The sequence below is a fragment of the Sturnira hondurensis genome, unplaced genomic scaffold (assembly GCF_014824575.4).
Source record: "Sturnira hondurensis isolate 20B ecotype Veracruz unplaced genomic scaffold, ASM1482457v3 Scaffold0022910, whole genome shotgun sequence".
In the NCBI taxonomy this organism is placed as follows: Eukaryota; Metazoa; Chordata; class Mammalia; order Chiroptera; family Phyllostomidae; genus Sturnira; species Sturnira hondurensis.
This window is the reverse complement of record NW_028095541.1, coordinates 9,612,052-9,900,409: the sequence shown is the minus strand read 5'-3', so window position 1 is coordinate 9,900,409 and position 288,358 is coordinate 9,612,052. Positions and strand designations below refer to the sequence as shown.

General features: G+C 41.9%; 2 protein-coding genes and 2 pseudogenes across 5 annotated transcripts; 1 reads left to right on the top strand and 3 right to left on the bottom strand.

Annotated features, from left to right (window-relative positions):
• Window positions 1-57,218: 57,218 nt before the first annotated feature.
• Window positions 57,219-58,284, bottom strand: LOC118980452 (hypoxia-inducible factor 1-alpha inhibitor-like; annotated as a pseudogene).
• A 26,104-nt stretch (window positions 58,285-84,388) lies between these two features.
• Window positions 84,389-107,411, bottom strand: HSPH1 (heat shock protein family H (Hsp110) member 1). Of its 2 annotated transcripts, XM_037037090.1 has the most exons (18): window positions 106,956-107,410; window positions 104,413-104,470; window positions 102,407-102,547; window positions 101,572-101,694; window positions 99,783-99,882; window positions 98,437-98,570; window positions 97,755-97,999; window positions 97,021-97,249; window positions 95,949-96,055; window positions 95,342-95,475; window positions 93,103-93,311; window positions 91,493-91,624; window positions 88,905-89,042; window positions 88,051-88,176; window positions 86,613-86,720; window positions 86,397-86,516; window positions 86,019-86,180; window positions 84,389-85,261 (listed from the first exon to the last, which is right to left on the bottom strand). In XM_037037090.1, the coding sequence occupies exons 1-18, from the start codon at window positions 107,060-107,062 to the stop codon at window positions 85,055-85,057; spliced, it is 2,580 nt and encodes an 859-aa protein (XP_036892985.1). In that variant the 5' UTR covers window positions 107,063-107,410; the 3' UTR covers window positions 84,389-85,054. The 2 variants fall into 2 exon arrangements, with proteins under 2 accessions (XP_036892985.1, XP_036892986.1); XM_037037091.1 differs by lacking the exon at window positions 91,493-91,624 and having other exon boundaries at window positions 106,956-107,411.
• A 23,356-nt stretch (window positions 107,412-130,767) lies between these two features.
• B3GLCT (beta 3-glucosyltransferase) lies at window positions 130,768-264,030 on the top strand. Of its 3 annotated transcripts, none has more exons than XM_037037140.1 (15): window positions 130,768-130,955; window positions 149,153-149,202; window positions 156,946-156,985; window positions 163,294-163,403; window positions 187,626-187,702; window positions 188,225-188,315; window positions 197,334-197,470; window positions 206,968-207,031; window positions 208,072-208,191; window positions 209,776-209,845; window positions 217,572-217,685; window positions 219,664-219,763; window positions 223,312-223,431; window positions 238,859-239,003; window positions 263,541-264,030. In XM_037037140.1, exons 1-15 carry the CDS (start codon window positions 130,880-130,882, stop codon window positions 263,706-263,708), a joined length of 1,482 nt encoding a protein of 493 aa, XP_036893035.1. In that variant the 5' UTR covers window positions 130,768-130,879; the 3' UTR covers window positions 263,709-264,030. The 3 variants fall into 3 exon arrangements, with proteins under 3 accessions (XP_036893035.1, XP_036893033.1, XP_036893036.1); XM_037037138.1 differs by having other exon boundaries at window positions 130,769-130,955; window positions 188,204-188,315; XM_037037141.1 differs by lacking the exons at window positions 188,225-188,315; window positions 197,334-197,470 and having other exon boundaries at window positions 130,769-130,955.
• LOC118980617 (uncharacterized) lies at window positions 152,126-152,245 on the bottom strand (annotated as a pseudogene).
• Window positions 264,031-288,358: the final 24,328 nt, after the last annotated feature.

Genomic DNA, 288,358 nt, shown 5'->3' with positions numbered 1-288,358 from the left:
CCAAAAGCACTGGAATTGGATCAGAGCGGAAGTGGCAAAGCAGGTTTGCTTCCTGGCCGTTAATCAGGGCCAGGAGGGAGGAATCTGTGTTTTGTTTCACAATTAGAAATAAGGCCTAAATGTACATTCCCATGGGAGAAGACACAGAACAATGTAAACCCAACTGAAGTTGAATTGGTTGATAGCCTAGAATCTTTTTTTCAAAGAACACATTTGAACAATACAGGCAGAATGTGAGAAAGGCATCAGATTCTTTTTTTATATATTATTTTTTAAAACATTTTATTTACTTATTTCTAGAGAGGGGAAAGGAGAAAGAAAAAGGAGAGAAACATCAATGTGTGGTTGCCTCTCTCACACCCCCTACTGGGGACCTGGCCCGCAACCCATGCACATGCCATAAGCTGGGGATCCAGCCTGCATCCTTTTGGTTCTCAGGCTGGCACTTGACCCACTGAGCCACACCAGCCAGGGAGTAAGGTACCAGATTTTGAATCAAAGATTGAGACAAAGGAAGAAACCAGAAGGGACCACTGCAGACATCGAAATGCCCCTGAGCCAAACTCCTAATTTTCTCAGGGGTTGCCTTTCTCTCTACTTTCCTTAAAGCCTTTTAATGCAGATTTAAAAAAAATAAATAAAGAGGACTTCTGGCAAGATGGAGGCATAGGTAGATGTACTCTGCCTCTTCACACAACCAAAAGAAAGACAACAAATTAAAAAAGAAGAAGAATAACTGGAACTTCCAGAAAATTGAGCTGTATGAGAAGTCCAACAACCAAGGAGTTAAAGAAGGAACATTCATCCAGACTGGTAGGAGTGGCAGAGAGGATTCCCAGCAAGGCAGTGGCTGGTGGACTAAGCAAGGTGGTGGCTGGTGGAGTGGGTGGTCCCCCATTTGTGTGCAGATAAATCAGGCAGAGAAACTGGGGAGTGACACAGCCCACACAACCCAAGATTCCTGTGAGGGGAAATAAAGACTCAAAACCTCTTACTGAAAAAACCTGTCAGGATTGAGGCACCAGGAGAAAATCCTAGCCTCACAGGAGAGTTCACTGAAAAAAAACCCACAGGGTCCTACAATGTACAAAAATCTAGCCATCTCGGAATCAGCACCAGAAGGGCCAAGTTTGCTTATGGGTAGCGAAGGAAGTGACTGAAAGCTGGTGGAGAACTGAGCAAAAGGCACTGTTCCCTGGTGAATACCTAAGGCTCCATCCCTTATATGTAACAGGTGTGCCGAAACAAAACACAGGACTGGAATGAAAGAACAGATCAAAGCTCCAGAAAAAATACAACTGAGCGATGAAGAGATAGCCAACCTATCAGATGCACAGTTCAAAATACTGGTAATCAGGATGCTCACAGAATGGGTTGAGTATGGTCACAAAATAGAGGAAAAAGTGAAGGCTATGAAAAGTGAAATAAAAGAAAATGTACAGGGAACCAACAGTGAAGGGAAGGAAACTGGGACTCAAATCAACAGTTTGGAGCAGAAAAAATAAATAAACATTCAACCAGAACAGAATGAAGAAACAAGAATTCCAAAAAAGGAGGAGAGGCTTAGGAAGCTCTGGGGCAACTTTAAACATTCCAACATTCAAATCATACGGGTGCCAGAAGGAGAGGAAGAGCAAGTAATTGAAAATTTATTTGAAAAAATAATGAAGGAGAATTTCCTCAATCTGACAAAGCAAATAGACTTCCAGGAAGTCTAGGAAGCTCAGCAAGTTCCAAAAAGTTGGGCCCAAGGAAGCACACACCAAAGCACATTATAATTACATTACCCAAGATTAAAGATAAAGAGAGAATCTTAAAAGCAGACAGTTACCTACCAAGGAGTTCCCATAAGACTGTCAGCTGATTTCTCAAAAGAAACCTTGCAGGCAAGAAGGGGCTGGAAAGAAGTATTCCAAGTCATGAAAGGCAAGGACCTACATCTAAGATTACTATATCTAGAAAAGCTTTCATTTAGAATGGAAGAACAGATAAAGTGCTTTTCAGATAATGTCAAGTTGAAGGAGTTTGTCATCACCAAGACCTTATTATATGAAACAGTAAAGGGACTTATCTAAGAAAAAGAAGACGATCAAAAATACAAACAGTAAAAAGACAACAAACTCACAACTATCAACAATGAACTTAAAAAAAAAAAAGCAAACAACTAGACAGGAACAGAATCACAGAAATGGAGATCACATGGAGGGATGTCAGCAGGGAAGGGATGGGGGAGAATAAGGAAAAAGATAACAGGGAATAAGTACCATAAATGGTAGGTGTAAAACAGACAGGGGGAGGTTAAGAATAGTATAGAAAATGGAGAAACCAAAGAACTTCCGTGTATAACCCATGAATGTGAACTAAGGTGGGAGAATGCTGGTCAGAGAGGGGGTGCAGGGCAGAGGGGAATAAAGGGAAGGAAAATGGGGCAATTGTAATAGCATAATCAATAAAATATTTTAAAGTAATAAGTAAATAAATTAAATTAAATTAAATTAAATTAATGAGCAGGGGAGAGAGCCCATGGGCATTGCTACAGAAACCTACAGCCCAGAGCCCCCATGTGGGGACACTGGGCTGTGATCTGTGCACTCTCCAACCTTAGAGGACACTAGTCACACCAGTGAAGATGAAGACAGTATTGGTGTCCCTGGATTTGAGTTATACAGCTTCTAGTCCATTCCTCAAATGGATGCTGGCACAGGGATGGGATGGAAGAGGAAACCCCTCCCCACTTCCCTGCCCATGGTCAGTCATGCCCCCGAGGTCACCAGCCCCAAATAGCTGGAAAATCAGGCCCCTGGCATTTCCTCTCTACCTTGTTGCCATCCTGAGTGCCTTCAGCCTGGTGACTTTGGCGGCAATCCAGCAGGAACCTGGGAGGCGAAGCCAAGGGCCTAGCCAGGTTACACTGTCTTGTTTGTTATCATGCAAGTTGATTGGTAAAAATGCAAACGATTCAATTCACTTCATCCTGTGACAGACTGTGCTGGTAGCAGTAAGTGGCTGCTCCCTGCACCTGTCATCACTGTGGTGACTCTGATCACTTTGTGCAAAAGGCCTACCACCCTTCAAGTATATATATAGCAACAGGCATTGAGCTAACTCAATCTCTCACTGCCCTCTTGTGGATCTGAAGTGAATGAGCCAATACATTGATTTAGTCTCTAAGGAAATCAATCTCATTTTGTTTCAGGAATGGTTTGCACGTCTGGCTGCTTTAATCTTACTAGTGGCTGTGGTTCTTAATGAGCAGCACTTAATAAGATAAGATGTCAATCATGGGTGACTCTTTGTGGAGATGTATGTGAATGTGAAAAAGTCACAACATTTTCAAACAGTATTTGAGCCCTCATTTGATGCTCATTTAAAAAGTCTAATTATCTTTAAGCTACAAAAGGGCATTAAAGAGCTCATGCTACCATCCAGAAAAGCCACGAGTTGCACCTGAGAGGGAAACAGGTTTATAATATGAGGCAGAAGCAGTGGCTCTGCCTGCCTTATCACTGATGTCACCTAAGAATCCTTGGCAGCCTTTGAGGTCTTCACAATTTGCATACTTCCTGAGGGTCACATACTCTTGGAGTCAGACACCCAATCACACTCAACATAAGGGAAGCTACATTTGCCATATGCTGACACAGGTCAGGGGACTTGGTTCATCATTGACACACCATGTCTGTCTGTCTTGATGAATGACTGTCTTTGGGCTCCTTTAGTTGAAACCGACCTGGGATCATGCACTTAAAGATCATTTGATATTTGTCAATTTTAAGTTTCCTATACTAAGAAACCTGTTTCTTGAGAAAGCTAATAATCTTTTATATCTTTCCTGAGATATTTCCTCAATGCAAGGGCTTGAACAGATTTATAACCATCTCAGAGTTCTGTGACTTTATTGCTCTGACGTTGTGGCATATCTACTAGTAGAATATTCTCAATCCCAGAATAATTCCCTTTTCATTGCCTGGCCTCTTGCCATAAAAATCTCATTGATGAAGTGTAAGCTGACTATGCCCTGGGTGAAGTCATCTCCTGGGTTGTGGATTCGCCTCTCACATGTGCATCTGGAACAATGCTGATTATATACTATTCCTGGGGAGAAAGGGAAAGAAATAGTTCTTCATTATTTTCTGTACTCTGTGGTACAGATGAGGAAACAGGGCTCAGATGGTCACAAAAGAAGTAATATCTATCTAGGTGAGGTTGGCAAGGGAGTAACACTATATTTCCCTCTAGGACAGCCTTGTTTATTCAGTTCGTGATTGCAGGCTGCTGGTGTGAAGGCCTTCACACACAGCAGAGCAGGACTCAAAATTTTCCATCCCACGTGGCTCAGAAACGAGTGAAGTGCATCAAAGTTCTTCCTAAGCCAACTGTAGTTTTCCCCAGAACGTCACAGGAAGTGCTGCTGGTGATGGATTCGTCAGGTTAAACTTTTCCTCCCAAGTAAGAAATAAGCAGAAGCTGCCATCCAGGGTGGTTCTGGGGGTTGGGGATTTGGGGGAGCAGGCTTGTTTACCAACTGGTCAGAATGTTCCAGCCATGGGCTGTTAAAGAACACAATACAATCTCCGCCATGGAAATTCTGAATGCAATAATAAAAATTAAGTAGGCGTGGGGTGTGACTTACCAGAGAGAAATAGGTCAGTAGAGCTGCTGTCCTGTGGGTCCCCATTCCAGTCCAGTGAAGTTTTGTGGCCACCTCTTTTATTAAAGCTGGGAACACTGTCCATTGAGTGGCTCCATTTTTACCTGACCTGGTTTAAATCACTCAGTGAACATATGTCACAGCCCCAGAGGCCCCAGAACCGAATGCTTGTCTGGTCTACCCCTGGCCACCTCAGCCAGTATCTTTGAGATATCACCTGTAAAGAGGCACTTGAACCAGTACTGCATTAAGTGCTAGAGGGAAGGAAAAGAGAAGGCAGAATAAGGTTGTGGGTGAAAGCTAGGAATATTCTTTCATCTGCCTTGGGAACTTTACAACTGAAGTAGGAAAATCAAGACAAAACACAGGTGAAATGATTTAGAAGTGCACATAAAGAAAACACAACCAATATTTTTGCTTTCTAACCTTATACTGGTGCCTCTTCCTATTGAGATCGGCTGCTTCCATGTACCTGGTAGGTGAGTACAGTGAGGCCCTGTTCTGAGTGGCCATCATTCAGCTGAGATGCTGGCTTTGCTCAAGGCTTTCTGCACACCACACTGTGTCTTCTCCTGCTGATCTGTGGCCACGCTGCCTCACTGGCAATACAGGGCACAGTTTGTCGGGGTGTCAATACTGCTGCTGTTGCTGCTGCAGTGGTTTTAACCTGGCAGTTCGTGTTTCTGTCTACAGAACATAATCAAATAAAGGACTCATCCAAGCCCTGCATCATACTGTCCATCTGGAAAGTGGCCAACCAGTCCTTTAGCAAATTGCCCTGTTTAAATGCAGCTGCTGTGTTTCAGCATCTGTGCTACTAAGACAGATTGCACAATTCCTCTTTCTTCATTTATCTAGGCCACTCCTCCTAATTTGCCCAGGAACTTAAAAAGGCTGTTAATATATGACAAGCCACTTGACCTGCCTGCTTCCCAAGCCAAGGGGGAGCATCTGTCTTGTGCTGGTTCATCTTTCCCTCAAAAGCAAGGTCACCTTGCTTGTACTCCCTGTCTTAATGAAAGCTGCCTTTTAAGAGAATCTCATTAAGCACCACAGTGCCCAGCTATCTGCCACTGTAAATATTACCCTTTAGAAATGCTTCAAGGGGCCCAGTGCTGCAGCTGGCCTGGGAGTGCGTGCTGGCCATGGCAGTCAGAAGGTGACCTCAGACTTCCGATCTCTTGTATAAAAGGGTGTTGTTTGACAGCTTGGTGCCTCCCTCCATTTGGAAAGATGGATTACAATCATTTTCAGATAATGTCAACAAAGCCCCTGAGATGATTTGAATGACTTGGAAGCAAAATGATTTCAAAAGAGCAGTGAGCTCTCAGGTGTTTACCTTGGTTTTCTTTTTTCCCCAAAGGAAATGGGAAAAAGACCATTGGTGTTAGTTTATTCAGGATGTCTCTTTGACCTGGTGCTGATTACAGTCATCCCCCTTACCTGCTGTTTCTCTTTCTTCGACTTCAGTTAGCTGCAGTCAATGGCAGTCTGAAAATATTAAGTGGAAAATTTCAGAAACAAACAATTTATAAGTTTTAAATTATATGCTGTTCTGAGTAGCATGGTAAAATCTCGAACCATCCCACTCAGTCTTACCCAGAATGTGAATCTTCCTTTGTCCAGCATGTTCATGCTGTAGGCACCCCCTGCCCACTGGTCACTTACTAGCTGTCTCAGTCATCAGATTGCAGTGTCACAGTGTTTGTGTCCAAGTTACTTTTATTTTACTCAATAATGACCACCAAGCACAGGTGCAATGATGCTGGCAATTCAGAAATGCCAACAAGAATCTGGAAAGTGCTTCCTTTAAGTGAAAAGATGAATACAATACAAGATTCTTCGAGAGAGCCCATATTCACAAAATCTGGTAACAGTAGATTGTTGTAGCTGTTTTATTTTATTATTAGTTATTGTAGTTAATCTCTTACTGTGCCTAATTTATAAATTAAACTTTATCACATATACATATAGGAATAACCATAGCACATATAGGGTTCAGGACTATCTTCAGTTTCAGGCACCCACTGGGGATCTTGGAACATGTTGCCCATGGGTAAGGAGAGACTGCTGTATTATCTGTTATTTGTCAGGTAAATAGAACTGGTGTGATCACTGATTCCATAAACTGCTTAACTCAGTTGGGGTCTCTGTACCATTCAATCTGGAAGCCAGGAGCCAAAATAAATGAGTGTTTGTTAACTATCATGTGCTCAGCTCTGAGCTAGGCCCATTGAAAAAGAAAGAAAATAGTATAATAAATTATCTTAATGGTAAATTATTACCATTAAATTATTTGGGTGACAAAAAGAAACAAACACAGGAGTGTTTAGTACAGTGCAGCTATGAAGCAAGTTCCTGGGTTCAAATCCCAGATGTAATTCTGGGAAAATTCACCTCCTGAATGTTGGTTTTTTCATTGGGAAATTAGGTGGACATGTATCTCTTGGAGCTATTTTTAGGAAAGGTTGACTCTATCCTTGTATGTTATAATAACTCAACAAACCCTACTAAGGATAGTTAAAGGATACACGATCTCAACACTAAACACTTGAGGAATTCTGAAACAGAGAACATTTTGGATGGAGGATAGCAATCTGTGTTGATTAGCTAGATCCTGAAGGAAATAAAAACTCTGGGTAGGAGAAGGGAATCTGATGAAGCGAACCATGTGAGCAAGATGTAAGGACAGGACAAAGGAACAGGAGGGGCAGCGGATGCACCAGAGGGAAGACCTCCCCTTTTCAAGTGTGGAGTGGAAATAGTGAATGATTGAAGGTCCCCGCTGATGGAGGACCTTGAAAATCAAGCTAAAGACTTTTACACTAATCTAGTTAATAGCACAGAACCACCGTTAATGCTTTAGCAGTGGAGTTTCAGAGTGAGAGCCATAGGTTATAAAGTTAACTAGAGAAACTTGAGGCTGGGAGGCAACGTCCAGGGCCCAGCAGTATCCCAGGCACCACAGATGGAAGAGATGGGTGGAGGAGGCCCCAGGAAGGATGGGATGGAATAAATCTGGTGTTTCCTTCTCCACAGATAGACCCGATGCCCATTAAGCACTGAGTGGGAGGGAGAGGAAGGCCCGGAAGCTGGTTTTGTGGGGCTCCCTTTCTATTCCAGGCCTGCTCAACTACTCCCACTTATCTCACCCCAAACTTGGGTCTCTAGCAGGTCCTGGGTACTAATGATGTTGCTCAGAAAGGGAGTTTTGTCGTGATCCAAGTGGCCAGTAGGTTGGGTATCATGTATGTTTAAAGGTGACTTTAGGATAGTCTGAGTCCTGTGGGAGGCTGCAAGTCTCCCATTCAGGGTTCAGGCTAGAGATGTAGACACGATGATGTTGGCTTAGGGAAGACAGATCAGCTGTACTCCTCCAGGAGCATTTGAGAGCAAAAGAAGAGATCAGAGGGCTAAAAATCCAAACTTAGAGGCACAAGGAAGAAGCTGAGAGGGGCAGGGAATTAGAAGAAGCCAAGGGCAGAAGGACAACGTCCAGGAGGAAAAAGTGGGCGAGTCACTGAATGTCTAAGCAGCTTGAGGAAGATATCAGACAGAAAATTTCATTTGATTTATTAGAAACAAAACTAGTGGTGAGAAAAATGTCAGTGGGGATCAGAGAGACAAACTGGCTGGTAGGGCTGTGGGAGGGAGTATAGAGTAAGACAATGACATGTTCGTTAGGAGGAGAGATATGGCAAGGGGGGGGAGTGTACTGTGATTTTTTTTTTAAAAAAAAAACAAGTTTCTAAATGGTACTATAAATGTATGAAAAAGTGACAGAACCCAATGACACTGATGAAGTTCTCATTATTAGAGCATGCACTGAAAAAATCTTACATAAGACACATGACATAGAAGTTTGCATGCATCTCATACTAAGGTTTAAAAAAAATGCACACCAAGATTCCTTTTGAGTCTAGACAGAGCAAGAAAATGACATCACCCACTGGAACTCCACATCCTCTGAACTCAGCTAAGACCCCAGGCTTGTTGCAGAGCCCAGCCACCTGAGCTCAGAGACCACACAATATTTAGCATGTGCAGCGCTTAGGCCACTAATGACTTCTGTAACTTTGGGCATGTTATTCAACCTCTTTCTGCCAGTTTCCCCACCTGTAAAATGTAAATAATAAAATTGCCCACACAAAGGGTCAGGGTGCAGATATGGTGAGATAACACACACAAAGCATTTTCCGTGTATCTGGGCTGTTACTGAAGGAGGCAGCCTTCAGTCCTGTGGATGCCAAAATGGACCACCCTGCTGATCTCACAGGAGAGACAGCGGTTTTGCTGTGATATCCACACCTCCTATTATGCCAGGGTTTTCCTCTCTGTCAAATGCTGCTCCATGTGTAGGTTACTGTGAGAAATGTCCCAGAGTGACCCAGATACTCCAACAGCTCTGTCAGGAGTGGTGGGGAGCTTCCCCTCCAACCTCTGTCTGGGCTTGGACAGTCAGGGGAGCTATGTCTCACTCAAGTTTATGGCTGCTCCCCTTGCTGAATATGCAAACTCACCTGTTTGGGTAGAAACAGAGAAGGCTGGAGGCCTATCCAACTCCCTTTTAAATGGGAAAAGGTTGCTTGTTGTTTCAGCTGGGGAAGTACAAGCTTTCAGTGCATGGAAACACCATGTTGGCTTTTTTACTTCTGAGGAGAATCTACTTTTCTTTTCTCTTTCAACCTGTGTTGCAGGGATGCATGAACACTCTCTTTTTGGCTTCTTGGAACTATCAAGGTAAATATCAAAGTTTCAATTTAAATTCAGAAGAAGGGGAATGACACATTTTTAAAGCAAGGGCGTCATCTCTTTATGTAACTGCTGCCATGGGTAAAAGAATAAACCCACAAAGTGCTCTTTAGACAGCTCAGGTTTGCTTTGTCTCCTCCTTTCGTATTTCCTCAGATGGTGTCATCACTTCACACCCCCTGATGTAGGCACTTTCCTGCCCTGCTCTGAGGATACCCCCTATCCTGGCTGCAGTACCACCACACCTTCTAAAACCCCTATGTGTGTTCACTGTATTCATTCATTCCAGAAGTGTCTTCTTAGGATCTCTCAGATCACTCAGTTTGCTGCAGGAGATGCAGCAGGAAACCCAAACCAGTCACAGAAAAATCGGGATGAGCATTTCGTCTAGACGGAAAGGGTTCCGAGGAGCAGGTAAACTGACTCAGCCTGGATTGGGGTGGGCAGCTGTGGTCACAAACAAGCCCAAATCCAGGGCTTTGTCATCCTGGGGGTTAATTCCAGCCCCTCTCACAGTTCACTACGGCATCTGGTGGAGGAGCTGCTTGTGGTGCACTGGGGACTCGGGCTGTCCTGGGGCCTTGGATCCAGGCAGCACGTTAAGGAAGAGACCCAAGTAAAAGATCGTGAAGGAGGATTGTTTGGGGTCACACCTGGCAGTGCTGAGTCACTTGCACCCGCATTCCAGAAGTCAGTCTCACGGTCGCAGAAGCTGGGAAAGGCAAACATGAACAGAAAAGGAAGTGGGTCTTGGGGAAAACAGTCAGTCTGCCGTGGAGCCAGAGAAGCTGCCATGAATCTTCTCTGATATTTCTGCTTGTGGCATGAGACCCCCATTGCCACCAAAGAATTGTCTCCTTCTGTCACTTCACCCTTTTGTCCCTTCTTCCCAATTCTTTTGTGACTGCCTGGACTGCTAGACCCATCTCCTTACAGACTCTAGAAGGTGACGGTTTTCAGAGCTAGCTTTCCTCTGCACCTTGCTTACAAATTTTGCTTGTAAATGGTCCTTCCCTCCATCCTGGCTTTCCAAATTCCCCTCCCACATTCAGCACTTGGATCAAATGTTATCTATTCTATGGGGTATCCCTGGCCACAAGAAGTCCTCCTTCTGTCATGCTCATTAGCTGCCCCCCACGCTAGGGCTTTGCTCCATCACCACCTCATTGTGGGGCGTCATAGGTCTGCTTCATCTTTGGCATTCAGTAAGCACTCAATACATAATCACTGAGGAAAGAGAATGTGATAATGTGACATGCCAACCTGAAGCCTGGGTCCCTGTCCTTGTGTTTCTAGCAGCTTGGCTGTAGCCAGACACTTACCTGTGCCTCAATGTCCCTATTCAGAACCCAAAGACAAAAATACCTGTGCCACCTTTCCTCCCAGAGAGGCTTGGGAGTTCAAAATTCAGATGTATACAGAAAGACATGGGAGATTAGTCAACAGGCTCATCTGACTGAGAGGCAACACAAGAGGGCATCCTGGGATGGGCTCAGGTGGTGTCCCAACACTTGCCAGGGGACCATACAAAACTATCCTTTGTATCTGAGACAAAGAGGTGAATGAGTGGTCAACCTGTGGTGCTTCTTGGAAACTAGAGATGTTTTCTTTAAAATAAACAGGAAAAGGTAGGCCCTGGCAAGGTGGCTCGGTTGGTTGGAGCATCATTCTATAACCAAAACGTTCCAAGTTTGTTACCTGGTTGGGGCACATGCTGGAGGCAACTGATGGAGGTTTTTCTCTCACATTGTTGATCTCGTTCTCTCCTTCCCTTCTTTTCCTCTCCCTCTAAAATCAATAAACATATCCTCAGGTGAGGATTTAAAAAAAGTCAGGAATGAACATCTCTGGCTTTTGGCTTAGATGTTAGAGAAATAATTTTTTCAGACAATTAAATAGCTGGATAAAACCATCCAATGGCTGGCTGCAGCTCAGAGCTCTACTCAGAATAGGGTTTGCTCCCCTAAAGATAACCCCAGGGGCCTGTATGTGAATAAACCCATTCACCTGCCTCCTGGTGAGTTTTTGATTCCGCCCAGGACCTCTGGGTTTGTGCCTAGGGTGTCACTCAACCTCCTGGAGAACGACCACAGAAGGGCCTGCTGAATCCCTATGCTCACCGGACATCTCAGGCAGGTGTGTGACCTGACTGCAGATGCCAGCTTCACCCTGCAGGTGCTGAACATCAGCACTGCCCATTAAGTGTAAAGACTGCCTTGCCCATGGTGGCCTCTTGATGGGGACCAGGGGCCCTTTTGAATGGACATATAATTAGTGGATTTCAAGCTGGAGGAGGTGAAAAGCACCATCTCTGTAGAACATTTCATTTCTGCTTAAGCCTAAGGAGTAATTAATTTCCTTTGGAACAAAGTAGATTGAGACCCAAGTGTCTATTGATCTTTTATATCATTTTTGGAAGCTGGTCTAAAGGAAGGAGCTGGAATGCTCCCTCTTTTCTCCCCAGTTAGTCTTGGTGATGACAAGTTTGGGCTTTTATAAGCTGAGACACCCCTAAATGTGTTGGTAGGTGCCCTGGGGATGGGAGTAAGAACTGCAAGATCCATGTCCACACTCACAGGAGTCAGCAGGACCCATGCTGACATGGGAGTTTAGTAACTCCCATGTCAAGCCAGTCAGCACATCATTGTTGGTGACTGGGAGCCTGAGGAGAGAGCTGCCATGGCCAGGGCCCATGCCTGTCACAGTCATACTCTGGGGACAACAAAGTGCCAAGGCCAGGTGAGTTCCTCATGAATTTTACAAGGTTGTGTCACTGTCCTATACTGTCAGGGCACAGCCACACACAGCCACAGGGGGAAACACACATACACTTGCCCACAGAGGCAACCACAAACACCACACAGACACCCCCAAAGTTTCTGAGGCCATGCACAAACACTCCACAAATACCTCCTGGCGACCCTTATATCCTCCAGAGACACCCTCTCCTTCACCTCACAGGTACCCTAGTTATACTTCACACACCCACACACACCCCACTGACACCCACAAACTTTATAGATACCCCTGGACATCTTCCACAAACAGCTCAAAATACACTGCTAAATCCTTGCAGATACCCCTCCACCATCTTCCACAGGTTTTCTTGCAACGTTCACCCAAATGCGTCCCCTAACTCCTGTCAGAGCCTCCAACACAGACACTCACAATCCCATCCAAAACACTCCATAAACCCTCTGATACTCACAGTCAGGCACACCCAAACACATGTTCCCATGCACACACAGAGTCAGGCACACACATGTCACTGTGCACACACTGTTAGACACACAGAGAGACAGTCACTACTTAGACAAGTATGTCCACCCTATTCCTGCACATGCCCTATACCATTCACACAGACACTCTTACATAGAAACCCATCACTGTCCAAGGTGTCCACCACAGCCTCACAGAAACTTCCTCCAAACACAAGTGAGCACAGCAGACACTCATGGTCCTCCAGATGCAGATGGAGACACACACAGCCACCTTAGCTTCTATTTGTCACTTCAGGCAATATTCTAGCTGCAATCTTGAAAATCAATCAGTCCTTTATACATTGTTTGAAAGCAGCTGGAACGATGGTACAACACTCTCTGGTCATGAGTGAATGGGACAAAAAAGATCAATGGTGATTTTTCCATCTCCCTGGCTGGCTCATCAGGAAGCCAGGAAGGGGGTAAACATCTCCTCACCTGCCCTCAGAAAGGATGGGTGCAGCTCAAAGGCAGACATGGCTCTGGACGTGCTGGGCTCATTTGTCCCCCAGTGGCCTCGTCAGGGAACTCGCTCTGTCCTTACCCATTTCACACAAGAGGGGGTCATCCTTTCAGAGAGATTTTTCTCTCACAATCCTGCTGCTGCTTTCTCTTGCAATATGTACATATATAGAGAGAGGTAATGATCCAAAAATTCTCAATTCTCTTAAAAAAAATAAGTGTTTCCATAGGGGGATATAGTATGGTGGCTGTTAGAAGGGTGGTGGAGGGATGGACGAGGAGATCAAAAAGAAAACCAAGAAGATGGATAAAGGGATGAAAATGCAAGAAATAGCCCAGACCAGCTGGTGGCCATCTGGGAACTCTGAACAAGGGAAGAAGAAAGCTGTCAAATTTCTAGCAGTGGGTACAGTTTATGAGAGGAGGTGACTGCTTGAAGGAATAGGAGAGGAGCCAGGGCCTTGCTAGGCATTGAAAAGAAAATGAGCATGCTCCTGTCTGAGGTAAACAGACATTATCACTTGGGGAAAGTTAGGAGGCATTTGAGAAAGATAGTTGGTGTTACCTTATACAGAGGTTTTCTTAAAGCCTCAAATAAAACTGTAAGGAAGGCCAATGACTATAGGATAAGCAATAAATTATTGTAATATTTTATTTTGGTAAAATGTGAGATACATTTTATGTGTTTGCATAGGGGCTATACACAGAGGGGAGAGAAGGAAATTGTAAAATCAATAAGTTCTCCGTGATATATAAAGTATGCATCCACTTATTTATTCCAGATTGTCTTTGCCACCCATCAAAACCCTATGCATTCTGGATCCATGAGGGACATCACTATTCCCTAGTTGCCCAGACCAGGTCAGTTGTCCAAGCCACATAACTTCCACATCCAAATAGTTGGTCACCAAGCCCTGACCATTCTATCTCCTTAATAACTCTATAACAGGTGTCCCCATACTCTTACTTCCTGAAGTCAACATGTCACCGTCATCATGACGCAAACTCCTAACTGCCCTTCTGCCCCAACACCATCTCTGTGCGCCTCAGTCTCCAAATTTTCATTCAGTGGTTTTTGTTAAAAAGCAAATCTAATTTCCCACTTAGTCATCCAACATTTATTGATCATATACTATGTGCTGGTCTCTGTCCATCAGTGAGCAAAACAAAGGCATGTACCCTTATAAAGTTAGAGTAATGGAAGGAGAAAGAAAAAAATAATAAAATATAATATCTTGGAAGGTGGTAAATGCTGTGGAAAAGAGGGAAAAACAGAGCAGGGAAAGGAGAATTAAGAGCACCAAGTGTGTGTTTGTGTATGTACATGTGTGTGGCTTTGCTAATCCCTATGTTATACACCTGAAAATAATAGAATAATGTATGTCAACTGTAATTTAAAATAAAAATAAAGAATAAAGTGGAAAAAAGATTGGATATCAAGATAAAAAATAAAATAAATAAATAAGGAGGCCATGAAATGCCTCAGAGAATTTGGCATTTGCTCAAAGGATGTGAGGGAGTAAGCCCCAACAGGATAAGAACATTCCTTGCAGACAGAAATGCCCTAGGGTGGATGTACCTGGTATATTCCTGGAATAGTGAGCAAGATAATATGGCCATAGTAGAAGGGGTGTAGGGTGAGGGTGGAAGGCGTGAGGTCAGAGAGCTATAGAAGGACAGGTCACAGGGCCTTGTGGTGGGTGGGGCTATTGCAGGCTTCTAACCTCTGGGTGACACACTCTGACTTCCATATTAAATGGGTGCTCTGGTGGTGACAGTGATTGTGACCAGAAGTGTCGATGTCTCTGTCCTGCTCAAAACCCTTCAGTGATTCCCTTAGCTTTATGATAAAATCAAAATTCTTAGATGTGACTCACAAGATACTTCAAGACTGGAGCCCTGCTTCTTTTTCCAGATTCATCTCTTCCTGGCATTTTCACACCTTCAGTAACCTCCATGTTCTGAAGCAGGTGGACTTCTAACAAGCATCCTCTTTGCTCAGGGCCACATGGTCTGTGTAGGTGGCTTCCCTTCCCTTACACAAGCACCTCCTGGGCCTTCACTAGGCATCTTCTGAGGAAAAGTCTTTCTTTCCCCTTTGAAAGAAAGTCCGTGCAGACTTCAGTGATTAGAATTACAGACCTAAGACAGAATGCTTTGTTCACAATCTGTCTCTGTCCCTAGCCCAGAAACTCTTGTGGGATACAATAGAGCTTTTATTTCTGAATCCTTAGTAGGCATTGGATGGATGGATGTTGGGTGGATGGATGGATGTTGAATGGATGAATGGGTACTGGCTCTTTCATTAAATCATGAAGTTAATGGATTTTACTTTTTAATATCAGTTAAATGCTATAAAAAGCTCAGAAATAACTATAAGACATTAAGTTCTCTATTGTTGAGGAAATGACCAAAGAATGTGCTCAGATGTATTGCACCTGTGAGTGAAAATACACGTCCACTACATGTGGCTGCTGTGTTGTTGGAAAGTTGAAGATGAGAAGAATTTTAATGGGTGGCATCTTATTTTCCCACTGACCAAATATTATTTCACACATGCTTTATTTTCTTGACATGCTATTCAATTAGCAACAGCTCAAAATATAATGTTAAGTTCTTTAATAGTCATCTGTCCCTCACAGCATCTGTCACATACACCATTCAGAAAAAAAAAAGATTATTGTTTGACAAAATGCTGAAAGTCCTCAGCATTTTGTTCTGAACATGCTTTCATTTGATAAGCCCTTTCAGAACACAACTCTACAAGATGAGGACTCTGGGTAATTACTAGGCATCTCCCAGTGCAGTTGTCTTTCTAGTGTTGTCATCATCCTGTTTGTGTTTTAGTATCTTCTTTCCTTATCTTAAGGAATGCTGGAACACGTTGACTGTGTATATTAGACTGGAAGTGCTTTTTTCCCGCTTTCTGTTTTGAGGAGGCATAGAAGGCAAATCTCTGACAAGCACTAGACACTGACCTTTCATTACCTGTGACCTTTTAGTGACAGAACTGGAAAAAGCAAACTCTCCCCCAAAATGTCACTTTTTCACCAAAGCCACTCCTCCACAAAAGTATGTAATAGACGGTATGAAAAATGAGACAAAAACTAAAGCACTTAGAACTTGAACATACTCAAACCCTGAAATCAGTGTAACATAATCAGGGGTTTGAGTGATTGTATAACATCTTTTTTTCTAGTTTCATAATATATTTTAATATATTTTATTGATTATGCTATTACAGTTGTCCCATCTCCCCCCTCTTGACTCCCCTCCACCATACACACCCCCTCCCACCCACATTCCCTCCCTTTAGTTCATGTCCAAGTGTCATAAGTTCTTTAGCTTCTACATTTCCCATACCATTCTTATCCTCCCCCTGTCTATTTTCTACCTACAACCTATGCTACTTACTCTCTGTACCTTTTCCCCCTCTCTCCTACTCCCACTCCCCTGTTGCTAACCTTCCATGTGATCTCTATTTCTATGGTTCTGCTCTTGTTCTAATTATTTTCTTAGTTTGCTTTTGTTTTAAGCATGACCAGACCAAAAAAAATGGCTCAAATGGAAGAACAGATCAAAGCCCCAGAGCCAATACTTTTAAGCGACCAAGACATAGCCAACCTATCAGATGTACAGTTCAAAGCACTGGTGATCAGGATGCTCACAGAATTGGTTGATTTTGGTTGCAAATTAGGTGAAAAAAATGAAGGCTACACTAAATGAAATGAAGGAAAATGCACAGGGAACCAACAATGATGGGAAGAAAACTGGAACTCAAATCAATGGAGTGGACCAGAAGGAAGAAAGAAACAACCAGATTGCATTACGCTATACCTAATGTTTTCTCAACCCAGTCTAAGGCAAAGCCTTTCTACCACATCTTGAGACATAGACACTCCAGATGGGCTTGACCTCTCCAGGAAAAGGGAGTCCCTGTCTCACAAGGCAGCCTCTAAAACTGTAGATTATCTCAAAACATGAGACAGCAACCCCTTAAATGCCTCCAAATAGGCCTCCCACACTTCCAGAAAACAGAGTAATTTGAACACATGCATCTACTTTTACTCCCTCTTAAATCAAATGCATCTAAACAACAGGAAACAAATTTTTCTGGGAAGACACAACTCCACAAGATGGGACAAATGAGAGGAAAGAGCAGTAGTGATTTAGACATTGGAAAGAAGATACACATATGGTAACTTAGCAAACTAAAAAAAAGAAGAAGATAAGAAAATCTTTAAGTCAGGTGGGTAAAGCCAAGAGCCCCGTTCCTCAGGACCAGGAATTGGCAGCCCATCCTCCTAGATTGCTGGCAGTCTACTTTCCCCTTCTTGCAGTAAATATCAATAAAATTCTATTGTTATCTTTGGACAGAAAAAATATAATTCATTAAACAAGAAGATGCCAGTACAGAGGGAAATTTAGAGAATAGAGAGTTCTTGGAAATTAAAACAGTGACAAAATTTTTTAACTCAGTAGAATAGCCTTGTGGGGCCCTGGGGAAAGCACCCTTGCCTTCGGGCTGTATGCTTCTCAATGAGAAATAAGGACACACATACCAAGGGTATCAATCATGCTGGACTTTCCTGGAGTCCAAAGAGAGGGCAAATGGTCTGTTCCAAACAGATAGGCTGCCCTGGAGGTTTGGAGAGGCCTCGGAGAATGGGAAACATTTACATGAGAAGAGGAGAGGAGGAAGGGAATTCCTGACCTGAGGATAATCTGAGGAAAAGCTCCTGGTTGCTATGAGCAGGGTGTGGGAAGGCCACTTACTCTGAGCCTTTTGAGATTTTTGTGTTTTTCTCCTTAGAAACTGGAAGAAGCTGCCCAAAGGTGAGAAGATGCCAAACATCAGCTTTAATCATGCAGTGACCTTTCCAAATATAAACTATGTCTTCTGGAAAGTGCATGGAGACTGGGTTACTCAGGTAACAGCAACAAAAATGTTTAAGTAAAACCAAATTAGAATTTGCCAGTTTTCTCCATGAAACCCCAGTGGCTATGCAGGTGGCAGTCTGGTTTTCTCAGAGATAACTAAAATAGGTAGTAGAAACTTCAGCATGGTCTAGATAGGATACTCAGGAATTGAGAGTGCTGGTGTTAGCTTTGATCAAGCATAAAGGGAAGATACCCACCTGACAGCCCCCTGCACACACTCCACACCCCACCAGACAAATGCACACATCTTCCCACATGCAAATGTGTTTTTAAAACATGTTTGTGCCCTGAGCAAATGGTTTCTTTCTCTCTCTTGAAATGTATATCAAAGAGACTTCTGGCCAAGATGGAGGTTTAGGTAGACACACTGTACCTCCTCACACAACCAAAAGGACAACAACAAATTTAAAAACAAAAAACAACAAGAACTGACAGAAAATCAAACTATATGGAAGTCTGACAACCAAGGAGTTAAATAAGAAACCTTCATCTGACCAGTAGGAGGAGTGGAGATGGACCCCCAGGCAGGGGAGGACTAGAGGCAAGACAGTGGCTAGAAAACCAGGGAGGGCAAGGAGGTGGCTGGTGGCTAGCAGACTTGGTGGTCCCACATTTGCTTGCAGATAAACTAGGAGGAACAACTGGGGAGCAATACCAACCACACAACCCAGGGTTCTAGCTCAGGAAAATAAAGCTTCAGACCTCTGTTTGAAAACACCTGTGGAGTTGGTGGCAGCAGCAGGAGAAACTCCCAACCTCACAGAAGAGTTCATTGGAGAGACCAACAGGGTCCTAGAACATATTCAAAACCACCCACCCAAGAAATCAGCACCAGAAGGGCCCAATTAGCTTGTGGGTAGCCAGGGAAGTGAGTGAAAACCAGCAGAGAGTGGAGCAAGCAGCATTGTTCCCTCTGGAACCCCTCCCCACATACATCATCACAACGTAGCCACATGGGTTGCCCCACCCTGGTGAGCACCTAAGGCTCTACCACTTACTACATAACAGGTGTGCCAAGACAAAAAAAATGGCCTAAATAAAAGAACAGATCAAAGCTCCAGAAAAAATACAACTAAGAGACGAAGAGATAGCCAACCTATCAAATGCACAGTTCAAAACACTGGTAATCAGGGTGCTCACAGAATTGGTTGAATATGGTCACAAATTACAGGAAAAGTGAAGGTTATGCTAAGTGAAATAAAGGAAAATGTACAGGGAATGAACAGTGATGGGAAGGAAACTGGGTCTCAAAGCAACGGAATGGACCAGAAGGAAGAAATAAACACTCAACCAGAACAGAATGAAGAAACAAGAATTCAAAAAAAAATGAGGAAAGGCTTAGGAACCTTCAGGACATCTTTAAACGTTTCAACACCTGAATCACAGGGGTGCCAGAAGGAGAAGAGGAAGAGCAAGAAATTGAAAACTTATTTGAACACATAATGAAGGAAATTTTTCTCGATCTGGCAAAAGAAATAGACTTTCAAGAAGTCCAGGGAGCTCAGAGTCCCAATGAAGTTGTACCCAAGGGGGAACACAACAAGCTGCATCATAATTACATTAGCCAAGATTAACAATAAGGAGAGAATCTTGGAAGCAGCAAGAGAAAAGGAGACAGTTACCTACAAGGAGTTCCCATAAGACTATCAGCTGATTTCTGAAAAGAAACCTTGCAGGCAAGGAGGGGTTGGAAAGAAGTATTCCAAGTCGTGAAAGGCAAGGACCTACATCCAAGATTACTCTATCCAGCAAACTTTCATTTAGAATGGAAGGGCAGAAAAAGTCCTTCTCAGATAAAATAAAGTTGAAGGAGTTCATCATCACCAAGCCCTTGCTATATGAAATGTTAAGTGGACTTATCTAAAAAGAAGAAAAAGGTAAAAAATATGAGCAGTAAAATGACCACAAACTCACAGTTATTAACAACTGAACCTAAAACAAAAAAAGAAAAGAAAAGAAAAAGAGAAACAAACTAAGTAAACAACTAGCACAGGAACAGAATCACAGAAATGGAGATCACATGGAGAGTTATGGGGGGGGGAGGGAGAGGAGGGAAATGCACAGAGTATGGGTAGCATGAATGGCAGGTAGAAGATAGACAGGGGGAGGTTAAGAAGAGTATAGAAAATGTAGAAGCCAAAGAACTTATATATATGACCCATGGACATGAGCTAAAGGGGTGGAATGAAGGTGAGAGGGGGTGTGCAGGGTGGAGGGGAATAAAGGGGGGGAAATGGGACAACTGTAATAGCATAACCAATAAATGTGTTAAGAAAACTAAGAAAAAATGTGTATCAAAGAATGCTTTATATATTGTTAGAGTGTCTTACTTAACCTGATGTCTTATCTTAATATTAATTAGTACTTTCTCTCTCTTTTTATTTCTAGCTGAACTACTATGATTCCATCAAAGACATCATTTCAAACTCCAACCATGCACCCACAGCTCTAGGAATAGGAACCGCTCTCACTCTTCTCAGTCTTGCTATGTTCTTTTTTGTGTGTCAGATTCTCGGATGTCTCCCACCTTTATAATTTTTGCATTGCAAAAGGCATCCCACACTCTGCTGACAACTCCTGCCACAGCTCCATGTGTAACACCCTCCACCATGCCATTTGCTGCTGGTTTTTATAAGCCTCATACTCAGCTGCTGGGGAGGCAGAATGAGAGACAACATTCCTATCACAGGTAATGCTTTGCACATACTGGGAGCTCTATCAATATTTGTTGAGTTGAAAAATAAGAGCAAAATCTACTTAAAGAAATCCCAGGTGATATTGTTTGAGCACCCCTAATATGCTACATGATATTAAATAGACAGTAACAGGCACCTAGGATAGTGGTCTTGGTGCCTTTGTGTGAATTGGGATTTGGGAATATTTAAGAATTCAAAAACCATGCTGGATTTAGTGACAACTTCTGTGGTGGCAGCAGGAAGACCCAAAACCAGATGAAATTTAGATTTTCTGGAAGCTGAACTTTGACCAAGTAAATTCAAGAGAGTCCAAGGTAGAACCCAAGTCCCAATCCTTCCCTTGTCGTATATCTTCAAATGCACAGCCAGTCTGGGCATGGACCTGACCAGCTGGTCTTGGGTCTTCAGAGCAGGGAGTGTGGCAGGACAAGTCTGTGCTAGTCACGTGGGAGTCATTTTGTGTGGACTAGACTGAGGATATATATCCTGGCACTGGCTGAATTTCAAGAGGTTGCTTTGGTCAAGATTTGAACCAGGTATCCAATCCCTTTACAATGGGCCACTCCCTGGATGCAACCTCTGCCTGGCCCTGGTGCATTCTCACTATAACACTACATACACTGTGCTAAGCTCCTATCATGCAGTATTTTATTTAATCTTCAAAACACCTCCCGATTTGATCCCATTATTAGCTGTATCTTACAGATAAATAAACTAAACTAGAGCAGAATAATTAATTTCTCCTTAATTATTGTTCGGAGATTTTTTCTTTTTTCTGTAATGAAAGAAAGCCAACTCAAACTGACTTAAGCAAAAAAGGGGAATTTTTGGACAGCTCATTTAACATGAGAAGGGCAGGAAAGCCACTTAGTGCTGGGAGCTCCCGGGAATAGGGACTCTGATGCTCCAACTCTGTTTCTCTCTCCCTTCTGATTCCCTCCATGTGTCAGTTACCTCAAATGGCAATGCACCCCCGCCTCCCAGGGCTTTGCCAACAACAGAGACTGACTGATGCTCTTGATCCCCAGTATGACCAACCAGGATGGTCCTCCTCATTGATCAGTTTGGCTCATACTTGAGACAATCATGATCCAACTGATGCAGGGAGGTCAGGGACAATAAGAACCTGTCAGTGCCCATTTGAACCATGTGATTGGAGTTTGGGAAGGTGTGATTTCCAGAGGTGGGAGCAAGGATAGGAGGTCTGTTACTTACAAAACACAGAAGGACTACTGCACTGAGTCAAGCAACTCAGAGATGGTAGGCTGAGGACTTGAACCCAGGTCTGTGTGTCTCCAAAGCCTGAGGTTTCAAACCTTGGACCCACAACAATGGCATTACCTAGGAGTGTTAGAAATGTGGAGTCTCAGACTGCCCTCAGAACTGATTGAACAGAGTATGCATTTGAAGAAAAGCTGCTGGTTCCTTGTGTGTATGTCAAGTCTGAGAGGTATCATCTAATCTGTGATTAGAATATAATTTTTCTATATTTTCTACACTATTCTCATATGTTTTATAATTTTTATAATAATTTGCCCCTTGAAGGTCTTTTTAAATTATTCTTCCCTATGAATTTATTAAGCTTCATACTTATTTTGTGAAGCTCTTGAAGGTGTGTTGAAAAGTTCCATCCAATTACTCAACATCACTGTCCTCATATTTAATTTTTTCTTTTTTAAGTATATTTTATTGATTATGCTATTACAGTTGTCCCAATTTTCCCCCTTCATCCCCCCTCTGCCCTGCAATGCCCCACCTTCCAGCATTCCCCCCGCTTTCCAGCATTCCCTCCACCTTCCAGCATTCCCCACCTTAGTTCATGTCCATGGGTTGTAGATATAAGTTCTTTGAGTTCTCTGTTTCCTATACCATTTTAACCTCTCCCTATTTTGTGCCTACCAATTATGCTTCTTTTTCCTTGTACATTTTCCTCCATTCTTCCCTTCCCCCTCCCCATTGAAATCCCTCCATGTGATGTCCATTTCTCTGATTCTGTTCCTGTTCTAATTGTTTGCTTAGTTTTTGTTGTTGTTGTTGTTTTTTTAGGTTCATTTGTTGATAGTTGTGAGTTTGTTGTCATTTTACTATTCATAGTTTTGATATTCTTTTTCTTAGATAAGTCCCTTTAACATTTCATATAATAATGGCTTGGTGACAATGAACTCCTTGAACTTGACCTTCTCTGGGAAGCACTTCATCTGCCCTTCCATTCTAAATGAAAGCTTTGTTGGATAGAGCAATCTTGGATGTAGGTCCTTGCCTTTCATGACTTGGAATACTTCTTTCCAGCCTCTTCTTGCCTGCAATGTTTCTCTTTTTTTTAAAGATTTTATTTATTTGTTTTTAGAGAGAGGAGAAGGGAGGGAGAAAGAAGGGGAGGGAAGCATCAATGTGTGGTTGCCTCTAGTGCACCCCCTACTGGGGACAATGCCTGCAACCCAAGCATGTGCCCTGACTGGGAATCAAACCAAGGACGCTTTGGTTCCCAGGCCTGTTTGCAATCCACTGAGCTACACCAGCCAGGCTGCAAGGTTTCTTTTGATAAATCAACTGACAGTCTTATGGGAACACCTTTGTAGGTAACTATCTCCTTTTCTCTTGCTGCTTTTAAGATCCTCTCTTTATCTTTGATCTTGGGTAACTTAATGATGATGTGTCTTGGTATGTTCCTCTTTGAGTCTAACTTGTTTGGAACTCTCTGGGCTTCCTGGGCCTCCTGGAAGTCTATTTCCTTTGCCAGATTGGGGGAGTTTTCCTTCATTATTTGTTCAACTAAGTTTTTAATTTCTTGCTGTTTTTCTTCTCCTTCTGGTACCCTTATAATTCAGATATTGGAACATTTAAAGTTGTCCCAAAGGTTCCCAAGTCTCTCTTCATTTTTAAAAATTCTTGTTTCTTCATTCTGCTCTAGTTAGATGTTTATTTCTTTCTTTCATTCCAAATCGTTGCTTTGAGTCCTGGTTTCCTTCCTGTCACTGTTGGTTCCCTGAATATTTTGCTTTATTTTATTTTGGGTAGCTTTCATTTTTTTCTTTCATTTTTCTGCCAGACTCAATCAGTTTTTTGAGTGTTTTGATTACCAGGGCTTTAAATTCTCCATTAGATAAATTGGCTATCTCCTCATCACTTAGCTCTCTTTCTGACATTTGGATCTGTTCTTTCCTTTAGGCCTTATTTCTTTGTCTTGTAGCATCGGTTAAGTTGTGAGGGGACCGGGCCTTAGGTGTTCACCAGGGCAGGGCAACCCTCCTTGCTGTGCTGTGGTGCTTCCTGTGGAGGAGGGGCCAGAGAGGGAACAATGCAGACCACCTGCTCAGCTCTAGCACACTTTCCAACAAACTCCTGTGTGAGACTGGAAGCTTCTCCCATCGTGGCAACCCCTGCAGTAGTCCACAGTCAGCTCTGAGTCTCTGTTTCCTGTTCAGCTAGCCCTGCCTGCACGGTCCACCGCCTCACCAAGGGTTCTCCACATCTGCTGTCTTACTGGTCTTGTTGATCTGGTTGACTGTTTCTTTTAATTCTTTCACTGTTAGAGTTCCATGCAGTTTGATTTTCTGGCACTTCTGTTTATTGATTTTAGATTGGTTGTTATCCTCCTTTTGGTTGTGTGAGGAAGTCAAGGGTTTCTACCTATAACTCCGTCTTGACCAGAACTCCTATCTCATATTAAATTCTCAAGTTGTTAATAAAGATGGTATCTTATGTGTTTGGCACTCACTATTTCATAAAGAACTTTCACATTTGTCAGTGATTCTTGGTCTTGGCTGCCATAGAGTCTTTAGAAAATTTTCTAAAGTCTGGGGACTTTAGAAAATCTAGTTACCTAGGCTTCTGGCCAGTGTGGCTCAGTTGATTGGAGCATTGTCCTATAAATGAAGGGTTGCAGATTCAATTCCCAGTCAGGGCACATACCTAGGTTGCAGTTTCATTTCCAGGTCCAGGCACATGCAGGAGACAACCAGTCAATGTCTCTCTCTCTCTGTTTTACTCTCTCCCTTACCTCTCTCAAAAAAGCAATGAAAAAATGTCTTCAAGTGAGGATAATAAATCTCCCTAGATCTTTCCTTTAGGATCTTGACCTAACTGGTGTGAGGAAAAGCCTGATCATGGGCACTTTTAAAAGACCCCAGTGACTCTAATATGTCACCAAGGTCACCATTTGAAATCCACCATTCAAAGGTATGTGGCCCAGTCATCTGTCTGTTTTAGATACTCCACAGTGACTAATTTGCATCCAAGGTCAGAACCGCTGACCTGTGTTATATTTATTTGGTAGCCAGCTGAGGGATGAATCATCTGCACTCCGATTTGACAGGTTAGGACACATAAGTCCAGAGGAGTTGCCCATTAGGTCATCAGCTGGAAAAGGTGGAATTGGGACTCAACTCCAATTTTCCTGATCCTAGTGCTAGTTTCCACCTGCCAACCCTTTGACCTGGGTCAGTAAATCCCTAAACTTCAGGTCCTGTGGGTTGCTTTGGGACAGCCTTTATGCAAAGAAAGATTCACACTCTGGAGTAGAATGAGTCTCTGACCATGGTAAAAAGAAATGCTGTGGGGCAGTGGGAAAGTTGTAGCCAGTACAATCTGCATCCCATCACCCTTGTGATCTTCAGATGGGCTCCCTGCCTACCTGGGCTGAGAAAGAAGTCAGTGCACAGCCCAGACAGATACTCTTGTCCATGGCCCCACCTGGCCCCTCAGCAGGGAGACAGGGAAGCTGGGAAGACAGGAGTGGTGTGTTTATCACTGAGAGGAGATGATATTCGTGACCCAGCTATCTCCCTACATGAGAGCTTCTCCAGGTGTTCATTCACTCTTGGCTTTCCTAAATGCTTCACCTTCTCTCTCTGGCCCCCCAGATCCCCCCAGCTCCATTCCTGGCCCCATCCCTGAATTTTAAGAGTCTGGTTTTAGCTCACCAAGCAGTACACTTATAATGAATAAAATATTTAATACCATTTTATGTGACTCAGCCACATAATGACAATTTCCTTTTATTTCATTTATGATGCCTTTCTGCCTAGCCCTGCTTGAATATTTCTGAGCTTTGGGAAGGGCTGAAATTCTAGTTTTTGTCCTCTTTTTTTTTTTAGCATCTTGTTCCCATTGCCACGGAACATCAAGGGAAATTAGTGAGAAGCTGTGCCTCCTCAGAGATGCCACTTGGCTTCTTTGTTGACAGGAGTCTTCCTCAGGCCCTTCCCCTCTGATTCAAAGCCTTCCAGCCCCAATTAACCTTCAAGGAGAGCTTCCTTTATACATTTCAGATTCGCTGACATTTAAATCACCCAAGTGTTAGAAAAAGATGTGCAATGTGCATGGCTGAGAAGTTTCTTAGAAATTTTCATTAGGTTTTCTTGTAACTAGGAAACTATGGTTTTCTAAACAATAATGGGTATGAATCCTAAGAAATTGAAACTCAGCCATCAGAAACTGAACCAGCTCAAAATTCGGTGTCTTTTGAGGCAAAACAAAAGCAATGAACCCCAAGAAAGGATGTCTCCACTCTAGCCTGGGCTCTTCCACTCATGGAGCTGTGACCTCAGGCCCCCATTTCCTCTCAGCTAAAAAAGAGAATTGATTAGGAGCTCTAAGGGTCCATCCAGCCCAAATTCACAGACCCCTCATTCTTCTGTAAGTCTACTTTCATCCCTCTTTCTTCCTCAAAGAAAACAGGGCCACCGGAATTGCTCACAGCTGAAAACCACTGTTAAGTGTTTCTGGAGGTTGAAGCAAATCTCGTATAGAAAGAAACACCTGCCCACACACAGACTCATCAGCATCACTGTGGTCTGTCTGTGTGGGGTACTTATGACCCGCCAGATGTGATGATAAGTTGACAATGTTGAGACTCATAGAGCCTAAGTATCAAAAGTCCTGGAGAGAGTTGCAGCATGTCCTTGGTGATCACCACCACCACCCTTGCCCCCTGAACTTGCCTCAGTAACACTGCTGTCGGTTCCTAAATTTATATCTCCAGCCTGGACTTCTACCTGAACTTCAGTCAATATTTCCAACTGCCTTAGATCTCTAAAATGGTCTATCTCTGCCTTATCTCCACTGGTCTATCTTATGAACATCAAAATTAAATCCAAACCTGAATCTAGCTCTTTTCCTTCATACCATCTTCCCATCTCAGTTGGTCCTAAGTCCATCACACAGCTGCTTAGGCCAAAATCTTGTAGTCACCCTGACTCCTGCCTCTCATAGTGCACAGCCAACCTGTTGGCCCTGCCTCCATAATACATCTGGAATTTGGCTGCTTCTCCCAACCTCACTGCTACCAGCAAGTGACTATCACTGTCCTCTTTTCCCAGGTTTACAGCAAGAACCCAATGCTCTCCCCACCTACCTCTATCATGCCCCAGTAATTCACAGAGCAGCCAGGGAGAGCCTGTAAAAACTTGAAGTCAGACCTGTCTAGGTCTGCCTGCCACTGGGTCCCCCTCTCACTCAAAGTAAAAGCCAAAGTCCTCCAGGGCCTGTGTGACAACGCAGCCCTATGTCTCTGGCCTGATCTCCTACTGCTCTCCCTGTCTTATGCTGTTTCATCCTCACCAATCTCTTTAAGTTAGAACCTCTTCGTTGGTTCTTCCCTCTGCCTGGAAAGTTCTCCCTGCACAGGTCTATATTGATCACTTTTTTACTTCCTTTAAGTCTTGGCTCAAACATCACTTCTCAGTGAGGCCCTCCTTGCCCACTTTATCACATTTTGAGACAGCCTAGTCACTGCTCCTGGCATTCCCAATTCTTTCTACCTCATTTAAATCCCTAAATCTAACTGTGCTTTTAATGTGCTTTAAAATTTAGTGACTTATGTTTGTTGTTTATGGTGGCCTATTTTCCCTCATTGGAAGGCAAGCCCCACCAAGGCAGGATTTTTTTTTCTGTTTAGTTCACTCTTAATATCCTGAGTTCTTAGAGTAGCACATGACACATAATAGGTACTCAATAAATACTTATTGGAGGAATTTATTTGTGAAGTCATAATTCATAACAAATCCATTTATCTCCCAAAGCAGTGCTCTGGGAGCACAAAACAGTACACACCCATAAAACTAGAGTTCTGTAGTGACAAGCCCTTCAAGGGTCTTTCTTCTCTTGGGACCATCTCCCATCCACTCCCAATGTGTCTCCAGTGTCTTATGCTCACATCACCACTTAAGTCAAGTGCATATGTTTGTGTCCACATACATGTCCACACACATGCACACACATACTTCTCCACTGTGCACTATAGCACGAGTACCAGCACCCTTAAATGATCGCTAGAAAGTCATAACCCTGTAAGGAAACAAGGGAGATGGTTCTGCCCATTCAACGACTCCCTTTGAATTAGTTCTGGTTTCCATTTCTGATGAGATCCCTTCCACAGCCTTTAAGGGATCCTCCTGGATTTCAAAGCTTAGCTTAAGGTCAGCCATATATTCCTAAATAAGTTCCCTGTGAGCAAGAGAAAAAAAACATCACAGAAAAAAATTAGCAACTGCAAAGAGGGCTCTGAAGTGCAGGGAGTATTTTCAAGTACATTTGTAACTTCAGGCAATGGAAGACTGGACTCTCGGACTTTGTGTTGGTTGTTAAAGAACATGAAATGGGCATTTATCTTGACCAGTCATAGAGACACTAAGGCTGGGCCTTGAATGTCTCTCTTCCTACAAACCTGAGCAGGGTTCTGTTTGGTGACAGCAGATCTGTGAGCTCCCTCCATCCTCTGGAAATCGATGGAAGAGGGGAATAAGCTCTAAGGAAGGATTGGCAGGGGAGGCCCCTGAAGAGGGAGAGTAAAAGTCTGAGCTTTGAGGGAACATACCCACTGTGTTGCTCACCCTATGGATGCTCCAAGCCCATGACTGTGGTTGTGGCCTCTGAGTCAGCCCTGATCCTAGAAGCCATAGTGGACAGTCAGAATTCACCTGCCACTAGCACCCAGCCCCTAAATACTTATTTGCTAGTTAGTAGCTGAGGATCTGAACCCACGTTGCATCTGCTCTAGGTTTCCATGGTGATTGCTTAAACTTTTGATCATCTCTCCTGCAGACCTTGGGGGAGAGCAATGCTGACTGGTTTCCATGACAACCATTTAAACATGGATTTCTATCTGACTGTTGGAAAAGCACTGCTAGAGAGCATGCAAATGAACTGGCTGCTCTGTCTTTACTTAAAAAAAAAAAATAAAGTGGCACACCTGGTTAGAACTCTCAGCTATCTGCTGGAAATGAGAAGGGTCTGAGTCTGCTATGTTGCTGTGACACTTCAAGTGCTCACCTAGATTCATAGGCTGGCTCTGCTGTCTTAATTATCCACACTCAGCACTCACCCTCCCACTCCCAGACCTGGCAGATGAAAAAGCCTGCCTGCTACCCAGGAAAGGAAGGAGGGAAAGACAGGGTCACAGTGACTAGCAGGCCACCCTGCCCAACCCAGCCCTTCACCACTGTGGGGGGAACAGAGTTGTCACCTCCATTCACTGCCAGTATGTTGGCAAGGAGTGGCCCAGGACTCAACTACGGTCCCAAATAATGTGGAAATCACATGCCCTAGGCATTTAGAAATGACTCTGCTTCTCTACTGCAATTCACAGCCTAGAGACTCCAAAAAGAGCTTAGGAGAAGCCAAGAGATGTAGTAGCCCCTCCCCCCTTCCCTGTCCTCTAGCACAGTGACAATCCCTAAAGCAGAGCTCCCAAGAGGCAGCAGTAGACCAAGCAGCCACAGAGAGACTTAAAACACGTTTTAAAACCGAATAACAGCACTTAAAATTCTAGAAGTTTCCAATGAAAATAAAGATGTCCCACTTCTCTTGAAAAATCAGCAAGTCTGTGTCCGTCCTGCTTTACCAGGGTTGGTAGGATGGCAGCAGCACCGCCCTCCCTCTGGGAGGTGAAGTGTGCCCTGGCCCTAACTGAACTTTTCTGAATAGCAAATTCTTCTCCCTGTTTCCCAGAAAACCATTGAACTTGCGACTTGTGGTGGTAGATACAACACTCAGGCAAAACTAATGATCCTTTAACTAGTTGTTGAAGTCACAAAAGATGAAAGAAAATTCTTATTTGGTGGGGGGGGAGGGGAGGCTAAAGATGGAATAGTCTTCCACCTTTTCCTCCAAGGTCAGCCACCTCGCACAAGGCTGAGGTCAGAGGTCAGGGTGAGCTGGATGGGGTGGGTGGGACATGCACTGGTGAGTAGAGTGGGGATTTCCCTCATGATCTTCTAGAGAGACTAATGTCTGAAAACTACAGGAAGGCCCTTGACTGCTCCTGTCAGATGCTCCTATTTTAATTCTAGTGTTCAGTAGATTCAACAGCCAAAATGTCGTTTAACTAAAAATATTGGTACAAATTATTTTAGAACAAAATTGGCTACTTAATGGTTGAAACTGATTGATTAAGTCAATGAGCCTGATTTGGGAGTAGGACAGCCCTGGGTTTAAGGCTTGGCCCCACCAGTTTCTTGATGATAAGTTGCTTAACCTCTCCAGGTATATAATTTTCCTTACCTGTAGGATGGAGGTCAGTGTGCTTTCCTCACCGAGTTTCTGCAGGAAATCAAAGCAGATCCTGTATGGAAGGGCTCTGGCATACGATGTCTGGCACTTGATAGAGATTTAATAAGTTCATTTCCTGAGAATGAGACAGCTCCTTTATGGTTTCTCTTCCCTACCGCCCCAAGTGTGACCTTTCTAAGCTCTTTGGAGAGAAGGAGGGAACAATGTCATGTTTTCCTTACATACATTGTTTTCACTCCAGACCATCAATGGTTGAAGAACTGGGCAGGAAAGAAGAAGAAAATGCTAGTCATTGCTAAAAATGAAACCAGGACCTTTAAAAGTCAGTCACTTTTCAGAAATTGACTGATCATATGAAGAAACTGCATTTTGTTTTTCTGTAAATATTTTAGGGTGCACTATGCGAACAACAAATATCAAGCAAAAGATCAAAGAGATAAAGAATGTGAGACAAGATGCCAAGGAACGAACAGGCCAAGCATTCCCTATTTGGGTCCAGAGGCAAGCAAAACAGGATTGAATGTTTTTTCACACATACAAAGGAGTCAAGGCAGTTTTCATTCTGTAAGTGAAAGAACTGGCTGCTGTCAGGTGGAGTGGATCAAATCATTCGGGTCTGGAATCATTCCCTACCTGGGTCAGTGTCTTGCTTTGTCTAACCAACAAGACCACTGATTGGTGAGGTACACAGGGCAGTGCTGAGGGTCACTAACTACCTTTGGGAATAATTTAAGAGCCCCTGCCCAAAGGTGTCCTAGCTGCACAGCCTTGGAAAACTTTTGTTTATGGCCATTAAAGCTTTATTCTTTGGAATTAATAAAGCAACTCGTTTAAAATATAAGTGCCTTACAAGGACAAAGAAACTGTGTGGAGGCATCATTCACTCACATTTTCTTTAGTTGAACTGCTGTCTCCCTGACAATGAACTATGACCAGTGACACAGTGTGGGAGCAACTTTGCCAGCAAGTCCCCCCATCCACCACAGATGAAAATGAAACTACCAAGACATGATCTGCTTGGGGAGGAGAGGTGGTCAATCTCTCAGAGAAGAAAGACCAAGAACCTCTTCTTCAATGGCTTTTATTAGGTTGTAATACACAGGAATACAGGTAAAGCTCATTCAATCAGTGTCAGGTGGCAAGGATCAAACAGTAGATGACATTTCAAAGAAATCTGAGGGCTTAGTCTGAGTCAGTGACTGTCAGGTAAGGGGGTTGCAAACACTTTGGGAGACATACTTATTTCCTGCTTGGACCCTTATCATATGAATGAAAGCACTCTTAGCAAAGCAGGCTTCACAGGAATTTAGGAATTCTTTCTTATGCCCAATCACCCCAGAACCCACACTAGCTGGCAAGGGGATGCACCGCCTTCCCCATCACAGGTTTTAGGCTTAAGGGGATTAGAACCAGGAAGTGCTTCTCTGAGGCAGAAATGGAGACTCAGGCTATGTCAGAATAGCCAGGGGGCGAGGGTCCATCACTCCCATTTTGTTGCAGCCCCCCGAGTCCTTCCTTGAAGGCCTCTCAAGTGATCATGTCTGGCTTAGATTGTCCCCTTCTCTGAGGGGTCTTACCTGTCTCTGACTAACCGACCAAGCACTGGGGGCAGGGGATGAAGCAGAAGCAGCGCTGCTGCCAGAGACAAGCTTTGTCTCCTTAGTGGCTCACAGACCGGAGGTCGCTCACTCAGCCTTATCCATGGGGGACAGTTACAACTCCTGAAACCAGGCAGAGTGGTTCCCAACAATACAGAGCCATCAGGGATTTTGATGTATCAATGCACTTTCTGTGTGCCTGGCTCAATCAGCCCCAGGTTAACACTCACTTTGTACTAATTCAGCTAGTTTAGCCCCATATAAATGAATGACTCTTCCACCTAGAAGGCATAGCAGAGCTGACATAATAAATTGTTCTGAAAATCCTGGAAGTGAGGTAGCAGAGGCGCAAACTGTCCGATCAGGGTGGCAAGCTGATGCCATCACACCCTCCATGTGTCATCATTGTATCCCTCAGAGCCAAGCCCAACCATACTTTGGGAGCCTCTCCAGAGCAAGAGCTCAGGAACATTTTCTTGATAATAACAATAACTATCACTTTATTTAGCACATACTTTGTACCAGGCACTGCACAGTACATACATTATCTCTAATCCTCACATCAACCCCACTTAAAAATGAAGAAACTGGGCCCTGGCTGGTGTAGCTCAGTGTATTGAGCGCGGGCCTGCGAACCAGACTATCACGGTTCAATTCCCAGTCAGGGCACATGCTTGGGTTGCAGGCCAGTTTCCGGCAGGGGCCAGTTCTCTGCAGGGGATGCACGAGAAGCAACCATACATTGATGTTTCCTTCCCTTCCCCTCTAAAGGTAAATAAATAAAACATTAAAAAAAAAGAATCACTGTCAGAGCCCAAAGCCCTGGTTAAAAAAAAAAATGAAGAAACTGGAGCTTCACCGAGTTAAATCACTTTTTGAAAGTAAGGCAGAATCAGGGTTCAAATGCAGGTCTGACTTCTTCTCAAAACCAATGTCACTTTCATTGATAAGAATTGAAGATAGAAGAGTGTGGAAGATGGGGAGTTGCCTTCTTATGCATTGTTGGTGAGGATTTCAGGGTAAGAACAAGCCATCCAGAGTGTGCCAACTCTCTTTGTAGGGGATCTACAGCAGCCATCCATGGAGGACCCCCAGGTAACCTAGGCCCCTCTCCCCAGAAGCTGTGCTACCTGCCAGGGAAGGATGTGGGACCTGCTCCCGCCCTGGTCACTTGCTAGCAGGGTGGTCCTGAGTGAGAGCAACAACCTCTGTTTTCTCATGCACATGGTGATAAGCAGAGTACCCACTCCTAGAATAGTAATCAAGATTATAAATGAAATCACTACTTAAAATGGCAGGTACCTACTAAGGAAGAAAGAAAATAAGTTTCTACTCATTTCTATTACCTTAGGTTCCCATTTGGTGATTGTGAACAATTTACCTTTTTTCAGTGATGTGGTTATAAAAAGACAATGTGCTCGCTCTCAGCCCTGCCTCCCTTCCCCTGTTCTTGGCCCCATACCACTACAAACTCAGCCTGAGCCTCTGGGTAAACTGTGATACCTGAGAGCCCCTTAAAATAAACATAGTAAAAAGAAACCTCCCTCACAAATGCTCCACAAATGACTTGCATGGGATCCCCTCCAGCCCCACAATGGGGTAACCCTCGTTTATTCCTTTTAAAGTGACATTGTCAGCATTGGGGAAGCAAGGCAGGCTTCGTCTCGTGCCCAGTTGAGTGCTGTAACTGGGTGTTGTTTCCTTCAGTCCCTTTCATCACACAGGGTACTTACTAGTCTCATTGCAGAGGGAGACACAGCCCTCCTCCAGGCTGGGTAGAGCTGCCAGACCCGACCGAGTTTAGTACTGATTTTTATTTAGAAATAGCAGATAAAACTACTCAGTGTTCATCTGTTCTTTTTCTTTTCCAGAAAACCAACAAGTCTGCTGAAAAGCTACACAACTTCAGTGGTCTACATCCAGTATCTGCCGAGGATAACAATGTATTACATGTCCACTGACAACATCGTGGAGGTCTTTGCCCTTTCACATTTTCATGCTTTACCTCATGTGGTTTTTCAGACAGAGGTGTTTCTTTGCCCTCTCTGCAGCTTCCCAAGCTTCTGTTCAGAAGAGGCTGAAACAGTGCTAACATCTGCGAGTTTGCTTTGAAAAAAGAGGACATGTGGGCAATTGAAGGGTCCCTCCTAGAGAACCTGGGGCTCTGGGTTGTGGTGAGCAAACCTTACAAAATTCAGCCCACTGCTTGCATACTGTCCTGAGGTACCCTATGAGAATGTGTGTTGGAGGATGGAGAAAAGAAGCAGGGCACGGCTGGCGACATAAGGGAAGCAGCAGCTCCTTGCAACTAGCAGTTATCATCTCATTTTGCAATCCACATAAGGTGAAAGCGCCCTTTCTGAAATGTTGTCAGCAAGTCTTAGGATATAAACACCTCTGGTTCTGGCAGAATAGCAATACCATCTTCATTTTTGCCTTATACCTCTCTTTGTAACTAAGGTCCTGTCCACTTTTAAATTTGGTTGGTCTGTGATCATAATGCATTATTTTTTGTAGACAAAAAGAGATATCTTACTGATTTGCTTTCTTCATTATCTCATACTTTTTCCAACAAATATGACAAGTTTCCATGATTCATCCTCCTTTTTTGGACTGTTTTGCAGCCAGAGGGTGGGAGTGCAAAGCATTTTGAATCAAAGACATGCTGGGACCTCAGAGGGAGGTAAAGCATCACATCTTTGTATCAGCTTACTGATCCCTTACATAATAAATACTTGATAGATGTGATGGTCTAAATTACATACCCTCAAGATTCATGTTTTGAAATTATACTCCCAGTACCTTAGAATGCAACTGTATTGAAGACAGGGCCTTTACAGAAGTAATTAGGGTTAAATAAGGTCATATTGATGAGCCCCCATCCAGTATGATTGGTATCTTTATAGGAGAAGGAGATTGGGACACGTTGACCAAGGTGTAACCATGTGAGGACACAGCAAGAAGGCAGTCATCTGTACTCCTAGGAAACAGGCCTCCAAAAAAACCCCCACAAAAACTACCCACACCTTGATCTTGGATGTCAATCCTCTACCTCATGCTATAGGTATACAAACGTTAACTCAGAATGGATCATAGAACTAAATGTTAGAAAAGATACAACTACAAAACACTTAGGAGAAAACACAAGAGTAAATCTTCATGACCTTGGGCAATGTGTTCTTGGGTATGACATCAAAAGCACAAGAAACAAAAGGAAAAAAATAAATAAGTTAGACTCCATCAAAAGTAAAAACTTATGCTTGAAAGGACACCATAAAGAAAGCGAACTTAACAATTTGCAGAATGGAAGAAAACACAGGGTAGGCAAAAGTAGGTTTACAGTTGTTTGTACACAAAATGTAGTTTACTCTTGTATTATTATTTATTAATTATTGTGTTATTTTCCATATGAACAACTGTAAACCTACTTTTTGCCATACCCTGTATTTGCAGATTGTTTATCTGTAAAGGGACTTGCATCTAGAATGTAAAGAACTCTTAATGCTCAGCAGTAAAAGCACAAATAGCCCAATATTTAAAATAGGCCAAGCACTTGAATATACATTTCTTCAAAGAGAATATTTAAGTGGTCAGTAAACACAGGACAAGATACTCAATATCGTTAGTCATTTGGGAAACACAAACCAAAACTGCAATGAGATACCACTTCATATTTATTAGGATGGCTAAAATCAAAAGATAGATAATAAGTGGAGCATTGGCAAGGATGTGGAAAAGTTGGAACCCTTACACATTTCTGGTGGGAATGTAAAATGATGCAGCCATTTTGGAAAACCTCTTGGCAGCTCATCATAGAATTACCATGTGACCCAGAAATTCCACCTCTAGGTTATACCTCCAAAAAACAGAACCATGTTTGCACAAACTCTTGCATATGGATATTCATAACAGCATTATTCATAATAGCCAAAAAAGTGGAAAGAATTGAAATATCTATGAATTGATAAATGGATAAACAAAATGTGGTATATCCAATCAATGGAATATTACTCAGCAATATAAAAGAACTGAAGTACTAATATATGTTACAACATGGATGGACTTTGAAAGCCTTGTGGTGAGTAAAAGACAGTCACGAAAGACCATGTAGTATGTGATTGCACTGCTATAGATGCACTGGTATCCAGAACCAGCAAATCCACAGAGAGAAAGTTGTAGAACAGTAGCCGGGGGCGGGGGGCGGGGGGGGGGGTTGGGGGTTGGTGTGAGGTGGGACTAGGTAGTGGCTGCTCATGGGTTTCTTTTTGGAGTAACAAAAATGTTTCGAAATGAGTGATGATGGTTGCACAATACTGTGAACATACTGAAAACCACTGAATTGTACACTTTAAAAGAGCAAATTTTGTGGTATGTCAATTACATCTCAATAAAGCTGTTATTTTTTTTAAGGTGGGGGAGGGAGAGAGGAGTCAAGAATGACATCGAGGTTTTGCACCTGAGCCAAAAACAGACAAGAAAGGGAGTGGGTGAGTGGAGCTCGGTGTGGATGTGCTGGATAGAGTTGTCCTGAGTCCTGAGTTGGAGAGGACATCAGGGCTGGAAACATAAATCTGACAATCATTAGCATTTAAATGGGATTATAAGCCCTGGAGAGATTTCTAAGAGAGTGAGAGTGGGTAAAGCAGAGAAAAGCCCAGAGATTGAGCACAGGGGCTGCAATGTGCCGGCATTTTTCTGTGTGGGAGCCAGCACAGTCCTCTATGGTGAGCTTGGCTGTTCATTCCACAGCAGTAATGAGGATATTTTACATTAGAGTGGATGTTGAATTCTTCTTTCTTCTTTTCATTCTGATTGAATGTTTATTTTTTCTTTCTGGTCCAAACTATTGGTTTGAGTCCCAGTTTCCTTCCTGTCATTGTTAGTTCCCTATACAGTTTCCTTTATTCACTTTTCATAGCCTTCACTCTTCACTGGGAGTCTCCCCCCATACTAGGTTTGCCTTGCCCACTTCCAGGGAAGGATGTCTCTCAATGCTAGAGATTGGTGAAAAGGAAAGGAATTATTTATTCAAAAAGTTATACAGACTTATAGAGTAAGGACTTAATGTCTTCATTAAAACAATAAAGTCCTTTAGAATACCCACACATGCACACAGTCCTTCCTTCTCTCTCTGCCCAGTCTGGGGGACTGCATTTTAGGAAAAGAAGTAGATGTCTGTGGCTCAAGTAGCCCCTTGGTTCCTGGCACCATCAGCTGTGTTGCTGCTGTGATCTCCAATTAATCCAAAACTATGTGGCACTCCTCATAGCTCATCTGCAAGAGTCCTTTCACCCCTCTTCCTCCCAGCAAGGTCTCTCCTGCTACCTAAGCCATGCAGCAAAAGGGAGCACCCCAAAGCCGTGTGGCCCCACCATCCAGCCTGGCTACTGTGCCTGGGTTAAAATCCCAGTGCCAATCTTCCTCTGCAACCCCATTTCCAACTCCTCCCACAATCAGCCAGCACTCCCATATTTTTCCAGCCTTTCTGGGCTGCTATAGTAAGTCTGGGCAGTTGTGGCCCCATGGCATGGAGCCAATCATCTCCAAGCTCTCATGCAGGCACTGAAACCAGGGGGAGTTGCCTTCCAGTTACATCCTGGGTGGAAGTCACTCCCATCCTCCTGGCTCAAAGCATGGCCATAGCTATTTAACATAACCATGAAACCAGTTAAAACTTATAGATATGTTAAATGACCATGACAGAGGTTAGCTGCAAAACTGTTGCTATGCAAAACAGCTCTTAATGGCTGTGCTCCATGTGTCCTATCCCCCAGTTTAGACCTGTTGGGGTGAGGATATCCCATATTTTTAATATTTCCTGGATACCCTGAGTTCTGGACCCCATTACAAATCTCTATTTGGGGTCTCCCTGGATACCCTGTTACATTTCTTTTGGTTGTGCAGGGAGGTACAATGTATCTACCTACGCCTCAGTTTTGGCCAAAAAGAAGAATTCAAAAGAATAAGGAGAAGCTTAGGAACCTCTGGGACAACTTTAAACATTCCATAGGGGTGCCAGAAGGAGAAGAACAACAGCAAGAAATTGAAAACTTATTTGAAACCATAGTGAAGGAAAACTTCCCCAGTTTGTCAAAGGAAATAGCTTTTCAGAAAGCCCACGAAGCTCACAGAGTCCCAAAGAAGTTGGACCCAAGGAGGAACACACCCAGGCACATCATAATTACATTAGCCAAGATTAAAGAGAAGGAGAGAATCTTAAAAACATCAAGAGAAAAGGAGACAGTTACCTACAAAGGAGTTCCCATTAGACTGTCAGCTGATTTCTCAAAAGAGACCTTACAGGCAAGAAGGGGCTGGAAAAAAGTATTTGAAGTCATGAAAGGCAAGGACCTCCATCCAAGATTACTCTATCCAGCAAAGATATCATTTAGAATGGAAAGGAAGATAAAGTGCATCCCAGATAAGGTCAAGTTAAAGGAGTTCATCATCACCAAGCCCTTATTATATGAAATGTTAAAGGAACTTATCCAAGAAAAGTAAGGAGATAAAGACTATGACCAGTAAAATGATAACAAACTCAGTTATTAACAACCAAACCTAAAACAAAAAAACAAATTAAGCAACTAAAACAAGAACTAAACCTGTTCTAGAGAAACGGAGAACACAAGGAGGGTTATCAGCAGGGAGGGGGAGGGGAGAGAATGGGAGTAAAAGGTACAGGGAATAAGAAGCATAAATGGTAGGTATGAAATAGACAGAGGGAGGTTAAGAATAGTATGGGAAATGGAGAAGCCAAAAACTTATATATATGACCCATCAACAGGAACTAAGAGGAAGGAATGTGGGTGGGAGGGGTGGTGCAGGGCAGAGGGGAATAAAGGGGGCAAAATGGAACAACTGTAATAGCATAGTTAGTAAAGTATATATTTAAAGAGTACATGTTGAGATCAGTCACTGATACAACCAGGACCCAAGCTCAATTCAGCTCTCTGAGCAAATTTGTTAAAATGGTAATATGTGTGGACTATATAGTTTTCTTTTCTTTTTTCATGTTTTTTAAATTGTTGTTCAAGTACAGTTGTCTCCATTTCACCCCCACAACTCTCCCCTACCTCAGCCATCTCCACCTTCCACTCTTGATCCTACCCCCGTTTGGCTTTGTCCATGGGTCCTTTTTACATGTTCCTTGAGGACTCTTCCCTTTTTTTGCACACTATTCCCTCCCATCTCCTCTCTGGTTACTATCAGTTTGTTCTTAATTTTAATGTCTCTTGTTTGATTTTTCTTGCTTGTTTTTTTTTGTTGATTAGGTTCCACTTATAGGTGAGATCATATGGTATTTGTCTTTCACTGCCTGGCTTATTTCATTTAACGTAATGCTCTCCAGGTCCATCCATGCTATTGTGAAGGGTAAAAATGCCTTCTTTCTTTCTGCTGCATAGAATTCCATTGTGTAAATGTACCATAGCTTTTTAATCCACTCATTTACTGATGGGCACTTAGGTTGCTTCCAAGCACTTGGCTATTGTAAATTGTGCTGCTATGAACATTGGGATGTGCAGATTCTTTTGAATTGGTGTTTCAGGATTCTTAGGGTATAATCCAAGCAGCATAATCCAAACATAATCAAATTCTATTGCTGGGTCAAAAGGCAGTTCCATTTGTAGTTTTCTGAGGAAATTCCATACTGTTTTCCACAGTGGCTGCACTAGTCTTCATTCCCAACAACAGTGCACAAGGGTTCCCTTTTCTCTACATCCTCTCCAACACTTGTTGTTTGTTGATTTGTTTATGATGGTCATTCTGACCAGCATGAAATGGTATCTCATTGAGATTTTAATTTGCATCTCTCTGATGGCTAGTGATGCTGAGCATTCTTTCATATATCTCTGGGCCTTCTGTATGTTCTCCTTGGAGAAGTATCTGTTCAACCCCTTTGCCCATGTTTTCATTGGATTGTTTGTCTTCCTGGAGTGGAGTTGTGTGAGTTCTTTATATATTTTGGAGATCAAACCTTTGTCTGAGATATCATCTGCAAATATATTTTCCCATATGGTTGGAAAATAAAAAGCTTCTGCACGGCTAAAGAAAACATCAGCAAAATGAAAAGGGACTTTATAGTTTGTTACTTACTTTGAAATTTGAGGATTTCCTCCAAAAACACAAAGTTGGAGGCTTCATAATTTTAATGAGCATTTTTCCAAAACTTGCTGCCATCAAATAATCATAATTCTATATGAGAACATCATCTATTTTCTTTTCAAAGTGCCTCTTCATTTTTTTTTTTCAATCTAAACTCATGATTACAAGATTAACATCTTGCCTATGATGATTTGGGCATATTGAATCACTTCCCAAATTGTGTTTAAAATATATTGAAATCCTGTCTTAGAAATATGGTATGCAATTTATTTTAGAATATCTTATTCCTATCAAATAAAATAAAGCAACTAGGAACCAAAGAGCTAAATTTCTAGCATGCTTGATAAGATTTTCTCCATTCTCTGAATTGATTTTTCAGCCCAAATATTTCCCAAATACTTCTACAAACCATAGGGACACACCAAGTGTTTCAGGAGTCTGCTGGTGTCTGGCATTCTCTGACGGAGAGGAAAGCTATGGACACATTTTCATTTTTAATTGTGATATGCTGTGAATTTAGTGGGTTTCAGCAAAGGCACTGCTGTTACCACACTTTCTGCCTCCTGCTCTGTCTCTGCTCCTTGGTGCCCCCTGGACTTTCATCAAGCCAAACCAGATGCCCAGAGCAGGTGACAACTTCAGAAAAACAGCAAAGCAGGCTGTTCAAGACCTCCAATTACTCTTCCTTGTTTTCTCCTCAGATCTGGGGTCTGGAGATGGACTGCTGCTTATTCTCCACTTCCTCCAAAGCCAGTAGCATTCAGGGTGAGCTAGTGGTCTGTCTCTATCTGCCTTGCCCCAGAGCCCTGTGTCTGGCCTCAGGCACTCTTGCACTCCTGTACCTGAGACTGAGGTGCAGGTCCCCTATTGGCTCTACAAAGTCCACTCTCTAGAAGCACTGCTGAGCCCCCAGTGGCAGCCTCCCATTTTCTATCCAGTGTGCCGCAGATCTCTGTGCAAGTTTTGGGCTGAATGCCAAGTCCCTAGCTTGCAGTATGTATTTGATGAGCCCTTTTAACATGTCCCCTGAATTATTCCAGCACCACCTCCCTATATTGTCTCAAACTCTAGAATCTGCCCCTTGAGCCTTATTCCACCCCTAGAGTGGTCCATCTGAGAAGTCTTGGGCTGCTGATTCAGATTCTGTTTGCAGTCCCATAGGTACAGCGATGTGCCACATCGCTGAGGCCATGAGGAAGACTTGTGGCTCAGAAGACCAAGGCAGAACAACTTCTAAGTTACTGTTGCACCCTGTCCCCAGAGTACGTTAGCTTTTCAGAGGCAGAATGCATCCAAGACAATGAGACATGTCCTTATGGAGGGTCCCTTCATGGGCTTCTCCTGTTTAGGGCCTCAGTGTCAGGGTACTGGAATGCCTCGAGACCTAAGCCTGCCACCTCAAGTTCTTTGGCACACCTTTGCCATATTATTGTTATGGCCTCTGCAGGGAAAATGGGTGATTACCTGCCTTAGCTTTTCCCACTCAGAGAGGTCACTCCCTCCATGTATTGAACATCTACTCCAGGTGCCTGTCTTTTCTCCCTAACTGAGACTGTCTGGTCTTATTGAGCCTTCCAGGCACCAGAAGTCATCTAGTTCAACCCTGAAGTTTTACAGAGGAGCAAATGAGCTTAGAGCAGAAGATCAGTTGCCCAAGGTCCCACAAGCAGTTAGGAGCAGAGCTGAGAACAGTTCTCCTGCCTCAGGGTACCTGGTCCCCTGCCTTCTCCCTTCACCATGCTGCTATAAAACTGTCCAAAACTTCAAAGGAGCAGAGGGAGCTTGATGCTTAAAAAAAAAATCAGACACTAAGACTCACCTTGGCCAACCTGCCTTTTCCAGGGCCTTCATAGAGGGCATCTCTCAGATGGTCCTGAGGCAACTACAGGTGGTGGATTGAACTGGCTTTTCTTCCCTGGGCCCAGTAGCCTTGGGGGCAGTAACACCCCTCCTCTGGGCTTGTTCACCTTGCAACCCTGGCAGGGTGACCACGTTCGCTTTGAGAACTGACAGGCCTTCTGATTTTGAAAGTAGAAACATGACGATGGCCCACATAGTTCACATAAGGCCCACTCCCATCTCCCCATCACGACTCCTGCCGCACTGACATAGTCCTCATGCCCTGTCTGCAGCCTGCCTCAGTGTCCAGCAGGAAAGCTTTCTGACTGCATATTGCAGCTTGCAGGTTTCAAATCGTATCTACATAATAATGGCGGCTGGATTTCCTGAGCCAAAAATAGGGAATATTGTCTTGAAAACTGTTTTTTTATTTGTAAACATAGAAAGAATCCTCAATACATTTATTGTACTCAATGATTGAATCACATATCAAGAACTAACCTTTTGAAAAACTGATCAGATTTCACAGTATCAGAACTGTACCGAGACCTCCAGATGTGTGGCTCCTGTGTGTGTCCCTTTCTCACTTGTTTCCTGAGGCCATGAGGAAGACTTGTGGCTCAGAAGACCAAGGCAGAACAACTTCTAAGTCACTGTTGCACCCAGGCCTGGAAACTCTCAGATGGGAAAGCCACCAGCTGCATGAAATGGGACTTCAGTCACTCCGACTGTTTTACATGATGTCACTATGCAGAACAGCCTGTTTAGTTGGTTTTGTTTGGAACAATGTGACTGAAATTCCATATTGTGGCAAAAACAGCCTCTGTGTCTAGCACCAATAACTAGGTGTCAGATGATGGCTGCTTGTCCCTGCTCAGCCACTCTTATTCAAGTTCCCAACCCTTCTCAGCCTTCAGGTGGTTTCTTCACCTGTGAAGTGGGGAAACTCAGCTCCTCCTTCCCAGCATTGGGGAGGGAAACCAGGAGAAGTATGTAGGGTCTGGCTGCAACGCCTGGAACTTTCTCTTTAGATGCTTCCAGACTTCACATCCTAAAGCCAGGGACTATCATGGGAAAATTCTAATCATTCTTGTGCCAAATCTTGTTCATTTTTTAAAAATTAAGTGTATTGGTGTAGTATTAGTTCATAACATGGTATGAATTTCAAGTGTACAACTTTATAATATTACATATGTATACAGGGTGGGGCAAAAGTAGGTTTACAGTTGTTTCTATGGAAAATAATGCAATAATTAATAAATGAAAGTGTCTGGCACCAGGGCGCGAGCTGGAGGGGCAGCTTTCTCCCAGAGAGAAGTGTTAGCATACGCTATTGTCCCTTTTCTGAGTCCTCCCCAACAGAGCCAGCAAGCAGGTGCCATATCTGAATCACCGTCAGTCTGGTTCACACTGTTCACCAAACCCTGGTGACTCCCTGAGACCCCACTTCACCAACTTGCAGGCCCACTCAACCTGCTTTCAGTGGCTTTTCCATGCAGATGGCCTGTCTTGGCTCATGCTTCAGATTTTTCTAAAATCTCTCAAACAAATAGCCTCTGGCCTCTGCATGCCCCATACCTCTTGCTAAGTGGCCCCAGGCCTGGCACTAGTGGCAGCCAGCTATGGTTCACAGTGTGCCCTCTCCTGGGCACCTTCAAACCTAGCACAAGCAATAAACATTTGCAGATCATTTTGTAGCTTATGCCAAGTGGCACCAGGCAAAACCCAAGAATGGCTGACTTTGGCCTACTCTTCTGGGGAATCTCCAGAGCCAGCATACTGGCAAACAGCTTCAGATCATGTTGAAGCACCACCTGCTCACATCTACAAGTGATACACACTCATGGGGTAGATTCAGTGGGTACCAGAGCCCTTCTGAAGTAAGTTATGCTATGTGGGGTAGGTTTCTGCACAGCTGACCCTCCACTGTGGTTGAACCCAGTCATTGCAGCCAATCAGCCTGGAGATAAATCCCTCCCATTGATGTGCCAACATCAATCAAGGCTAAACTACAATAGAAAGGTGTACACACCCTACACAAGGTGGGTGGCGAGGCATAACCTGGAATGCCCAACTCTGGTGATCAGGGAAGCTCTGCCACTGGGCCCTACACGATGACTGCCATATAAGCCCACTCTGCCAATCCTGGGAGATGTAGCAGCTCTACCTAATACATAGGAACAAACACAGTGATGTTGCCAAAGTGAGGAGACAAAGAAACATGTCCCAAGTGAAAGAACCAAACAAAACTCAAAAAAAAAGAACTAAACAAAATGGAGACAAGCAATCTCCTGGATGCAGAGTTCAAAACATTCTTTATAAGGATGCTCAATGATTTAGTGGAAGAGTAGATCAGCTTAGAGAGAAATTCAACAGCATAAAAAAGGACATGGAAACCATAGAAAAACCCAATGAGAAATGAAGGATACAGTAATTGAAATGGATAATTTATAGGGAAGCAACAGTAGAGTAGATGAAACCAAAAATCAAAGCAGTAATTTGGAATATAAAGAAGCCAAAAGCAACAAATCAGAACAGCAAAAAGGGAAAAAATTTAAATTGAGCACAGTGTAAGGAGCCCTGGGGACAACCTCAAGTTTATCAACATTTGCACTATAGGAGTGTCAGAGGAGAAGAGATAGAGTAAGAAATTGAAAACCTATTTGAAAAAATAATGACAAAGACATTTCTAGCCTAGTGAAGGAAATAAACATACAAGTCCAGAAAGTGCAGAGAATCCCAAATGAGATGAACCCAAAGAGGCCTATACAAAGACACATCATAATTAAAATGCAAAAGTTTAGAGAGAAAGAGAGGATCTTAAAAGCAGCAAGAGAAAAGCAGTTAGTTAGCTATAAGGGAGCTCCTGTAAGATTGACAGCTGATTTCTCAACACAAACTTTGCAGGCCAGAAGGAACTGGCAAGAGATATTCAAATTGATGAAAAGAAAGGAACTAAAACCAAGATTACTTTGCCCAGCAAGCTACCATTTAGAATTTAAGGACCTATAAAGAACTTCTCAGACCAAAAAAGAAATAAAGTAAACAAATCAGTATTACATGAAATGTTCAATGGTGTTCTTTAAGAAAAAAAGACCAAAAATATAAAAATAAGATGTCAATAAATACATATCTATCAACAATTGAATCTAAAAAACAAAATAGACAACAAATAGAACAGAAACAGACTCAGAGATACAGAGAACGTTTTGATGGTTGCTAGGTGAAAGGGAGTTTGGAGTTTGGGGTGAAAAAGATAAAGGGATTAAAAAGGACAAAATGGTAGTTACAGAGTAGTTATGAGATGTACATGGGTATGAGATTTATCAGGATGATCACTTAGCAAGTTATATAATGTCTAATCACTAGGGTTAATATCTTATTAGTTCAGGAAACTAATATAATATCATATCAACTGCAATTGAAAGATAAAAATTAAAAAAAATAATAATACAAAAACAAACTGTTTTGACTAACAACTGTAAAACTACTTTTGCCCAATCCTGTATTATTTGTGCATTCAGCCCACAAAGTCTAGCTTACTTTTCTTACCATGGATTTGAGCGCCCCTACCCTCTGGTAACCACAATTCTGTTGTCTGTATTTATGAGTTACTTTGTGTTTTGTTTGTTTGTTTGTTGCTTTCTGTTTTATAACTCAGATAAGTGAAATTATACAATTTTTGTCCTTTTCTGTCAGACTTATTTCCCTTAATAATCATCTCAAGATTCATCCGTGTTGTTGCAATTGACGATATATTTTATATTTTTACAGCTGAGTAATATTTTATTATATATGTGTATCATATCTTCTTTATGCAATCCAAGACACTTAGGTTGCTTCCATATCTTGGCTATTGTGAATAATGCTGCAATATATCTTTACAAATGAGTGTTTTCAAATTTTTAGGGTGGATACTTAGAAGTGGAACTACTGGGTAATATGATAGTTCTATTCTTAATTTTCTTAGGACTCTGCATACTGTTTTCTTGAATGGCTGCACCAGGATCCCACCCACACCAACAAATGACTGGGCATTAAGTCTAAGGCTTTGCATCCCCTTAATTTCTATTAGCCACAAGCCCTGGGGCCCAGCGTTGGAGGAACAGTAGAGAGAGAGAAGGCAGAGCACCTAGGAGCCCACACTTGTTTCTTAAGTGTCCACTGAAGCCAGGCTCCTCCAGATATTTTACATCCTTTTTCTCATTTACTCACAACATTTCTATCATGGATCCATTTTGCAGATGAGGAAATCAGTGCTAAGGAGCTGGGGCACTAAACATCAAAGTCTGTTATTCTGTGTGCTGGCCTCTCAGGGGTGGCTCAGGGCAGGGCCTGTGTGCAAGGGGAGCTCTTCACACCTGGGTGCCGCGTGGGGCAAGTTGCAGCCTGCCCCAGCCCCAGGATCTGGCCTGGCCTTGTCTTGTTGCAGCTGTGATTAATAAGCACCATTTTTCAGTCTTGAGAATTCAGAATGAGATAATACATTTGTGTTTGTTTAGGGAAGATGCAAATTAGTGTGGAAGATGGTCCACTCTTGTAGTCTCAGGAAATCATCCTCCTCTCACCCTAAAGAGATGTGTGGGATCAGTTTTCATGGTTATTGACTGCTACTCCTTGCATGTGAGGTTCTGTGCCAAAGACATTATATATGTTTCTCATCTAACCCTCAAAACAACCCTTTGAGGTAGATATAATTTTCCCATCATTTGAACTCAAGCCTATCCTCTTAACCATTCTGTAATAAAGAAATAGATGCCCCTCTGAGTGTCCATGTCACACACTCAGTTCACATTTTCATCCTCTCTGTTTTTCATGAGTAAGTTTTCACCTGAGCCTGGCCTGGAGGTGTCCCATGCAAAGCTCATAGTGTGTGGCCTCTGCAACCCAGCCTTCGGGCATGTGGTCATCTGCTTGGATGCATCTGTGAGTACAAAATTGTTCTCTTTAGCAGTGATGTGTTTGTGAGTGTGGCTTGGCTCCACTGTCCTCTCCTTGCAGCTGAGCAGACTGTTTTGAAGACATTCTATCTCTGCAAGTATAGAATGAAGGTTCAGTTTTACTCTACAAATCACCAGGTGTTCTTTGGACACGCTTCTGTGAAAGTGAAAGAAAGAGCTCCTAGTTTGTTCTGTGGCTTATAGTGTGAGAATTTGGAAGGCCTGTCTAGTACTATGGGATGGTGTGTCATGGTGATTCCTTTATCTGATGTAGACAATTAATACAACTCTAATCTGCTGTAACTATAATTTGAGTTTGGGACACAGAGCATTCCATATCTATTTCCCCTCCATAGGGGCTCACAAGGACTGCATTGACTCCATTCTGTATGAGTGACACAGTGTCTGGTCCACAAGAAGGGACATAACTGATGCTCATTGAACAGAAAGGAGAGCAGAGAAACATGTACATCCTGTGATTCATGTTCCCTTGTCCTGAGCAAATGGGGCAGGGGGGCAGCATCCCCCAGTTGTGCTCATAACATTTAAGTGTTCTGAAATCTCCTAATATTAGTTCGTTTATTCTCAGAATCACTGGCCTAGGCTCTGGCATCAAAGAGAATGTCTGGGCCACCTTTTCATCTTCCTGTCAGAGCCTGATGAACTGTCTTTATGATTTATAGCCCTGGGAGCATCACAGCCTGTCACCTCCCCTCGTGCTCACACTCAAATTTGCTCCCAGTGCCACTCAGTGCTCTTCACATAGGTTCTTTCCTAGTTGCCACTCCAGAGATTAGCAAAAACTAGGGTGTTATTAAGTACTGAAAGAAATGAGTCAAATATTTTTTCTGATAACTCAGTTTCAGTTCATATCAAAGAAGGTAGATTTCTGCATAGTTTGGGCCCATCCTTGTAAAGAAGCATTTGCCTTTCAGATTACCAGAATCACCCCAACTCTAAGCAAGCCAGCCTTCTCACCTTCTCAGCCTGTTGTCTATTCGTGCCCTTGGGCTCTGTCCAGCATTTCACTGTCCCCACCCTGGAAATACCTGCCCTTTCCTCTTTTCCTACACTCACATTAGCAATCCTCCCAGGTCTAACTCAAGTTCTACCTCTGCCAAGAAACATCTTCCTGTCCTGACTCGCACCAGCATCTGTCTTTCTGACCACCAGTCAGTGCCTGGTATGTGGGGCTGGGCTGTGTACTCAGGTTCTGTTCTGTTTTGTGTTCACAAGCCTCGCCTCTAACAATCCAACAGGCACTTGAGAGCAAGAATCAGAGCACCTATTTCTTCCTTCTTTCCTTCCTAATTTATCAAAACTCTTCTTACTTTTCAAGGCTCAACCAGAAATTAGCTAGTCAGAGAACAATTTCTAACTTCCCTTCTACCTCCAGGCCGAATGAATGACTCCCTCAGTACTTCCACTTCTAGCTCTGTGGTAACACAGTCCCCTCTCTCAAGAACAGTGCTTTTGATATGCATATCTTCCAATACTTACTGAATTAAATTATTGATTTGAGTATTTGCTCAGCCTGCAGATCTGTTGCTGTGTGAAATCCTTATAGTATTATGCCCACTGTCACAATCCATAGCATCTAAACCACATGGCATTCTTAACATTGGTGGAGGAGAAAAATGTAGCCCAAGTTCTTCAGGAAACCTGAATTCATGAATACCCTATCCCACATGTTATCCATTGGGTTGTATAAGCAAAAGCTAGGAACCACCAACTTCCAATGCCTCTGAAAGTGCTTGAACACGGCACAATGAGAATTAACATTGATATGTAAATGTTCACACCATTACATATCAACTGTCATATTGTAAAAGTTTATAAAAATAACAAGGCCCCCCTCTGCCTAGGGGCCCATCAGGAAGGGCTAGCCCCTTCCTCTAGCTGGGCAAGGGCAGCTGCAGCCCCTTCAAGCAACGGGGGTGGCAGAAAATCAGCAGGGCTTTGAAGGCTTCAAAATCACCTGCCTGTGGTCTGAAAACTAAGAAGTCCTAAGTTTTTCCTAATCATCAGTTGGATTAAGTCAATATGCCTAAACTGACTCAACACCAACTAAGAGACATTTAAAAATAATGTTGATAATGTTGTCTTTCTAGACAAAAAGCCAAGTGAAGTCTGAGATTATACCTACTTGGAGGTGAACCAAAATGAGTGAGTTATATTCAGCTTAAATATAAGAGCAGTATTTAGTGGGGCACATTTTTTGATACAAAGTTTGTCCCAAAGAAGGACACCAAGACAGTAAAGGGCATTGTCCAGAAGGAAATGTGCTGAGGAACTCCTGAAGACCCAGGATGTCCCCAGATGGCGATTTAGGAAGCAAGCCTCTTCCTGAATATTGGAAGCCATCGTCTGCATATTTTGATGACTGTTTGGAAATAGGGAGCACTGTTTTTCTTAAAGTATTTCTCCCCCAAATACTTTAAGAAAGTATAAATCACAGTCTAGAATAATTAAATGCAGCAACCATAAGTCAAAGAATAAAAATCCAGCAAGTTCCCTTCCAAGCACTAACAGGGTAAAAACAATTCTTGATCATTTTGTTTGTTCCTGCCTCCATGGTTCAAGAGTGCCCCTAGAAGCAACCCTGAGGAAGTCTGCTACTCATGGGGTGGCACCTGAGGACCTTGGGGATCCCGAGGTGTCCTGTGTCTGTTTCCTGATACTTTAAGCACCAGTTAAGACACCAGCCTAATTTATCAAATCACATTTTATCTTGTTCTTTACAAACAGAACAGTGTTTTTTGGCTCTCTTTTTTGATCACCTGGGCATGGCAACATGAGGCCCAAGTACTGACTCCATGCAAAAGTTAAACAGATGGTAAGCTCAAGTATGGAAATGTAACCATTTGTATTGTTCTAGGTATGACATAGCTGTTGGATGGGACAGAAAAGCAGACATGTATTTTGTAAGTGAAATATACAAAATTATGATAGTTTAAAATCCTGCTTCAGATTTGTATTGTCTTCTTCTTCTTCTTCTTCTTCCTCTCTCTCTCTCTCTCTCATGCACATCATTCTTTTTCCTTTAAGAAACCTATTTTGGAGAAATTCTTTATGCCTCTGCTATCTGGTACAAGCCAAGCTACGATATAAACAAAGAGGTCCTCCCTCCGTACCTTTTTTCATACCATCTTTTCTCCCTCCTTCCCTTTAAAACACCTTTATACCTTATTTGTTTCAGTTTCTTCCTTCTATTTCTCTTCTATGGGAAGAAGTCTAACAACTCCATACCCAACTCTGGGATGGGGGATCCCCACACCAACAAGCAGTTCTCAAACACCAGCTGAGTGTTGGTTGAGAACTACAACCAACTCAATTCCAACATCATCTAAACTGCCCCATCCCCCACTTCATATGCCACTCAAAAGCCCAGGTTGTCACCTGTGCTCCTGAACATCTGACTACACAGAGATAGGAGGTTCCTACAATCCCTCCTTGGGTTTGATGAATTTGCTAGAGCAGCTCACAGAACTCAGAGAAGCATTTTGTCTCCTAGATCACCAATTTAATTAAAAGGATATAATTCAGGAATAGCCAGATGTAAAGGATGCACAGGGTGAGCTATGTGGGAAGGGGTGTGGGGCTTCCATGCTCTTATCATGTAGGAAATTTCAAGGGTTTTAGGAGCTCTGAGCCAGAAATTGGGACAAAGACCAAATATATATTTCCTATTATAAACTCACAATATAGCAAAGTGCTAGCTGGAAGAGATATGAGGGCAGAAAAGTCGATCCCCAGGAATCCAAAGCGGACTGTGCTTGACTCGTATAGCTCTCCAGACCTTGTCTGATTTTTCCCCCTTTCCACAGGCTGACCGTTTTCCCTCCTACTGGACAGTAGGGGTTCGCACCCTATTTCACATACCCTCCCCTACTGAAGGGCACTCAGTCCATCATTGTTCAGCCCCTTAGTTTCTTTCTTCTTCTCTTGCCTTGTCTTTATTCCCTATTCCCTCTTGACATAGAAAAAGAAGATAAAATGACATCCATCAGCATCTCTATGGAAAGAAACTCCTTTTTAATAGCGGCTTGGAGCTGGGGGAGGAGATAAAGAGACAGAGAAATGAAAATGCTGACTACAACCATGTTTAAATCTACTGGTGGCCTTCTATGCCCCCTGCTTTCTATGCAGGATTGTTCATGAATTTCTGAAAGTCTTTAAGCATCGAAAGTTCTTTATTTAATGTACAATCTGAGCCTTGCATCCTAGATGATTAGAGATGACTACCTGAGATGTGTTGGCATTGAATTTGTCCTTTAGTATCAGAGGTTTTGGAAGTGATGGCTTTTGTTTTGCACATGGAATAGTTATGAATCTTATCATGAGTGCAAAGCTGTTAGACCATCCACACATCCACGGGAAGCTTGTCAGTTGACATATGATTTGCTGCAATGCAATCACACAGGTGTCAGGAGTGGATTGCTTCCTATTCCCCACTGGCACCAGGGGAATTTGCTTTGACATTTTGAAAATCTGCATCACTGGTGGAGTGAATGGCAAGTCCTATAACATGCCAGTGTCTTCTCTCTGAAGTTTCAAGTGCACTGGCAATTTATTCCACTGCTTGTTTATCTCCTGTTTGACTTTGGAACAGGATGCACCATGTGACTTTCATCACTGCTGAAAGCCATGGCCACACTGGCAGGATGACTTGGTGAGCCCCGGTTCATGATCTGGATCCCAACCCAAACAGTGGCATATGACAAGGGTCTTCTTTACTTAGGGGCATACCCTGACTCTCCTAGTCCTGCCTGGGGTGGCCACAACTATCTCAACAGCTTCTGCTGTGGCAGATTCACAATTGGAGCCCAGGTAGAGCCAGGTGCACTGAGATATAGGCAGCCACTTTCTCTCCAAGGAGAATGATGGCCCCAGGTTCAGGTTGGGTGTGAGATTACAGGAGCCAATCCATGCAGCTGTCCGTGAATCCTGCCAGAAGTCCTGTAACACAGGCAGGGCAACCCAGGATGTTGTGGGTGTGACTTTCTTCAAAGAGAAATCTACTTCCTCTTTCTGCTTGTCATGCAACACTATGTCGGTTCGCTGTGCCATCTTTGGGTGGCCAGGGAGCCTAGGACATGATATTCTGCTGCCCCACAGTCAGGGCACTTCTTGTGATTCTCATCAGCACTTAAAATGGCCCCAGCTTCCTACAGCTTCCCAAGACTGAATGACCTCCTTCAAAACTATCTGGATACCAAGACAATGAGATAAGTGTTAAGAAATGTTACTGTGCCATCTACCTCTGTAACACCCTATGTAATGCTCCCCATAAATATTCCAAAAACACAAGTCACCAGAACAAAAACTCCATGGTATTCTCAGGACACAACCCAGTGCCTGGATTATAGTAACTGCCCAATAAATATATGTTCATTCAATGAGTATTTGTCCAACGTCTATCATGGGTCAAGTGTGTGTTGTTCCCTGAAGATGCAGTGATGAGCAAAATGGTCTCTGCCTTGGTGGCACTTGCAGATTAGTGAATGTTGAATGAAATGAAGAAAATACCTCAGGGAAGCATGGCCATCGCAAGGGCAGAAGTCATGCAAGAATCAGTGAATTGTTAGTTCATCCAAATATTTATTCATTCAGTTACCAATTTGTTCAACACATATTTCTCAAGCACTTTCACAATGCCATGCTTAGTGGGTGGATGCACAGGATACAAACAAAAATCAAATGTGGTTTCCAGCCTAGATTCTCACAGAATATAAGAATATAAACTAAGGAAATAATAACAACACAATGTGAGAGATGACATAATAATGTATAAATTGCAGAGAAGCACAGGGGTGGTAATTACTAACTTTGCTGTAGCATGTTAAAGGATATTAATATGATTAGAATTTTCTAGGAAGCCAAGGCAAGGACAGGCATCTAGATAAGGAGAAGGGCATGAGCCACATCTGGAAGCAGGAGAAGCAAGTTGGTTGGAGGGTCTGTGTAAGTTTGAGGGGCTAGAGCATCAGGTACAAGAGAAAATTAGGACAGAAAGTTCAGTCAGAGCTCCAAAGTCATGCTAAGGCATGCCCACCTCACTGTGTAGGCAGTGGGAGCCACAGGAGGAGGAATGCAGACATCAGTGCTCACAGACTGTGAAGGAGGCAGGATTGGTGGCAGAGGCTGTGGGAAAAAGAGAACCACTGACCTTCCCTTTTCTAACAATAGTCCAATGCCACCTTCACAGCTGCTTTCAAGCAGAAGGACATGTGAGGTCTTCAAGGGTGCTCTGTGAGGAGTATATGAGGGCAAGGGAGAAAAAACACATTTCCAGTGCATCAGAAGCCAATTCTCTTCACATAGAAATTATATCCAGTGAGAAAGTTGAAAGAACAATAGCCAGGGACACTTCAAACTCTACAGCACCAGCCCCAAAATAATCATTTTGGTTTCTTATCTTTCTTAAGGATCCTTATCTGAAAATCTTCCTTTGCAAGAAAGTAGGTGTTTCAGTTCCTAGCACCAGATGTAAGCCACAGTGGGGCAGATGGGTAGCCTAGGAGGAGATTTAGGGGATACCACCCTCTAGAGTGTAGCCCAGGGCTGCTGGTGAACCAAGACAATGTGGCTAGAGCTTGGGTTCCATTGTCCAATTTCCACTGGCATTTTACCCCCAAAGAGGGCTCCTTGTAAATAATCTGTTTGCCCGCAGTATGGGAGGTAAGGAAGCCACTAGGTGTAGCACTCTCCTGGGGAGGGTGATAAAACTGAAACAAGGAGACACAGCACCTCTATGGGTGACTGCACATGGACTCCTACATGGAGAGATGCTCCTGGACCTCTGGGCCACCAGTTCAAGGTGAGTTCTTGGCCTGAGCAATCACAGAAGATGGAACCCCTCTGCCTCTTCTGTCATAGAAGTAACATGAAAGGAAGTTTGCTGTGAATGTTTGATTTTTCATGCTATTTCTCTCTGTCTCTTCTTTCTCAGAACCACAGGCAGAAGGAGGATATTTTCTATGTGGCTCAATGGCCACCTTTTTTTTCTTGCAGCCTCTAGCCACAATGGGGAGATTATCATTTGAAATGTCATCTCAGGCCACATGTACTGCAAGCTGAATACATTGAGCCCCCTTGATGGAGCTGAAGACAGTGAAGGTAGGTAAGGGGTGGGCTCTGCAGCTACTCTGCACAGGCCCCAGCAGGTTTGGACTCACTAGTTGTCTAAAGGATCCTCAGTTCTGAAATGGTTGACTACAGGTTTAGCTTGAAGGATGAAGATTCCCAAAGCTGGGAGGGAGTTTAAGAGTTTCAGAGTTTGCTCATCCACATCTGTGGGTACCTGTCTATCAAAGCCCATCTCATGAGCCAGCTTGCCACCTCCAACAGCCCTATTCTCACCCAATGCCCACCTGAAAACCTGTCTCCCCTGTGGAGGCTCTTGGGCTTTGTCAGTACACAGCTCTCATAGCACTGATTTTCCTCCTTTGTTTTCAATTCCACCACCCAAGTGCTCTTTCCACCCAGCTAGCAAACCTCCCCACAAGCCCAGATCAGACATCATCTCCTGATGTGTCATTCATCTGTGTGACTCACAGATCTTTATGCCACCTCATTATCAGCCTCTTTTGGTGACTCCCAGCTTCCAGGATCCTCTCACATTGCTCAAATCCCCTATACCCCTGACCTGCATCTGTCTTACTCTTCAATATTTGTATATGCATTGCAAAAATTTCCCCACCCTCCCACTCCAAATTTCCCAAGTTTTCTGTCCTGATCCCATTTCTTCAAGGCCCTCTCTCTTTGCTAATATGAACATGGATCCATGCATTCACTATTCATTCCAAAAACAGCCATGAGCCCCTGCTATTGTCCAGGCCCAGTGCTGTGTGTTGGCTGATAATCACATCTTTCTCCAAGACCTGAACCTTCAATCACATCTTTCTCCAAGACCTGAACCTTCAAAGTGTGCATGGGAGACACAGGGAGGATCATTTATCTACGAGTCTCATTGCTGACTGTGCTGGACTGGAAAACCAGCTGGAACCGCAGCAGCCCAATGGGCTTCCTACCACTTCTCTCCCCACCTCCAAACTCCAAGGCCATTCATTCTTCTCAAGTGGCAGTCTGCCAACACTCACCTGCCATCAGCAGTTGGACAAGGACCCACTGCCTTACCCCTATAGAGCTTGACAGGGAAACATAAGGCCTTGGTAACTTTTGCATAAAATTGGAGAATTCTTACATATCCTGAAGCCCAACCAGCAAACCCGTAGGGAGTCAGCGCCCCAGAGTACAATCTCCTGCTTTAGGCATGTGATAATTTACCACCCCAGGAAAAGCTCTAATGGTTCATTCCATCAGAAACTATCTTCAAGCCTCTCCTGTGGGTTCATCCCTATGGGAGATGGGTGGAAGAGACTGGAGAAAAGTGGAGCCTGGTGCTGCCCTCAAGAGGCTCACAGTCTAGGTTCAGAGATGAGATGTACATGCCCAACACAGGTAAGATAATGATACAGCAATGCCATTAGCCTTGCTGTGCTTAAGAGATACTGGTTAGAACCTGAAACCAGGGGACACAGGATTAAAAAGAAATTTTTCCCTAGAGACTTATTATCTTGTCTATTCCTATTTTCCTTCACTATATATATAAATATATATAGTGAAGGAGAATATATAGTGAAGGAGAAAGAGCTGTGCTTTCTCTCACTACTTTTCTCTCCTGTGAAGGAGAATATATATGTGATTTTGCTTTGAAGCTCTTTCTGAGATCTTTGGGGGAAAAGAGTGGCATTTCCTTCTAAAGTTTATTTTCTTTTTTCCCCCAGCAATGACTATACTTGAAAGAACTATTCTTGAGAAGGCATCATGTTTGTGCACACACTGCCTCAGAGAACCCCAGAATGGAATACTAAAAATAAACACCCCTTCCCAAAATACACACACCCTCTCAGTCCATCAGGGCACTATAACTCTAAACAGCTTTGAGAGTAAGAGCCATAGCTCAGACACTGGAAGTAAACTTGTGTCAGAAAAAGAAAAAAAAAGAAAGAAAAAAAGTATCAACCCAAAGACTCCAAATCCTCTTTCCTTCCAAAAAAAGGGGGGAGGGCATGAAGGTGGAAGGGGAGGTGAGAAGACAGGATAACCATATTGCTCAATTCCACATGCCCCACGTCTACTGAACAGATGTGAATGATGACTCTTCAAGTTGTGCAGTGAACAGCTGCCCAGCTGTTAGGCCGCTGCCCTGAGAGGGATTCCCATGAGTAGCTACGAGCAGAAAAGAAAAATATCCTTCTGTGATCCACCACTTGCCCTGACTTTGGAGGGTGTCATGGAACATTACAGAGGGGTCTGGCACAAGCACTGGCTTTCAGAGACAAGGCTACATTTTTATACTTGCCATGAGGTGGGTGACAGGTGGTGAGTTAGCTGCCTAAGCTGGACCCCATTTATTTTCTATTCATGCAGGAAGCTCCTTAGACATAAAGATCCTAGCCTGAACAGAAGAGGCTAGCCAGTCAGCCTCAGGCAGGTTGCAGTGAGACCTAGCCAACCTTCAATAGCTAAAACTGAGTTGAAAATCTTTAGGTTAGTTCAGGCAGTACTGCTCTGGGGTTTTCACTGTATGTCCTACTGGAGAGGGTTAAGCAGCAGAGAAACTTGGTAAGAAGAAAGGCAGGCCAGTGTGAAAATTTATCCAAGCATGCACACATACACACAAAGTCTGCACGGAGGAGTGCACTCTAGAACTGAGAGATGACACTGCTAGGACTATCTGGGTACCCAGCACAGAGAGCAAGAGCTGTTGCTGAAAGAGCAGAGCTGTATGTGTCTGTAATTTGAAACTTATGTATAATCGTTGGCTCTCGTGTCTCAAGGCTCTTTCCTGCGTATGACGAGTGTGAACATCCAAGTTGGAGCCTGTCTACTTTTCTCTCATAGGAAGCTCTCTACACTCTCAAAGCAAGCCTTCTCACTTTCCTCATTAGAGTCCCAGCAGCCATTCCTACCCAACCTAGAGCCTGACTTTGTGAAACCTGAAAGAAGCCCACTGACCTAGAGGTCAGGATAGCTCTGGCCCTGCAGCCCTGATGTAGTGGGCATCTAAGAGCATTTCCTCTCTCTCAGGCTGAGGCACAGAGGTTGCAGGAGATAAGGCTGAGAGCCACATGTACACAAATATCCTGAGGTTGACTGGCTGACACACACAGACATGATGACAACTAGAAGCTGGAACTCCACACATTGAATGCAGGACTTCAGGGGAGTAGAAAAGGAAGGTGCTGGGGCACAGAGGCAAGGGTACAAAGTCCCCCCAACTGGGAATGGAGTGCCAACCACCCTGCCTTGCTCCAAACACTTGCCTCCAGGACCATGGCAAGAGTCCAGTCCATTAAGTGCTATGTGCAGTACTAGTGCTTTGAATCTGCTGTCCTTATCAATGAAGCAGTATGGATGGGCTAGCAGTCACCTGGCAGGAGGCCTCAACTCCTGGCAGGCTAGTTGTATTGGCCCTTGCTCATTGTGTTCAACAAAGGCTCCACCTCTTATGAGTTCCCCAAGGCCTCTCAAAGCACTTTCTCCATGTTTCTCATTATGGCCACTTTCTGATGGACTTTGAGAGGATATTCAATTCTCTTAGGGTTGGGAGCCCCCTTTATCAGAAGTTCACAGTGATGGTAATCCCCCCCACTTAGTAATGACTCTATACGATGCCACCAGTGCATTGAGATGTAAAGAACATCACCAGGAACAACCACTGTTTCATAACCAACCACGTACTGGAAATTGGGGAACCTCTCATAGTCAGGATTGTCAAAGTCCACGTGGCTTTGTCTGTCACGCGAGTGATGAACAGGATTTGGGTAGAGGTGCTCAAGATGATCTGGAGGGAATAAAATGCATTGCTTGTAGACCTTTATATGAGCAAAGAAGTTCTGTCCCTCATCACAGTGAGCAGATGTTACGTTTTCTTCCACACTAACGAGAAGCAGATAGAAGGTCAGCTGTCCCCAGCCACAATTTCCTTGCTGCTTATTAATCACGTTCCTGTTAAAACCCTTGTCCAGAAGCCCATGACAATCTTCCTGCCCACAATGTCACTGAGCATTTGCTGTACACACAACCTCTCGTCCTTTTCTTGCTGCTGTACATCCTGCAGTTTCTCAACAAAGTCATGGAATTTCATTTCCTCCCTGTTAGACCTTGGCTTAAAATTCTGGATATTAGCCATCTTCTTTCTCATCATAGTATAGGAGCTTGTGGGTATTGGTGCTGCATACTGAGAAGTCCCCATTGCTAATATTTTCTTGCAGGTATTCAAGGTCCCATTTCAAGGCAGGATATACAGGATTTGTGTAGGTCAGCACCATGGACTGCCCATTCTTCATAAGCTCCTCTGCCCAGGGTCACTCTGACTCAGACTCAGACCAGGCTGGGTGAGAAAGCTGTAACTGCACAGTTGGCACTCATTCCATGCAAGGCAGGGGCTTCAGCCTCTTCCCAGTGTTCTCCAGAGCCTGAGGCCATGGCCTCCACTGCTGTAGTTAGCTGCCATCTCTGCATCTAGGGAAGGCCCAACCAAAAGGTTTATTTTCATTGCCATTAAAATAAAAATAAAGTCACCAGCCAAGAATGCAATGTCTACCTTTAAGCCAGCAGCTCTCATTTAAAACCCTGTTTGCAGCAGCATTTTTCTACTTAAAGTTATGCGATGGCCAGTTTTGAGAAACTGCTTTTCTGCTCCAAAAATGCTCAGCCAGCCATAGCTACCAAGAATTCACGTCTACATTGCAAAAATTGCAAAAATGAAATAGGAATTTGTGAAAGTTCCTCATTCTTCCAGGAACAACAGTACTGGCTCTTCTTGAAGATCAGAGCAGGACACAGTGGTCTTTCCATGGGGCTGGTGAAGAAGTCACCTTCATATTTCCAAACCATCTGGACAATTCTGAAGTCATTCTCCATAGAGAGGGGAGCTGAGAAAGGCAATTGTGCAAGCAAAGCCAGATGAGCTAGAAACAGGTTCTTCCTGCCAACTTTTCAGCATTTTAGCTTCACTGTTCATTATTATACTGGGAATTGTTAACTTCTTCCTCCACGTTAAGGAGAAAGAATTCAAGAGTGAGAGAGACCAAGAGACTTGAACCCGGCTAAAATCCAGGAAATCATTGAGCTCCCTGAGAAACTACGCCACTTTCTAAGAAAACTAAGAAACTATGTAAAAATACACATAACATAAAAACTTATCTTAATTATTTTAAGTGCACAAGTCAATGGTATTAAACTCATTCACATTGTTGTGCAGCCTTCATCATCTATGTCCATAACTTTTTTCATCTTGTACAATGGAAACTATATACCTACTAAACTATAACTCCCCATTTTCCCTTTTCCTCAGCTCCTGGCAACCACTATTACACTTTCTTTCTATCTCTATGAGTTTGACTCCAAGTACCTCACATAAGTGGAATCACACAGTATATATTTTTTGTGACTAGCTTATTTCACTTTGCATGACATCCTCAACTTTCATCCATGTTGTAACATATATCAGAATTTTCTTCCATTTAAGGCTAAATAATATTCCACTGTATGTATAAATCCCCGTTTGGCTATCCATTCAGCTGGTGGACACTGGGTTACTTCCGAATTTTAGCCATTGTGAGTAAGGCTGCTGTGACATGGGTGTACATACAAACATCTCTGATAACCTACTTTAATTCCTTGTTTGGGTATACATTCAGAAGTGAAACTGCTGAATCATATGTTAATTCTATTTTTAAGTTTTCAAGGAACTTCCATACTGTTTTCCACAGGGGCTGCATCATTTTACATCCCCCCAGGTAGTGAACAGGGTTCTGATTTCCATATATCTGTACCAATATTTGTTATGTTCTCTTTATTAGTTTGTTTTATAATAACAATTCTAATGGTCTGAACTGGTATTTCATTGTGGTTTGATTTGCATTTTCTTAATGATTAGTGTTGTTGAACATTTTTTCTTGTACTTAATGGCCATTTGTATATCTTCTTGGAGAAATGCCTATTCAAATCCTTTTTAAAAATATTTTAAATGTTTATTGATGGGTCAGGGGGAGAGAGAGAAAAAAACATTGATATAAGAGAGGAACTTTGATTGGTTGCCTCCCATTTGTGCCCTGGCTGGGGGGTCAAATCTGCAACCTAGGTATGTGCCCTGACCAGGAATCAAACCCCCAACATTTTGGTGTATGGGGCAATGTTCCAACCACCTGAGCCACACTGGCCAGGAAATATTTAAGTCCTTTGCCCATTTTTGAATAGGGTTGTTTGTTTTTTGTATTGAGTTTTAGAAGTTTTCTATATATTTTGGATATTAATCCCTTATCAGATGTATGATTTGTAAATATTTGCTCTTATTCTGTAGGTTGCCTTTTTACTCTGTGGAGAGTGTCTTTTGATGAACGAATTTTAAAATTTTTTATAAAGTCCAATTTGCTTATCTTTTTGTTGCCTGTGTCATAGACAAGAAACCATTGCCAAATCCAATGTTGTGAAGTTTTGTACTATGTTTTCTTCTAAGAATAGTTTGTTCTAGGTCTTATATTTAGGTCCTTGATCTGCTTTGAGTTAATTTTTGTATACAGTGTCAGTTAAGGGTCAGTTAAAGAAAGAAGAAACTTTATTCTTTTCCATGTGAATGTCCAGTTTCACCAGCACTATTCATTGAAGAGATGGTCCTTTCCCTATTGAATGGTTTGGGCACCCTTGTCAAAAACAGCTTGACCATGTATGTGAGGGTTTATTCTGGGACGCTATATTCTATTCCATTGGTCTACATGTCTGTCTTCATGCCAACACCACACTGTTTTGATTACTGTATCAGTGTAGCAAGTTTTGAAATCAGGAAGTGTGAGTTCTCTAGTGTTGTTCTTTATTTTCAAATTGTCTTGTCTATCCAGGGACTCTTAAGATTCCATATAAATTTTAGAACGGATTTCTTTATTTCTGAAAAAAATGTTATTAAATCTAGACAGAGATTGCACTGAATCTGAATATTGCACTGAATATTTTACATTTTTAAAATATTTTAAATATTAACATTTTAAAAATATTAAGTGTTTCAATCTGTGAATGTGAGATGTGTTTCCATTTATTTTTATTTTTATTTCAGGAGTGCTTTGTAGTTTTCATTTTATAAGTCTTTCGCCTCTTTAGTTAAGGTTTTTTATTCTTTTTTTAAAGCATATTTGATTGATTATGTTATTACAGTTGTCCCATTTCACCCTTTTATTCCCCTCTCCTATCAGCATCACCCTGAACCCCTCTCCTATCAGCATCCCCTCCCTTAGATCATGCCTATGGGTCACACATTTAAGCTCTTTGGCTTCTCCATTTTCTATACTATTCTTAATCTCCCCCTATCTATTTTATGCCTAAAAATTATGCTTCTTATTCCCTGTACTTTTTTACCCCTTCATTATTACCCATTCTGCCCTCTCCTCCTTCCCACTGATAATCCTCCATGTGATCTTCATTTCTGTGATTCTGTTCCTGTTCTAGCTGTTTATTTAGTTTGTTTTTGTTTGGGCTTCAGTTTTTGATAGTTGTGAGTTTGCTGTCATTTCACTGTTCATAGTTTTGATCATCTTCTTTTTCTTAGATAAGTGCCTTTAACATTTCACATAGTAAGGGCTTGGTGATAATGAACTCCTTCAACTTGACCTTATCTGGGCAGCACTTCATCTGCCCTCCCATTCTAAATGACAGCTTTTCTGGATAGAGTAATCTTGGATGGAGGTCCTTGCCTTTCATGACTTGGAATACTTCTTTCCAGCCCCTTCTTGCCTGTAAGGTCTCTTTTGAGAAATCAGCTGACAATGCTATGGGAGTTCCTTTATAGGTAACTCTCTTCTATTGCTGCTTTTAAGATTCTTTCCTTATCTTTAATCTTGGCTAATGTAACTATGATGTGTTACACATTGTGTAACTATGATGCATTTCTCCTTGGGTCCAACTTCTTTGGGACTCACTGAGCTTTCTGGACTGGCATGTCCAGTTCCTTCACCGAATTGAGGAAGTTTTCCTTCATTATGTGTTCAAATAAGTTTTCAATTTCTTGTTCTTCCTCTTCTCCTTCTGACACCCTTATGATTCTGATGTTGGAACACTTAAAGTTGTCTCAGAGGTTCCTAAGCCTCTCCTTATTTTTTTGAATTCTTGTTCCTTCATTTTGGTCTGGTTGAATGTTTATTTCTTTCTCTTGTTCCAAATAATTGATTTGAGTCCCAGTTTCCTTCCCTTCACTTTTGGTTGCCTGTATGTTTTTCTTTATTTCACTTTGTATTGCCTTCATTTCTTTATGTTTCAGCTGTACTCAACCATTTCTGAGCATCCTGATTACCAGTGTTTTGAACTCTGTGTCTGATAAGTTGGCTATCTCCTCATCACTTAGTTCATTTTCTGGAGTTTTGATCTGTTCTTTCATTTGGTCCATATTTCTTTGTCCCTGTGCACCTGTTACATTGTAAGGGTCGAAACCTTAGGTTTTCTCCAGGGCAGGGCAACTCAGCATTGCTGTTTTGTGGCTCCACTATATGTGAGGGTGGGGTCAGAGAGGGAACATTGAGACATGCTCAGCTCTCGGCTGGCTTTCAGTCACTTTCCCTGCTACCTACAGCAAATTGGGCCTTTCTGGTGCTGATTCCCAGGAGTGTGGGTTTGTGTACATTCTAGGACCTTGTGGGTCTCTTCAAGGAACTCTCCTATAAGGCTAGGAGTTTCTCCTGCCACCACAACCCCTCAGTCAGAGGTCTTGGGGCTTTATTTGCCCACACTGGAAGCCTGGGTTGCACAGTCTGTCTCACTTCCCAGTTGTTCCACCTGGTTTATCCACACACAAATGTGGGACCTCCCAGTATGCCAGCCAATGCTTGCCTGCAAGTCCTCTCTGTCCAAGTTCTCCATCTCTGCCCCTCCTACCAGTCTAGATGAATGTTTCTTCTTTATCTCCTTGGTTGTTGGACTTCCATACAGTTCTATTTTCTGGCAGTTCTGGTTGTTTTTTGTTTTTAAATCGGTTGTTATTCTTCCTCTGGTTGTGTGAGGAAAAAAAGTGTATCTACCTACACCTCTATCTTTAAGGTATTTTATTCTTAGTGAAGGGAATTTATCTTTGCTCTGAGTGCCTCCCCCTATTTTAGTTCCCCTCACTTTTTCCCATATGTCAGTGACACCAGAGCTTAATAACCCAGAAGTAAGAAAACAGCCCAAATAACTAGTGGTGCATCCCATGCATCAGGGAGGACACTGGGACTGAGAACCAGGGGAGGAGCCACACTGTCATGGGGGTGGCCCTTTCTTCTGCCTCTGAGAATCCTCAGTCCCCCAAAGACAACTACAAAGCCTAATGTCAAGAGGGTTTTGGATGTAAACACATCTAGATTTATTCTCAGCTCCTCCACCTACTAGCTGTGGGACTTTGCAATACAGTTATTTCTAAACCACAGTCTCAGGGTTACAGTCTCTATAAAATCAGAAGCATAATATCTACCTGGGATTGTTGTGAAGATTACATATGGGAATATTAAGCAACTGCTTAGCACAGAAAATGTCCTTCAGCCAATCATCCTGGCTGTGATCACAGTCCACTTGAGCACAGGGCCCGAGCCAACCATGCCCACTGTGATTTCACCAGTGCACAACACTATGCCAGGCACAGAGTCAGGCCAAAATAAATACTGTTGAATAATTAATAGCCTGAGTCATGAGTGCCCCGATGGTGGTAAGACCTGGTAGCACACCTCTTATGTCTAACTCCAGCACCAACCCCATTATTTGTATCACTCCTTATTGACATGGGGCCATTGGCTTCACCTCCAGTCTGGTCATGTGCCTCCTGGGCATGAGCCTGCAGACTCAAGAAGAAGGGCAAAAGAAGGAGAGACTTCCAATATCCAAGTAGCAACATTCCCTTGGCTTTTGGAGGTTTGCATCTAGGTAGGTTTTTAGGATTTTTATTAAACAACAAATATTGGAACTCTACATACCAAGTAAGCACTGTGAGAGGATTAGAGATAAATGCTAAAAAGCACAAATCTGACCCCTGTGTGGATGGTGATAAAGGTCTGACAGGAAGAGTAGAGACTGGGGAGGTAGGGACATAGATTCAGAAGTTCTTTTAACACTTGGCCATGTTATGAAGATCAAGGTTTACCATCAATTCTCCCTAGCATGGCCTTCACTGTCCAGTGCCCAGGCCACCTTTTGAGATTCTATACCCATTGCTGGTCCTTCCCCTTGGAAAGACCTCTTTGACCCTTGCCTTCTCCACACACAATAAAGCCCCTCCTCCATGTACCAGCAGCATCTTGCCCATTCCTTGAGGGTAGGGTTTTCTTTTTTCGTTTTCTTTGGCTCTCTGTTTTTCCTTCTTTCCACAGCATTCAGCCTAATGCCTAGATCCTACTAGGGATTTAACCAATGCCAGTAAAAAGGCAAGGGAATGAAAGAATAAACATCTTCATGACCTTGAGCCAAGCTTTGAAATTTTCTAAGTCTCCATTTCCTCATCTGATGTGGGACTAATAATCCAATATCATGTGATGTCACATGACTTTACATCTTAATAAAATGTTAAAGGTGACCTAAAGGTCAAGTAGCTTTATTTCAGTCCAGAAATTCCTAGGGAGTGGAACCTCTTGGGAAAGGCCCAGAGGGTCCCAGGCTAAGCCCATGTCCTTCCTGCTTGGGTTTCTCAGGTCTCTCAGCCCCTCCTTCAAGTTCACACCAACTTCCCAATCCTTGTCTATCTCCAAAAATCCTGGGGTGCTGAGGCAATGCCAAGGCCAATAGCCTTCACATCTTACTTTATGACCCCAGCCAGACTGGGCTGGCTCTTAACCAGAGGCCACGTGCCCTGAAGTGTACACCATGTCCAGCCCCAGGGCAATGCTGTGACACATGGGCAGCTACACCAGAAGCCAGAGAAAGCTGTGAATTTCATGGGGAGCACAACAAAATCTCTCTTCTGTCACCAAGCCCAGACCAAAGTGTTATCTGTCTCACCTTTCTGAAGAGAAAGGAGGCCAAGTTGGAGTCAACTGCTGCTCCCCTGATGGCCAACAGGCCTCAAGATGAGAGAGTGGGCCCATGGGTTGTGCTGCTCCTTCTCAGATAGGCCATTCCAGGCTCTGGTTTGGGAGGAGGGCCCCTCAGCATTCACAGCTTCCTTCCACTCACTCTGCCATTTCCCCCTGGCTGTTCATTCTCTCTACTCTGAGCTCAGGCTGATTCAGCTCCAGGGGCTCAGCCACTGCCTCCAAAAGCCAACATTCCGGGGCCCTCCTCTGCTGCCACCCCAGGTTACATCACCATCCGGAGGCTATTTGGAGGGACCAGTCTTGTTGCAAACTTCATTTCTATAAGTTGGGCAGTTGATGGAAATAACTTTCATGCTTAAGGTTCTTTTGATTTTCTTTGATACCAGCCTGGCTGTGTGACCCAGGTATTCTGCCAGGCTCCAAGCTCTTATCTTTATTTATCTGCAGAGCATTTCTATTTACTGGAGATTAATACGTGCAGAGTCTGGTTCTTACTATAAATAAGTTACAGCATTTCACTTCCTATTGTCTGACAGGTGAGCTTCATCTATGAATGGTCCCTTGGGTGTGTGAGAGAGATGGGCCATGTGTGTGTGAGATGGGTCTTGTGTGTGTGAGAGAGAGAGAAACACAGATGGGCCTTGGTGTGTGTGCATGTGTATGTGTGTCAGATGGGCATGCCTTTCAGTCTAGGAACAAAGAGCAAGTCAGCGGCATGGTAGTGACAGCAGGAGGCACCCTAGCCTACAGGGCTCACCAGGAAGACTTTGTGTGTATCTATGACATCAGGGACTACAGTCTGTGGGGACCACAGGCTCCCAAGAGTAGGCAATAGCTCTTCATCATGTTAAATGATGGGCTGGCATGGACTCAGTTTTAGTTTAATGTTCTGATTGGTAAAAATAATTGTGCCAGTGAGAAGGGGGTCCCTTAAATGCTTTAAGAATGGATTTAGAGACAAATACTTTCATGAAGGTATTCACTGTTGGCAGGGACACAGGGGAATGAATAGGCACACTCTTGGACAGCAGGTGGCTTGGTTTGTACCATATGAAGGGCAAGCTGACAGCAGGTATTTAGAGCTTTGAACCACCAAGTCTACGTCTAAGGATTTGGCTGAAAGAAATAATAAAAACTATAAAATATGCAGTTATACGGCTGTGAATTGACACATTGTTTATAAGAGAGATAGTAGATAATTAGAGACAACCTAGATGTTCATCATAAAAGGAGTTGATTAGATATATGATGATACTATATTGGAATATCACTAAGCCATTAAATAATGATGCTGCATATAAAAATGATTTCATAGGAAAACTTTTAATGAAAAAGTTGTTAAATGAAAAGAGAGATCACAAAACAGCACTACGGTATGAGCATATTTTTGTTAAAACAAAGAAGTACAGGGAAGGTTGAAAGTCTGGAAAGATGTTCACTAAGATTTTAACAAACTTTCTCTCTGTAGATGACATTATAAGTATGTTTTATTCATTTTTTGAAATTGTTCATTAGCTCTTCTGGATATATAATTCTTTGCTAATAACAAAAATACATTAATAACTTTAAAACCCTTCTATACCATTGTGAAAGTGCTCATTTTGGGGAGAAAAATCAAAGAGCATGTAAGAATGGAAAATAAAAAATAGCAGTTGTTCCTGTGATCCCACTCTACAACCTAATTTGCCACTTCTGCCTCCTAGTAACAGTGTTCACGAATTTCAATTTCCACCCAGAAACTTTCCATGTACATGTATGTATGTGTATATGTATAGATAGGGACTCATATGCACACATAGTACATAATTTTGAGGACTTGTATTTTTCTTTGTATCTCCTAGATAACTTCCCAAATAAGTGTATTTAGGTCTATTTAGCATATTTAATATTTAGCATACTTAAATGTCTAGATAATATACCATTAAATACATTTCTATAAAGCCAACATAGAGGTAAATATTCACATACTTGCCTTCAGTCACCATTTCCTACTCCACCACAGTGGAAGTATAAATTGCTGAAGTAAGAGAAATTATAATTGAAAAATAAGAATGAGCTGCCTTGCATTGGTCTTTAGGTCAAGTACTGAGAAAGTAGCTTTTACCAGGCTATTTTAAATCATTTTGGTACTCGCACACTCCTAAGTGTGATTGCCAAACCCTAAGCACTGAAGGAAACCTTAGCAAAAGCACCTTGCACAGATCCCCCTTTACGTGTCTTTGGACCTGCCCATAGCCCCTGCACATAGTAAGTACTCAATGCTTGTTTACCGAATTAATGTCTTGAGGCCAACGGTTTGCCACACCAGTACCTCTCTCCTTGCTGGACACTGACCAGACCTGACCCCATCCTGCAGGGACTATGACATGGCATCCAGTGTCATGAGGTTAAGTCTCCCTCATGCTCAGGTATGTTCCTTCCTTTGATTTAGATGTGACGTTCCAGTGGGCTCATGTTGTAGACCGCTCTGCCTGGTTCTAGGAATTGTACCTCAACCCCTTGTGGCTAAGGGCGAGGGACGACCTTTGGAATTTGAGGCGCAGGAGACAAACCTTGTCTCTAGTAGCAAACGCTGCCTCAGTTTTCTCTCCCTGCCCCCAAAGCTTGGTGGGAAGTCAATGACAGGTAAGACCCCTCACAGTGTGGGGCAACCTAAGCCAGACTCAATCACTTGGGAGGCCTTAATCGAAGGACTGGGGCAGGAGCTGCAACAAAGGACTCTGGCCCTCAGCTTTGACGTAGCCCGAGTCCCCGTGTTCTCCGGGAGAAGTGCTTCTTGGCTGTAATCCCCTTAAGTCTGAATACCCATTGGGGACCTTGCTAGAGCATGTCCTGGGGAAAAAATCTGGCATCACAAAGACTTCCTGATAAACTTGTGAAATCTGCTCTGCATATGAGTGTTTTCATTCATATGTTAAGGGTTCAAGCAGGAAACCCTAAAACTCTGTTCCTGACAGACTCTGAAGCCCTCAGATTTCTTTGAAATGTTATCTACTGTTTGATCCTTGCCACCCTGTATTCCTGTGTATTACAACCCAATAAAAGGCTATGGAACAGGGGACTCAAGGCCTCTTTCTCCTCGGAGAAACTGGCTGCTGCTGGCCTTTTTCCTCGGAGAAACTGGCCAATGCTCACTTCTCCTCCCCAAGCAGATCACATCATGTCTCAGTCATTTTTTCTCTCATCCGTGGCACACGGGGGGACTTGCGGGGAAAGTCGCCCCCACAGGCCCACATCAACACGGTGACATGGTGAATTAAAATCCATTTTAGAATTAAAATACTTTCCACAGCTTTGATCAGATGGATCCTCTCTGAGGCCCTCTGACTTAGCCAGAAGAAGAAAACAGTGTTATAATTCTGCTGTGGCTTAAACAAGATATGCATGTGGCCTGCACAGGGCAAAGGAAAAGATGGGAGATCTTCATTTTTCTTGTACATACATGATTTTGTCCTTGAATGGATCAGGTATTTTAGTGTAAATTTGGAAGCTGAATAAGTTTAAGATATTTTCACCAGAGTTGAAAGGAGGCAGTGCTGAGGCGAGGATGTGAGCTGTGGCCAGAAGTTTCCTTTCAATCTCTTGGTCTTTCCCTTAGACCCAGTATCCAGTAGACAGTCTCCAGTACATCTTATTTGACTTGCAGAGGCTGGACACTGGGGTGTGGAGGGTGCATGGTGTTGTCGGGGGTAGGCAGAAAATGGTACCAAGAATAATTCAGAAGATTAATTTCAATTAATGGAATATTAAGATGTAGATCCAATGAAGTTTTCATGCTGGAGTAGCCTCAAAGCATCTCTCCTCCCTTCTGTCTCATGAGTTTGGAGCTGACAGAAGACAAGTTTGTGCTGTCGGGCCCCACTGACCACTATGTGCACCTTGAAGCACAAACAGGGAGTACAGAGTAGGAACACCCATCCGGCCAGCTTCTCAGCCTCAGGTCAGCGCCTCAGATAAGCCTCAAGTGAATTGTGAATTCTGAGGTCAAGTGTGTTAGTCCATGCTGGCTCTATAACAAAATACCATCGACTCAGCAGCTTAAACAACAGGACTTTGTTTGTCACATGTGAGTAATTCTGGTGATGGGGAATCTGAGATCAGGACACCAGCGTGGTCGGGTTCTGGCCAGGGCTCTTCTTGGACTTCAGACAGCAGCTTTCCTGCTGTGTCCTCCCATGACTGGAGAGGGCTCTCTGGTGTCTCTTCTTATCAGGACACAAGTTCTTTTAGATCAGGCCCTACCCTTCAACCTTAATTACCTCCTTAAAGGCCCCATCTGCAGATATAGTCACATTGGGGGCTAAGGATTCAACATATGAATTTGGGGGGGAGGAGTAGAGGAGAGATAATTCAGTCCATACAATAAAGTCATTTTACTTTCACAAACATTAGCAAAATCAAAGGCATTTAAACTTAGAGAACTCGGCTAGATAGAAAACAATGAGTTTGGTGAGGAAACGCGTTATCCCCAAGTCCTATCTTGATGAGAACAATTCAGGACTGGGGCTGCTGTGTGGTGGGAAAGGTCTAGCCTGACTGGACTGCCTGGCTTAATGCTCAGAGAGACCCTGTACCTGTGTCAGCAGGGTATCTGGTCTTCCTAGCTCATGTGCCTTGAAGCAGGTGCTAGAAATGTTTTAAATCTATACTGCTAGTATAGTTGTTGAGTAGTTTATTCACCAAGTGATTCATTTTGTAGGAGGCATTCTAGGCTTGCTTCTCCAGGACGAGTTGTGCTGGAATTGTTTCTCAAAGATCTACAGAATCCTTGACCTAACTAGGATTAAGACCTAGCAAAGCTCTGCTTTGATTAGAAGACAGGTTACCTTCCATCCAATGCTTACTACTTATTAATTTATCTCTAGTTTTCCACAGACCTTTGGGTAGAGTAAGCTTCTGGGCTATTTTCACTCCCGCCTCCTGGAGCCATGCTAGAGTGCCGTATGACATCTGACACATCCCCAGAGCGTGCCTGCTCACCTAGTGCTAAATGGAGGTGTTCCCACTATGCACACAGGTGAGGAGGAGCATGACAATGCAGGGGAGGGAAAGACCACGGCCAAGGTTAGTTCGGGTACATTCAAGGCACCTGTGTAGACTTTGTGGCTTGCAGGCAGGTCAGCATGGAATAAAGACCCATGGCATAAAAGTGTCAACACATGACCCAGAATGACAGTGTGTCCCAGAAGCACACTGCTGACCAGGGACAGGATGGCTTGCTGTGGGCTGTGGGGGTTCATCTCCCAGCGTCACTAAAATTTGTCCTCCTTTTGGCCAACAAAAAGGTTGGTTTTTGTGCATCACTTTGGGACACCAGGGAGACTCAGTCCCATGCTCAACCCAACTGCCATATCCAAGAGAGACAGTCACTGAAACGTCAACTTCCAGCACAGACACCATCAGGGACTATTGGAGGAGGTGAGGATGGCACCAGGTGTTAGACCTGCTTCAGCAACCTCGGTGCCTGAGTTCTGGCTAGGAAACAATTCAGAGCCAAGATTCCAAGTATAAAGGAAAGTTTATTTAGAAAGTCACAGAGGTAGAAGAAGTGAGCTGTGGAAGAAATGGGTTTAGTAAATAAGTTACAGAGGCAAAAGAAGGGCCCTTGGAGCTCAGGAGAGGGGAAGGTAAAAGGAACGTGCCTGAGGAAAGAAGAGGAGGTGGGAAAAGGCTACGGCCTGCTCTCTGGAGGGAGGGAGTTCTGGGTCCTCTGTCGTAAGGGCTTTTAAGGGCAGGGGTTTTAGGGGAGGGTCTCAACAGAATATTTATCAGCTTTCCGGGTGTGCCACTTCAGGGTCTTGATCTCCACTGAGTGGAAGGCACCAGGGCAGGTGGTCACTAGTCAGTGCTGCTGATCCTCAGGTCAGTTAAGATTGCTAGTCTGGTTTTGCTGCTTTCCGGGGACTGGAGATGAAACATAACTGAGGCCTAAATGTCTGTGATGTGGGTCAGAACCTCACTGTCCAGGGGGCTTAATGCTTAAGTGCTATTCCCATGACCCTTGTTTCTCCTCTAAGGGGGTCTACCACACATGGCTAGCACCATGCCAGGGGAGAAAAGGTCATGGGAGGGTCCGAACCCCATGACCAGTGATATGAAACGTCAGGAGATCTAATCCCCAAGTGATGTGCTAGCAGAAGAAAGGTTAGTCTGGGGTTGAGGGCCTCGTTTTCCCAGTTTTGCCCATTGCTAGGCACCTGGGGTTTTCTGCCCTGCTGACCTTCTGCACACAGCCCATCATCCTTGGTCTGTTCATTTCTGTACAATTTCCTACCCCAGAAGTACATTTAAAAGCTAAGCTTTCTAATGAGTTAAGGGAAGAAATGATGGGTTTAGAGTCGAAGTCAATGAAAGTCAATATTAGAGAAAGAGGCTTTGAGAGGGCCCTGGTAGATGGAGACTTGATTTAGAGCTCAGTGAAAAATACGATTTCCAAGAAATGCTTGCACTTTAATAAATGGAAAAGAAGGTCATTTCATGAGCTATTGTGCTCACTGGTTATGTTACAACTCATAGCAGGACAGCTTCCAGCAAAATAATGTCTCTAAGGTTTTTCCTTGGCAGACTCCTAAAATACTGATCACATGGCAGAACCTTGCCACTGGCTTCTGTGTACAGCCCCAGACATGCTCCAAGTAGAAAAATAAAGGGACTGGGCAAGTATAGATCAAGGACACTTCTGTCTTGTTGGGAGGCCTCTCATGTTTCCATGGTCAAGCTCTCCAAAGCATCCCCAAGGTTACAAAGAGGGGCTCCAGCAGCTCTCGGGAGACTTGGACGTGACCGCACAGCACTGTTGGCCCATTTAGAAATGTAATAATTTCCATGTGCACTTGATGTAGAGAAAGTATATGAGTTCATTAATTTTGATAGGCCCACCATTTGGAAAACAAAAACACAGGGGAGGGAAGCAGAAAGAGAAGACGAGGGAATGTGCTGACCTGCATGAAAGCCTGGGCTGGAAGCTGCTCCCCAAGGACTGGTCTGAAGAGCAGCAGGCTGCCGGTGCAGGCGTAGAAGCAGGGGCTGAGGGAGGGCCAGGCCGTGGGGAGGAGAAAAAGAAGGAGCAAGGAGGGGGCGGGACAGGGGAGGGGAGGGAGAATGCCCAGTTCAACAAAATCAAAACATAACTTGCATGATGTTTGCTCTCCAAAGGTGAATGAGGGTGAGACATTAGATTTCATGAGTGAGGCAGGGGTGTAAGGCAGGGGTGTCAAACTCATTTTCACCAGGGGCCGCATCAGCGTTGTGTTTGCCTTCAAAGGGCCGAATGTAATTTCAACTCTTTAACAGTTAAGGAGTAGTTACATTTATACAGTCCTAAAATTATTTTGGCCCTTTGAAGGCTACTGTGAGGCCGATGTGGCCCTTGGTGAAAATGAGTTTGACACCCCTGGTAAGGAAACCACTAGGGGTTTCTATGTTTACTTTTCTGTCCAATTTGACTACAAGTACCTCGGGAAATAACCTGTAAGTTCCTTCCATGAAAAATATGGAAAAAATAAAGAAAGAAATTAGCCCCTGTATAGTGTTCCTAGGCCACATGATTGGAATCCAAACTGTGAAGTTTTAGAATAAGGTATTTGCAGCGATGGTTATGAGTCAGGGTCACCTGGGTTTTACTCCCAAGTTCTCCTTAGTCAGTTGTGTAACCTCCTGCAATCACTTCTGTTAATCTATAAAATGAGGGGTGTGATCTTGAAGTTTTGGTCCAGCTAGAAAAATGTGTTTCTCTGAATATCTGTTTCGAGAAACAGAACACATTGATTGGATTCTGGTGTCAGTAACAATTCTGCCAGGATGGCACACCAGACACAACCCCAACAAATAAGCTGCCTGAATACAGAAAGCCATCCACCTGGAAAACAGCCCATGTGAGTACGTAGCTGGAAATTTGAAGGGGAAAAGCTCTTGTATCCACAGATTCAGCCTCCCTGGGCCTTGTTATAACATGGAAAATTCATGTAACTGATGAGTTATCCTTGTTCCCTGTCACCTGTGTGACCGTGAGTTCTCATTCCCATATCTGCTTCTTCTTCTTCCAACCTGAAAAGGCCTCTACCCCTCAACCTCCAAAAGACTGAATCCTTGAAGCTGAAGTGGAAGAAGACATAAATCATTGGTATGCGTTGGCACTGGTGGGTTAACCTAAAAAAAAAAAAGGCCAGATCAAAGCAAGGAAGGGTCCTCCTGACACAAGACAGCTTTTCCTGGCTGAGGTGTCCTAGGCCACTGTGTCATATTCATGAGTGACTTATCCCTAAGCCCCCAAGCCTGTGAGTATAGTGAGGTCACAGTTCAAATCTCACCAGTTATGTGCTGTCTGTATGACTCAGGACACTCCAGGGAGACTCAGTTTTATCTGGTCATCCCATGTGGTCGAGGGCCACCCTCACAGGTCCTTTGCTTTGAGCTCTGTGACTGATGTTGCTGTCCTCAAGGCTGATAGAGTCAGGACTGCCTCCTGCAGGAGCTCTGTGCAAGCACTGTGACCTCCTGAGGGCTTGGGTGGAGTCGGTCTCAGAGCTGGAAAGGAATGGGACCAGGAAGGCCCTGTGTGCTCTGGTCTCCCTGAACTGGCCATGCTGGTTCTGCAGTGAAATGGGGGGAAAAGAAATGCCTCTCCATTCTGTAGGGATTTTTTTCCCCTAGGCCCCACACTGGCCTTCCTGGGTCCAATCATCAAGTTCAGGAGATGGATGGTGGTAACGGTTTTACAGCTATATGAATGTACTTAATGCCACAGAACTGATACTTTAAAGTAGTTAAGATGGTACATCTTGTATGTGCACCTTACTACAATTAAAAATTAAAGAGAAAGAAAGCATAGCATGAAGCATAGCTCCTAAGCTGAAGAGACAGGAGAGGTTCTGGGAACTGTGAGTGGTTCTGGTGTCTGGCACGGAGTTGGAGGGTCGGGGAGGGGTGACAGTAACAAGGACTGGACTGTGAAAGGGAGGGGTTTGAAGGGTGGCGGTATATGGATTTCCAAGGTGTTTAGAAATGAACAGGAAGAGGCCCTGGATGGTGTGCTTCAGTGGATTGAGCACTGGCTTCTGAAGAAAAGGGTCGCTGGTTCAATTCCCAGTCAGGTCACATGCCTGGGTTGCAGACCAGGTCTCCAGTAGGGGGCATGTGAGGGGCAACCACACATTGATGTTTTTCTCTCTCTCTCCATTCCTTCCCTTCTGTATAAAAAATTAAATAAAACCTTAACAAAAAAATGAAATGGACAGGAAGGAGGAGATTTGGTGACAAAGAATCAAGTGGAAGGGATCAACATGTATGTTTTTGCCATGGAAACCATCCTGTAGTGATGGGGCAGGGAGGACCATGTTGTATTTGGGGGCTTACATCCAAACAGGAAGCAGGAGGGAGCCACCAAGTGTGGCTCACTCCTTCTCTGGTTCTTTCCCAGCCACCGTGGGAATAGCCCCTGCCCCCGAACAACGCCCAGGCTTGGGTGGCTCAGTGTGCAGCAGACCCTCCAGGGTGCCATGAGGTGGCCTGCCTGTCAGCTCTGAGGGAGAAGCTGGATTTGTCTGTTATTGGCTCAGATTTTTTCAATTTAAATTTCCTCACACAAGAAACAGAGTGAAGGGAAGCTGCACAAAGAAGCAGGGATCCTGCAGCAGCTTCCTTGTCTGAGTTATGAAGCCCAGAGGCTGCCATTCCTTCTTTCCTGATGATCAGGGCTATAACAGAGGTGTGGCTTTGCCTAACAGGATTTCAACTGACACAGGCTTCTTCCTAAATCAATTAGAGCTTGAATTAAAGCAAACAAATTGTATTTGAGGATTTTCTTGCTTAGAAACCAATACTTCATTGGGTGGAGAGAACAGAAAGCCTATGGGCTGCAGCCACAGCCCAGGAGTAGCTCTACCACCCAGAGCATCACCCACAGCCCCAACCACAGGTGAGCTGAGGACATCGGCGAGAAAAAGGATTCTTGGTAAAAAAAAAAAAAAAAAATATCACTGACTTTTGTAAGTTTACTTTGTGCCAGGCAAATCTTGCTTACGAGCTTAGTTCATTTATCCCTAATAAGACCCCTGCCCTGGCTGGTGTAGCTCAGGGGATTGAGTGCGGGCCTTCAAACCAAAGGATCATGGTTCGAGTCCCAGTCAGGGCACATACCTAGGTTGCAGGCCAGTTCCCAGCATGGGGCGCACGAGAGGCAACCAGACATTGATATTTCTCTCTTTCTCTCCTTCCCTTCCCCTGTAAAGATAAATAAATAAAATCTTTTTTAAAAAGACCCCTACATAGTGATTCCTTTATTACCCCATTTCTCGAGCAAGCAAACGAAGCTTAAGTAGTTAAGTGACTTGCTGATGGCTAACAGTTAAGTCAATGGCACAAGAAAACCCAGAGCCATTTAGAGCTATCAGATCCCAACATTCCAAAGTAAAGCCTTGTGTCTTAGCTGCCAGGCACAGAGTACTGACTAGGCTAACCTTCAAGGGCATCACTTAACCCTTGAAACAACGCAGGGAGGGTATATCCCTCGTTCACAGGGATTAAGCGGATTAAGCTAGTGCTGAGTGTGCTTCCATCTGTGGCCTGTGGGCTGTCTGTTTCCTCTCTGCAGACCAGTTCCATCTACGTGGAAAGGTGGCCACAACCATTTCCAGGCTTAATTTGTGGTTTAAGCTCCACAAAGAGACAGTTTTAGTTCTCTCATGAGCAAGGGGGCTTGCTGCTGTATCCTGGGTCAATACTTATCTCGGCCCAACCAGTGGAGGGCGGGGGCCTGGTTCCTATAAAAATGGCTGCTGTTCTGGTACCATGGGTGTGCCCTGGCCCTGCTGTCTGCAAGAGTCACCAAGAGGCGGGAAGGGTGCTGGGTATGCAGACAAACCTCTACATGTCTCCTAAGGTCAGACAACTGATTCCCATGGCCCTACACTATCAGACTGAGTCTCCCTCCCTCCCTCCCTCCTTTCCTTCCTTCTTCACTGGGGTTTGAATTCTGAGTTTTCTCCTTCCCACTGAATCCAGGCATCAAAGGCACAGAAAAGAACTGGTCCCATCTCTGCCACTAACTGGCTAATGGCCCAGAGCCCATCTTTATGTTCTGAGCCTCAATTCCTCAGCCGTGGAGCGGGGAGCAGTCTGTTCCCCACTAAAGATCGAGTGAACGCCTGTCTCTGAATCCCTGAGCCTCTTAAGCAATCAGCCGAACTTGTCCAGCCTGCTTTTTATAAACTGTTCAACAGTGGGTTTATCTCTATTTTAACGAAGTATTCATTTTTAATCCTTGATTTTTGAACCATAACATTTAGAGTTTAATCCTTGGGGTCCTAGCCTGCCTACTTGGCATTATTTGGAACCAAAAACTTTGCATTCATGCTGCTTTGCTGAGGACAATGTTTCCTCTATGAACCAATCCCTCGAGGAACTGATGCCATTATACAAAATCAGTGGCATTCAAAACAAAACCCATCTCATAAATCATGCCAAGCAGACTTTCAGATACCTCTGGGTGCCACCTCCAATTGGTCCAGTCTTGTTGAAAGAAAATGAGGGAAAGCAGGGAAATGCCTGAGTTTTTTCTGACCCAGCCCCTTGTTCCACCGCTCCCCAACCCTTCCCACCTCTGCATCCAGAATCCTGCTTTCTCGCCGGCTCTCCCGTCCATCAAGACAGTTTGATCCCAGTTTGATCCCACCATTGCCCTCAGTTCTCTAAAGAAACAAGTCTGGAAAATGCTGGATTCAAGACAGTTAAATAGGCCTGTTTACCCCAGTACTTCTCTGAGCACTCACTCTTCCCAAGTTCCTGGTAAAACCCCAGGAAAGGACCAGTTTTCCAAACTTGCTTGACCAAAGAACCCCTTTCTCAAAGTGCAGCTGGTAGGATGAGTGTTCTAAGGAACCTACTGTGGGGAAACGTTGTTTCACCTAAACGAATTTGATTAAGGTATGCTCCATTCACCTCCTTCTATAGAAGTCTTTTATTTAACAGTCAACTTCTTCCACTTTAAAGTTTTTGAAGAACTCCCACATCTCTGCTTTCAGTTCTCCCTCCCAAAGTTCCCGTGAGACAGACACTAATCTGCTCAATTTGCAGATGAGGGAACTGGCACCCGGAACTCTCCTGGCCCGGGATCTCACCTCTGGGAAGCCGAGGTGTTGGCGGGCTCCATCGGATGAGCATACAAGGAAACTGAGGCCCAGGGATTGTGTTTGTCAGTTGAGCAGTTATAACAAAATACCACAGACAAAGAGTCTTAAGCAAAAGACATTTTTTCCTCACAGTTCTAAGATCAAGATGCTGTCAATTTGGCTGGCAGATGGCAGCCTTCTTGCCGTGCCCTCACACGGCAGAGAGGGCAGCTAATTCCATCACGGGGGCTTTACCCTCATAGCCCCATCTGAACTGAATCACCCCCCAAAGACCCCACCTCCAAATACCACCATATTGGATTTAGGGCTCCAACACATAACCTCGGGTGGGGGCACCAACGTTCAGTCCATGACAGAGGTAACTTGTTCAGGTTCACTAGCAAGAGGATAGCAGAGCAAAATCTGGGACTGCCGTCTCTGGGGTCTGCCCTCTTTCCCTTCATATCTAAAGGACAGCATGAGGCTTCGCTGGCTCTTCGTGAGGAGAATGTGGGTGGTAAGGTGGTAAGAAGGGTGGGACTGGATGAGATTTGGAGCAGGTGTCCCAGGAAAGTCTGAATCTGTCTTGGCAATAACCCCTTCTCCCAGGTGAGATCTCAGAGGGAGACAAGTAACAAGGACCAATGGCAAATGGAGCCAAAGTACCATTTTATTGTTAGCTGAGGAACCAGGTGGTCCCTCCAAAAAGCTCCAGTGAGCTGAGCTGGGTTACTACAGGTTCTGAGCCTGAGCAGAGCCTTCCTCCTGCCTACCCAATTCATACCACCATGAGGCTGCCAAGCCTGCAGTGAGTGACCCAGCTATGAGTAAGGAAGTCTAGTCAAGACCCCAGTCTCTAATCAGTGGTGCTAGAGGAACAAGACTGTCTCTCTCTTCCTGTGTAGGGTGACTCAGTAGCACTGCTGGGCTAGCCCTCACAGCACGATTTGTTTGCCTCTTTGAGATGCTTTGGTAAAAGATAGGGATCCATTAAGGAAGGACTGGGATCTTTTCTACATTCCAGGTGCTCAGAGGAGGCTGGCCACAGCTTCTGGAAGCTTGGCCAGGTCCCTCTGAGATTCAGGATGAGGCAAGAACATTCTTCTAGACCCCGGAGGCTAGTCTGTTATATTGGAAGGCCAGTAGTAGGCTAGACTATGCCAGGGCACCTCCCTAATGTCATCTACCAGCCGTCCCTCATACCACCCCTTCCCTTTCTGAGCTCAGGTTAAATCTGGGCCTGGCCTCCCCTCTACTCAGTCTCCAGACCCCAACTAGGACATTGTGTGGTTTAGATGCTAGTCTGAAATAATTAGGCTGGTTTGACTTAGGACATCTCCTGCAACCCCTCCTGAAATGTGGCTCCCCTTTCACTTCTCCCTGTTGTCATGGAAGCTCTCCTAAAGAAAGATGTCATTGGTGTGCATCTTTACTATCACCAGAACAAAGGCTTAAATTTTTCTAACTACTGCCCTGGCTGCTGTAGCTCAGTGGATTGAGCACAGGACTGTGAACCAGAGGATCGCGGTTTGATTCTCAGTCAGGGCACATGCCTGGGTTGCAGGCCGGTTCCCTGAAAGCCAGTTCCCAGCAGGGGGCGCATGAAAGGCAACCATACACTGATGTTTCTCTTTCTCTCTCCTTCCCCTCTAAAAGATAAATAAATAAAATCTTTAAATTTTTTTTTAAATTACTGGTTTAGTTTTCCTAAACAACAGCAAAGCTACACTGCAAGGAGGATGTAGGCAGTATTTTTTCTTGCCCCCAAAGAGCCTGACAGTGGGCTGGGAATGCCCCAGAAGAGAGCAAGTTCTAATCCCTGCAACCTGTGAATGTGGCCTGAGTGGGAAGTGCAGATGTGCTAAGTTCAGGACCATGAGGTGAGATCGCCTGGATTTTCAGGTGGGCCCTAAATGCCATCCAGTGTCCTTGTAAGACAGAGACAAAAAGAGGTGTCAGGGCATGTAGGGGTAAAGGGGGATGAAGAAAAGACAAGATGTGGTCACAAGCCAGGGGGTACTTGTAGCCACCGGAAGCTGGGATGAGGCAGGACGGACCCTCCCCTAGAGCCCACAGAGAGAGAGTGACCCTGCCAATGCCTAGATTTCAGGCTTGTGGTCTCCAGGTCTGTGAGCAAATAAATTTCTGTTTTAAGCCACCCAATGTGTTGTTATTCTTACAGCAGCCACAAGATGAATAGACACTAAGGTTTTCCTCTCAAGAATGTGGGATCTGGCCAGTGCCTATCCATTAATTACTTCATCTGTTCATTTAGTTAACATTTCCTTTATGTGTCAGGCTCTGTGCAAAGCCCTGGAAACACAAATAGGATTAAGAAACCATTCCTGTCCTCAGGTAGCACACGGTCTAGTGCAGGGGTGTCAAACTTGTTTTCACTGAGGTTCACATCAGCCTCGTGGTTGCCTTCAAAGGGCCGAATGTAGATCTCCTTGCCCCTAGTCAAGGAGTAGTTACATTTACACAGTCCTAAAATTACATTTGGCCCTTTGAAGGCAACTGTGAGGCTGATGCGGTCCCCAGTGAAAATGAATTTGACACCCCTGGTCTAGTGGGAGAGCAAACTACCAACAGGTCATGAGAAAGTTATGCTTTACTACAAGAGAGACATACAGGGAATTCCCTTGGAAGCTGGCAGGAAGCTTTCAGGAGGTTTGGCTGGGATTCCTGGGAAGAGGGAGGCCCGGGCAGGAGGAGGTGACTGGTGAGGGGGTGGGAGGTGGGACTGGGTGGTATGTGTAGGGAAGTGTGCATGTGTGTACATGTAGTATACGTGGCATGAGATGAGCTGTGTGTTGTGCGCACACATTTGTACATGAGGGTAGAGTGTTGTGGGGTGCTGCTACGGCCAGGGAAACGGGTTATGGGGTGCCCAGTGATCCCCTGGAGGTCACTCCTTCCCCACTGGCAGTCACAGCCCTGCTCCACCATCTCTGTGATTCTGAGAAGGAGCTCCTCAGCAGCAGCAGGGACCCGCTTTCCCTCTTCAACAAGCCAGAGCTCCCCAGGCAACAGCACAACAGCCTTAGTCTGAGCGACTGCTGTGCTTGGTTGACAAAATTGCTACACCACCCCATCCTCTCCTCTTGAAACAAAGTGTTGTTATTAGACTGTGTAGGAACCAATGTATTTATCAGGGACTCGACATGTGCACACCTCAGTCCGGGGCTGGTCCCACCGGCCTGTGAAGGGCCCCAGCCACCATGAAGCGATGTGAAACCTGGAATGGCTGCCGGCGGACTTCTGTCTCCAGCTCTGCTCTCCCAGAGGTCTTTGTGTCAGGTAACCAGTTTCTGTGAGGAATAGGATTTGAAATTCACTGTAGGCTAATAAACTCTGGCTGGAATATAGTCCATTCTTGGCGGCAGCTGAAATCTTCAGGAGGGTCGCAAGAAGGAAACAGCAGGCACTTGGGCTACAAACACCTCAACACAACCGAGCCTCTGTCCTCTCACGTGAGCAGGTGAGGGCGACACTAAGAAGAGGGTGTGTGTAACTCAGGGTGCCTTGGGGAGTCATGAGGGCAACCAGTCCTCCATGGGGCTCTGTGTGTGACTTATTTGTCCACACTCACCACCCGAGGACTGAGTTTTACGAATAATTTCAGAGAACAGATTCTGAGTCCTCTCACATAATTTTCAATGATGACCACGTTTTTCTATACCGTGATCAGGGCATGCTTTTACCACTCTGCTAAGAGAGGAGAGGCTTTGGAGTCGGTCATGTTCATGTTCTGATCTGACCTTCAAACTTTGTCAGACTTTCACCCAATTTCTCTACTTGTAGAACAGGGAGTAGTATCCTAAGGTTTACTATGAAGCCTGAGTGGGAGCACAGTGCACGTGCAGGGTCATTGAAAGGCATTAAGGCATTTACTTCTTTCTTCCTGTATACTTTTCAGGTTCAAAGTCACTTTCCCTAGAGCAGGGTTTTTCAAGGTGCAGGGATCATTTTTGTTGGTCACAATAAGGGCACCTAGGGAGTAGAGGCCAGACAGGCAGAGGCAGCACCCCCACCCACACCCAAAATGTCAATAGTGCTGAGGTTGAGAAACCCTGTCCCAGTGGAACCGACAGAAGTCAGCCAAGGTCATGCCACCTAGACTTGGACGAGATGGAAGTTCAGACAAGTTGATCTGCCTGAAAACCATAGAGCTTGGGGTGGGGGTGGGGGCAGCACATTCTGGATCCTAAGACGTGAAACCAGTATTTTTCTCCCTCAAAATCTGCCACCCATCCTGAGGTAAAGTAAGAATAAGGGAACCACACTATACTACTTTACTTCTGAGAAAGTAAAACCTTCAGTGGCTAGAAAAGCTAATTAACCTAAACTAGAGCTTTCACATTATGTCACACATGCTTATATTTACCAAGCACAAGCAAACAAAACTTCCAGCTCATTTTAACTGGTGATCCTTTAGGAAGCATCCCGGGCCAGCAAAGCTGTGTCCCCAAGAGGGAACCATGACGCCTTTGCCACAGCAGCAGCACAGCTTATGTCCCTGCCCACTAGGAGAGCTTAACCCACTGAACTGAACACAGAGAAATGACAGTGCTCTCTAAATATGAAGACTTGATCTCCCCACAAAAGCATGATATTGTTTTGTGCTGCTTATATCATGAGATAGTCATCCACAACAAATTATCACAGGCAGGAGAGAAGCATGGATATACACTGACAAGTAGTAATGTTGGAAACTTATATTGATGCTGCTGATAAAAATGGGTCACTGACAACAGCAGTTGAAGCTTATTCTTTGAGCTTTCACAAAGTAATATCCAATAACATCAAAGACAAAAACAAATCAAGGAAGCACTAGTGATTTTAACCCAAGAAAGTCATCACTCAGACATAACTAATGATCATAAACTAGATTCAAAGTTTGATTCTGTTCATTGTTAACTAATATGACTAGACGTCTAGAAGTATTGTCATGAAGTGACAATTTTTAAAATAGATTTTATTTACTTTTAGAGAGAGGGGAAGGGGGAGAGAGAAACATCCATGTGTGAGAGATACATTGATTGGTTGCCTCTAACACACCCCCTACTGGGGACCTGGTCCACAACCTAGGCATGTGCCCTCACTGGGAATCAAACTGGCGACCTTTGGGTTTGCAGGCTGGCACTCAACCCACTGAGCCACACCAGCTGGGGCCATAAAGTGACAATTTATGTGAAAGTTAATATAAAATTCAATCCTTTGTCAGAACATTCATCCAAATTGGTCTATATATATATCACAACTGTGTAAACCAATATTAATATTATAAAAGTCAGTGTTTTTAGTTCTACATCCAAAAATGAAATTCTGATGTCTGCAAACTATAGTCAGCTGAGCCACTTTTTGAAATACTGTTTCATCATTACAGAAAAGTATCAAAAATTTCTAATCTTTAATACACATAAAGTGGTTTAGGCCAGATTGGTTATTACCCCATCATCATGTACTATTTTGGCATAGAAAAAATTACTTTCTCATTCATATTATAAAGAATTTTTTTTTGTGAGTTTCCCAACTGTACACAGAAACCTAACCTATCCTCACCTCTCAACAGGTCCAGGACCATCCACTGAGTATGCATCAGTGTGCTACTAGAGAGCATAAGGAAAACTGTTAAGGCAAATTACATAATTCAAGGCTTCTAAATGGTAAATTACAAAGTGAGACAAATGTTTTTGAGTATTGACGAATGGTAAGATCCTTAACATTTTATATAATAATCAACAAATGAGAATGAATAAAATATTCAGTTCATGAGAGACAAAGACATGAACAAATTGAAAACATCAGACACACAGATGAAGACATCACTGAGTGCTGAATGGCTGCTTGGTGTGGGCGTTAACATTTGAATGCTCTTTTGTTCAAGTGGATTTTACTGATTATGCCGTTACAGCTGTCCCACTTTTTTCTCCCCTTTACCCGCTTCCCAACAGTATCCCTCCCCGCTTAGTTCATGCCCATGGGTCATACAAGTTCTTTGGCTTCTCCATTTCCCATACTATTCTTAACCTCCCCGTCTATCTGGTACCCTCCATGTGATCTCCATTTGTTTGTTCCCAATTCTGATGCTTCCCATGACCATGGATTTTTCTAGGTATCAAATCATGTGAAATACGTGGAACATGGTAGCTAAATAGGAGACAATAATGTAGATTGGCAACAGTTAAAAACATTCACCACCCCTTGGTAAGGGAACGTTGACCTCCACTTGAGTCCAAACTATTTGCAACTTAGCGAGCAGTGTGGATACTTGTATCCCCCGAATTTTCTTTTCCTCAATTGAGCCCCAATCCTACTTCAATTTCCTCCTTAGAATAACAACCAGATAAGATTTATTGCAGCATTACTTAGAATAGCGAAAACGTGGTAAACACCTAAATCACTGAGACTGGTTAAAAATAGTCCTTAATTGGATGTAACTCAGCACAGCTTCCAAGTTTGAACATCTGATTATACAGGATGGGCAAAAATAGGTAGTCAATGAAACTATCGTAATAATCATAATCTGGCTTTTTCTATACAAACTGTAAACCTTCTTTGCCCATCCCTGTATTCTTTCACTTGCTTGCCTGGAATAGCGTTAAAAGGCAGCCTATATATACAACACTGTAACATAATGCACACACTGACACACACCCCACTGTTAGGCGGTTTAAAGGACTATGCAACAGGAGTCAATACTTCTTTCTGGGTGATGGATTATACATTATATTCATTTGTATTCTTAAGATTTTAAATGTAATCCATATATACTTTCTCTCGGGAGAAAATCATTTTAGTTTAGAAGATAACACACAAGGGGAGACCCCTAAAATATAATTATCTCTGGCAAGGCAGGCCCCTGTAGCACAGGCATTCCCTGCTAGAATGTTCTAGAAACACATCTCTCTCAAGGTATCAGCTGGCAATGTTATGAAATGCTGTGTTAATCTTTGATAAATTTTTTTGAAGACTCTTTACAACACGTTTGTCCATTTTGTGACTGGTGGTTTATGAGCGCACCTGCCCACTGAATTAATGTTCAATGTTCAGCAGTTTTGGGCCCAAACAGCAGGATCCCCATGTTCCACCCTCCCTATTCACCTGGTACTGCCCAGAGCGACTCCTTTGTTTCCCTGGATGAAAAAAGTCCTCAAAGGGAAACATTTGCTGATGTGGAAAAGTGAAATAAAAAATGGCAGCAGCACTAAAAGGCATCAAAATTAAGTACAAAAACTGTTTTCAGCAGTGGAATAAATGTCTCAATAGGTGTATTTCATCAAATAGACAGCACTTTGAAGGTGCCTGAAGTTTAAATGGGTTAAGAATACACAATTTTTTATACATTCCATTTTGGGGGGCAGCCCCACTCATATATAGCAGAAAAAAATAACTGGTTTTCACACAGTGACTTCATTTTTTCAGTAAGTTTATAGCACTCTCCCCTACCCCATTTTTAAGTCAGTGAAAAAACCATTTAGAAATGACACCATAAGATGAACTTTATTTTAAAGCTCATAAAAGGCTTCACAACACCAGTAACACAAAGAACCCACATTTCTTCTGCTTGACATCTTCACAACAGTGCACTGTGTAATGAGAGATATCTGAAAGATTTGTTCTGCATGCTGCTAACACATTTCACTAGCATTTGCATTACTCAATAAATTTTAATATCAAAGCAAAAAATCATCTTCTACTGGACAGAATTTAAGAAAGCCCTTGTGAAATCCGACTGTCTTGTTTATAAACATCCACACACATGCTGAAATGGAGAGCGAGATGCAAGAAAACTACCTTGGCAGGAACAAATTTTACCCACAGCCCTCTTGAACAAGCAGTACAGTTTGTTTTAGCTTCTTCAAAAGACAAGTCAATTTCATCTTCACTGATGCAAATGGTAATACTGCACAGAAGCTTAGTATGAATTCACAATTCCACAGGAATCTGAAAGTTACCAAGGCAATTTTCCCTTTTAGGATCATAAAGACTACAGACTTAAGCTTTTTCTTCTTTCATATACTACACAAAGTTCTAAACATCCTTAAAAAAGAAAATATAAATAGTCTCAGTATGTTACGTAGAGTCACGTACTATGGCAAAATTTTTAATAGTTGAAGGGCAAAGCCAATTTAATGTTATCTAGTCCAAGTCCATGTGAATGGAACTCTTCTCATTAGGATAACATTCACCATTCTGATGTGAAGGTTCAGCACCAAAATTATTTTTGCCTTGATCTAAATCATCTTTTTTATCAGTATTTGGGCCATTTGGAGTTCTTTCCAGTTTTGGTGATTCAATTTTTGGTTTGGGTTGTGTTACGACAGGTTCACAGGTGTTATTCAACTCCTAGAAAGGAAAACAGATTCAGTCATCAGACCCACTCAGATCCATCCAGGTCATTTTCTATTGCTTTCCTCCATACTTGAACCAGTACATTTCTACAAGTTCAATTATATGTCTCAAAGAACTCCATTTATTCACCACACTCTGTCAACACTATTGTCTGAAGCCTGATGGAGAAGTGAATATTTGCCCAAAGAAAAACCAAAGATCTGGAATTCATTGCAGCCCACTGACTTCGACATCTCATGTTTCTTTAACTTGCACTGTGTCTGAATATTCTTCCAGACAGAAAGCAGTTCCTCGGGTTTTTCCCCAACTTCCCTCAAAGCCTCACACACTGGGCAAGGTCTTTTTCTCCACTGTCCAAATTCTCCTAAACCCATCTGGCTCTATTTGTACCATCAGCACTTTGTAAATTGTCAGATTTACTGCTACATGTGTTTCCTGTCAAGTCTTCCCCACTCTGGCAGGTGACTTCTACAGGGGAGGGACTTTCTCTGTACACTGGAAGTTTAGCACCTGGTACAATGGCACATGGTAGGGGCTCGACAAACACATTTGCTGAGCTGAATGAATAAATAAAATGGAAATTTAACAGAAACTCATACAGTCTTCTAATTTTTTGTTATCAATAAACCAAGAAATCTAGCTTCAGTCAGGACCAGGTAAAAGATTTATAGGAAAAATGGCCATGCTCAGGGTTAAAGCGATTATAACTGGAGTCCCAAAGAAAACACAACAATGAACAGACCACACTCACCTTTATTTTTGCTTTAATTTCCTGAGAACGTACAACTGGATCCTGATCAAGACTCTTTGTAGCCTGGGCATTCATGACGTTATTCATCCACTCCATCATTTCATTCACAGACTTCTCAACCTTCTTCATTTCAGACTCATCAATATGGTTGTATTTCTCATCCTGAATGGAAAAAGCAATGTCATTCAGTACAATTAGGTATTTAACAGTGACAACTAACTAGACAAAATTTTTTATGAAATTCAAATCTACCTCTGGCCTCAAATATCGAAAACAAATTTCTTGTTTAAAAACATCTGTTCCCAACAAAGGTTCCTCAGCTTAAATATTAGCTGATTAAAAGCTCCTGCAACCTCCTGTGGGTGTACAAAGACTTACATTATTTCTGAAGTCAGCTGCTATCTTGACATAGTGCTGTAGCCTCTGTCCTAGTTCTTCAAACATTTTTGGCCGTTCCTCAGCTTCTTGAAATCGAACTTTAATTGGAGTGCCAATTTTCTAAAATGAATAAATTAATATTCATTGTAATCATATTTTAAAAAGTCTATCGTCTAAAACATAGGCACTGCTTTCAGAGGTGAAAGAAGGGCCTACCATTAATTCTTCCAATTTGTCCACATAGGCTTGTTTTGCTTGGTCCTCTCCTTCCTCATACAGCCAGTCCTCCGTCTCTGTGAGTAGTCTCAAAAAATTTTGATGGTCCTATACATGAAACATGAGAACCAACATGACAGAAAGTGAGTGAGAAACGTTAAACACGGCCCTGGTCAGTTGGTCAGAGCATCATCTGGGTACGCCAAGGCTGCGGGACCCGGTCAAGGCACACATAAGCAGCAATCAATATGAACACATAAATAAGTTAAACAAACTGGTATTTCTTTTTCTTACTCGCTTGCCCCACCCCCACCTTTCCTCTCTCTAGAATCTAATAAAATTAAAAAAATACATTTTTAAAAAATGTTAAATACCAAGTTATTTGCTCTTATTTCTAGGAAAGCACTCGGATCAACTGAACTGTCTTAGTTCACTAAAAAGCATCACGGAGCAAGAATGCACTCTACGATCAGCCCGCCCGGTATTTCACACAGGGATGCACAGCTTTTCTTTGGCTTCTCTATCCTTCATACTAGGACATTTGGGAATTTTTGGTAGATCGCTCTTACTTACAGTTATTGTATCTTATAAGTCCAATTGTGGACATTTTCCACATTGAAATGTGGATATGAAAGAGAAATTATCTTTCTACTCTTCAAACAATTAGGTTCTATTCACTTCACGACCTCTGAGTACTCAAAGGGAAACGAGAAAGCTGATGGTTCAAGCACCGAACACATGGCAAACTCATTCCTGCCCACTTCACCTAACTATGTCTTGCTACTCTAGCCTTGGAGGTCTAGCCTGGTTGGGGTTATCTCTACCTCAAGAACCAATCTAAGAAATGTTAAGGCAGAGCCAAGAACTAAAATATATCACAAGGATCTCAGAACTAAAACAGACCAAGTTTAAATTCTTTTAACTTCAGAATTAATTCTTCAACTATCCTAGATCTCTAGCCAATTTTGTCCTAAGTCCCATCTTTCACAGCTGTGCTTCTGGGATTTACTCAGAATTCTATGGATTTGGGAACTTAGACAAGGGCTAAGGGGAACAGGGGCTGATAAATTTTAGAATGACTAGATAAACTAGTTTTGGGGAATAAACAGTAAGAGCAACCAAGTCATCAAAAAAAAGTTTCTGAGGTCTCTGAAAGCAAAGATTTTTTAATTTATCTTTTTAGGTCCCATAACTGTGACTGTCATAGACTTGGAATTTCCTTCCTCTGGATGCTAAAAGCTGAAGAGTCACTGGTATAAACTAGAACAGAACGAATCTGCACATCACTGGGAGCCTCTCTCTAGGACTTTGTTTATACAATTTCTATTTCAAGTTGGTTTGTTTCCAAAAAGCTCATTACATAATCTAGTGGAAGTTGAAATGTTGAGTTTGATATTAAACACTTTCTATCTGAACAAAAACCAGGCTCTAAACACACCTGCTCACAGATGAATTTTTCATATGGTCCACACAGCTTGTCCCGGAACTCGTACACATATTCCTCCACTGCATTTTTAGCATCATTTCTTTCCTTCTCCAATTTATCCTGCATTATCATCTTACCCTGTGAGGGAACAAAAAAGATTAATTCCAAACTTTTGTTTTCTGTAACAAATTATACCAAAAATAGTATTAATGTTAACAATACTAATTTATACTCATACAACTCTTACAACAAACCCTATAAAGTTCTTCATTTTCTAACATTACATAAAAATTATGTAACTTTCTCATTTGAGAATTAATACCAAGAAAAAAAATTCCCGTTTTATATTGTTCTCTTTTATATAGTGATATGGTTGTCTCATACTGAGATTTGATATTGGCCAATGGACAATGATCGACCACTCTGCCGAATCTGAAAATCAAGAATAAATTACTTATATCCACTTAGTTACATATTTATTATTAGATTTATAAACACAGTGTTCCCATCTGAGTACAGAAAAACTGAGCCTTAGTTATTTCACATACTCTAGACCACAGAAGAACACAATGTTGGAACAGAAATATGTGGGGCGGCCGGAAGTACCGATCATGCCGCTGTTCTGTGCTAGAAAACATGGGCATCCAATTTCTTCACAAGGTCTTCGGCAATCACAAGGATGAAAAAACATAAACAAAACTTGTTAAATAATTAAACTGAAAAGGCACTAATTTTGGCTTCATCCTATCTGTAAAACTGTATAAAACTTGGGATAGTGAAGGATTATAGCCATTTATCTATTAGAAATATGAGTAACAGGGCCAAACGACGACAGACATTTCAAAATACGTACTGGAAGCACCTACCTCTGTTTCAATGTACATGTTAAGCAGGTCTCTTCCCAGCTGCCACACCAGGTTAGCCTCAACAGGCAGCTCCACATTCACCACCTTGATTTTGGGTTTTTTAGCTTCTGGAGGCTGGTCAACTTTCTTTTCGTTTGCCTTAGGAAGACGGTAAAAATAAATAAATAAAATAAAAATCCTTAAGTAATCCTTGAAAAACAAAACTCTTCTATCATACTTGCTGATGACATAAGTATAAAATCCCACAACTATGAAGGTGGGAGAGGGTAGAAGGTCATCTGACTCCCGCCCACCCATTTTAAATCAGGACTGTCATGCCATGTAAGCATGCCACTCTCCCATTTGAGAATTCACCAGGACATTTCTCTATTTTCACAATGAACTTAATTTAATCTCTCCTGCTAAAGCTTTTCTCCATTGGTCTTTATGTTTTCATCCCTATGAACAATGAATGTGACTCTGAAGAGTCAAAAATATTACATTGCTGCATGTTTATATCTTTATATCTTTATAGTACAGTCTAGAAATTGGCAATAACCACAAGACAGACTGACCCGTAACACTAGAAATGTCAGGGTCAGCCTCTCTCTGTAATATATGCTTAAGCCCTTCTGTATCAGCATTAGACTTGCCTTAATTACAATTAGCACTGTATTGACAAGTGCCTTTCAACATGTCCTACCGAATCTGAAGGTCACACACGCACATGTCCTTATTTCTACTATCTGCCCCCGAGTCTTTTCACTTCTCATAAAAGTCTTAAAATAGCAAATAGAACGATGCAGTGAATGCTGACAATTTATAGTGGGTTTTTCAAAATATGTAAAATAGAACTAAAGAAGCAAGCATCTCCCACAGCCTTTAACTGTCCAAGCCTTTTCTGTTTACTTCCATTTCTCCAGGTTCCCACTCGCACAGGCAATGAAGAACACAATGTAGGAAACAGAGCAGAAGATAACCAGGGGGTATATCACATGCACCCTGGCCAGCTGGTTTGGTAAAGTAGGAAGAGATGAGCCCACAGGTCACAGCAAGCACCACCAATGATTAATTTGGGGGGAGCTATAAAGAATGTTAAAATTCTAGGCACTTCAGAGGAAAAAACTGGGACTCAGAAAGGTTCAGTGGTTTGCCGAAAATGACAGAGATGGGACAAGAACTCGTGCCCCAGACTGCTACTTCAGTGCTCCTCAGAAACCCCACATCTCTCAACAACTATAAGCTGTGTCACTAGCAATGACCCAGTCCATGTGCCTGCACTCTGTGTTCCTCCCTCTGGTGCACAGGAAAACACTCCAATACATTGTGCATGTTCCAGAGGCATGAATTACAAGAAAGACAAATGGATCAGATCACATCTACACTTAGCAAAAACACTGAAGAGCAACAGATATTTGGGAAACAAATGGATGACAGTCTGCGCCTGGCAGTTAAGTTGGGATAAAACTATCTGTACAACATTACACCAACTGCTGACAAAACCAATGTGTCAACATAAGGCATCTGACGTGGCATGGATAAGGAGCCCTCCATACGGGTGTGTGAGAAATGTTCCAAAAGGCCTGATGCTGGTGCTCCCCCTACAGCTAAGAGCATGAGGTGCCACCAATGGCATGTTCCAGACAGGTACTGATATCACAGGCACCACCAGTTAATGCTCAGTAAGCGAGGGGAGTGATGATGAAATCAAGGAGCTGTTACTATGAAGGAAGCAGCGCCAGCTCCACGGGCACCATTAACTCCAGCAGGAAGGCTTTCAGAGACCAGAACCAGGACCTGCGGCTCACACCAGGACCCCCACAGAAGAACTAGGACACAGGGACATTAAAAACTGGAAACTTCCACCAACTGTAAAATGTCTAGAGGAAAGAATTCTACCCTCACAGTGAGAAAACAAAACCATTAGTGAAAGGTTATTAATTTACATGCAACTTGCCAAAGGAATGAACTTCTGCAAAGCACCGAATGATCTGGAGACAAGAGAAACTTCCTAACATCCATACAACTATACATTTTTAAAGGTTTAATCAGAAACCAACATTAAAGGGACACAACACAACTATTTAATTTAGCTTCACATATACTATGGAAGCAGGGCAAAAGAACAATTACTTTGAAATGCAGTCTAGTTATTTCCAGATCATCCTAATTAATTTATTCAAATTTGACAAGTGATGTGAGAGGAGAAGAAAGTACCAGACTCCTGTAGCCCATGTATTTACCATTAGACTAATTCAAGTGGCAACTAATCACACAGCCCTGGGCTGTATTTATTTTTGCTTCTCACATTAGCAGGTATCTCTGGCATTAGAGAAGGCAACCAAGGCTATGTCTCCTGTTTCTTGCAGTGACAGTTAACCAAAAGAAGCCTTCAGGTCTAAAGCAGGATATTCAATTCCCTTAGCTGGGCTTGAGTACCTTCAACTGGTATTAGTTGAAAAATACATCGAAAATCAACAGGAAAATAAAAAACCCTACATAAACTAAGTAAGACAACTTGGTACTTGCTCTTGAAACTGCAGACTTAATATCATTAATGATCACATGTTGCAACATTGTCCATGGAATGAACTAGAAGCATCACTCACTTTGTCAGCATCTGGGGTTTTGTTCTCTTCTGAGGTAAGTTCAGGTGAAGGGGCAGACTGTGAGGTCTGTTGACCATCAGTTTGTACCTGGGGCTGTGTTCCAGCTTCACTGCTGTCTTGCTGGACATTTTTCTGAAATGAAAGCCCAGGCACAAAGGATGTAGAAAGCAGGTGTACTTGGATAAATGTAAAGATTACAGGGCACCAGAGACAGTATGCTCAATTATTGAAATCTTAACAGGTGGGGGTACAACACTAGATAACAGCAAAATGAACACAAAGAATCTAAAAACCTGTTAGAAATCTAGATCTATAAAAAATTATTTGAGTGACAGCAGTTAATATAGTTAAATAATACAAATAGTAGGTGTTTTGACTGATGCGAATGACAATAACTTTCCTTTAAAAAATTTTCACCTTGCCTTACCTATATAGTGACTCCAGAAAGCAAAGGAAACAGGCTTGCTCCAGGCCTACCCCAGAACAAGCTTCTGAAACCGAATGCCACCAAGAGTCACCGTGCATGTGGGTGCACCTCCATTTCAGTGAGCTACCGGTTCCATGAAAGAGCCAACTGCCAGTTATTCAGGACTCATCATGACAGCTCACAGACACACAGACCCCTCTCTCCCCACTGCTTGTAGTCCAAGTAGTTATACTCAAAAGACCTCAGCACGAAGATTATATGCTACTTGACAGTGACTCCGATCCTTCCTGCCCATCCTGAAGCCTCATAGTTTCTGTCAGAGCTTTGAGACTCCAAGGTAGACACTGAAGTGTTCAGAAGCCAGGCACTCCTGATACGTCCACAAGGTCCCTCAGACTGACACGACAGGCATTAGAACAATGGTGTCTGCAGCCAAATGAGAAAGCCCATGGCCCTGGTCATTTTGCTCATTATACTGAAGTCTGTCTAGATGAGAACACTAAGGCTCAGACATTAATGTTTCTCACAGTTCTAGAAACAGAGGCCTCTGATTACTATTCTCACATCTTAATTAAAACACTATACTGACTGCCTCTTTATTTAAGCTATTCCTTATTGTTACCCAGAAGTAAAGTTTCTTCTGTTGACCACATAATACTAGCACTCACGCTAAAGAAGGTCTAAATTAAGAACATGAGCAGTAACAACTTTCTCTGCTCTAGAAAGCCACGTCTCTTCCTTCCTCCTACAATACAGCAAAACCATAAAAATAAAAGCAAATACCAAAGCAAGTTCTGACATTCAAAAAAAAACCAGAATCAACTTTAATATGTGTCATGTATTCCACCAAACAGTTTTTATGATAGTCTTTTTTTCTTAACCATCGGTCAACATTTTACTTCTCAGTATGTGGTCTGTCTTTAAGAAAAATAACTCAAGGAACTTTACCTATTCCAAGGAAATTGTCAAATGCCAGTTCAAATGAATCTACACAGATTAATCACAATTCACCAAACTCTAGGCTGTACATTAACATTATAGAACAATTGCTCATTATCGTCATTATCTAAAATTTTAATAAAAATTGAACAAAACCTATTTTAACTCTTCCCTACCCTTCTCTGACAGCTTAGGATTAAGTCAACTATTAATTCAAACTAAAAAGGCTCATCCCCAGACCTACCTCAGTGTCTGCGTTTTCTGGTGGCCTCTGGCTCTGACCCTCCATGTCTGCTTCCACAGAAGGCATCGCTCTGTCCTCCGCAGGCACTTTCTCCACCATCGACGCTGTGGAGATGGTGAAAATGCCATGGGTGTTGACTCGCACTTTCACTTTTACTCTCGATTTTTCTCCATCTTTCTGCGCAGAAACATTTTGAACTATGAAGCGCCCTGAACAAAAATAAATCAATTTTAGAACTGAATCTACATCTCTGTAAAGATGACAAAGGCTAAGAACTAAGCTTGAAAGTACTGTTATTCCTAAATCTTATTTTCTCTACCAACTGAATAAGACTTACTGTACTGTGCCATGTATAATGTGCACCCATGTTTTTGGCCCAAACTTTCAGGAAAAAAATTTTTCATTCTAAATTTTTAGTTCAATTTTTTATTTGTTTATACTTAGAAACAAAACCAATTATTGTATTTCAGTGTATTTTGCATATGGGTACCATTATTGCTTTCTAGAGTTACACTTAATACATAAGCATAAATAAAATAATTAAAAGCATTTATATAACTACAAATTAGTAGTACCCATATACAACACACATTGTCATTTTCCCTCAGAAATTTGGGCAAAATAGTGCACATTATACACAGCAAAATATGGTAAGTCTTTTAATGTGTATTTATAAGCATAATCTCTTAATATGCCATGAAGTGTCCAAAGGCCAAGGGCACACTTGTGGCCATTTTTACTTAACACTTACACCACCACCACGTGTAAGACACTGATGAACCGTAACCACTGCCTCCTCTCCCCCTTTCTTCTCCAATGTGGGTGAGCACAAACTAGACGAAGGCGAAAAACCATTAGCAAGTGAAGGGCCAATGGTTATCAGGCTGTGCTGCATTTTATTCCTACACGGTCTTTCAGGTAATATCATTTTTTCTGACTGAATAATGAAAATAGTTTCCTAGATTTTAAATAGGCAAGGTGAGCTAAAACCCTCATCAAAGCCTGACATTATGATGCACAATGGAGTAGTCCCAGAGCACGAGTTGGATGCTGGAGTTGGATGCTGACTCTGACCCAGTCTGTGACCGGCTGCAAGTTACGTGACTTTCCATGCTTCTGTGGGTTGAGCTGGTATTTACAGTGAGCATGAAGAACTACAGAACCAGATACTAAGTGTTAGTGACCATCTCCACCAAGAGTGTAATTCCCAAGACAGTAAGAGATGTTGGAATAGACCTTCAGTAACTCTCATTTCACTAGTTTGGGAAGTAACTGCCATGAAGACCCACTTAAAGAACAGCATTTACTACGTGGTAGAGAGAGAGACAGAGGGGGTGGGGTGGAGGGAGGGAGGAATTTCTTTATGTATGTGCAAGCTTTGTCAGTTTGGAGATAATATGAAAAATTTGGTACCATGCTAAAAAGCTTGATTTTATCCTCTGCACAATGGGAAGTTATGCACAGAATCTTAAGTCAAAATTTCAGTCTATGTTCAATAATTTCTCCCCAATAGATTCATAAAAACAACAACAACAACAAAACGAAAAAAAAAAAAAAGGAAAAAAAAACTGTCAGAACTTTTAAAATTTAAGGTAAGTAGTCAGAACATTGGCCAGGACCAGGTCCGACTGCTTCCACAATTTCGTTATGAAAGGCTATAGGCAAGGGTGAGCCCTGAAGAGATCTGGCAATATTGGCAAGTTCTACTTACAGCCAGGGAAAGAACATGGCTGCTGAGGCAGATGCCTGAGGCTGTACCACAGACTTGTAGAGTTACTGTGTGTCAAACTAGATGGACTGTCGTGTCAAGTCTCTCCAAGAAGAGTGTATCAAAACTGATGTAATGTATTTTAAAATTCACAGGTGCATTTGAGAAGTAGCTCAATGGTTTCCAACACAGGTTTTAAGCTGGAAGTAACATTCTGTAAGTAGTGTTTCACCTAGAGGAATGGTTGATGTTAAGAGTAGGTGGTAATTCCTTAAGTATAAATAACATCCGAATACGGAATACATCAAAGTGCTCCTAAATATAGATCCATAGAAGTAACAGCAGAACTAGCAATTCTATTTCATCATTATAGGCCAATTGATTCATCAATAAACAAAGATTTCTCCATCACCATTATCCTAAATTGAAAATGCCTTCCCTCAGAATTATGTTCCACTCAGCACTGCTAAAAGTTTCAAATTTGTACACTAACTCTAAGTCTTCAGGAGTAAATATACTTAATTGCTTTACCTATTTTTGCTTCTGGATACGGAACTCCTTGAGGATCAGAATAGAAAGCTTCCAGCTCAAAAGGTCCACTTCTCAAGAAGGTCAGAACTTTGGAGAAGGGGGCAGCATGGTTCCGACTGAACACCTCATGAACACTGGGGAAGCAAGGGCGGTCAGTATATCAAGTACTGAAGCTTACTGTGCTACACAAACAGAATAGGCACATCACAAAACCTTCATCGAGTCTATCTCACCACTTATATCACCAAAATGAGAGCAGTACTTTGATAAATTTGGTTTTTGAAAAGTCCCAGCTAGATTAATCAGATACAATACCATTCAAGTCATCTGTGACTTTCCTTTTTTTTTTAATATTTATTTATTTATTTATTATTTTTAGAAGGGAAGGGAAGGAGAGAGGGAGAGAAATATCAATGTATGGTTGCCTCTCATGTGTCCCCTGCTGGGAACTGGCCTGCAACCCAGGCATGTGCCCTGACTGGGAGTCAAACCACGATCCTTTGGTTCGCAGGCCCGTGCTCAATCCACTGAGCTATACCAGCCAGGGCTGTGACTTTCCTTCTTTATAGTAAAAGACATTATCTGAAAGTTCTTTTTTGATACATACCCTTCAGTGTCTTCTGAATCATGGCTCCACACAAGAGATATTGGAAAAGAAACTGCATCCGTGACAGAAAACTCTCTAACTTTAAACGCTGGAGACAGAATTGCACACTTCAAAAAAGATAGAGAGAAAGGAAAAATTATTATCAGCACATAAATAATTCACTCACCTTTAAACATAAAACTCAATTCAAATGGAATGGGTAGGTTTAAATTCAAATCCAGAATTGCTTTACATCAACTATAAAAACTTCCCAGGTTTCTGGGAAATTAGCGATAAGGAGGCATACTCTATTATCAAAGAAAATAAAAAACAAAACCTGGAGGATGGGATAGGATGATACAACAGATAATCAGTAATAAGAAGTATCTATATATTCTTCCTTTTTTACGTTTTAAAGGGTAGTCCGTCTAAATACCTTGGTCCACAGAATCTCTTGCTTTGTACTAAAAAACTGCTAACCAGATCAAAACTCAAGCATGTTAACCTAAAATTTTAGTTAAAACTAAATTTACTTCACTACATTGTCCTGAATATAAACTGAAACGAATTCTCCTTTTTATCAGTAATGTCTAGATTTGGTGCTTTTGCTTTGTGGAACGTCAGGTGTCTGGGCTGCCTTACTTGATAAAAACAGGTTAAAATCAATTTGGAGGGGAAGCAGCTCTTTCCTAAAACCAGTTAATATACCCTTAACCCTGCAAACTCCCCCACATCAATTCTGTATTACACCAGATTGTCATCCCAAGTCCTGCCTATGTGCCCTGTAACAACTGTCACCCCCACAAAGCTAATTCATGTGTTACAGCTGATTTCTGCCACACCCCAGAATGATGCCACTTCCTCACTCCCAGTTTGAGAAACACTAGCTTCATAGTTCCTTTACTCTTGAATTTCCTGGATTGTCCAGATTTGAAGATCCTCATCTCCCCACAACCTTTTGGACTTAAAGGAAACTCCCCTGAGCTATCTAATCAGGCACAGGGCTTTCTGACCACCTGACGCCAGCACCATGTAATGAGGGGGAAGCGGTGTCCGGCAGGGCTGCAGGGGGAGGAGGGCTGAGGAAGCATACCTGCAGTGCACAGCCTCTGGCAACTGCTTCATCTGCATTGAGCGTTGTGCTAACATCTTTTCCAAAGAATCTGAAAATTTTTTCTTTCACAGCTGGAATTCGTGTAGCGCCTCCAACTATCTCAACAGCATTCACATCTTCTACTTTAAGCTGCGTCTGTTCCATCAGTGAATAAAGAGGAAATTCTATCCTTTGCAGAAGTTCAGCACAGAGTTCTTCAAACTGTGCCCTTGGTAAGTGAGTAAGAGGAACACTTGTAAATCTTCAAACAAGTTACCTGAACAATATCTTGTTTTTAAACAACAAATCTTGTCAATCCAATGAATTTCCTTCTTTTTATCAGATACCCTGGATTCCACAAGGGCCAGGCTTAACTGTATTGTAATTTGTAACTTTTTAAAATACAAATTTACGAAACAGGTGAAGGGGGTGGGGGAAAGAATCACTTTTACATTAAGATTGACATTTTACTCCTGTTTTATGTAATCCAATTCTTGTTACTTTAAAAAAAATTTCCATTGACTTCAAAATATTTCTGTAAATACACTATTTGGTAAAGCACCAATTACTAACCCAGAAGTACCAAAAAGTAGGAAAAAAAAGGTCCAACAGACTTCAGCATGACAGTGCTTAGCAAAGCTCTTTCTAAATACCCTCTTAGCAGAAGTGCTCCTCATTCTAAGGCTGTTCACAGTCTTCCCAGCAGGTCGCACACAACTGTGGGCCTGACGCACCTGTTCATCTTTCCTGACACATCCTGGTCATTCATGAAGCACTCGATGTTCAGTGGCAGGTCCGTGCTGTTTGAGCTCATTAGCTTTTTCAACTTCTCACACTCTTGATATAGACGAAGAAGAGCTCGAATTTTGGATTTTGCATCCAATTTGTATTTAGTTTTAAATTCTGCACAAAAATGGTCTACTAACTTTTCATCAAAATTTTTTCCTCCTAAGAAAGGATCAAAAGCTGTTCCCAGTACCTAATTTAGTTAAAACAACAAATAATCTGGTTATTTTCAATCACATTTTTTACTACAATCTTAAACATTACTACTCAAACAACTTAAGACTAACAAGCTCAAGACTTCTACCTAAAATAAACATGAAATCCAAGTCAGGAGAAATGTTAACTACAAAATCCAAATGAAATACTAAATCTTTTAAGATAGTTTTGACTTTTAATGATTACATAAAGATGACCTGAAAAAGCTTTTCTTGCCTAAGCAAGAATATAAAGTATGCCAAAACATCATCTTTATAAAGATCAGCCTTAGGGAAAAATTCCTTGTTCACACCAAGCCCCTGCACTCTTTATTACCAAGGAGCCCACAGTCAAGAAGCTCAGTAGCTTATAGTAATGACAAATAAAACACACTTAAATAGATTTTGGTCACTTAATTCCTATTTATGATTTTACCTTCAATTTTCCCTTGTTAAAGGCACAGGCAGACACCTGAAAAGCTGAGTGTCCCATATCAACAAAAACCACTATCCGAGCTTTCTCCTCAAGGCTTGGGAGATCCTGCTTATAAATCCCATAGTTCAAAGCAACTACAAAAAAAAAAGTGAGTTTCAATTCTTTGAGTCACATTTTCTCAGGAATTTCATTGTTACAATATAATTATACATGTAAGAAACCTGACTATACTTCAAATAATTAAAGCTGAATACACTGCTTTTAGACCCTGTATCGTACTAGTTTTCTTGGTATTGATTACTTCCCCCCCTTTCTGACTTTAGCACAGTGCTCTATCCTTTTCTGATGTATGAACACACACAACAGAGAAGACACACAATGACATGTCATCACAAACAGCTGTCAGACTCACTACACAATACTCACATTTTAACCACAACCTGCCAGGAGACTGCTCATCCAAAAAAATTAAGAATTTAATATATAACTACAGGAACTGCAGTTCCTACCAATTATATTTAGATCCAAGACAAATAACTGATCTCCCTTAAAGAGTCTGTTAGCTTTTTCTGCACTTGAAACCACTGTATTTCTAAACATATATACTCAAGAACGTGGTTTTATTGAAACTTTAAAACTTAGAATCCATTAGAAATATTTAAAAGCCTAATTTATTTTGGCTGACATTAAACTGTAACTGAGTTTTTATTCATCTGAAATCATAATAAACTCATAAAAGCTCTAGGAGAAGGTAACAGCGACTGCTTTGCTCAACCACCCAACGCCTGGAAAATGATACAGCTTAGTATTTGACTGAGATTAATGACTGATGCCTAACTACATGTATTCAGGAACTATAGGAGAACATTTTTTTTAACTACATCAGTAATTGTAGTCAAGGTAGTTGTGAAGCCCATAATCATAAGATTTTGGGAACACTTAAGACTATAAAAATGTAAAAAATTAAAAAAAAAAACTAAATCCACACACCTAATTCAAAAAATTAAAATACATACAGGGTGGGGTAAAAGTAGGTTTACAGTTGTTTATAGGAAAAATACAGTAATACATGAACAAACCATTTTGCACATGTAACTGTAAACTTACTTTTGTTTCACACTGTATATATAAAAAATTTTCTAATGTAAATATATTCATAAATTTGACAAAGTGCCATTTCTCATTAAACGTAAGCATCTGAGAAGCTGGAATTTTTGCTTTCAAATCTAACACGTTTTAAAATAGTATTTCTGTATCAACATGAAAGTATTCAGTACTTGCTCCTAACGTGTCTTAGCTCCAGAGAGTTTTGACAGTACAGTCACATCACACAAGTTTCTGCTTACCAGCTGTCATATCATTCATGAGTCTTAAGCAGTTTAGGCCAACAATTTGCGCGGCATCTAATACAGATCGTCTCTCAGCATCTGTGAAAAAAGAGGGGACCTACAGAGGACAGAAAAAATTTTAACATACCTAAAAAAACAAAATACATAAATAATTTTTTATAACCACTTGTAATAAATTCCTAACATTCCAGCTAGATAGGTTCCTAACTAAGTCATAAAACAGAAATAAAACTTTAGGCTTAGTTTTTAGCAAGTTCCTTAACATTAACAGTTAACTTACTTTTGAAAAGATTGCCCTAAACTTACAGTATATACAAAGTAATTCTTTATTATAATCAAATTTTAATTCAAAATAAAAATCAACCAGTTTTCATAAGGCATATTGAGGTTTTCAAATCTAACAGAAAGCTTTAAATTTAAGAGGATAAAATACCATTTCCAAATGTCTTAAATTTCTATTGAAATCTGGAAGTTATAATGCTAAGTCAACATTTAACATTAAATATAACTATCGCTATTAAAGACTACGAAAACTTAAATAACACAGTGCTAATTCAAGCATATGCCATTGCCCTTTAGTTTTGCTATTTGTTGAGCTCAAGCATTACTAGACGGCACAGTATCTTTTATTTCAGTAGACATGTTAAGATTATAAGAACTCTTTTTTCTCAGCAAAGCCTGCTGATTTTCCTAAGAGGAAGAAGAGCAAAACAGCTCAAAGGGACAAAGTTACTCATGGTGTTGAGTGACTTGGTCCTTCTAACTAAAATATTTCAATCACATCTCGGACTGCATCTTAACTAGGATACACCTTGAAAAAAGCATCTAACAATACATTCATAGTAGCATTTGATTAGAAAGTACCTAGGGGAAAGAAAACTCAGTCTAGCGGACTCACACACTCCTTCCAAAGTTAATTGTAGAAGCTTCAGAAAGAGAGACAAGAATCAACTTGAGTCTCTGGTTCGCCTTTCAAATCAGAACACCGTTTTCATCAGTTTTTTCATCAAATTAAAGAAAAAAAAAGGACCACTAATTTACAACTTGATTTTTTCAATTTATCAGAGTAAAATAATAACTCTTAGTAACAGGCAAATATCCCTGTGGTAAGTCACACTCATCTATAAGAGGGAGGGGAGAAATTTCAGCCGTTTCTGGACCTCCATATCCTAGCACACACTGCCATACCGACTGTGACTAGTCCCGGCAGGCCACCTACCCAGGTGGTAATGAAAGACCGCGGTGTGCAGGTGTGTCCTGGGGCAGAGCAGATCAAGAGGGTACCCCAGACATTTGAGAGAACACAATTCAAAACTACCTTTTTTGGTGTCCAAATAAAGGTGGTTTTTATCCATTTCAAATACTCTCTCATAACCTAACAACTGTCTATTGGAGGTAGTAAACTGGCTGGGGTTGAAAATCTAGGTTTTGTTAACATTGATAGGTTGTATTTTAAAACTTCTAATGCCATTGCTTCTCAACTTGAGGGGTGGAATTCAGAAAAGCTCCCGCCTATGTACGCAAGTTGTTTAACAGTATGGCAACCATTAGAACATCCCCTCTTCGTTTTCAAAAAGACCCATGGAGTTTGATTTGCATTTCAAGAACCTTTGCGACTTCTGGCCCAAAAAACCATCTGAACCTCCTCTGAAATACTCCTGACTATGTTAACACAGTCCCATATAGTTTTGATCCCTAGTAATAGAACAGCTTTCACACATTGGACACTTGAGAGTAACACAAAGCAGACAATTTAAAGCACACTGCCTTGCTGAATTCTACTTACTGAAATAACACAATCTGTTACTGGTTTCTTAAGGTTGTTTTCAGCAGTTTCCTTTAACTTAGTCAATAGCATGGCTGTTATCTGTTCCACACTAAAGAGGTGTTCTTCATCCATGTACATTACCTATTTACAGAAAGAAAATGTTTTAATCAATGGTACTTAAAGCTACCTGCTAATATTTCCTCCCAATTATTACATATTCTCTTCCAGAAAGTCTCTACTGTCACAGCTGTTTAGGAAAGAAGGAGAAAGAGAAGGAAGGAAAGAAAAGGAAAGGAAAGCGAAGAAATAGTTTTCCTAGAGATGAAAAGAAAAAAATGGTCACAGGGCAGAGTTTCCCAACTCTAAATACTAGTCAAAACATTATAGAAGGTAGTAAATTTCCACTCTAAAGAGCTGAATCATTGGGATAAATATTATTTTGTGTAGATCATAAGACAGGAATGCCTCTGCGAGTTTAAAAAAAGATTTCTGGTTGTATTACAAAACAGCTCTCCAAAACAATGCAACTTGGCTGCCCTAAACAGAGTTTTATTTGACATGACAACACAATTTAGGTTTTTTAAACACCACTAAGTAAACCTAAATTTTACAATCGTCAAGAAATTACAAGAAACACAAATCAAGTTATAGCTATATATACCTTTTGAATAATTTCCAAGGGCAATGTAAAGCTATACCTACATTTAAAAGAAGCTAGGTAAAAAAAAGGGGGGGGGAAGACCATACTGTTTAATTAAGAGGTAACAGTTAAATTTTCATTAAGAATTAACCATCTTTCTCTATAGATTAGTTAGCTTTATATGATGACTCTAAGGCTGCTCATATTTATTACCTTTATTCCAACTCCACCATTTTTCATTGGAACCAAATCATAGCTTAGGTTTTCCTTCTCTTTTTGAATGAAGGGGTCACTGAATGCTCGACCGTGAAACCTCTTGAAGTTTGACACTGTATTGTTTGCATGAGTGATTTGCTGCACAAGAAATTAGAGATTTTAAATTATTTTCTAAATTCCAACACCTATTAGTATTTATAGCAATTTTACAAAAAGTCATTTGTAGAACTCAAAACATGGGGACACAAGAAACTTTCCCAGAGCCCTGAATTAACCCATTAATGAATGGACTACATTCTTTCTCCTTTTCCTATAGGGAAGCAGTAAGAAATAAGAGGCAGTATTGTCACTATTGACTCAAACACATTTCAAAAATCTTCAAGGTAACTTCGTAGAGAGTGGAACTATCACTAAAGCTTTGAAGCAACCACCAATAAGTACAAGCCTTTATTTCATTCCTTTTTCCCACTAAACTTGTTTTCTACCCACTGAATGGATAAATAAGGACATCTAGAAGTACTACAGTCAAAACTACATTTTTTTAAAAAAAGAATTCATTATTACAGTCTAATAAATTGTTAAATGCCCAGAATAAGCATTTTGGGCCACAAAATACATGGAATGCTACTTTTCCTACCAATAGCATGTAATGCTAATTATACCAAAAAGCAGAAGAGGCAAGAATAAATCGAAACTTTCTAAATGACCCAGTGCTTTCAATTTCAATTGTACGTATACATTTTTGATTAGGCTTTGGATTAAAAAGTCCCACTCTACAGCATTATTTCATCCAAAGACGTCAGCAAAGGGAACCATATTTCAAATACAGAAATAATTAAAATAAAAGATTAAAAACAGAGTTCTAAAGTTACCAGCTCAAGATATCAAACAGTTCAATTACTTTTTTTCTCTGACCTACTTTTTCTAAAGGGAAGAATTCAGCTTGGCAGTACTTATTTTCATACAATATGAAATTTAAGCATATTTATAATCTAAAATTCCTTATGATTCTATAACTAAGATGAAGAATGTCTACCATCTACAGGCTACATCTGAGCCTCAACTGATTCTCCTCACGTAACCACAAAACTGCAGAAGTGCCCCTCTCCTGAGTGCGTCATTTTGCGTGCGCATACCTATGTCTCTTCTGTCCCTTGTTTTTCACCTCTTGTCCTGTGTCTCATCTCTTCCAACTAGCTAAAATACAATATTCCAGGGTTTAGAATTTTATTTAGCAATACTATATTTTCTTTACTTAAAAGAATTTTTTCGGTCTCCTTCTTACTGCCTCTCAGAAGGAATTTCATTTTTTTTTTTACTGTATTTCCCCCCCCAATCCAAGAATTATAAAGTGAGCCCTAAGTGCTAATGACATATGTAAAATTTTTGGTCACATTAAGTAGTAACAGGTGAAATTAACTTCAATAGCTTATTTTGCCTAACATATCAAAAATACTAAAATACTATTATTTCAACATGCACTCAGTATAAAATACTTATGAGATACTTTATTTCAGCTTACGTGTTCAAAATCTCATGTGTATTTTCACTTCACATGTAAATTCAGACTAGGTACATTTCAAGTGCTCAGCAGCCATGCGTAGCTAACAACTACCACATAAAAGAGCACAGGCCTAGACACAAAGTTCTCCCAGTCCTACCTTAATTATTAAGTAACAGGAAAATACTTTTAAACACAGGACTTCTACAAGGAATCTAATTCTTAAATCAGTGTCAGAGAAACTTCACATAAATTACACAAATTAGAAGGTAGTTATTAAAAATTGAGGTTGGCAGATTAGACAATAAAGTACATCTTATTCAATAGAACAAGAAAGGAAGGGGAGGACCATCTAAAGGTTCATAAAGATATCCTCTCTCATTGTATCTTTAAAACTCAACAACAGACAAGCTTAGGTATTCCATACTCTTACATGTCCTTCCGAATTTACCTTTAAAATCTCCCCCTTAAAAACTGACTAGAATTCTCTCAAAGAACATACCTGATTTTTGGCTGCAACTCCAATTGTTCTGTTTTTTGACCCAAATGATATGACTGACCTATAAAATAAAGCACATTTCAAAAAAAGTTAGAAAGAATAAATACAGACATTTGTGACTGACAAGAGAGAAAAATCCAGTATGAATTTCCCACCCATGGCAGGGAGAGGCATGAGTGTAAGGCAACTTTGGAGTCTAAACTTTGGCCAAATACCCAGATGGGGTCGGGGCCTGTCCACTTAACTCCTACTAAGAATCCAATCTAGAAAGCAGCCCTATCCCCCCAGCGCAACCCCCATGAAACTCTGCTCATGGTTCAGGGAACATTCCTAACACCTCAAGTACCAGTACAAATTCTTCAGGTTCCCAAGAACCTTATTAGGAGGTTGTACTTATTAGGAGGTGCTCATTAACTCTGAAAATACTTTGAATAGTTAAATGATATTTTTAACTTGGCCCCAGATATACGATTAATAAAATATATGGTGTAATTCTACTTCTCAGCCAACCAGTCTGTACAAATCTAAGTATCATTGTTACTTCTACTGATGTACTAATAACACTATCTACTTCTAAGATCAAAAGTTTTTCTGTAAACCCACAAAGTGGGCCTAAGTTATGCTTCTGGGGTTTAAAAGCACAAAAGAGGGTGCTTTCTGAAGTAGGAAGACTACTTCAGAAAGCCAAGTAATGATGCAGAGAAGCACTACAGCAGAATTGAGTATAAACAGTGAAGGAGAAGCGTGAATGACGAGTGCCATTCAGCCAGCTCTGAAGACATGAAAAGTGACCCAGTGACTGTGAGACAACCTTCCAGCAATGGGAATGCTGTGCTGCACAGGGCACAAACAGGGAAAGTCAGGAGGACGAAGGTGAATTAGGTTTCAGACTCCAGGACAGGATGAGTGATGGTAAATGAGAACACACTGAGGACTTTAAGTACCAGGCTAAGGCAAGTTTAAACATGCTCTAATACAAACATCCTAGACCTAATTTCCAATAGCATCCCAAAGGCCAGAAGTATTCAAACAAAGGCTGGACCTTGTAGATAACTTTCAAAAACAGAAAACGATTCTGAGTTCAAATAACTATACACTTGTAGAACAAATTTACTCATATCAAGGAAAATCACATTAAGTAAACAGAAATTAATAATAGCTAATGCAATTGAGTTAAACCTCTGTTTTAACAAAAACATTAAAGAGAACGTTCACACTGCACTCAGCTGCCACTTAGTTTCACAGTTCAGAGTGATCACTACAGCCACATACACAAATTTTCCCAGTTGAACACCGTTTCCTTATTACATAGGGATCAAAGAGAACAAAGATGTGAACTGCACCTAAGCATGGAAGCCAGAGATGCTGTCTTCTTTCTTACTACATTCCAATTACAGAACCCTTTTGCACAGCTAAAAAGCAGGCAAATGTGTAGAATCATGGTATGCTCAGGGAGTAAGAGTCTTCCCGGTGCTACTACTATTAAGTGTTTGCTTATTTTCTTATCTTCCATTCACTTTCATAAATGTTCATCTGCTCTCAGTGATACAAGCCCATTTTAGCCTTCAGCTCAATGTTTCCATTCTACTCCTTTTATCTTGAGATTAAGGCATTAAAAATAAATTAACCTATGGTTAATTTCTCTGGGAAGTAAGCAGTTGTTTTCCCCATTGTACATGCAAGCATGTTTGCACGTTATCTTCAGAAAATAAGCCCGCTGAAAAGGTTGCTTTTTAAAATGCCACCCTTTGCCCACCCCATGCTGTTGTCAAATACAGTATTTAAATCAGTGTCAACATCCATCATATAAGCTCTAGCACTCTATCACAAAAGTAGACAATTTTTACTTTCTCTTCTTTATTTAAACTGGGCGAGATTAGTAAATTAGAATAAGAATTAGGATTCCTCTTGAATGGCTTTCATAAAATGAGCAAAAAAGGCCGCTTCCACCTTCCACAAAGGTCCCAGGCACTAAAGCCAAAGACGTTAGGAACCCGGAGAGCCAGTAGGAAGAGACTCATCTAGCCGCTCTACAGTCGCTAACAACATCACCTCTGTCTGGCAGACAGGCTCTGGAAGCTTCCAGTTCATTTCGAGACCCACTACACAGAGGAAAAAGCTCGGCAGCTGGGCTTTTGGAGGGAGGGAACGCGCTGGGGGCGACTCGGAGCAGCCGGGTGGGGCACGCCTGCGGCCTCCAAAGGCGCTGACTACAGCCCGCCCGGACCGAGAGCCAAGTCTCGGGCTCGGCCGCAGCCCGGCGACCAGCGACGATCAAGGGCGGCTCAACTCGCAGACCGCCCGAGACCCCCCGAGTCATCCTCTAACCAGCTCGTGGGTAGGTATCCTGAAGGCCAGGCCACCGAGTTCGGATCCCCTTGAGGAACGGTGTTCCCCCGCCCCCAGCCCAAGCCTCCCTCCAGCCATCCATCCGCCTAGCGCTCAGAAGCCAGCCCGCCGACTTGGAGTTCCCCTCCGCAGCCCGCGCCTGGCTTCTCCCCTCGCCTAGGACCGCCCCCCACCAGCACCTTGCAGGTTACACTTACGGGGTGCACCGGTCGCTGAATTCGTTGGCGATGGTCTCAATGCCCCCGGCCCGGGCCACCGCGATATAGCAGCTCTGGGAACCCACATCCAGCCCTACCACCGACATGACTAGCTCGCGGTGCGCCTCCGCCTCTGGTCTGGGTCCGCGTCTTCCGGCCGCTGCGCGAGGCTCTCACAGGGTCCGGCCGGCCCTGTCACTCGGGCGCCCCGGCTTCTCGGGGACAGTGGTGGTTCGCAGAAGGCTCACCCAGAGGCAGGCGGCGCCGAATCTCCGCTAGCCGTTCCAGTGACTTCCCGGACCTGCAAAGGCTGACTCCACGCTTGGCGCCCAGCGACCGACCCAAAAGGGGAGGGCTTAACTCCTCAGCCTTATTTATCGCACTGATCAGAACTTTCCAGAATCTGCGGCATTTACTCACCGGCGCCTCCACCGGTCCTTCCACGTGCCACTTCCGCTTCCTTCTGGAGCCTTCTGGAAAGACTCCACCCAATGGGGCCCTGGTCCCTGCGGGGGGGCGGGGGGGGAATGACCGCCGTTGCCATGGCGGCAGGAGAGCCGCTCCCGCGCTATTGGCTCAGTTGGACAGGCCACCTGCCCACGCCCTCCGGTCCCCTAGCCCAGCCCAGGCCTACACTCCTTGCTGTTAATCCTACGGGCTACGAAGAGTGATTCGAAAAATCGTCACCTTCGTAGTTTACTCGTGGGTAGTGCAGTCCGATCCCTTGACTCTAACGTGAGACCCCCTGACACTGAGAGTGCCGACCAGCATGTTGGGAAATGTAGTCCTGTGGGGAGTCAGTGTGCGCCTTGCATGCTGGAGCCTGTAGTCTTGGCAGCAGTACGTGCTGGGACCTGGCTTTGTCTTGAGGAACTCTCGCGAGAGCCAGCTCCCCTGCGTTGCATTTGCGCGCTTTCTGGAGCTGCAGTGTTGAGTCCTGAGGTCGTTTGTCTCGTGTGTGTGTGTGTGTGTGTGTGTGTGTGTGTGTGTGTGTGTGTGTGTAGTGGTACATGTTATCCCACAGTTGGTAGGTTTTGGAGAAGGAATGTCCGTCTACACCACGATTAATAAGCACGGGGTTTGTGTTAAATGTTCGCGTATTCATTAGTCGGCAGGTATTTGGAATAAAATGTCAGGTTTTGTTTTTCCTTTTTTAAAAGCATTTTTGGACGTGGCGCGATTTGGAAGCCTGGCTGTGGTAACTCTTGGCTGCCTGTTTACTCGCACAGAACTTGTGCTGCCCTGCCGCTCCTAGCCATACATTGTTTGATAATGATTTTCTTGTTTAATCTGAAACCCCATTTGTTTGTCCTGAAAGGCGATGTTCCTATTAACTTTTCAGTCAAGAGTCAAGCATGAAAGGAAAGAACTCCAGTACTGTTATCAGGTCTTTCTTTTTCTTTTTTTTTAAGATTTTATTTATTTATCTTTAGAGGGGAAGGGAAGGAGAGAGGGAGAGAACTATCAATGTGTGGTTCCCTCTCCTGACTCCCTTGGTGGGAACTGGCCTGCAACCCAGGCATGTGCCCTGACTGGGAATCGAACCGCTGTATTGTGGTTTGCAGGTCTGCGCTCAATCCACTGAGCTATGCCAGCCTGGGCTCAGGTCTTTCATACCCTTCTGTGTCATTAGGTTTGCCTGGTATCTTATGCCTCACTCTCCCTCACGCTCATAGAACTGCAAGCACAGTTCAAACTCGTGTGACTAGTTAAGTTAGGAGTTGTTACCTAAAGTCACAAAAATCTAAGTTTTGGAAAGTGGCAAATTTAGTCAGATATGAGACTGGAAGGCTCTGTTTATGATAGAATGTAAATTGTAATTTTTTTAAATGGGTGGCCTAGCACTTAGACCTGCTGCTTAATTGCTGCACTTAACTCACCTTTAAAATGGGGACAATAATAGTAGCTATCTAAAGGTGAAATTACTTTGGTTGTGTCTTACAAAAAACCTCCCTTACCACCAGTTTTTTGCATATCAAAACTTTATATTAAAATTCATGGACTCACAGCATTTTTTAACAGAAATAGAACTTTGAGATTTTTGGGGGGTGTGCTTCACACATTCTGTATGAGGGAAGTTGTGCAGAAAAGAAAGAAACTGTTCTTGCTCTTTAGAGCCTGACAGATTTGGAGCTGGTTGAGATTCTCGGGCAACAGTACTGTACTCAGTTGTACAGCCTGTGAGAGCACTGGCCCTCTTGGAGTTAGACTTCATGGCTTGAATCTTGACTGTTGTATATACTTAACTAATTTGCTGGCTGTGTGACCCTCAGAAATTATTAAGCCTTCCTGTGTTCCACTTCATAAGGTGCATGTACAAAAATGTATGTAAAGCACTAAACATGTCATTAGTAGGTAATAGCTATGCAATCTTCAAATTCTGTGTCCCTCAGTTTCCTCATCTATAAAATGGAGACCCATCTTGTTGGGAATTGGGAAAGATTATGTATAAATAAAACAGTATGTTAGTAGGCATTCCTAGCATGTTAGGAGGCAGAGTTATACATTTGTGTAGGCCCCTTTTACTTAATCAGTCCACCTTAACTATTTTTTTTTGGAATGGGTGAGTGTGTAGGGTCCACTGTTAGGAGGGACCTGAAGAGAAGTTGGGTAGAAGTTGGAGTCTAGGGTTTAAGCCAGTCGTGAGACCAACCCTACCTACCTCCAGGTTTAAGTTATATGAACCTAAACATCTTACTGTTCAAGCCAACTTCAATTACGGGTCTCTGTTATTTGTTTTCAAAAACATCCTAATTTCCTCAGGAAGGTAAGTCTTCCTTAATCATAGAATGTAATGCACCTCCTGATTACTCTGTTGTTACCTATTTATTTCCTTTACAATATATACCACAATCTACAATTATCTATCTTATTTGCTAATTTCCCGTCTTTGAATTATATGGCTCAGGAAGACAGTGACCTTGTTTTTCTTCTTCATTGTGCCTTATAGATGCTGAATAAATATTTGGTGAATGATTGAATGGTAAAAGCATTATCATAACCTTATTGGAAAAAAGAGACATCAGCTTTCTTCCAATACAGGGTTTCTTCTAACACAGGTATGCCTTGGCACTGTTGACATATTAGGGCCGATAATTCTTTTGTGGGGCACTGTCCTATGCATTGTAGGATGTTTAGCATCATCCCAGGCCTGTACCCACTGGGTGCCAGTGGCAGAAAAGAATATGTCCCCTGACTGAGAACCACTGCTGTATGTAATATCCATTAAATTTTAGTTAAATGGCCCAAAAAGGGCACAATCTTAAGACATGGTTTTGAGATAAAATGGAGTAGTGTTTTGGTTTCTGAACCACAGAGGCTAAGAGGTGATACAGCTATGAATGAGTCAGACAACTCCAGCCCGTCTTCCATCCGATCGGTGGGAAGGGGTAGTAGATCTCCCATTTAGCTACAGGACTTGCTTGCTGTTGTGAAGATGTGCCCTGCCCATTCCAAGGAGTTAATTTTGACTGTGGTTGAGAATTGTTTTCATGATTGTAAATTATTTCCTTCAGACAGAAACCAATCACTTTTCTTTGCCTTAGTTTCCTTAGTTAGGACATAAGAGTGCTTGCAGTTACTAAAAATTATTAAATAATTCTTAATATTTATGGTCACCTTAACAATTCTATTATACTAGAAGAAATAAAGACATTTAATATTTGGATAATCAGGATTATTGTTGCCCTACATAATAATCTTGATTTTCACACCGAAAACAAAATCATATGCCAGAAATAGATCCACTTGTCATCTTTTCTTTGTTTCATCAGCACATGTGAGAAAAAGTACAGGGAAGAGGAGTTAGTGTCCTGTGTCTGTTCTAAAATATAATAAAGCAAATTAAAGTCCTTAGACATTAAGGTGAGTCATTTTAGCACAGACTATGTATTTGAATTTGCCCTGTTGAAAGGAGGTGCTGTCATTTTACTGGAGTGGTGGGAACAACCACCAAAGTGTCACTTTATTCATTATGTCAGATAGATTCTGAAACCAGGCTGCATCTGAATTCCAGAGATGTTAGCATCATTATGGATGCCATCCTTGGGTGGCACAGTCAGTTCTTGGAACCCAAATGAATGAATGATCCCTGGAGGAGGGTATGCAAGTGAGACTGATCTTACCCTTGGTGTGCCAAGTGAGATGAAATCCTCCTCCTAGAACGTTTTAGAGAATTGGCTACCTGCTTGCAAAGTCAACTCTTGGTAGGGATTGGATATAATCACAAAGGTCAGTTGTCTTTTAGCAGACATCAAGAGTGATGTGGAAAAGAAGCAGATGTGACAACTAAGAGTCATGCAAATTAAAGTTGCTTTATTTGATTCTCCAACATGTTCAAAGACTTGCTTTATTTCATTCTCCAACATAAAGGAGAAACAGCAAAAAGGGTATTTCTTGCTGATTCTGAATGATGACTCACTCCACAATCATTACTCATGCCTCCCAACTGCCTGTACATGCAGAGGCATAGGTGTAAGGTATGTTAGCATTGGGGAAGACCTCCATCCTCAGAAGGAAAAGCACAGTGACTGAGGAAGCTGCTGCTGCTGACCCTGAAACCAACTCTTCAAAATTGTAAAATGTCAAGTCTTTTCCTGCAGAGGAAGTTTGTAAATCGGTATCTTTTATTTAAAAAGGGTGCATTCCACAAATACATTGTAGCACTATATGTTATGCTTGCAAAGGCTCTCATCTGAGGCAGTCACCATGTATCAACCCTTGTTCCTGCATGGTAGTAGCATACATTTTTGTCCTCGGTCGCTGAAGGGAGAGAACAGGGTCAGCCCAAGAGACAAAGTCAGGAAAATCTGTCTTGAGCTCCTGATCCTGCCTTTCCATGCCTCTCTCTAGCTTCGTTCACTATCAGGTGTGTCTCCTAAATGTCCCACAATGCAAATGCATTGCTCCCTGGGTCAAGGTGCTTAAGCAGTGTATACATGTTCTGTCCCTACCTGACTTCTCTGGCCTTCCCAGGGCTGGGCAGCCTAATCAGCCACTGACAGCCCAGCTGTCTTACAGCGTCAGCTAGCTGCAAGGCAGTGAAAAGGTGCCTGTCCCTCCCAGAACAATCCATGGCAGACTGTTTTCCTTCTGGTCCAGTCCTAGCCTGGCCTGTTTTTCCAACTGGTGAGGACACCACCTAGAGAGGAGGGAGTACAACGTATGCTTACTACCCTTGGGGGCAATGAAGAAAGAACAGACCCTTTTTGTTTCTTGAGAGTACTGGAAATCCCATTCTTACTACTGTGGCCTTTAACATGTCCTTGAGGGTCACCTTTGTCCTTGAGCAGAATCACAGTTCTTTGTGGGGCAGAGTAAAGTGTGTCTGTGAGTAAAGGGGTGTTGGGGGACTTGGCAGGGACTGGGGAGGGAACTGCAGTATCAAGGAGCATTAGGCTGTTTCCAAAGAGGGTTCCACAGACCCTGGTGACTTTCTTCAACAGCAGTGGGTCTCCAGGACATCAGTTGTGCTAAAATAAAGCAAATATGGCCAAACTTTGTGCTTTTAAAAATACCCTTACAGATTGCATAATGAAAATGCCTATTAGCCTTTAGCTTGAAATATTTTTCTAACTAGTCCATTGTGCACATTGCTAACACAGAGCAGCCCTGCCTTCACCAATGATGGATGAGAACAGCAGTCTGCCCTGGGGACATGGTGATGGACCTGGAAAGGTTCAGGGCCAGCCAGCAGCCTGTGGGTTCTGTGCTAGAGAGAATTACAGACAATATGCTGGACTCTTGTGTCTAGAGATGGACCTGAGGGTAACTCCTGGCGTTGCAGTCTCTCTTGGGCAACAACCTAACCTCTCTGAAATCTTACCTGTAGAATGTGGATAGAAATGGCCGATGAATTAAATAAGCAAAGTGTGTGCCACAGAAAGGGAGTGTAGTGAAGGGCAGTTGTGGTTGTTAGTGCCTTGTAAGGCACCGCCAGGCACCTTCACTGCCCTGTGGTCCTCTCCCAGTGAGACGACAAGATTGCTTACTTGTCCTCACCTTTCGGTGCATGGCTGCCTAGGTAACAGTTCACAGGTTTCAAAGCATTAGACTGGTATCTTTACAGATAATCCAAAACAGAGAATCCAATTTTAGCAAGAAGGTTATAATACCTTTTTTGTGTTGTGAGAGACCTAAAAATATTCCACAGATATATTCATTGTCACTGTCCTAGAGAGATTGGCTTTATTTTCTTTACCTCCTTCAGTGTGATTTTATAACATTGTTTCTGCTTAGTGGGTCACTATAGTGAAGTCAGTACATTTTCTAAAAGAATAATACAGTACCATATTAGCCATCTTTGTTCAGCAATGGAAGTTTCCCCAAGTCCAGGCATTCATCCATTCATCCAACAAGTATTTCTGGAATTTCCCCATGGAGGGCCATTCTTTGAAAGTATTACAGTTCATTCAAAGATAATTATTATAAAAAATGTTTGCCTACCTCCTGGGGTGAGGGATAAAGGAGGTGTGAGCAGAGGGCCACAGGGAGATGTTAGGGGCATAGGGAGGTGCAGGTGAAGCCAAGAGCTTGGGGGCCAGAGAGCTGTTCTCACATCTCAGCTCTAACTGCAACAGTGTGACTCCAGGAAGTTCCGTATACTCTCTGAGCCGCAGCAATTTCGCCTTCAGAATGTGGACCTACCAGCATTCGGTCCACAGAGGTGGCCACTCTGTGCCAGGTGCATCCCCTGGCTGTTTATTAATGCCATTTCACGAAATCCTCACCACAGTGCTGTAAGGCTCTGAGCAACCAATGCTATTTATCTCCTCATGTCCTAATTTGTATATTTACTTAATAAAGTTTGGGTCATGCCCTGTGCTATAAAGCACTTGGTTGAAAGAAATAAAGACATAGAGGCCACACCTCAAGCTTCCCAATCTAATTGGGGACAGCCATAAAGAGATAGTGATCCCAACATAGTCATTGTAAGACAGCACCATTCATAGAACATTACTGGAAACAGAAGGACACATAGCCCAGCCTGGGCCCAGGTTGTAGGATGGGGGACAAGGTAGCTGACACCTAAGCTGAGGTTTGGAGGCTGGAGGATGGGGACTCCACTTCCCTGCCAGAGGAGATGGACTGTGCCTATGAGAATGAGCAGCTTAGTGTTTCTGAAGAGCAAGGGTCACGGTAGGGAATAAGCAACAGTTAGTAAAAATGAAAGCACAACAGAGTGGTGATTACTAAGCATGTGTTTCCAGATTATCTCTGGGAACTAAAATGTTGGTAGGGTTTCAGGGACCTTGTTGACTTGGCAATAGCAATGGCTTGCCAGGAAACCATGATAACATCACTATGGCCAAATATTGTGTTTTCAGAGGTGTCCTTACAGATATCACGATTAAAATGCCCCTTGGTCTGAATTTGTTTCAGTCCTGTGCCTGCCTCATTCAGAGTAATCCAGATGAGGCCAGTTTATAGGGCCAGTGCCGTGGCTTTTAAAAGCATGATGGACTCAGGGCTGGTCCACACAGCTGGTTGGCAAAATCTTCTAATAATTCTCAGATGGAGCTTTATGTCCTGACTGCTTCTAGAGGGTGAGCTCGGGCCACTCATGATACCAATGGCCCAAAGCCAAGGGCCGCCTCACAAACGGCCAGTGGGGGCCTTGGCCGGCTCATGCAGACAGCACCAGCACAGCCAGGAGAACAGGTAGGCCACCAAAGAAATCTGTGTCCAAGCATTTATGGGCTAAGAGTAAATAAAGCCATGTGTGTCAGACACTGGAGTTGTCAAAGTGTCAATAAATTGTAGGTGAGAATCCTTATACAGAAAGCAGGAATCCTAGAAACTTGAATATATTCCTTTGCCACCCAGGGGAGCCAGAGACTCATGAAAGTCTTATACGAAGCTGCCAAAGGGAAGAGCCAGGTCACAGCAAAGCAGTATCATAGTTTAGGCTTTTGCATTTGCAAACGGCAAACACACACAAAAAAGCCAAATAATGACACAAAACAAAAATCTGGACTTTACTGATTTGCCGAACTTGAAGGCTTTGGATTGCCTCTGATGGCAGCTTAGCCACATCTAGGGGCTCTGTGGGCCTGTCAGGCCCTGCTGTGTTTGTCCACCTCTTCTCTGGGCTCTGCTGTGTGTTGCTTTCCTCCTGTCATGGGCCTTCCTCATGGCGGGTGGTGGGGTGGAGGGGAGGACGACGTTAGGCTCTGCGGCTGCTGGTGGACACAGCACTTGGTACTGGGAAGAAGAGAGCCACTGGGCATCACACGTGGGCATCTCAATGAACCTCTCAAGGTCTCTCTCTGAGGTAGGTACCTTCTATTTCATTCTCACTTTACAAATAATAGTGTGGCCTGGCTGGATTAGGTAATTTCCTGAAGGACACTGGTAAGTGGTCATCCAGGCATTAAATAATGAAGTCCTCGCTTGATCAAAGGGGAGGGACCATGGAAGGGTATGAAGGGCATGGGGCACTGGTTTGCAGGCTGTGAATGAGAGCTAGTTGGTATGGGAGCATGCAACTGTGAGGAGACAGATAAAGTGCTATTAAGTAGCTCCTTTCCTGCCTTCAGGCACAGCCTAAGTCACAAATCCCTAATGAGTAAATCCCAAAGAAGAGAACAGGATTTTTGTTCTTGTTAAGAGGCACAGGTTAGCATCCTGTTAAGAGGCCTCAGGAGTGTGGGCAGTAGCAGTCCTGTCTGACCTCACACACAGCAGATTTTAACTTCCCTGGTGGGAAGGGACGCAGAGCGTCTGCAGGTTTCTCTCAGACACCCGGGGTCTGAGGCTGTTCCAAGAGGCTCCCCTATGTCTGGGGGCCTTCAGCCTTTGGGTACTGTATTTCTCAGCTGGGTGAGCCCAAGCTGTTAGATCTTTTGAGAGGGGCTGCCATGAGTCCAACAGGGGTGGGAACAGTCCGCAGAGATGAATCTGGAAGCCCATGGGGCAGAGAGAGGATTGGCTGCCAGGAAGAACTGGGGGTCATCTGCATTTAGAGTGTCTAAACTGTGAGCTAGGCATCTCCAGAAAGCGAGGGTTTGTAATAAAAGTGGGGAGGGTCTAGTTTCTCCCCAAACTGAGGGAAATGTTCAATGTTACACTGGGTACTGAGGGATGAGGTAGCATCCAGGACACATATGATGGACAGCTGGGAGCTGAAGCAGGAGGAAGCCATGCCTTGCTCTTGAAAATTTAATCAACCTGTGATATGACTAGTCACTGTGGGACCACAGCCCAATGACAGCATTGATGTGTTTTACCTTGTTTGCATGTCGTAGCTTTCTTTTGACTTTAAGAATTTTTTTATTTTTTTATTTATTGTTCAAGTACAGTTTTCTGTCTTTTACTCACATCCCAGCACCACCCCCCCCACCGTGCTCCCCACCTCCCTCCCATTTCCACCCTCCTTAGTTGTTGTCCATGTGTCCTTTATACTAGTTTCCTGTAAATCCTTCCCCTTTTCCCCTGAAATTCCCTCCACTCTCCACTCTGGTCACTGTTCCCCTGTTCTCTATTTCAGTGTTTTTGGTTATATTTTGCTTGCTTGTTTGTTTTGTTGTTTAGCTTCCTGTTAAAGGTGAGATCATATGGTATTTGTCTTTCACTGCCTGACTTATTTCACTCAGCATAATGTTTTCCATTTCCATCCATGCTGTTGCAAAGGGTAGCAGCTCCTTCTTTCTTTCTACTGCATAGAATTCCATTGTGTATATGTACCATAATTTTTTTATCCATTCATTTACTGACAGGCACCTAGGTTGCTTCCAGCTCTTGACTATTGTAAATTGTGCTGCTATGAACATCGAGGTGCATAGGTTCTTTTGGATTGGTGTTTTAGGGTTCTTAGGATATAATTCCAGCAGTGGAATTTTATCTAAGAATTTAAATATACTGTATTTCTGTTTAGGTTATGCTAGAGAGAAAGGAAGGAAGAGAAGGAGGGAGGGAGGAAGAAAAAGGGTACACAAAAAGAGATTAGTGAGCTGTATTAAGGTTGATAACATCTGGATGGCACCCACATCCCCAGGTCCTGCCTTGCCACAGTCACCTCCCTGAGTATCTCTAGAGAAACGTGTCAGGTAAGACACCCCCATTACTATGACACTTTGCTTCAAAATCCAGTGGAGAAGCCCTTTGGTGGTAGAGGAGATCCTTTTACTTAGGCTAGTGGCCAATCTGAGGTGCCTCTGGGCTTTTTCTCCTTGGATCCACACACATATGCTTTGCTGGCATTCATTGATTCAACAAACATTCCCTGAGTGTCTACCGACTTGCCATACACAGCACACAAAAGTCCTTGCCCTCATGGAGTTTACATTTTAATAAAGGGAGATAACAAAAAAAAAGGTAGCTTGTGTTAAGAACGATGAAGAAAACTAAAGCAGAGTAAGGGGGAGGAAGGTAGTACAGAGGATTGTGTGTGTGTATGTGTATGTGTGTGTGTGTGTGTGTGTCCATGCACGCACAGACTCCTACTTTCAATGAGGTAGTAACAAATGATTAGAGACCTGAAGGAGCTGAGAGATGACACAGATATCTGGGGGACAGATTTTCAGCAGAGGGAAAAACACATGCAAAGGCCCTGGGGTAGGAGCTTGGTTACCTATTCAGCAAGCAGCAAGGAGACCAGTGAGCCCATGGAGTGGCAAAGGCAGGAGTGATAGGGTGGCCGTCATAGAGGTAGTAGGGATCATCTGTGATTATCTTAGGCCTCATGGGCCACAATAAGACATTTTATTTGCCTCTGCATAGAGTGTAAAGCCACTGAGGAGTTTTGAGTACAGGAGTGACATGGTGTTCATGATTTCCAAAGGTTCGTTCTGGGTACTGATGGGGTCGACAGCAGCACTGTCCAACGTGAGCCACAAATGTGAGCCATGCATGCAATCTAAAAAACTTTTTTAGTAGCCACATTAAGAAGTAAAAATAAACAGGTGAAAATAATTTTAATGTGTTTAACTTAACTTAATATAGCTAAAGTATTAAGAGTATAACATGTAATCAATATAAAAATTATTACACATTTTTTATATTAAATCTTTGAAATCTGGGATATATTTTATTCCTATTATATCTCCTCTTAATTTGGAATAGTGACATTTCAAGTGCTTAATAGCCTCACGTGGCTTGTTGTTACCATGGTGTATAGCACAGGTCTGCGCCATGGGGAGCAAGGTAGAAAGAGGGTCACCAGTTGGGACGTTCTTGTGATGGTTCCAATAAGAGGTAAGGGTGAGGAAAGATGAAACGAAGGTCCAAAGCACACCAAGAACTAGCAATCCAGAGGAGTAACAGCTTCTCCAGAAGGCAGGTTGTAGAAGCTGCTGATGACTCAACCCTGTGCTCTGTAGGGAGAAGGCAGAACCCTGTTGGGAACAGCCGACATGTAACAACCACATTGGGAAAGAAGAATTCACATTCAGTCATATTCACCCTGAATATGGCCTGAGCCATATGCACCCAGCATAACTCTTGCCCAGCTGCCGAGGTGATTATTTAGGCAGCTCTTAGGCTACTGTTTCTCAAATGTGGGATATTTAGGAATAAGTCCCCAGAGGGAAGGATGAATGAGTCGTTTCTTATTTCAAATACCAACTCCAACCCTGAACAAGTCCTTTGACAGCATCCCATCTATCATCAGTTTCCTAACGGGTCGAATTTCCCAAACTAGAGCAGCATTCTAACAGCTCTCCTATATTTTTGTATCCAAATGGTCCTTAGTGGAAATTTAATGTTGTCTTGAGGGAGAAGTAAACACAACAAAATAAAGAATAAGTGCTCAGTCAACACTAGAGACCTGTTTCAAATTGACTTTTAAAAACAAGGGTATGTTTTGGGGCTTATTGGAAGGATGTTGGGAATGAAGCTGTAGAGCTTCAAGTAGCATCAGCATGAATTCACGGGTGGCTGCCCTCGGCCTTCCACGCCTAATTAGCAACATGGTCCTACCTGTTGCTTACGTAGCCAGGCTGTCAGCAGTATAATTTAAATGACTAGAGTGAACAGTGCGGAGGACCAAAATGTGATAGTATGTTTTAAAGATCCCTTTTTTAAAAGAAGTATTTCACAGTCAGACAATGCCCATCAGAAAAAAGCACTGAGCTCTGAATGCCCAAACGGAATAGAATTTCAGAAATAGGAATTGTGACTATTTAAAATATATTCCTATTGGTTTTTTTTTTAATCTCTGATTCAAGACTTGCTCAAATGACTGGGCTTTTGGCTTCTTTGGGAAGACTTTCACATTTGCAAATTCATGACCCAGTCCTAGCTGAGATGGTGATGTCCAAATACTTTGTTCCAAAAACCAGCCCAGAGCTGGAATTTTTATCAGCCCCAGACCTAGAATTGGATTGTCTTTCATTTGTACCCTAAGGCATAAATCCAGGGCTGACAGCAGAGAAAACCTAACCGAGACAAGTGTTGAGACAGCTTAAATGAAAAAGCAATTTACTTGACTTTTAAACTGCCTTGTTCAGATAAGCCAGTCAACACACCAATTGCTACAATCTGTCATTACTGAGAAATTATGGGAACCTGGAATTATGTATATATAAAAAATGATTTACAATGTTATGTAACTTGACATTTATTTATGAGGACCTACTTTGTGTCAGGCACTTTGTGGATACAAAGAGAAATTACAGCGGGTATAGAAACAGGATTATAAAGATTGTAATAGATGCTATGAACACAATAGAGTTCTGTACAAAGGCTGTGTACCCTGGGCTGGGGCAGGGATACAGACAAGAAAACATTAGAACTTGTCTTTATATTTTTAATCTCATACTTCAAATTTTTTTTATTTCTGTGTGTTTTTAGATGCACATAATGGGCATAGTGACACACACATTCAGTCTGATTGTGCCAGACGAAAGAGCAGGGGGTGAGGAGGCATGCTAGTGTGAAAGAGCGTGACACTTTTACACAATGGGGTATGGCGCAGGAGAATCCCGCATCCAGGTGGGACATGTGAGGGAAGGGAGGGAGCCAGTGGAACTAAGGATGCCAAGTTCATGAGCCGTGTTTTATCCCATATAAAGGAGAGGAGGGGAGGGAAGAAGACTCAATGGTGTCTTCTTCAGACCTTCAGCCAATCCATCAGGTTCTCTTTCTAGTTATGATGCTTGCTAAGAGTAGAGGAATGACCCTCTTCTGTTGGAAGGAAAAGAAGTGAGAATTAAAGATTCTCCTACCTCACTGCACATGTACATGTAGCCCAAGATTTTCACTAACTGGACTGAACCGAGTCCCCAGGCAGTCTACAACCAAGTCCATGTTGCTGGTTAGCACAGTATCAATCGCAGGCAGGTGGTTAGAGCAGCATTGTCTTTGAATTTTCTCTTTTCCATGCCTAATAACATTTTATCCCCATTACTAGCTACCTGCATAAAATCACAAACAACCAAATCATGAAATCAAATGCCCTCTTAATTGATCTGCAGGACTTATGTCATGGACAGCCTGTTTGTATTCATCACGGGTGGTAGTTGCAAACAACCAAAATCACTCTGGCTGATGCAAGGAGAGAAGAACAGAAAGGTATTGGGCAGCTCCAATAACCTGGGGGGTTTGCGGAGTGGACACGGGGAATGTCATGGAACCAGGCCTCAGGGTCTGGAAGCCAAGAGCAAGTCCCTATGTCATGCAGTTGGAGAAGTGGTGTTGGAAAAGTATTTGGGATCAGGAGGAGAAAACCTAAGAGCCCCACAGGGGGCCCCAGACCTGGTGCATCTCTCTAGTCTTCATGATTCCAATGAGCTCTTTTTCCATTTTTTGTGTGGATCCCTTCAAATCTGTCTTTCAGTCATATAACCCTCTCTAAGTTTCAGTCATCACGTCGGTCTGCGCTGAACTTTTCTATTTAGATGACTCGCCATGCTCTCAAATGTAATTTGTCTAATTCAGAACACCAAAATCTGTTAAACTTGTCTGTTTCCCTCACTTTTCTAAACATGCTTCTTAGCCACTCAGACTCCAGAATCACGCTTAATGATTTTTGATTAATCCTAAATCTGTTTGATTTGTGCTTCGTGCCTTCATGATAACTCTGGTGTTGGCTTTCTTTTTCTAATCCTGGTTCCAGTGCTGCCATGCAGTGCCTGTGCCTGGCCGACGGTGACAGTCTTCCAGCCGCGGCACTGCTGTCCGTCTACTCTGGCTGGTGCATCATGGACTCTGTCCCCAGTGTCTTCTTCATGGGCTGCTTTGATGAGTGTTGGCCTCTCAACCCCACAGTGGGTCCTCACTGACTTTCAAAGGGCAGGCGACTTGGTGCGCCTGCCATGCAAGGCCTCGGCCATGTTGCCTCACCTTCCGTACCCTGTTCCAGCATTATTAGTTTAGTCAATATTTTAGTCTCAAAAATTGAAGCAAACGGAGGGGTACAACCTTGTAGGGGTCACAGAAAGAATATACTGACTCTAATTACCCAGAGGTCCTTTGAATGCCATGCCTGCGTTGTCTCTCTCCCCCTTTACCACCACTACCCACGTTGATTTCTCCCTATTCTCAGCTGACCCCTGGGTGCTTCTGTGGGTCATGGTAGCTCCCCTGACCACAAGCATGACATACATCTCAACGTTTGGGGCTTCTTCTTTTGCTTCTTTCATCTCATGCCTCCCCAAAAGTAGGTGATAGTCTACAAAGCAGGGAAACCCCAAAATGGGACTTACCTGCTCTCAAGAGCCGAAGAACATGACAACTGAATACAAGCAAGATGACTCTAACATCTGCTTGACTTCCAGCTCTCAAAATGCTATTTATGGAAATAGTATTTTCATTTGTGTAAAATATTATTACACCACAGCCATTTTATTATTGTTGAAGTTAGGGAAGTATAAATAAGTACATTCTTCGAAAAAAAGAGGCAGCAGTCATATTTTGGTTGTAGCTTCTTCAATTAAAATAAGCTTAACATTTCTCTTGCCAATGAACACGAAGTCCTCAGCACCTGTGACCTTCTTTCCTAGGCCTGGTTAATTGCACCCTCTCTTCCCAGGCATCCAAGCCCTTGCGAGGGCCTGGGCCCCACTCTCGGGCTGGCCACTGATCTCTTCAGATAGCTCTCCTGTCTTCTCAGCCTAATGTCATATCCGTGTGCTAGGATGTATTTTATGACACGATTTACTGTTGCCACATGGGTCTGTCCACCTTCTGCAAATCTCTCTCCTGCCTCACTGGCTTTATGTCTTTATTTTTTTCCATTTCTACCAGTTTGGGTCCTTTCCTCATTTCATGACCCCTGTTCATGTCCTACCTTCTCCCCAAAACCATCTTTGACTATCCAAGCCAGGGTTTTCTTTCTCCCAAGAACACTGAATGACTACCTTGTTCTAGAGTTATTCATGTGGTAACTTGGAAAATAGTTTAGAGCCATATGAAAGTAAGGTGATATTACTTGTAGTTGTGAGTCCTTGAAGGGCATGGGCTAAGTTCTCAACCTTGCCCATGCCTCCTGGTATCAAGCCTCTACTCAAAGCAGATGATGGGGTGTTAGAGAAGGCGGTGCTGAAAAAGAGTTATTGGGGGTGTCCAGCCTTTTGGCATCTCTGGGCCACACTGGAAGAAGAGTTGTCTTGGGCCACACACTAAGTACACAGGCACTAACAAAAACTGATGAGCAAAAAAAGCTTTTAAGTAAATTGATGACTTTGTGTTGGGCTGCTTTCATAGCAATCCTGGGCAGCGTGTGGCCCTTGGGCTATGGGTTGGACACCTACCCAGTAGATGGTTGAGGATATTTGCTGTCTCTTCTGGGCTATGGAGGATTACAGCTTTCCCACCCCGCAGTGAAACCCCAACAGAGGTGAGAGTGTCAGTGTTGCTGGGGCTTGGTTTTTTAGTGTGCCTCTCCCTGCAACAAGCACTGTGGAGGAGAACTCGAGTTGAGGATGGCAGTGGGCCTGGCGGTTGATAATGCACAACAGCTGCCTGGAGTTTTGCCTGGGCCAGCAGCAGATGTGGCCTGACCAGGAAAGCCTTTGTAATATAAACCCACTGAAATTTCAGGCTGTTTTTTACTATAGCATAACTTTGCCCATGTCACTGGTACTTATTATTTTAAATGGGTTCTTGGAAATCTAGCACCTCCAAAACAACAAATCTAAAATGAAACAGAGCAGCTCAGGGAAAGAACAAGGGCTCTGGAGTCAGGTTGATGGGGGTTTGACTGCCGGCGACCACAACTTAAGTCCTAGGTCCTGAGCTGGCAGTTTTCAAATCTTTGAGGATCCAAAGAACTATTTTTTTTAAATTCTCACCTGAGGATATGCTTTTATTGATTTCAGAGTGAGAAGGAGAGAAGTGGGTGGGGAAAGAGAGAGAGACAGAGAGAGAGAGAGACAGAAACATTGATCCGTTGCTCTGTCTGTGCCCTGACTGGGGGCCAAGCCAGAACGGGGACGATGCTCCAGCCGACTTAGCCACCTGCCAGGGCCCGCAGAACTTTCTTTCCCCTCAGAGAACTTTTGTTTATGTGGCTCATACCTACAAATATTTGCCGTATTAGATAGAAGGCCAAGATATTTAAACATATTTACTAATTAATTAATAACAATAATTAAATGTTCATATGTCAATATACAGGGTGGGGCAAAGGTAGGTTTACAGTTATGAGTACACAAAACAGTTTGTTCTTTCAGTATTATTTGTTATGATAAATTATCATAATTAATTATTTATTATTGTATTACTTTCCATATGAACAGCTGTAAACTTACTTTTGTCCACCCCTGTACTATAGTTTTATGAAAAATAACTTTATTTTTCAGAAGAAAAAAATAGTGAGAAGAGTATCCTTATTTTACATTTTAGTAAATTTTGACCCGTTTAATAGAAGATGGGTCAATTCTCTATCTGCTCTGTTTTTGACTTGTTGGGCTATATTGTTTTAGGTGAAGTAAATGAAGAAAATCTAGCCCCACACAGGCACACCACTGGAAAGTGGAGGGATATTGTAATAATCTTTTCATATAATAATTCATTGATTCATTGATATCACACCAAAATTTATGATGATTAGAAGTTCCTTTTCCTCCCTCCCTTCCTCCCTTCCTCCCTTCCTTCCTTCCTCCCTCCCTTCCTTCCTTTCCTCCTTTCTTTCTTACTTCTCCAGTCAGCAAAAGGGAAACTTTATTGAGGCCCCAGGGTCACGGGGTTGAGGCAGAAGGGTGCCCTGTGGGCCTGGTGGTGGAAGGGCCTTAATTAACCTTCTTTTTGGTTGTTGGTGTGGCTGCACTTCTTGCAACAGTCAATAGTGCGAGGGGTGCTGGTGGGTGTAGCAGTAGCGGCAGATCACCTTGTTGCAGTTGTACTTCTGGGTGATCTGGAAGAGGGAAGGCTTGATGGAGGACGAAGCACCGAGTGCAGAGTAGACTCTTTCTGAATGTTGTCCTCTGGGAGAATACAGCCATCCTCCAGCTGTGTGCCCACAGATATCAGATGCTGCTGGTCAGGTGGGATTGGATTTGTCTTGGATTTTAGCTTCACATTCTCCGTGGTGTCATGGAGCTCAACCTCCAGGGTGATGGATGGTCTTGCAAGTCAGGGTCTCACAAAGATTTGCATCTCTGGGGGGAAGCCGCTCCCTGCCTCCTTGAAGAGAGAGAGCCAACTGGGAGTTTCTTTGGGGTTAGTTGTAACGTCAAATCTGAAACCACACAGTGAACTTTTGTACCATGCTACATTGGTTTTTCCTTTACTTTGAATGGAACTTGTTTTTAACCCATTCATGATTTTGTAATATCATACATAGATCATGAAAAGTATGTGGGTCTTAAGGGACTCATTTCCTTATATAAGATAAAAAAATCACATTTGTAAACATCACCACTGATATCATTGAAAAGTCTTTAAGGATTGGGAAGATATTGAGCTCACTGTGGCCAATACAACTTTTCCAAAATTCAAATTTCTTGTAAAAGCTTGAATTTTATTGTTAGCAACACATAATAGCCTTGAAGTGACAGGCTCACTTGGTTTATTTTTGAGAAAAATATTTGCTCACTTCTTCAGGCTGAATAACCATAGTTTGCCTATCAGTGTTTCTATCAACTAAAAACAGTTTTCTATGAGAAAAGAACAACAACAAAAAAAACCAATCCAGCTATTTCAGGTTGCAAGTCAAGCACTTATGCTTTTGCTTGATGTATATGTTTCATATATAGCATAAAGGACTTTCATGCTACATCTGAGTTTGCCACACAGAATTTTAAAAAGATGTGTGCTCAAGTGAATGATTTAGTGGATCAGTAATTTGTAGGCCTCATCAAGGACATCTGTCAAGTGGACTTGGCCTTTTGTGCCACTGCAGGTCGAGTCGGCTGCCACTGCCTTGATTAACTAAGGCAGTGGGCACTCTAACCCACTGCTGTGTGTGCACCAACGCAGAAAATACAGCAAATAACGTTGCAGTACTGTCATAAATGGTTTTGACCTTGCGAACCTGGGCACCTGAAAGTCTTGGGGACCCCTGAGAGGATAGTGGACCTTCCTGGGAGAAGTGCTGTCCTCAGACATGCTCCTTAACCTCTCTAAAGTAGGAGTGAAGCAGGTTTGAGACTTAGACAAATTATTTAATGAGAGATAATGTGTGCACGGCATGTAGGAGAGTGCCTGGTATTTAACAGGTGTTTATTAAATGGTAGCTGTTGCTTCTCATCTGCTGATATTGTGAGGGTACAGTTATCATTTATACTTGAAGTAATCATAATAATCTGTCATTTTTCTCTGCAAACTCCTTCCTCTGGCAGATCTCCATTTAGTTAGCTGCTCCATCTGGCTCTCTGCAGCCCTCCTGTTCCCGGTGGCCTGTCTGCCGGCTGCCTCACTGGCACCTCTGATGGGGGCCTCTGGATGGGGGCCCCCTCCCTGCACTCCTGCTGCTCTCACCTACTGTTAAACAGTGTGACTGTGGAGATACTGCTGTTAAGGCAGCTCTGGCTATTGCTATCAGACCTGCCAGAGACTCAGTTTACTAATCTGTGAAGTGGGAATAAGAATAGTCTCTCTCTTTTCTTTGTGAGGGTTACATAAAATAATAAAATAATATTTGGTGGTTGAAAGTAACTGTCAGAATGCCCAACTGTAGCATGTGTTCAGCCCTTGTCCCTTTATTCCTCCTTCTCTCATAGTTTTGTTTTGAAAACAGTCTTTCTTCTTTTCCTTCCCCTCTCCATCTATCCAGAACATTACCACTGAATTAATTTTCTCACAGCATCAGCTCATTCGTTTAAGCAGTACCAGTGCCCATGAACAGAGTATTAATTTGTGTGAGGTTCTCTTACAGGGCTGCAGACTTGGTCTCACTGTGGAGACTGTTGTCATCACTGGTTGACACATCTTTCCCTTCTCTCCATTGCCCTCACTGCCACGCTCAGAAGGTCAGTCTTCTTAGCATGGCTTTTGTGGCTCTCCTTGAAGTGGCCCAGACCACACCAAATTGAACTCACCAGCCTCTAAGCTCCCAGCTGCCCTGACTTCCATGACACTCACTGCCCACTCTTTCCTCTGTGGGTGCCCTCCTCCCCTTCTCATCTGTTGCCTACCCATTTGTCCCTGGACCTCTCCCCTCTTCAATTGCCTCTCATGTGAGGCCTTGCTCCATCCCCAAGAGGGGTGTGTTGAGTTTCTGCCTCACCTCCTTCAGGTGCTTCTTAGGGGGCTGACTATGTTCTACATGGGCTCATTGGCTCTTTAGGTACACCTTGCTTCAGTCTGCTAGACTCTGGTCAACCCAGGAGAAAGCATTTCTCTTCCCAACCTCAGCAGGTCATATGAGGACCTCACCTCCGCAGTCACTCTGGAACACGTTTGCTGACGGATAAAACAAAAAGTTTACTCATTTTGCTGAGCTTGGGAACCAGCATCCTCCTACACATGAAAGCAACTGTTGTAAAATGAACAATTACTTATCAGCAGAAACACCAACACATTTCGTATGGGCTGTGGAACAGTCATAGCCATGGTATCTGCTCTTAGTAAGAGTCCAGTGAAGATCCTTCCTCCTGCTCCCGTGAGTGTGCCTGTTAGATTCCACAGGACTCTTTACTGAGGACAGTGACTGGTGGTTCTCGCATCACCAGGTGAGAACTAAACAGCCAAGGGGACTCTATTTCTGATCAGAAGTTACTGGGAGATAGCTTTTTTTTCTTTTGTACAGAAGACTCTATAATTCTCTGTGTCTTCCAAAGAACAGAAAATTGAGTGATGATAGCTTTGCAAGATGATGACCTCTGTTGTATTTATTTCCTAGATCTTTTTATTTTATTTTAAAGATTTTAATTTATTTAGAGAGGAAGGGAAGAAGAGAAGGAGAGAAATATCAATGTATGGTTGCCTCTTGTGAGTCCCCTGCTGGGAACTGGCCTGCAACCCATGCATGTGCCCTGACTAGGAATCGAACCATGATCATGTGGTTCACAGGCCCGAGCTCAATCCACTGAGCTACACTAGCCAGGGCTATTTCCTAGATCTTGGTTCAGAGCTGTGAGTCCGTAAGAATCTGGTGGTTAAGGCTCTTCAGGAAAAATCTTGGTTGAAAGTCTGACATAACAAAACGGGTTTTGCCTGTACTTTGTGAACAGCTCTGGCAGCCCCTCTAGGGCAGTGAAGAAAGCACTTTATTTATGCATCAGAGAGCCTTCTTCCTGAGCTCCTCCTGCTGGGGGGTGGGGCACGGCGCTCCACTGGATGGACTCCAATAAAGGTTTTTGCTGGGTCTCTTTTCTTCCTGTCACTCTCCCACAGGGGGCAAAGATTCTCTTGTTTCCCTAAAGGTCAGAGCATCAGGGACAGTGACTGACCACTCTCCTATCACCAGCTATGCACTGATTTGGGGGGTGTGGGACGTGGTTAGCAACTGGTTAAATCATGGTTCTGATGATCAAAATGACCTATGTGCTCGAGACTTGGTGTTAGCCTTTCAAGTCTCCTGTCAGTCCATTGGCCTGATTTTACCTTTGGAAGGTAATCCCTAAGGTCACTCATAATTCACAAGGCTACTCCTGTGTGTGGAGAGAAGGCCCCCTGAAGCCATGTGAGGGCTGAGGGAGTGGAGTTGGAATATGTCTCTTGGTCATGCTGGTGGAGGAATAGGATGTCCAGGAGGCCTCTTCCCAGTCACCAGGAGAGGCATCCAGCTGAACGGGGCTGGGTGACATACCAGTGCCACCTCACCCCACTTCCCTCCCTGACTCCTTGGGGCCGACTTGCTTTCTCACTGCTGTGCCTCTGCCTTTGCTTTCTTTCAGAACCCAAGAACCTCCTATTTCTCTTTTAATACCCTGTACAAGTCACTTCCCCCTTTCTGACCAGTTCCTGCAACCCTGACAGAGTTCGTCTTTTTCTCTGTAGGTTCAAAGTGTTTCTGTGTACCTGTGCATAACATTTACCACTCAGCAGTAAAATTACTCATGAACATTCTTGGCTTCTTAATGGAACTGCCCCTTTATGCTTCTTGGTATCTGCCTCAGAGCCTGGCAATGGGCATGACAGCCAGAGGGCATTCACTATGGACTGAATGAGTGAATGGAGGAGTCCAGACTTTTGGGCCTAAAGTGGAGCTTTTATAAGATCACAAACCATCTGTGGGGAACTTGTTTATCAGATGATTTAGCTATCTGTGGTTTTTATGCAGATGTTTTTGGTTTCCCTTAGTATTTAGAAAATTCTTTTTAAAATGACAAGTATTTTAATCATGTCGCAATAGGGCCCCCTAAAAAGAGGGGGCCCTCCTTGCTCCATCCCAGTACAGGGCAAGGGCATCCTTTCCGGAGCCAGCATGCAGTGGGGGAACCCCAGCGAGACAGAGCTATGGCCTGCTCTTCCTTCATTTCATACATGAATTTATGAGATTTTTTTCCTAATGAAAGTTGTCCCCTCACCATTGGTGTTTCAGGGGGCAAGCAGGCCATTGCATGCATCTGTGTCCGCACAAGCATGTTTTATTCCAAGGAATTCTCCACTTGTGAGGGGGAGAGAGAACTCCCAGCAAGTCCATTTATCATAGGACTGGAGTAAGTGAAAGGTAATTCTTCTTAAAATGTGAGTTATGGAGTTTTGTAATGTGCCATTTATCTATGTCTGTGTGGAAAGGAAGAACGCCAGGGCAAGATTATTACTTAAACGGACTGTGTTCTCTATTGTGTTTAGGGCCCCATTCCCTGCACAGCACACAGTAATGCTCAGACATGACAAATTTTGATGAAAACATTAAGCACCCAGAGTTGCTTGTTACCAAATGTAGAGTAGGTATTTGAACACATACTTGGCAAACAAGCTATTTAATTATTAGGTTTCTGTGTCTATTTAAACCCACCTTGTTTTAATGTTTAATATCTAATATATGTGAGGCATATTTTCTTGGAAGAAAGCTGAACAGCTTTGGAAATTGGATATCTTCTAGACCTCGTAACCAGGCAGGAAAGTTTTAGAAGAAGGATAAACGAGATCAACCATAAATTTGAAAGGCCTCAATAAAAAAAAATGAAAGGAAGGACTCTTACATTTCTTTTCCTTCCCCTAAAAATGGTATTGATGTGTATCCACAAATCCTAGCCGAATGGAATGAAATGGCACTATTTGTAGTCACACAAAATGGGTAACATACACAATATTTAGCTCCTAGTTTAAGAAGTCAATATAAACCAGAGAGAAAACCAATTGTCTCCAGAACTTCCTCTTTTTATAAAACTTGCAGTAGCTATTGCATGGACAAATGGGACAAATGACAAGGTTGTCCTCATGTATTTGAGGTTATATCCCCTGATGGCATTCACATTTCTAGGCTAAAGACAACAAAGGTTTATTCAGCATCTCTCCTCTAGCTCCCCACATCTAACGCGTATTCTAGGGTCTTTCTTTGATGTTTAGCAACTGGGGGAATGTTACATGTTCACTTGGAAGACACTGGTGTTCGTAGAGTTCTTAGCATAGTCCCAGGTACATAGTAGGCATCCAAACCACGGGGCTCAGTATGAAGGGAAACAAGGACAGGACCTTCAGGAGGTTGTGGTTTAAACTCAGATTGGCAATGAGCACTTGGTCCCATCTACTTCCTAAGACAATGAATGAGTCAAGGCTTAGGGGAGGCACAGGGGTACAGACCCATGAGAGGGGCTTTCAGTCCTTCCTTTGTAATTGCTATCCTCTTCAGTCCACCACACCACGGGACCTGAGGGGTACAGCCGCTGCCACCACTCTTCCTAGCGGGGGAGGGGTGGGTTGGACAGTCCTGTGGTTTCCGAAGTTACTTCTCTGTATTCCGATTTAATTATTTTTATCAGACATGTTGAATTACACCCTTCTTCTTCCATTATGGTGAGTGCTTAAAATTACATTTATATGAAATTACGTTTACAAACTTCTATTAAAAGCCAAATTTCAGGCTTAAGCTGTTGGCCAAATCCATTAAAAATGAGTATTAATTAGTTGAGCTGATTAAAAACACCTTCATCAAAGTAGAACACTGGTGCCAACGGTATTAAGAGTTGAATTATTGACTCTGAATGAGCAGATGATACAATGACAGGGAGGAAAAGTGATTATCTTTTTACTCAACCACCTCCATTACTTTGGGGTTCAGAAAGGGTACTGCTGACTTATTGCTGGAGACCCAGAAAGAGAGGTGACGGAATGAAGGTAGATGACGGGGATTGTAAGGGACACGGAGGAAAGGGAGGAGTGGAGACTAGTATCGAGGAAGCAGAGGTCAGACGCCTGGAAGGAGTGCGCCCCAACGGCTACCTCTGCTCACCGAGGGCCAGGCAAGCGGGTCGAGAGCGCACACGGGCGCTCCCACTGCCGGCCGCCAGGGGGCGCGGGCGGAGCCGGCAGAAGGAGGAGGGAGCCGCTGAAAAGGGTTAGCCCGCCTGCAGGGGCGGTGGCGGCGGCGCAGCTCCGCTCCTTGTGCGTTGTCGTCCCCGCGCCCACGCAGAGAGCGCAGCCTTGCCGCCCGGATGCGGCCGCCCGCCCGCCGCCGCCGCCGCCGCCGCGCGCTCCCGGCACTGCTTTCGCTCCTCAGCTGCTCGTTGGGTAAGTAGAGGTGGCCGAATGCGCACAGGCGGGGCGCGGGCTTTCTCCGAGCGAAGGGCAATGCGGTCGATCAGCCCGACTCCAACGCGACCGCCCCTGCCATTCGGCGCCTTGCAGCAGCGCCCCCTCACGGCGCTCGGTGGACCCGGCTCTGTGGCCCCGGGACCATCCGCTCCCGCCCGTCGACTGCCCCGTCCCCGCCTCAGCCGGTCCGTCTCCGGTCTTCCGCCTCCTTCCGCCCGGAGCTGGCCGCTGGAGGAGCTGCGAGCGCTAGGTGTCACTCCCACAGGAAACGCGAGTAGCTGTGTGACTGCAAGAAACTTTGGAAGGAGGGACACGGGCCCGCCCCCCTTCCCGCACCTCTCCGTTTCTCGCAGAATCTCCCCGCACTTCTTCGTGCCTCGCGCGTCCAGCACCTCTCTGCCCTTCCTGCCCGCACCGCCCCCTGAGCTGAAAGAAGGCGCCCCTGTGTCCACTGACTCCTCTGGGGCTCCCCGCGTGGACTGACCGACACGCCCTGGTCCCTGAGGTTACGATACCAACTTGGCACCAGTCCTCACCCCTGATTCCGTGACAGGGAGGACTGGTACTCCCGACCTCAGCGTGGGCGGCCTTGGCTCCTGGAAGGCCCTGCGAAGCGCCCCCGCCCCGCCCCAAATCTTGGGTCTTTCTGGAGGAAAAGTAGAGAACACTCCTGGAAACAATACCTGCTACTGTTGTAAAGCCTGGTCTACTACTGCTGTAAAGCCCTCTCCTTTTTTTTTCGTCTATGGTCTCCCTTTTATCATAAAATGATGTTGATGAAAGTTTTCTTTGAAAAAATCATTGTAATTAACTTTCATGATGAGATTTGTGCAAGTTTGAAAGGTTGGGGGAGAATGATTCTCTTTTCAGTGGTCTCAAGAGTTATTGTCGTCTACCCACACTTTTGTGTGTCCAGCCTAAGAGGCAGTAATTTCAGATTTTTAGAAATGGCAGAATGGTGCATTTTAGGAAAGACGTCGTGTCGTTTTTTGCACGCACGTCACTGTTTGGTAGCCCACCGGAACCTTTGCTGCCCTGTTTTTGGATTTAAGCTTTCCACCCAAGGATCTTATTTTCACACCCCTGGCATTTTTGTAGGTGTTCAGTGTGGGAAAATTGAGTGGGATTAATTTGTAGTTAATTGCTTACACGCATGATTAAGCAAGCAACGATATAATTAAAATGCACGGACACCTTGGGCAGAGAAAGAAAGCTGTTAGGAACTGTGGGGAGCTGCTGCTTGTGGTGAAGATCTGCTTTAGCGGAAGGAAGTGCTCTGCTGGGGCAGCCTTGGGAGAACGGAGGCCGGAGGGGAGTGGAGAGGTGACTGCTAGCTGCATTACTGGCCGGCTGCCTGGACGTTTTGCACCTAACCAAAGTGGGGTAGCTGAAATTGGGATTCTGTTTGTAGCCTGGTACTTTATAATGCTGTCCTGAGAATACAAGGTTTGTGTATAATATAGTCAACATATAGGCTGAAAGGCATATTTGTATTGCTGTGTGTACCTATTTTTTATTGCCTTTGGGGAATATCTGCACCGTCCAAAGTTGATACTATGTTAAAAGACACACAGAATGAACTAAAGTGTCAACACATTTTTGGAGATCTATAGGCATTTCGAACTTGTCAGAAAAGCACAGTAAATAAGACATAGAATGTATTAAAAGTTCTCTGAGAACTGGCTTTGTGAATATCTTTCATAGGTTGGTACAGACAGGAAGCTATATTCTTGGAGGTCTGAAATAAATCGTGAATTCATTTGCTTGAGCTCTGCTTTGATGTTGGGTGGGGGGCAGCACTCTATAAATCTTGTAAAATAGCTGAAACAGAATAAGATGGGAGTTCTGAGGCATTTGTATACTCCTGATAGTTTAAAAATACTTTAAACCTTTTCTTATAAGTTTGGCCTGACTGTATATAGTTTATTTTCTCCACAAACTATAGCGTATTCACTAGAGAAAAGTCCGTATAGAATATTTATTTTAAACCTTTATGATTATATATATAGACAAAACTCATAGCAATTTCAGTTCTCAAGTCTGGTGCCAATTCTAGAATCAGAGATTTAGTCATGCTTTTGGGTCAGCCACTGTGTGGTCTCCTGTGGTTTTTCTAGAAAATGAGAGCCATAGATTAGATAAAATACTGGAACTTTGCCATCTCTTCAGTTTTAACTTAGTGTTATAGCAGAGGCTGCTATCTGCCTACCCAATAACCCTTAGTTCCTTCTTTTCCCAATGCAAAAAATCTCTGCAGTAATCAGAAATGTTATGGACTGAACTGAGTCCCTCAAAATTCCAGTGTGAGTGTATATGGAGTTAGAGCATTAAGATTAAATGAAGTCCTGGGGGAGGGGGATCCTAATCAGTAGGACAGATGTTTTTACAAGAGGAAGAGATACTAGGGATGCATGCAAATGTAGGAAAGGCCATGTGAGGACACAGCTAGAAGACGGTTATCTACTAGCCAGGGAGAAAGCTCTTAGCAGAGACCAGCCCTGCTGACACCTTGATCTTGGATTTCCAGCCTCCAGAAATGTGAAAAATAAATTTCTGTTCTTTAAGTCAACCAGTCTATGGTTTCTGTTATGACATCCCTAGCACACTAATAATAATACAGGGGGTGATGGAAAGGGTGGTGGTAGTGCCAGTGTGTCCAGTGATGAAACCTTTCTCAGTGGCTCTTGTAAACGGGGGTAGACAGGGAGCTCTCTGTAGAGATTTTGGGGTGGCTTTTGGTAAAGCTTACTAAAGATGGCTGATCCAGCTGAACACTGACTCCTCCCCCCACGCCATTGTTTCATTCTTCTCATTGCCTATTATGTGAATTCGATGGCTGGAGCCAGGGCGGCCATATTGTGACCAATTAGGTGACTTTGTTGGAAGGCAGTAATAAGGATGATAGAGCAGAAAGGATAGCAACTACCTGGGTGCTGGATGGATGTGGAGTCCCATGCTAGCCCTCTATCACCTATTTTACCAGACTTGTATTGCCTGAGACGAAAAATAAACCTCTGTCTTCTTTAAGCCTCAGTTGTTTGCATTTTTTACTAATGTGGCCAAACTTGATCCTAATTGATATACATCTGTAAAGAAGCTTAACTGAACCAATGTTAAAATAATAGATAATTCAATTTTATCTTTCTTATTCCTGATTCTGTTCTGTATGGGTCAGACTGTATGTCTTAGCACCTGCCAGAATTAGGGATGGTTTTCATTCTGAGCCAGGTCTTGCTCAGATTCTTTGTGCTACAGTGAGCCATGTTAAGACATCAATAGTCAGAACTGACTCCAGGTTTTCTTGTGTGTGTGTGTGTGTGTGTGTGTGTGGGTTTTTTAAAAATTTTTAACCCTTCTTTTACTTCTTAGGCATTATACAGATATTACTGGCACAGATTTTAACAATCTGGATGGATTCTTTGTTGTCTGGGTAGCTCAGGACCCCCAAGTTAGTATGGCCCCTTGGTCGTGAATTTCACCCAAGGGAGTTTGCCTGTAGCCAGTAGTCAGGCTTTCTGGGCCGGAGGCGCAGTGGAATGGGAGGTGGGAAGAGTCTCTGTTTCCGATGGGGAGGGTTGAGGAGGAGATGTTGGGACCCTTTTGTTAACTTCCTCTTGGGCAAACATGGGCCTACTCCTTGGGCAAGTCCCAACAACTGACTTCATTCAGAACACGAAGGGCCAGGTTTATACTTCTAATTAGAGATATTATAAAGCAAGGATAATTTCTAGGCACAAAAGGATTACTTAGGGGGGATTTGCAAATGTTACACATTTTACCTCCCTGTAGCATTACTGTATTATGCTGTGTACAGTGCACACCCATGTTTTGTGCACATTATATGCAGGATTATTATACCCATTTTTCCCTCAGAAACTTGGGCAAGAAAGTGTACATTATACATAGAGAAATATGGTATGGGTGATCTATCTTTGGTGTTGTACAGATTCTTCCTTAGAACAATGTGCAAGAGCGTAGGTTCCATCTCTCCCAGTGGAAAGGAAAAGTTAACGGTGAGTGTCAGGGATTTATGAGACCCATTACTGATCCAGATACCCTTATACCTTGTCCCCTTATACCCTGTCTCACAGGTGGCACACATAAGGCTGGCGTTCTGAATCCAGCCCTCCACCTTGTTTTATCCGGCCCAGCACCCTGTTTCTACCCAGCAGCAGCACTGAGCTCCTTGCCCCTAGTTAAGCAACAGTTACATCTGTACAGTCCTAAAATTACATTTGGCCCTTTGAAGGTAACCACGTGGCCCCCAGTAAAAATGAATTTGACATCCCTGCGCCTACTTCAAAGCTCTGTTCATTAAGCCATGCCCAAAGAAACCCGATTCAGTGAGGGTGCTGATTTGGACTATTAGAAAAGGTTCACAATGTAAAAATGGTATTAAAATAGTAGGAAAAACTGTACTCACAGTTTTTTTCATTTATTCAGAAAGAGTTGAGTATCTGCTGTGTGTTAATGATCGGGTATATTGCAGAAAGAAGGCAGACATAGTGCCCCTCCAGCCTCCTGGAGCTTGGAGTCTGGAAGGGAAGGTGGCGCTAAATACTGACTAATCATAGCTGAGCTCAGCACCGTGGCAGGAGTTCATTCAGGGAGGTGAGTGGCTGCAGGCTGGATTCTGGATCAGGGTTCTCAGCAGGGGACAATCTCGCTCTCCCCCCAACCCCCAACATTTGTCCTTGTGTGGAGACCTTTTGGTTGGCAGGGGGTGCTACCAGCATATGGAGCCAGAGGCATTGCCCAACGTACTCAAAGCACTGGACACACCCTCCCCCAAAGAATTGGTGATCTGGTCCAAAGTGTCAGGAGTGACATTGAGAAACCCTGGAGGAGGGGCTCATTACAGGCTTCCTAGAGGAAGGAACCTAAGAGCTCAGACTTGAGGGGAAGCAGAAGTCAGTGGAGGGAGGGAGGGAGGAAGTGAGCCAGCAGGCAGGGGAAAGCATGTGCTGGAAGGATGGAGTGAGAAGGGACTGGGCTGGAGACAGGGCTGGGGAGACCAGTAGGGCCTGGTTATATAGGGCCTTGGAGACCAGGATGAGGGCTTTGGACTTTGTCCATAGTGCAGAAGGAAACTGTTGAAGGGCTGTTCCAAGAAAGTGACATTATTTGACTTCTCTTGTAAGAAGTCCCCCTGGTTGTCCTATAGAACAGGATAGGAGGGGGCTGATGTGGATGCGGGGACCAGTGAGGAGCTGCTAGACTCAGCTAAGTGGGAGATGATTAGGAACCACCAAGATACGGTGATTGATAGGTTCACTGGGTGTAGGGACAGCTGCCTACGGCAAGAGTGGGGTCAGGGAGGAGTCAGGTTTCTGTCCTGAGCCTAGGGCAGATGGTGGTGCTGTTTACTGGTATGGGCACCAATGGAGCACTGGATTTAAACAACAACAACAAAAATTAATATAGTTATATGTATAAATAAAATTTATCATTTAAATCTTTTTTAAGTGTACAGTTTTGTGGCATTAAGTACTCAGACTTTAGTTTTTCTAAAGTTCAGGGGGCAGTGAAGATGATGAGCTGAGCCGGGAGGAGTCGAGTGGGGTGTGTGAGATGTTTGCGGTACCCTGTCAGGTGGGCAGTTGGGTCTGTGGGTCTGGAGCTCAGAGAACAGGTCTGCTGGAGAGAGATTTGGGGCAGTTTGAGTAGACTTTTTTTTTTTAAAGAAAGCCCCAAGTGACAAAAGCATTTTACTTAAGCCTTTATTCAAAACATATGTGTACCAAAGATTTGATAGAAGTTAGGGAAGAGAGTCTTTACCTGTATGATGTAAAGCTACCAGTTTAGGGAAAAAAGTACATAAAGATATCATCAAATATGATTTGAATGCACTCAAGTGTGGCAGTGCCATGTTTTCCACAGGGCTGTGACTTATTTTTGCACCTGAAAGAATATTTTGTGATCCAAAAAGGCGGTATGTTTTAGTTTACATCGTTGCTTCCCCGTGAGGAGCTCAAGGTTCTTTATACATCATGCTTCATTTATCTTCTCGGATCCTTGAGGGTGTTGATGTAGGAGCCTTGTTTTTAGTTTATGAGATGAAGGGAGGAAAGGCAGGGAAAGATGAGACCAGGGCTTGTTGTGAAAATAGCCCTGGTCATTCCCCTTGAGGGCCTGTTGAGCTGTTCATCCAACTGTGTGTCAGTCTTTTGCACACACAAGAATCATCTCAGTGTCCTAAAGAGCTCCCTTCAGAGTCCCCTGTTAAAATGCAGATTACAGGGTTCCAGATTTTTCTGATTCAAAAGATCAGAGATGAGGCCTGTGGATCTGCATTTCTAACAAGGCCCCTATGCTGACAGGTGCAGGGACCGGGCTGCCCTAGGCCTTGGTATAGAGACTATGTGATTGCTAGTGGCTTTGTCTTGAAAGTGGTACTAGTGGCTGTTTTGAAGAGAACAACATGTGGGCTGAGGCCCAATACTCAGCAGTCACATGTTTTGTCTGCTGGGGAAAGGACCCAGAAGCCCTGGAATTCAAACTAAGAAGTGTTACTTTGGTTCCAGCACCATCGGGCAGATTTTCAGATGCTTCTGGAGGGACCGTCGTGTGTGGGGCACAAGTCTCTAAAACTGGGGTTGTTACAACACAGGTTTTTGGACACCAGATGAGTAAGTTTTCTAGGCATTAGAGTGTCACAGACTGTGGGTGCTGTGGAGTCGGCGGTCCCAACAGGGGTGCTTTTAAAACCCACTTTTTGTGTGTCAAAATTAAGATACCCAAAAGTTAAGCATAAATTGTGTTTTTATAAGTTAGCTTGACATTTAGTGGTTCAATAATACTCTTGCAATGTGAAGGAATTACTCGAACTGTGGCAGTCCTTGTGTTTTGACGTTTGCTCTCTTGAACTTGATCTGTGTGTTCTGGAGGAGGCTGCGAACTGGAGACTCGTCTGCCCCGCACCTGTGACTCAGCCTGTGCAGCATGTTTACAAGAGGGCTGTTCTGAATTTTTCCCCTGACACTCTGTTTGAGTTGGAATTTTCTTCTTTTCATATTCTGAGTGGCACATGGGTTCTCATATCATTTGTTTAAATGAGAAGTGACTCAAAGAAGCAAATGACCTTTTTCTGTCTAAAATGTATGATTATTTTCTACTTATTTTCCTCCATTTCCTGTTCTTCCCGTAACTACGTTCATCCCATGGCACATAGACTATACTGGTCCTGGTGAACTTTTTTGCCAGGTGAGGAAAAGTCAGTATCCCAGACTCCATTTTCCCTCTGACTTCTTTGACAAAACAGGAGATATGTTTCAAATATACTTCAAGTTAGGGTAGGTCATGGGCTCAAAAGACGAGAGATGCCCCATCTCTTTGCCATCCCATCTCTTTGCCGTGCTTGGGTCGGAGACCGAATCACTGCAGTGTGGTGCAGCCTGTGGCACAGGTGAAGGGGTTCCCTGACCCTAACTGTTGACCAGCTAGCGCTCTTCTTGCCCAGGTGGCAGAATTGGGCTGGTATCTTCCCAACGCAGCATATCCCTTTCCTAAGAGTTTGCTCTTGGCACCTGAGCAAAAGGCTCTGGCTTTTCTCATAGGCCAGATCCTATCCTGAACCTGAACATGTAATGACTTCTTTCATTCTTGTTTGATTTCCCCCTTTACAGGAAGGGAGGCAGAGGCTTCAAGGGGCCAAGTCACTGGCCCTACGTTGCTTAGCTACTAAGTAGCAGAACGTGGATAGGATCCCAGGTGGTAAGAGTCTAGACTCTGTCCCTGACAATGACCTCATGGTTGAGCAGGCCTGTAGCTGAGGTTTCCTGTACTTTGGAGTCTTCTCTTGTACTGTGAGCTTTAAGGGGAGAGCTGTTTAAGCACGTATCTTAGAAACTCCTTAAACAAGGGCTTTCTCTCTTGCTTCTTCTCACTGCCTGGCTGTTCTTTTTTGTCTTTGTAATGTTGTTCCAGGAATATAGGGATTTCCTTCTTCCAGTCTCCCCTGTACTCTCGTGGCTTCAGTGCCACCATACTGTGGAGACATTGAGTTGGTGACTTTCCTCACACACCTCTGTGCTGAGTGCCATACCTGGAGACCAGGCTGCTACTGGACGTTGGCACCTCAGAGTATTGGGAATCAAACTGAGTTTTCCCACACATCTGCCCACTCTCCTTTATTCTTCGGCTTGTGATGGCAGCTTAGTCCCTCCCATCTGAAATCCGGAATCACCTACACTCATCTCTCTCTCTCTCTCTCTCTCTCTTTCACTCACTCCTTACTCATTACTCACCAGCCTCTGGACTTCTCCTTCCCTGCTCATATACACTGCTAGGATCTGTCTCCAAGCCTGTCCATTCTGCTTCTTTGGTAACCCCAACACTGTTCTCGCTCATGACTCACGTAAGTCAGCCCCTTACGTCTCATCACCTGGCTCCACAAGCTTCCTGGATGGCATGCTTGTGTTTTGTGTGTGTGTGTGTGTGTCCTCCTTATAGCCCACTCACATGCTATCTCTAGAAAGCTGTCTAAGGCACATATTTCAACACAGCATTTGCCTTCTTGAAAAGATTTCATGGCACTCAGAATAAAAGCAGGCTTCCTAAGAGCAACCCCTTTTGGGATATGGCCCCTCCTGTCTCCAGCCTCATCTTGTCCCAGTCATGCCCTCCCCTCAGGTGGCCATGTTCTGGAAACACTGGACTGTTTTCAGTGCTTTGTGTGCAGAAGTCTATTTCCAGGCCTCATTGTTCCTGTCCTCGAAGTCTCTTCTGCGTGGAATTTAACTTTCTCAAGTTCTGAGCTTTCCTGCCTGGAAACCTCTTTGCCCTCTGCTGCCCTGCTTGGGTGAGGTTCCCTCTCTCCACCCCCAGGTTTCCCCCAGTGACTGCCGTCGGGAGGCTTGCCGTCAGAGCCACGCGTCTGTGCTTAGCATTGACTGAGGGACTTGTCTCCCGCTAAACCACAAGCTTCATGGGGAGCTGCTCGTCCCTCCGCTTTCCCACATGTTTGGCTCAGAACGCCCACGTGGCCACTTTTTTGATTTTCTGTTGAACAGGTGAAAACATAAACTTGTAATAATAACGACCATAGCTGCTAGTACCCAGAGGACTGAGCTACTGCCAGGCAGGCCACGTGATCCCTAGCCACTGCCCGCAGTAGTTCTGTCCCAGCCCGTGGAGAGTGACAGGGTTCTCACTCTGTGCTTGGGCAGAGTCCCCCTCAGGGGATGGTGGGGCTGCTACTCAGTGTGTCCACGTCCACAAGCTCGGGGACGGTGGACGTGCCTGAGGATGAGAGAAGGGCAGGCTCTGCTCCCTACTGCTGAGCCCGAGTTTGTTTCTGCTCTCTCTGCTGCTGTGGATTATCTTCAGGCAGGTCATTGGAACCATGTAAACTGGCTGCGGGCTATGCGTACCAGAGGCGGATGCCCCTCTGGAGGACCTGGCATGACACGGGAGAGCTCCGGGGAGCAGAGCTGCGGGGGTGGAGCTGTGCTGGGTGGGATGGTTTGTAAGTAGGTCACAGGAAAGAAAGTGAAGCCCAGAAGGCTGCTTCCCACAGTGTGTCAAGTGCATGACCCCGAGCCCTGCAGGGGCATTTGCTCCCAGGGTGTGCCATGTATGGGTGGGTCCTGATGGCAGAGTCAGAGCCACGTGCTTTTCTTCATCCTCTTGGCTGGTGCGCATGACACACTCGCACCTAGACAATATGTGACCATATTCACCACCAGCAGCAAGGTCGTAATCACCCACTGGGTTTGTCATGTGTGCCCAGCCCTGCCTTAACTCATGTAATCCGGGCAGCACCACTGGAGGTGGGGTTATTTAGGGTCTTAGTGGGGTTTTTTTGTTTGTTTTTTTTTTTGTATTTCATTTGTGATAGCAATTACTGGGAGAGTTTGGGAGGACAGGTGGGGAATAGGAACAAAACAGAGTAAGGAGTTAGACCAGGGGTGTCAAACTCATTTTAACCAGAGGTCACATCAACCTCATGGTTGCCTTCAAAGGGCTGAAATAATTTTAGGACTACTAAAATTATTACATGAACAACTACTTAACAGTTAGGGAGTTGAAATTACATTCGGCCCTTTGAAGGCAACCATGAGGCTGATGTGGCCCCGGTGAAAATGAGTTTGACACCCTGAGTTAGAGGTAAACTCATCTTTTCTTTATGGGTGTGGGGTCCTGTGCTCCCTTCCCAGAGAAAGAAAAGATAGTTGATTAGTGTTGGTTAAAGTGTTAGTGTAATTAATTCCTCTCCAGTTTTCTTGCACTCCAGGGCTTAGTGGAGCCTATACATCTTTTTCCCAGGTTTGTTGTAAAATGTTGATTTATTTCACAGGATGGATGTGCTAACATATTTGTTGGCTTGAATTATTTGAAGTTATCATGAAAAGGGTCTTATTTCTATTGCCTACCCTGATTTGCACTTTACATATAGTTCCCTGTAGCAATTCACAGGAATTCATGTTGAAAATAGAAAAGGGAAAATTACTTATAAACAGCAGTTTTACATATAAGATCATGAGTTACCTTTCAGTATTCCTCCTGCTGTACTGTGCCTTCCAGCTAAGCTGGAATATATTCTTTCCAGAATATATTTTTCCCACTGAATCTGAAAATTTGTGGGAGGCCAACAGTGCACACATACAAACCTGCAGCCCCGTGGGTCCCTCCCTTTCCTTAGATGGGGACACTTTCTTCCCCCTGCTTCCCCGAGCCCACGCAGAGGCTGGTAATCTGTCACCCTGAGCTCTTGTTAGAGTTTTCTGGGGTGCCAGATGATTTCTTATCTCCCTTGCTACTTTTTCTCATGTTCCTCCTCTGTTTTTCCTTGTTTTCTTCCAGCAGTAGATTTCATGGTAGGAATTCTGTAAATGATTTGTTACTTTAAGACCAGATGTAATAATGGTATAGGGTATTCTGTGTCTTCCAAAGGCATTTGGTTCCTTGATGAGTTGTTTTATTTAAATTATGGAGGCAAAGATAAAACCAACTAGTATTTTTTTTTCACATTCATCTAATGGGGGTAATCTTGTCATATGATTGCTTTTGTGCCTGAAAGTAAGTCTGATGTGTGCTTTAAATATTACATGATATCATCCAGACTGGTAGGACAGGGGCAGACACGGAACAGACACGGAACAGCCTAATTCTTGTGTGGTTGGGAAAAATTCTGGAGGGACATCTTGGGTGTGAGGAATCCCAGCCCCACACCAGGCCCCCCAGTCCAGGTTTCCATTGCCAGGAAGCTACGTCCCCACAACTTCTGGCTGCAAAAACCAGGGAAGATTGAGTTGGTGAAAGAAACTTCTGGAGCCCCAAGCAGTTCCTTTTAAAGGATACACACATGGACTTACACTCACTCCTTCTGAGCTCCAGAACTGGGGTGGCAGCTTGAAAGGCACCAGTGGCATATCAAGGAGGAACTGAAGTGTCTAGCATCAAGGCGAGCAGAGGCCATTGTGCCTTTTCTAAATCCTCCCTGCACAAAGCCAGCAAGCTGGTGCCATATATGAGACTCCGTCAACCTGGCCAACACTATTTGACCCACTTTGGAGATCCCCAGAGACTCTGCCTCAGCAGAGTTTACAGACCCACCCGGTTTACAGACCCACCGAAGCTGCTTTTCCATATGAATGGCTGGTCTTGGCTCATGCTTCACAATTTCCTAAATCCTCTCAAACAAGCAACAGCTGGCCTCTGTGAGCCCCAGATCCAGCACTGGCAGCAGCCACCAGCCTAGATCACAGCTTGGCTTTGCCTGGGAATCTCCAAGTCCAGCACAAGTAGCAGACATCTCAGACTGCTCTATAGCTCATGTAGGATGGCCCCAGGCAGAACACAGATGGGGGCTGACCTTGGCCTGCACCACCTGGGAAATCCAGAGCTTGCACACCAAGTGGACAACTACAGCCCACGTTGGAGCACCACCACCCTGCCCCTGCACAGGTGATTCTCCATGGAAGGCAGAGCTTGGTGGTAAGTGGTCACAGCTAGTCCTTGCAGGTAACTGGCCCAAGTAAATCCCTCCTCTTGATCTGCCAATAGCAGTCAAGACTCAACTGCAAGAAGAGGGTGTACTCAGCTCAGACAGAGGGCATGCCTTGAGTACTCAATTTGGGTGGTGGGCGAGGCTGAGCCACTGGACCCTACAGAACACCTACTGCATTAGCCCCAGCTACCAAGTTATGGAATCAAAGCAGCTCTACCTAATACATAGAAATAAACATAGGGAGGCTGCCACAATGAACAGACAAAGAAACATGACCTAAATGTAAGAACAGATCAAAACTGCAGAAAAAGAGCTAAACAAAATGGAGATAAGCAATCTGTCAGAGGCAGAGCTCAAAACGCTGATTATAAGGATGCTCAAGGAACTTAGTGAGGACCTCAACAATGTAAAAAGATCCAGTCAGAAATGAAGGATACACTAATTGAAATAATTTATAGGGAAACAGCAGTAGAGTAGATGAAGCTGAGAATCATATCAATGATTTGGAATACAAAAGACGCAAAAAAACAACCAATCAGAAGAACAAGAAGAAGAAAGAATTTTAAAAAGTGAGAATACTATAAGCAGCTTCTGGGACAACTTCAAGCATTCCAACATTTGCATCATAGGGGTGCCAGAAGGAGAAGAGAAAGAGCAAGAAATTGGAAATCTATCTGAAAAAATAATGACAGAAACTTTCCTAATCTGGTGAAGGAAATAGACATGCAAGTCCAGGAAGCACAGAGAATCCCAAACAAGATGGATGCAAAGAGGTCCACTCCAAGACACATGATTAAAATGCCAAAGGTTAAAGATAAAGAAAATCTTAAAAGCAGCAAGAAAGAAGTTAGTTACCTACATGTAACTTCTTACTGGAGTTCCCATAAGACTACCATCTGACTTCTCCAAAGAAGCTTTGCAGGGTAGAAGAGATTGGCAAGAAGTATTCAAAGTCACGAAAAGCAGGGACCTGCAGCTGAGATTGCTTTACCCAGCAAAGCTATCTTTTAGAATCAAGGGCAGATAAAGAGCTTCCCAGACAAGAAAAAAAAAAATAAAGTTCATCACCACCAAACCATTACTATGTGAAATGTTAAAGAGACTTATTTAAGAAAAAAAAGATTGAAGATATGAACAATAGGAATTCCAGCCAAGGTGGAGGTATAGGTTGATATGCTTTGCCTCCTCGCACAGCCAAAGGAAGGATAACAACCAATTTTTAAAAAGTAACTAGAACTGCCAGAAAATTGATCTGTATGGAAATCTGACAACCAAGGAGTTAAAAAAGAAACATTATTTCAGATTGGTAGGAGGGGTGGAGATGGGCAGCTGGGGTGGATAGAACCTGTGGCTGGCAGACCTGGTGGTCCCACATTTGCATGCAGATAAACTGAGAGGAACAACTGAGGAACAAGACAGAATGTGCAACCCAGGCTTCCAGCATGGGAAAAGAAAGCCTCAAAACCTCTGTTTGTAAAAACCTCTGTTTGTAAAAACTTGTGGGGGTTGCAGTGGTAGGAGAAATTCCCAGCCTCACAGGAGAGTCCATTGGAGGAGCCCGTAGGGTCCAAGAATATACCCAAGCCTGCCTGCTTGGGCATCAGCACCAGGGCAGCACCTGAAAGGGCATAAGGTGCTTATGGATAGTGGGGAAAATGAAGGAAAGCAGGGTAAGAGCCCAGCAAGTGGTATTGTTCCCTCTCTGACCCCTCCCCTACATACAGTGTCACAATGCAGTGAAGTGGTTGCCCCACCCTGGCGAATATCTGGTGCTCTGCCCCTTACAGTGTAACAGGTGCACAGAAACAAAGACATATGGCACAAATGAAAGAAGAGATCAAAACTCCAGAAAAAGAACTAAGCAATAAGGAGATAGCCTGCCTATCAGATACAGAGTTCAAACAGTGGTAATCAGGATGCTCACAGAATTGGTTGAGTATGGCTGCTAAATAAAGGAAGAAGAGAAGACTATACAGAGTGTATTAAAGGAAAATGTACAGGGAACCAATAGTGTTGGGAAGGAAACTGGGACTCAAATAAATGATTTGGAACAGAAGGAAGAAATAAACATTCAACCAGAACAAAATGTAGAAACAAGAATTTTAAAAAATGAGGAGAGGCTGAGGAAACTCTGGGACAACCTTAAATGTTCCAACATCCGAATCATAGGGATGCCAGAAGGAGAAGAGGAAGAACAAGAACTTGAAAACTTACTTGAAAAAACAATGAAGGAAAACTTGCCTGATGTGGCAAAGGAAATAGACATGCAAGTCCAGGAAGCCCAGAGAGTCCCAAAGAAGTTGGACCCACAGAGGAGTGCACAAAGGCACATCATAATTAAATTACCCAAGATTAAATCTCTTAAAAGCAACAAGAGAAAAGGAGATAGTTATCTACCAAGGAGTTTCCATAAGACAATCAGCTGCTTTCTCAAAAGAAACCTTACAGGCAAGAAGGGGCTGAAAAGAAGTATTTAACGTGATGAAAGGCAAGAACCTACATCCAAGATTACTCTATCCAGGAAAGCTACCATTTAGAATGGAAGGGCAGATGAAATGCTTCCCTGATATGGTCAAGTTAAAGGAGTTCATCATCACCAAACCCTTATTATAGGAAATGCTAAAGAGACTTATTTAAGAAATAGAAGATTAAAACTATGTACAGAAAAAAGACAACAAACTTACAACTATCCACAACTGAACCTAAAAATTAAAAAAAACAACTAAGCAATCAGCTAGAACAGGAACAGGATCACAGAAATGGAGATCACATGGAGGGTTATTGGTGGTGAGGGGAGGGGGATAATAGGGGAAAAGGTATGGGGAATAAGTAGCATAAATGGTAGGTACAAAATAGACGGGGAGGGCAAGAATAGTGTAGGAAATGGAGAAGCCAAAGAACTTATGTGATGATCCGTGGACATGAACTAAGCAGCTGGGGGCAGGGGTGCTGGAGGGATGGGGATGCAGGGTGGAAGGGGGATAAAGGGACAAAAAACATGGGACAACTGTAATAGCATGATCAATAAAATATAGAATAATTAAAAAACTATGAATAATAAAATGGCAAAAATACATATCTGTGAACAGTTGAATCTAGAAAACAAACTAAGCAAATAAGAAGAACAGAGGCAGAATCATGGATACTGAGAGTGTTTTGGTGGTTGTCAGGTGGCAGAGGGGTGTGGGGGAATGGGTGAAGGGGTGAGGGGGTTAACAGGTACAAATAGGTTGTTAGAGAATAGCCACGAGGATGTAGCCAAAGAACTTGCATGCAGGACCCATGGACGTGAACAGTGGTGGTGGAGGGACTGTCTGAGGGAGGGTGCTGGGTGGCAGGGCTCAGGGGGCAAATCAGGACAACTATAATAGTGTAATCAATAAAATATAATTAAAAATAAATATTATATGATATATTTCTGTCAGGGGAAAAGGGATGTTTAATCTCACAACAGAATGATAGGGAGAAAGGACAAGTTTTTAGCAGGCCTGTGTATTTTTGCAGAGAATGAAAATGTTTGCCCTCTCCTCAACCTTGTCTGAACAAAGGCAGGTAAATGGGGTCTTGAGTATGACAGGTAGGATTTGTGGAATTCCCCTGATTTATTGGGAAATTCTAAGGACCAGGGGCTCTGTGTTGCCATAGCCATCTGATCTTGCAGAACAGTGATGTAAGACTAAGTGCTGGTTGTTCAATGTCGAGTCACTGAACATGTTCAACTGAGGTTATTTTTCTTAATAGAAAAATAGGCTTTAACTCAGAGAGCTTTGACTGTCTGTGTTTGGCAATGGGAGTTGATGGGGTTGGCGGATGTGTATTTTGCCATCACCATTAGATTGAACACAGTTTTTATATCCTACAAGTTGTCAGAATATCCTATTCTCTGAAATTCTGTGGTGCCTGGCTAGGTTAACATGTTGTGACCTCCCTGTATGTTTATAAATAATTCTGTATTTGATATTTTCTTGACGGTTGTAAATGTGGTACTAGGTTGGCAGTAAATAACCCCACATTAACTCCTCCCTCCAAAATTAAGTACCTGAAGCAAACACCCTTTAAATGGTTAAAGGGTGTTTGGTATTAAATCTCTCCTTTCTTCCTACAACTTGATAAGTGCTTTGGGCTTTGTGTGTGTGTATGTCTGTGTCAATGTGAGAAAGTAGGTCAGCGCCTGGTGAAAATAGATTAAGGTGGGGGCATTACGCTGTATCATTCTCCTGGGTTGGTGCTGTCTAGTGTAAGGAGTAGACAGTTCTTGGGTGATGTGACCCCAGGGCAGTCGTGGAGGCTTGTATTCACTCACTTGCGCATTCTTTCATTCATTCATTCATATTTATCCCTCAATAAATATTTGTTGATCTTCTTTGTGTGTGATGGCTATATTCTAGGCTCATAGGCAAACAGTAAATAAAACTGTATTTCTCCCTTCTTGGAGCTTGTGATGAACAAATGTATAATATAAGCAATAAACATAAATATATATTGTATCAGTGGTAGTACATGCTCTGTGGAAAAACAGGGGGTAGGAAGAGGAGGGGATGGAGTTGGGGACTTGCCATTCATAAGCTGTGGTCTCAGGGAGGACTCCTGTAATGTTTGCTGTTATCTAAATTCCACATGTAGAGAGGTTCATTTGCTTACATTTCAATTTCATTCTTCCTTTTGAACTGTCGTCTGGAAATGGAAATGATTAAAACACCTTAGTGATTGGCTTCTTAGTGTGACTGTGTTTTAGATGATTTCCCTTGAGCAGATGTTAGTGGAGAGAGGGAAGCTGTGTGGGAAGGGGGCTGCGGAGCGCCCACGTGGGTAAGGTTCTCTCCCACTGTGCCCTCTGGAGCCCAGCGTCCACAGGCCTTGTGCTGAGTTACTGCCCCGTGGACTTGCCTGGCCCACCTTGAAGTACATTCTTTCTGGATGGCATTGATCATCCTGGCTGGGGATCCTAATTGGAAAAAGCAAACTGTGAAATACTTTTGAGAAATGTGCTGTAAAATTAACATTATTTTTTGCCCTTTCCGACTGTTTGGTATATTATGTTGCTTTATATTTTCGAAGTGTTACTGTCTTCTTCTTCATTTTGATTTGGAGCCTAGATGTGTCTCTAGGGATGTCTTTATTTATAAGCCCTGACTCAAAACACGAAATTGTCTAAATGGGGAATGATCTTAATCCTTCCCACTCTCTGGGCCGCAGGGCTTCAGTAAGGCCCTGCCAGTTTCTCATGCATGACCCCAGCATGTAAAGCTGGCACCAGATTCAGTTCTTGCTGCCAGGCTCGGGCAGTGATTACCAGATGGGGATTTGTGCTTCTTCCCCCCTGATGCTGAGGAATTCCCCTTTGCTGAAGAAGTGACAACAACAACAAATGGCTACAGTATCCTATTAAATGAAAGTGGCAAGTGAGGGAGAGAAAGCGATGAGGATATTTCAGTAATTAATAGCTGCTCCCCAACAATAGACTGCTCTCCTTCCTAAACGTCTCTTGGAGCTTTGATTCAACCTCCTGGCTCTCAGCCACCGGCAGACATCACTGCATCCTGCTTGTACGTGCACTTGCAGGACTGTGCCCTTCACCAATCAAAAGTAGTAAATATTCCTTCCTTAGAGGCTGTGCACCAATCCTAGAAATGTCCCCCTTTACCTTTTCCCACCCTCTATCTGTAGCCAATATAAATTCTTTCAGAACAACTTAGATCTTCCTCCCCAAAACGTGATGTATAAAAACTCCCCTCAGCTCCAAGGTAGCAGATATGTTGCCTTCTCCATCTGGTCCTGCTGCTGGTGCATACCCCAGGGTCTGGTCCCTTTCTAGCTAGCATGAGGTTCAATGAAACCTTTTTTCATAACAGTGTTTGGCCATGAAAATGTTTTTGTTTACCATGTGGTACCAAAACTGAGGTTTCTAAGGAGCAGTATTCTGTGTGCATCTATTTTGAGGTTTATGTCTACAGACCTCAGTGCTATTCATGGGTTCCGTGTCCTCTGATGGAGGGTTCCTGGAGTCTGGTAGGCTAAGCATGCTGGCTTTGCACCGAGAGATAATTTTACGTCCAGAGAAAAAGGTGCCTAGTACTTTTAGTTTGTGGCAATGCAGCTGCTTTTAAAAATGAGCAAAATAAGTCTTGTTAAAGTATTATTTCTCTCATTTCAAGCAAAACTGTTCAATGTGAGAGTAAATCTTAATGGCTAATTTTAATATAAAAATGTTTCCTTTTTCCAGCTTTCGCATTGGCTTCTAAGGATATAAAGAAAGTGGTCACACCATCTAAGGTACTGATTCTAATCATCAAATCTGTTCTTCTCATCTGAGATTTGTTTGTGATTTCTTTAATGGGAACTTTCATGGTTTCCTCTTTCAAGGTTATTACGTTTATTTATTTATTTTAACGAATTTATGAATGTTGGTCCACATAGATTTTGAATCCCTAGCAGCAACCAAAGATAGCCTGGCTTTTAAAAACATCTTTCAGTGTAGTTGAAGCATATCCACTAGGTTTCAGATTTCATCCTAAGGAAAAAAATGTTCTGTTGAGGGGGTAGACCTTTTAGAAGTCTTACTTGGATACAAGCAAGTTTCCCCCAGTTGTTCCACATCTGAACCTTGAGTTTAACTTTCCCAGTTTGTGAAAAGATTATACGGGACCACGAGAGCCTGAGTGTCTCTCCCCTTGAAGGTGACACCATGAGAGGGCATCCTGGGGACTGGCCCAGAGACCCGGACTCAGTCAGAACCAGAAACCGGACCTGGGGTCCTGATGGGGAGGGGGCAGCACTTGCCCAAATCTCTGAGCTGCTAATTTGTCATCATTTCATTGTTGCCTTCATTCCAGAACCTCGTCAGAATTTTACCATGTGGGCTTTGTGCAAGTTGAGTTTAGCATGTGAGAAGGGGAAATGATATTTTAAACTACGAGTTGTTTTTGTCATGTTAATTAAGGCTCCATTGACTCTGCTTTTTTTACCCCACAATTAGTATAAAAGCATTTTTAAATAGAATGTCTCTTTTATCTGTTCTAACTATACTATGGGATTCTTACACAAGGAAGTAATAACAGTAATTCCTTAAGGTTTTAAGATCCTTTATGGTTAATTAAGCATTTTCAGACATCTAATCTTCTCAATGATCCTGGTACTGCTCAGCAGAGCAGCTATTCTTGTAAAAAGCTGAGAAAATTTATCCTAGGAGAAGTTAAGTCACTTGACCGAGGTCACATGTCTATTAAAAGGTGAAGTCAGAATCCAAATTTTCTGGATTTTTGTGTTTTCCATACTGTAATTTTCTATTACACAGCTGTGTGCACTTTAAAATGTGTGTGTTTGTGCATTTGGCAGTAATGAGGCTCATTTGTAATAAATTTAAAGTGCTACCCAAGGTTTGTTAATAGGGAACTAAAATTTACATAATAAATTTAGAAATTATAGCACATACTTTCAAATACAGGTTTTTACCTAATCATTTCAAATGAAGAAACGTATGTCTCCTTTGCCTTAAGATACACACACACACACACACACACACACGTGTGTGTGTGTGTGTATATGTATAAAGAGAGCGAGAGAAGGGGAGTCCTGTATCTTAGTGTTATTTTTCATGCAAAGGTATTAAAGCCCTTGAAGAGTATCATTAATCCCATCAGTGCTTAGGCCACAGAGCCGGAAAAGCCGTTCATCCCGTGAGAAGAGGCAGTGGTGAAACATCTCCTGCAGACCAAACCTGAGACTGGGAGACAGGAAAGAATCAGTTTGTCCGAAGTTGCCTAAAGCTGTAGATGGCTCAGCAGCAGGAGTTATAGCTCTTAAAAATGACCCTGTTCGTCTGGGGTTCTCGTTAGTTTACCTGCCCTGTCATTGCTGCTCAGAGCAGCTGCCTCTGCTCCCCTCACCTCACTGCTCGGCTGGGCACACGCCCCAGGACACAGCCCGGCCCACGCAGGACTAGGGTCCTTCTCCAAACATGGTTCAGGTTCACTGGCTGGTGGCTTCTCATCAAAATCCTGAGTGCTGCCAGTGCCCTGTGGTCCTGCCTGGGGCCTGGCCTCTTGTCCCAGGCTTCTCTTCTGGGCCCCTGTCCCTGTGCTGTCCTAGATTCTGACCTGTCCACTTTTGGGGAACCTGCCTTCCTGTGCTCCCTCCTCAGCCATGGCTGTGTACCAGGCAGCCTGCATTTGGGCCTGGCCCTGTGTCCTATGGTGGCTTGTGATACTATGTTCTGTCTGACAAGGATGTAGAGCTGGGCACTGGAGCCGCACTGCTGGGGGTCATATGCCTTCTCCATCACTGACCTGCTGTGGGACTGACTGGACCTCTCTGTGTCTCAGAACCCTCAAGAAGGTGGGATAACAGGGCCTATCTCAGAAAACCATTTTAAAGATTGTGTGTGTGTGTGTGTGTGTGTGTGTGCGTGTGCGCCACGTAGCACGGTGCCAGGCCCTATTTAAATGTTTACCTGGTATGACAGCAAGACGTGTCCAATGCAGACTTTCAGGAGGAACCTAAATAAATCAAAAAGAGAACTGTAGGCTGTACTGCTTTTATCAATTAAATTTCTTTTATGGTGGCAGTTGATGTTACCTGAAGGAGGCAATAATGGTAGAGAGAGTGGCAGAACAGCTATTGAGCTTTTGCTTTGGGAACACACTCTTCTCAGCATTCCATGATCTAATAAACCCTGTGCAGCGGGCCTTTAGTTATGGTTCCCATTGTCCAGATGAGAAACCAAGGCCTGAGCCAATGAGTGGTGGAGGCAGGAAACACACAGGCCCACCTTGCAGTGGGGTCTCTGATGACTGCATTCTGCTGACCTGATTTCACTTGGAATCCCCGGGGTGCAGGTAGCTGGTGGTGAATGGCTAGACGATGCCTTTTCATCCCTCTTCCTACTTAAAAGATTTCATATTATGTTCTTATGAGGATGTTGTACTTTCCTTTTATGAAGAATGTGTGAACTAAACCTCACCTAGGTAGATTGCAAGTGTTCAAATCTGTGGTGCCTTAAAAAATCCAGCTGGACAAGGGTGACTTGGATTAGTCTTTTCTTGGTCGGGGCAGGCGCTGTCTGTGGGTTAGAGGTGTTAGGGATAGATCTCTCTCTGTGTAGCACTTCAGTTCACTCAGGGAACTTTGGCAGTGAGCACATTTTGAGTGATGTAGATAGTGGAAGAAATATACAGCAGCAGAGATAATAAAATGAACCATGTGTTTTGTTTTGGGGGGGGAAGAATTAAACCTTTCCATGAAGGAAGCTGGAGACAGAATTTTAAACTGATAAGAACAGATACTACACTTGATCTTAGCCAAAAGGCTGAGAAACAATGGAGACAGAATTTTAAATGTTCTGTCAATTTGTTTATTTAGTCTAATTTTATTTCTCAAAGGAGAACATATTTGAGACTGTTTTTTTCCATTTCAGTCCACCTAATCCAACTGTTTCTTGGGTATTTTATTTTTACTGTTTACGAATTGAGCCACTGGCAATGCTAATCATTTCCTAGCTGTTGTGTCAGCTCGTCGTTGCTGCGGTGCCTGAAGACAGAGGGAAGGAGCTGTAATTCTGGTTGCTCTCCTTTGCTTTCACAATGACCTCGGGTGGTGAGTCCAGTGGGGTGCTGGCTTGTTCAGGGTACTAAGTAAGTCTGCAAACACTGAGTTCGGGATATTGTTTATCTTTCAACCTGCTGATGAAGGTGACTGTTGTTGTAGGTATTATTTCTAGCTTACTCTTAAAATCTGTCCATATCTAATGATGCACATTTTCTGAAGAATATCTCTGGAGGAAGGCTGGACATGCGTTGTTCATGGGGGGAAAGTATAATAAAGGAACGTCAGAAAGGATCTGAAAGACCTGGACGCCAGTCCTGGCTCTGTGGCTGTAATGACTGTTGAACTATGGCCGGACCCTTTATCTTTTCTGAGCCTCTGTTACCTCATCAGTAAAGGGGACTGTCAGATTGGGTCATTTTTAATGCCAGTTTTTAAAAATTGTGGTCAAATACACATGACATAAAACTTACCACCTCAACCATTTTTGAGTGTATGGTTCGTACTGTTTCGTACGTGGGTGCGGTTGTGCAAGCAGACTCTAGAACTCTTCATCTCGCAGAACTGGACCTCTGCGCCAGGTAAACAATAACCGCTCATTCCTCTCCTCCAGCCTCCAGTCTGTACTGACTTGACTATTCTGAAATCCTACAGTGTTTGTCTCTTTGTGACTGGCTTATTGATACGATAACCTAACAATAAAAAGCAAAGTGAGAGGTAACAAGCTTGACGTCCAAAGGAATAAGCTGTTGGGGAAGCAGTGATTTAGGCATAAACCCAAATGGTATTCTGATTAGGAGACAGAGACGAAGGGTGTTGATGAGGAGGGAGTGGGGACAATTACATCCACAGAAGGCAGGCATTTCTCTTGGTGCAGAGAAGCTAACACAGTGATGTTAATCTTAAACAATGGTTTTAAGTTTTAGTCCTGTAGCTGTCAGTCTCATAGTCAGATCTGATTTCTTGTTATCTCTGCAAACATTTTTGGGGGAATGTAATGTTGCTTTAAGACTAGTCCAAAGGTTATTTTGCCCTGTTTTGACATTCTGGGGTTTGAGCACAAGGCAGTTCCTCTGAGATGGCAGCTTTGGCTCCGTTTAAAGTGGCACCATTTACATGATTTTTTTTGTACTATTTAACATAATAATGCTGTCAACTTAAGAACATCCACACCTGTAAGAATTTTTATGAGCCAAACTGATGACAGTTGCCAGGAAGCAAAATCTCAATGGACTGAGAAGATTCTCTGGAAAATGGCAGTTTCACCACTTGTTTTATATGTCGGAATCAAAGGGCAAGACGCCAGGGCTTACATTAAACCCATTGGTGATGTTAGGGAGGCATTAGGGAGGCAGGAGAAAGCAAAGCAGGGAAATCTTTGGGATGGGATAAAAAGCGAAATGATAGATGCATACTTCTTTTACACCTGGTAGGGAAAGGACAGTAAAGAGCAACAACAACGACAATGAGGGGATCCCTGATCTTGTGCTCTGGTGGGAGGCTGTGCTCCAAGGGGCCTGGAAAAGGGAATCACTTCAACACTCCAAAGGCATGTTACTGTAGATGCAAAGATACAATAGACAGGGCCAGTTGAAGTAAAGACTGACCTTTGTCAAGGAAGATACCAGCCTAGGGTGTGACTACCTGTCACGACCCACTTTTAGTTAGGAATTTTGATGCCTAAACCACCCTGTGTAGTCACTTTCAGTCTCCGAGTGTGTAAGGCCGCCCTGCAGGCCTCCCCTGGGCTCGTCAGTTTTAATGTGTGGCTCCTTCTTCACCCACAGTGTCCTCCAGGTTCATCCATATTATAGCATGTGTCAGATTTTTTTTTTAAGTATAAAGTGTTCTCTTATATGTATATACCACATTTTCTTTATCCATTCCAGTGCTATTTTTAGATCTAAAATTTCTAACTTTCCACGAGCCTTATCTGGCAGCCAAAGCTGTGGCCTCCCAAGGAGAAGGCACCTTGGCCAAGGGGCGGCAGGTTAATGCTGGAAGCGAAGAGGCCGATCTGGATCCAAGGCCGGTGCTCCTTCTCCCAGGGTGAGCTGTTCCCCAGGCCACAACTGGCATTTAGAGTCAGGAAGGCACACCGAGTCCACACATGCCAACACATGACGATACCTGGCTTTGGTTCATACATTTCCAGAAGTGGGTTCGGCATTCTAGCGTTTCTCTCTCTCTCTCGGCTCTTCTAAAAAGTGTGCCTTTTATCATGGGTGAGTAGAATGTCACTTGATCCCGAGGTATAATATAAATATGTAATTGTAGGATTCTTCTCACCTTGAAACTGGAAGTGCCAGCATTTGCGCTGCCGGTCACTACCAGAACCAATCAGTAGAGACAAGGATTAAATCTCTACAGCACTTTATGCAGATGCCAGTGATGTGAGAAGTCAGTGGGCTGTGTGCCTCAAAAACTGCCTTAGCATCTCATCTCAAGCTGACCTTTTTAGATGGACAAGGAATGGGTAGGTAAGGGGTTTGGAAAAAGGTTAATCAGATAGGAGTTGCAGCCCCACAGTGATTTTTTGAAGGACTTCTTTACCTGCTGGTCAGCAAGTCTTTATCTGTGTCTGGCAGTTCTATCCCTGGGATGGATGGCTCAGATACCATCTCTGTGGCTTGCCGACCCCCTGGGGCACAAAGGTCAAATTGCTCTGACCTCCTGGGCACATAGGTCGTGAATTCCATTTCCTGGAATAACAGCTTCCTATTTATATTAATCACTTAAGCCTATCAACTACAGCTAAAACTAAGATCTTTAACTCTTGAGTTATCCTATTAGTCTCAATGTTATTTCTGTTCTTGACATAAAGATAGTTTCATAAAAGACTACTAAAGATAGCTATTCTCCTGTGTTTTGCCCTCCTCCCTGTCTAGTGCCATGGTCCCTTTGGCATTCCAAGAGAATTCATCTCAGTGTAGCTTACCTTTTAAGCTGCTCCCAGTTCTGTAGGTAGTTTCTTGTTGCTGTCAGTGAAGAAAATGGAATGATATTTGCCACTGTCTGATTGTCATAATTGTAGCATATGGTGGTTGAAAGCAGAAAAGGACAGTTAGAGAGAAAATTCCTCCTTTGTCTGCGGGAGAAGACAATAGAAATGGCAGATTTAGCTGCTGACACTTGGCACTTTGTCAGAGAATTTTCAGAGCTCCTTCCCAATCTTCCCAGAATCAAAGTCAGGTGTTTCTGTGCCCACACCCAGATTTCTGTCAGGAGCTCTGCAACTGTCAGATACCCTTTCTGTGCCCGTGAATTCTCACGAACCACAGGCCAACAATGTGCAGGGCCCCCGGGTAGCTCCTCAGGTCAGAGAGAGCACCATATCGTTCTTGACAGCACATCGAATGGTGATGACTATAATGATTAATAGGGTTCATCTTCATGGGCAACACACTGCTAGCACTGATACTATCGGTGATGTTTGTAATGCTCAGAGTGTTTTTTACAAGTGTAAAAAAAATCCCAAAACAAATGGAGCCACTTTGAAATGGAGCCAGAGCTGCCATCCCAGAGGAACTGCCTTGTATGTCCATCGGTCCATATGCCTCAAACCTTGGAATGTTGAAACAGGGCAGAATTACGTTTGGGTTGGGCCTAAGGTAGTATTGTATTCCAAACAACTGTTTGCAGAGATAACAAGAAAGCAGTATGATGACTACTGAACTGAAAATACAAAACCTTGTTTAGAACTAACATCGCTGTGTTGGATTATATGCACCAACAGCGATGCCTTCCTTCTGTTGATATAATAGTTCCCCTTCCCTTTTTCATAAATACCCACTGTCTTTGTCTTGTAATCATAACAGTATTTGGGTTTCTGCCTGGATTAGTCAGTGCTTCCTAAATAGCTATCCTTATTGATCTAAAAAAATGATGTTGTCTCTCACTTTGAAAATGTTTTTATTTTTAGGTTATCATAAGGTTTTAAAATTAACCCCCCAGAACCCTGAATCAGTTAAGTTTTAGCTCCATGTTGAACAGGAGGAAAGAGCCTCAGCTCAACAAAGTGATTGCCCAAGATCACATGTAAGACCCTGGCTGGGTCTCAGTTGGTAAGAGTGTTGTCCTAATACACCAAGGTTGTGGGTTCAGTCCCCAGTCAGGGTAGATCCAAGAATCAACCAATGAATGTATAAATGAGTGGAATGGCAAATCATTGTTTTTCTGAATCAGTCTCGCTCTCTCTGTCTCTGTCTCTGTCTCTCCCTCTGTCCCTCAAAATCAATTTGAAAAAAATCACATGTGAAAGAAACAGCCCCACAGGAGGCCACTGCCATGATACAGAAGGGCATCATTGATGCTTTTCCCTCTTAATATTGGTCTGTGTTTGTAAGGAAACATTTCCAAGGTCTTGTCTTCATTTCCTTTCCCCCCAAATATTAATGGGTATCATATGAATTTGTTCAGTGCATTGCTTTGTTATGTGATGAGATTTATCTTTTGCTCTCTTTTTCTTAAATACAGAATTTGGAGAAAAATGGTATGTCAAGGAAAAATGACATAGGTATGTAATTTTTTTTAAACTTAAGAATATTTTCATAAGTTATGCATTTATTTATTTGCATTTAGTGAAATGCATTTGGTGAAATGCATTTGTCTTTCTGATTTTATTTATAGTGTAAATATTGCTGAGTTTTCAGTAAGGGCAGATTGCCGTGCCATACATTGCTGATGACAGAAATGAATGAGACATCGTCTCTGTGACTAGGGGCCCACACGTAATGTAATGGGAGAAAAGGATATGCTGTGGCCTTTACACGATCGTGCCTTCTCTGCCAGGAGCCAGATCCCCCACTGTGGGCCCACAGACACAACTTGCCCTTCAGGTCAGCTCATGGGCACATCTCCTGTCAGACCTCTCCTGATTCCTGGTGTGGAAGGGATAGCTTGCTCCTTTGCAGACACACCACACTTCCGTCACAGCCCACATGCACACATCTTTCTCCCTGAGCATATTGTGTCTTCAGGGATGTGGCCATGACTGAGGATTTTTTTGGCATGTTCTGTGGAAATCATGCCCCAGGGTGTTAACTGGAGGGTAAGGCCACACCTCTGTGTGTAGGGGGGATCTTTCCCCCAAAGGTGTGAACTTTGTCACTGGTAGGCCTTGGAGACCTGGAAGGTGGGCTGGGACAGGACAGAAAAGGTGTGTCTTCCTTTCTAGACCTTCCCTTCCTGGGCCTGGATTCTAAGAAGTTGGTAGGACAGGTGAGAGCACCTGGGTGGCAGGCCGGGTGGCGTGGGGAGGATGGCCTGTGCTGCGTATGCACATCTGAGTCCCGGCACGCAGGGGAACACAGGGCCATGATCCGGGCTCTGCCAGCTCCGAGAGCAGCGGTACTTAAGGAGCGACATTGCTTGGTTGGGAGCGAATGGGTCTCCTCTTAGTAAATGGCTATTAAATGATCTGATGACCATCATTGGGAAATGACTTTAAAAGGACCAAGGGGAAGTTACCTGGACCAGAAATCTACATTCTTGCAAATCCCAATGGCCAATGTGGTGATATTTAACTAGGTATTTGGTCATTGCAAAGTACCCTGGAGATTTATTGGCTGGAGTCTTAGTGAGTCTGCAGGACCAGGGGCTCCCAAGGCAGTGGAGCCAGGGCACTCAGATCATGGTCTGAACTATACTCAGGACTGGGTGGCAGCCTCCAACACGGGCAGTCTCTTTTTTTCTTCTGGCTTACCGCCTAATCCGCAGATTCGCCAGTGACATTATTCTCACCAAGTGACACATTAAGTGCAGAGTAGCTCTTCATGGGTGAGTATGTGTGCATACTTATCCCTCAGCCTTAAGTCATGAGCCTGCTTGTTACTCAGCTTCTATCTGAAGAACCCACATTGATTTCTCAGCAGAAAAACACCAGCCTTGTGAAATTTGTGTGTCCAGTTAATTTCTGACCAGCAAGGATCAGTGCTTAGAAGAGTGTTTGGCACATGACAGGTGTTTAGCACCTGCAGAAATAGAGGACCCTTGATTTCTTTTACCTTCACAGAAGAATTATTTCTCCTGCAGGGACCTGTTCTAACCACCTCTGCTTCTGTTGCCTGTACTCAGTACTCTCTGCAGCTCTCCACTGGCTTTAGTTCTTTATTTTCCTGTCACACTTATCATTATTTTCAGGCACTTAGTGTACCACCCATTTGTCACTGGTTCCTGGAGGAGAAACAATGGCAATCTGTTTTGAGTGGTGACAGTGTTTGCTGAAAGCAAACTGCACTGAGTTTAGAGACGTGCAGCCAAAGTGAGAGGAAGTGGTGGAGTTGCCTTGTTAGCTCCCGTGACTGGTCAGTGGGAGCCTGGGAGTCACTGGGTCCGGAGGTGTCAGCAGAGAGACACTGCTGTGCACTCCAGACACCACCAGGGTGTGGCTCAGCGAGGGAGGCTTTAGAACACGTGTCAGAAAATATTTCTTGGTGCTGATGTAAAGAGCAGTAGGAATTTAAGCACATAGCTGTTTTTGCCACTGAACTGTACTGACCTGGTTCTCTTCTGGAAGGGGCTAGGGTGGAATGGTACAGAGACAATTTTCTATCATTATTACCAGGTTTTAAGAACTGGGAGCACTCTTCCTTTCTCGCCTTGCTGCCTGTAACTCCCTGGTAGGCATCCTATTCCTTAGCCCCACACGCTAGGTGTCAGGACCCTAAGTTCACAGAGGAAGAAATGAGGGCACTGTGTGTGTCCTAAGGACACCAGAAAAGAGAGGGGAGGACAGTGGGAGCAGCGAAGGTTTGGGTCCCACTGTCTGGGCTCCCAGGTGGCTCCTGAGCTTGTCTCCAGTTTGAAAGCTATTAATTTGGAGTCCCAACCTTTGAGTGAGGCCTCTAAATCCTTCACGACTGATCTGGCTGAGCCATCCTCCCACTTCAACTTCATCACTGACTGTTCCCTGCGTCTTGTGCTCAGAAACCCCAGACACTCCCTCATCACCCGCTCAGGGACGCTGCAGAGACAAGGCTGCTGTGGCCTCAGTGATAATCTCACTCGCCTCTGCTGCTGCTGCTGCTGCTGCTGCTGCTGCCGCCCTGCCACCCCCTGAGCCCGAGCCTGCAGAAATGGCTGCTGCTTAAAGGGAACTCAGGACACAGCTCCTCCCAGAAGCTCTCCTTGCACTGGCTCCCCCTCCTCTGTGTCCTCCCAGTTCCCCATGCAGCTCTGGCCTTGCACTTACACCTTTGTGATAGGGTGGCCTACATTCTTTTTAAGAATATTTTTATTTTTAAAATTTAAGTATAGATAGCACACAATATTATATTAGTTATATTACTTTCAGGTATACAATATAGTGATTCAACATTTATATACCTTACAGTGGGAATCCCACACTAATTCTGGCCATTATCTGTTCCACTGCAAACTATCACAATATTTTTGACTGTATTCCCTTCACCTTTTTTACCCATTCCTCACCCCTGCCTGCTGCTGCCAATCAGCCCTTTGGTCTCTGTTTCTACAAGTCTGTTTTTGTTTTGTTCTTTAGTTTATTTTATCTTCCAACTAAATCCTGTTGTAGCCTGGCCGGTGAGGTGGTACATTAGAAGACTACAACTGTAGCTCTTTCTGGATCCCCCCTTGTATCTGCACTCTCCTTCAAACAGGCCTCTTCCTCGGGTGTCAGAGTCACCTTCACGGCATCTGGGATCTGTCCCAAGGCACGAGGAACGCTAAGGAAGACATCTTCTTTTATTCCATAGAGACCCTTGATCATGGTGGAAATTGGATGCATGATTCCACATAAAAGCAAAAGCATATGGTATTTGTCTTTCTCTGACCGAGTTATTTCATTTAGCATAATACCCCCGTGGTCCATCCATGTTGTAGCAGATGGTAAAATTTCCTTCTTTTTATGGCCAAGTAGTATTCCATTGTGTGTATGTGTGCATGTGTGTGCAACACATCTTTGTCCACTCATCTACGGATGGACACCTAGATTGCTTCCATAGCTTGGCTACTGTAGATAACGGCTGCAGTGAACGTAGGTGTGCGCACATCTCTTCAAGTTAGGGTTTGGCTTTCTCCAGGTAGAAGAAAGACATAGAATTGCTGGGTTTTACGGTAGTTCTGTTTTTAGGTTTGTTTTTTTTTAGGAAACTTCATACTGTTTTCTGTAGTGGCTGCACTAGCTTGCAGTCCTACCGACTGTGCACTTGGACTCAGGCGCTGACGTCTGTGGACTGTTGGGTCCCCTTTGTGTCCCAGATCCTGGCATGTGGTAGAGACTCAGCAGTGTTTGCCAAATGGATGCACACAGCACGCATGGTTGAAGCCCATGGAACAGAAGGGCATAATTCGTAGTAGCAGAAGAAATACATACAACTAACAGCACGTGCCCCAGATAGGTGAAAAGGGGAAAGTTTGGCTTTTTTCTTCTTCCAAAGTCCCTGCTCTGCATTGGATGATCTGCAGACAGTGGGAGTTCCGCTGATCTGGCAGAAGTGGTGGGATCTGGTTACCGTGGTGGGAGCAGGATTTCGACACAGGGATCTGCTCTCCTAACAATTTCATTATGAATTATTTTAAACATACAAAAAGCCACGAGCGTAATGTAATGATATCCTACATGTTCATTACAAATTACTACACAGCTGAAGCCATTGAACCATCATCCAGATTTGCTGCTTATCATTCTCAAATAATCTTACACTCCCATCAGATATATGCACAATATCTGCATATGTACACAGCATATATGTACTTTATGTATATATGTGTATGCTTTTGCAAACCACTGGTGTACATAACTGTTGCTTTGCAGCTCACTGTTTCAGCATTCCCTCTATGCAGTGCATCTCCAGCATCCCTGGGGGTTGGTATGTGTGGGACCAGTGATTTTCATCGTTGAGTAGTATTTTGATTTGCTCACCTTGTTGGCGAGCATTTGAATCACCTCCAGTTTTCCTTCTGCACACGCTCCTGGGAGTGCACTTGTTATCTACCCCCTCACCCACGCAGGAGCATTTCTCAGTGACGCTTAACAGCAGTAGAATTTCTGGGTCATTGGGAATATGCATTCTTGACTTTATTAAATGTTGTAAAATTATTCTCTCAACCTTTACTTCATTCTTCACAAAAGTAAATCCACACAACTCTTCTTTTCACATGTTGGTTTGTGTTAATGTTTCAGATGTAGTAGACGGAGGTTATTACCTTTTAGTTGAAATAGAAGACACCATGTTAGTCCTTCTGGGTGTCCGATTTAGATCCAGATGCCAAGTTAAAGTAGAGATAAATATGTAGAATCTGCACATGTATATACACTCTAATGGAAAGCAAGAGGTCATATTCAGTAGGTTGTTCAGCATTTCCTTTCATGGCACATATTTTTATTGCGTTTTACCCCAAATGTTTGGGATTATTTTCAGGATCTGGATGGCTCACTGTGGAGCTATTCGTTGTATGAATGTTTGAGTGAGTGAAAAAGTGAATGGCATTAGGGAACAGAACATGAGAACAATAAAATGTAGTGGAATAAAAATGAGATTGGTGCCCCTGAGTCCCGGTGTTACAGGGAAGGGCTCTTGCTGTGGGTAGTCCCCGCAACCCATTTGCTGTAATCCTGGCTGGAGGCTACAGTTTTTTGACATCTCCCTTCCACCTCGCCCCATCTGGTGGCAGGGTGCTGATATGACAGCATATTCTGTCACTGAATGGCCTAATGGGGAAGCTCCTGTGCTTCTCCACGTGGGGCCGGAGCAACCATCTCTGCTCTGGGCCACCTCTGATAGTCCTCTGGGTCAGGTGGGCATATTGGAGCAGGGGTTCGTCCCTGCTGGTCACTGTAGAAAAGCCAGCCACCTGGTGGTGAAGGGAATCTTAAGAGGCCCAGCAAGTTCTGCCCATGTGGCCGGTGTTGTCATAGATGAGCTTCTGTGGGTTTGTGGCTGTTTTCCTGGAGAGAACGCTCAGTTCTGGCTGGATGCCTGTGAGGTAGGGCCTGGATCCCTAAGCTATCTATTTGTGAACTCACGGGACATATGCGGTCACTGTTGAATGTCACCCTTGAAGAGCCTCCAGAACAGTCTTGAGTAGCGTGTTGGTTTGCTGGGGCTGCAGCAGTGAAGTGCCACAACTTGCGTGGCTCAAACAACAGAATTTTGTCTCAATGTTCTGGAGCCTGGAAGTATAAAATCAAGGTGTTGGCAGTGTTAGTGTCTTCCAAGGTCTCTTTCCTTGGCTGCTAGACAGCAGTCTTACTGTGTCTTCTCCTCATCTTCCCTCTTTGTGTCTGTGTCCACAGCTCCTCTTTCTGTAAGAGCACCAAGTATATTGGATCAGGGCTCACACTAGTGACCTCACTTTAACTTGATGACAAGACCCAGTTCCAAATAATGTCACATTCTGAGGTCCTGGGGGTTATGACTTCCATCTAAGTTTGGGGGACATAATTCAACCCATAGCAGGTAACAGCCCAATGTAGGATTATGTGTGAGTTGTTAAAAGGCTACTTGCAAACAAGGTTTTCTGTGTCTTAGGGGGTTAGTGTTCTAGACATTTTCATGCTTTACTGTGTCTATTGTCATTCTTTTTGACAGGCAGGAGCAAATCCATAGCTTGTTACTATAGACTTGGACTAGGACATTGAGTTTACTTACTTGCTAGTTTCTAGGAAAGAAGTTTTGTAGATCAATTTCAAAAGACAGATTTTATCATTAGAATTACATATACACTGATTTTTCCCCTAAGCGTTTATTTCCTGAAGGCTTATCTTGTAGCATGTTTTCTTTTTAAAACTTGTCTTCAAGTTTATTTTGGTTGTTGTCAAAAAAATTAACACCTGAAAAGTGTTTTCTTTTTTGGTTCTAGATTTAAAAGGAATTGTGTTTGTCATCCAGAGTCAAAGTAATTCTTTTCATGCAAAGAGAGCAGAAGAGTTAAGAAAAAGCATCTTAGAGCAAGCTGCAGATCTTACACAGGTATGTAGGAATGGCTCAGGGTGTCTGCCAAATGCTCTATTTATTGATATGTGTGTATTTTCCAAAGCTCTTAGTCTGCAGAGAATCAATTTTGTTCAGACGAGAATAACTCTTCTGGCTTGTTTGCTTATTTGGTATTGACTATTTATGATTTAAAATGTGCTAGTTAATTGCTAGTGCTCACAGCATCATAGTCTAAATTATTACATATATTTAGTTTTTAATTTAAGAGAATTATGTAATTGTGTAGGACTATGGTGGGTTTGTTTTGAAGTATGATACAAAGAAGAAATAAATTTTTAAAAGTAGGGCTTAAAATAGCAGAGATAATTAATGTTTAAAATTTTGCTAACAAGTTCTAAGGCAATTTTCGTGTTGAAATAACATTTTCATTAACCTCAGTGTGAAATTTCCTCTGAGGGTCTCTTAATCTGCATTTTAATTGGATATTATTAATTGAATTTTTGATTTAATTTATAATGCGTTTCTGAGAATGATCATGGAACGATTGGCACATACAGGTACATTCTGATACAGTTTAAAATAGGCATGAACTGAATTTAATGCTGGAGCTTTGGGGCAGCAAAACCTTCTTATGCTGTCATACCGCTGCTTTCTTCTTTGGCCAAGCAAAAACAACTCCTCCACGCCTGCTGTTCTACAGTGCTGTGGCCTTCGAGACACAGTGCCTGCCTGTAGGTAAATGCCATCCCATGGTCGTCTCCACAAGAACTCTGACAGGAGACGTATGTGCTTGATGGATTGCTGTCCTTCTGTTGGTGGGGGCTGGGAAATAGAGGGTTGGAAAATTATCCACCACAGTGACAGTGAAGGCGAAGGTAGCACTGAGACTAAGGTTTATTGTGCTTTATCTTGAAGTGATTTACATGCGAAAATTTACATAGCCTTCCCACATCCTTGCAAGGATGGGTTCTTGGGTCCCCGCCTGCAACATGGCACCTTCTAAGGGGAAGAAAGAAGTACCTGCTTTTTTTTTAATTAGAGCTAAGAGCAGCTTGGTAAGTTTGAAATTCTTTGTCTGGAAACCCAGCTTTGGAGATTTTCTTCTGTAAACCTGTTGAGACTTCATCAGCAAGGCAGACATACCGCCCCCTTGACTGGCTGCGCTCCTTCCCCTTGCTCTGTGGAGTGGACAGAGGAGGCTGCTGTGGGGAGCATGGCAGCCAGTAGCCCAGGTAATCCCTCCTCTGGACCCCAGCAAACTTGAAAGAATGTCGCCCTGTTGGGCTGTGACAGTTACCCGAAACTGAGCAGCCAGAGATGAGTTTGTGCTAGGAAGATATGATCTTATGATTAAGTGAATCGTGAGAGACAGTACTGAAAAGATGAGAAAATTCATTTCCCTGCTTTCACACAGACACTGTAACAATGACTTATAAGGAAGATGGAGATTTGTGTTCCATCCCCAACAGTGCAGCTGTGGGCAGCCAGCAACAGGCAGCTCTGGCCCAGGGCCCTCCGCCTCCTTACTTCACTGCCGGCTGGGCTGGTTCCCCACTGTTGGGTCTGCGTTCCAGTGTGTGGAGGGCAAGCAGCTCCCTGATGAGGATGTGACCTTCAAGTTACAATGAGCATTTGCCCTGACGTGTGATTGTCCAGGACATAATCATGTGGGCACACCTCAGCTGGAAAAGGTCACGTCTTGTTGGGCGGCCTTCGATCCAGCCAAACCTAAGGGGTTCTACTCACCAGAAGAAGGAAAGTAGGAGTGGAGCCTGAGACAAATTTACATCTCTGCTAAAGTCAGGATTTTGTTTACATGTCAGGGACTCATCTAGTCTGTGGAAGAATTTATCTGTGAGCCTCTCATTCACTCATTTAGTGTTGACAGAACTACTGGGCAAAATACTGGGCGTCCAAGGGTCAACAAGCTGTGGTGCTTGCTCTGGAACAACTCACAGTCGTGGAGAGGAAACAGGCCCACAAATGGGCACCTTTAACACAGAGAGGGAGTGCAGACATGGACAAGCATTGTGTGGTTCTGCTTGTCTGCAGGGTCTGAAACAGTCAAGTTCACAGAGTCAAAGACTTACGGATTTACCAGGGGCTGTTGGGGGAGGGGCAGTGAGGCGTTACCAACAGTTGTAAACTCTAGAGATATGAATTACAAAATTTTCCTTACAGCCAAGAATCCTCTGTTGAACACCTACATTTTATTAGGAGGATAGTGCTCATATTAAGTGAACTTCCACAATATAAGAAAAAATATTAAATGAAAAATTAGGTACTAGGTATGTTGGGAGGAGGTGGGGGTCAGGGAGGGCTTTTTAGGTGGACAGCCAGGGAAATAAAGGCAGCCAGGTGGGAAGCAGGAGCAGCATGTGTGTGTGGGCTGGACTGCCGTGCTGAGGTGGGTACAGAGTGGGAGGCCCAGACCGCAGGGAGCTGTGTGTCCCGTGAGGACCCAGACCATTCTCAGGGGTGTTACTGGTCCTCTGAGGGGGTTTCTTTGGTGTCCAAGACACTTAGCATCCCTGCCCCCGGCAGTGGGTATAGGAGCGACCCCTAGTCTCTGTACTGACAGTGTTCCCGGTGGAGAATTGCTGGTAGGGAGAGTGGTTAGCATGTTGACCTGCTCAGATGTTCATTTTAAAACCCTGACTCTGGTGGCAGCATTGAGAGTCAAGAGTGGGGCAGCCTAATTCTAAGGCCCTTGGATTCATCCAGGGCGATGTTGCCCAAAGTGGATGCAGACCCCACTTTGCTACAGGCAGTTTCGGAAGCACCTCTCATCCACAGGTGAGAGGTGCAGCTGGCCAAGGTGCTGGTGGCAGGGGTGACATTGGGCCAGAATTGGGGGAGATTGGGTCCATGTGAAGGGGGGTGGGGTGGGGCCACCATCTGAGGCTGACGAATTCGCAGGTTTGTGGGGTGCAGGTGGATGACTGAGTGTGGTCAACTCACCAACGTGGGTGGAGTACGCACATCAGCTCAGGTAAGGGCAGATGACACCAAGTGCTTTTTGGGAAGGTCATAGGGTGTGTTGGGTTTCAGAGAATAAGGGATTTCTTCCAAGGTCATCCTCTCTTGTGACCGCTGTACATCTGTACCCTCTTTAGTAAGCAGGAGCCTTGCTCTCTTTCTCAGGCATCTGCTGCTATCTCATGGGCACAGGTTGGCTTTAGCTCAAGTGGTTACTTCGTCATGGCAGACGCTAATTAGTTCCTGCCCTGGGGCTTGAACCCACCACCCTGAGATTAAGAGTCTCATGCTCTACCAACTGGCTTAGCACTAAGTCCGTCATAGTGTACTACAGCCCAGAACTCCTGGGCTCAAGCGATCCTCCTGCCTCAGCCTCCCGAGTGCCAGGCGCTGTGGCGCACGCCTGCAGTCCCAGCTACTCGGGAAGGTGAGGCAGGAGGATCACTTGAGCCCAGGAGTTCTGGGCTGTAGTGCACTGTGCAGATCGGGTGTCCGCAACAACTGAGGTTTCTGTAGTTGAAGTCTGAGATGGAGGTTCCAGTGGCTGAGAGCTGGGTAGTTAAGGTTCAGGAGAAAGGCATGAGCAGCAGATGGTGGGTTTGTTCATTCACAGGTAATGCCCGAACAGTGGGAGGTGCTGCTCCCCCCGGGGGACCCTGTGGAGACCCGCATCTAGGAGCTGGGCAGAGTGAGAGCAGCCCTCTCTGGACACAGAGAGAAGGTGCCTCATGGGCCTTCAGGAAACCTGAGCCAAGCGCACACCTGTCAGCACTGTTCTGTTCCCCAGAGAGGACTCTGAGAGGGCCTTAGCCTGTCCACATGCCTGGACTTCATGTGGACCCCTGCCACTGTCACTGTTGTTATTTTTAATTGCAGTAAAGAACATACAACATAAAATTTGCCATCATAGTCATTTTTGTTTTAAATGTTTTATTTATTTATTTTTAGAGAGTGGGGAAGGGAAGAAAGGGAGGGAGAGAAGCATCAATGTGTGGTTGCCTCTTGTGTGTCCCTCACTGGACACCTGGCCTACACCCCAGGCACGTGTCCTGACTGGGAATTGAACCAGCAACCTTTTGGTTTGCAGCTCACGCTTAGTCCACTGAGCTACACCAGCCAGGGTGCATCATATGTGTTTTTAAGTGTAGTTTTGCAGTAAAGCACCTTTATGTTGTGTAACCCATTTCCAGAGCTTTTTCACCTGACGAACTGAAACACTGTCCCTGCCCTTCAGCCCAGACCCCACCATTCTTTCTGTCTGTGTGGATCTGACTTTTCTAGGGACCTCTGATAAGTGGAACATATAGTGTTTGTCTTTTGCTGATTGACTTCTTTCAGCATAAAGGCCTCCAGGTTCATCCATGCTCAAGGTTGTAGTCTGTGGCTTCATAGTCTTATTGCTATTATTTTGAAGAACTCTCCATATTTTTCTGGTAACCTCAGTGCTCGTTTGGTGCCTGGCACGGGTGTTCTGCCTGTCCTTGGTCCTGTAGGCCATCTGTCCTGCCCTCAGAGTCAGAGGGAGGCCAAACCCCTCTGCCCCTCTCCACGTCCCACAGGACACCCAGAATAATGCCAAGCACAAAATCAGTAACCGAATTGTCACTGATGCATTTTCTCATCTTCTGAAGGGTAGAGAAGAGCTTCATTGATCAGAAATAGTTAACTTTTCTTGCACTTTATTCTGAGCTTATTTAGTTTGTGTGCATGTAGTTAATTTTTATTATCCTTGACATTTATGATTAGCACTTTGTGCAACGTGTTTTGTAGGTGACTCAGATGACCACTAGGTGGCAATGCTGATTTTACATTTAAAGACACATAATTAAGCAGTCTCATTAAAAAAACTCTTGTTCTCCAGCATTTGATTTCTGTGATAATAAATGGAATATGGAATAAAATAGTAAGGAAGCCTCCCTTTAATGATAAGATAGCACAGTTTTCTTTCTTTTTTTGTCAAAATAGATGCATTTTATTGATAAAAAAGTTAACTTCCTGATGAGCCTGTTATTCAGGTATATTTGAGCAGCCCTCACTTTTCATTTCATGGTGGAAGAAGCAGAATTCTGGTCACGGTCTTGAATAATTCTGGGTGGATTGTTGGCCAGAATCAACATGGGGAAGAATTCTCTGCCTTTGAATTCCTCAGCTTCCCAGCTTTGCTATCATGTTTTTGAGTCTGTGTCAGGACACTGCAGTAGTCTTTCTTCATCTGTGTGGGGATCTGCAGTCCAACCTGGGCTTTGAGAAGCAATAGCACTCCTAAGAAGCACTCCTAACAGCTAACTGGGCACCAATTTAAAACCAGACCCTAGCAACCATTGCTTCAGGAGGCATCTCGCACACTGTGTATTTGAGGGAAATGCCACAGACTGAGCCTCCAGACCCCTGCACAGTGTCCCTGCCATCTGAGTCCACCTTTGCGAAGTTCTTTTTTAAAATTTTTTATGTATTTAAAAAATTGTAAATATATTTTATTGATGATACTATTACAGTTTCCCATTTTACCCCCTTTATTCCCCTCCACCCTGTACCCTACCTCCCACCAGCATTCCCTCCTTTTAGTTCATGTCCATGAACTAAAGTTCCCATACAATATAAGTTCTTTGGCTTCTACATTTCCTATATTAGTCTTAACCTCCTCCTGTTTATCTCCTATCTACATTTACGCTACTTTTTTTCTGTACCTTTTCCCCCTCTCTCCCCTTCCCACTCCCCCTGTTGCTATCCCTCCATGTGATCTCCATTTCTGTGATTCTCTTCCTGTTCTAGTTGTTTGCTTACTTTGGTTTTGTTTTTGTTTTAGGTTTAGTTCTTAATAATTGTGAGTTTGTTGTCATTTTACTATTTATATTTTTTTATCTTCTTTTTATTAGATGAGTCCACTTAACATTTCATATAATACGGGCTTGGTGATGATGAACTACTTTAACTTGACTTTATCTGGGAAGTACTTTACCTGCACTTCCATTCTAAATGAAAGCTTTGCTACATAGAGTAATCTTGGATGTAGGTCCTTGCCTTTCATGACTTGGAATACTTCTTTCCAGCCCCTTCTTGCCTGCAAGGTTTCTTTTGAGAAGTCAGGTGATAGTCTTGTGGGAACTCCTTGGTAGGTAACTCTTTTTTTCTCTTGCTACTTTTAAGATTCTCCTCTTATCTTAATATTGGGGAACTTAATTATGATGTGTCTTGGTGTGTTTCTCCTTGGGTCCAACTTGTTTGGGACTCTCTGAGCTTCCTGGACTTCCTAGAAGTCTGTTTTCTTCACCAGATGGGGAAGTTCTTCTTCATTATTTTTTCAAATAAGTTTTCAATTTCTTGCTTTTCCTTTTCTCTTTCTGGTACCCCTATGACTCTGACGTTGGAATGTTTAAAGATGTCCTAGAGGTTCTTAAGCTTTTCATTTTTTAAAAATTCTTGTTTCTTCATTCCGTTCTGGTTGAAGGTTTCTTTCTTCCTTTTGGTCCACGCCATTGATTTGAGTCCTGGTCTCCTTCCCATCACTGTTGGTTCCCTGTACATTTTTCTTTATTTCACTTAGCATACATAGCCTTCATTTTTTCATCTAATTTGTGACCATATTCAACCAATTCTGTGAGCATCCTGATTACCAGTGTTTTCAACTGTGCATCTGATAGGCTGACTATTTCTTCATCACTTAGTTGTATTATTTCTGGAGTTTTGATATGTTCTTTCATTTGGGCCATTCTTTTTTTTTTTTCTGTCTTGGTGTGCCTGTTATGTAGTAAGGGGCAGGGCTTTAGGTATTCCTTCCGGGCAGGGTGGCCCGTGTTGCTTCTTTGTGATGCTGTTCGTCTGGGAGGGGTCCGAGAGGGAACAATGGCACTTGTTCGCTCTCTGCTGTATTTCTGTCACATCCTCCACTTCCCCCAAGTAAATTGGGCCCTTCTGGTACTGATTTCCATGTGGGTGAGTTTGTGTTTGTTCTAGGACCCTGTATGTCTCTCCAACAAACTCTCCTGTGAGGCTGGGAGTTTCTCCCAGTGTCGCCTCAACCCCGACAGGTGTTTCCAATCAGAAGTTCTGAGGCTTGTATTTCCCTGCGCTGCAACCCTGGGTTGTGCGGTCTGTCTCGCTCCCCATTTGTTCTTCCCGGTTTATCTGCAAGCAAATGTGGGACTGCCCAGTCCACAATCCACTGCCTCGCTGGGTCCACCAGCTGCTGCCTTGCCACCAGTCCTCTCCACCCTGGCTGCCTGTCTCCACCCCTCCTGCCTAGATGAATGTTACTTCTTTAACTCCTTGGTTGTTGGACTTCCATACAGCTCAATTTTCTGTCAGTTCTGGTTGTTTTTTGTTTTTAAATTTTTTGTTGTCCTTCTTTTGGTTGTGTGAGGAGGCGCAGTGTGTCTACCAACACCTCCATCTTTGGCCAGAAATCTGAAGTTCTTAATATTGTACTTCAATCAGTTGCTGAGTCTGCATAGTTTTCTTTTTCTGAAATTCTTTCCCACTGTGGAAGCCAGCTGTGAATACCCAAATGCAGTCAGTCTTCATTTAACATTGTTGATAGGTTCTCAGGACCTACAACTCTTAAGAGAAACAATGCATAATGAAACCAGTTTCACTCTAGGCTAATTGATAGAAACAAGCATTATGCTCCTGTGGCATATTCCTAGTCACAAAAACATCTTCAAACTTTTAAATTAAGACCCCCAAACGATTCTAATATTGAACACTGAAATCAATGTGAGCTATACATCCATTTAAGAAAGATGAATAAAAACAAGTGAGATAGTGATTTTCTAATCTAATTACTCTAGTTCTGGGTCATGGGTGTTCCAGAAGTTTACCTCCCCAGGAGAGATTCACCCTTGACATGATGATGTCCTTCCACTGCAGGGCCATGCATACTGCCCCCCGGCACACACACACTCACTTGCACTGAGACAGTGCAGACATGTCAGTTAATCTACTGTGCACATCTTTGGGATGTGGTGGGAAACGGAGGACACGGAGAAACCCGTGCAGACGTGGGGAGAGCACGCCAGCTCCACACAGACAGCAGCCCTGCTGGGAACCACTTGGTTTCCTCATCATTGTTCTAACAGAACAGCATTGAATGAGTGATGTTATTTGAGAACCTGCTGTCATTGTGACAAAGCTTTAATCCTTGTTTTTAATTCACTCAAAAGAGCCAGAGTGTGCTTCTATGACTTAGATAATTCTGTGTTTGGGTTAACAAGTCTTTTGGTAGTTGAAGTGGCCAGAAAGATTTTAGACTGGACAAATATACTTGATACCGGTTCCTTTTTTCTCTTTATAGAATTTTTTAATTCTACATATGTGATTAAAAGTTGACCTTATCCCATGAATAGCATTTTAGAGTTTCAGAGATTGTTGATGGCTAAGGTCTGCAGACAACACTTGGGACAATGATGAGGTACCCTGACCTGGAACTGCCTGAAAATGGAGCCATGAACTAACTACACAGGACTAAATGCTGAGATGCACAGACACAGGGAGGCAAAGTCCCTCTGACAGGCAGTTGTGTCTCCAGTTAAAACTTCACTGGAACTTCTTTTAAGAAATTTACATGTACTTGAAATATGTAAATTTTTCATATTTTTGGACAGCTCATTCATCAGCCACAGAAACAGATTCTGGGGCAGAAGAGGGTAGGGTATCCCCGGCACTGTGGTGGGGAGTGTCCTGGCTCCTTCAAGGAGGGGCAGTCCCGTGGGCTGGCAGTTGTGTGCTGGACCTCTAACAGAACAGTCTGTCTGGGGCCCACCTGTCCCTGGGACCTGAACCATGGGCCTTCAGGTGGCAATTTGGGTCTCTGCATCGATTAGCCTCCCTTGAGCAGTTACAAAAGAGGCTTAGTGAGGGAGGAAGCCACAGTAAGTTTTTCACTTGAAGATTTATCTGATAGTTCCAGATATTTATTCCTCCCACAGGACCAGATGTCTAGAATTGCTGTTTATTTATTCATTACTTTTGTCGGGCTGCACTTCTCTACAGTATCTGCCAGAACAATTAAGGAACAGAAATGTAATGATCTCTGTTATTATGCATCTGCTTCTAGCTGTTCTTTTGCTTCAGCAACTCGTTACTTGTGCTTGTTTGCCTCAGGGTGCTAAAATGTAGTCTTATTAAAAAACACAAACATTTTTCATCCTTGTAATAAGTGAAATATACAACTTGCAGTGTGAAATTTAATACTGCACTTAGAGCTGTGACTGGAGTGATGTAATTTTCCTTTGTTTTCTGAAATACTAGGGGTCATTCCCATTTCCAGTTCGAAAGCTTATAATGGCCCTAGATGGTGTGGCTCAGTAGACTGAGTGCTGGCCTGTGAACCAAAGGGTTGCTGGTTCAATTCCCAGTCAGGGTACATGCCTGGGTTGTGGGCCAGTCCCCCAGTAGAGGGTGCATAAGAGTCAACCACACATTGATGTTTATCTCCTCTCTCTTTCACCCTCCCTTCCCCTCTGTCAAAGTAAATGAATAAAACCTTGAAAAAATAAAGCTTATAAGGAAGTTTATAATGGCTTTGATGTTTATGCCAGCAGACTTTACTAAGTGCGGTTTTGTGTGTGAAGTACCATTCTAGAGTGGTGTGGAGCAAAGCCTTAGAAAGGAATTAGAAAAGATACTCTATTATAGTTCTCTGAACTACTGAGGAGGTAGATGGTAACTACTCCATAATAGAAATGACTAAATAAAAGTCAAATCCAAAATAAGTAATATATTAAAATACTTTATTCAATAAATATGAACTGGATATCCATAGTTACAGTAGGTACTTTTGAATATGAAAGGACATCTCTGGATGACACATGGGGCCCTAGAAAAAGATGCTGTTCATTGGAAGCCATTTAAGAAATAAATGTAAAAAATCTAAGGAACATCAGTTAATAATGTGCTCATTGTGCATGTGAAACCTGGGGATAAAGAAGGAAGACGTTTGTCAACCCAGGTAGGAAAGATGGGACATTAGCTATGGGATGTTGCTATAGAACATGGAATGGGGAGTGGAAGACGAAGGCGGCAACTGTCTGGAGTTCACTTTTGGGGTGCCGGGTGGGAACGGGTGTTTGTGGAGGCACTGTGGGGGAGGGGAGCAGGTATGTGGAATGGTGATCTCTTTAGACTGGTCGGAGGGCAGGCAAAGTTGGTGAGACGGGGATGTGGTGGATGAAGGTGGCCCCTAAAGGCAGGTCTGTAGATATAAGGACACAGATTTTGAAGAAGTGCTATTTCTTTTCCTGCGTTTTTTCCATTTTAAAGATTGACTATTTAAAGAGGTGCATAAACAAAAAACCAAGTGCAAGGGGCTCACAGAAGCCCAGGGGAGTCTTCCAGCCATGACCTCTGAATTAATTAGGTGCTTGAATGCGTTTCCTTTTAGATGCCTATTATGTGCATAGCATCCGTGTATTGATTATGATTTGATTTCTGAATTTTGAACTTAAAAAATTTCTTCTTGAGCAGATGTTTGTATGAAAAATTGTGCAATTCTTTTTTGTTACATGAAATGGGAGTAAGCAGCTCAACTCCTGTGGAGTATCCTGTATGGATGTTATGATGGACAGGTGGTCAGAGGAGTATTTCTTCCCTTTGGATCTTGGGGTCTGGTAACCAGGGGGATCCTGAAATGAGAAAATCTCTACCATAGCTTCAGAAGTGCACTAGCACTTGCCTAACATTATGGAAACCACGTTCTCCAAAGGAGTTTCAAAATATAGAGGAATTGGAAACAGTGAAGGAAAAAAGATAAAGCATCATTGTGTGTAGGTTCCAATAAAACAGGGATTCATACACCATTTTGAAGACTCTGTGACCTTTAACCTTATCACAGGATGAGGGTCATGCTAAATTAGGAAAGACTTTGTACAGTTGACAGGGAAGTAAATCACCAAAGGAGAGAGTGCCAGGAGACAGCAGGATGGAGTTTGGAAAGAAGGCAGGACCCGAGAAGGAGCAGAACCACAGATAAATTATGGTTCTATTTTTAAGGAAACCTGCAAATATAGAAAAACAAATTCAGAAGTGGGATAGGCTTATAAGGTTTTATTTTGGGGGTTTGGTGAAGCTGTAAATTACATTTTATGTTATATGTTGGATTACATTTTTTGCTTCAGGCCAAATGGAGACAACCGAGATGCTTAGAAATCTTCCTACTCTCACCACCCCTAAAAAAATAGCTTTTAAAGGGAACAGACACTTCTAATTTTATTGCTTCTTTTGTGGTATGAACTTTATTTAAAACTTGGCAGACTCTGAACCTCACAAATAAATGATTATTTTTGCTCGTTCACAGAAAGCTTTGGAAATCATTTTTGTGGTAGGAGTTAATCAGGCCTTGGCTGATTAGTTAAAAAAAAAAAAACACCCTTCATTTCCATAACATTAGCCAGGAAAGCCAGAGCAAAGCCTTTCATAGGTTATAGTGTGAAGAAGCTTTAGAAAGATGGCCTTGTGTTTTCTATGTTTTAGACATTTTTTAAATGGCAAGGAGACAACAGGAGGTACTTCATTAAAAGGTTAGCTTTGAGAGTTGTGTCATATTACTTGACTTTTCTTTTTAGGTGAGAGTAGTTGAATACTTAATTATTTAATGTTTGGGTTTTTTGTAGTAACTGGTAGTGTTAATATAATAAGTAATCACATTACATTATTTATTAAACTGTAGACTTGACTATATCACTGTTGAATAAGAATGTATTCATCCAAGACTCCTGGTCAAGATGACAGCGTAGGTAAACACGGTACTTGCCTCCCCCCACCACCACATCAAAATTATAACTAAACTATGGAACAACCATCATCCAGAACTGCCTGAAATCTGGCTGAATGGAGTTCTGCCATTAGGGAAGTAAAGAAGCCACGCTGGGACCCGTAGGAAGGCTGAAGACACAGAACAGGCTGGTCCCACACTCATGTGTGGCAGATAAAAGTTGGAAGGGATATCTTGGTTTTAGAGGACCCTCCTGAAGAGTGAGGCCAGGCCCCCACACCAGGCCCCCCAGCCCAGGGTTCCAGTGCCAGGAAGAGAAGCCCCATAACTTTTTGCTTAAAAACCAGCAGGGACTGTAGCTGAGCATGACTGAGGGCCTCTGGAGTCCCAGGTAGTTCCTATTAAAGGGCGCACACAGGCACTTAGACTCACTCGCTCTGAGCTGTAGCACTGAGGCAGCAGCTGGAAAGGCACCAAGAACAAACAGGGAGGAACTGAATTGTCTAGCTTCAGGGTGAGAGCTGCGGGGATAGTTTTCTCCCTTCTCCCAGGTAGAAGTGCTGGCAGAGGCCGTTGTTCTTTGATCAAACCCACCCCCAACAGAGCCAGCAGGAGGGTGCCACTTCTGAGACTCCATCAACCTGGGTCACATTGTTCATCCTACAGTGGTGATTCCCAACCTTGGGTCCAATCCAAGCTATTTCCAGTGGCTTTTCCATATGAGTGGCCTGCCTCAGCTCATGCTTAAGATTTTCCTAAAATTTCTCAATCAGGCAGCATCTGGCCACAGTGTGCCCCATCCCTTTTGCCCCAGGACTGGCACTAGCAGCGCTGGCCTTGGTTCACAGCTTAGCCTCACCTGGGCATCTTCAAGCCCAGCACAAGAGCAGTCATCTGCAGGTAACTTTGTAGCTTATTCCGGGTGGCTCTGGGCAGAACACAGGCAGTGGCTGACCTTGGCCTGTAACTCTCAGGAGACTCCAGAGCCAGCTGTCCCAGTGGACAGCGTCACACTATGTCAAAGCATTACCACCACCACCTCTACAAGTAACACACTCAAGGGGCAGAATCTGTGAGCTCCAGAACCCTGCCAAAGTGAGTTCTGCTCTGTGGGGTGGGCCTCTGCACAACTGAGCCTCCACAGTTGTTGCAGATTGGTGGTCAGTGGTTGCAGCCAGTCCTTGCAGCTGATAGGCCTGGCAGTACATTGCTCCCATAGTTGGCCAACAGCAATCAAGGCTCAGCTACAAGAGGAGGGTATATACAGCCCACATGCAGGGGCTCTTGCATGCCAAGCTTGGGCGATTGGGGAGACTGTGCCACCGTACCCTATAGAACACTTGCTATATTAGGCCATAATACCAAGACAGGGAGATATAGCAGTTCTGCCTAATACATTGAAACAACAGCCTCAGGGAGGCTGTCGAAATGAGGAGACAAAGAAACATGTCCCAGATTGAAAGGACAGAACAAAACTCCACAGAAAGACCTAAACAAAATAGAGACAAGCAGTCCACTAGATGCAGAGTTCAAAACAAAGGTTATGAGGTTGCTCAATGAATTTAGTGAGAATCTCAACAGCACAATAAAAGATGAGTCAGAAATGAAGGAAACACTAACTAAAATGAAGAATAATTTACAGAGAATGAGCAGTTGAGTGGATGAAGCCGAGAACCAAATTAGCATTTTGGAATATAAGGAAGCAAAAACCACCCAATCCAAATAGCAAAAGGAAAAAAGAATTTAAAAAATGAGGATAATGAACAAGTATAAAGGACACATGGGCAATAACTAAGGGTCAGGGGCGGAAATGGGAGGGAGGTGGGGAGCATGGGGCGGGGGGCGGGCAGGGTAGGGAATATAAGACAGAAAGCTGTATTTGAACAAGAATTAAATTTAAAAATTATTTAAAAAAATTTACAAGTAAGAGCTCTAAAAAAAATGAGGATAATGTGAGGAACCACTGGGACAACTTCAAGTATACTAACATTCACATCATTGGGGTGCTGGAAGGAGAAGAGAGAAGGAAAGAACTTGAAAACCTATTTGAAAAAATAATGATGGAAGACTTACCTACCTTGATGAAGCAAATGGACACAAACAAGATAAACCCAGAGAGGCCAACACCCAGGCACATCATAATTAAAATGCAAAAAGTTAAAGACAAGGAGAGAATCTTAAATACATTAAGAGAAAAGCAGTTTACCTACATGGGACCTCCTGTAAGACTTGTCACTGATTTCTGAACAGAAACTTTGCAGGCCAGAAGGGATTGGTAGGGAATATTCAAAGTGGTGAAGAGCAGGGACCTACAACCTAGATCACTCTACCCAGGAAAGCTATCATTTAGAATCAAAGGACAGCTAAAGAGCGTCCCTAACAAGAAAAAGGCAAAGGAATGCATCACCACCAAACCAGTATTATATGAAATTTTAAGGGACTTCTTTAAGAAGAAAAAAAAGTTTAAAAATATGAACAACAAAATGGCAATAAATACATATTAATTTAACAATTGAATCTAAAAAACAAAATAAGTAGTACAGAAACAGACTTATAGATACAGAGAACACTTTGATGATTGCCAGATAGGAGGGAGGTTCCGAATTTAGGTGAAAAAGGTGAAGGAATTAAGAAGTACAAATTGGTAGTTACAGAACTGTTATGGGAATGCAAAGTACTGGATAGGGATTATATATAGTCGACAATATTCTGTTAACTAGGTGTGCTGTCAGAAGGGTGCACTATTTATTGGGATGATCACTTAGTAAGGTATGTAATGTATAGTCACTGGGGTGTATACCTGAAGCTGATATAATAATGTATGTCAACTATAAATGAAAAAAAAATAGAATAAATTATTCTTCTTCTGAAAAAACTAGAAAGAAAAATACTGCCATAGGTGGACATGTATGTGGGCAGAATAGTAGCATGAGATGGGCAAGTTGAGAAATTATTTGGAAATGAGGCAAGACTGTTTCTGTGGCATGCACATGGGCTTTGGAATCTGAAGATCCAATTTCATAACCTGGTAATGCTTCCTTGCTATGTAGCCTTTGGCAAGTCACTTTACCCATTTGAGCTTCTTTTCTAGATAATGAGTATCAGTTTGCTCTGTCTTTTTCTTATGACCTGTTTCCTCATTGCGTATCATAGGGTAAACCATGCCATGAAATAGAGGCATGTTTTTTTGCCTTTTGAAAGTGAAGTCCCCCACTGAACTATGCACCTTCTAGTCCAAATCTTCTGGTATTAATTTGACATTTAATTAAATCTTGGTTAAATATTGTGGGAGTATGTAGCATTTTCTATAATTCCATTATGGTTTCTCCTTCCCATCTCAGCTCTTATAGGAGAGGGGACAGGACTGGAGTCAAATGCTTGTAATTTTGTCTCCTGGTGTCTGTTCTGAGTGAAATATTATAACTTTATTTGTAACTGGTCCTTTGATTGACAGTTCAACCTTCTCACTTGATAAGTTAATATACATAATCAGTAGATGCAATGCATTTTCCACTGTGGCACCTCCTGAAAAATAAAAAAAGTACTTATTATTCCTTCAAAAGGTAGTAAATTAATTCTTTTATCTTGCATTTTCTTACATATTACATGTTTATTGAGTACTAACAATGTACCAAATCCTATAGATATTATAAAATTATTTACTTCAGTTTTAATTTTTAAAGAAAGCTAGGATTTGCTTCCATTTAATTTCAGGTTAGGATACTCTGTAGGGACTATAGTTTGTATTTTTTTTAATTTAATTCTTGTTCAAGTACAGTTTTCTGTCTTATATTCCCAGCCCTGCCCCTCCAGTGCTCCCCACATCCCTCCCATTTCTGCCCCCCATCTTAGTTATTGTCCATGTATCCTTTATACTTGTTCATGTGAGTCCTTCCCCCTTTCCCCTGTGATTCTCACCCCTCTCCCCCTGGACCCTGTCAGCCCGTTCTGTATTTCAGTGTCTTTGGTCACATTTTGCTTGCTTATTTGTTTTGTTGTTTAGATTCCTGTTAAAGGTGAGATCATTTGGTATTTGTCTTTTACCGCCTGGCTTATTTCGCTCAGCATAATGGTTTCCAGTTCCATCCATGATGTTGCAAAAGGTAGGAGCTTCTTCTTCCTTTCTGCAGCATAGAATTCCATTGTGTAAATGTACCATAGCTTTTTGATCCAGTCATTTACTGATGGGCATCTAGGTTGCTTCCAACTCTTGGCTATCGTAAATTGTGCTGCTGTGAACATTGGGGTGCATAGGTTCTTTTGGATTGGTACTTCAGTGGAATTGCTGGGTCAAAGGCACGTTCATTTTTAGTTTTCTTAGAAAATTCCATACTGTTTTCCATAGTGGTTGTACCAGTCTGCAGTCCCACCAACAGTGAACTAGAGTCCCCTTTTCCCCACAACCTCTCCAGCACTTGTTGTTTGTTTGTTTGTTTATGATAGCCATTCTGACTGGTGTTAAGCGGTATCTCATTGTGGTTTTAATTTGCATCTCTCTGATAGCTAGCGATATCAAGCATCTTTTCATGTGTCTCTGGATCCTCTGTATGTCCTCCTTGGTGAAGTGTTTGTTCAAGTCCTTTGCCCATTTTTTAACTGGGTTGCTTGTCGTCTTTGAGTGGAGTCTTGTGAGTTCTTTGTATATTTTGGAGATTAAACCTTTGTCTGAGGTATCATTGGCAAATATGTTTTCCCAAGCTGTTGCTTCTCTTTTTATTTTGATACTGTTTTCCTTAGCCATGTAGAAGCTTTTTATTTTGATGAGATCCCATTTGTTTATTCTTTCCTTTATAACCCTTGCTCTAGGGGACGTATCAGTAAAAATATTGCTGCATGGAATATCTGAGATTTTCCTGCCAATGCTCTCCTCTGGGGCTTTAATGGTTTCCCGGATTATATTTAAGTCTTTTATCCACCTTGAATTTATTTTGGTGTATAGTGTAAGTTGGTGCTCGAGTTTCATTTTTTTGCATGTAGCTGTCCAGTTCTCCCAACACCATTTGTTGAAGAGGCTATCTTTACTCCATTTTATGTTACTGCCCCCTTTGTTGAATATTAATTGACTGTAGAGAGTTGGGTTTATTTCTGGGCTCTCTGTTCTAGTCCATTGGTCTATGTGCCTGTTTTTATGCCAGTACCAGGCTGTTTTGATTACAGTGGCCTTGTTATACAGTTTGATATCAGGTATTGTGATCCCTCCTACTTTGTTCTTTTATCTCAAAATTGCAGCTGCTTTTCAGGGTCGTTTATGGTTCCATATAAATTTTTCAAGTGTTTGTTCTATGTCTGTGAAATATGCCATTGGTACTTTAATAGGTATTGCATTGAATCTGTAAATTGCTTTGGGTAGTATGGACATTTTGATGATGTTAATTCTTCCAATCCATGAACACAGTATATGTTTCCATTTGTTTGTGTCTTCCTTGATATCTTTCTTCAGTGTTGTGTAGTTTTCTGCATACAGGTCTTTTACCTCCTTGTTTAGGTTTATTCCCAGATATTTTATTTTTGTTTTTGCTCTATCGAATGGGATTTTTTTCTTGATTTCTGCTTCTGCTGTTTCATTGTTGGTATACAAAAATGCCTTTGATTTCTGGATATTGACTTTGTAACCTGCTGTTTTTCCAAATTCGTTAGTTTGAGCAGTTTTTTGGTAGAGGCTGTAGGATTTTCCATGTACACTATCATGTCATCTGCAAACAATGGTAGTTTTGTTTCCTCCTTTCCGATTTGGATGCCTTTTATTTCTTTTTCTTGTCTGATCGCTGTGGCTAGAACTTCCAATTCTATATTGAATAGAAGTGGTGAAAGTGGACAACCTTGTCTTGTTCCTGATCTTAGTGGAAAAGATTTTAGTTTTTGCCCATTGAGTATGATGTTTTCTGTAGGTCTTTCATATATGGCCTTTATTATATTGAGGAATGCTCCCTCTATTCCCATTTTTATGAGTACCTTTATCATAAATGGGTGTTGTTTCTTATCAAAAGCTTTTTCCGAGTCTATTGATATGATCATGTGGTTTTTGTCTTTGCTTTTGTTTATGTGATATATTACATTTACTGATTTACGAATATTGAATTCTTACATCCTTGCATCATCCTTGCATCCCTGGGATGAATCCCACTTGGTCATGGTGTGTGATCTTTTTGACTGTTTGTATATTTTCTGTACTCCTATTTTAACTTCAATTCAATAATAATAAAAATTGCCACAATTTATTTCTCACCCCTCACCACAACCTTGGGAGTAAGTTTAATTGCCTCTACTTTAACAAATGAGAAATCTGCCTTTTAAATGTGGCAAAATAAATTTAATTTTCCATTATAGAACTGCTAAATAAATCTGTGATTAATACTGTGCTATAAAAAACGATTTATTCATCCATTTATGTGATAAATCTTTATTGATATTTACTTTATGCAAGGGCCTGGGCAAGATGTCCCAGTGAGACCGAGTCCACTCCACTTCCGGGGGGAGGGGGTGTTGCTGAGCAGAGATTAATCCCTCATACCATGTGGAAGGGCTTGTCACGAACATTTGTCTCTTTTTTAGCTGCCTAGCATTGAACCCTGTGTCTGTGCTGCAGAACCCTACGCCATGTGATTGAGCTGTGTCAAGGCCCACCAGGAACAGAAGCAGACGCTGACCTCCCTGAGCTTGGGGAGGGCACCTGTGATTGCATGTGGCCACTTGGATGTCCCCATGCAGGATTCTGAGTCTGGAGCCAGGGTCCCAAAGAAGCCAGTTGCTTCAGAACCCACTCCCGCAGTCATAACTTCAGTGTCAAGTGTCTGATGTTCCATGTAGATGGTGCACGTGGCTGCCTCTTAAGGTGACCTGCTCCCAGTGGGTCACTGTGGATGGGATGAGCCCTGAGAGTATGGCAAGGATATGGCCAGCCCTGCCTGCAGGTGTCAGTGAAAGCTTCATTAGGACATCTGAACTGAGCCTGGAAACAGTAAGAGCTTTCTAACTCCTGCCTGGGGCAACTGTGAGGACCCCCATGGATGGAGATGGTCAGTAATGGGTCCCATTAGGTGTTAGTGAATGGAGGACTGAAAGGAAGGAGACCAGCTATGAGCTAATTCAAGTTTGGAAAGGTAGGATTGGAGGGCCTAGTGAGACATCGAGTAGATAGGGCCAGGGCCTGGAGCAGAGACTGACTTGAGATGATAGTAGTCATCCTAGCTGACTCTTGTGGAGTATGCGTCACTGGTACCATTGGCTTCGGTGCTCTTACCGATGCACTGTGTTGTGCTGTGCTGTTTTCTTGTGTCAGCTGGTTTAAGCCTGTGAATTTATTGGTTACTTTCCCCATTTTGCAGTGAGGAAACTGAGGCTTGGAGAGGTTGAGTAGTGCATCTAGGCCTGTATCTCAGTCCAACTGGCTCCAAAGCTACTTCTCTCTGCTCTGCTGCCTCCTGACACACAGATGGGGCTTAGTTACCTGGCAGATTGGTGCAGCCAACATGAGCAAAGAATTGCTGGTTAGTCAGTGGTGTCCTGTTCATGCCATCCCTTTACCTGGCTCTATTTTTTAATACCCTTTATCCCTGACTTTGTCTTCTAGATTTATGTGCTTATTGCCCATCTCCTTCATTAGCATGTGAGATCCCGGAGGGCTGGGACTCAGCCCCGTGTTTTCACAGCTGTTCACTGTGTTCCTAGGATTGTGTTGGACACATGCAGTTATTCAAATATTGTCAAATCAATAATGAGAGTAACTGTGTCATGCATAGCGGGTGCCAGGTGGAGGCATGCAGTAACTCACGTGATGCCCTATGGTTATCCCTGTATTAGACAGAAGATAGCAGAGGCACAGGCAGCTCAAGGAATGTGCTCAAGGTTACACAGTCCAGACGGGCGGTGCAAGGATTCCCATGCAAGTACTTTGGCTCCAGGAACCAGGTTGTTAGATGCTAAGCTTTACTGCCCCTCATGAGTGGATGAATGATTAGTTAAAACAGATTTATAGGAGCTATAAAAATGTACTTAGTAATGCATCTCAAAGTAAATGGTTAATAAAAATAAATTTCATAAATAATGAGGTAATATTTCTCTTGCCAAGAAAGGACAGTTAATGATTAAGACAGGTATCTGGAAAAACCTTTTTTAAAGAATAGGCTCAGATTCCTGAAAGATACATTATTATAGCATCGTATATCAACTACTGATCCGTAACTAATACTGGGCTTTTAAAAGCTAGTAAATCTGTCTGATAACATGTTTCAAACAGCATGTTGTACATCCCTGTTATTACCCTCACAAGATATACCTACGTCTCACAGAAGAAATTATAATAGTAAACAGATGTTAATTTTCATCACAATTTATTTATTTGTTGGTCTCAAGGTTCAGTTCAATGCCTAAGAACTATAAAAGAGTTGGAATTTGGAAATACAGTTGAACTAGAATCAGTCTTTAAACAGGTTCAGCCTTTTAGAACATTTGCCTTATACTGAACAAATGTCTAGGCTTTTGCTTTCTAATTCAGTGCTTGGTCTGAACAGTGAGACTGAATTAGGCCATAAATTCATGTACTGTTAGGCTTGTATTTTAGATCAAGGGATGGACAGGCTGCAAATACTGGGAAGCAGTCTGTGGATGGGGAAAAAGCCAGCAGCATGGGGTTCAATGAGCTGAATTCTTTCCAGACAGAGACAGGAAAATTAAAGTGGTTCAAAACCAAATTTGCCTAATAAGGAAAGTAATTTGTGTGTTTTAAATGTTAATCTGTTTCATCCATGTTCAAACGTTGGCTTTTTATATTCATACTATTAATATTTTTAGCTATAAATTTTTCATGATTTTCCCCCCACACACAGAAGAATGGGCTCTCTCCATTCCCAGGATGTTTTCAGACTGCTCGTCACACCTGGCTCCCTAATGAAGGTGATGAGTTCAGGTTTTGTTTTTGAACTTGCTTGTTTCAATAATTATTAGCATCTTTAAACGTGAATATATATGCTTTGATAAGAAATAGGTTCAAAGGAAGTACTACCTGCAGGTTCAGTGGGCTTTCTGAGATTCAAGTGCAAATTAGGGCATCAGTAGATGCCAAGGATGAAAATAAAGGTTGACTTTCGTTCAGTGAAACAGGTAGAGAGGCGACATAAAAAGTTTATGTTATCGTGATCAAGTTTTTAATTTTCTCTCCATTTCCTGTCATTTCCCCACATTTCATCATTTGTATTTTTAAATTTTTTATTCTACTTTTTAATCCTTACCCAAGGACATGTTTCCATTGATTTTAGAGAGAGAGGAAGTGGTGGGGAAGAGAGAGAGAAAGAGAAACATCAGTGTGAAAGAGAAACATCAGTAGCTTCTCGTATGTACCCCAGTGGGGGATCAAACCCACAACCTAGGCATGTGCCTGACCCAAAGTCAAACTGGTAACCTTTCAGTGCACAGGATGATGCTCCAACCAGTTGAGCCACATGTCCAGGGCTCTCATTTGTGTTTTTAGCCCTTTATGCTTGCCTCTGCTGTGGCATCACCTCCTTAGTGACAGGACCATGCCTTGCCTTTAGGTTTGAATAAGCACAGTTTACATTGAAGGTAGACAGGGCTGCATGCATGAGTGTTTCTACTTAAGCTTTTACTCCAAATGTCTCTATTGATGTACCATTTTCTTACTTTCCCCTTGATTTTTCATTTGAAAGCTCTTTCTCAGTTATTCATCCAATTATGTATCTAAAATCATGCTTTGCATCTCAGGTGCCTTCAGCTGGTGACATGGCACCTTAAGGAGGTCTAAGCCCCAGGGTGGTGTTAGGCAGACAGAAAGAGCAGAAATTATAACAATTCCAAGAGGTAAGACCTGAGTTAAGGCCATCTGAAGGAAAATTTTATTGTCATCTTTTAAACTATTTTATCTTGAAGTGCTAATACACATGAGGATGAATCGGTTTGGGTCTTTTGCATTCACACACAGAATATATACATACATACATATACATATATACACAAATGTGCATATATAAAGAGTAAAAAGCCTTGGGGCTGTTTGAATATTAGTAGATGAAAGTTTGTTTATTATGCGACATTGGCTTGATGAAGAATTTATCGAGACCAGGTTTGCAAGGCAGAGCTTTATGTTTTTGAGACAAAGGGAATCACAGGCCTGTGGGGACAGTCGCCGACACAGCATACCAGATTTTGAAGTGTTTCTATTTGGAAGTATAGAGGTACAGAAAGCTTGATTGCTGTTTTTGTGTTCGCCAACTGAGGCAAATATGAAATCCAGGCATGTGATTTAGTGCACAGAAAAGTAATGGAGATACAATTGATTATAATGCACCAGTAAGGCATAGAGTTTATTTTAGTCTAGAAGTTATTTCCCCTTTGTGCCAACTAAACCTTTGTCTGCTGCACTTTTATTGTGACAGAAGTTGATCATAAGCCTGACTTGGCACCTCTGCCAGAAAGTGAGAGACGGCCCTCCTCTGACATTACCTATGCAGGTGCAACACCTGGTGATGTTACTGACACACAGGGTGGGGCCCAAGGAGCTTTGCAGTTGTTTGCATGGAAAATAATACAATAATTGATAATAATAACACAAGAATGAACTCTGGGTGTCACAAGTGTAAAACTGCCTTTGCCCACCCTGTATTCCTTATGATTAAGAAGGGTAATACTTGTTTGGGAGGAAAATTTTGAGGTTCATTCATTTTTCCTCAAGACATTTTAAAACTGAGATATGTTCTAACTACATTAAAGGGTTTTTAAAGCATGCATGTAGTAACTTTTGTCATCTTGACGTGAATATTTTCATTTTTCTGGTTCTTTTGTAGTCTTTCTTCATATATGAATTTGTTTTACATCATTGGAATAATGTGTTTTCCCACTTATCATAATTATGCTTCCATTCTTCTAAAGTCTTTATTATTATAGTTCCAGTTGCTTAATGGCTATTTGCTACTTATTTTCTTATGAAACTTTTTAGTATTTGCTCTTTCTTTTCTACTTAGTTCATACTAGCATATTCCCACAATTATTTGAAAAGTTTATGCAAATGTTAATTTTATTAGTTTTCTTCACACAGTATTTGTTCTGAAACAACCCCTCATGAATATATATAACACTTACAGTGATGTTTTAAAAGGCAGTGAAAATCACTGCGTAATTTAGACTCAACAGCAGGAAAGCCCTGGATTATCTTGGGTCGCTGTTAGTTCAGCCTTTAGGTTTTTTTCTCTAATGTGCTGTGGTGTCAGTCTGATTTAACCTCTGATTACCAGTTTTGGATTTCGTATTTGTACATGGAAGTTAAAATAAATGCTACATAACGTAAAGAAGTGAGGCTTATTTGATATTTGAACCCCAGCAATTTACATTAAAGCCATTCTCCTCTTCTTAAATAGCAAACTTTTATGAACTGTGTGACTGATATGGAATATTGCTGTACCACATTAGAGTAGTGATATTTTAAATATTTAGACAGACATTTATTCTATTTGTAACAGTTACCAGGAAATAGGATAAAACACAGAATATACTAAAGTTTGTTGGGGAGGTGTTCAACCATATTAATATCTGACTTTTGGCTTGTAACAATTTGAGGTATAATGAATAGTGCTTTGCTTCAAAGCTAACACTCATGGCCTTAAGTGTTTCTCTTTCTCTGCGTATGTGTGTGCATGCTTATTTAACCGTAGTTGTGTCTCATTTCTGAATTTTAGTCCCTCCTATGTTTATAAATTTTGAAATCTCATCATTATGCTATTACTATTGTTGCTTGAATACATAAGGATTATATTTACAGTATTTATATCTCAAACTCTTTGTTACCATGGTGTTTTGGGGTTTTTAAGAACTTTGAAAAAGGTTATTTTCGTGTGAAGTAAACTGGATATTATGTCCTCTCCTATACCTGAAGTGTTTACTTTTCCTCGTGCTAACTGTGGTGTATATACAATAAAAACTATTTTTTTTAAAAAGTGAATTTGGGGCTCATTTATCTGTCTAGGTTACCTTTATTTTAAAAAAGATTGTATTTATTAATTTTTAGAGAGAAGGGAAGGGAGAGAGAGAAAGAGGTAGAGAAATATCAATCAGTTGCCTCTTGCATGCCCCCAGTTGGGGGCCTGACACGTAATACAGGCATGTGCCCTGACCAGGAATTGAACCGGAATCCAACTGGCATCAAACCAGGAACTCTTCTGTTTGTGGGACAATGCACAAACCACTGAACCACCCCAGCCAGGCTACAATTATAACTATTTTGATGCCTTTGAGTGTTCTCTGACTACTCCCCCAGGGCTGTTCCCTTCTAGTCACTTTTGCAAGTATGCAAATGTCAGGTCACCCCTGGGTGTCACTGAAGATGTTTCATGGAGGTGTTCAGCACTGTTTGGTGTCTGATGTCTGGGTGGTGGAGAGGATGTGTTGGATTCAGATCAAATTCTTTATTTCTGTTAGCTCCAGAAGAGAAGAAAAGTGAGAATAGTGAAAGAGTAAAATGTTAGGTCTCTAAAAATTGCTTCATTGTAAAATTAAGTCTTTTAAAAATAATTGGAATGATCATATTATAGTTTTACTTATTTCTCTTCTTTGATATATTTCTTTAGGAACTTCCCAGAGTCCTTCTGCTTCATGAGCTGTCTGAGCAGGAAGGTGCATGGACCATACTCCCACTGTTACCTCAGTACGTTTCCCCGGAATGTGTACATTCCTGACATTTCTTCCTGGACACTCGTAAGCTCCCTAGTTTTCGTATCAAGAGGGTATGTTTTTTCCTCAGAGCCAGTAAGTGAAATAAATTTGAACTCCCCCTTTTTATGACTACTACATTAACCAGATTTTTGATAATTGATTCCTAACCATGAATGGCTTTTATTTTTAAATATCTTTCTTTCTTAAAAGATAAAATATTTATATATTTGATATTTATATTTGAAAGTTATCTGTCTTCTAAACTGGTGTTGTTATGGAGAGAATTAACTTTAAGAAGTCCAGCTGTTGTATAAACTGGTAGTATCTGGCTTTCCTACAAGATGAAACTATACATTAAAGAAAAATATAAGGAAAAAATTTAGATTTCTTGCCATTTTATATGTCCTTCATCCATTTCTTGCCTTTCAGTCTTAAGCCTTATTAAAAACTCTCTGTATAGAAGTGATTACTATAGCCCATTTCCTTTTGTCAGCTTTTCTGTAACGTTTAGCAGAAATTCATCATGGATTTTCTTCTGTGAAGAAGAGACAAGAATACAAGTTCCAGAACTCTTAGAAACACTCAGAAGATATGACCCCTCAAAGGTGAGTTCAGTTTCAACACCAGTATTTGTCTTTTGGGGAAGAAGCTTAAGAGAAGATTTTTGACTAAGAGGTTTTTAAACCTAATAAAACACTTAATTTAAAATGAAAAAGAATGGAATGATAGTTGAATATCTGGAAGCACTTTAAATAATTCTCTTTAAGTTTTTTAGCTTTCAGAGGGATGGAACTTATAATGAACTGTTTTTAAAGGAGAAGAAAAGTCCAATTATATGTGTTGCCAATTTCAGAAAGTTAAAAACTATAACCTAGGGTTAAGGAATGTGTAAATTGGTTATTTCCCTTGATGGACAGTGAGCACATATTATTTTTGGTAAGGAGTGTTTTTGAGTACCACTCTGACAGCTGGGCAGGCCGACAAGGTCCTGACCACATGTGTGCACAGGGCAGCAGGGAAGAGCAGACTGTTACAGAAGCAGTCACAGGTCAAAGTGAGACCCCTTTTGGCAAAGGGAAGCTTGGGCTGCTATTGGAAGCACAAGGATGGGCATCAGATTTAATCTGGGAGGGTCACGAGTCGAGGTGACATTTAATCTGAGTTGTGTAGGATGAGTTAGGAGTTAATAGCCGAGGAAGAGTGTGTTCTAAGCAGTTATACTTAAGAAGGTCTGAAGGTGGGAAAGGATGAATCTTAATATTAGAAATTCACTGTTACTTTTACGTTTCAAGTTTCATTTTATGCAGATAGGGTGTAGCCATTGGATCTCGTTTACCTCTAATCCAGGAGTATCAAACTCATTTTCACCGGGGGTCACATCAGCCTCAAGGTTGCCTTCAAAGGGCTGAATGTAATTTTAGGACTGTGTAAATGTAACTACTTTTTAAAAAAGATTTTATTTATTTATCTTTAGAAGGGAAGGGAAGGAGAGAGGGAGAGAATATCAGTGTATGGTTGCCTCTCATGTGTCCCCTGTTGGGAACTGGCCTGCAACCCAGGCATTTGCCCTGACTGGGAATCGAACTGCAGTCCTTTGATTCACAGGCCCATGCTCAATCCATTGAGCTACACCAGCCAGGGCTAACTACTTCTTAACAGTTAAGTGAGAGCTCGGTGTTGATGCCAGGTAGAAACAAGGTGGAGGGATGGATTTGGCCCTCAGGCCTTGTGTTTGCCACCTGTGCTTTAATCCCTAGCATGAGCATGAGTATGAGTTGAATACTTAGTAGGTGGTCAATAAACTTGTGAAGAACTGAGTAAACAGCTGATGTTGGCTTTCATGCCGGGCTCCACTCAGTGCCTCTGAAGATTTAGAGGGCTGACTCAAGAGACATATCAAGAAAAATTAGGCTTGTCATTCCCTTGGAGAAGCCCTGCGTTTACCCTGACCATGCTATAGAATCCTGTAAACTTGGAATAAACAGGACAGACCCTTTCTGATACCACCAGCTGCCTGCCCCACCCATGTTCTGCTGTGCACTCCAAATTGGGTTGGATCTAATGAGGACACCAGGAAGGAAAGGTGGCTTCTAAGTGACTGTTTGGTTTGTTGATGTAGACACCAAAAGTTGGGTGACAATGAACATCAGGTATCTCAGGCACTGAAATGTTTGTTAGTATCATGAAATCACCATTTTCTGTGTTTTATAAATGCTTGAAGGGTCCATTGTATTTTCTCTTCATACCTTTGCTTTCTGGGAAGATACAGATATAATTGAATGAGAAGGTTTTTAGGTTAAAAAAATAATTCCTTCAAAGGAGAAAAGAATTACGACCATGTCTCAGATGATGCTAAGCAGCATCTAGGTACCTTTTGCCATGCTCTATGTAAAACATGTGTTAGGCTTTTATGTTTCCTTTTCACTAGGGAAAAACTCCCTTATGTTTTTCAGGATGTAGGAGTTTTAATCTCCTCCTCGTGCTCATTTCACCTGGAGATTATTTTTCTATTATCCATAGCCCTAATTCTCTTCAGAAGATGGTGACTCACTGTGCTTTTTAATGAAAATTGGAATAAATTCAAAAGTTCACAGCAAGTTCATGAAAAGCAAGAACAGAGGCAAAATGAGATGGTTCCCCTCTTTTCTGAACTCGGCCATGGAATGGGGAATCTAGGATGCTTTATTTCTTTTGAAACTAACATTTGGAATAAAAATTACACAATGTTGAAGTTAACACAAACCTGTGGGTTTTTTCCTACTACTTGAAATTTTAGGGGAACAAGTATAAAGCAAGCCTGGCTTGAATATTGACACAAACTACACAAAAATAATATGATGCAGTATGTTAGAGTGTCAGTTATTTTGTTTGCTTCTGATGTTTTTTCCTGCAATATCTTTCTCTCATTCTTACTAATGCAAATTTATGCTATAGTACAGTATTTTAAATGGAACAATTTAATCTTTATTAAAATAACCTTTGTTAAATGCCTTTCTAGGTGATTTTATATACATTTTCATATCTTGATGAAGTTTTTTTTTCTCACTGGGTGCTTCTAATATGTGTGCATTTGCTGATGTTTCTTGACTTTTTTATTTTTCATAATTTTAATAGCTATTTGTAATTTCATCTTATAAATGTGGCACAATTTCCATAAGCAGTTCTTCTTATTGGATGTTTAAGTTGGTATTTATATATTTAGTTCTGCTTTTTCATTTTTAATGGAAGTGATACAGGCATATTTGCAAGGAATAATTCTTTTGTTTTTCCGATTTGTTTTATTGTTGTTCAAGTACAGTTGTCTCCAGTCCCCCCCCCCCACAACTCCTCACAACCCCAGCCATCATCCCTACTTCCCATCCTTGATCCTACCCACTTTTGGTTTTGTCCATGTGTCCTTTATACACGTTCCTAAAAACCCTTACCCCTATTTTCCCCATTATCCCCTTACTCCTCCCCTCTGGTTACTGTCAGTTTGTTCTTAATTTCAAAGTCTCTGGTTGTATTTTGCTTGCTTGTTTGTTTTGTTGATTAGGTTCCACTTATAAATGAGATCAAATGATACTTGTTTTTCACCACCTAGCTTATTTCACTTAGCATAATGCTCTCCATTTCCATCCACACTATCACAAAGGGTAAGAGCTCCTTCTTTCTTTCTGCTTCATAGTATTCCGTTGTGTAAATGTACCATAGTTTTTTATCTATTCATTTACTGATGGGCCCTTAGGTTGCTTCCAACTCTTGGTTATTGTAAATTGTGCTACTATGAACATTGAGGTGCATAGGTTCTTTTGGATTGGTGTTTCAGGGTTCTTGGGGTATAATCCCAGCAGCGGAATTACCAGGTCAAAAGGCAGTTCCATTTTTAGTTTTCTGAGGAAATGCCATGCTGTTTTCCACAGTGGCTGCACCAGTCTGCATTCCCACCAACAGTGCACTAGGGCTCCCTTTTCCCCACATCTTCTCCAACACTTGTTTGTTGATTTGTTTATGATGGTCATTCTGACTAGTGTGAAGTGGTATCTCATTGTGATTTTAATTTGCATATCTCTGATGGATATGATGCTAAGTATCTTTTCATATGTCTCTGGGCCCTCTGTATGTCCTCCTTGGAGAAGTGTCTGTTCAAGTCCTTAGCCTATTTTTAAATTGGGTTGCTTATCTTCTTAGAATGGAGTTGTGTGAGTTCTTTATATATTTTGGAGATCAAACCCTTGTCTGAGGTAGTATCATTGGCAAATATGTTTTTCCATACAGTTGCTTTTCTTTTCATTTTAATGCTGTTTTTTTAGCTGTGTGGAAGCTTTTTATTTTGTGAAGTCACATTTGTCTATTCTTTCCTTTATGTCCTTTGCTCTAGGGAACATATTGGTGAAAATGTTGCTGCGTGGGATATCTGAGATTTTCCTGCCTGTGTTCTCCTGTAGGACTTTTATGGTCTTTTATCCACCTTGAATTTAATTTTGTGTATGGTGTAAGTTGGTGCTCGAGTTTCATTTTTTTTGCATGTAGCTGTCCAATTCTCCCAGCACCACTTGCTGAAGAAGCTATCTTTACTCCATTTTATGTTATTGCCTCCTTTGTCGAATATTAATTGACTGTAGAGAGTTGGGTTTATTTCTGGGCTCTCTGTTCTGTTTCATTGGTCTATGTGCCTGTTTTTATGCCAGTACCAGGCTGTTTTGATTACAGTGGCCCTGTAATACAGTTTGATATCAGGTATTGTGATCCCTCCTACTTTGTTCTTCTTTCTCAAAATTGCAACTGCTATTCAGGGTCATTTATGGTTCCATATAAATTTTTGAAATGTTTGCTCTATACCTGTGAAATATGCCATTGGTACTTTAATAGGGATTGAGTTGAATCTGTGAATTGCTTTGGGTAGTATGGACATTTTGATGATGTTAATTATTCTGATCCATGAACACAATATATGTTTCCATTTGTTTTTGTCTATCTTTCTTTTTTTAAAGATTTTATTTATTTATCTTTAGAGGGGAAGGGAAGGAGAGAAGGAGAGAAATATTAATGTATGGTTGCCTCTCGTGAGTTCCCTGCTGAGAACTGGCCTGCAACCCCGGGCACATGCCCTGACTGGGACTAGAACTGTGATTGTGTGGTTTGCAGGCCCTCACTCAATCCACTGAGCTACACCAGCCAGGGTGTTTGTGTCTTTCTTGATTTCTTTCTCCAGTGTTGTGCAGCTTTCTGAATACAGGTCTTTTACCTCCTTGGTTAGGTTTATTGCTAGGTAGTTTATTTTTCTTGTTGCTATATTAAATGGGATTTCCCCCTGATTTCTGTTTCTGATATGTCATTGTTGGGGTACAAAAATGCCTTTGATTTCTGAATATTGACTTTGTATCCCACTGTTTTGCCAAATTTACTTATTAGTCGAGTAGTTTTTTGGTGGGGTCTGTAGGATTTTCTATGTATACTATCATGTTTTGCTTCCTCCTTTCCAACTGGGATGCCTTTTATTTCCTTTTCTTGTCTGATTGTTGCGGCCAGGACTTCCAATACTATGTTGAATAGGAGTGGTGAGAGCGGATATCTGTTCTTTTTTCCTGATCTTAGTTGGAAAGCTTTTAATTTTTGCCCATTGAGTATGATGTTGGCTGTAGGTCTTTTGTATGAGGGTGCTAATAGAACAGTGTCCAAGTTATTTTTTTATAGTTTATCTGGATTATAATTGCCTTTATTAGGAAGCCACTAAAAACCATTAAAATTGGGAGGAGTGCCTCTTTTCACATAATCTATATTAATGTCCCTAAGTAGTTTACAGTATAGTCCACAACAAAAATATTGACTAACAATCTTATATACTAGATAATAGTGGAAGACTGCCTTTAGGAGTTAAAACATAAAACATATATTCTACATAAAATCCTGTTCAGAAAAGGAGATCATAACAATGAAAGATTAGTGAAGTAGAGGCTAAAATATACCAAAATGTTTATTTTTTTAAGATAACCAATGCTGACATGGTATGCTAAATGTGATGATTTTCATGTTCATAATTATTTAGTAGTTTGATAAAGTGATTTTATCACTGTTATCTATATTTTGTTATCTGATTTTTTGAATGTTGAATTTTTTACAAAATTACAAAGGCCTCAAGCTGAGGCCATTTGTCTTGTAATTATTTCACTTTCCCAGTGATGACTTAATATGTTTATAAAGTATCAAGAAGAAAAATTATCAGGTGGAGGAACTATTATGTTGATGACTTTCACACACTTCCTTTGTGACCTGTTGCTGAATGGACCATAACTAAGACTCTAGGTGGTATCTGGAACACAACCACAGCAGAAGGCAGCTCTTAAGAAATAGTACTGTAGCCATCCTTCTTTTATTTTCTGATAAGGAATACGGAGTGAGGTGGTGATGTTGGAAAAGAAAGAACATCTATAAAGCTTTTAGAACTTAGGGTACTTGATTTAAATGATATGGTTTGGTTTGTTTCAAGGGGTGGTGGTGCCTTTAAAAGCTGTCCTGGGCTTCCTTCATTCATTTAACCAGAAACTAATGAACACCTAGGTGTTCTGAGATACAGCAGTAGATAACAGTCCTATCCAGAAGCAGGGGATATTCTAATTGCAGGGGAGGTGAGCAATAAGCAAAAATGCAAATAATGTGTCAGATGATCCTTAATGCTATGGAGAAAATAAAAAGAGGGTAAGAGGGACAGGGATAGACTGGGGCTGGGCTTACTGTTCTATGTAGGGTGTTCAGGGAGTACCTCACTGATCAGGCCACACTGGAGCAGAGTGTGAAGAAATTGAAGGACTGAACCAGGTGTTTCCTACTCGCATATCAAACTGCCTACCCCAAACCTCCGCTTGTCCATCTAATAGGTACCTTAAATTCAACATCTTCAAAACTGAATTCTTAATGACCCTATAAACCCCTTCCATCTTCATTCTTCCCCATCCCGGAAATGGCATCACCATCTATCCAGTTGCTCATATAAAAAAAACTAGGACTCAGGACTGATTCCTCTTTTTCTCTCAACCTCATGTTGGCATGTCCAGTTGACTCTATCTCCAAAATACACCTCTCATCCATCTTCTCTCCCTGTTTAATACCACCAGTCAGGTTGAGGCTGTCATCATGTCTTGCCTTGACCATTATAGAGCCTCCTAGCTCATCTCCTGGTTTTTACTTTTGTCATCCCAATAATCTAGCCTTTCTGTAATTCAGATGATAATCATTTACCCGCATGAAAAATTGTAGTGGTTTCCCATTCCGCCTGCGATAGTTTCACTAGATAGAGCATTTTCAGTTGGCTGAAGTTGTCTTCTGTCACTGTAAAGATAATGTTCTACTGTCTTTTGTATTCTATTTTGTTCTGTTGAACAGTCTGCTGTGTGCCTTGTTTTGCTCTTTCGAAAGAAATGTGTGTTCCACACCGCCCCTCCCCAACTACTCTTAAGATGTTCTGTGTTTGGTAGTTTTCTTTGTATTTATTTTTTTAAATATTTTATTTATTTATTTTTAGAGAGAGGGGAAGGGAAGGAGAAAGAGTGGGAGAGAAACATCAATGCATGGCTGCCTCCCCTGCGTCCCCCACTGGGGACCCAGTCCACAACCCAGGCATGCTCCCCGACTGGGAATTGAACTGGCGACCCTTTGCTTCACAGGCCCACGCTTAATCCACGGAGTCACACCAGCCAGGTGTGACTATCGCAGCTCTTTGTATTTATTTTGATTGGTGTTTATAGAGCTTCTTGAATCTATGGCATGATGACTTTTGTCAGTTTTAGAAGATTATAAGGTTCTATTTCTACAGAAATGGATTCTGTTTCATTCTTTTTCTCCTTTTATTCTGGGTTTCCAATTTCATCTATTTTAGACCTTTTCACTGTGTTCTGTATTGCTGTTATGCTCTTTTCTGTATTTTTCACCTTTTGGTTTCTTCTTTTTATATTAATCTGGATATTTTTTACTGACTTGCCTTTCAGGTTACTAATCCTCTCTTCTCTTGTGTCAAATATCCTCTTGAATTCCTAATTATTCAGTTTGGGAATTTACATTTGACTCTTGTTTATATATTCTGGTTCTTTGGTAATTTTTTAATCTTTTTATGAATCATAGTTATGTTTTGATTACTAAAAAATCTGATTTATCTGTGTGTCTCTATTTTTCATTATGTTCTCTGTTTTTAGTGTGGTCTTGTTTCTTCTCATGCCTGGTAATTTTTCACTAAATGTCAGATGCTTTATGTGAAAAATTGAAGAGGTTGTGGACGATACCCCTTCGTACAGGAGGATTTAATGTTCTTTTGGGATGTAGGCCTTGTTTGGACAGGTCATGCCCTTACTCCTAGACCCCTTCTCCCCTGGCAGAGCCTAGATGTCCATCCGGGGCTCCCCTGCACCACTGCTGGAGTCTGTGCTCAGCTCTTCAGCTTTTCCACCACCACTTTCCTCTTGCTTCTGGGTTTTTGGTTTGGCTTTGGAATTGAAGGAAGCGTGCTTGTGGAAATTAGGGCTCACCTCACTGGGATCCTCTTAAGTCTCTACCTTTTTGGTAGTCTTCAGCTCCAACATCTGTCTTAGTCCAGTGCGGCTGCAGAGTCCTCAGAGGCTGCCTTTTGTGGTGTGCTCCTCTCTGCTTTGGGAACAAGCAAATTCCTGGGGGTAAAAGGAGGTGAATATGGGGTTTCCATGGATGTGTGCCCCTTTTCTCTGGGATGTTAGGTCTCACATCCTATCTGTCTTTGTTGTTTTCTGATCCCTCAAACATTTTCTGTAAGTAATTTCTTCTGCTTTTTTACTTGTCCCCAGTGAGGGAGGAAGTAGGTCTATTCTGTTTTGGCCAGAAGGGGGATCTTCCGTTGCATTTAGAATAAAGTCTATGTTGTATTCCACTGGCACGTCAAACTCACTCTTGTCTTCTGTGTCTCTCTCTTATACCTAGCTTCTTCCCACCCAGCATATTCTAGCCATACTTTGTATTGACTGCCTTGACTATTACTCTCCAGATTTGTGCATAGCTGGTTCCTTGTTACTACAGTACTCTTCAGTTCCGTGTCACTCTTTCCAGGGTAGTCCCCCGATCAGTCTGTTATGTATTTTCATCACAGCACATTGCAGTCACTGTTTGAACTCACTTGATTTACTTGTTTGTTTTCTGTCTCCCCAGTATTGTGTAAGCTATGTTCCTGTCTGGTGTGGAATCAACATTAAATGCTAATTGATAACAATAATAAATGTTAATGGAGCAAATGAATAAAACAGGCAGTGATTGTAAAGGATAGTTCGAATTCTTTGCAAACCTCAGTGGGACATGAAGTAAACTGTATTCCTTGCCTTAATAATATTTTGATATGGAATATTTTATAAGATAACACATTTTTATATTTATTGTACAATGACTAAATTGTTTTAATCATGATGACATAATATTAAATTATTCTCTTTATGGACAAAGATTGTGCTCTGTTCCTTATCATGAGTATTAGTTATACTTTTGTTCAAAAATTAAATTATAAATTAAAAATTATAATCTGTGCTAATTTCTATCACCTTGAATATTTAATTAAATAAAACTAGTGATATGACTTTTTTGGGTGTTACATGAAAGTTTTTTAAATGGTATTTTGTATCTTCATTTCACAGGACTGGTTTTTAGGAAAAGCATTACATGATGAAGAATCTACAATAATTCACCATTATGCCTTTTCTGAAAATCCTACAGTTTTTAAATATCCAGACTTTGCTGCTGGCTGGGCCCTTAGTATTCCACTTGTAAACAAGTAAGAATTTACTAAATTAAAAAAAATTTCACTGAGTATTGTAATTGATGGATCTCAAATGGGTTTCAACCAGAGGCAGTGTGTAGCAGAGTGGGAAGGCCCGCGGGGGTCTTTTCTTCTGTCCCATCACCTAGTGGTCCTCTCAGACTCATCTCTCAGCCTCTCTGTGCTTCCTCTTACTCACCTGCAAAATAAGGTGAGTAATAAACCATGATGGTGAACACGCAATACAATATACAGATGATGTATTATAGAATTGTACACCTGAACCGTATATAATTTTGTTAACCGGTGTCACCCCAATAAATTCAATAAAAAGTTAAAAGAAACAAACAAAAATACATCATGAAACTAAGGGAAGGTACATACCTGCTCTGAGAACTCTACCCTCAGGCATGTTATCACTTGTTGTTACAGACCTAGTTAGCAATAGCTGTGGCTTTGATTGTCAGTAAGAAAATGAATCAGTAACACACCTGGGATTGGTAGTGGATTACTTGTCATGTGTGTGGGTGTGCACGTTTAAACAAGGGCCCCACAGAGGGACAGGAGACAGTATAGATATTCATACCTAGTTTGTGTGTGTATTGCAATAATGCTTTCTTAGATGTGGAAAATGAAAATATTTAAGTTGTAATTCAGGAGAAATGTGGTAGTTGACAGGCCCTCTTTTAATCTGAATACTTCAGATTAATTATTATGTGTTTTTATTTTCTAAGGAATGGAAAGTTGATAAAATAATTGTGGACTTTATGTCTTCAACAATGAAATGGTTTCTGTAATTTCGTACATGCAGTGTGTTGTTCCTAGCTTCCTAGCCCATTGCTCAGGTGGAAGATACCTTGTCATGAGTGGCTGGCTGAAACTGCTTGACAACTCCCTTACACTTGAAAGTTCCTTACTGTGTCTGATCCTCTCCTTGACAAAGTATCTTCCATCTTAACAGTATTTTCTGTTGAGAATCCAAAAATGACATCAGCAGCACCTTTGCTGCTAGCGAACAGCCACATGAGGCAGGTTGCATCAGGTAGATGTAGTGTGGAAAATTCTCATTGAGAATGGAGTTACATGGGGAGGGAGACAATACATGGGGGTCCACTTGGCTTGAGAGGTCAGTACAAAGGAGGGGTCCTTTGGGGACCAGCAGCTGAGGTGGTGGCTTCCTAATGTAGCAGTCCCCTGATGGAGGCAGAGGCCACAACTCCTTGAGCACGCATTTCTGTGGTATGGATGTGAGGTTTGTTCTGGCAGTCTCAGCCCAGAGTCTCATCTTGTGACTTTCCAGTGATCCTGTGAGCCAGATCTGTGTGCCTTTACAAATGCATTTTGTGCTTAAACTGGCCATAGTACATTCTGTTATCTTCAGCTAAAAACCTTGACCCTTGTGCACCATTCTGAGATAGCCAGGCAAGGGCACCCCGCTCCCAGCTTGTACCAGACATGTCTAGGAGGACCTACAGTTTCTCTGCCCCATTTTTAGATGGGCTAGGGCAGAGTGGAGGAGAACTGAGAAGAGACAGTTGTCTTTCTCTTGGGATGTGGACAAGTACAGCTATAACCTGTCCTGTGATGTTCGCTGACAACAGACAGCGCCTCCTTCCCCCAGGGCCAAGGAGGAAACCAGCAGACCCAGGAAGACCCTGTACAGTAAGCCTGGGATTATCATCATCTCTCTAAAGCCACCATAACCCCTTTCTCTAAACTGTAGGTGCCTTTTCCTGGATGCAGACCCTTCTAGTCTAAAGTATTTCACCTTTCTTCTTCATCCCAATTTCCCCATCTTGCAAGGGCCTTCTGGGAGACCTTTTTTGGTGTTGAATGTAATCCACCTTTTACTGAGTCAAGTGTAAGAAATACCTACCTTTTCTTTTTAAACCAGGTGGATGGTAGTGGTGTGTCCTGAGCATGCCTATGACTGCCACTATCCTCACACAGGACAGCTTCGTCTGGTCTTGTTGCTCGCCATGCTGGCATCAAGGCATCACCTGGTCTGTGGAACTTCTAGGTCTATGACTCCGCCCCCCTGCCACATTGCATTGCTCAGATGTGTAGCAGCCACCAAGCACTGGCAGGTTCCATGGCTCATCTGCTAACTGCTTCATGTTCCCCTGTGACCAGCTGCCTGGGGCTTTGTGAACTGGGCCTGCAGATTGTGCACTAGCTGAGATGTTTGTCTTGTTAAGGGGACACTTTTTACAGACTGCCTTACATTCTGTAGAGGTGGTCCCAGAGGCACCTCCTCCTCTTCCTTGTGTTTATGAAGTCACTGAAAACATCTCTTCACAAGTCACAGCTCACTCTCTTTTGGACGAGCTTAACAATATTTTCTGCTGAGATTTGGGAGAAAACTGAGGGCCTCAGCTCACTGCTATAGGATGTGTAGGTACCTACAGCTGAGGGAACTGGGGCCAAAAGACTAAATCTGCATGAGTTCAGAAAATTTCTAGTACTTGCCCCGTAACTGCAGCATGCTAGAGGCGCCGGTTAACCTTCCATACTGTGTTGTCTGCCTTCACAACACTGAATGACACCATAGAATGTTTGTAGTTAATTCAGATCCATGGTCTTCTCCCTGCCTGTCCTCCCTTTCTGCTGCCAGAAAAAGTAGAACAAAATAAAAATGCAGATTCTACCACAAGATCAAATGCAAAATTTTGCTTACCAGGGGTGTCCAACCTATTGGCATCTCTGGGCCACACTGGGAGAAGAGTTGTCTTGGGCCACACATTCAATGTATTGTGACACATAATCACAAAAAAACTCATAATGTTTTAAGTAAATTTATGATTTTGTGTTGGGCTGCATTCATAGCCATCCTGAGCTGCATGTGACCCATGGGCCACAGGTTGAACATACCTGTTCCGTTTTGCCATGATATAAGCACTAATCAAACAGATAAAATAACATAACCCATCTAGCGTAGAAGCTATCTGTGGCCAAGATACAGCTAATAGGATATTCTATTTTATTTTTTAAGAAATTGCTATTACACTTAGGACTAAGGGAGGCATAAGTACCAATTAGCTCCATCAAGTACAAAACTGGATCTTTCCCATTGGTTTCTCCCATTCAGAAGCTAACATGCTGACTTAATTTCCTCCTGTTACTGGGAGCTACATCCGTTCGCAGGCTGCATGGAGGACATATTATTACTGTCCTTGGCAAGTGGGGTTGGTGGTTGGTTAGTGCAAGAGATCAACAGTGTTGCTGAGGACCCTGGTTCTCTGTCTCCTGCTGAGTATACAGCATCAGTTCATCCTGAATCTGGTTTCATTTTGTGGTTTCAAGACAGTGAGAGCTATATGTATTTTATTTATTTCCAGGAGTAAAGAATTTATGTAACCATAGAAGGTAAGTGCTTGTCCTCAGTCTTTAGTTGGACCTTGTCCAAGTGAAGTTGGTTGGATCACCTTTAAGCATGTACCAACTCCTGGACCAGTAACAGTTGCCAGGGCATTTCAGTGCTTGGGCTGGGATCAAACTAATTTTGACCCTGGAGTCCATTTATTTATTTATTTAATATATTTTATTGATTATGCTATTACAGTTGTCCTATTTCTCCCCCTTCATTCCCCTCCACCCTGCACACCCTCTCCCACCCACATTCCCCCCCTTTAGTTCATGTCCATGTGTCATAAATTCTTTAGCTTCTACATTTCCCATACTGTTTTTGCCCTCCCCTTGTCTATTTTATACCTACCATCTATGCTACTTATTCTCTGTACTTTTTACCCCTCTCTCCTCCTCCCACGCCCCTGTTGCTAACCCTCCATGTGATCTCCATTCTGTGGTTCTGTTCCTGTTGTAGTTGTTTGCTTGGTTTGCTCCTGTTTTAGGTGTGGTTGTCATTTTACTGTTCATAATTTTTATCTTCTTAGACAAGTCCCTTTAACATTTCATATAATAATGGCTTGGTGATGATGAACTCCTTTAACTTGACCTTATTTCAGAAGCGCTTTATCTGTCCTTCCATTCTAAATGAAAGCTTTGCTGGATAGAGCAACTTGGATGTAGGTTCTTGCCTTTCATGACCTGGAATACTTCTTTCCAGCCCCTTCTTGCCTGTAAGGTCTCTTTTGAGAAACCAGCTAACAGTCTGATGGGAGTTCCTTTGTAGGTGACTGTCCCCTTATCTCTTGCTGCTTCTATAATTCTCTCTTTATTTTAATCGTGGGTAATGTAATTATGATGTGCCTTGGTGTGCGCTTCCTTGGGTCCAACTTCTTTGGGACTCTCTGAGCTTCCTGGATTCCTGGAAATCTATTTCCTTTGCTAGATTGGGGAAGTTCTCCTTTATTATTTGTTCAAATAAGTTTCCCACTTGTTGCCGTTCCTCTTCCCCTTCTAGTACCCCTATAATTTGGATGTTGGAATGTTTAAAGATGTCCTGGAGGTTCCTAAACCTCTCCTCATTTTGTTGAATTCTTGTTTCTTCATTCTTTTCTATTTGGTTGTTTTTTTCTTCCTTCTGATCCACTTCCTTGATTTGAGTCCCAGTTTCCTTCCCATCACAATTGGTTCCCTGTCCATTTCCCTTCATTTCACTTAGTGTAGCCTTCATGTTTTCATCTAATTTGTGACCAAAATCAACCAATTCTGTGAGCATCCTGATCACCAGTGCTTTGAACTGTGCATCTGATAGGTTGGCTATCTCTTCGTCGCTTAGATGTATTGGCTCTGGGGCTTTGATCTGTTCTTCTGTTTGAGCCATTTGTTTTTTGGTCTGGTCATACCTGTTACATATGAGGGGCGGGACCTTAGATGTTCACCAGGGTGGGGCAACCCAGTTGCTGGGCTGTGGTGCTATATGTGGGGGCAGGGTCAGAGGGAACAGTGGCACTTGCTCCACTCTCTCTTGGATTTCAGGCCCTTCTGCCACTTCCCACAAGTAAATTGGGCCATTCTAGTGCTGGTTCCCAGGTGGGTGGGCTTGTGTACATTCTAGGACCAGGTGAGTCTTTCCAACAAACTGTCCTGTGAGTCTGGGAGTCTCTTCTGGCACCTCAACCCCCACAAGTGTTTTCAATCAGTGCTTTTAGGCTTTATTTCTCGGCCCTGGGGCCCTGAGTTGCGAGGTCTGTCTTGCTGCTGGTTTTCACCTGGTTTATCTGCGTGAATTTGTGACCGCGGTCAGTCAGCCGCCTTGCACGCCTCACTGGGTCTGCTGGTTGCCACCCCACGCCTGGAGTCTGCCGGCTGCCACCTGCACACTCGGGGTCTGCCAGCTGCTGCCTGCGTGCACGGGTCCACTAGCCACTGCTTTTTTCTGCCAAGATCCCTCTCCGCCCATTGCCCACTCCGCCCCTCTTACCGGTCTGGATGAATGGTTGTTGGACTTTCATACAGTTCAATTTTCTGTCAGTTCTGGGTGCTTTTTTGTATCTAAATTTTTATTGTCCTTTATTTTGGTTGTGGGAGGAGGCACAGTGTGTCTACCCATGCCTCCATCTTGGCCCTGGAGTCCATTTATTTGGCTCAAGAATTAGTCACAACCAGAATCTCTTGGGAAAAAGGAAGGGGAAGCTGTATTGTGTAGGTGATTGACAGCATCCTCCATAGGAATGCTGATTCCCTGTCTCCTTTCCTTGACTCTCTAGCCCTCTCAGTAGGTAGGACAATAATTTACAGTTACAGTTATGAAAGGATTTCTCCAGTCGAAACCACCAGAAAAAACTTCAAGAGGGTACATGACACACTTAGACTGTTTACACCAAAAACCTTATTTGTCCCAGCAGTGTCACATGTGTGAGGTTTGAAATAACACGCTGAACATTTCCTGGTGATCCATCTGTGGAGTCTTCCAACAGCAGTATCAGTAAGAACATGCTTACATCTGCAGAGAAACTCATCAATTTCTAATAAGGTGATTGCTTCAGTTAGTGTTACTACAGAACATTGTTACTCTTCTCCATTGTTTTCCCCTGGCAAACTTTACCTAGATTTTCTTCCTCAGCTCACTCTGTTGACTGGCTCACAAGTGGGTCTAGAAAAGTGTCATAGGAAGATTTCTTGGAATGGAGTTGAAGAGGTTCTATGTCTGTTGTGGTTTCCAGTCTAGATGGTTGTGTTGTTGGGGCATGACTTAATGCCTTCTAAAAATAGGAAAGCTGAATATCAAATGCCATATTTGATAGGAACTGAGTATTTAATGAGGAAATATTTAATCTAACCCGTGGAAACTTCTGGCCCTAATTGTTGTTTGGCATTGTTGGTTACTGAAATTAGCATTTAAAAACCCTTGTGCTATCTTGCTTAATGTATAGAAAAATGAAAACTAATTCTCACCACTAGGACTAGCCTTTTAAGTTAGGGGGACACCCTGCACATTTTAGGATTTGAACACATTTGCAAGGTGACTGACTGACTTGGGCTCAGGGTGTCACATGGTCACATGAGGTGACCCATCAAGATGAAGTTCATGATGTTGGGTGATGTTGAGGTAACTATTACTCCGTAGGCTGCTAGACACAGCCACTCAAAAATGTCAGTGCATATATTATTTGTCCATCTTACAGGTGCTCAATCCATGCTCCTCACTTTCCTCTTTGAAGTTCCCTGCAAAGAGAAAGTTTCACAAATTGAATGAGAAACTTAAAGACAAAGAGTTGACAGCACATACACTAACACTTTGAGGTGGTTAGTGTCAAGAAGGGGCATCCAAAGTGTGATGATCTCACAGTGGGTGTCAGTGTGCATTGGACTCCGTTCAAAGCTGTGTGTTCATTGCCTGTGGCACTAGGTTGTGACTATTCTCTGTCTTTAGAGTCTGCGTGTGGTCTGATCAGATTTTGGAGAATCACTTGATGTGATTCCAAATTCCAAAGTTACTCTGGTATGGTTTATTTATAAAAATGGGCTCCAAATGAGAATTGGACAAGATTCCATGCCGAGGCAGATTCCTGCCCCCCCCCCCCCTTAATGTATATCGGAATGTGTCTGAGAACATGGTCTCTTCATGTCCCCTCACACAGTCCAGCTCACAGATCTGTGGGCAGTTACCAAGCAGGACTATGACAGAGGTTGCATGGGGCTTCCTTTGGAGCCACCTGCTGCCAGGCTATGTTAATAACAAGAGACAGATGCTTTATAACGAAACCTAAATTGTCACTCTTCTTTATCTTTCCTTGAGTAAAAAAGTGCACTTTTTGAAGAAATCTTTGTGGCTCAACCAGGCTAAAAAGTCAGTAAAGGGATTTTTGAAACTTAATACTATTGGTTGGCCAAAAAGTTCATTTGTTTTCTTTGTAAGATGGCTCTACTAGTGCTTAGTTGTCTTTAACTTCATTTGAAATAATTTTATTAGATTGTATTGTGACAGCTGTCATATCAGTGTGCATTAAAAAATGCTTATCAAAATTGGTGAATTTTTGTGTAGCCATTTTAATACTGAAGATGGAAAAATAAGCAACATTTTGCCATATTATGCTTTATTATTTCAAGAAAGATAAAAACAACTGAAATGCAAAGAAAGATTTATGCAATTTATGGAGAAGGTGCTGTGACTGACTAATCGAATGTGTCAGAAGTGGTTTGTGAAGTTTTGTGTTGGAGATTTCTCCCTGGACAGTGCTCCATAGTCTAGTAGGACCAGTTGAAGTTGATAACAGTCAAATCGAGACATTAATTGAGAACAATATAGCTGATATACTCAAAATAGCCAAATCAAGTGTTGAAAATTGTTTACACCAGCTTGGTTATAATTGGTTTGATGTTTGGATTCCATATAAGTTAAGCAAAAAACCCCTTCTTGACCACTGTATTTCTGTATGCAATTCTCTATTTAAACATAATGAAAATGTTTTGTTTTTAAAACATTGTGATGGATGACAAAAAGTGGATATTTACAACAATGTGGAAAGAAAGAGATCATGGGGCAAGTGAAATGAACCACCACCAACAGCCCCAAAGGTCAGTCTTCATCCAGAGATGGAGGTTGGATATCTCCATCCAGATGGAGATGGATATGTATATAGTGGGATTGGAAGGGAGTCCTCTATTATGAGATCCTTCTGGAAAACCCAACAATTAATTCTAACAAGTACTGCTCCCAAGTAGACCAACTGGAAGCAGCACTTGATGAAAAGTGTCTGGAATTAGTTAACAGAAAACTCATATTCTTCCATCAGGATAACGCAAGACCACATGCTTCTTTCTCAACCAGGCAAAAACTCTTACAGCTTGGCTGGAAATTTCTGATTCATTCACTGTATTCTCCAGACACTGCACCTTCATAGTTCCATTTATTCTTGTCTTTGATGGAAAAAAATTCGATTTCCTGGAAGACTGGAAAAGATGCTTGAAACAGTTCTTTGCTCAAAAAGATAAAAAAGTTTTTGTAAGATGGAATTATGAAGTTGCCTGAAAGATAGTGGAACAAAATGGTAAATATGTTGTTCAATGAAGTTATTGGTGAAAATGAAAAGCGTGTCTTTTATTTTTACTTAAAAGCTGAACAAAGTTTTTGGCTAACCAAATACTTTTTTTACAAAATCACTGTTGTTTCTTTATAGTTAAAATATGTGTTAGGAGGTTTGTAATTGGAACTGATGGTCTCATCTCTAGCCCTGCAGTAAATATAGAACCATGTGGAATTCCACTGGTCTTGGTAACTATGTAGTTCTACCTCACTCAGCTTGGAATCAAGGAATATACCACCTTCGTCTATTGAGGCTGCTCCCTGAGTGCTCACTGTGGCCAGGCAGAGTGGGCGGTGCTGACGGGCACAGAAGGTGTAGGCAGAGAAGGACGTGCACAACAGATTGTGATGCATGTGACAAAGCCAATGGGGCTGTGCTTCCTCCTCTGGGAGCAAAGGAAGTTTTTGTTTATCCTGCTGGGTGAGTCTGGAAAGGTTTCACAAAGAAGGTGGCCTTGACTTGGTCTTGAAGCAAGTTTGCTGAGTCAGAGCGGGTAAGGGCACTGGAGCAACTGTGCAGGAGAGGAGAGAAGGCAGGACTGTGCCCTGTGTGGGGCAGGTGGTGCTGTGGGCTGGGCATGGCCGAGGGGCATGGAGCAGCTAGTGTGCCTGTGTGTGGTGGCATAGGGCTTGATTCTGCATTGAGAGGAACCATGGAGGATTTTCTAAGTAAGAAAATGGCACATCCTCTCTTCTACTAAAATCTCCACTAATTGTAATTCACTTGAGTTATTAAAAGTTGGAGGGTGAAAGCAAGCTTTTTTCCCCTTCTGTCATTATTTAGTGTAAGGATTATCAAAGTCAACTTCAGGACTTTTTTTAGAAGACATTTAATGCGTGATATTATATCGCATTGTTTTGTAATGTATTTTATGTTATTTGCCAGGTGCTAGAATAATGAAAGCCGCATGTACAACAGCCTTGCATTGTTACAGTCCTTAGCCTCAAGGAAATTAAACTCCTAGTTTTGTCTTAACATTTGTACTTTTGCCTGTTTTCAAACATGAAAAAGTCAGGAATGATTTATTCTTGTTTATGCTTCTTCTGGTTTAAGAAAAACCTTCAATTGTCTATTTTCTAGGCTTACCAAGAGGTTAAAGAGTGAGTCCCTGAGGTCCGACTTTACAATAGATTTGAAACATGAGGTATGTCATGGTGTGTTTAAGTAAAAGTCTCCGTAATCAGGAATTCATGTCTTCGGATATAAGTGGTGTTCTATATTCCCCAACAGTGTGCTCCTTCCACCCCCATGCATCATCTCCCTACCAAGGTCATGCGGTTCCCTGAATCTAGATGAAGTTGTGTCTGTGGGCACTTGCTCAGCAGCCCACTTGTTTGTGGTTCTGTGGTTTTTCTGAGAGTGTTCCTGCTCCTTTGGAACCTTGTCCTACAATCCTCTGAGTCCTGCAGTGAAGTCTTCAGTCAGGACTTGCACTTGCTTTTGCTGTACTGATGTGGGGCCACTTTAAATCGCTCTGGAGGTGTTTGGACACCATAAGTGGTATAATTAGGGAGGCCTAGCTTTTGGTTACAAAACCCAGAGGAGATTTGGAGATAGTTTCTGCCCCATTTAGCTCCAGAGCCCCAACTCAGTGTGGGTTTTTTGTTACACACCCCACCTCAGTGGGCCATAGGCTCTGTGCTCATGAGCCCAATCAGAAGCCCATCATCCCCAGGGCTCCGCTGATACCTGCTGAGGAGGGCTGCCTTCTTCCCAGGTTCTCACTCTTACATTTTGTCCTCACAAGCTCCATTTTTGTGCATATACAGAATTCATTAACAATGATTTTAAAGATATTTTGTCAGCATATTCAGATGTTTTCCACAAGTCAAATATGTCATTACCATACTACAGGAAACCAGTCATGATAACATTTTCTTGCATCTTTCTCTGTTATGTTTGAGCAATAGTTTCCCTACAATTGCTTAGGACAACTTTGGAATTTTTTGCAAGTCAGAATATTGATTCTTAGTTAACTTTTTTTAGTAGAAGATAAATCAAACCACATGGAATTACTATTTTTGTAAGCCAAGAAGCTATTGAATACTGACAAACTGAACATGCTTCAGTCTAGTAATGTCTGTAGAAGCTGTGGTTGCTCTTCCTTGAGCTGTTTCATAGCTTCTCCTACTTGTGAGTTGGTTAAGTTCTTTCACTCACAGCTGGTTTCTGGTCATCCAACAGATTGCGCTCTACATCTGGGACAAAGGTGATGGGCCTCCTCTTACTCCAGTGCCTGAGTTGTGTACAGACAGCGTGGATGCCCACTGTGCCACCACATTCCACTCTTTCCTGCCCCTTTGTGTAAGTAGTAGAAGAAAAACTTCCTTGCATGTCAAAGGAAAATGTACTTGCTGTGCGTATGTTGTTCTGCACCTTGCATACTGAAAAAAATCAACCTTTGCTACGTGCCAGGTAGGGAGCGTATAGATTTTGCTGTTAATAACAGCCCTCCAAAGTAAGCACTGTCCTCACCCCAGGTGACAAAGGAGGAGAGAGAGGCGCTGAGGACTGCTCGCGCCCAGTTACAGAGCGAGTGGCCAGGAAGCGAGGGTGTGACCTGCACCGCCTCCCCTAGAGCCTTACACAGCGTTGCCTGGCATGGCCTTGGAGCCCCTTCTTTTGTTGATGACCCAGCACGTGTGTTTTGGAATACCCGCTTTACTTCCTAGAAAGGCAATTTCAGACATTTCCCATGATACCCAAACCTCTCCTCAAGCCCATCTCATTATTCTTGTACTTGGTGACCTCACTGCCATCTCACCTGAGACTGTCCACAACCCCTGAACTTTCGTTTTGGCAGACCCTCAGTCCAATCACCAGGAAGAGCCTGAAGACCACTGAAACTCACTGACTTGTTACCAGTTCTTCTTCATAAGGAAACGTTTACTCACTACCTCATATGTTGTCTGCTATCCTCAAGTCAGTCTGTGTTGCATTTTTGAAAGATGGATGTATATTCACATACACACAGCAACAATGGGGAGAATGTGTAACATTTGGTTAATTGTAGATAGTGTGCTTGCTTGTCCTTTAATGCTTGCTCTAGGGAACCTGGGGAGGAGAGGGCGACCTCCTAGTGCCTTGAGTAACATGCCAAAGCTGTAGTTAGATGTTACCATAAGTGAGCCCAAGTGATGTAGAAGGCCTGACTGAATTTTACTGAAGGCCTAAGACTGGCGATGGAGCTGTCAGAACACCCACGATGTAGCCCATGGCCTTGGGGCTGGGTTGTCCACAGATCTCTCTGTGCCCCTTTCATCTGAGTGATCAGCTTGCTTGGAGCCAGCTCAGGGCTCCTCCACCTGCGCCTTCCCCACCAGGTGTGGGAAGTAATCCTGCTTTTGGCAGAGGACAGAACATCACTGTAACCTAGACCTGGATAGACAATAAGGGGCCATAAAAATACTTTAAAGATCAAAGTAAGGCCAGGCTCACCAGAGGGGGTTATCCCTTATTTTACACTAAGACAGCCCCTTAGTTCCCACCTTTTGTCAAAATCTTCACCAGCTGGGAAAAGGAAAAAGAAGGTAGCTGACATATATTGGACATCTATGATGTGCTTAATAAAAGCACTTTTACTGGTGAGTATTTTTCCTGCTTTTTAAATGGTAGGCTGAAGTTCAGAGAGCTGAGGGGACTTGTCCAGAAGACACAGTGTTTGAGTGGCAGAGCTGGGGTGCCAGTCCCAGTCTGGATGACATCAAAAGCTTTGTTGTCAGTGGAACTACAGTCTCTTTCCCCCCTAAAACTTGATTCTGGAAACAGGTTCAATGTGCCTGATACTGACTGGTGCATTTGACCATTAGAGCATATGAGATCTGGTGTGGGTATGAAGTTAAGATAACATGGGCTCATATAAACGTGTATTTTCCCTTGTCTTTTTAGGGGAATCCAGTGAAGAAGGAGGATATTTTTGTTGCAGTAAAAACGTGCAAGAAATTTCACAGTGAAAGAAGTATGTTTTGGGTTATTTATTTTTATTGACCTTTTAGAATCTGGATTGCCTTAAAAAATACAAACCCGATATAAACTCAAGAAAAGGATATTGAAACATATATTATTGAAGTTAAGGCATTAATTAATCAGTATTCTTTATCATACCACTTCAATCACAGAGATAAATTAGAAAGGACAATTTTCTATTAAAATTTGGGTGGTCCTAACCCTTCTAAATACTCTTTGAGGCAGCATTTTAAGTTGGAAATGGACAAGCTTGGCTGTTGCAATCTTGGAGACAGTATGTGAATAACAATGCATTTTGCAAAACAGTGTCCTATTATGTCCAGCCACCGAAACAAATAAGAATATAGAGGGGATTTCAAGGTGAAAGAATGCCGAGAAGGAATGTTTTCTTGAAAGCTGATCCTTCTTTTTACATTTTTTCAAATGCAAACATCAGAACTTTTAAGATAGGTGTTTTCAGAAAAAGTTGCCTTGTAAGCAGTAGCAGTGGTCCCTCCTTAAGGAGATCATGGCACAGAAATGAAAAAGTTGTAATTTTTAATTTAGTAACTTTGAATACTCTAGTTTATTGTCCTCTTATTTACATAAGCTTGAGTGATCTTTTAAGATATCCATAGAATGCTTTATATTTTAATTTTGAGTCAAAGTCTTTAAAAATTAAAGAATCTTAAAAGTCTGCAAGGAGCATTAAAACCAAACCTCCCAAAACCAGTTGCACTGATGTTCTGCTGTTAATTTGGATCTGGAGGGTCAATGAAGCCTACAAACCTCTTATGGGGTTTTCACAGGTGGGTTCTGTGGCACGCCTTCTTTAAACTTGGACTTGTTTGTTTGAGAGGGTAGTCTAAGGCAGCAGGATTTTAGGGACTTTGATGTCCATTAGGCTGGATGGAATGAAGCCCGACAGGGCCTGGGCTCTGCCTTCCTTCTGGAAGTCTAGTGTAGCCACCAGTTGGAGCAAAGAATTACCTCGTAATCATATTAGGTACAATGACCGTGCCACAGTAACTGCTTCTGACTGCTCTTTTTTACATTTTCTGGTGTGTTTTTCACATACATTCTGTCATCTCATGTTGACAATCCCTTACAATGTGGTAGCTAATGCTATTCACTTAATATTGTAGAGAAAGCTGAGTATAGTCGAGAACAGCTGGCCCAGGTTCCTGTGGTCTGTTGAGTAGGGCAGCTGGAGCTTGGGTTTTCTGGCTCCAAATCCCTCTTCTGCTGCCACAGTACAGCTACACCGTGATCTCCTTGGATGTATTCCAAACCTAACACTTGATAAATAGTATTTGATATTTGTGTGGATGCTGAAGGTCAGGTTTGGCCTGGCCAGATGCTGTGAAAGTGGCCTTTATTTTCAGTAGCAACGGGGATATCCGGGAACTGAAATCCACAGATGATCTCAAATATACATCAAGCAGGGAATTTAGACTGCTACCCCATCAAGCATATCACCGCTGTAGTCAAGCAGAATACATGGAGTGAGGGTGTCTTTTTCTTCTTTTTTCTTTCCCTATGCATCTGTGGTAGAAACACTGAAAGTTACAAAGGCCAGGTGACGATGAAGGAAAATAAAACTTAGACTGTGTTTATGTGACAAAATGAGAGTGGGCTGTACTGTTAGTGAGTTTTCTGATGGCAAGTTGTCACTTGTAGTTATGCTGCCCCCTGGGACTGAGCCTAAGTGGACACTGGTGATGGCCCCCACTCTAGGCTTCTCGTAATGTTGGCCAGCCCCCAGGAAAAGGGTGGGAGGCGGGACTTAACTTTGTCCCAGGCTGTAGTCAAGGCAAGGTAAAATATACCTTGAACTTATTGTTTTATACTCTCATGGAAAAACTGAGATTAAAGCCGAGTTCCAAAATTATTTTACTTCTTGTGTTTTGTTTGTTTTGGTTTTGGATTTTGATTTATTTATTTTCTTTTTAAATATATTTTATTGATTATGCTATTACAGTTGTCCCATTCCCTCCCCCCCTTTATTCCCCTCCACCCTGCATATTTCCTCCTACCTGCATTCCCCCACCTTAGTTCATGTCCATGGATCATCACATAAGTTCCTTGGCTTCTCCATTTCCTATACTATTCTTAACCTCCCCGTCTCTTATGTACCTACTATTTATGTACTTATTTCCTGTACCTTTTCCCCCAATTCTTCCCCTCCCCTTCCTCACTGATAACCCTCCATGTGATCTCCATTACTGTGATTCTGTTCCTATTCTAGTTGTTTGCTTAGTTTGTTTTTGTTGTTGTTTTTTTAGGTTCAGTTGTTGATGGTTGTGAATTTGTTGTCATTTTATTGTTCATATTTTTTATTACCTCCTTTTTCTTAGATAAATCCCTTTAACATTTCATATAATAAGGGCTTAGTGATGATGAACTCTTTAACTTGACCTTACCTGGGAAGCACTTTATCTGCCCTTCCATTCTAAATGATAGCTTTGCTGGACAGAGTCATCTTGGATGGAGGTCCTTGCCTTTCATGACCTGGAATACTTCTATCCAGCCCCTTCTTGCCTGTGAGGTTTCTTCTGAGAAATCAGCTGATAGTCTTATGGACACTCTTTGTAGGTAACTGTCTCCTTTTCTCTTGCTGCTTTTAAGATTCTCTCCTTATCTTTAATCTTGGGTAATGTGCCTTGGTGTATGCTTCCTTGGATCGAACTTGTTTGGGACTCTCTGAGCTTCCTGGACTTCCTGGGAGTTTATTTCTTTGGCTAGATTGGGGAAGTTCTCCTTCATTATTTTTTCAAATAAGTTTTCAATTTCTTGCTCTTCCTTTTCTCCTTGTGGCACCCCTATGATTCAGATGTTGGAATGTTTAAAGATGTCCTGGAGGTTCCTAAGCCTCTCCTCATTTTTTTTGAATTCTTATTTCTTCATTCTGTTCTGGTTGAATGTTTATTTCTTCTTTCTGTTCCAAGTCATTGACTTGAGTCCTGGTTTCCTTCCCTTCACTGTTGGCTCCCTGGACATTTTTCTTTATTTCAATTTTCATAGCCTTCACTTCTTCCTCTGTTTTGCAACCATATTCAACCAATTCTGTGAGCATCCTGATTACCAGTGTTTTGAACTGTTGCAAAAGAGATAGTTGGCTCTCTCTTCATTGCTTAGTTGTATTATTTCTGGAGTGTTGACCTGTTCTTTAATTTGGGCCTTCTTTTTTTCTTTTTATCCTCATGCCTGTTAAGTAGTATGGGGCAAAGCCTTAGGTGTTCACCAGGGTGGGGCAACCCACATTGCTCCATTGTGGTGCTGTAAGTGGGGGAAGGGTCCGGGAGGGAACAGTGCCACTTTCTGAGCTCTTGATTGGCTTTCAGTCACTTCCTCTGATACCCACAAGTGAATTGGGCCCTTCTGGTGCTGATTCCTGGGTGGGTGGGTTTGTGTATATCCTAGCACCCCATGGGTCTCTCCAGTGACCTCTCCTGTGAGACTGGGAGTTTCTCCCGCTACCACAACCCCCACAGGTTTTTTTAGTTAGAGGTTTTGAGGCTTTATTTTCCCTGTGCCGGAACCCTGGGTTACACCATCTGTCTCACTCCCCAACTGATCATCCCAGTTTATCCACACATGAAAAGTGGGACCGCCTGATCCACCAGCCACCTTCTTGCCCATTCCAGTCCTCCAGCCGCCACCTTGCCACGAGCCTTCTTGCATGGGTGCCTGTCTCCACCTCTCTTACCCATCTGGATAAATGTTTCTTCTCTAGCTCTTTGGTTGTCAGACTTCTATACAGTTCTATTTTCTGTCAGTTCTAGTTGTTTTTTGTTTTTTAATTTGTTGTTGTCATTCTTTTGGTTGTGCAAGGAGGCACATTGTATCTACCTATGCCTCCATCTTGACCAGAAGTCCTGGATTCTGATTTAAATGAAAAAAAGAATTCTTAGGACACAGTCAACAGAAGTACATTTTGTCTTTTGGCTTAAGTAAGAAGTACATGTTCCCTGGCTGGTGTAGCTCAGTGGATTGAGCACAGACCTGTGAACCAAAGGATCGTGGTTCGATTCCCAGTCAGGGTACATGCCTGGGTTGCAAGCCAGTTCCCAGCAGGGGACACATGAGAAGCAACCATACATTGATATTTCTGTCCCTCTCTCTTTCCCTTCCCTCCTAAAGATAAATAAAATCTAAAAAAATTTTAAAAAAAGAAGTACATGTTGACACCACTGAAATAGCAACACTCTGAGATGCAAGTATACAGTAGGGTTTTACGAAACAATAAGAATTATATAAAGCAAGGAAATTGGGCATAGTGTATTAGAGTATGTTTAAGCAAGGAGATTTCTGGAATTTAATATCGGCCTGATCACTTCCTCCTGGGCTAGTGTTCTTCAGCATGTGAGGTGAACTGTCTGATAATGTGAAGAATTTCCTTCTGGTCCCTCTGCCTTTGTGCATGTCTCGGGTATTTCCAGGCAGCCACTACCATTGTCCATTAGACAATGGTGCAGAGATGCTCCCCTGCCATCTCCTCTGAATTAAAGAGGTTGCATTGTTATTTGCTTAGCTTTTAGTTCTTTCTGAGTGCCTAAAAATAAATATTCTTTATTCGTTATTCTTTTCAGATTAAAAAACACCCATTTGGTATCTGTACTGCAGTGATCTTGCCTAGAAGAGGCAGATCAGAACAAACTCATTGAAAGGAGTGTGTAGTCCTGTGTTGTCTGATAAGAGAGGCTGAGAGATACTGACCTACAGTCTGCTTATTTAAAATATGAAGCTTGAATTAAAATGCAGCCAGGAGCAAGGCTTCCTGCTGTGTTAAATGGAGTGATTAGATTAATCATTAAAGAGAGGACAGGAGTCTGGGGTTGCCTCATTCAGTCATCCCCTGCCTGTCTCACAGATGATGTCCCAGATTGTCCTGAAATCTTTCAGATCAGCCACAAGGGATGAGTTTTAGTCTTCCGGCCACCCATCTCTACCAGCAGGAATTAAAGCACAGTCTAGGCAAGTGTCTATAACCCTCTCCTGAGATGAGCACCCAGGGTGTGATTTTGTGGTCATTGGCTTGCAAACTGAGACAGTGGTCTGTTTGGCAAAAACAGCAGATTCCATAAAATCAAGTCATTCACAGTTGGTAGTTTTTGTATTGTGTTCAAGTGTCAAGTTCATTTTCATTTGGAATCAGTCTCACAGGTAAATTCACTGGGGGTAAAAATGTGTGCTCAGTGCCTCATAGCGAGACACGGCTCCTCCTGCCTCGAGACTTTAGGACACGTGGGAGATTTATGCCATCCATGCAGCAGGCTTTTTATTATACTACAGTTTCTTACTTTGCTCCAATTTTAAGTTATTTTGCAGTGAACCTTCTTAAAAGAGGCATTCACTGTTGTTTTATTATGTGATAGAAAGTATACTTCTCTTTATAAAAAATGAGATATTAGATCATTAACTATTTTGATATATTTTTTCAATATTTAATATCTTCAGGAATATACTGCTTCAGTACCATATAAAATATTTTATACATAATAGAATGAATTTAGTTTAGAATTCAAACAGTGCTAATAGAATTGCCCAATATTTAAAAGTATTAAGTAATTTAGAATTAAACTGGGTTGAAAATAAAGCCCTAACCTGCTATTATACAAAACTTAGCTTTAGCTTGAAATTCTTTGCCCCTGCTATATAAGACAAATCACAGGAGTTACAGTGACAGATGATACAAACTGTTGAATGCTTTTGGTATTATAGAATCGTAACACCTCATCATATTAAGATGGTTTATCTATTTTTAAATGATTGGTAATGGTGGTGCTGTATTGTACCAAAGAATGGAAGTTGCTTTATAAATAAAACTTTTCTTTAAACCAGTTCCAAAAATAGAATTCCCCAGGCCTCTTGGAATTCCTGCAGAATTCCATCCTCACTTAACTATTTATTGTGCACCTACTACACCCCAGGCACAGTGTAAGGTGTTGGGGAAAACAGTCATGCAGTAATTCTTACCTTTAGTGAAATTTCTGTTTCCACTGAAAATTGAAAATTTGCTATACCAAGTAGTTAGGTATAGCAAAGAGTTAACTGGCACTCGATTTTGATTTTAATTTCAAGTTAGCTAATTGAGAAGGAATACCTGTACTGTTTAATAAAACAATTAGAGCCACAAGAACTGATGGCTAAAGGCCAAGAAAAATGGAAGCAGAATCTGCATGGTTTGCAAGACCCAGTGGTAGGGATTGAGGAAAGTTCTTCACCTTTTCACTCTTATGCATTGGGGACATTTTACCCAAGAGCAGGACATTTAGAGCCTGCAAGCTGCAGGAAACATTTTCTGGAGTCAATAAATGCAAAGCAAACTGCCAGTACAATGTCCAGGTGAAGATAAAATGTGCTGGAATTTGGAAGTAGAACAGTGAGGAATTTTTTTCCCCATGGCAACCTTATCATTATTCACTGCATCTTCGTTTTGCCATGGAGAAATCTTTGTGTCTGCCTTTTATGATTGCAGAAAATTTATATTTTAATGTATAAAAATAATATTTAGTGGGTTAGAATAAGAATTCACAGGTCTTTTTCTTAAAGCTGATGAATAATGGACTATAAAATGATATACACTTCTATGCTTTATATACAAAGGCTGTCTGAGTTTGTCTTTGAGTTTGTTGGCTTACATAGTTAAACACTTAAATTTGGCACTGCTTTGGCAGTTTTTACATATAATTTATTTTTATTTGTGCTGGGAAAAAGGAAAAGGTCTCATAATATCTCAAAATATTGCCTAAAGATTGGGTTCATCAGAGTTGAGATTCTTAAATTAACAGGGCATAAAATCTAGATAGGGTGACCTTTTCTATTAAAACTACAATGAAAGCCCCTTCTTTTCCTTAAAATTTAGAGATGCACAGACTTAAAAAATCACAGAAGAAAATACTCAGATAGTTGGTCCAGTAAATTAATGTCAAATAATGATCAAGCAGAATTCTTCATCAGGCATGGGTACAGCTAACATGTTACCCTAAAGTATAGAAAACTAGGAATATTTTTTGTTGTTATGCAACAACAAAAAACAATTTATCTATTAGTAAAGGGGTTTTAAAATCTGCATTGGTTCTCAAGATCTTATTTCTCCCACATTTTTCCTAAGTGCAACAACAATGTCAGACATTGTACTCAAGTGTAGTGATTCCCAATGGTAGGGCCGTGTCCTTTAGGGTTGGGTGGTCCTGTTGGAATCTTTGGGTGAGGACAGTGTGAAAGGATACCTTCCCCCACATTGTAAGAGAGAGAAAATTGCATCTGAGTCAGAACCACATTGAATATTCTAATTCATGGAAGTAATTCTATTTCCCACCTCCCTGAAAAGCTTTTTAAAAATCCAGTTGTGAATTTTAAATGAACCTTATTGGGGAGAGAGAAAAAGTAGTGTAAATTAATTTAAATGGAACAGTATAATCAGACTGTTGATTATATACTGATTAAAGACAGTTGGTATAATCAGAAAATTTATAATTCTATGGAAACAAGTGTATTTATAACCAGGAATGAAAAGTGCCCGGGTCCAGAGTCTAGTGAAAATGGCTCAGGGACAGGTTTTATTCATGTGTATTTGGCATTTTTCAGGATAAGAAGGTGAGCTCTAAGGCTTGGAACCCCTGAACAAGAACAAGTAATTCTTCCTTTTCTTTTTAGGAGATTGTGCTGTCCCCTCAGGATTACAGGCTTCTCTACATAACTGCCACTGACTGTTGCTTGTCTCATTTTTTCAGTCCCCATTGTAAAGCAGACGTGGGCAGGTCAGGCCGCTCTCATTGAATACTACAGTGACCATGCAGAAAGCTCCATTCCTACAGTGGATCTGGGAGTTCCTAATACAGACAGAGGTGAGTCCTTCATTCTTACCACTGCTCTTCCTCAGAGTGTCCACTCTGCACATATAGTAAATTCAACTAGTAATAAAATGAAGTATCTTACAAATGCTGTAATTTTTGCCTTGTGTAAATTTTTTTCTTCCTCCCATCTCAACATTTTTACCTATGGATATGAGCTGATTTTTTTCAGGTTAAGCACTATGTTATAAGTACTAACAGGTTATACATTTTTAGTAAGCCATAATTGATATGACTGAGCACATGACAATTATGAAGTTTAACAATACATTTTATACCTTCAGAATTCACTGTGGCCCAAATGGGGTGTTCAAAGGGAATTTATCATCTTCCCACCAAAGCCTTTCCTCACTTAATTTTAATAATTTAACCAGCCAGTATGTTATCCAACTGCTATATTCCAGCCACTGTTATACATTGGGGGAAGTAGGAATGAAGCTGACAGTTTCTATCCTCAGAAGTTTACGGTCTATGCTTGTTGTGTGTGTATCTCTCAGTAGCACTTAATCACGTTCCACACTGGTTGTATGTGGTATAAGCTATATATATATCGATGTATGTTAATATTTTAATTGCTAAATTGTTGGAAGTACACTGGGTTTTCTCTTCAGATGGTGGGCCTTCTAATTAAAAACATTTCTTTATTTAAAAAAATAAATAGAAGTAGATATTTGGCCACCTCACTTTCAGATGCTCTTTGTTCATCTTAATTTTTATCCAGAGTTCTTGCCACATTTTTTTTTAGTTTTCTGATTCCCCAAACATGTTTATGAATAAAAAAAAATTAAAGCAGTAAGTTAATTGTCTAGTTCTATAGAGTCGTTGATCTTGATTGCCTTGCTCGGTAAGTTGTAGAATCAGATGCACTGCTTCTGCAGTTTACCAGTTCTTCTGACACGGTTAAAGGTATACTGAGTATATTGTTGTCTATTTTGAAAAATGATTTTAGATTAATTTTCTCCTTTTTTCTTTTTAGGTTAATCTTGCTTTCTAGTCTTCTATTTAGGTTGGCTTTAAAATAATTTATGTATTCATGCATTCCTTATTGAATTTCTTATTTTTAGTCCAACATTATTGTTGTTCATATTTATATTCTACTTTATTCTAAAAGGAATTTGAGATGGCTTTCAAACATACATACTGTAATGCTTAAAAATATGGAAAGAGGTCAAGAATAACAAAAGTAAAGGTCAAATTGAATGGATTAACTGCTTAATTAATTAATTACTTAATTCATATTAGCTTGTTCTCTATCATGCTACCAAATATTTTATTGAAATGGAGGGTGTCTTTCAATTTATTGGCTTGGGTTTTCTGCCCAAAGGTTTTATTCTTACTGTTGCCCTAGCATTTTGCAGTAAGGCATTCATATTTCTTTGGTGGCCCCAAAGCCTGTGACTGTCCTAGTCAGACTGTGTGTTTGGTGTGTAGCCTGGAACCTGCCACAGTATCCTGCATGTTAAAATTTAATAGCAAGTATTTTAAAATGAATGAAGGTGTAGAATTCTGCTTTTGCACCACTGTTTCCCTATGGTTGTGATACTTGGGGTTCTAATAGTTGCTTTAGGATAAGTACATCTAAGGACAGATGCCAGGCTTTTGTAATTGCTTTGAGGATGACAAGTTTCTTATTTGTCTGAGTGAAGGGAGAAGTCCTATCCTCTCTCTCACCTAACGTCCCACGGGGTTAGCCCCATGACCTTGTGTGATTCACCCCTCATCTCCCCAGACTTCTTTTCCTCAGGTGTGAAGTGAATGGCTTAGAATTCATGATTTCTAAAGTTTCTCCTGGTTCACTATGTCTGACAAAATTAGAAGAGGCTGATTTTTAAAATTTCAAATTATTAAGGCACATGCAAACATTTAAACTTTTTCTTTAAAACCTGAAAACTAAAATCAGAATGTTTTAAAATGAATTATATATATTTTAAAGAAAATAGTACATTGTAAGTTTTCCTCTTGGCTTTCCTAGGTCATTGTGGAAAGACATTTGCCATTTTGGAAAGATTTTTTAATCAGAGCCATGACAAAGTAGCATGGTTAGTCATTGTGGATGATGATACATTAATAAGGTGAGGAGTCATTCTCGTCCTAGGATGGCTTCATATTCTACATGTATTCATATTTAGAAACTATGGTGGGTACTTCTGTGTCTGACCAAGATGCAAAAGTGGGGACTGAATTTACTCTCACATCCGAAACAACCACCAAAAGGGACAAGATACATGAAATGAGGGATTTTGAGACACTGGACATGAGGCAACAAAGAATGATGATAGATGAGACCCAGGAAGCAAATGAGGTAAGTCCTATGACTGCCTAGCTAGCTGCCCCATGAAAGTGTCCAAGTCACTGCTCCAGGATGGGAACCTAGGTGGAACCTGGCCAACTCCTTGAGTTGAAGAGCTGAAGCTGAGAGTCTGGGTGACCAAGACCACTGGAGTTTGCAGGACAGAGCACTGGAAAGAACAGAGCCACACAGAAGGAGCCCACAGGAGGTCTGTGGAGGCATCATCAAAGTGTCAGTCAACATTGCGTGTGAGGGCACTACTGCTGGCTTGGGAACCAAACCTACAGTAGACTGGAAGGAGTGGTGTCTGACCTCACACAGGCTGAGTACATGTGCCTGTTCACACCAGCCAGCCTGGAATTCCCTGGCTTCACAGGGTGGTGAGCAGAGCACGCAGGGGTCTTAGTCTAATAGTGGGAAGTAGCACTGCTCCAGTCTTGCCTGACATCTTAAAAGCAAGATCCCAAAAGGCCAAACTATTTCCAAGTAACAAGGTCATATCCAAGAACAAAACTCAAGAGGATTTATACACTAAAATATCCAGCACTCAAAAAGATTTACAATGACTGTCATGCAATCAAAAGTTACCAGGCATGCAATGCAGCAGGAAAATTCACCTGTAACAAAGAGAAAACTGATTTAATTGAAATTGTTCCAGAAAAGATACAATGTTAGAATTAGTAGTTACTAAGCTGTCATTAATAGATAGTTATTTGAACTCCGTTTATGTTACAAAAGAGATATGGAAGGTGTACGTAAGACTGAAATTGAACTTTTGGAGATGAAAACTACGTTGCCTAAGGTGAAAAACCCACTGGATGAGATTAACAGCAAATTAGACATTGCAGAGGAAAGTGTCTCTGATCTTGGGACACAGCAATAGTAGCTGTCCAAATGAAGCACAAAGACAACAGATAATTTTCAACAGGTAAGCAGAGCATTCCTGAGCTATGGGACAATTCCAGGTGACCTTGAATGTGTGCAGCTGGAGTTCCCTGAAGAGAAGGGGCACATGAAAAATATTTACAGAAATATTTTCCAAATTTGATGGATAAACCCACAGATCCAAGAAGCCCAGTGAACCCCAGGCATGGCTGTCAACATCAGCTGTGCACAGTCACCCCCACACTGTTCCTGTCAACAGAGTCTCGAGCAGCATGCCCTGTAACTGCAGTATTCACACTGTCATCTGTAGGGCAGTTAGGCCTCTTGGAAGTTTTGTCAGATCTTTGTTTAGTGTTTCTTTTTTTTTTCTTATTTACCAGCAGTAATATCTAACTGCTCTATGATGTGTTAAATTTTTTGAGTTTGAACCTTATCACCTTTTCCTTTCAAAACTTTAATATCCTTGATCACCATGAACTCTAACTTTTCTGAAGTTATGAAGCTGAATAGTTGCAAGATTTTGGGATCCGTTGGAGATTGGCCAGCATTTGCCACATGCCCAGTTTTTAGTCAGTAGGAAGGATATGATAGTTTTCAGACTCAGCTTATGATTCTTCACCTTTCAAATGATATTTTGGCTATGGAAATGGTTAATGTCATTAGGAAAACAAACCCAGAGGAGATGCTAAATATGTTATTTTAACTTCACAAGTTGAAGGTCGAGGGTGTGAAGTGATAATTTTACAGTATGTAGGAGGAAGAGAGATACCTTCAATTCTCCTCTAGTCAAGAAGACATAAATTTTCCCTAGAGGGCTTTGAGTTTTACTGGGCCTGTTATCAACCAAAGGCTGTGATTTCCTTGGGGACCTGTAAGGTTTATTCTCCATAACTGAGATATTTTAATCTCAAAATTAAATAATTTAATTAAAAAATCTCCATAACTTGTATTTTACAGGTATCCATGCACTTACTGGCCTTCCCCTGCAAAACTATTTATTAAATAACTTCCTCGAGACTAATTCTAAATTAGTTCCTAGAATGTTTAACTTGTGTGCCAAAAATAGGATCATTTACAAAGGTAATATTTTTTTGACCATTCAGAAACTGCCAACGTTATTAGAGGACTTGACCTTCAGACAGATATAAACTTGACAAGAAGACTTGTAGACTTTTCTAGTGCCACATTCATAAGAGATTTTTGTTATACATTAATTTGTTTTCTTTACTGTCAGCCTCAACTCCCTGAGTTGGGGAATTTTTGTAAGCAGCATGAATGTGGAAGGAAAAGATGACCTCTTCTTCATCTCTACTTTGTTTTCTTATGACTGTCCCCCACCTCCACCACCAAAAGAGAAAAAAGTGAGACACTAGAACTCTAGTGTCTTAAATGTTGGTTTTGTCCCATGGGAACACAATCCATCATGAGCAATTTAGAAAAATGCCTGCTATCATATCTCCATCTTGGAGATGAATCACAGGCTTGAGAAATATTAACATTTATTTAGCCAAGTAAGAAAATGTAGTCCTAAGTTACTGACCATTGAAAAACTTTTCAAGGAACAATGATTAGTATCATGAGGGAACCTAAGGTTGACTGGTGTGAAAGGTCCAATTTAGAAGAAACAGTGGAGGGACTTTATGAGGCATTTGTGAGTAATGTAAGTTCCTACCACATGGAAAAACTAGCTTTTCTCAGCATCAACCTTTGTGTTGCCTTTAAAAACTAACTTGTAGGTTTTATTTTCCTATGAATTTTTTCGTCTTTACAGTAGCAGTAGTTGCAGACATTTTTCTGATAAGCCATTGAATCTTCTCATTTCCCTGTGTAAATTGTCACTGTTGACACATGACAAAGAAGTGTCAGGGCCAGAGGTATATAAACAAATAGGCGTAAAAAGACCACAGACGAGGGTGCAGTTCTCCAGGGAAACCCAAGTATCACTGTGCATCATAACTGGAGTGTGTCCTGGAAACCCTTCCCTTCCTTACCTGTAAGCCACTCTGAGGTGGACCTCATTTGTTCCTCAAAAGTTCCTTTTGGCTATCAAGAATTCAAACAAACAAACCACCAAGTGGTTGTTTTGAAGAAATGTGATGATTAGTTCACACTCCCTGGGGAACAGGATGGGTAGAAGCGAGTCATGTAGTTTACTGGCTATTCCACCTTCTTCATTAACCTGCTACCCAAACTGGGCAGCCACATGCTGCCAGGGGCTCATTAAAACTGGGAGGAAGGCCCATGTTTCTCAATTTCTCCTGTTTTTGGTAATGTAGTGTTCATCAATTTTTTTCCTTAAAAAATCCATTCTTCTGTAAATCATTCAAATTTCATCTCTGAATGATTTCAGTATTGTATTCTATAATGTCACTAATGGGATGTAAGGACTCTAAAAATATTTGCTGAATTAAATAGTCATTGCTTATGTTCCTTTGGGAATCCTAGCATATCCAGGCTTCGGCGCTTGCTGAGCTGCTACGAGTCTGGTGAACCCGTGTTCCTGGGAGAGCGTTACGGCTATGGCCTGGGCACTGGCGGCTACAGCTACATCACTGGCGGAGGAGGGTAAATATGAGCGTGGCTTTCTGCACATTCTCTGCATATTGCACTTCTGTTTCTGGATGCAGAGTTGGGTCTGTGGCCATCGGATCTCTTCTGATGATGCTCTGGAAATGGTAGCTGTTCCTATAACAGGGAAGTGAACATTCCATTTGTTATATATGGAAAGAAACACAGGAAGGAATATTTTATCCCTTGAAGAGATAATATACATCAAGGTCCTTGGTAGAAATGTCCCTATGGTTATGCTTGCTTCTGAGTAGCCAGTTAGTTTTGATTACCTGTTTAAATGAAAAAAAAAAAGGATATAGATTTCATGTTCAGCACATGTCATTGGACTTTGAAATGATCCAGTGCTTACAAATCACATTTGGGAAAAGAGTAGTGTAGAAGTTTAGACTCAAACAATTAAGCGATATTTTTGTAGGATTTACAGGTTTCAAGTAGTTAAAACTTTACAGGTTACAGCAGTTAAAATCAAGTGTTTTTATTTTTTAAAGATTTTATTTATTTATCTTTAGAGGGGAAGGAGAGGAGAGAGGGAGGGAAATATCAATGTATGGTTGCCTCTCGTGCATCCCGTGCTGGGAACTGGCCTGCAACCCAGGCATGTGCCCTGACTGGGAGTTGAATCACGATCCTTTGGTTTGCAGATCTGCACTCAATCTACTAAGCTACACCAGCCAGGGCTAAAATCAAGTGTTTTTAAATGAAGCATATGCCAAATCTTTTATGGGGAAAGATTTTAATTTGATTTATGTGGGTAACTCCATTAAGCAGTTAGTATTTTCTGTTATTTCTTTAGTTTTCACTATGGGATATTTAGGATGACTTTTTTGTATTTTATTTTTTTAATTTACATTATTTTAGAAATTATTTTGTTGTTGTTCAATTACAGTTGTCTGCATTTAGCCCCCACTCTCCCCCCAAACCCCAGCCATCCCTACCTGCCTCCCTTGCTTCCACCCTCCTTAGTTTTGTCCGTGTGTTCTTTATAGTAGTTCCTGAAAACCCTTCCCCCTTACTCCCATGATCCCATCTCAGCTACCCTGTGGTTGCTATGTCTGGCTATATTTTGCTTGCTTATTTGTTTTGTTGATTAGGTTACAGTTAAAGGTGAGATCATATGATATTTTTCTTTTATTGCCTTGCTTATTTCACTTAGTATAATGCTCTCCTGTTCCACCCATGCTGTTGCAAAGGGTAGGACCTCCTTTATTTCTGCTGCATAGTATTCCATTGGGTAAATGTACCATAGTTATTTTATTTTATTTTATTTTTTAATATATTTTATTGATTATACCATTACAGTTGTTCTATTCCCGCCCTTCATTCCCCTCCACCCGCATACTCCCTCCCCCACCATTCTGCCCCCCTTAGTTTATAACCACGTGTCTCAAGTTCTTTAGGTTCTATATTTCCCCCACTATTCTCACCCTCCCCCCTATCTATTTTCTACCTACCATCTTTGCTATTTTCTGTACCTTCTCCCCCCTTCTCCTCCTCCCACCCCCCTGTTTCTAACCCTCCATGTGTTCTTCATTTCTATGGTTCCACTCCTCATCTAGCTGTCCTCTTGGTTTGCTTTTGTTTTAGGTGTGGCTGTTAATAACTGTGTGTTTGCTGTCCTTTCACTGTTCATATTTTTCATCATCTCTTTCTTATATAAGTCCCTTTAGCATTTCATATAATAAGGGCTTGGTGATGATGAACTCCTTGAACTTGACCTTATCTGAGAAGCACTTTATCTGTCCTTCCATTCTAAATGAAAGTTTTGCTGGATAAAGCAATCTTGGCTGTAGGTCTTTGGATTTCATGACTTGGAATACTTCTTTCCAGCCCCTTCTTGCCTGTAAGGTCTCTTTTGAGAAATCCGCTGACAGTCTAATGGGTACTCCTTTGTAGGTGACTGTCCCCTTATCCCTTGATGCTTCTAGGATTCTCTCCTTCATTTTAGTCTTGGCTAATGTAATTATGATGTGCCTTGGTGTGTTCCTTCTTGGGTCCAACTTGTTTGGGACTCTCTGAACTTCCTGGATTTCCTGGAAGTCTATTTCCTTTGCCAGACTGGGAATTTCTCCTTTATTATTTGTTCAAATACATTTTCCACTCGTGGCTGTTTCCTTCCCCCTTCTGGTACCCCTATAATCTGGATGTTGGAATGTTTAAAGATGTCCTGGAGGTTCCTAAGCTTCTCCTCATTATTTTGAATTCTCATTTCTTCATTCCTTTCTGGTTGGATGTTTCATTCTTCCTTCTGGTCCATTCCATTGATTTGAGTCCCAGTTTCCTTTCCATAGCTATTGGTTTCCTGGACATCTCCCTTCATTTCAATTAGTTTAGCCTTCACATGTTCCTCCAATTTGTGACTGTACTCTACCAATTCTGTGAGCATCCTGATAAATAGTGTTTTAAATTGGGCTTCTGAGAGCCTGGCAATCTGTTGGTCACTTAGAGTTATTGGCTCTGGGACTTTGAGTTCTTCTTGAGCCATCCTTTGGGCTGTTCGTGCCTGTTAAGTAGCAGGAACGGAGCCCTAGGTTTTCACCAGAGCAGGGCAACTCAGTCGCTGGGTTGTGACGTCGTATGTGGGGGCGGGGTCAAAGAGGGACAATGGCTTCCCTCCGGCGCCCGCCGCCGCCGCCGCCCCCGCGACCCCCACCAGCACCGCAGCCACCACTGTCACCAGGGCCACACGCCCCACTCCTCGGCACGCGAGTGTGCCACCACTGTCAGCCCTCCACCACTGGGTTTGCCCCCTGGGGCCTGTGTGGTCCGTCTCACTGCGCGCGAATGTGAGACCTTGGTCAGTCTGTTCCGCACCCCGACTAGTTCTGGGCTGCCTGCGCTCCTAGGTCTCCCCTGCCTGACCCAGCTCCGCTGCTGGCTCCACCTCTTACCGTCCTCGTTGAACAGTTCGTAGCTGTCGGACTTCCGTATAATTCGGTTTTCTGGCCTCTGGGTGTGTGGTAGTTCTCCAAAACTTTTGTTGTATCCAAACTTGGTTGTGGGAGAAGGCACAGTGTTTCCACCTATGCCTCCATCTTGGCAGAAGTCTCTGTACCATAGTTTAGTTTTTTGATCCATTCATTTACTGATGGGCACTTAGGTTGCTTCCAGCACTTGGCTATTGTAAATTGTGCTGCTATGAATATTGAGGTGCATAGGTTCTTTTGGATTGGTGTTTTAGGGATTTTAGGTTATAATCCCAGCAGTGGAATTGCTGGGTCAAAAGGAGGTTCATTTTTAGTTTTCTGAGGAAATTCCATACTGCTTTCCATAGTGATTGCACCATCTGCAATCCCACAAACAGTGCACTAGGGTTCCTTTTCTCCACATCCTCTCCAACTCTGGTTGTTTGTTGATTTGCTTATGATGACCATTCTCACCACTGTGAAGTGATATCTCATTGTGGTTTTAATTTACATGACTCTGATGGCCAGTGATGCTGAGCATTTTTTCACATGTCTCTGGACCCTCTGTATCTGTTCAAATCTTGGAGAAGTGTCTGTTCAAGTCCTTTTCCCATTATTAAATTGGGTTGTTTGTCTTGCTGTAGTGGAGTTGTGTGAATTCTGTATGTATTCTGGAGATCAACCCCTTGTCTAAGGTATCAATAGCAAATGTCTTTTCCCATGCAATTGGTTCTCTTTTCATTTTCATGCTGTTTTCTTTAGCCATGCAGAAGCTTTTTATTTTGATGAGATCCCATTTGTTTATTCTTTTCTTTATGTGCCTTGCTCTAGGGGACATATTGGTGAAACTACTGCTGCATGGAATATCTGAGATTTTCCTGCCTGTGTTCTCCTCTAGGACTTTTATGGTGTCATGAGTTATATCTAAGTCTTTTATCCACCTTGAATTTATTTTTGTGTATGGTGTAAGTTGGTGCTTGAGTTTCATTTTTTTTGCATATAGCTGTCCAGCTCTCCCAACACCATTTGTTGAAGAGGCTATTTTTACATCATTTTATGCTTCTACCCTCTCTGTGGAATATTAATTGACCACAGAGACTTGGGTTTATTTCTGGGCTCTTTATTCCATTCCATTGGTCTATGTGCCTGTTTTTATGCCAGTACAGGGTGTTTTGATTACAATGGCCTTGTAATACAGTTTGATATCAGGTCTTGTGATCCCTCCTACTTTGTTCTCTCTCAAAATTGCTGCAGCTATTCGGGGTCATTTATGGTTCAGTATACATTTTTGAAATGTTTGTTCTATATCTGTGAAATATGTCATTGGTACTTCAGTAGTGATTGTGTTTTATTTCTGAATTGCTTTGAGTAGTATGGATGTTTTGATTATGTTAATTCTTCCAATCCATGAGCATTGTACATGTTTCCATGTCTTTGTGTCTTTGTTAATTTTTTTATTCAGTGTTGCGTAGTTTTCTGAGTTCAGGTCTTTTACCTCTTTGGTTAGGTTTATTACTAGGTACTTTATTTTTCTTGTTGCTTTATCAAATGGGATTTTTTCCCTGATTTCTTTTTCTGGTATTTCATTGTTGGTATACAAAAATGCCATTGATTTCTGAATATTGTCTTTCTATCCCACTGTTCTGCCAAATCTACTTATTAGTTGAGCAGTTTTTGGTGGAGTCTATAGGATTTTCTATATATACTATCATGTCACCTGCAAACAGTAACAGTTTTGTTTCCTCTTTTCCAATTTGGATGCCTTTTATTTCCTTTTCTTGTCTGATTGCTGTGGCTAAAACTTCCAATACTATGTTGAATAGAAGTGGTGAAGGTGGACAAGCTTGTCTCAATCCTGAGCTTAGAGGAAAAGCTTTTAGCTTTTGCTCATTGAGTATGAAGTTGGCTGTAGGTCTCTCATATATGGCCTTTATTATGCTAAGGAATGCTTCCTCTATTCTCAATTTGCTGAGTGTTTTTATCATGAGTGCTGTACCTTATCAAATGCTTTTTCCACATCTATTGATATGATCATGTGATTTTTGTCTTTGCTTTGTTTATGTGATGTATTACATTTACTGATTTGTGAATATTGTACCATCCTTGCATCCCTAGAATGAATCTGCTTGATCATGGTGTATGATCTTTTATTGTATTGCTGGATGGAATTTGCCAATATTTTGTTGAGAATTTTAGTGCCTATGTTCATCAGGGATATTGGCCTGAAGTTTTCTTTCTTTGTTATGTTTTTATCTGCTTTTGGGATTAGGATGATGCTGGCTTCATAAAAAAGTGCTTGGAAGTCTTCCATCATTTTGAATTTTTTGGAATAGTCTGTGAAGAATAGGAGTTAGCACTTCCTTAAATGCTTTGTAGAATTCTCCTGTGAAACCATCTGGTCCAGGGCTTTTGTGTGTTGGGATTATTTTGCCCACTCCAGGACAAAAGTTGCTTCAATTTTGTCAGCTGTTATTGGCCTGTTCAAGCTCTCTGCATCTTCTTCATTGAGTTTTGGAATATTATATTTTTCTAGAAATGTGTCCATTTCACCTATGTTGTTAAATTTCTTGGCATAGAGGGCTTCATAGTAATTTCTTACAATACTTTGTATTTCCTTGGTATCAGTGGTAATCTCTCCTCTTTCATTTCTGATTGTGTTTATTTGGGTCCTCTCTCTTTTTTTCTTAATGAGCCTACTTAAAGGCTTATTGGTTTTGTTTATCTTTTCAAAGAACCAACTCCTGTATTTATTGGTTCTTAGAATTGCACATTTAGTCTCTTTATCCTTTAATTCTGCTCTGATCTTGGTTATTTCATTCCTTCTACTTGCTCTGGGCTGTCTTTGTTGTTGTTCCTTGAGTTCTTATAAGCATAGAGTTGGGTTGTTTATTTGAAATGTTTCTATATTGTTTAGGCAGCCCTGTATCGCTATGAACTTCCTTCTCATGACTGTCTTCACTGTGTCCCATAAGTTTTGGGCTATTGTAAGTTCATTTTCATTTATTTCCAGAAACTTTTTGATTTCTTCCTTGATCTCATTCTTGATCCATTCATTGTTTAACAGCATGCTATTCAATCTGTATGAGTTGGCATTTTTTAATTTTTTCCTTGAGGTTGGTTTCTACTTTCAGTCCCTTTGGATCAGAGAAAATCCTTGATATGATTTCAATTTTCTTGAATTTGTTGAGGCTTCTTTTGTGTCCTTTCATGTGGACTGTCTCTGAAAGTGTTCCATGTACATTTGAAAAGGATGTGTATTTTGTTTCTTTGGGATCAAAGGTTCTATACATATCAGTTAAATACATTTGATCTAGGACATTGTTCAGTACCGCAATACTTTGTTGATATTTTGCTTGAAAGATCTATCCATTGTTGACCATGTGGTGTTGAAATTCCCTACTATAATAATGTTGCTGTCAATATGTTTCTTGAAGTCTTCTAAAATTTTCTCTATGTATTTGGGTGCTCCCATGGTGGGTGCATATATATTTATAATGTTTATGTCTTGATGGGTTCTTCCCTTGAGTATTATGGAGTGATTTTCTGGGTGTCTTTTTATGGCCCTTTTTTGAAGTCTACTTTGTCTGATATGAGTACTGCTACCCCTGCTTCTTTTTCTTGTGCACTTGCTTGGAATACTTGTTTCTAGCCCTTCACGTGCATTCTGTGTACGTCTTTTGCTCTGAGGTGGGTCTCTTGTGGGCATCATATGTGTGGTTCATGATTTCTTATCCATTCAGCTATTCTATGTCTTTTGATTGGAGCATTGAATCCATTTATATTGAAAGTTATAATTGATAGGTCCTTATTTTTTGTACCTGTGTTCCTCTCTCTCTCACTCTCCTCCCACCCCCTCGTTCTTAAAGCAGACCCTTTAGCAACTCTCGCAGAGCTGTTTTGAAGGAGATATATTCTTTTAGACTTCTTTTGTCTGGGAAACTCCTTATTTCACCTTTCATTCTAATTGAGAGCCTTGCTGGATAGAATATTTTGGTTATAGGCCTTTACTTCTTGTTACTTGGAATATTTCTTGCCATTGCCTTCTGGGTTGATGTTTTTTCACTGAGAAGACAGTTACTAGTCTTATTGGGGCTCCTTTGTATGTTACTTCCTGTTTATCCCTTGCTGCCTTTAAGATTCTGTCTTGGAATTTTGCCATTTTAATTATGATGTGTCTTGGAAGTGGGCCTCTTTTGGTTTCTCTGGATTGGGACTCTCTGTGTTTCCTGGATATGTATGACTTTTTCTCTCATCCAATTAGGGAAGTTTTCCATGATTACTTTTTCACAGGTTTTCCATTCCTGCTTTTCTCCTTGTCCTTCTGGTATCCCTACTCTCCAGATATTATTACGTGTTATGTTGTCTTACAGCCCCCTTACCACTTCTTTGTTCTTTCTGAGTCTCTTTTCCTTTTGTTGCTCTTTCTGGGTGTTTTTTCCTACTTTGTCCTCCAGCTCACTGATCCAATTCTCTGCTTCATCTAGCCTGCTTTTGACTTCTTCTACTGTGTTCTTCAATTCAGAAATTGGGGTCTTCATTTCCTCTTGGCCCTTGTTGATAGTTTCTATTTTCTTTTTCATACTGATATATTTTGTAGTGATATCATTGTAATTTCCCTGTAGGTTTTGGTAATTTCTGTGAGCTCACTGAGCTTCCTTATAACTATTGTTGAACTCAGTATCTGATAGTTGAGTTGCCTCTATTTATTTTAGCATTCTTTCTGAGGCTTCCTCCTTTCTTTTCATTTGGGGTTTATTTCTTTGTCTTCCCATTGTTTGTGAAACTCCTCTTGTTAGCCTCTGCTTTTTAAATTGATCTGTTCTGACTCTGTGGGTTTATGGTGTGAACTGTTATGGTAAGAGACCTTTGAGATTCAGTAGTGCAGTCTCCTTGATCCCCTAACTTGCTGCTCATGGGCTGTTGTTTATGTTGGCTCACTGTATGTCTTTGGGTTTTTATTGTTGTTGGGTCTTTCATTGGTGGTTTCTTTCCTCTTGCTGGTTAACTGAGGGTCACTCTGCCTAACATTTCTTATATTCTGTTGTGCAGGTGTGGAGAGGTTGTGTTGAAGCTGGTTCTTCTGTCTGTCTGAAGTTTTGAGGCTTCACTCTTGCTATTGTTCAGTTATTTGTTCTGGGTATTTTTTCCACCATTTAGTTGTAATTCCAGATTTGTCCTGGGTTGAGGTTGGTGTGGCTTCCACTCACTCCTTCACCTTCTTTCATTATTATCTGTTTATGTTGGCTTTGTTGCTGGTTTCTTTCTTTCAACATGTGTACTGATGTTCATAGCTCCCAGCTACTTTTATGTGATCATGGAGAGGGAAGGCAAAATGGATTAAGACAGCAGGAGTATATTCTATGGGACTTAAAGTACCAACCATAGAGAAAAGATAGGAAATCCTTTAGATAAGTATAGTGTTAACTGTGATATTTCACCCAACTAGTCACTTTTTAGACAGGGTGGAAAAAAGAGATAAAACTCTTGTTGGGGAGTGTGGATTGTGAGTTGGTTCCAAGAAACAGTGAACTTGTTGGAGGTCAGATTATGAGATATATTGAGAGTAAAGGATGGAAAATAGGTGTAGTGTGTGAGAGAATAGAGTTAACCACAACAGTAATAAAGTTCTGGAAACAGTGAGTTGAGCTAAGATCTGGGAGGGGTGGTGTGTGTTATTTGCATTTATATGGAATGAAAATTATTTATAATAGTAATGGAGCAACAATCATATGATAGAATCTATGTGATCTGAATAACAAGAATAGGAAGTACAGGACCTTGGGTTGGGTTTTGCTTTTCTTTCATCCTCTAGTCTTATGAGGATTGGAGCCAGGTCTGAGTGGCACTCTTCACAGTTACCCAGCCTCTAGCCCAGGTCCTCCATTTGCTGCCAGGTCCCTAGTGCCCTTCTGTGCCAGGCCAGCACCTTCAGTCCACCAGTTGTTCTGTCCTTGAAGTGCACCAGTTAGGGGTAACTCACACACCACCTTGGTCTTTGCTGTCATAAGTGCTAGGGACTCTCAGACTCTCTTCAGGGTAGTTCAGTTTCCCTACTGAGTTAAATCTTTCTGGGGACTGCTGACTTCCTGAGCCCTTCTGCTCTCTTTTGCGGGGTGCACCTTCTCTTTACTCTTAGCAAGCCAGTGGTCCTGCAGGGTGGGAGCAAGTGCATGGTGCCACCAGGGCTGCAGGCATGGGCACCTAGCCTCTGCTGCTGTGGTGGCAGGGGCACAGGGGCACAGCCTCAGGGGCAGCAGTGTTGGGCACATGGGGCTGGGGCCATGGGCCTGGGTGTGTGGCCTCTACATTATTTTTTAAATTATATTTTTTCCATTACCATTTATCTCCCCCTGGAAGACTCATAGCTTAATTATCAACTATAGTAATTTAAACTCATGCAACAGGAGTTTGTTGAATGGCTGGTGTGTGCTGGGCAACATAAATGGCACTGGACCATAAACTTCTAAAGGATATTAAATTGAAGTCCCCAAGATGAGAACAGTTCCTACTGCAAGGTCTCAGGAATCATATTCCAGGTGTGCCTACGTGGACTAGCTGGTTCAGTTGTGTCTGCTGCATGGTCATGGGGGTGGCCCTAGCACGGTGATAACCCAGCCTGGGCAGGAGGACTGATCTTTGTTCAGCAGTGGCATGCATCCAATTGGAGGTCATGAGCAGTAGCAGATGGGGCTACATGCAGGCCTTTGAAAAGACACTAAAAGGTAAGGCAAAGGAATACTGACATCTTCATTTTTAAAGAAAGCTCCTTGTAGCCTTATGGTGATGCGTTTAGTTTTCTTGGTGCGGTGTTGGGGCCGTTTAAGGATCAGTGCATGGTACCCATTAAGCCAGACCTTCCACTTTCAAAGGGGTCTGTGGTTTATATATTTTGTACCACAAAAGTGTTAATATACTTTTAACCTAGAAGTGACTTTTTGTGTGCTTTCTGCAAGGAGACTTTTTTCTTGTTTTCCTTGCTGATTGGATTTGGCTGTGACTTCTGAGCCTGGCATGAGAGGCCTTCTGAAGCTGGGCTTTACCTTAACCACCTGCAGTGCCTTCAGCTGCTTTAGTTGGTCATCCATTCAGTCAAAAAGCCGGTGTGTGCTGGCCACTGGGAGGGCACGGGGCTGCAAATGAGAGGCACAGTGCCAGCTACTGCTGGATTGTCCTGAGTCAGGCACTACTGAACCTCCATCGTGGCACCTCCAGCCTCCTGCATGTTGAACTTTTTACCTGCTACCATCTTCTCTGACATCTCCAGGTTCCCCATCCTAAACCTTCTTCCTGCTACCACACCTCCTCCCTTTTCCCCTTGGAAACAATGTAAGAATTCACTAGTCTTACTCCCTTGCTTTCTTGGTTCCACTGCCATCTGACCTGCCTGGGACCTGGGGCCAGCATCTGTGGCCTTCTACATTGTCAGTGTGATCTGTGCAGCCAGTCAGTTGGATCCATTCCATTCTTTATCTTATTTAACTTCTGAGCAGCCTTTGATGAGGTTGACTGTTAGTCCCTAAAACAATACTTTCTCTTACTGTCTGGAACACCCTCCTATCATTGTTTATTCCTGTCTTTCTGCTCTTACCTCGTCAGATCCTTTCATCTATCCCTAAATGTCTGTGTTTTCCAGTCACCTTTTTTTCTTACTTCTCTCTTCTCCCTCTCTCGCTGATCTCACCCACCCCCATGACTGCATGCCAAGTGCACCTCAGTTTCTATTCCCAGCCTGGAACTCTCTTGACCTGATTCAAATGTCCACTTACCAGAAGATATCTCCACTGGCATGATTCAAGGACCATTAAACTCAACACCTCCCATACTGATCACCTCATTTCTGAGTTGAGCTCTGGTTCTCATGTTCTTCCAGTGGCCCTTCCCTTCATCAGCATATGCCAGTTCCTGCCCCAGAAATCTGTGAGTCAGCTCCCACCTTCCTCTTCTTCATTCTCTACACCCCTGTGATTGGCACAGTCACTAGGTCATGTCTGTTTTATCTCCTAAATATCTCTTCTGTCAATACTTCTTTCCATCTGCACCTCCACAATTGTACTCTAGGTCATTATCATCTCCAGTATGGTAGGTTCCTGCCTCAGCCTCCTGGTCTCCCTGCTTCTCCATGCTATTGTCCCCACTGTAGTCAGACCTTTCTCAGAGCATATCTGATCTTCCCCCTATCCTGCTCAGAGGCTTTCGCTGACTTCCCATCACTTTATTTCCCCCAAGAGTATGAACCCTATTTTTGCCTTTGGCCACTGAGGCTAGGAGATAATCATTTAGATTTCAACAAGATAAGACCTCATTTTACTTACCTTGAATTTGTCTAATCCACAGCCTCTCTGATCTCCTAAGAACACTGCTTTGGGGCTAAAGGCTCTAGCAGGTCTTTTCTTCTACCTTCCAGGCCCCAGGCCCATTGCCCTGAAAGCTGCTGCAGCTCACTCTTGTCTTTGGAAGTATGCCTTCCTCTAGGAATTGGTTCATCTGGGCTTCATATTGTCCATCTCTTAAAAATTTCCACAGGTTCATGTGATTTTTTCTTTGCATTATCATGGGAGTGAAAGTCTTCTGCATCCTTTTATAACCTCCCATTGCCTCACCTCCTGCATCAGGTCTGGCAGGCCTCTCATGGTCTTGGCAGATGCCTCATTCATCTGTGCCCTCTTGCTTAAAGAACTCAGGCTGAATTTATCTCAATTCCTCAGAGGCAGTGGCTTTCCCCTCCCCCACAAAATGTACATCTGCTGGTCTCTATAGCATTGTTCGCCACCCCAACTTTCTGCCTCTGTCACCTGTCTAGTACTTTCCATTCTTTTGAACTCAATATAGTCATTTATTTATTCCCAGAAGCTTTCAGCTTGGTCTAGCCACTCAAATCTGGGTTGATGCCTTTCTAATGTACTTTCATGGCATATTATGCCAACTATTACCATTTAATTGCCTATTTACTTTTTCATTTTCCACCTAAATTATGAATTATCTGAAGGTGGTACCTGTGTCTCGTTTCTCACTACATGTTCACTTCCTAGCATAGGACTCATTTTCATTACAAGGTGCAGTGAAAAACTGAACAAACAAATACAGATCACAGATCACTGGGCATTGATCTGTACATAGCTAATGTTGGCCAGTGTACTGTTTTGTTGTTAATAGCACTTTTATGAAGATGCAGAAACATTCTTTGTGAGATCATTTTGTGTTAACTTTGGATAAAAGTGGCAAACTCAATGTCGAAGAGTTTTTCTAGTATTAGACTTTTCTGATGGTGTGGTTGAAGAACCAACATGTTTGTTTAAACAGCAAGTCAGGATCAGTTAATGGCTTGTAAAACCAAAGATCATAATCTTCACTTTAAAATAATGAAATGTGGAATGGAATAGAATGAACTAGGAATATTATAGCATGTCACATGTAGTTAAGGGCAAGTATTGTTTTGTGAAATTTTTATTTCCATTTTTACACACACACACACACACACATATAAAGTGTTGCAATATCAAATGTGTTTGTTTTCTCACTGTGGTTTACAGTCCAGTAAGTTTCTCAAGACACTGCCTTAAACATCCTGCTAAGCCCCACTGGTCAGACCCAAGTTGAGAGGGGGACTTTGTTGACTTACGTGCAGGTTTTCTGTATTGGTTGGGAAACAAGACTTGGGCACTATTTGAATTCAGGTGTCTGGTTTTTACTGTGCTTACCCCTCAAAAGTTCAGGTATTTGGGGACAGTTGGTTTAGTAATTGTTCTTTTTTGAAAATACTTACTTATGCACATTTGGGTAGGAAGCTGTGATCAGGATGTCATGACTCTCTCAGTGTGACCAAGAGACCATGACCATGACCTTTCATCTGCTGGAAGACCAGTGCTGGGAGGGGAATCATCACATTTCTGAGATACTTTATTTCCTGTGTGTGCTCTTGACTTGCTGGTGCACTCTGGCATAAGTCTCTGCCTCCTATTTCAATTTTTCTTATTTTTAAAATCAGTATACAGTCATCCCTTGCTATATCGCGGTTCACTTCCTGCGGCCTCACTGTATCGAGGGTTTTTAAAAACCCACAATAAGTGAACCGTGATATAGCAAGGGACGACTGTATAGAATTTTATATGTTGTTAAAATTATGTAGGTTTAAGAGCGTAGAAAGAGTTTAAGAGAATATGAAGGGTTTATAAGAGTGTGGGAAAGGTTAATAAGAGAGTGGGAAAGGTTTATAGGAGTGTGGGAAGGGTTTATAAAGCCTTAAAATATATATAAATAATAAAATAAATATAACACCACTACTTCGCAAATGTTCACCTATTGCGGAGGTCTCTGGAACGTAACTCCGGCAATAGGTGAGGGATCACTGTATTATGTATTAAAGGAAATCACATTTTTAGTCTTATTGCCTTTCAACATCTTTTTAGTAGTTAAAAGTTGGCAGATGTACCATGCATGGTATGACAGATAGTTTTCCATTTTGGTGGCAACTTTGTTTTGAAAGAAGCCATCAGCACACAAATAAACAGGTGTTATTAAAGGCCTTTGTATATTTATTTTATGTGAATAACAAATGTAGGGCTTTGCTGTGTGAGTAGGCCCAAATAAAAATACTGATAGATATTTCATGCTTACATTTTGTCTTCTTGTAAAGTTAATTTTCTAGAGAGTGGGCCCAAATAAAAGGTCTTTCTTTCTTTCTTGTTCTACTAGATGTTAGCCAAAGGAAAAAATAATGTCTTTTTATTTAAATTGGGTTGACAATGAACAAGATTACAGCTTTGATTGGAATACGAGTATGCTTATGAAATTTTCCTTGATATGGCATCACATAGTTGGCACTTAAGGAGATTGTTTGTTTGTAGTCCATGCGTGTCCCCTCGCAGAGGTCCTGTCCCCGGGGTCAGTGAGAGGAGGTGGAGTCTGACACGGCTGCGCAGGTGTGAGGCCCGGGGTCATGGGGGCACACGAGACTTTATAAAAGAAAGTTTATGGTGAGTTTTAAACCTGCAGTTGTCCTTTTTTGTATAGCTATTCTTGTACAGTCACATTTTCTTGTATATTCTTAAATAAATAGCTTCTTTTTTCTCCTGTCTGGCCATTTTTCACTGTGTCTTCTGACATCCTTGTGAGGGCAGGGAGAGTGTCTCAGCATTATTGTGCCACTTGTGTTAAACTCCTCTGAACTTAGCCCAGCTGGGTGTGGAATCAACACTTTTGTATCAGTGATTGTCTACAAGCTCTTTGTCCTGTTTCCCTTTCCTGCTAGACTGATCTGTAGAACTCTTCCTCTCTCAGGAGGATCTTAGAAAAGGGAGCTTCATTCCCATTTGTTTGGTGCATCAAACTTTTACTGTATACTGTGTGCAAGGCCTTATATTTGGCTGTGGAAATATAGAGAAATTTTAGACAGTTTTGCCTTCAAGAGTGTCATTGCTTATTGGGAATGAAGTTGTAAACCATATTTATATCTTTTGCTCCATCACTATTGGGTTATTCATGATTTGAGATGATCCATTACCACCCTAGGACCAGAATAAAAACCAGAATCCAATCTGTATGTTTAAAAAGGGGAGAACTTATTTAGGAACTTGGTATAAAGTTCTAGAAAAGGGCCAGAGGAATAAAAGGGAGTGGTGACCTTGCCTCTAGGTTGGTAACCATAGGAAGCTGTTACTGCTCCTACAGCTGGAGGAGCAACGCAAGTGCCATCTTCCACAGCCCATCTTTGTGGGTTGCTGTTGGTCATGAGGCCAGGTGGAGCCAAACCAGGACTGGCCCCTTGCTACTGCTGTGGGCCACTACCACCATCCTGCTAGAGCCTGTGGCTACCACCATGCCCTGTCTCTGTGCCAGAGACTGCATGAGCCAGAGGCAGATGGCCTGCCCCAAGGTTGTGCCCTTGTTGTAAGAATGAAGCCAGGACTGGCTGGTGAGGGAGTTTGGAAAGGCAGGAATAGATGCAAGTCCCACCAGAAAGTACCTAGGACATCAGGTCAAATACTATCAGAGCACTGTTTGAGACAAATAAGTCTCTCTTCCTCCTTCTCTTTTTCTTTTCTCACTTTCTCAAAATCACTGTATGAAAGCTTCTGTAGACTGGAGTCACTTAGACAATGCATGGCTTTTGAGTTAGATTTGATCTCATTGTCTGTCATTACCTGTGTGAGTGAAACACCTTGTTTCTTGGGGCCCATCTACTTGCTGGGAGTGTGGGCAGATTTTGTTATTGATCTCACTGAGATTTTTGGAACTAAAGAATGATTCCAATCTCCAATGGCATATAGCAAAAGAACGTGGCATAGTATTGGCAAGAAATACGTAAATAAATAAAACTACCTATCAGGTAAACATTTCTTAAGATTATCCTTTCATAGAAAGCACAAAAACATTTCCCCTAGAATTTATATTAAGAATACAAGATTGCTGATGTGAACATCTTTTCTCTCTATCAAAAATGTGGCCTTGGAATTCTTTATTCAGTTTCATGGTTTCAAGAAGTGGCTCTAACCCCTTCGTCTGCTCTGAATTCCCACTAGAATGGTCTTCAACAGAGAAGCCATCAGGAGACTTCTCACCAGTAAGTGTCGTTGCTACAGCAATGATGCTCCCGATGACATGGTCCTAGGCATGTGCTTCAGCGGTCTGGGAGTCCCTGTGACACACAGCCCTCTCTTCCATCAGGTGAGGAATAGATTTTATTTCTTCCTTAGAGTGACAAAAGAGGATTTCTTCTCATACTAGGATTCCCCTTCTTGCCCTTCATGTATTCTTCTGGAAACAGTGTTAAGAACCACCTAGACAGGCTCCACAGGTATCTTTGCTGACCACTGTGTCCGGAGGGTTGCTGTTGTGCCATGGGCAGCATGAAGATGGAAGACAGAAACGTCTAGAAAATGAAATGGAGTTTGACCAGTACCTTTGCCTGTAGGACCAGGAAAAACTGTTCTTTTTTATTTCCTTTTTATTTTGAGATAAAAATTGCTGGCATTTAAGAATTATTAGATGCTGGAAATATGCAAGACTGACCTAATGTCCTGTGGGCCATCAAATTGTATATAATTCTGCACTGTCCTCCATTTTCATACTGTCCTTTGGCTGCCTTTTTATTGATTCTTCCCCCCCACACACACATTAAACTGAGTAGCTGAACTTTATAAATCTCAATAAACATATATTCTAGGGCATCATAGAAAAGAAGAGATAACATGATGTTTACCAGGGTGGTTAGTGCAAATAGCTTCACTGTGTTGCAGGTTGGGGTTGTAGAATGGAATCCTTCTGCATTATTTTTAGTAGTTTTTTAAAGAATCAGGTCAGTGGATATTCTGGTATTGTAAGAATAATAGCAGATACTGGCTCTAAAAATAAGCATAGCCTATACCCATTTAGTACCCTTCTTCAAGAAAAACAAAGCTTTTTTGAAATTCAAAATGTAAAAATGCATGTATATCTTAACTGCCCTCCCTTATGTTGAAAATTTAGTCGTTATGCTTTATTTAGTAACCATCAGCAAATGCTTTCATACAATATGGAAAATTGAGCATGACAGAAATAGCACCATAGAAAATAATGTGAACAAAGCAAAGAAGGGGTTTGCATCATCAAGAAGGCAGAATCCATTTCTGTCAGTCTTTTTGTAAGTATGGACCTAGCTGGAAAGAGCTTTACCATCAGAATTGGTAGACTTGATTTGGAGAGTGAGAAATAAAACTAAAATTGTCAGACTTGATAGGAAATAAACAGGAAAAACCTGTACCTTTATTGATCTGAAGTTGCAATCTCAGGTACAGTGAAAAGTGTATTAGCCAATACCCTGGAAATAAGAGAGCAAGAGTATGACTAGGAAAGCTCTCCATAATTCTCTGGCCTGCTCAGGAACTGTGTGCACATGCATAGGAACATGGATGAGCCTAGCAGAAAGTAAAAACTAAAAGATATCTGTAAGCCCACCAAAGCTTTGAATTTACTTTCCAGCCCACACATTGATAGAAGCCTTAGTGGCTTGAGGTGTTTGAACACAACCTCTGTCTATATCATAAGTTGACTACTAAGCTATTCAAGCACAGGGATGAATTCTAAGCTATTCAAGTCACACTAAAAAGTAAAAGTAAAAACTAAATTTTGAGTGGAGATACCAGCAGCTACACACTGAAGGAAGAAAGATTCCACAATGTAAGTCCAGGCAAGTTATTTTAAAAAATATAGTAAAAGTAAATAGATTTTTGGGTTGCTCTAATATATTATCAAAAATAACCAGTTTCCAGATTATTGTGAGGCAAGCAAAGAGATATACTCAGGAGAATATGGCCAACAGAAACTCACTGAATGGGACCAGATGCTAGAATTAATAGACAAAGATTTCAAAGGATTTCATAAAACTATAGGTGCAGAATTAAAGGAAACAGTGTTTGTAGAATTAAAGGAAACTATGATGACAATGATTCAACAAACAGCAAATCTTAATAGAAAAATAGAAACTGTGATAATGAACCAAATGAAAATCCTGTTGTTACAACTCCTAGTAACTGAAATGAGACATTCTCTAGACATACTTAACAGTAGATTTGAGATGACAGAAGAAAGTTAGTGAATTTGAAGGCAAACCAATAGAAGTTATCTAATTCAAAGAACAGACAGAAAAAAAAAGACTGTAGACAAATGGACAGAGCCTCCTCAGGAATATGGGTAAACCATAAAATGTATCAACATATACTTAATGAGAGTACTAAAAAGAGACGGGAGAGAGAATTGGACAAAATATAAAAGGTCATTTGAAGAAAAAAGAATTGAAATATCCCAAATATGATGAAAACATTAATCTGTAGACCCAAGGAGCTCAAAAAAGTTCAAGTAGGATAATTATAAAAAGAATCACACATGGGAGAGTGAACATGGTGGTAAGGTAGGTGGGAGTGGAGCCCAGTTCTCCCTCTGCCAGCTGGAATACTTAGCCAGTCTTTTGAGGAACAGAGTGAATAGCCAACAGAATCCCAGCTTATATGTAGTTTGGAGGCCAAAAATTGTAAAGGACGCTGAAAAACAGAAGGAGAGGAGATTGTGCTGAGATGGTAAGGTCCCTTGGATCTGAAAATCTTTACAGGATATGAGGAGGAGACTTAGATCACCAGCTCCCTCTCCTACCAGAGCAGGGAAGGCAGCCCAGCACCAGGAGGATTCTGGATGCTGGAAGTCACTGGGAGAAATAGAGACGAAGTGAGGGACACACACAGGTGGTATACATCCACTGGGACTGTGGACACTGGCACCAGAGAAATTGCAGTGCAAGGCAACACCTGGAGAAGGGAGGAGTTGGGCCATGTTTCACCTTGGCTCAGATAGTCTCCAGGCTGGTTAGAAAGTTGGGTTGTGTGAAAAGCTGTGCACTTGTTAAAAAAGGTGGGCAGCTGTTTTGTAAGGAACTCATACACAGCAGCTGGCTCACCCTGAGGATGATTTGAGCTGTGTGTGCCCAAAGGCTGAGTGCTGAGTGGAGTCGTGTGCTTGAGCTTGACTCATGCTGCATACCCAGAACCAGAGTGGCTAATGGAGCCATGCCAGACCTTGATTTGTGCTGCATGCCCAGAGATTGAGTGACTGAATAGAAACACACACTGGAGCTTGACTCATGCTGCACACCCAGAGACTGGGTGGCTGATTTGAGCCTGGCAGGTCATGGAGACCTGGTCCAGAGGCTGGGCATCTGTGAATATTGTGACCCAAACCTGGTCCCTAGCCTCTCAAAACCATAGGTAGGAAAAAAGCAAAGCCCAGCCCCCCTCTATCTGTGGCATTCAGGAAGACCAGAAGAACTCACTCAATGGGTTTAAAGTCAGCAGGAGGCTTGTTTTTTTTCTTTCCTCCCCCTTTTTTCCTTTTTTTCTTCTCCCAAGTGAGAAAATAAGACATGGAGTTATGAAAGGTCTAGAAACTGATCCAAAAGGGGAGCACAAGACTAACCCCCAAAACTGAGAAACTGAGACAAATGTCACTTTGCTCCCATAGAGCTGGCATTTTAATGTTTATGTGTATTACTATTATTTTTTCTACTTTTATTTTATTAGTACTTTTTCTCTTCCTTATGTTTAGTTTTCTTCATTTTATTTCTCTATTTAATTGCATTGTTTGACTGGTTTTCCTTACTCTCTCTTTATTGAATTTTAATTTCCCTTCTTTCACTTTACTTATGTTCCAATAACACACTACTCTTGATGGTGTACTTTCTGTTCTGGTTATTCAAATCATATATTTCTTGCCATATTATTGCTGTTCCAATACTATTGTAAATAACTGTTGTTCTCTACAGTTGAAAATACTACACTGCAACCCTTCATGATCTTAACCACTTCACTTTCTTCCTGAGCATTGCTGTTGTGGTTAACTCTGTTCTCTCTCACACTACCCCTACTTTCTATCATTTACTCTCACTATATCTCAGCATCTAACCTTGCACAAGTGCTGTTTTCTGGATTCAGCTCCCAATCCTCCTCTTCTCAAACAAGAGTCTTATCTCTCTTTCACCTTTTTAAAAAAGTGGCTCATTGGGTAAAATATAACAGTTAACACTATACTTATCCAAAGAATCTCCTGTCTCTTCTGTACTCCTTGGTACTTTAAATCCCATAAAATACTCTCCTGCTGTCTTAATCCATTTTGCCTACCCCCTGTTAGTAATCTCATACAAGAATAGATGGGAAATGCAGACATCCGTATACATGCTGGAGGAGAGAAACCACCGACAAAGGAACCACCAAAAGGTAAAAACCCAAGTACAAGAGAGCCCACACAAACAGAAGAAAAGGGCAAACCTAGAGCATCCAGATGAGATCAAGATACCACAACACTGAACCCCACAGAATTCCTGCCATAAAAGGTCACCCTACAAAGACTGCTAGCAAAGTGAAACATCAGGAAGTGCAGAAAAAACCAAAAAGTGTCATGAAAAATGGTGAGATAAAAAAAAGAGCAAGTAATCAAAAGGAATGGAACACTACCCACTACAAGAGCTAAAGAAATGGAGGTTAGCAAATAGGTATAGAATTCAGAATTCAAAATAATGGTTATAAAGATGCTCGAGGAACTCACAGACAATTAAAAGGACCTCAGTGAGAACTACAGCAATATGAAACAGGAAATAAAAACTATAAAAAAGAACCAGTAAGAAATGAACAAGATCTCAGAAATAAAAAACACACTAGAAGGAATTAAACATGGATGGATGAAGCAGAGGATCTGGATGACTGAGAAAATCGAATAAGTGAGCTGGAAGTCAAGGTAGAAAAAAACACCAAGAAAGAGCAAGAAAAAGAAAAGAGGTGCAGAAAGAACGAAGAGGTGGTAAGGGAACTGCAAGCAACATGTAATAATATCTGTACAAGGGGGATACCAGAAGGACAAGGAGAAAAGCAGGAATGGAAAACTTCTTTGAAAAAGTAATGATGGAAAATTTCCATGATTAAATGAGAGAAAAAGTCATACATATCCATAAAACACAGAGTCCCAATCCAGAGAAACCAAAAGAGGCCCACTTCCAAGACACATCATAATTAAAATGGCAAAATTCCAAGACAGAATCTTAAAGGCAACAAGGGAGAAACAGGAGGAAACATACAAGGGAGCCCCAATAAGACTAGCAGCTGACTTCTCACTGAAAATGCATCAACCCAGAAGGCAACAGCAAGAAATATTCCAAGTAACAAGAAGTAAAGGCCTATAACCAAAGTATTCTATCCAGCAAGGCTCTCAATTAGAATGAAAGGTGAAATAAGGAGTTTCCCAGACAAAAGAAGTCTAAAAGAATATATCTCCTTCAAAACAGCTCTGCGAGAGTTGCTAAAGGGTCTGCTTTAAGAACGAGGGGGTGGGAGGAGAGTGAGAGAGAGAGGAACACAGGTACAAAAAATAAGGACCTATCAATTATAACTTTCAATATAAATGGATTCAATGCTCCAATCAAAAGACATAGAATAGCTGAATGGATAAGAAATCATGAACCACACATATGATGCCCACAAGAGACCCACCTCAGAGCAAAAGACGTACACAGAATGCACGTGAAGGGCTAGAAACAAGTATTCCAAGCAAGTGCACAAGAAAAAGAAGCAGGGGTAGCAGTACTCATATCAGACAAAGTAGACTTCAAAAAAGGGCCATAAAAAGACACCCAGAAAATCACTCCATAATACTCAAGGGAAGAACCCATCAAGACATAAACATTATAAATATATATGCACCCACCATGGGAGCACCCAAATACATAGAGAAAATTTTAGAAGACTTCAAGAAACATATTGACAGCAACATTATTATAGTAGGGAATTTCAACACCACATGGTCAACAATGGATAGATCTTTCAAGCAAAATATCAACAAAGTATTGCGGTACTGAACAATGTCCTAGATCAAATGTATTTAACTGATATGTATAGAACCTTTGATCCCAAAGAAACAAAATACACATCCTTTTCAAATGTACATGGAACACTTTCAGAGACAGTCCACATGAAAGGACACAAAAGAAGCCTCAACAAATTCAAGAAAATTGAAATCATATCAAGGATTTTCTCTGATCCAAAGGGACTGAAAGTAGAAACCAACCTCAAGGAAAAAATTAAAAAATGCCAACTCATACAGATTGAATAGCATGCTGTTAAACAATGAATGGATCAAGAATGAGATCAAGGAAGAAATCAAAAAGTTTCTGGAAATAAATGAAAATGAACTTACAACAGCCCAGAACTTATGGGACACAGTGAAGACAGTCATGAGAAGGAAGTTCATAGCGATTCAGGGCTGCCTAAACAATATAGAAACATTTCAAATAAACAACCCAACTCTATGCTTATAAGAACTCAAGGAACAACAACAAAGACAGCCCAGAGCAAGTAGAAGGAATGAAATAACCAAGATCAGAGCAGAATTAAAGGATAAAGAGACTAAACGTGCAATTCTAAGAACCAATAAATACAGGAGTTGGTTCTTTGAAAAGATAAAACCAATAAGCCTTTAAGTAGGTTCATCAAGAAAAACAGAGGACCCAAATAAACACAATCAGAAATGAAAGAGGAGAGATTACCACTGACACCAAGGAAATACAAAGTATTGTAAGAAATTACTATGAAGACCTCTATGCCAAGAAATTTGACAACATAGGTGAAATGGGCAAATTTCTAGAAAAATACGATATTCCAAAACTCAATGAAGAAGAAGCAGAAAGCCTGAACAGACCAATAACAGCAGATGAAGTTGAAGCAGTAATCAAAAAAACCTCCCAACACACAAAAGCCCTGGAATGGATGGTTTCACAGGAGAATTCCACAAAACATTTAAGGAAGAGCTAACCCCTATTCTTCACAGACTATTCCAAAAACTTCAAAATGATGGAAGACTTCCAAACTCTTTTTATGAAGCCAGTATCATCCTAATCCCAAAACCAGATAAAGACATAACAAAGAAAGAAAACTTCAGGCTAATATCGCTGATGAACATAGACACTAAAATCCTCAACAAAATATTGACAAACTGCATCCAGCAATACATTAAAAGATCATACACCATGACCAAGTGGGATTCATTCCAGGGATGCAAGGATGTTATAATATTCACAAATCAATAAATGTAATGCATTATATAAACAAAAGCAAAGACAGAAATCACATGATCATATCAATAGATGTGGAAAAAGCATTTGATAAGGTACAGCACTCACTTATGATAAAAACAGTCAGCAAAATGGAAATAGAGGGAGCATTCCTCCACATAATACAGGCCATATACAATAACCCTACAAGCAACGTCATACTTAATGGACAAAAAGTTTTTCCACTTATATCAGGAACAGGACAACCTTGTCCACCTTAACCACTTCTATTCAACTAGTATTGAAAGTCCTACCCACAACAGTCAGACAAGAAAAGGAAATAAAAAGCATCCAAATTGGAAAAGAGGAAGCAAAACTGTCACTGCTTGCAGATGACATGATAGTGTACCTAGAAAATCTTGTAGACTTCACAAAAAACTGCTCAATCTAATAAATGAAGTTGATGAAACAGCGGGATACAAAGTCAATATTCAGAAATCAAAGGCATTTTTGTAAACCAAAATGAAATGTCAAATAAATTAGGGAAAAAATCCCATTTGATAAAGCAACAAGAAAAATGAAGTACATTAGGAATAAACCTAACCAAGGAGGTAAATGACCTATACTCAGAAAATTATACAAAATGAATAAAGAAATCAAGGAAGACACAAACAAATGGAAACATATACTGTGTTCATGGATCAGAAGAATTAACATCATCAAAATGTCTATACTACTGAAAGCAATTTATAGATTCAATGCAATACCTATTAAAGTATTGATGGCATATTTAACATATGGTACTAACACCCAAAACTTTGAATGGAACCAAAAACAACCTTGAACAGCTGCAGCAATTTTGAGAAAGAAGAACAAAGTAGGAGGGATTAGAATTCCTGATATCAGACTGTATTACAAGGCCACCACAATCAAACAGCCTGGTACTGGCATAAGAACAGATACATGCACTAATGGAACACAATGGAGAGTCCAGAAATAAACCCAAGTCTCTGTGGCCAATTAATATTTCACAAAGGGGGCAGAAGCATAAAATGACATAAAAATAGCCTCTTCAACAAATGGTGTTGGACAGCTAGACAGCTACATGCAAAAAAAAAAAAAAGAAACTCAAGCACCAACTTACACCATACACAAAAATAAATTCAAGGTGAATAAAAGACTTAAATATAACTCATGACACCATAAAAATCCTAGAGGAGAACATAGACAGGAAAATCTCAGATATTCCATGCAACAATATTGTAACTGATATGTTCCATAGAACAAGGCACATAAAGGAAAGAATAAACAAATGGGATCTCATCAAAATAAAAAGCTTCTGCATGGCTAAAGAAAACAGCATTAAAATGAAGAGCGAACCCATTGTGTGGGATAACATATTTGCTAGTGATACCTCACACAAGGGTTTAATTTCCAAAATATGTAAAGAGTTCACATGACTGCACTCTAAGAAGATAAGCAACCCGATTAAAAAATGGGCAAAGGACTTGGACAGACACTTCTCCAAGGAGGACATAGAGAGAGTCTAGAGACAAATGAAAAGATGTTCAGTATTGCTAGCTATCAGAGAGATGCTAATTAAAACCACATTGAGATACCACTTCACACCAGTGAGAATGGCCATCTCATACAAATCAACAAATAAGTGTTGGAGAGGTTGTGGAGAAAATACAACCTTTTCTCTCCTTTCAGGGAGAAAAGGGAACCCTAGTGCACTGTTGGTGGGATTACAGAATGGTGCAACCATTACAGAAAACAGTATGGAATTTCCTCAGAAAACTAAAAATGTAACTACCTTTTGACCCTGCAATTCCACTGCTAGGATTACATCCTAAGAACACTGAAACACAAATCCAAAAGAACCTATGCACTCTAGTGTTCATAGCAGCACAATCTACAATAGCTAAGTGCTGGGAGGAACCTCAGTGCCCATCAGTAGATGAATGGATAAAAAAAAATCTATGGCACATTTATAGAATGGGATTATGCAGCAGAAAGAAAGAAGGATTTCCTACCCTTTGCAATAGCATGGATGGATGTGGAAAGCATCATGGTAAGAGTAATAAGCCAGGTGATAAAAGACAAATACCATATGATCTCACCTTTAATCAGAACCTCATCAACAAAGCAAACAAGTAAGCAAAATATAACCAGAGACATTGAAATTAAGAACAAACTGACAGCAACCAGAAGGAATATGGGAGTGGATAATGGTGGGAAAAGGGTGAAGATTTTACAGGAACAACTATAAATGATACATTGACAAAAATGTGGAGGAGTAGAAACAGGGGAGGGAGATGGGGAAGGCTGAGTGGTGGTTAGGGGTGGGGGGAAGAGGCAGAAAACTGTAACTGAACAATAACAATATTTAAAAGTATTTAATAAAAGAAGAACCACACATGGACATTTGACCACACATGGTCAAACTCTTGAAAGACAGTGAAAAAGTGAAAATTGTAAAAACATCAAAAAAACCTAATGAAGCCCTGGCTGGTGTAGCTCAGTGGATTGAGCGAGGGCCTGTGAACCAAAGGATCACAGTTCGATTCCTAATCAGGGCACATGCCTGGGTTGCAGGCCAGTTCCCAGGAGGGGACACATGAGAGGCAACCATACATTGATGTTTCTCTCCTTCCCTCCCCCCTTTAAAGATAAATAAATAAAAATATTTTAAAAAACTAATGAAAAGGGAAACAGAACTAAAATTATTGGCTGATTTTTCATTAGAAATAATTTTAAAAGCCTAAAGGAAAAAAACAAAAGTAGTAATCAGTCAGTGATTCTATATCCAGTAGAACTCTGTGTCTAAAATGGAAGCAGAATAAAAATATTCACAGATAAACAAAATATGAAAGAATCCTTTTCTAATAGACATTTCCTTTGGGCTCAAAGGAAGTAACACCGCATGGTAATTGGAATATATCATAAGGAATGCAGAATACTGGAAAGGCTTAATATGAGGAAAAATATAAAAGAGTGTACATTTGTTTGTATGTATATATCAGTAAAGAATAAATGTGTAAAGAGACATTTATGGACTGAAAGACTAAATACTGGTATGATGGAAATTTTCACTGTTGATTCTTTAAATTCATTTTAAATTCATGTTATTAATTCATTGTATTTATTTAAAATACAAATTGACTATTTGTTATATCTAAGTGTCCACATGAAAATGTTCTGGATCAGAGACAGATTTTTAAATTAAATTCTTCACATTAAATAATAAGCACACCCTGACCCTTCTCTCCCATTCCCTTTTGACCTGATTTTTTTCTTCTCTAGGGCAATATGATGGTAGCCAGTTCAATTGTCCTATGCAAGTAGCCAGATACCTATAGGTGAAGGACAAGGAAAATTATTTTCTTTGATTATGAAAATGAAAGTGTCTGCTGTCCCTTTCTCCCCCTCACTCCAGCTTTTTGGTAGGCTAAGAAAATCTCTTCAGGGACCTAATTTCTCCTTAACATGTAAGTGTATCCCTAGGGTCATTGTGTTCATGTCTTCCTGGTATCTAGGGACTATTTCAGGGATGTAACCATTGTCCTTCTCCAAGAGATAAGGCAAGTTTTACTGTCGTTTTGGGTCAGAGCAATTAACTAGACAAATAACTACAAATCTTATTCTCATGGCATATGAGGTGTTTCTAATGGGCTAAGCCTTTTTTCTTTTCATGAAAATAGAACTTCAAGGAAATGTTCTTTCCTTACACTCCTCAAATTGATCTAAAGATTCAGTGCAATTCATATCATAATTATAACAGACTTTATAAATATTGGCAATCTAATTCTACAAGATATATGGAAATACAAAGCAATTTTTAGAAAGGAGATCAAGGTTAGACCCAAACACAGGTCATCCCAACAACAGAGACAGTGACAAAGATTTCATGTTGCTACTCCAGAGAACTTGCAAGGTGGGAGTGGTGAACACTAGTACACCTGCTGGAAGAGGAAACTCACCAACAAAGGAACTCACCAACAGAAGAAGGTGAAGAAGGGAGTGGAAGCCACACTAACATCAGTTCAGGATCTATTTGGAAACACAACTAAATGTTGGAGAAATTACCCACAATAAACAACTGAACAAGATTGAGAGAAGCCTCAAAACCTTGTACGCACAGAAGAATCATCTTCAGCACAACCTGACCACACTTGCACAACAGAATACAAGATGTGGGGATGGAGGGATCCTCAGTTAACCAGCTGGAGAGAAGGACCGAACCAACAAAGACCCAACAACAATCAAAACCCAAAGACATACAGAGAGCCAACATAAACGATAGCCCAAGTCCAGCGAGGTCAGGAGATTAAGGAGACTGAACCACTGAATCTCACAGGTATTCTACCCTAGGAGTTCACACCATAAACCCAGGGAGTCAGAACAGATCAATTTAAGAAGCAGAGGCTAACAAGAGGATTCTCACAAACAATGGGAAGACAAAGAAAAAAATTCCCAAATGAAAGGAAAGGAGGAAGCCTCAGAAAAAATGCTAAACAAAATAGAGGCAAGTCAACTATCAGACATGGAATTCAAAGCAATGGTTATAAGGAGGCTCAATGAGCTCACAGCGAATTACCAAAACTACAGGGAAACTACAGTGAACTCACTGCAAACTACATCAACATGAAAAAGGAAATAAAAACTATCAACAAGGATCAAGCAGAAATGGAGAATACAATTTCTAAACTGAAGAACACAGTGGAAGGAATCAAAATCAGGATTGATGAAGTAGAAGATTGGAACAGTGAGCTGGAGGACAAAGTAGAAAAAAAAAACAGAAAAAGCAAGAAAAGGAAATGAGGCTCAGAAAGAATGAAGAGGGGTTAAGGGAAATGCAGGACAACATGAAACATAATAATATCCATATAATAGGGATACCAGAAGGACAAGGGGAAGAGCAAGGGATAGAAAACCTGTTTGAAAAAGTAATGATGGAAAACTTCCCTAATCTGATAAGAGAAAAAGCCACACAAATCCAGGAAACACAGAGTCCCAATCCAGAGGAACCCAAAGACACCCACTTCAAGACACATCATAATTAAATCTTTGTCTTGGTGAAATTCTAAGACAAAATTCTAAGTGTGTGTGTGTGTGTGTGTGTGTGTCCTTTCATCCCAAAGAAGCTAGATACACATTGTTTCCAAATGCACATGGAACTTTTTCAAAGATAGACCACATGATAGTGCACAAAATAAGCCTCAACCAATTCAAGAAAATTGCAATCATTTCGAGGATTTTCTCTGATCCAAAGGGAATGAAACAACAAAACAACCTCAGGGAAAAAACCCAAAACACTAAAAATTATGGAGATTGAATAGCATGCTAGTAAATAGTGAATGGGTCAAGAATGAAATTAGGGAAGAAATAAAAAACTTTCTAAAAACAAATGAAAATGAATTCACAACAACCCAAAACTTTTGGGACACAGTGAAGGCAGTCATGAGAGGAAAGTTCATAGGAATACAGGGCTGCCCCCAAAATATAGAAACATTTCAAATAAACAACCTAACCCTATGCTTATAAGAACTCGAGGAACAACAACAAAGACAGCCCAGAGCAAGTAGAATGAAGGAAATAACCAAGATCAGAGAAGAATTAAAGGACATAGATACTAAAAATGCAATTCTAAGAATCAATAAACTCAGGAGTGAGTTGGTTCTTTGAAAAGATAAACAAAATTGACAAGCTTTTAAGCAGACTGATCAAGGAAGAGAGAGAGACGACCCAAATAAACACAATCAGAAATGAAAGAGGAGAGATTACCACTGATACCAAGGAAATACAAAATATTGTAAGAAATTATTATGAAGACCTGTATGTCAAGAAATTTGAAAACATAGGTGAAATGGACACATTTCTAGAAAAACATAATATTCCAAAACTCAATGAAGAAGATGCAGAAAGCCTGAACAGGCGAGTAACAGCTGACAAAATTGAAGTCACATTTGCCCTGGAGTGGGCAAAATAGTCCCAACACACAAAAGCCCTGGACCAGATGGTTTCACAGGAGAATTCTACAAAGCATTTAAGGAAGAGCTAACCCCTATTCTTCACAGACTATTCCAAAAAATCCAAAATGATGGAAGACTTCTGAGCACTTTTTAAAAAGATTTTATTTATTTATCTTTAGAGGGGTAGGGAAAGAGAGAAGGAGAGAAGTATCAATGTATGGTTGCCTCTCGTGAGTTCCCTGCTGGGAACTGGCGTGCAACCCAGGCATGTGCCCTGACTGGGAATCAAACCATGATCGTGTGGTTTGCAGGGCCGCACTCATTCCACTGAACTATGCCAGCCAGGGCCCAAGCACTTTTTATGAAGCCAGCATCATCCTAATCCCCAAACCAGATGAAGACACAACAAAGAGAGAAAACTTCAGGCCAATATCCCTGATGAACATAGGCACTAAAATTATCAACAAAATATTGGCAAACTGCATCCAGCAATACGTTAAAAGATCATACACCATGATCAAGTGGGATTCATTCTAGGGATGCAAGTATGGTACAACATATTTGCAAATCAGTAAATGTAATACACCACATAAACAAAAGCAAAGACAAACCACATGATCATATCAGTAGATGTGGAAAAAGCATTTGATGAGGCACAGCACTCACTTATGATAAAAACACTCAGCAAATTAGAAATAGAGGAAGCATTCTTCAACATAATAAAGGCCATATCTGAGAGACCTACAGCCAACTTCATACTCAATGAGCAAAATCTAAAAGCTTTTCCTCTAAGCTCAGGACTGAGACAAGCTTGTCCACCTTCACCACTTCTATTCAACATAGTATTGGAAATTTTAGCCACAGCAGTCAGACAAGAAAAGGAAATAAAAGGCATCCAAATTGGAAAAGAGGAAACAAAACTGTTACTGTTTGCAGATGACATGATAGTATACATAGAAAATCCTATAGACTTTACAAAAAAACTACTGGACCTAATAAATGAATTTGGCAAAACAGCAGGGTACAAAGTCAATAGCCAGACATCAAACACATTTTTGTATACCAACAATGAAACATCAGAAGCAGAAATCAGAAAAAAATCCATTTGATACAAGAACAAGAAAAATAAACTACCTAGGAATAAAATTAATCAAGGAGGTAAAAGACCTGTACTCAGAAATCTACACAACACTGAAGAAAGAAATTTAAAAAGACACAAACAAATGGAAACATGTACAATGCTCGTAGACTGGAAGAATTAACATCATCAAAATGTCCACACTACCCAAAGCAATTTATAGATTCAATGCCATACCTACTAAAGTATCAAGGGCATATTTCACAGATATAGAACAAACACTTCAAATTTTTTTTATGGACCCATAAATGACCTAAAATACCTGCTGCACTTTTGATAAAGAAGAGCAAAGTAGGAGGAATCACAGTACCTGATACCAAAGTGTATTACAAGGCCACTGTAATCAAAACAGCCTGTTACTGGCATGAAAAGAGACAGATACACCAATAGAACAGAACAGAGAGCCCAGAAATGAACCCAAGTCACTACAGTCAATTAATTTTTGACAAAGGGCAGCAGCATAAAATGGTGTATAAATAACCTCTTCAACAAATGGTGTTGGGAGACCTGGACAGCTACATACAAAAAAAAAAAAAAAAGAAACTTGAGGACCATCTTACAGTGTACACAAAAAATAAAATTAAAGTGAATAAAAGATTTAAATATAAGTCATGACACCATTAAATCCATAGAGGAGAACACAGGCAGGAAAATTTCAGATATTTCATGCAGCAATATTTTCACTGATATGTTCCCTAGAGCAAGGAACATAAAGGAAAGAATAAACAAATGGGATCTCATCAAAATAAAAAGCTTTTGCACAGCTAAAGAAAACAGTATTACAAGAGAACCAACTGTATGGGAAAACATTTGCCAGTGATACCTCAGACAAGTGTTTAATCTCCAAAATATATAAATAACTCACACAATTCCACTCTAAGAAGACAAGCAACTCAATTAAAAAGTGGGCAAAGGACTTGAACAGAAACTTCTCCAAGGAGGACATACATGTGGTCCACAGACAAATGAAAAGAGACTCAATATTGCTAGCTGTCAGAGAGATGCAAACTAAAACCACAATGAGGTACCATCTCACACCAGTCAGAATGGCCCTCATAAACAAAGCAACAAACCACAAATGTTGGAGAGGTTGTGAAGAAAAGGGAATCCTAGTGCACTCTTGGTTGGATTGCAGGCTGGTGCAACCACTGTGGAAAACTTAGTTTCCTCAGAAAACTAAAAATGGATCTGCCTTTTGACCCTGCAGTTTCACTGCTAAGATTATATCTTAAGAACCCTGAAACACGAATCCAAAAGAACCTATGCACCCCAGTGTTCATACTGGCACAATTTACAATAGCCAAGCACTGGAAGCAACCTGGCTGCCCATCAGTAAGTGAATGGATCCAAAAACTATGGTACATTTTCAAAATGGAATTTTGTGTAGCAGGAAGAAAGAAGGGGCTCCTACCCTTTGCAACAGCATGGATGGAACTGGAAAGCATTATGCTAAGCCAAATAAGCTGGGTGGTAAAAGACAAAAATATATGATCTCACCTTTAACAGGAACCCAGTCAACCAACCAACCAACCAAACAAACAAACAAAATAGATCCAAAGACACTGAAATTGGAAACACACTGACAGTGACCAGAGGGAAAGGAATTTCAGGGAAAAAGCATGAAGGGTTTGGAGGAACAAGTATAAAGGACACGTAAACAATAACAAGGGGATGGTGGAAATGGTAGGGAGGTGGGGGGCTGGGCTGGGATTGGCAGAAGGGGCAGAAAACTACTTGAACAACAATAAAAAAACCCAAAGTTATAGATATCACTGTATGTTCTCAAACGATAGTATAAAGCCAAAGTAATCAAAACAGAAAGGTATTGGCACAGAACAGACACTTAAAACAATGGAACAATATAGAGTGCCCAGGATCAAACCCTGTTACATGAACAAGTAATGTATGACAGGGAATGTAAAGATACACGCTGCAGAGTTGATAGACTTTTCAACAGCTCCTCCTGGAAAAACAAAATATACATAATCAACAGAAACTGGTTGATCTCTTATATCATATTCAAATATAAACTTAAACTAATACCAGCCTCCCTCACCTCTCCACATTGTCAACTGATAGCAGCCTTGCTCCTCTCTTACCCACATCTCCCAGCTTTCCAAAAGAAGTTAGCACCCCATCATTCCCTGCTTCATGGATAATTCTAGATCCACCCACCACTTTTTCCCTTCCAACTGACTCCATTCCTCCCTATATTCTCTGCTTTCTAAATGATGTCAGGTGTGATTAAGTCCTTTTGTGTTTTAATTATGCCAGATGTAGGGTAAAGGCAGGCAGTCTGCCTTCCTTATCCAGGTATCTGGGAAACTAAGGGAAGCAGTTTCCCATAACCTTGAGAATGGGCATGAAAAGTATTGTTCTTAAAAACTAAGAAAGAAAAGACCTAAATGGGAGGATTTACACTTATAGATTTTCAAAATTTACTATAACAGTACAATAATCAAGACAACATGAAATTAGTATACAGGTATACAATGGAACAGGATAGATTCTAGAAATAAACCCTCCCATGTATGCTAAAGATGCCAAAGCAACCAATGGTGCTGGAGAAATATATATATCCACAAATGCAGGACCTCACAACCATATGCAAAATAAATGAACTCAAAATTGAGCATAGTACAAAATATCAACACTACAGCTATATACATCTGGACTTCCAGCCAAGATCGAGGTGTAGGTAGATAGACTTTGCCTTCTCGCATAACCAAAAGAAGAACAGCAACAAATTTAAAAAGAACAATTAGAACCATCAGAAAATTTAACTGTATGGAAGTCTGACAAACAAGGAGTTGAAGAAAAATTCATTCAGACTGGTAGGATGGGCAGAGGTGGGCAGCTGGGTCAGAGCAGATGTGTGGCAAGGCAGCAGTTGGAGGGTGGCATCATCCCACATTCACATGTGCATAAACCAGGAGGAACAACTGGGGATCAAGACAGATCAAGCTATCCAGGGTTCCAGCAAGGGGAAATAAAGCCTCAAAATCTTTGGCTGGAAAAACCTGTGGGCATTGTGGCAGCAGTAGAGACTCCCAGCCTCACAGGAGAATTCTTGGAGAGACCTACTGGGTCCTAGAATGTACACAAACTCACCCACCTGGGAATCAGCACAAGGAGGGCCCATTTTGCTTCTGGGAAGCAGGTGAAGTAATTGAAAGCTGGATGAGAGCTGAGCAAGGGACATTGTTCCCTTTAAAATGGGCAAAAGATTTAATAGACAGTTCACTAAAGAAGACACATGAATGGCAAACAAGCACATGAAAAGATATTCAACACTATCAGTTTTTAGGGTAGTGCAGACAAGTCTGTATGAGGCATCACCATGTCTCCTAGAATGGCTAAGCAGAAAGATTATACCAAGTGTTGATGAGGATGTGGGAAACTCTCTCCTCTATTGATAGTGGGAATATAAAAGGCGCTCACTTTGGAAGCATTCTGGCAGTTTCTTAAAAGTTAAACATACGTATGGCAAGCAATTTATAACATGGCTCTCAGTGGTCCCTTCCTACTAGTGTTCACATTCTTGTATAATTCCCTTATATAATCCTCTTTAGTGTGGGTAGCGTATGGTAATGGTGATGGGACATCTCTTTTGTAGTTGGTTACAAAGGGTTGTGACTTCCCTCTTCCTAGCAGACTCCCTATGGCCTTCTTGGCTTGCAAGGTTTGGTAAAACAAGCTGCCCCTGGTGGCAAAGAGGTAAGCCCACAAGGAACTGAATACTACCATGACTATGGGGTGAGCCTGGAAGGGGCTTTTTTCTCAGTTGAGCCTCAGATGAGACCCCAGAGCCTCACTGGCATCTCTGCAAGACTGAAGTGGAGCTGCCAGCTAAGTTGTGCCCAGATTCCTGACCTGTGGAAGTTGTGTGATCAGAAATGTGTGTTGTTTGTGAGGAAATGCAAATCAGAGGTTTCCTGGGTCTGCCAGTGGGGATAGGAATTGACTGCAAATGCTTGCCAGGGAATTACAGTGTTCTAAAACTGGATTTGTGCTTGCCTAAGTGGATATTTACCAAAAATTTTCAAACTGTGTGAGTTGTGTGTGTATAAACCATACCTCAATACAGCTCTAAAATGTATGTATGTCTAAGGAAATACAGTTTTAACCTCCATTTGTTGTACTGTTCACTATGCTCTAATCTTTGCAGATAAACAGGTTTTTATTTTGCCCAATTTATATGATCTTGTGCAGTTTGAGCTGTCTCTATTTTCCTGCACATCTATTCCTAGTGTTACAGAACAGACTGGGGACATGGCTGAATGATATAAAGACCCCCACCTCGTTTTTCTCCAGGGGTTTCTCCCCATTCACTAGGTTCGTTTTGCCTGCCACCAGAGGAAAGACATCTTTCAATGTGAGAAATTGGTGAAAAGGAAAAAATTATTATTTATTTAAAAGTTATACAGACTAAAGTTCTTTAGAATACCCACAAATGCACACAGTTCTTCCTTCTCCCTCTGCCCAGTCTGGGTACCTCATCTCAGGAAAGAAGTAAAAGTCTGTGGTTTGGGCTTCCAGCACCATCCACGTGGCAAAAAGGGAGCAGTTCCAAAGCCACATGGTCCCAACAAGATGTCAAATGGCCGCCACCCCTGGGTTTAAATCCCATCACCAGTCTTCCTCTGCAGTCTCATTTCTGGCTCCTCCGGGCAGATGTGGCCCTGTGGTGTGGAGCCAATCATCTCAAAGCTCTTCTGGAAACCATTACAAATCCCTATTTCCAGTCCCCCTCTTGGCTGCACCTTGTTACAAATCCCTCTTTTCAGATATACAACCCCTTTATAATCATATAAAGGACAATGGACAAAGGTCTTATCTTCTTGTAACTACTTCTGGCTGAACATGGATGTTATCCTACCTACTCTTGGGTCAGGGTGCCCTGAAAGGGAAGGGGCAGCACGGAGGGAGTCCTTCCTATAAGGGGAAGGACCTTACGGAATCCAGGTCAGTTAGCTGTCACCAGGAAGTTGCAGGCTTGGTGTCCAAAGCCTGGCATTACTGGACAGTTGGCATCCTAGTCATATTCTGGAGGTGACATATTTGAAGAGACAGTTGGAAACACAATTAAACCACTAAATGATGAAGGCAGGGATTTAGGTAAAGAATGGCTTATCTGGAGGAAGGTGTGTAAGGCATGCTACACCTCTCCGAAACTCTTGTGGCCCACTATACTGAATTTGGGCTGAGGGAAATATATTAGGATTTCCCTCCTTTCAGATTTCTGGGCTCTTTCTGTCCAAGCCTTTGGGACAGAAATGAGGAAATCAGTTATAAAGTGAAACCCACAGACCACCCGAACCCAACCACTTAGTTCAGTCAAACTGTTGAGTCTCAGGGGGCAATGATAAGAAAGGGCTCCTTAAGTGAGGCCTGTATTACAACCAATCACTCAGGTAATGAGGTTCTAGGCATACGCTTTATAAAAACAGAAGGAAGAACACATGTTAATTTACACAAAAATCCCCAAGCCAGTCTCTGTGCCTGTGAGACTGTTTTTTGGGAATATATCCTGTTGCAAGGCCCTTGCTGCAATGACATCTCACAGTGGCAATTTGACAGGTCCTTTTTGACCCAGTTTTAACTTTCAAATGAAAAACTTTCAAGACAGTTATCCATGCCATTCTAATATCCAATACTGAGCATTATGATTTTCCTTAAACCATGATTTTTCTTCCCAAGATCACCCTCATTGTTATTAAAGGGACTACATTGAGTCCAGCTTTTAATTTTGTCTATTTGTTTGCATAAACACACTAAGAGCAGCCTGGATCACCTATGATCTTTACGTCCGTTTTGCTGGAAGTCACACAAGGAACCTTTAGGTTGACTTTTCAGTTTCCTCCTTGGGGCACAGAGGGAGACCCACACATCTGCCATCTGACTTCACCTATACCAGTTGTTTCACTCACATCCTTGAGGCTTCCATTGTGCCTACAGGTTCCATTTTAACCATCTTTCAGGAAAGCAACCTTCATTCCTCCCCTAGAAAGATTGCCATGAATGGCACAACCAACCAAGGTACCAGGCTTTTTTTGTGGGCTTTTGCTAGCTTCACAAGTCAATCCCAGTTCCTCAGGGCTTTCTGGTGATGACCAGAACCCAGACATGCCTCCTTCAGGCATGACATTCCAGTCAAAATGTCAATTAACAAACCACCACAAATGACTGGTCTTAATGAATTTATGGAAAGAAACATGTCATCACTCCTTCAGAATGCCAAATTCTGGAGGGATCAGGTAGGGAGAAAAATACAAAGTGTGAACGGAAACCCTTTTCCTTCTAATACCCTTTTATATACCTTTTTCATTTACACATTTTACACTTTCCCTTGTTCACTTTCCTAAAGGGTGTGAAGTTTTGACCTTCCCTGGAATCCTCAATTTTCTTTTCAGAGCAGATATGGAGCAAAATCCAAAACACAGAGTTCCATAAGAACAGTACACAGGTAGATGCAGTCTGTTATACCAGTGTGTCCACTGGTGCCTCTGCACAGACGAGCTCTTTCACGCCCAGTCTCCTGGCAGAGACATGCTCCTTTGCCTCAGGCTGAAACACTCATCAGCCTGGAATAACCCTCCCTGGATCCCAAGCGGCAAAGGTATTCTCTCCTCAACTGGTTACTGGTGACCTTTACTAGGTCTTCAGGTACAGAGGATTTCTGATCAGAAACAGAACCAAATTGAAACCACGTTCCTATAAAACCAGAAAACGAACAGCTGAGGTTTCCTTTCCTCCAGGTTTAAGACTTTCACATCCTTTCCTACATAGTTTTAACCATCCAGATTTAACCATAATTCATTTTTAATCCCTGTTCCTTTCCCACACTGGGAAGGACTATACTTAAACTCAGTACTTAAACACAGTATCTGGCAGCCAAAAGTCCCTAGCACTACAGGTATGTCCCACTAAAAGTCCCTAGATTCGCAGGGACATCCTGCAGCTTTTTGAAGCTTAGACCTTGCAAACACCCTATAAATCAGATGGTCGCCCTTAGACCCCAGTTCATGACCTTCAGAACAGAGCCCTCCCTATCAGAACCAGTTGCACAGAAAACCTGACTGGTGCAGTGCCCACACAACAGCAACACACAGCCCATAATCTGAAGAGAACCCTTAGCCCACCACCTTGCCCAGTTCCAAGATGGCGAGACTCTCAGGTGACCCGTCATCCAAGATGGCAGTGCTCATATACACTGGGTTGTCCAAGATGGCAGTGCACATGCATGACCCATCCATTTTACCCAAAATGGTGGTGTACCCACATGGCTTGCTGTCCAATCTCCAACATACAGGCAGGCTTGGCTCACAGAGCCTATGGGTTTGCTTCCTTTCCAAACCTGAGTACAGGTTCCCTTAGTGCCACATGGGCTCACCAAAACTGTAAGTGAGTAGACCAGGGCAACCTGGAAGCAGCAGGCTAAACAAACCATTATCCACAACTCCATTATTTCAAAAACGGTGTTCAGAAACAAGTTTTCAACCAAACCATTTGACTTCCTTGCTCCATTCTTCGTTTTGTTTCCTTTTTACCTTTCTGGGTGTGATTTGGTGGCCAACACCCTCAGGAGGACTGCAGAGAAATTCTGAGAGACTGGGAAACTTCTGAAGTTTCACTCTCCTGCACCTGAGGGGCTCGGTCTGCCACAGACAATTATTGTCCTTTCGTGGTCACCAAAAACTGTTACCAAACAGATGGAGGTGGGGTGAATGATATAAAGGACCCCCTTTTTCTCCTCCCACCACTAGGTTCTCCCCCCACTAGGTTCACTTTGCCTGCCACCAGAGGAAAGACATCTCTCAATGCCAGAGATTGGTGAAAAGGAAAGGACTTATTATTTATTTAAAAGCTATATAGACTAAAGTCCTTTAGAATACCCATAATTGCACACAGTCCTTCTCTCTCCCTCTGCCCAGTCTGGGTACTGCATCTCAGGAAAGAAGTAAAAGTCCATGATTCAGGCTCCTGGCAGCATCCACATAGCAGAAAGCAAGCAGTTCCAAAGCTGCGGGATCCCAAGATGCCAGATGGCTGCTGCTCCTGGGTTTAAATCCCAGCACCAGTCTTTCTCTGCAGCTCCATTTCTGACTCCTCCCACTGTTGGCCACAGCGGCCAGCACTCCAGGCAGGTGTGGCCCTGTGGTGTGGAGCCGGTCATCTCCAAGCTCTTCTGGACCTCATTACAGATCCCTGTTTGGGGCCCCTCCTGGCTGCGCCCTGTTGCACTAGTGCCTTCCTGGTGACCCTGCCTCCTTGGGATTTCCTTCAGGCATTTTGGGCACAGAGATGTGATTATTAGAGGCTGTATAGATTTTTGCGATGTTACAGATGCCTCTTTGGATTCAGTTTTCTAGTTTTATCTTATTCTTTTCTGTGGCCTCATTTTTTGACATAATTAGCACCTTCGAAAGCTTGCTTGGCCAGCTCTTCCCTTGCATACCTGGCTCCAGAAATACAGTTACCACTTCTGGAATTTACATGGGCAGAGGGGAAGATGGTGGAGTGGCTTCAGACTTCAGGTGTTTGTTGACCAGTACAATCATTTTCTTTTATTAAATTGGAGAAATAAATACAGCTGTGAAACTTTTGATTTTGCAATAAATAAATAAGTAAAGGGAAAGATGTTATGGAGTTACTTCTTTCCTGTTTGACATGTTCGTATCTTCAACATTTAACTTTTTAAAAAGACTTTATTTATTATTAGAGGGGAGGAAGAGGGAGAGAACCATGAATCAGTTGCCTGTCATACACATCCATCTGGGGGCTGAATCCACAAGCCAGGCATATGCTCTGACCAGGGACTGAACCAGGGACTGAACCAGGGACCTTTTGCTCTGTGGGATGACACAACCAACTGAGCCACACCAGTCAGGGCCAACCTTTCATTTTTTAATGTGAAAAACAAGCAATGATTTTTTTCCTCTTCTCTTTCTTTCTTTGGGGCCATTGTGTGTTTATCTGAGAACTGAATTGGTAGTACAGTCTCCTCAGGTTTCCTCCACACCGGCAAACTCTCTGAGGGCATTGCTAGTAAACATCACATAGTATATGAACCCCCTTAGCTGGTAATCAAAACATCCCCAGCTCAATTACTTTATTCCAATATGTTTTTATTCTGTGTCATGGTCTTTTCCTTTTAAATTTTCTTTTAAGTGTTCAACCCCATGAGTGCTTAGACTTTTTAAAGGGCAATACAATGGCCAGGGTGAAGGTTCTCCCCACACCTTATTTTGAAGTCTTTCTCACAAGTATCACTGTTGGAACCACACACTACCTCCCAGGGAGGCCAGGGGCTAGAGAACAGTCAGCGTGCCTGGTCTGTGTGCTGAGGACCAGTTCAGGTATCCTGCTAGGACACTGGACTAGTGACTGGACGCCAACCCTCACCCCTATTCTAACATTTGCTAGTCATGCCACCCCAGGGAAGTCACAACTTCTGTGAGCTCTGGTTTCCTCATCTATTAGTTAGGGATGAGTCCCGATAATCCGATCCCCTTGCAAGGTGGTTTCAAGGACTGGATGAAATAAAATTTTGATGAATGTATTCTTCGAACCATTCAGGAGTTTAAATATTCATCAAATATTTAAGCAGAATATAACACAATACTAGCCCAGAGAAGATTTGTTCTTAAAAACGTATCATTTCTAATTTAACTAAAGTCAAGACTCTTAGTATTGCTAACCCAGTGAGTGACTGTGTAACACAGTTAGGCTGTATAAATTTATGAGCAAGATGAGCATTGGGAGAAGGTGGATATTTTGTTTAGAGCAAACAAAATAGGATCTGGTGTCAGTTTCCTTCTGAACCCTGTAGGTTGCTTACTCAGTCTTGTTGATATAGGCTATGTATGATTCTGCTTAATTTCATTTCTTGAGTTTAGAGAATTTTGAAATGATAATGCAATAACTTCTTAGGCTCTTGTAAACCATTTTGGGCTACACAGGAATGTCCATTCACACTTCTGGAGCCAGAAGAGATATTCAGGTAGGAGGAGAGTGAGTCACTTAGCCCCACATTTGTACCCCTGAAAGACGCAGGCATTCCTGGCAAAATGTCAGAGGAATACAGGCAGAGGGAGCCCTGGGAAGGCCCTGTTCACCCCACACAGCCCAGTGTGGCTACAGTATCTTTAGATAGACCTGGGAAATAGAAGTAATTTTTTTGCCTTTTTGCAGAAGTCATAGTAAAAACTGAAATGACTTACCTCGGAAATCCTCCTATTCTGTATTTATTACCTGTGGTTGAGGAATCTCCCAGAGGCATGACTGTGGAACATAGAAGCAAAAAGTGATGCATTTGGGATATTAAAGTAACTGGAGGGGCAGAGGCTAAAAGCCTACAGTGAGAGGGAGCGTATTGTTTTAATGCAACAGATTTCCCTTCTTGCTTGAGATTCCAGTAACTGATAGCGAATATCGAAGGAACACAATTGTTACAACATTCACATGCTATTCTGGGGAAAGATTGTTCTCAGTGAACAAATGAGCATAATTCTCTTTTCTTCTTGCAGGCCCGGCCTGTGGATTATCCTGAGGACTACCTTTCTCACCAGGTTCCCATATCTTTCCACAAACACTGGAACATTGACCCAGTGAAGGTTTATGTCACATGGTTGGCACCCAGTGAGGAAGACAAATCCTGGCCAGAGACACAAGAAGGCTTTAAAGAAGAGTTATAAAGCCTGGGGACCTGGGGGGCATAGTCTGGGCAGGAAACAGAAGGCGAGACTGTGGCCTTGGTCCTTTGTACTGTCGTGATGCTACTTGCATGAGCAGTGTGGCTTTGGAAGCTTCCTGACTTTTTGTGGAAATCCTGTATATGGTATTTTTTGAGGGGGGAGGAAAGGGAGTCATAGGGGAAACTTTTTTTTTCTGGGAAGAATACTTTCTTTTGCATTTTGCATTATTGTACCACACAACGATTGCTGTGTGTTTTTCAAGCTGTGGCACAGCAGTTTTATTCCTGTCACTGGAAAATAAATGACACCAGAAGTCTTATTTCTGTTCCTTCTCTTCATTTTAATGGAGGCTTCAGTTGGGCGTGAGACCAGAGAGATGTGACTATCATTCTATAGAGAGAGAGACAGAGGGAGAGGGAGAGACAAGGAATGTTGACTGACATGGGTATTACAATGGTGTGAAACTTTTTACTGTATTGCTGATGATGAAAGTCACTTTCTGGTCAACTGGAAGGATTAATGCCATCCTAGGGATGATTCATAAAACAGCCTAAGAGTCTAGCTATGAAACCCTGTAGCCTATACACAGGGTTGTTATGTTTTATCTATTTTTCCATTTGTAACTCATAAAAAAAGAAGAAATCTTCTGTGGGAGCTTTTCACATCGTTAGTAATTCTGCTGTGTTCTGTTTCTCCCTGAAGCCCTCTTTTTTTTTTACCTCATGGTAATAGGAAAGTGTGCTGGATACTGCCAGAAAATTGTGTGCTCAGTATTTAAAACAAAATTATCCTGTTTTATTCAAATCAGCGAGCCCTATGTAAGTCTCAGGAAGTGTATTAAATTAATTTGTACCTGATGTTTTGGTCTTACTTTTCTTTGCATATTACTTAATGACCCTCTCTCAACTGAGAATAGATCCCCCAAGTAGGGTACTGTGAAACCCCAGCAGGGGTGTCCAGCCTTTTGGCATCTTTGGGCCACACTAGAAAAAGAGTTGTCTTGGGCCACTCATTAAATACACAGACACTAATGAAAACTGATGAGCAAAATGAAGGTTTTAAGTAAATTTGTGATTTTATGTTGGGCTGCAGGTTGGACACCCCTTCTAGTAGGGCCTATTGGAAGGAGGCACAGTGATTTGACAGTTTTCCTGGTTCCTTAAAGAATGAAATTTGAACATAATATTTTGAACCAGCTTTAATTTTTAAACCATATCTTTATTATATAGTAATTTAACACATTCATTATTTATAAAAAAGTACTCTGTCATTTAATGTTTTAATTATATAATTCAGTTTTCTAAAGGTATGTGCGTAACATTTGATTTTGATGTGGGTTAAACTAATTTTGATATAGCAAAATACTTTCTTTTCTTTATTTAATTAAAAATTGTTATTCATTAAATTTGCTTGTAGTGCTTTATAGCCAAGCACAGGTTTTACAGCCATACCACCAAAAGTCCCCTTGTGTGTGCTTTGTAATTATATTTTTCTTGTAACTTAGATTTTACTTCTTTCCTAAATGATGTGACTGTACTTACCATTTTTCCAATCAGCAAATACCAGTATTGGTATGTTTTCAGTGTCATCTGAGTGTAACCAAAACGTAGCTTCGGCCACCTGCCAGAGCAAAAGTTGAATTCATGAGACAGGTGCTGGTACAAAAGGAAAGAGATTTCATTTAGGTCTCCAGACTTTGGAGAATCGGGAACTCCTGTCTCAAAGACCTTTTTCCCTCCCTGCTTAAGCCCCCAGTTCTTAGAGGCATAGGGAGGGCCAGGCCTTTTTTTGTATCCAATTATCTGTCTAGCTTTCGGCATGCTTGAGTCGTGTCCATTCAGCTTTCTAACTTTTTGCCCTGCTGGGTCCCTGTCCATTTATCTCATGAGCTCTTGGTGTGTTCAGTGTAAGTGCCTCCCCCTGTGCCATTTGGCCAATGGGGGAGACTCCCTGGAGCCCTGACAGACTGTGTACAGTTACATGAATGCATTGCATTTCTTTTTTTTCTGAGCAGATTTTGTGTTCTGTCCAAGGAATGGATCAGAAGAGATGACCTGCTGGGTAGAGGCACCCTATTGATTTATAAATCCTGTCTAGCTGTTGCTGATTACTTTAGCATCGTTGTCCTTGCTGCCATCATCTGTACCTTTACATGTTCGTTATAATACTGGAGGGCCTGGCTGCCTAGCCTTGTGGAGAACACCCTCTGGCCTTCTATGCCTGCCTACCAATCGTCACACTCAGAAGACAGCATATTCATTTGATAGGATCGAACAAGCCCCTGTACATGAATTCGCATGTTGTGCTTCCTCTGTTACAATCAGTGCCTTCTCCTGACACCAGAGAACCTCCTCAGGGTACTCTCAGGTGTTTTGTGAATTTTGTTTGCTTTTTGGAAGTATCTAAGTCTAACCACAAAGAAAAGGTCTTTGCCTGAAGTTCTGAGTTCTTAAATGTATTCATTAGTCCAGCCTAGAATAGGAGCATGGAGAGTGTGGTGGAGAGGGATTAGAGAATTTAGAAAAAAGCTGGCCAGTCAGTAAACATGGTTTTCAGAGATAAAAATTAGACATTGAAGATGTGTTAACACATATTATTACATGTGAATTGGAGATGCTGTTTGGGAATTGATCGCCATGAAGTTCATACCTTAAGAACTGAGTTTTGAATCTGAATGTTCCAGGAAAGATACTGTCCTATTCCTATCTCCTTTGCTTTTTTAATGGATATTTACTTTCAGATATCTATTTTTATTCTAGGGAGTTACAACAAGGAGTTACATGTGAGATCATTGGAATGCTATTTTTGCTTTTTAAGCTATTTCTTCTGATTGGGCCAAAGCCAGTTGTCTGATGATGCAGGATTTTTTTGCACCTTGCAGCTAACTTAGAAGCCAGACACTAATATAGCCTTCATAAACTAAGAATATGAAACAAGAGCACACTAGCACACAAATGATGTTTTACATTGGTGTGTAAATGTCAGTACTTCCTGAATTCCCTGATTTATTGACCATCTTTAGTGCTTCTACATACAGACCCTTATAATTGTTTATTTTTCCTCACAACTGATAATAGACATTGGTAAGAATTTACTGTTGTCTTCCATTCATAATCAGAGATGTAATTTCTATAAATTAAAATGAATAGAATTATTCAGCCACTGTTTAATATAAACACCCACTATGTACTGTTCACCACTTACTCCTGGAATACAGTTGTCCCTCACTATATCACAATTCACTTATTGTGGCTTCACTTTATCATGGGTTTTTAAAAATATATATCTAATCCTGTATCTCGGAGTTTTCACTAGATCACGGGATTTTGCAGTATATAGGTATTTATATAATATTTATGATTTTAATTATTTTTGCCTAAAAATGTAAAACAGTATCAAAAACATAAAAAATGTAATTCAAACATATTAAATTGAAATAAAGTACAGTATGTATTTAATCAGTGGATGAATACCAGAGGGTACACAATGGAAATGCAGTACGCCACTATCTCTTGTGCAAGTTTGCCAACATGTGATTGTACACAGCACACTATTGGCTGATGGAATGGAAGGTGACCAACCACAGCACTGTGCTCTGTATCCTGGGTGCTGATTGGCTGAGTGACAGTACCATCAGTCTGTTTGCTCTCCCTCACTGTGCCCATATGTTTAGCATCTCTCCTTGTTCACTTCACATCGACATCTGATCACTGAGCATAGTATTGCTCTGTGTTGTTGTGTTTTTGTGAAATTTTTGTAAAAGTTTGAATTCATTTCAAGCCCTATGATGCCACTCATACATTCTGCACCTTCTAAGGCTTCTGGCAGGGAACCGAAGCACCAGAGGAATATGCTTATCATCAAAGAAAAGGTGGAACGTCTCAACATGTGAAAGGAAGGCAAAAGCTACACGGCCGTAGGCTGCCATTACGGGATCAACGAATCTACTGTTTGCTACATAAAGATGAGAAGAAATTAGGTCTATGGCAACAGTGACTTTTAAGAAGACTACAAAGAGGGTGGTCACTTTCTGTAATAAGACCATTGTGAGGATGGAGTCTGCAGTGGCCCTGTGGATAAATGACTGCAGGAAGAATAATATCTCACTGGATACCAACACCATCCGAATGAAGGCCAAGAAACTTTATGATAGTTTTACAGAAAGTATGGATGTTTGCGACGGTGACGAGGGTGAAGACGAGGACAATGCAATGGAGAAGTAGGACTGTTGAGTGCTTCTCCCACCAGACCAACCCCATTCAGTGCCAACAAGGGCTGGTTTGACAAATTTCACTGACGCTTTGGACCCAAGAGTGTTTCTCTTCATGGAGAAACTCCATCTGTGGATAAAAAGCAGCACCAGCAACTCCCCATAACTATGTTCATCACTTGGACAAAGAGATCAGTTACACCTACACCTTTAGTGGAAATTGAAGTTACAGCCCAGGACGAAGATACTGCACTACCTGATGAAGCACCTGATGAAGTGGTGCCTTCAGAAGAGCTGTAATGCTCTTCTTGGCTGTGCAAAACATTCATCTCACCATCATCACCTTCATTGCCATTAGTACTGCAAAGCTACATAATTCATGATCTTCATAGTTCAAGGGTACTTTACTAGTGAGTATCCATATAGAATTTTATATATTGTTAAAATTACCTAGGTTTAAGAGTGTAGAAAGTGTTTAAGAGCATATGAAGTGTTTATAAGAGTGTGGGAAAGGTTAATAAGAGAGTGGGGAAGGTTTATAGGAGTGTGGGAAGGGTTTATAAAGCCTAAAATATAGATAATAAATATACCACTGCTACTTCATAGATTTTCACCTATTGTGGGGGTCTCTAGAACGTAACTCCCGAGATAGGTGAGGGATCACTGTCACACAGTAGGGGCTATTGTTTTATGTTTCCCAATCATTTTACAAATCCCACCTGCAAAATATGTTTTTCTCCTATCTAGGAAGTGAAATCTTCTGGCATTTAGTCTTGTAGCAGAAGTTTTCACTTCAAACGCACTCAGATTCCTGAAGGAAGTAGGGGTAGGTGAAAGGAGAAAGGACATAAAACAAACCCATCAACAAATTAATGGACAAGATGATTCCTAATAGTGATGAGTGCTAAGTCCTGTGATGGACTGGGGTCTGGGTTGGGGTCTGCTTTCATGGATTGGTTAGAGATGGCCTCTGAGAAATGATGATGGAGTGAAGACCTAAGTGAATAAAAAGAGTCGGAAATACAAAGGTTTATATTCCAGGTGATCTAGGCAGAGGCAACAGCAAAAGTGGGTGCTCTAAGGTGGGAACAAGTTAGGCATGTCTGAGGAAAGTAAGCAAGCAAGCCTGTGTCATCACTGTTACTGTTAGACATCCAGGTGATGTTAAATAAACAGTTGGCATGGAAGTCTGTAGCTCAGTGGAGAAGTCAGGGCTAGAAATAGAATTTTGCAACTCATCAGTATTTTGAAGCATTTGAAAACTGTAAGACTGGATGAGACCATGTAGGGAGCTAACAAAGCAGCCAGCCTGAATAGGACAGTCAGTGGGGTAGGAGAGACACCAGGAGAGGGATGGGTAAGGGAAGCCAAGGAAAGAGTGCATGTTGAGAAGCAAATGTCACCTGGTGCCAAGAGCTCCATTAGGACAGAAAAGTGGCCGTGTAATGCACCTGCATGAAAGTGACCTTGACAAGACTGCTTCCAGTGAGTGGGGCTAAATGGGGGCAGAATAGGCATTGAAATTGCAGAGAGCAATTCTAAACCTTCCTTTGGGGGGGTCTGTAGTTGATTATTTTTATGAGTTATTTGTTAGACAAGGGAAGGTAGCTTGAGGGCTTCAGGGAGTTTGTATGTTAAGGTGAAAGGCTTAGGAAGTGTGATTGAAATGGTTAAGTAGAAATGGAAGTGATGAATGATGGCTTTGGTGGGCCTGGTGAACCAAGACAGAATCCAGAGCTCAATGGGCAAACGTGCTCTGATAGCCTCCCCTGCCAAATGCGGGGTGAGTGTAGGCACAAAAAGATTCGGATTTGTTAACATGAAATGGGTGCATGCATTGTATCATGTCTATTAAGTGGAAGACAAATTTATCTTCTGAGGGTTTGGCTTTTTACAATGTTTATGCATAGATAAGTGCAACAATAACTATATATATATATATTCATGCTAGCTATATTTGGCACTATTCACAGTGTTTTCTACACTTGCTTATTAAATCTGCACAGCAACTCTTTGAAGTGAGTACTGTTTTCCACAATTTACATTGGGTTAACTGAGGTACAGAGAGAATAAGGAACCAGCCCAAGGTCACACAGCTGGTAAGTGGCAGGGCTGGATTTTGGAACCCAGACACTTTGGCTCCAGAGTTTGATCCCTGCGCCCTTTCTCCTCAGCCAAGAAGAGCGTGTAGTTCACTCATTCATTCATTTGACTAATATGGTTTGAGCACATACATTGTGCCAGGCATTGTGCTAATAGTGGGTATTCAGTGGTGCTACCTAGGTCATTCCACATCAGGAAACACATGCATTTTTTTAAGTGATTCTTTAGGCAGAGAACCGAAGCAGGAGAACTGCCTTTTGTTACCTGGGCTTTTTGCACACCAGTCTACAGGATATTTTCAGACCGCTCTAAATCTAGAATATCTTTTTCCTCCTTTCCCTTCCTATTACATTCTTCTCCCAAATTTCCACTGATTTCACAGCTGGAATGGGGCGTTGTCTAATCCTTCATGTTGCAGTGCAGTGAGCTCAGGACTGAGAAGCCCTAGCACTGGTTCACTGTGCAACCCCAGACAACTCACTGTGTATCTCAGGCCTTTAAGTTTGTAATGAAATAGACAAGCTTGAACTTTATTATATGGTTCTACTGTCTTAGTGTAGAACCTGCATTACTAACTATTTCCTGGAGATGTGATTTCCACCTTTGTACCCTATTATGAAAAGTCCTTAATTTCAAGACTTCAAGGTTCTCTAATTGCAATGAATTACCTGCTCAATCAATCTGGAAAAATTTGCCATAATGACTTTGATCAATTTCCTTAATCTCATAAATTTCCCTACTCAAAAAGTTATTGATATGTTTTATTCATGGGTTCAGAAACATAGGAGAACTCTATAGTAAGGTAGTTTTAAGATAATGTTTTTTTTATAGATGCAAAAGGTAACTTTTGCTCATTCGATATATAGTGATTAAGTATTCCATTATGTGCTAGATTCTGGAGATGCAATGGTAAGCCAAAGCAGACAATTTTCTGCTCTTGTAGAATTTATAACCTGGGCCATGGGCAGTAATGGAAAACTGCTATGCTTACTCCTCCCAAAATACATAATTATAAACTTCAATAAGTGCTAAGAGAAAGCTGGGCTTTGATTTGAGATACAAAAATAAAAAGCAGTTAACTAGGTAAATGGGTCAGAAGGAAAGGATTTTACAAAGCAACAGCAGATGCAAATGCCCTGTGGTGGAGGGCTTTATGGTTTCTCTGAGAAACTGAAAAAAGCCAGTTTGGCTGGGATGCTCTAGGATCACATGGTTCATATCCCTTTGTGACTTGCTTCCTTCAGTTAATAGGTCACGGACATCTTATACACCGTTAGATATTCTGTAACAAAATCCCCACATGGTATTCACTGTATGTCTACCCCAGAATTAATCCAAAGAATTCTCTATCACTGGTTATTTTGGTTATTTGCACTTTCACACTTATTTCTACAGTCTCACCAGTATGCCATTTTCACACTTCTAATTAAGTTTTTAAGAGTTTACATTGAAGTAAGAGAAGTAGGATGACTTATCTAAGATTAGACATTAAGGCGATTTTGTGTTGGGTTGCTTATGTTGGTTATATCAGATAAGGGGGTTGAGGAACTTTTACTTTTTTTCTTATTAAAGGTGTTATTTTGACGAGAGGAAAGAGAAAATGATAACCATCTCTAATGCAACTTCTAACTCTCTTTTTCTGTTTCTCCCTTTCTTTCTCTCCTCCCTCCTTCCCTTCTCCCTTCATTCTCCTCCCTCTTTCTTCCTCCCTTCTGAGCCCATTTGATCAAAGTCTTGAAGTTATTAATAACATTTTGTACTATATACTTATGTGAACAAGAAACTTAGGCAATAGGGTTATAGAAGTCAGAATACAGATAGAGTCAGAACAGAATCAGACCTGAGGTTTTATTTTTCTACCATTAAACTTAACACCAGCAATTTAGTTTTAGGAAGAAAAAATACATCACACTAAATTAATATAATTAGTTTTATTGGCTTGGGAATGCTGTTTGTATGTACTTTGTAAGTTAATTTTGCTTTTATAGTTGTATAAGAGAGATGACATAAGAAATTGTTATGGACTGAATTGTTGCCTCTCCAAATAATTCCTGTAGTGACTGCATTTGGAGGTACAGTCTTCAAGATGGCAATTAAAGTTAAATGAGGTCATTGGGGTGGGACCCACTGAGATCCTTGTAAGAAGAGGAAGAGACTCTAAAGATCTCTTTCACTCTCTACATACACATGAAGAAAAGGTCGTGCGGGGTCATAGGGAGAAAGTGGTTGTTTACAAAGCCAAGAAGAAAGGCCCTGGAATGAAACCAACCTTGGTGACACCTTGACCGTGAACTTCTAGCCTCCAGTTCTGTGAGGAAATACATTTCTGTTGTGCAAACCACTCAGCCTGTGGTATTTTGTTACAGCTGCTCCAGCAGACTTAAGAAATATACAATCAGGCCTACACTTGTAAACATTTAAGTAACATTACAATGAAAATATTGAATAATTTAAGCTCATGGCCAGATTACATGAGCCATGTTACCTGAAGGGCAACTCATATGATTCAAACTTAACGATGCCTTCACTTGTCAAATTTGAATCATATAAGAGAATGCTAGAGCCATAATACCTGGATTTTGGTCCTGGCTTTTTGCATCTTAACATGATGCTGGCCAAGTGACTCAACCTCTCTCCATCTCAATGTTTTCTTCCATAAAATGGGTTTAATAACAGTTCTACCTTTTTGGGTTGTTGTGAGGAGTAATAAGCTCCTAATTTTCCTAATCTCATAAATTTCCCTAGTCAAAAAGTTATTGATAGAGCCACATATGTAATTTACAATCCTCGTGTGCTACCAGTAAATAATTTATTATTGAAAAAAAATAAACAGAAATACAGGGTATATAGAACATCCTAAAGTTCCCAAGCAAAGAAAATCGAATGAAATTGCCAATAAGAAATCCTAAAACAGAGTGAGAGAATGAGATATCCTGGGTGATACAGCTTGGGCTGCTGGTCTAACAAAGGTATAAATTAAATGCTTATAAAATAGCATATTCCTTTGGCATAGAAGAGATGTACTGGGCATTGCTTAACTGATGACTTTTCCAGGGATCGAAAGGGTTAAAAATTTAGATTTTCCTTTCACATTAGCTAACAATCATAAAACACTTTGAACATGCTCAACACTTTTGGGGACTTTTTATCTCTAATGTATATACCCAAAGTTTCAACTTCCAATTGGCAAGAATATGCAACAGAAGGAGAAACTTTTCACCTGGGCAGGGGTTTCCATGTGGTATCTGAATTAGTTTCCTATTGTTGCTCTAACCAATGGCCTCAACTTTGTGTCTTCTCACAACATAAATTTATTGTCTTATAGCTCTGGAGATCCGACTCTGAAATAGATCTCACTAGGCCAACAATCCAGGTGTTGGCAGGGCTGCCTTCCTTCTGCAGTCTCAAGGGGAAAACTGGCAATCTTCCCTGTAGACCAGGAACCAGCTTTCTTGCAGCTTCTGGAGGCCACCTGCATTCCTTCTTCATATCATCTTCAAACCTTCCCCTACCTTTGACCCTCCTATCTCCCACTCATTAGAACCCTTGGGATTACATTTGACCAGCCTGAATAACCCAGGTTAATTTTCCAATCTCAAAATCTTTAACTTAGTCACATCTGCACACCTTTAACCATTTAAAGTAACATAGTCACGGCCTCTGAGGATTAGTATGGGAACATCTCTGGGGGCCATTTTTCTTCCCACCACACCACCCTGGGCTCTGTGTTACCTGGCTAGAGCTTTTACCTGGGTGTGCTTCTGTTAAGTGTTACCTAAGGTTACATGTACAATTATGCTAAATGTGTGACCAGTGCTTTCTCTGCGAAATCAATTCCACATGCATTTATGTGCAACTTAAAAATGTAACTGGCCTTGTCTTAAAACTCTGCTTTATAACAGTTGTATACTTTCCTCCCTGTCATCACATGGGTTTAGAACATACAGATGACAGGCCTGCTGACGTTTCTGTAACAGCTCATAACATGCCTGTTCCCACACAACTATCACCTCTTGGTCTTCTCACAACTCATCACAGAAGGCGGATCAGCTCAGAGAAATTGTGTGTAACAGTTTGTTGTCAGAATTGCTTCGTGATGGGTTTGGAAGCCAGCCTTTTGCATCATGCTAGTGCTTCTTTCTATTTCAAATGATAAAATCTATGGATAGACATTTAAGATGCTCAGCATTTGCTAATTTAAAAGTTTTCCATAGAGGCCCTTGTCAACAAAAATTTGCTGCCACCAACCTAATGTCAACAGAATTCCCCAATTTGGGGTGCATAAAGAGGAGAAACTTTATTCACATAAACAATTTGTCAACCTGAGATACACAGCCTCCAGTAGAAACTGCAAGTGCGCCCACTCAGCAAAAATAAGGCTGCTCTTTAAAAAATTCCTGCCCAGGTCCCTAATTGGTCCATTTTTATGTAAATGAAAAATCCAAATTTGAACTGTGAGATCCTTGCAAATACCACTGTCCTGATTGGTCAGAGTAACGTGTGCTGATTGGTTGTTATAGAACCACTCTAATTAGTATACATTCAAATGAGGATATAGCTGCACAGTTCTGACTGGACAATTTTGGTCTCAGCCCACTGGTTGAAAAACAAATACTAGGATGTCCTTACTAGGTAGCTGAAAGGTGCAGGAAACTGGCAGCTCAGTCTGTGTCTTTTGCCTGAAAAGCAGTGTGTGTGAGAGGTCTCTGTCAGCAATGACTGGTAGACTCTGGTTGGGAATTTGGGCCCAGTGAACCACAGAAAGTCCTTCTTGGCAGATACATTGGTTCTCAGGGTTACTGTAACAGGGTGCAGGCAAGGGGGGTGGGTGGCAAATAGGGTTTTGTAATGGGGTCCAGAACTCAAGGTGTCCAGGATATATTAGAAAAGTATACATAATGTCCTCATGTCCCCTCCACAAGGCTAAGCTGGGGGATGGGACACATGGAGCAGGGCCATTGGGAGCTGTGTTGCTAGCAACAGCTTTGCAGCTAACCTCTGGCAGTCATTTAACATATCTATAACCTTTAACTGGTTTCATAGATATGTTAAATAGCTGTGGCTGTGCTTTGAGCTAGGGGATTGGAAATGACTTCTACTTAAGATGTACCTGGAGGGTGAGAATAGTGGGGGAAATATAGAATCTAAAGAACTTGAGACACGTGGTTATAAACTAAGGGGGGGGGGGAATGGTGGGGGAGGGAGTGTGTGGGTGGAGGGGAATGAAGGGGGGGAATAGAACAACTGTAATGGTATAATCAATAAAATATATTTTTTTAAAAAAGATGTACCTGGGGGACACCTCCCCCTGGTCACAATGCCTGCATAAGAGCTTGGAGATGATTGGCTCCATGCCATGGGGCCATACTTGCCCAGACTCATGATGGCAGCCCAGTAAAGCTGAAAGAATACAGAAGTGCTGGCAAGTGTAACTGATTGTAGGAGGAGTCAGAAATGGGGATGCAGAGGAAAATTGGCACAGAAGATTGGCCTGGGCATGGCAGCCATGCAAGGGGAGAACCATGCATCTTTGGCAAGAGTGAGGACCACATGGCTTAGGAAGGAGAGACTTTGCCTGGAAGAAAAGGGGTGAAAGGACTCTTGCTGATGGGCCATGAGAAGGTGCCACATAACTTTGGATTAACTGGAGACTATGGCAGCAACACCGCTGATGGTGCCGGGAGTCCAAATCATGGACTTCTACTTCTTTTCCTGAGATATGGTACCCCAGACTGGGCAAAGGGAGAAGGAAGGACTGTGTGTGTCTGTGGTATCTTAAAGGACTTTAGTCTGTATAACTTTTAAATAAATATTTTATTTCCTTTTCAAAAATCTCTGGCATTGAGAGATGTCTTTTCTCTGGTGGTGGGCATAGCGAACCTAGTGGGGTGTCCTTTCGGTAATAGTACTGTACACCCCCCTTGGGTCTGTTCTGTAACATTATTACTCTTTGGGAACAAAAAGTATGGGAAAATAATCTTGTGGATTGTTGGGAACAAGAAAAATAGTCCCAGCCCCAAGGAACCTGCGTCCCTAGCAAACATCCTGTAAGTTGATTGCCATCTGTTTAGTTTCAAAATGTTCCTTTCAGTTGAGTCAGACCCCACCCTGTTCCCCCGCAAGGGCTCTGTAAGCCAATAGCTAACCGCCACATCTGCTTCTGTGCAACGCTTGCTTGCTTGCCTCTATATAAGGACTTAGCTGTAAGCACTGGGCGCAACTCTCTTTTGCAGCCCTTGCGGGCACCATGTCTCTGGACGCTTTGAGAGTTTGCCCCTGCTCAGGTTAAACTTGGCCAATAAAGTAACATCTTTGAAACCCTGAAAGTCTCCAACATTTGTTCTCGCATTTGGTGGGTGCAACATGGATGAAGTCATAGAGTCATTTGAATAAAGTTCCAACAAACCGTTTTTGAAGCCTTTGCAAAAATTGAGTTCATTTGTTTTCAAGTATTCTAAGAGATTAATCCAACTTCATTTCCCCTAGAGAGTGAAAAATAGTTAATGATTTAACTAGGAATGTCCTGCAAAGCACACATTTGTACAGCTCTGCTTTTCTGTTATGTGTCTCATGCCCTCACTTATAAGGTTGATCAATGCATCCCTGGGAGGAAAACCTGGGGGTTCTGAAGAGGAAGATGATGTGACTGTTTTAAAATTACCCCATGTTAAATTTTTTGCTTGTACTTTGAGGAAGCAGAAAACCAAATCCATCGTTAAAGAAACTGACAAACGTATGGGGGCAGTGTGGTATCCATCATCAGATCAACCAGGTCTGCAGAGATGGAAGAAGCTCTGCTTTGTAACAGGGACAGTTAGGGGGGGAAGGAGAAATTGACAAACACTATCACAAACTCAGAACCTTTCCCTAGAATAACCTCTTCTATATCATTGAGGAGCTGGAATCTCACTGTGACTGTGCAGAAAGAAAGAAAGAGTGGATCGGGTTGCTAGTTGTGAGAGAACATGAAACAATCACTCCTGAAGGAGAAACTCCCACACCGAGTGGTGAAATACTGAGAGCAGGTCTGAGGCCTGGCACATCTAAGTACTACTGACTGCTGGAAATAAAAAATTGTTGTCATTTTAGTGGGATCATGTTAAAAATTTCCACTTCTACCCTAGGCCAATGTAGGAGACAAGCAATTTCCTTACAGTCCCTGGGCTAAGGTGGAGGATTCCTACTTCACACTCACACTGAGGGACAGCCCTTTGTGGCCCAAGATTTGTTTGGAGACACCTCAGGTGAGCTTTTCCAGTCTAGGCCCTGGGACTTGGCCCCAGAATCATGACAGCTTCAAGTTTATCTCCTGTGGCCAATACCTTCAGCATCAAAGAGCCTCCACCTACTTTTTGTAGGACCATCTTAATTTAATTTCTGCTGTGTGCATTCTATACCTATTCCCAGTTTAGCTCTTTGTTTAAGGATATTAAATTATATTTTACCCGTTCTTTTTCTGTTGCTTTCAGCAATAGGGCCCACCACACCTCTGGGGAGGAGGCCTGATATTCTTAAATATTTAAAAGACCTTAAATAATAAACATAAATACATTTACATAATGATTCTAAAATGTAAGACAAAAGTATCCTCATTATGACTTGAATTTACTCTGTACTTTTATAATTATTGGCATACTTTTTTGGTGTGACAGTGTCATTTGCAGAACCAAGGGGAAAAGATTTGTCATCACAGGCTAGTGAACTTAGTGGGTTGGGGTGTCAGGACTGAGAGCTGATGACTTAACCTGTCACAGCTTCCAGACTGAGACACAAGAATAATGTGAGCCATGTGAGCACTCTGAGTATCTAGTCAGTCACGCTCACTTGTCAACAGTGAACCTGCATAGATACCCGTGTCACTGCCTGCGTAGATTTTGCCCCTGTGCATCATGCTTTTGTGCAATTCAATGTCATTCAGTTTTAGTATAACCTCTTCTAAGTTTTTTTTATCTCCTTATTCAGGTAGATAAAATTCTGCAGCCTTTACATAAATGTCAGTTATTCTTTTCACAGGTAGTTACAAGAAACTGAGTTCTGTATATCCTAGGGCATATTAACTATTTTCATGTTTTATCTAATTAATTTTTCCAAGCCAGATGGAAATAAAATATTCATAATACTTGTATCTGACTCCTACAGATCAGTAATAAGAAGACAATTCAGTTTATAAGTGGGCAAAAGACTTGAACAGACATTGCCCAGATAATACATATGAATAGCCAATAAACACAAAAAGATGCTCAACATAATTAGTAATTAGTGTTAAATTCTCAACTCAGGGACTGAATGCTGTGAGATTTATTCTCTTTACAAGCTCACATGTTAGTCTATTACAGTTTCATGGAAACTGGTAGAAAAACACGAGGCATCTGGGTCAGAAACAATAAATCATTTATTACTCTTGGCCACAGTAGTAGCCAGATTTACATTTTGTCTCTGCTTCCTGTGTCTCAGCCCTCACAGGACCGTGTGATGAAGGTCAGGTATTCCCTGCAGGTAGAGTGGGAGGCATTCCAAAAGAAGAACCCAGAGATAATGAAACTTCTGTTGGTCTTGTGTAGACCAACCTGTACAGGCTTATTGACAAACCTTGTCTTGTTACCCTGATCATAAGCAAATCTGTTCTGGGGAAAGGAGAGAGAGGTCTCTAGCTTTACTATACTGTAACAGTAATGTAATATATGTAAGAAATGTAAATGAAAGTACTCCAGAAGAAGTCACTGACTTAATATCTCCAGGGCCCTTATAACAAAATGTACTGCAAAGATAGTTCAAAAAAGTTGGCTGCTAAAGCCTAGATGTTTGGAAATGTAAGATCTGAGGAGGATTATCTAAAAAATCAGTTTGGTTCACTCATTAAATAGGTTAGGGTAGTTTAGTTTTAGGAAGAAAAAATACATCACACTAGGGTAGCACACCCAAATGTGCCTATTTTTGGTGGTAGAAAGAGCTGCATGCAATAATCTTTCCACCTTACAAGGAATATCTTAACATACCTCTATACCATGGATACCTAGTAACTTCACTGAGAGGGAAGCCCCTGAAATTTTGTGAAGTTTATTTTCCACCCTCTGATATCAGTATATCTAGGATAGTAGCTACTTCCTGATCACCAAGCCAATCAGCACAATGTCATCTATGTGATGAGTTGGCATGATACCCTATACAAGGGAAAGGGAAAGTTCCTGCCCTACCACATTATGACAGAGAGATGGAGAGTCGATGTGGCCCCAGTGTAGAACAGTGAAGGTAGTCCTTCCTAACAGGTATGAATAGAGCTTTTGCCAAATCAACGGTTGCATACTAGATGTCTGGGGGTGTGTCTTAACTTGCTCAAGCAATTAGATTACATCTGGAATAGCAATTGTAATTGGAGTCACCACCTGGGAAATCATTTTGTCATTCTTTAAGATCTGTCTGTCTTCTGCACAAATAGGCACATTGAATGGGGATGTGGTGGGAGTCACAAGCCAACATCTCTCTGATTCCTCCAGAAATGAATTATTGTCTTAGTTTCCCCTTTTCACAGGTAAAGACAGTTTTAGTGACTTCCACTTGCCCTTTTCTACCATAATAGCCCTCACTTCATTGGTCAGGTAACCAATGTGTAGGTTTTCCCAGTTACTGAATAGATCTCTTCCATTTATGCATCTGGAACTAGGTGGGCATGGGGACCCACTGGGCCCACCGAAAGACTCATCCGAACTAAATGTCTATCGATAACCTCACCTCCATAAGAAATCATTCTGAATGGTGGACCACAGTAGCATTTTTGGTGTCCAGGAACTGGTGTCTGGATAAAGTGTAATTATCTCCCCTACCCCAATACATAGTCACCGTAAGGTGTTGGAAACCACCCTAACTGGTTTCAGAATCTGTAACCCCCAATGGCTAAGGCTGAGTTACAGACCTTGGGACCATAAGCCACTAAGGACACAAACTTATCCTTCTGGCAGGGACACAGCCTCTGCTTCCTTTACTTCACCTTTTGTAGATGAGTGATGGTCGGTATTAAATCACCATGGTATTTAGATTCATCTGGATAAATCAAAAGTAATTTAGCAGTTTCATTTTAAATGTTTTATAATATTATAAATATTATAATTATAATATACTATAATTATATGTTTTATGGCTATTTGAACTGTTAATGCACAGCTAACAAAATGTTAAAAACAACTATCCAAAAATAGAAGTTAAATATCATACAAATAGATGAGCCAAAATTTTAGTTGGAAATTTGAGAAGGAACAGCCTAAGACAAAGCCATTTCTGAAAAGATGTGAGAGAGTGGGAGTCAGTGAAAGAAGGGATGCAGAAACAAAATTGCTAAATTAGAAAGAAAACTGGTTAATGTATTCAAGGGCAACAAAATCATAACTATTAATGTTATCTGATCTAGCAGACAGAGAAGAAAAGTTAACACATCTTATAGTTTTTCTGCAAGTTAACCTCTAACGTTGTAGAACTATAAAATGACTGGGTCCCACTGAAGTACAAAACTAAGTCTAACTAACTTTCCCTGAAGAGTCAGATTATTTTCAAACTGGCTGGTTAGAAAATGCCTAGGAAGACGTGAAAATTTCACATGATTATCTTTTCTTATTTATAAATTTCTGATAATTCTCCCCAGTAAAACTTATGATGAAACATTTTGAATGTCAACCTAAAAAGATAAGAAGAGAAAAATAATTCATCAAAATTCTTTTAGTGGTTACATAAACGATACACTATGTTTAAATTTTAAGGGTGAAATTCATGTTTAGATATGTTTTAAAGAATTTGTAGGTGATTTTGCCCTATTTTTACACGTATTTTCTTAAGAACAAGAGCACAAATCATAGCAGTACAGGGGTCAAACTCAGAAAATTTAACATAGAATTCTAGTAGCTAATCCATAATTCATATTCAAATTTTGTCAATTGTCCCATTGAAGTTTTTATAGTGGTTTTTCTCTCTGTGGGGTCTAAAGTGTGAGGAGGTATGAAACATGCTGAAAGAACTGTGTGACCTTTCTAGTAGCTAATTTATGTAAGTAGAAGATGGTGTAGTGAACATAGGGGTGCATGCATAGGAGTGCATTGCAACATTACTTATGGTGGCCAAAACATGGAGACAATCAAATAGACAATCTATTTGATTGTTCTTTGATAGATGATTGAATAAAGAAGATGTGGTTCATATGCACGGTGGAATACTACTCAGCCACAAGATGAAACACTGCCATTTGCAACAACATGGACATATCTTGAATATACCATGCTAAGCAAAATAAGTCAGACAGAAAAAGTCAAGGATTATATGATTTCATTCATATGTGGAATATAAAATGGAAAGCAACAAATGAACAAGCAAGAAAAACAAACAAAAACTCAGACACACACAATAGTATAGTGGTTACCAGAGGGATGAGGGTGGAGGGTAGTAAAAGGTAAAGGGGGTCAAATACATGGTGATGGAAGATTTGACTTTGGATGGTGGGCACACAATACAATATACAGATGATGTATCATAGAAATGTACACTTGAAACCTATATAATTTTATCAATTGATGTCATCCCAATAAATTTACAAGAGAAAAGAAAGTGAGAAAATATATGTGGGATTTGGTCTGAGGGGTGTGGGATCAATGTGGAAGTGATATCAATTTGGATAAGGCTGAAATTATTAAGATGGGCTCACTAACCAAAATTCTGGACTTAGTGTTTCAGCCTGAGGGATTAGGAAGGGGCCCGTTTGGTTGACTGACTGAAATATGGACCACAGGTGGCCGAATGTCAGGATTCCCTTGTTATGCTATAGAAAAAAGCAGTCAGAGATTTAGGAATACTAGAATGTTAAAGCAGATTTATTGTGCAAATATGACCCCTCCACCTTGGGAGGGCCCAGAACACACATTTTTTACCATCACTATGAGAAAAAGATTAGGGAGGAAAGCCCTAGCATCCCTGAGTTGCTCTGTGGTTGTTCTTCTCTGTAGACTGGAAATTACAGTGGGAACATTTCCCATTGAATTGGGATTCTTAAAAGTAGTGTAGGTTATGGGACCCAGGGTGGCAGTAGCCAGGAAGTGGCCCTTCAATGCCAAAGATAATGTAGGCATGGTTATGCTATGGGGCAGTGGGACCAAAGCAGTAGTTACAATAGTCCAACTGGCCAATATCTATGGAATTGGCTAGTTGATATCAGTGCCTCTAGAAAAGAAATACATGCACAGCCTCTGTGCATTTAAATTCTTATCTGACTTGTGTAAGTGACAGTGTTCTAGGTCTGGTATGTAGAAGTCTGATTTGAATCATCAAAATATTACAGCCCTGCAATTCCCAGTCTTCAAGCTCAGATCCTTGGATGAAGGGAGTGGCAGATGGCACACTTTGAGGAAGCAACCCACTAAACTGCCAAATATTAACACCATTAGTCTTTCTCTCAGCCTTCCCCAAAGGGCCTTATTGTGAGGGGAATTTATCCAGCAAAGCTCCCCTGGGCCACACAGATGGGAATAAGTCCACCAAGATGTGATCTGCTTGGGGAGGAAAGGTGGCCAGTCACTCAAAGGATTGAGCCTGTTCCTCAATGGGCTTTTATTGGTTTAATTTACATAGGAATACAGAGTGTACACATAAAGTTCATCATTCATTGTCAGGCCATAATGACCAAATAATGGATAATATTCAAAGAACTATGAGGGCTTTTTCTGAGTCAGGGTCAGATAGCCAAAGGGCCATAAAACTTTGGGGAAAAAACTCATTTTATGCTTGGACCCTTATCATTTAAATTGAGGGTATTCTTAACAAAGAAGGTTCACCAGATTTTATGCATTCTTTCTTAGGCCTGGTTGCCCCGAGAAACCACCCATTCCAGCACAGGGCCACACCCACCTCTGGCATTGTTTCAGGCTTAAAATCAGGTGGGGGATTTGGGCAGCCAAAAGATTAGGACACTTTGTACAGATAGGATGAGGGGTGAAGGTCCATCAGCCCTTTTCTACAGTCCCCTAAGTCCTTCCCTGATGGACCCTTCAAGACCATGCTTGTCTTAGGTTGTCCTAAGGAATGATCTCTTTGTTAATAATGAGAAGCTTAAATCATTGCTTTTCCTCCTTATACTCATGCCCAGATTTCTCAAAAGCCATTTATTAATAATCCACCAGAGTTCTTCACAACAAAGTGTGTGTATGTATATTTGTTTAAAAATCTCCTCTGACTCTAAGGCTTTAAATGTTAAAAAATTCTGGGTTGACTTATCATTATAATTATTATGAAGACACAATTGATTAAAACAATATTTAGATTTTTAATAAGCATTAAATATAAGAAAGCACTTTATTGGAAATGCAACTCTTAATGAGATTTGTGGAGCTTTATAAAAAATTATATATTCATGTGTGAGTATTATTTATTGCTAGTTTAGTTTTTATTGATATAAGCCCTTAATGGGTAGATGAAATTAAAAAATATTATAATAGTTGCATTTATTCTTTGAAATTCTCTGAGTTGTATGCCAAACATTACACAGTAACTTATTCATTCAAAATGATGTTTATTGATCCACCAGCTAATAACAGCATTACATAATCTTTCAATTTTATTGAAAGCAAAGGATTGAAGCCACCTGATTTATTTAAGAATTTTTACTTAATCATTTCCCATTGCTGAATCCTAGATTTTGAAAGGATTTTTTGTTTTGTGCCCAGATATCTACCTAGAACTACATCATAGTGAGCTTAGGGATGGGAGCCATAAGTCTTTTTCTTATGAGTGAGAAGGGAGATTGTGAAAGGGAGATGGGAAGGGAGAACCTATACCTGCAGCACAAAGCTCAGAGAATGGATGCAAGTACAGATCTGGAAACTGATTCTGTTAAGCGTCCATAACCACTCACATAGTTGGAAGGCTGTCACCCTAGACAATTTAGCTTATAATTTTGTAATGTTAGATAGTAGATTTCCTTAACTACCAATGCCAACCTCTCAATGGATTTAAATGACTGCCCAGTATGGGTGAACCAAACCCCCCATATCAGCTAGCTCTATAATGAGCCCAGATATATCTGCCTCTATGATTCCAATGAGAAATTCACAAAATGAAGAAAACAGAACCTGGACATTTACATAAGCATTTGACAGAAATGTTTTTGAGTTGAAGCACTTTAAAAAAGATGAAAACTCATCAGATGCTTATAGTAATATTTTGTTCTGACATATTAGTGCAAAAAGTTGCAATGACTCATTCACTTGAAATTAATATAGGTGAAATATAGCATGTCCCCAATGATATGAAGAAAGGCAGTCAATCAAGAAAGGTAACAGAACATATCAATGTTGAAATAGTTCAATCAGAAATATCATCATTTGCTGGATAATCCATTAAACAACTCAAAGGGAGAAAAATATGTTTCCCCTTTCTCCCCTTTTTCTCTCAATAAGTTTTCAAGGAGTTTATACTTAAATTTCAGTAAGTTGTAAGTTTGTAATCCCCTCTTTAAAAATATGAAAGAAATGGCCTTTACATTCTTTTGGCACAACCCATTTCCAAATCATTTTATTCTATAATTTCACTGGGAAGTCAAGGCTAACCCCCCCCCCCCAAAAAATATATAAAGCCTCCTAAACTCACACTAAGGCATGNTGGCACAACCCATTTCCAAATCATTTTATTCTATAATTTCACTGGGAAGTCAAGGCTAACCCCCCCCCCCAAAAAATATATAAAGCCTCCTAAACTCACACTAAGGCATGCTATCTTCACTTGTAGATTAATTCTTGGTAATGAGCCAATATATATATTCCAATATTTCAGATTATAAGATTTATCTGTGCACTGATTTTGTGAAAGTGATTTTAATGCAGGAAGATTAAGAGTTTTTTTCACATGGAATGTGGTTCATTGTCAGTTATATATAGCAGCCTCCATCTGTGAGAGAGTTTTCTCTTAATATGACTTCCTGATCATGATATCAGTGCATCTGAGAGGGAAATGAGGCGATGGTTGCCTGGTGTCTCTGTGATGGGACCTGGGGAGCAGTGACAATGCAGGGGGCCTACTGATGGCTCCAGGTGCCCTGTGGCAGAGTTGAAACCAGAGCCTTAGTCTTGGCTGGGGGTCCATCACAAAACACTCCACTCATTTGTACCTCTGACCTAGGGAGAGAAGTGAGGGTTTAATTTTTGCCTCCCAACTGGAAAAATCTCTAGGCAGCCATTTTCTGCTCAACTTCAGTCTTTTTAATTGAAAACGAACAATTTCCTGAAGAAAGACAGGGCAAAGAATGTCCAGCTCCCCTCAGTAGAGTGTCCTACACTTTGGGCTCTTAGCCCTTTGTATTAATTATTGATTGTTGTGCAACAATTTATTATAAATTTGGAGACTTATAAAAACCCACATGTTTTATTTCACAGGTTCTTAGGGTCAGGAATCCAGACATAGCCTAGATGGGCCCTCTGCTTCTAGCTCTCATGATGCTGTAATCAAGGTGTCAACTAGGACCTCGTCTTAAGTTTAGGTCCTGGAAAGATTCACTTTTAAGCTCACTCAGTGGTTGTGGTAGGATTCAGTAGCTGTGGGCTGTTCCCTTCAGGGCCTCATTTCCCAGCCAGTTTTGACCATCTGTCTCAGTGTCTCCCCATGAGTGCCACTCCAATGAGGTGGTTTGAGCCATGAAAATATACAAGCTGAGAAGGCAATGGAGAGAAATTACTAGCAAGATGGAAGTTACAGTCTGATACTATGGAATCATGGAAGTGACAGCCCATCACTTTTGTGACATATTGGTTAGCATCAAGTCACAAGTCACATATACTCAAGGGGCCTGGATACCATGAGACAAGGATCACTGGGGACTATCTGAATGTCTAACTACCCCATCCTTTGTGTCCTGCCTGCCTTGGCTAATTTTTGATGACCAGATTCAAAAGGTTTTTTTCCCCTTCTAAATTTTATTCTGCTTTTAGAGTTTTTCTTTGTGGAAAGTTTTGTCTAATACAGGCTACCCCATTAGTGCTGCAAGCAGAAAAACAGTACACATGTACTTTATATTTATTGTGAAAAAATACACATAAAATTTACCATTTTTACCACGTTAAAGAGTGATTCAGAGGCATTTAATATATTTACAGAGTTGTGCAACCATTATCACTACCTAATTATAGAATGTTTTCATTTCTCACATAGACACTCTACACTCATAATCAGTTACTCCCATTCCTTCTACTCCAGACCATGGAAACCACAAATCTGCTTTCTATCTCTATGAATTTGCCTATTCTGAATGATTTTTAAAAACTGGGTCATATGTATGTGGCCCTCTGTGTATGGTTTCTTTCACTCAGCAGAACTGAAAACAAGGCTTATCTGTGTTGCAGCATGGTTCAGTGCTTTTTGCTTGTTTATGGCTGAGTAATATGCAATTGTGCAGATATAGTGTACTTTTAATTTATGTTAATATATTCCACCATAGTTTTCATTATGCTTCTTACCCTGTTTTGACCCAGTTCCTTTTTTAAAAAAAGTTATTTCCTTGAGATGTAACATTTTCTAATACTAAGTGTATAATTGGAGAGCTTTGACAAATTTATGCATTTGTGAAACTACCACCACAATTATGATGTCAAACATTTCCCTCTTTCAAAATGTCCCTCATGTTCTCTTGTAGTCAATCCCATCTGCCCACAGTGAGCTCAAGGGAGCCACTAATCTTTTTGTCATGATTATTTTGGTTTTCCTAGAATTTCATAGAAATTAAATTGTTAAGTAAAACAATGAGTGAATGAGGTTTTCATGGGAATATAGAATTTGGAGGGGAAAATTATCAAAGAAATAATTTACTAAAATTTCCTGGAGATGTAAATAGACTTCAATTTTCCAGTTAAAAGTTTCTATTCTATATCTAACACAATAAATAAAAAATAAAGTGAAGCATAGACACCTTCCACATTTAGACAATAAAATGTGACACAACAGAACCAAGAATAAAGGTATGATCTAGTAGGTCAATTAGGAAAACACAGGACTCATATGGAAGGAGAATAGGTTGAGTGTCAAGCTGTACTGTTGAAATCAAACAGATTGATATCTTTAATGTGCCTACAGTAAGACATCTAGAGCTTGGAATGCTGTCTATGCAAGCCAACCTATCAAAGAGGTGAAAAGAGTCAGTAGTTATACTATTAAGGATACCAAGGTGCATAAACTATTTCTCATACACTAAAAATTACTTCTTAGGAAGCTACTGATGTTTCAGCCAAATGGAACAGTGAACAAAGAGAAGAATCCAGAAAACAATGGCTCCTACTCAGATGAACAGTAGGTGTCCAGAGTGACAGAATGCAGCAAGAAGATGGACAAGTCCAGAAGAGCTCCTGGAGAAAAACAGAATCCATAGACTAGATAGCACCACTGAGACACTGGAGGAATGAAAGAATATAATAAAGGAAGGAAATGCTAGAAAGGCAATTAGGTATTTCAGAGCATAAGAACTGTAAGGGGAAGGAGAATGATCATAACATACTACCTCTGAGTGGCCGATATCTACATCAGCACAATAGGGTAAGTGTGCTATTGATATTGAAAACTTTAAGAGTATACCTATAGACAAAGAGCAGAAACATACTTCTTACCAAATAACACACAAAGATTGTAAAAGTAAAAGAAAGAAAATTTCAGGCTAATATTCCCTGATGAACATAGACACTAAAATTACCAATAAAATATTAGAAAACGGCATCCAGCAATACATTAAAAAGATCATATACCATGACCAACTGGGATTCATCCCACGGATGCAAGGATGGTACAATATTCACAAATCGATTAACACAATACATCACATAAACAAAAGCAAAGAAAAAATCACATGACCACATCAATAGAGGTGGGGAAAGCATTTAATAGGGTACAGCACCCACTTATAAAAACATTCAGCAAAGTGGGAGTATGGGGAGCATTCTTCAACCTAATAAAAGTCATATATGAAAGACGTACAGCCAACATCATACTCAATGGGCAAAAACTAAAAACTTTCCCACTAAGGTCAGGAACAAGACAAGGTTGTCCACTTTCACCACTTCTATTCAACATAGTATTGGAAGTCCTATTCACAGCAGTCAGAGAAGAAAAGGAAGTAAAAGGCATCCAAATTGGAAAAGAGGAAACAAAGCTGTTATTGTTTGCAGATGACATGATAGTGTATATAGAAAATCCTATAGACTCCACCAAAAAAACTGCTTAACCTCATAAAAGAATTTTGCAAAACAATAAGATACAAAGTCAATATTCAGAAATCAAAGGCATTTTTGTAATCCAACAACAAAACAGCATAAACAGAACTCAGGAAAAAAAT

What these genes read in the sequence shown, in the direction of transcription:
- B3GLCT (XM_037037138.1), top strand. Translation starts at nt 130,880, where the DNA reads ATGCGGCCGCCCGCCCGCCGCCGCCGCCGCCGCCGCGCGCTCCCGGCA. An exon ending in GAAGATATGACCCCTCAAAG is followed by an intron (nt 188,316 to 197,333) that starts GTGAGTTCAGTT and finishes TTCATTTCACAG; the next exon opens with GACTGGTTTTTAGGAAAAGC. An exon ending in GAAATTTCACAGTGAAAGAA is followed by an intron (nt 209,846 to 217,571) that starts GTATGTTTTGGG and finishes TCATTTTTTCAG; the next exon opens with TCCCCATTGTAAAGCAGACG.
- HSPH1 (XM_037037090.1), bottom strand. Translation starts at nt 107,062, where the DNA reads ATGTCGGTGGTAGGGCTGGATGTGGGTTCCCAGAGCTGCTATATCGCG. An exon ending in GAGTTGCAGCCAAAAATCAG is followed by an intron (nt 102,548 to 104,412) that starts GTATGTTCTTTG and finishes TTTCTTGTGCAG; the next exon opens with CAAATCACTCATGCAAACAA. An exon ending in TTAACAAGGGAAAATTGAAG is followed by an intron (nt 98,000 to 98,436) that starts GTAAAATCATAA and finishes TAACTAAATTAG; the next exon opens with GTACTGGGAACAGCTTTTGA.